Below are 288,358 nucleotides of genomic sequence, written 5' to 3'. Positions count from 1 at the left end.
GCCACAGTTAGGCTGGTGGTGCCCTCAATGGCCAAAGGCTCTACAGTATATGTAGCCAACTGGGCATCCATGTGCCGAAGGTCCAAGGTCTGGATACTGGTGCGGATCATGGTGAACGTCCAGCAGCTGATCACCGAGTCTGCCGGTCCAGTGTCGAGCACTATGTCAATGGGGTGTCCATTCACCTTCAATGTAATCCGAATGGGTGCAGCCCTGAGGGCTGTAACACAGTGCAACTGCTGGTATGCATATTTCTGTTCCCGACATAATAATGTTTGGCCTCTGGGGGGGGGGGGGGGGGGGGGGGGGGGGGGGGTGGTGGTTATTCCTGGGGGGTTGGTGGGGAATAGCACCTTCATCGGTCCATCTGGCATATGGTTTTACACTAGAAATCCGTCTGGGTACACAGATCCCGCATGCTGACTCATTGTGTTGCCTGCCTCTCTCCAGCAGGCCGCTGGCACCAGCCTCAGAAGTCATAGCAGCCCTCCACTTCATGGACTCTTTGCTGGTCACGGCTGCTCGCATCAAAGAGTGGACCCAGACAGACCCACAGTTATCCCCGGTCCGGTACGTGGCCCAGTACAGGGCCCAACACAGAGCCCTGCCCAACGATCTGTGGGCCAATATGACAAAGCTCCTGGAGCCGAGTGTGGAAGACGGCATTTTATTGTGGGGGCACGGGTGGTCATCCCGGAACGCGTTGTGCGCCTTTACTACAGGGCTTCCACAATGGACACCTGGGGCTATCCAAGATCAAGGTTCTTGTCTGCAGCTACATTTGGTAGCCCTGAATAAACTCATCGAGAAGGTGGCCCAGCACTGTGACCCTTGCCAGGAGAACCAAAAGGTCCTACTTGCTGCCCCAATGCCCCCTGGAAAAGTGGCCTGGGAAACCTTGGTCCCACGTCCAGATAGACTTCACTGGCTCATTCCAGGGGGTGACATTCCGCATCATGGTGGATGCCCACTCAAAGTGGCTTGAGATCCACAATGTGCAGACCATGGAAACTGTGGACAGATTGAGGCACACATTTAGTCCCCATGGAATAGCCGAAGTGTTGGTGGCCGATAACGGCGCGGTTTTCACCAGCAGGGAGTTAGAGTTGTTCGTGGCCTCGAAAGGAATCTGACACGTGTGGACTGCCCTGTATCACCCGGCCTCATTGGCCGAACGGGCAGTCCAAAACTTCAAAAGGGCCATGAAGAAACTGACCAGCAGATCTTGGGAGACGCAGCCAGCCTGGTTCCTTTTCAGTTACCAGATGACCCCTCATGCCACCATGGGAGTGGCACCAGCCGAGTTATTGATGGGACATCGGCTTAGGACTCGCCTTAGCCTCGTCATCCCGAACATAGGTGCTCAGATCCGCCAGCGACAGGACCGCTCCATGACGGACACTGGTCGGCGTACGCAGCTGCGCGACTTCAAGTCTGGGAATGCTGTGTGTGTTCTGTGCCTCCTCGGAAAACTCTGACACCGATTCCGACATAGGCACTGGCCCGCCTGACTTAGTCGGCCAGCTGCCTTCAATGCCAGAGCCATTAGCGCCTTGGCGTTCTGCTTGAAAACAGCGGTCACCAGTACGTTACTTTGGGGAGAGGAGTTATAGCTTGCGTAACCGTTGGGTATACCATAATAAACCTTTGTTCATTCTTATCCTACCTTGTGTTCCTGCATCTCTTCCATTGGATTATGCAGTGGAAATCCATAACGGGGTAGCCACAGCTTCAGCCTGTCCATCCAGACTCTCCTAGGACAGAGCTCTGCTGCAGCTTCTCTCATGAAAGTCATTTTCACCCCCCTTTGACTGTGAACCGCCTCTAGCTTGACATCTGAGGGCTACTTCAAAGGAGGGATAGCCTTGTTAGTTCTGATAGCACTTCACGCTCCTTAACTCTCAAGTGCCTCCACGAAGGAACAGGTGCCATGTCTGAGAGGCCGATTAGTGGACTGGTTGTCCTGCAGTTTTTGATGCCTGAACAATGTGCCTGTACTCTAGGAGGGTCAGCACCACAGAGGCAGCTGCCAACAAACAAACACAAAAGAGCAGGGCTTCACCATTGAGGATTCTCTTGCAGCTAAAGGATAAGTGTGTAGATGAGCAGAGAACAGCTGAGCACGGTCTCCCAAATTTTGCTGGTAGAGGTCTGGGGTCTAGGGGTTCCTGATCTGATCGGGAATAAATGTGCAGAGCGAGGTTTTCCAGCACAACTGGCTCATTGGATAGCCCTAAGAGAGAAAGCGAAACAGTCATGGTAAGTGTGGGGGAAGCTTGGAGGATTTTCAGTCTCCTTCTCTAATTCCTTCTAGGCACAAAAATGTTTGCTGGTGCAGATCCCGGCGGAGGCTGCCCTCCCTGTATTTATTGCAGCCGAGGCGGCAGACATTGAAGACGGCAGCAACGCCACCACAGCCTGCAGGCGGCATCACATGTGCGGGGGGCCGCCGCACACCCTGAAGACCTGGCCACCTATCAGGCTGCCAACATGTACAAGAGTCGTTGGTCCTTCTGTGAGCTGACGGAGAGCCTATGCTGCAGAAGACTGCGTCTAAAAGGGAGACAGTGCGGAACTTCTGCCACGCCCTCGCTGATGTGATCCCCGTGAAGGAGGAGGAGGAGGACACCTGCCCCCGGTGGCTGTGAAGCAGTACGGTGGCACAGTGGTTAACACTGCTAGCTCAGAGTAACATGGACCCGGGTTCAATTCCGGCCCTGGGTGATTGCCTGTATGGAGTTTGCATGTTCTCTCCCTGTCTGCATGGGTTTCCTCCGGGTGCTCCGATTTCCTCCCAAAGATGTGCAGGTTAGGTACACAGATGATGCTAAAATTGCCCTTTAGTGTCCAGGGATTTGCAGATTACGTGGGTTCACAGAGATAAGGTTGGGGAGTGGGTCTAGGAGGCATGCTCTTTTGGAGGGTTGGTGCAGACTCGATGGGCCAAATGGCCTCCTTATGTACTGTAAGAATTCTATGGTGCTAAGGTCACTGCAGCATTCCATTTCTGTGGCTTTGGGCCATTCAGGGCTTGAGGCATTTTGCAGCCATCCACCCACTGACGCATCCAGGAGGTGACGGACGCTCTGTATGCATGGTCATCCGTCTGTATCACCTTTGACCTGGACTAGGCCCACCAAGATACCCGAGCTGCAGGATTCGCGGTCATTGCTGGGATGCCCCAGGTCCAGGGAGCCATCGATGGCACGCATGCCGCCCTGCAAGGACTGGGGAATCAAGGAGTGCCCGATGTTAACAGGAAAAGGTTCCACTCCCTGAATGTTCAGATCATGTGCGATCACCGCTGGAGGATCATGGACCTGTGTGCCTGCCATCCTGAAAGCCTGCATGACAGCTACATCCTGGGACACTCGGAGATCACCGGTGTCTTCAAGGACCATCCCAGGATGATGGGTTGGCTCATGAGGGACTGTAGGTCCTCATAATCCCCAGGTTCTCCTGACACGAGTCTGTGACCATCAGCTCAACCCTATCCCTCCCCATCACACCGCCCCTCCCGACTATCCTCTTCCCCCCTCTAAGGGTCAATGTAGCATTACTCCAGGGTGGTGGGCCTGTGTTGGCACTGTCTGTGGGTCCCTATACAAGGCAGGAGAGTGATGACCACTCGCTGTGAGGAAAGCTCTGGTGCTTCTCAGGCTTTGATTAAGTCTAACTCCTGTCTCTCTGCTGACAACGCACTCACACCCATCCTCAGAGATAGTCTGCATTGGGACTTTTCACCTTGGACCACTGTGTGGAGGGGGAGGATAGGAGGTGGGGTGTGGGCAGCCCACTGTGAAGCCTAACGTGAAAGAGGCTTCACATATCTCAAGTGTGATACGTTTTAATGGTGAACATTTTAATGTGACAGATTTCCATTCCCCCGAGCTATGGATAGTGACCTCACAATCCCAACTCAGTGCTCCTCACTCTTCTTGATCACCTGTGGTTTTTGGGTGTGTCCCCAGGATGCACATTAGAGGTAGAGGCAGTCTGCTGCTTTCTGTGCCCGGTGGCCTTTGATGCCTTTGGCGCAATGTTCTTCAAAGTCGGGGGCGCGACCCGCGGCTGGGTCGTGGCCGGGTGTTGGGAGGGTCGCGGAGGCGTTGTCCACGGCGCTCCCGATCGCGCAAATCCCCGCGGCCACGAACATGTTTAAAAAACATTCGGCCGCATTGCGCATGCGCGCACGGTGATCGGGCACGTATGCGCAGTGCAGCCGCTATTTTTTTTAATGGTTTCAGCTTTTTGTTTTACAAGTTCTGTAGTGGTTTTTTTTCATTTATTTTATTCATTTAATTTTTATTTTTTTCATTTATTTTATTCATTTTTTTTTTTACAAGTTCGCGGAATTTTATTCATTTTTTTCATTTTTTTCACTCATTTTATTTTTTATTTTTTTTACAATTTCGGGGGGGTTTATTTGATAAAATATTACAGGAAAAAAATGCAAAACTTTGGACAGATGGAGACTCCATACTTTCCGACACAGGAAGGCTTCACCTTCATCCAACAGGTTCCATTGGAGCAGCGTGTACGAGGGCCAAAGGGACCCAAAACCATTTCCTCAATTTTTGTCAGCAGCAAACAAGGTAACAGAAAATGGTGTGTTGCTCAGGTCGGCCGGCGTGGGTCGCGCAGGTCGGCCGGGTTGGGTCCCGAAGGTTGGCCGGTTGGTAAAAATGGGGCCCCGGAAAAATAGTTTGAAGAACACTGCTTTGGCGGACATCCTCTGGAGAACCTGGAGCCGGAGGGCCCCAGCCAACTTACCGGTGTCACGGCGTTGCCGTGCCAGCCTGTGCTGCCTGCTGCTCTTGAGATGTGCATGTGTCAGGAGGAGGGATTCAGAAGGACTGACCACCTTAGTCTCCTTGGTGGAAGGCCCCAGGATGTATTCCAGCACTTCATCCTCCATGAGGGTGCCAGCAGGGCCCTAGGTGACTCAATAGCATGGAGGGGCAGCTGGAGTGAACTCCACAGACCTCTGAGTCTGGCACTGTCTATCTGGGAGGATCCCCATTGCGTGTACCATGGTGTTGATGCCCTCAGCGATGGTCCTCAGTGACAGGGCCACGCACTGGACTTCCACCTACATCTGGGACATGCCCCTCATTGACTGGGACAGAGAGCGAGGCCTTCAACCATGGTCGGCACAGACTAATCAACGCCTTGGACACCACCACTTAATGCGCGGATGTTCTGCTGCAGGTTTCCAATTGCAGTCGCCACCCTAGCGGTGTTGGTCTGGGTGCATCACAATGCTGGCACCATCTCCTGTGCCTGAAGGATTTTGGACTCCACCAATTGGCCTTGCAGTCACTGGAATGTCACTGACATCTCCTGAATGTCACTGTAATGCCCTATCATCTGCATCAGCTCTGGGAGAACCTTGTCCAGAGGCTCAGCATCTGGCTGGGACCCAGCTGTGTCCTGGGACCCAGCAGACCTCCGACTGCTGACTTCCTTGGATGTCCCTGCCTCTACCTGATGTGCATCAGCAGCAGTGTTGTGCTCACCACATTATGTCCCCAAAGCCTGTCCAGGAATGCCGCCCACCGAGGTGCGTGTCTCTGTGCTGGTGGAAGGTGGAGGTGATAGCTGTGATACACCTCCTGTGTTATCCTCAGAGCCTCCTCTGAGGTGGTCTCTTAGGTGGCAGGGGGGTCACAACTCCGGATGGCCCGGCCTCATCAGAGGGTGATCCTGCGAGACAATGGACATGTGGTCAGCGAGAGGGAAGGATAAATGTGTCGGACCTCAACAACTCACTTGAGACAGTTGATCTCGGTGAAGGGACAGTGGATCCTCACATCTCTGGTGCAGGGTGGCCTTGCTGTCATTCATTGCTCTCTCCTTGGGCAATCTTGCGATCTCCAGGACCTGTTCCCCATAGGGGGTGAGGACTCGGATATCTGGGATTCCGAGCCTGTCTTTGCTCATTCCCTATTATATTGATTATCTTCTCCTGCAGGGAAAAAGAGAGGGCATTGTCGCATGCTTGATGGGTCAGGAGGGCCTGTAGCAGGTGGCACCGTATCTAGACATTAAGGAGTTATGCTGGTGGGTGCCAGGGGGTTCCTTCCAAGAATCGAGCATGAAGATAGGATGTTGTCAGGGTGTGAGGTGTCAACCATGAATTGGTGGATGGTGGTGGGGGGGTGTGGTTTAGGAAATTGAAGATTGGCAGGAGGGACTGATCCCATGAGAGAGGTTGTAACTTACCCTTGCAACTCATTGGAGGTCGCTTGTCTTCTTTTGCCGTTGGACGGCAGTCCACCTGGTCATGCTGCCTACACTCAGTGAAGCTGCCACTACTTCCCAGGCGGCATTGCTAATCCCTGCTGATTCTCCGACCCCCTTGGGGGTACAGGGTGCCCCGCCTCTCCAGAAGCCTGGTCGGGTCAGCATCCCCAAAACGAGGAGCAGGTCTCTGTGCTGCCGGATGGATTGGGAGTGAATGCTGAGGAAGCGTTTAAAAGCAGCTCCCCCTGTTCGCGGCGAACAGCTGAGGTGCGAGTCGGGCAAATCAGATGGCGGGACACTCAGGAATGGCCAGATCCCAATGGGGCTCATTTTTTGCAGTAAGTGTGGGTGAATCCAGTTCACAATCCACAATTACAGCTGGCGCAAAACTGCCTGCCAAACACATCCTTAGGGTGCGATCGAATGGCCACGCTGCACCCAAACGCAGCTCGCCACGGTCTAGCATGGCTGATAGAAGCTGGGAGATCCCACTCCCGGGATCTACCTGGCTCACAAAGCCTTTCGAGATCTAACGTGATTTTGCAAGACATTGCAGTTTAAATCTTCCCCATTGTGGGCAGGATCACTTTTTAGCAAAGCTGCTTGTTAGAGTGAGACCGCTAGTTTAATGTGCAGATTCCCGAGTTACCTGAGGCGTGGGATCAATCTCTTTTCCCTCAGAGACCTTGGGCGAGGGCCGTTCAGTACTAGTCCCCACATCCGGGGATCAGATGGAACGGCACTTGTGGGGGTCTCCCAGGGGATTGGAGCCCGCCAAGTGCTTGCCCTTTGGGCAGGGTGGTACCCTGGCACTGGTGGTACCACCTGGGCACCCTGGCATTGCCAACCTGGCACAGTCACCTGGGTGCCAGGTTGGCACTGCCAAGGTGCCACATTGGCATTTTGTGTGCACTGGCGATCAGGCTGGGGGTTCCCTAAGTGGGTGTTTGCGGTTGGGGGGGGAGGGAGACCAAACACATGGTAAACATGCTTGTTATGGAATTTTATTTTCTTTTGATAAAATCGCACCCATAGTAATTTTTTGGGTGAATGGCGCCCATTAAATGTTTCTCTCCAAAGATGCAGCCGGGCTTGCTGAGTTTATCCAGCATTTTCTGTTTTTACACCAGAAGAGTTGTGAATCATACAATGTGTTGCGTCATGCATCAGTAGCATTGGCACCACTAGTAATGTGATTTGTCTGAGATATAAGTTACACAATGTGTAAAGCCATACACCAATATTGCGCGTAATTGTGCAACAGTCTATTCCTCATCGAAGTTCAACATGCTAAGAGTCCTACAATAACACAATCTGTGTAGTGCATGGTTGCTTCTCAGTATGCTGTGGATCATTTAAGAATAACAACCCCAGTAGCATACAGGCTCCTGCAGCTGACCAAAAGTCACATCTGCCGAACCATAGGAACATCAGCCTTAATCGGGAACATTGATTGGTACCCACAACTCTCCAGTTCAATGTAAATGAAGCTCAAGGCATCCTGGAACACATTTTGAGATCCCAACACCCATTTTAAAGTCATAGAGTACAGAAAAGGAGCTTCGGCCCATCGCGTCTGCACCAACAAAACTACACTAAATCTACACTAATCCCATATTCCAGCATATCGCCCTTAGCCTTGAATGTTATGACATTTCAAGTGTTCATCCAGATACTTTTTAACGGTTGTGAGGTTTCCCACCTGAACTAGCCTCCCAGGCAGTGCATTCCAGACTCCTACCATCCTCTTGGTGAAAAAACATTTCCTCAAATCCCTCTAAACCTCCTGCCCTTTACTTTAAAGTTATGCCCCCTCATTATTGATTCTTCAACTGAGGGGGAAAGCTGCTTCCTATCCACCCTGTCCCTACCACTCATAGAATCACTGCATTGCAGAAGGAGGCCAATTGGCTGATCGAGTCTGCACCGATCCTCTGAAAGAGTCCACTCCGCTGCCCCCCAATCCCATAACGCTACCTAAACTGCAGGTCAGTATGATCATGGCCAATCCACCTAACCTGCACATCTTTGGACTGCGGGAGGAAACCGGAGCACCCGGAGGAAACCCATACAGACTCAGGGAGATGATGCAAACTTCACACAGTCACCAAAGGCCAGAATTGAACCCTGGTCCCTGGAGCTATGAGGCTGCAGTGCTAACCACTGTGCTTAATCTTATACACCTCAATCAGGCTCCTCGCCCAGCCTTCTCTGCTCGAAAGAAAACAACCCAAGCCTAACTCGCCTCTCTTCATAGCTCAAGTGCCCCATCCCAGGCAATATCCTGGTAAATCTCCTCTGCACCTGCTCCCATCCAATCACATCCTTCCTATAGTGAGGTGACCCAAACTGCACACAGTACTTCTGCTGTGGCCTTACCAAAGTTTTGTACAGCTCCAACATAATCGCTCTTCTCTTATAATCAATGCAATGATTGATAAAGGCAAGTGTTCAGTATCCTTCTTAACTACCGTATTAACCTGTCTTGCCGCCTTCAGGGATCCATGGACATGCACGCCAAGATCCCTCTGTTCCTCTTAGCTTTCTAGTATCCTGCCATTGTCCTGTTAGTCCTTCCAAAGTGCATCACCTCACACTTTTCAGAGTTAAATTCCATCTGCCCATCTGAGCAACCCATCTATATATCCTCCTGCAACCTAACACCTACCTCACGATTAAAACGCTGGCGTTCTACTGCAGACTTCCCTTAAAAATATATACAGCTATTCACCTACCTGCAGGGGGCTCGCAGGGACCTGGGGAGCTTTGCCAAACTTTAGCTGCGGATACAAGCCCCTTCACTTTCAGTTCCGAGGCGGCGCATGCGCACGGCGGCAACCTCCAGGGGCCGCGCCAAATGCGATGGCGGACTCAGCCGGCAGACCTGGACCAACAAATTAAGTCCCACCAATCTACCCCCACGCCGCTCCATCTGACCAACCCGATCGCCGCCCCGGCCACCCATAAGGACCACCCCCCCCCACCCCCCCGGTGCTTGATCCACCCGCACCCCACCAGGGCGGCCGCAGACTGAACCCCGACCAGCCATGTGTGGTTAGATCCACGGCGGAGTATCGCTGGGAGGGCTGCTGGCAATGGCCCCCCAGCTGCGGCGCGTAAGTCGCCCGTGAGCGATTCTCCAGGGACCGGAGAATTGCGGGAGCGGTGCCGTGCCTGATTCTCGGTAAACGTTGATTCTCCACCCCCGCGCCAAACGCGATCTCAGCATGGGGCTGCGGAGAATCAGCATGTGACCTTCCCATTTTTAGTGTCAATAGTTACATTCATTTGAGAAGATGCAATAGGAACTACGTTACAGTGCGATTACATTTGTATTATGCGATAGAGTTTAGAGAACACCAAAGTATATCATGGAGTTCACCTGACCCACAAATTTTAATAGATTTTGGTTATGGGGAGCACAAGGGCCCACTTTACAGGTGTGATGCAGCAGAGATCTAAAGTATTTTTAAACAAAAACAATGGGCGGGATTATCCCAACCCCCCCCCCCCCCCCCCCCCCCCCTCCCGGCTGGGTCAGAGAAACACCAGGGGGCAGCGTGAATCCAGCCCGGCTGCTCCGACGCGGGCTGCCGAATTCTCCGGTGCCAGTTTTCGGGCGGGAACGGGGACCGCGCCGCGCTGGTCGGGGGCCATTGGCAACGGCCCCCCCCGGCAATTTTCCGGGCCCCAATGGGCTGAGCAGCCGCCCGTTCCTGGCTAGTCCCGCTGGCGTGAAATGGATGTGGTCCATCACGGCGGGACCTGAATTGTCGGCCGTCTAGCGGGGTCCTCAGGAGGGGGCGCGGGGGGGATCCGGCCCCAGGGGGGGGCCCTTACGGTGGCCTGGCCCGCGATCGGGGCCCACCGATCTGCGGGCGGGCCTGTGCCTTGGGGGCACTCTTTCCCTCCACGCTGGCCTCTGTAAGGCTCTGCCATGGCCGGTGCGGAGAAGAAACCCCCTGCGCATGTGCAGGAAATACTCCAGCAGTTCTACGCATGCGCCAGAACACGTTGGCGGTCGGTCCTGCGCATGCGCCGGCCGGCGGAGGCCCTTCGGCGCTGGTTGGCGCATCCAGCGCCCGGATTCCACAACTTCCGGGCGGCCCGACACCGGAGTGGTTGACGCCGCTCTTGGCTCTGGTACGGGCCGCCCCGCCAATTCCGAGAGAATCCCGGCCAATGTTTATTGTATGAATCCAGTTAACATTTTATAAACACACAGTAAACATCTTATCAACTACCAACACTGATAGCCCCCCCCCACCCCACAAAATGACAGTACTCTATAGGTAACCCTTTGTATCTTTCCTGACAACATCCATAAGCCAAAGACCCTTTTTAACAAAGACAGTAGGTTTGCATTCCTTACAGAAACAGGTATTACTTTGAAATGATCAAGTGATCTGGAGACATTCTTTAGCATGCAGAGACCAAAATACACCTCCTTGGTTTGAATGCAGCTCCCCAACTGAAAACAAAACTAAAACTCAGAGCCAAAAACAGCCTCCAGCTCAAAACAAAAGTAAAAAGCCGAGCCAGAGCCCAGCTCCACCCACACAATGACATCATTGCAGCCACTTGAGAAGACAAACATTTATTAAAGTGACATTCCCATGACACCTCCCCAAGAAAACAAAATAAACCACCAACTTGAAGATGGTTTAATTTTTTACCTTTTCACTTTCTTTTAAACAACATTGACAGTACATGTACTTTTATGTTTAACAAAACAAAACACGCAAACATTTATAATAGCATGGTCCATTTTAGTTCTTCCTCCACCGAACCTGCTTCTCTTCATCACATTCATGACAAAGCATCGGCTATCACATTTTCTCGTCCTGCCACATGTATTATTTTTAAATGGAATGGCTGTAACCATAAACTCCATCAAAATAGTCTGGCATTGTTATTCCGGAATTGCTCCATGAACGTCAGTGGATTATGATCAGTATATATAATTGTTTCAGACGAATTGCTGGTAATATAAATTTGAAAATGTTACAAAACCAGCATCAAGCTCAAAGTATCCTTCTCAATCATTGAATACTTCTTCTGGTGCTTATTCAATTTCTTTGAAAAATAACCAATAGACCGCTCTGGTCCTTCGTTGTCATAGATCATAGAATTTACAGTGCAGGAGGAGGCCATTCGGCCCATCGAGTCTGCACCGGCTCTTGGAAAGAGCACCCTACCTAAGGTCAACACCTCCACCCTATCCCCGCAACCCCATAACCCAGTAACCCCACCCAACACTAAGGGCAATTTTGGACACTAAGGGCAATTTATCTTGGCCAATCCACCTAACCTGCACATCTTTGGACTGTGGGAGGAAACCGAAGCACCCGGAGGAAACCCACGCACACACGGAGGATGTGCAGACTCCGCACAGACAGTGACCCAAGCCAGAATCGAACCTGGGACTCTGGAGCTGTGAAGCAATTGTGCTATCCACAATGCTACCGTGCTGCCCTGTCTTCTTGTAAAAGCTCCGCACCTACACCTACATCACTCGCATCAACAGCCAGTTTGAATGGTTTTGTATAATTTGGGATGGCCAACACAGGAGCAGTGGTTAACAGGGCCTTCAGCCCATCAAATGCCTGTTGTCCGCTGTCCACTGAGGATTGCTACGCTTCTTTAACAAGTCGGTCAGTGGAGCAATCACACTGCTAAAGTTCGGCACAAATTTCCGGTTAAATCCACTCATGCCAAGAAATCACATTATTGCCCTTCGTGTCGAGGGTATTAGAAACTCTCCAATAACTTTGGTTTTCACATCCCGTGGGACCATTTGACCCTGTCAGATTGTATGGCCCAGGAAAGTGACTTGGGCTTTTCCAAATTCACTTTTGGCTAGGTTTATCACCAAACGCGCCTCCTGAAGTTGATCGAATAACTCCATCAGATGCTTCAAATGTTCTTTCCATGTCTGCCTAAAAATTACCAGATTGTCAATGTATGCCGCCCAATGGGGTAATCCTGAAACGACTTTGTTAGTTAACCGTTGAAATGTAGCTGGAGTGTTTTTGATGCCAAATGGCCTAACTTTGAATTGGTATTACCATCTGGTGTCACAAAAGCTGAAATCTCCTTCACCCTTTCGGATAAAGGTACCTGCCAGTAACCTTTAAGTAAATCCAGTTTGGAAATAAAAGCTGATTGTCCCACCTTCTCAATGCAATCCTCCAAACGTGGGATAGGATAAGAGTCCGTTTTTGTAACTGCATTAACGTTTCTATAGTCCACACACAACCAGTGGGTACCATCTGGTTTCGGTACCATCACGATGGGTGAGCTCCATTGGCTGCAACCCACTTCAATCATGCCTGTTTTAAGCATACTTTCAATTTCCTTGTTAACCTGTGCCAATTTTAAAGGGTTAAGTCTACATGGATGTAGTTTAATTGGAACAGCATTTCTCACATCTACATCATGTATAGCCATTTTACTTTCCAACTTATCTCCACAAACTTGCCCATGTGATATCAATAACTCTTTCAGGTCAGTTCGTTTTTTGGCTGGAAGGTTACTCAACAATTTATCCCAATTGTTAAGAACATTCTCATTTTCCAATTTAATTTGAGGGATGTCAAATTCAAAGTCATCTGGATTCAGCTCTTCACTTTGAGTTGGAATCATTAAAACCTCCTCCTTTTTATCTCCTTCCCTTTCAAAGTACCTTTTAAGCATATTCGTATGGCACACTCGGTGAGTTTTCCTTCTACCTGGCATTCTTACCACATAATTCACTTCACTTAATTTCCTTCCAATCTGATAAGGTCCACAAAACCTTGCTTTTAAAGGTTCACCTACCACTGGTAACAATACTAAAATTTTATCTCCACTGGCAAAACTACAAACTTTTGCTTTCTTGTCCTCTACCCATTTCATCACATGCTGTGCAACCTTTAAGTGTTGTCTAGTCAATTCACCTGCTCTATTAAATTGTTCTGTAAAATTTGACACACAATCCAATAATGTAAGTTCCGACTGCTGAATCACCAATTTTTCCTTCATCAATTTAAGTGGTCCTCTTCCCTCATGACCAAAAATTAGTTCAAAAGGACTGAATTTGGTTGACTAATTAGGTGCATCCCTAATTGCAAACAGTACGAAGGGAATTCTTTTATCCCAATCCTCTGTATAATCTTGACAATAAGCCCGCAACATTGTCTTTAATGTCTGATGCCAACTTTCTAATGCTCCCTGCGATTCTGGATGGTACGCAGTTGATTTAAATTGTTTTATTCCTAAACTACCCATAACTTCTTTGAGTAGCCTTGAGTAAAATTTGATCCTTGATCCGATTGTATTTCTTTAGGTAGTCCATATCTAGTAAAGAATTTAAGTAACTCCACCACAATCTTTCTAGCTGTAATATTGCAGACTGGAATGGCCTCTGGAAACCTAGTAGACACATCCATTATAGTCAAAAGATAATGATTCCCACTTTTCGTGTTAGGAAGCGGTCCTACGCAATCAATTAAGACCCTTGTAAAAGGTTCCTCAAATGCTGGAATGGGTATTTAGAGCGCTGGTTTTATTACTGCTTGAGATTTCCCTATTACTTGACATGTGTGACATGATCAACAAAATTTAACTACATCTTTATGTAGTCCAGGCCAATGTTTTTGGATTTTAGCTTGAGTTTTCCTTGCTCCCAAATTACCTCTCACTGGTACCTCATGTGTTACTCGCAACACCTCCATTCTATACCCTACCAGCAATATCACTTAGAACATAGAACATACAGTGCAGAAGGAGGCCATTCGGCCCATCGAGTCTGCACCAACCCACTTAAGCCCTCACTTCCACCCTATCCCAATAACCCAATAACCTATCCTAACCTTTTTGGACACTAAGGGCAATTTAGCATCACCAATCCACCTAACCTGTTTGTCTTTGGTCTGTGGGAGGAAACCAGAGCACCCGGAGGAAACCCACGCAGACACGGGGTGAACGTGCAGACTCCGCACAGACAGTGACCAGTGGGGAATTGAACCTGGGACCCTGGAGCTGTGAAGCCACAGTGCTAGCCACTTGTGCTACTGTGCTGCCCGCACTGGATGAACTCCTGCCCACTTTTCATCTGCCTGCATATGTAACGGTCTTCATTTTCTCATAAAGACATCATTGTTACGGTAATAACATTCTGGTATACACTCAGATTCCTCTTCCGTGTTTGCTTTCTGCTACATCCGTTTTATTTCTATATCTTTCTGTTGTAACTCAGCCAATTTGCCTGAATTAAAAATATCTACCTCATACTCCACCTGTTCTTGTTTATTTCTAATCATCTGATCAAAAATTGTTTCTGGTAATTGAACTTCAACGTTATCTTCACTCTTTAATTTCTCCTCTTGTTTTAACCTGTAACTTTGGAGCCTTGTTACTACACAATCCGGAGAAATCCCAGGATATTTGTCTTTCAACACTTCAGGTGTCTGAATTTCCACTGGCTTATCAACCACAGTCGGCATCACTCCCACCTGCGATCCAGCTATATCATTACCCAAGACAAAGTGTATTCCTGGACAAGATAGTTTCTCTATTACTCCTACTACCACGTCACCACTCTTCATTGGACTTTCCAACCTTACCTTATATACTGGAACACTTCTTCTCACCCTGAATTCCACATATTGCCACCTTTTCTGGCAATATTCCTCCCAAACTATATAACTCTTCATCTCTTACCATCAAAGATTGACTAGCTCCTGTATCTCCTAAAATTGTGACTTCTTTACCTGCTCCTTCTGGTACACATAAGTAAACTTTACCCACACAAGTAAATTCTTTAAAGAGATCTGGCACTTTATTAATCACCTCTTGATCAGGCTGTACACTCTTTTGCATCTCCTTCGCTTCACTTGGGCTTTCCTTTACCACTTTAAAAATATCCCACTGACTTATCCTGTTGTACCACATCAGCCTTCCCAGTGCTTTTCTTCAACCACCAACACTGTGACTTTACATGGCCTAGTTTATTACAGTGAAAACATTTGAAACTTTTCATTTCTCTTCCACCCTCCTGGATTGTTTTTAATCTGAGGTACATTCTCCTTATTATCTCCCATGAGATCTTCTTTACCTCTACCACTTGAGTATTTCTCTTTTCCCAAGTTTCTATCCCTCACAGGCTGAAACTGATGTTGGAAACTAAACTTTGATTTCTGAACTAATTCATAATCATCTGGTTTTTTTCTTTTTCATGTTCAAGTTGTTTAATCTGTAACTGATCTTTTGCCATTTCTAATGAGTCTGACTGTATCTCATAGAACATAGAACCTTACAGCGCAGTACAGGCCCTTCGGCCCTCGATGTTGCGCCGACCTGTGAAACCCCTCTAAAGCCCATCTACACTATTCCCTTATCGTCCATATGCCTATCCAATGACCATTTGAATGCATTTAGTGTTGGTGAGTCCACTACTGTTGCAGGCAGGGCATTCCATGCCCTTACTACTCTCTGAGTAAAGAATCTACCTCTGACATCTGTCCTATATCTATCTCCCCTCAATTTAAAGCTATGTCCCCTCGTGCTGGACATCACCATCCGAGGAAATAGGCTCTCAATGTCCACCTTATCTAATCCTCTGATCATCTTGTATGCCTCAATTAAGTCACCTCTTAACCATCTTCTCTCTAATGAAAACAACCTCAAGTCCGTCAGTCTTTCCTCGTAAGATCCTCCCTCCATACCAGGCAACATCCTTGTAAATCTCCTCTGCACCCTTTCCAATGCTTCCACATCCTTCCTATAATGCGGCGACCAGAACTGCACGCAATACTCCAAATGCAGCCGCACCAGAGTTTTGTACAACTGCAAAATGACCTCATGGCTCCGAAACTCAATTCCTCTACCAATAAAAGCTAACACACCGTATGCCTTCTTAACAACCCTCTCAACCTGGGTGGCAACTTTCAGGGATCTATGGACATGGACACCAAGATCTCTCTGCTCGTCCACACTACCAAGAATCTTACCATTAGCCCAGTACTCTGTCTTCCTATTAAAAATTTCCTTCCAAAATGAATCACCTCACACTTTTCTACATTAAACTCCATTTGCCACCTGTCAGCCCAGCTCTGCAGCTTATCTATGTCCCTCTGCAATTTTAAATGCTCAGCTACCACCTTAAGTATCTCTTCTTTCAGTTAGTTGCAATGTTTTTACCAAATCTAAAAGGATTTTTTTAGTCTCTGTCCATAAGGTACTTAATTTGACCTTCTCCACCCCCAAAAACGTACGAGCCTCTGAAAGAGCCATTGTCCACATCACACTCCCTACTTAAACTGGAATACCACACCTGAAAAGCAAACACAAATAAGCTCACCCCTCACTGTCTTTAAGTTCACTAAGCCAACCCAATCACAAAATATAGACAAGCCCCCAATTTATTATGGGCCAGAGTTTAGAGAACACCAAAGTATATCATGGAGTTCACCTGACCCACAACTTTGAATAGATTTTGGTTATGGGGAGCACAAGGGCCCACTTTACAGGTGTGATGCAACAGAGATCGACAGTATTTTTTAACAAAAACAATGTTTATTGTATGAATCCAGTTAACATTTTATAATGGGCAGCACGGTAGCATGGTGGTTAGCATAAATGCTTCACAGCTCCAGGGTCCCAGGTTCGGTTCCCGGCTGGGTCACTATCTGTGCGGAGTCTGCACATCCTCCCCGTGTGTGCGTGGGTTTCCTCCGGGTGCTCCGGTTTCCTCCCACAGTCCAAAGATGTGCGGGTTAGGTGGATTGGCCATGCTAAATTGCCCGTAGTGTCCTAAAAAAAGTAAGGTTGGGGGGCGGGGGGGGGTTGTTGGGTTACGGGTATAGGGTGGATACGTGGGTTTGAGTAGGGTGATCATTGCTCGGCACAACATCGAGGGCTGAAGGGCCTGTTCTGTGCTGTACTGTTCTATGTTCTATAAACCCACAGTAAACATCTTATCAACTGCCAACACTGATAATTCCCCCTTAGTAACTTTCCTGACAACATCCATCAGTCAAAGACCCTTTTTAACAAAGGCAATAGGTTTACATTCCTTACAGAAACAGATATTACTTTGAAATCATCAAGTGATCTGGAGACATTCTTCAGCATGCAGATAGAGACCAAAATACACCTCCTTGGTTTGAATGCAGCTCCCCAACTGAAAACAAAACTAAAACTCAGAGCCAAAAACAGCTTCCAGCGCAAGACAAAAGTAAACAGCAGAGCCAGAGCCCAGCTCCACCCACACACTGACATCACTGCAGCCACTTGAGAAGACAAACATTTCTTAAAGTGACATTCCCATGACACTTGTGTTTGTGTGAAACAGTTTGCTGTGCAAATGTGCTGCGGTTATAATGTAAATGCAACTACAAGTCAAAGTATGGGCCCAACATGGGGAGAACTATTTATTTGCTTTGTGTTCAAGCTTGACACCTGAATAAGGTGGGAAGCCAGAATTGGCTCTCACTGATGCTAAATTTGTAGTGTAAACAGATCGTGTTTATTTTGTACCTTTCGGTAGTTCCCTGTCTTTAATTGTCTGCAATATGAAGCTTAATGCTTTTTGAAGGCCCCATAGCAACCATAAACAATTATTTCACCTTCAGAGTGTCATGTGCTATTCAATACCTTCCTCAGCTCCAGGCACCATCACAATGGATGGGGGATGGATCAAATGCTAATGCTGAAGGGGGTGGTGTCTGCAGCATTATTCTGAGATCGAGGCACCCTTTAAAAACAATCTCTGAGGAGACAAACCTGCCAATGTGTGTAGGCCCCACTCCTCTGAATGCCAGTGTAAATTACCCTCCCCTCAAACAAAATTACTAAGTGCATTAAAATGGTGATGGGAATTGCAGTGAAACAGCTGCCACGGTTCGCACTGAATTTCGCACCCAAAATTAGAGTGTTTTGGGGGGGGAAATTTCACCCTGTGTTTTTGCCTCTGCAGATGCTGTTGAGTTTTTGCAGCATTTTCAGCTTTTATCTCACGGTGACTAATCTTAACATGATCACCAGAACAACTGGAACGTTTTCTCTTCCAGTTTGAGTCATTTCTTTCGCACGTCAGTTTCCATGAGATTTGTCAATTAATTCTGTCAAACAGTTTGAAAATAAAATCTTCTGCGATGATGCAACATTTTCTTTGGAAACTTCTTTCTTTCTGTCAAAATGAGAAACGTCAAAAAAGTGAATTCACTGAAAATGTCATCAAAATTGCCCGGCCACTGTCTGAAGGAAGTGACGGATTATTGTAACCTATCTTGTGCATCAGAAAGGGCAAATACGGGTGTTCGACAAACAAGTTTCCTCATGAACAAGCTTCAAGGAGATTTCCCAACAAAGAGTGTCTCATCGAGGGGTTTCTGAGGGATAGTTTCAAGTGTAATTGAATGGATGAATCATGTAGGGGACAATTACCAAACATACTCACTAGCTGGGATTTATATATTATTCTTTACTATATTGCCTCAGTTGAAAGCTAATCATACATTTACTCATTGCTATATACTGATTTTATTTATTAATGTTGTGCACACATACCCATTGCACATATCCATGCGTACATTTAAGATTCATTAGAGAATTTCTGAGTGATCTGGGTCACACTTTACAGAGAGATATACAGATACCCAAGGGATTGTTTCAGAAGGACAGCATTTGTTTTTAAGGTATTCAGCTGTGCTGATCATTGGGTTTTTCTGACAGTACTTTTGTATCTTGGCAGATTTTTTTTTAATGAATTCTTCCCAAATATCTTCCCAAAATTCTTAGCTATGGCGAGGAGAGGTTGAATAAACTCGGCTTGTTCTCACTGGAATGAAGGAGGTTGAGGGGCGACCTGATCGGCGTCTACAAAATTATGAGGGGCATAGACAGAGTGGATAGTCAGGGACTTTTTCCCAGGGTAGAGGGGTCAATTACTATGGGGCATAGGTTTAAGGTGCGAGGGACAAGATTTAGAAGAGATGTACGAGGTAAGGTTTTTACACCAAGGGTAGTGGGTGCCTGGAACTCGCTGCCGGAGGAGGTGGTGGAAGCAGGGACAATAGTGACGTTTAAGGGGCATCTTGACAAATACATGAATAGGATGGGAATAGAGGGATACGGACCCCAGAAGTGTAGAAGATTTTAGTTTAGATGGGCAGCATGGTCGGCACAGGCTTGGAGGGCTCAACGGCCTGTTCCTGTGCTATACTTTTCTTTGTTCTTCGTTCAAATTTCTCTGGGAGCATAGCAAGACTGAATGAGGACTGAGATGAAGAGTTTTCTTTCTCTTCATGTCATGAGAAAGGTTGCCTTTTCAGCAAGGATACTGTTAGCAATTTAAGTCAATGTGTGAGTTCCTCAGGGTAGTGACGTGGGTCCAACTGCTGCTTCATCAGTTACCTTCAGTCCATCATAAGGTCAGAAGTGGGGATGTTGGCTGATGATTGCTCAATGTTCAGCTCCATTCACGACTGCTCAGATACTGAAGCAGTCCATGTCCAAAAGCAGCAAGACCTGGACAATATCCAGGCTTGGACTGACAAGTGGTCAGTAACATTTGTGCTCACAAGTGCCAGGCATTTAACATCTCCAACAAGAAATAATCCAACCATTACCCCTTGACATGCAATCTGCTGAACCTCCTTATATCAACATCCTGAGGGTTACCATTGACCAGAAACTGGAAGAGCCATATAAATACTGTGGCTATAAGAGCAGGTCAGTGGCTGGAAAGCCTGTTACGGGTAACTCACATCCTGACTCTCCAAAGCCTGTCCACCACCGATAAGGAACAAGTCAGGAGTGTGATTGAATACTCCCCACTTGCCTGGATAAGGGCAACTCCCAACAACACTCAAGAAGCTCAATACCATCCAGGACAAATCAGCCTGTTTGATTGTCACGCAGTCCATAAACATTTACTCCCTCCACCACCGACAAACAGTGGCAGCCGTGTGCACCATCTACAAGATGCACTGCAGGAACTCACCAAGGCTCCTTAGGTAGCACCATCCAAAGCCACTACCAGAGAAGGACAAGGACAGCAGACACATGGGAATAATACCACCTGGAGGTTCCCCTCCAAGTCACTCGCAATCTTGACTTGGAAATATATCAGCTATTTCTTCACTATTGCTGAGTCAAAATCCTGGAACTCCCATCCGAACAGCACTGTGGGTGTACCTACACCTCATGGACTGCAGCAGTTCAAGAAATGAGCTCACCACTACCTTTTCAAGGGCAATTAGAGATGGGCAATAAATGCTGGACAAGCCAGAGATGCCCACATCCTGTAAGTCAATTTTTAAAAGAATTTAGACTCAGAATCTATGGATACAATCTGCTTCATAAGTCGCCCATTCTCCTCGTCTAATTTTCCTTCTATCATTGATATATTTGATGATGCATACAGTGGGCATGTCTTTCACGTCATTTGTGTAGTTTATATTCTTTCCCGTTTATATGCAGCATCGAGTTAAGCAAAAAGAAGGGATTTGTTGTTACAGCAAGACAATTAGCTAATGCATGCAACACAGGCATGAGTGAGAGTAAAGTAGTATTGGCCTTCCTGTGAGTTTAGATTCAAGACTCAGTAGACATTGCCCAGCAATTCCAATAGATGGAGCACTGGACTTGTGAACAACATGCCATTTTACAAATTGGGATTGGTTTGAGCTGTGAGAAGTGACATTCCCATCAGCAGATCTTTAAATGTTTAGTCTGAGAGTGGTAACCTTGGAGGTTACATTCTTGGATTATATTATATTTTTGTTATTTCCCATTTTATTAGAAAGAAAATGCAAAATCCGACTTCTTATGTTGTGCAAGGTTGTGTGACTGTGGGGTTGGTATAATGGGTGACAGATCGAGTTGGAAGATAATACAGTAATTCAATGAAGGTGTGAACAAAATGACACAAACCGGAACTGCATTGCAATGTGCAGGAAGCTTGCGTAACCAACAGTGGGGAAAACCTGTATCACCGCAGTCCAGGTTGTACAAACATTTATTGTGGATTTAGTAGTGGACAAATCTGGCTAGAAACTGAATGAATACTAACTGCATCTCCATATCTCTATATGTATGTGTGTTGTGATGTTGCAAAGAGTCAGATGATGATGTATTTGGGGTTTAGAGACACAACGTAAACAACCAACCAGAAGCCCAAGTCTAATCAATAAACAATTTATTGATTAAAACACGAGAAGGCACATAGCCAAGTTCATGGTCGTATAAACGGATAAAGGGCTCAGGTTAATGAGACAGGTTCTCATACAGTCCATAGTCAGGTTCCAAAGCAGTGTGTTGTTCGTAACTGATCGTAACCCACAAAATACACAGCAAGTAATTCACACAGAAATCCAAAGTCCTCTTCACTTCCGCCCCTTACTATTCTCAGTGATCTGCTTACATAGTCTAAGTTTTGCAGTTGAACCGCATCTTCAAGATTGATGTGGACACACTTCCAGCCTGAAGGTCGCCAGTTCCTTCTGGGTTTGCCGGTGGTCGTTTTCACAGAATCCATACACTGCAAAAGGAGGCCATTCAGCCCATCATGTCTGCACTCGCCCTCCAAAAGGGCATTCTAGCGAGATCCACTTCCTCACTCACCTTACTGCTGGAACTTCATCAGCCAGCACAGTCCTGGAAACTAAGGGGCAATTTAACATGGTCAATCCACCTATCCTGCACATCTTTGGATTGTAGGAGGAAAGGGGAGCAGACACTGGGAGAACATGCAAACTCTACACAGTCACCCAAGGCCGGAATCGAACCTGGGTCCCTGGTGCTGTGAGGCAACAGTGCTAGCCACTGGGTGTAAAACCTGGCTATACACAGTAGCCATGTTAAGTGAGGGACAGACCCGATCTAGAAAATGGAGGAGCGAGTATCGGAAATACCACCCCTGCAGTACCAGGCCCCTTGTGACATCACGGTGTATAAATGCAGATACGTGTGATGTGCCTGAATTATTATTATTTCATAAGGGAAAGGAAGACCTATAGCACCATTCATTACCTCAGGAATGTCCAAAACATTTTGCAGCTAATGAGTGCTTTTGAAATACAGTGACTGTTGTGATCATAGTGTTGGAACCAACAATTCTACGGACACGTGCTTGTAGGATTAGAATAGCGGTTTTAATATACTCACAACAGACGCAGCCGGTCAGCCATTGAACTTACAGTGAACTGGCCGGCTGACCATGTGGCAGTGACATTTATACAGCAGCTTGCGGGGGAGAAGTCCTGGGCAGAGCCGAGGGATAAGCCCCCATAGAACTCGAGCATTCCCAGAGCTACTCCCCCTGGAGGACAGGTAGTGTAACTGCACTTACAATACAGACATGTTTGTATAGATTACAATCCGGTGTGAATCACATTCACCACACATAGATCATAGAATTTACAGTTGAAAAGGAGGCCACTCAGCAGCCAATTTACACACAGCAAACTCTCATACACAGCAGCAAAATAAATATCCAGATGGTCTACTTGAGTAAAAATATTGAAATCCGTATGCCCCGATTCTTCACTCCACTTTCTTCACCCCTACATCTGACTTTGCACAGCCCCTGTCTTTCCTCTCTGTATGAGAGTGCCTTTCTCTACTATTAGTCATTGCCAGATTGTTTGTCTTCTCCCTCTCCTCTTCAGCCCCACAAATCCTCTGCTACCTCCCTATGTCGAGTTAACTAACCCCAACCAGACTCCTGTCAGGGTAGCTTGCCTGCCAATCACTGTCTAAGTTCACATGAGACGAATGAAAGTTGGATGAAGTTTGAAAGGGTAAGGTGATGATCACTTCAACAAAGATTCAATGGCTCCAATTTTCCTGCCTTGGGAATGAAAATGAGGAGCTATAGCCTAAATTTGCTTTTATGCCTTTTAACCAGTGGACACCCATATTTAACTCCCTCGCCATGTGCAAATTAAAATGCAGATACAGGGGTTGGAACCCCCCCCCCCCCCCCCCCCCACCACCCAACCCCCCCAGCCACGCCATATTTCTGTTTATCCCCGCCAACGGGATACTCCGTTACGCCGGCTGGTCAATGCGATTTCCCATTGTGGGGCAGCCCCACGCCGTCGGGAAAATCCCCGGCTGCAGGCAAAATGGAGCATCCCTCCGGCGGAGAATCCAGCCCAGGATCTATCCCTACTCGGGGGGGGGGGGGGGGGGGGGGGGGTGTCAGGGAGATTGGGGTTTGAGTGGGTTGTAGAGAATGAGACTGGGAGATGGGATGGGGGTTCTTGAATTAAGGGCTAGTTGAATATGGGACACTTCACCATAAAGTAGCTGCTGATGGAACGAGACAAACATTTGAAAAGAAGAAATATAAAATGATTGGAATTGAAATAGTTCATTGACATACGTACTGAGGTACAATGAAAAATATTTTTCTACGTGCAGCTCAAACAGATGAAAAGGAAAGAAAATACCGATTGGGGCAACACAAGGTTCACAATGAACTGGTGAGAAAATAAGCACGAGGTGCTAACTATCCTCCAGTGTTGTAATTCCAATTATTCTATAATAACTGCAATTTATCAAGCCTGAGCCCCATGAATGGCTGAGAAATGTTGGGTGGAATTTAACAGCTGTTCACACCAGTGGGATATTCCAGTCCCCTTCCTGGCGAAAAGGGGTGCATTCAACGGTAAATCCTGTTGACAACTGTGGGACCAGACGATCCCACTGATGGCTGCCACCGGTTTGCGCAGAAAATCCCGCCTGTTGTTACTGAGCAATATTTAAGATAATGTTCCCTATGAGAAGTGTCCCAGATAATAAGCCAGCTGCCCGTGTGCAATCTCTTGGTTTTATTCAGCTCGATCTGTGTACAGTGGTGTGAAATCTAACCACAGAGTGGCTCCGCAAGGCTGCCTGTGCCAATCTGATTCACCCAATCTATATGCAGATAAAAGTGACCCATTATTGCTCTTCCTTGCTCACAAGCCCCCATTATTTCTTGCTACATACCCTTTCCTACTGCAGCTACTGTTAGGGGACCTATTGATGACTCCCGCAAGTGACTTGTTACTTTGCTGTTTTACATCTCTACTGATATGACGACGTGACATGCGCATGAGTGATATTAATCTTTGATTTCATAAGCTGATCAAATATATATTGAACTGCTTTAAAAGGACTTTTAAAATGCAAGTAAAGACACTGACTTCAGATGGTTGCCACAAGTCAACTGACTTCTGGCATTACAAGCTCACCAGTTTCTGAAAGGTTCCAGTGTGAATTACAATTAAGGCAGTCTCCGATGGAATTTCACACTTGCTTATTTCAAGAACTGATATGTTGGGTAAGCTGGATCTATGTGGACTGGGTTTGATGCAGTAGAGAGAGAGACAGGCTTCCAACACTTGAAGAAATGCAACACAATTTTATTGAACAACTAACTAAAGTACATGCTTGACTGTGGGTTGACACTATGCTGACTTGACTGGAGACCTGAGGCTAGCCTGACCAGACTATCTGATTACCACATGGTATTTGTTCTAGTTGCTGCTCACGAGCTCTGACTGTCTCAGAGGCTGGATCCCGAGAGAGCGGGAAAACTGGTGCCCTCTGGCTTTATAGTGGTTGTGTCCTGTCTGGTGATTGGCTGCTGTGTTCTGTGTGCTCACTGGTCATCCTGTGTGTCAATCACTGCCTGTCTGCACACCATCATATACCTGGATGTATATTATGACAAGAACCACTTCAAAGGACGAACTGATACTGTAGGTTTCTATACCTATATTCTTCCTCTCTCATCAAGATGGAGGATGGATCATTCAGGAGTTGATGGCGGGAATATTATAGAATCTAATCACTTTGGTTGTTGCTTTATGGCTTGTCTGCCGAGACCTAAGCTAAAACTTCTGAAATCACTTTGCGAAGAGGTAATGTGACTAGAATAACCATTTTTGAAATGTATTTATTACAACACCCAAGCTGTTAAACAGGAGTCAGGAAGAAATCTGTAAATGCAGCAGGAAGCATTTACCTCTCCCTTTTCTCTCTCAAGTTCAAGACCATGGGCAGAATCATACCAGACTTTTGCAAAGTGTCAGGCTCAGACACAAAACTGAAATAAAACTCTCCAGTTGCACAGACCAGTTTTCTCGCAGAATCCTGAGCCTCTTGCACTCAAAAGAGTGGCCATGGCTGACGCCATCACTCTGGTAGGGCGGGGTCTCATAGAGGTCGAGGCACCATCTTCAAAGGATGCCCTGATCAGCGCTGCAGACTAATGGCCCCCAGCCCCCAACAAGGACCTACTGGGGTTCTCTTTCCCTATCCCCCCCGCCAATCCTTGCCAGCATATCCATCCACCCCCCCCCCCCCAACCATCCAAAAGTCCTCATTGGAATTGCAACCCCCACTGACACTGCAGAAGTATAGCTGGCAATCCCCCGCCCACCGTCCCCACACCCCCTCAGTGTCCACATTCTCACCGCGCACCACACATAAATGTACCCCTGCCACTAGGGTCCGCCACGGCACTGCTCCTGCTACAGAGCCAACCTGGCAGTGACAATTTGTGCAGGAGTTAGGGTGCTGCCTGGGCATTACCCCCTTTCTCCCCTCCCCCCCCCCCCCCCCCAGGGCCATAACCCCTCGACTGCCTCACGCCCAGCCAACCCTGTTGACGTCATGTTGGGGAAGTATGAATATTTAATGAGGGGGGATCATTTGGTAGGAGGGTGGCGCTTACATGTAAATGCATTCAAATTTATTACTAAGAGGTTCACAGCCTTTGTGGACATGAATCTTGTGATGCCGTAAGAAAGAGGCAGGGAATTTGGGAAATGTGATCTCTCCGGCAAGAATCACATTTCCCGATTCTCGTGAGATTTTCTGCCCTCGCCATCGATCCTACAGATGGCGAATGCAGGCTCAAGATCGTGCTCCTATCTCTATTACCATTTGAAACCCGGCACAGAGATAGAGAATTCTCGAACAAAAGGAACATAGTGCGTAATGGTCAATGACTTTTGGAAAAGACAGATTACGTTTAAAGCGAAGTTCATCTCCAGAAATTGCAATGTCCATTGGCTTCAACTCCACTGAAATTTCAAGACCAGTATGGAAAGATTTTCCTTCAACCATGGATGCCAGCAAAGGACTCATTAACTTTTTTTTTTAACCTTTAATCCGTGAATTTCAACTTGGCCAGAAATTACATTTCTACTGTATAACTTATAATTTTGCATGCTTTTGTGTGTGTTGTGAAGGTCATGACGTGGCTTTTTAAGTATCTTTACATACTTACCTGGGTGAGTTTTCAGCTCATTAAAAACTAACCGCTTTGTGTTTTAAACTCAGGAACGCCTGTTCGTTTGGTTTCTTTGCAATCAGCATGTGAATGGTTAAGCAGCGACTTTGAGTTCATACTTTCAACCCCATAAATTCACCAAAAAAAACCTGTAATGGGCTGACCTGGAGTGGTTCTTACCTCTCAAGCAATCAGAACACTACACAAACTGATTCTACATCTTGATCTTTAGAACAAAGGTGTTGAAATCTACCATGCGGTTTAAGTGTAGTCTCATATACATTTTGAACTCAGTAAAAAAATTAAGTTACACTTCTCGGGTGCAAAATGAAATCTTTTATTGTGTCCATTGATTATAATTAAGAGTTTGAGATCTCCTTCTGGTTACAAATCAAATGTTCTCAGTGAAGCCCTGCCAGCAGAAGACTTTAAGAGATATAATCAACTTAGTAGTTTACAAACAGATTTAACTTTCAAAATACAGTAATGGTTTCTTGCTCAAAGCAAAAACAGCTTGTGCAGACTTTAAGAGTTAGAGTGGAAATATGAAAATACGAAATAAGGATAGCAAGTAGTTAGGTAAATTGTACAGTGATTCCGGAATGGAAAATGGCTGTCCGGACCTGTATGTTTAAGGAAAATGTTATCAGTCTGACTCCACCTGTCCCTACCCCTGTAATGTGCTAATTGGCTTGGATGAGTCTCAAATGCATTTGGTTGGATGGGCAGTTGTCAATCATCAATATGCAACATAGCTGTAGATATGTGGCTTTTTAGATGCTTGTCGTGTGTTGGAATGTGATTTATACATTTAATCAGCTCTGGTTTCTACTGGTGTTTCTGTTGACTACTATACTATTCATATTTTAAACAATGGTGGATTCATGTTATCATGGTGCTTATTTTGACCTTGATCAGATTGTGGCACAGTTTAATACTTTTAATTAAACTAATTTGAACTTCTGCAATTCTGTTCATTAGAACAATGGACAGTTTATAATGTCAATTTAACTTTTCAGTAGAAATGTTGCATTTGTTTCTAGCTAGCCTGTGGATGTTTCAAATTCTGTGCTTTTGTTACTGCAAGCTGTGTGTTTTTGTAATCTAAGGTTATGCTTGAAGTGATATGTTGAAATCCATTTTTAAATGGATTTCAAACTGGGGGCTTTAGTGTTTACATCAAAATGGCTAAAGCAATTACCCTTTTACCTATCAGAAATAGTTGGTTCCCTTCAGGTCATCTCTCACTATTGTACTAATGTCATCCTTAAGTAATAGCGATACTCAACCACCTTTTTCTGGCCTTCTAAAATGTTTTGTACCCTTGAATACTCAGGTCCCAGTCTTTATCACTTTGCTGCCATGTCTCTGCAACAGTTATCAGATCACACATATTTATTTCTATTTGAGCTGGCAATTCATCCATTTTGTTAGGAATGCGATGCACATTTAGATACAAAGGGCTGGATCCTCCACAGCCCCGCGCCAAAATCGCATTTGGTGTGGGGGCGGAGAATCCAATTTGGCACCGAAATTGGACTCGGCCCCAGTCCGGCGATTCTCCGGGCCCCGTAAATTGCCGTGAGCACTTAGTGCTCCACGCAGCTGGGGAGCCATTGCTAAAGGCCCTCCCAGCGATCCTCCGCTCCCGACCGGCCAAGTTCTCGACGGCATGGAACTAACATACTCTGGCCGCTGTGGCCCTCGATGTTGTGCCGAGCCATGATCACCCTACTCAAACCCACGTATCCACCCTATACCCGTAACCCAACAACCCCCCCCCCCCCCTTAACCTTACTTTTTAGGACACTACGGGCAATTTACCATGGCCAATCCACCTAAACCGCACATCTTTGGACTGTGGGAGGAAACCGGAGCACCCGGAGGAAACCCACGCACACACGGGGAGGACATGCAGACTCTGCACAGACAGTGACCCAGCCTGGAATCGAACCTGGGACCCTGGAGCTGTGAAGCATTTATGCTAACCACCATGCTACCGTGCTGCCCCGGTCGGCTGATACACTATCAATTACTACAAAGACGAGAGTAGTGAATAATCAAGGCTTTATTGAGCTGAGATGTGTGGCCTCCTGCAGCTGCTACCAGAATGGCAGCAGCTCGGTATGCACACACATTTATACGCTGCCTACTGGGCTGAGTCAGTACTGAGTCCCTCTAGTACAGGGACCTTACTGTAATACATCTAATATACAGTTACTTACAGTTACTACATCTAATACACAGTTAGTGATGACTACCACATTCACCCCCTGTTAAAAAAAAGAGCCCAGCGGGGGTGGTGGAAAAATTAACAGTTCAGGCGAAATTTACAGGTTCAGTCAGTCGGGTGCCTTGATCCTCCGCTGGGATTGCCTCGGTCCCGGTGGTGATGCGGGCGCCGACTTGGTCGCCGGGTACTCCGGGAGCGTGTTGTCCTCATCTTCATCTCCGAGTGGAACTAGTGGGAGGATGGATCGTCCTGGGGCGGGGGCTGTGCTGAGGTGCGCTGGGGGAATGGTGAGTGGTGCAGGGGCAATCGGAGGGCGGTGTGTCGGGTGGTGGGCCGTGGGTGGGGATCCAGCTGATGCCAGGTCCTGTACGGAGACTGTGTCCCGGCGCCCGTTGGGGTGTGTCACGTATGTGTACTGCAGGTTCGCATGCAATAGTTGCATCTTTCGACCAATGGGTCCGCCTTGTGGGTCCGCACGTGTTTACGGAGGAGGACGGGTCCAGGAGCTGCCAGCCATGTTGGGAGTGAAACTCCAGAGGTAGACTTCCTGGGAAAGGCAAGGAGACGTTCATGGGGGGTTTCGTTAGTTGCAGTGCAGGGTAGTGATCAGAGGGAGTGAAGCGCGTTGGGGAGGACCTGGGAGATTTTTGGACCGTAGGGCCAGCAGGAGGGCCTTCCAGACCGTCCTATTACCCCTCTCCACCTGCCCGTTTCCCCGGGGGTTGTAGCTGGTCGTCCTGCTCGAGGCGATGCCCTTGCTGAACAGGAACTGATGCAGCTCATCGCTCATAAAGGAGGATCGCCGGTCACTATGGATGTAAGCGGGGAAACCAAACAGGGCTAAGATGCTGTTGAGCGCGTTAATGACCATGGCAGAAGTCATATCGGGGCATGGGATGGCAAAGGGAAATCAGGAGCATTCGTCGACCACGTTCAGGAAATACGTGTTTCGGTAGGTGGAGGGGTGGGGCCCTTTGAAGTCTACGTTGAGGCGTTTAAAGGGGCGGGAGGCCTTCACCAGGTGCGCTTGGTCTGGCCAGTAGAAGTGCCGTTTGCACTTTGCGCAGACCTGGCAGTATTTGGTTACAGCCCTGACCTCCTCAATGGAGTAGGGCCGGTTGCGTGCCTTTATGAAGTGGAAGAACCGGGTGACTCCCGGGTGACAGAGACTATCGTGCAGGGCCTGGAGTCAGTCCACTTTTGGGCTGGCACATGTGCCTCGGGAGAGGGCATCGAGAGGCTCGTTGAGCAGCATGTACCGATTGATGGTCTGACTGTAGTCAATGACCATCCTCTGTTTCTCCCCAGTCTTTACCACTACCACTTGGGCTCTCCAAGGGCTGTTGCTGGCCTCAATGATGCCTTCCCGTTGCAGCCGCTGTAACTCCGACCTGATGAAGGTCGTGTCCTGGACACTACCGTCTGCTCTTGATGGCGACGGGTTTGCAAATCCGGAGTGAGGTTTGCAAACAAGGAAAGTGGGTCGACCTTAAGGATCGTGGGGCCGCAAATGGTGAGGGAGGGGGTAGGGGTCCGCCGAATTTTAAAGTTAAACTTTGGAGATTGCATTGGAAATACAGACCGAGTAATAGGGCAGCACAGAGGTTGGGGAGGACGTAGAGTCGGAAGTTGCTGAACTCTACGCCCTGGATTGTGAGGGTCCCGATGCAGTACCCCCGGATTTCCACAGAATGGGATCCGGATGCCAGGGAGATTCTCTGGGTAATGGGGTGTACTGCGAGGGAGCAGCGCCTTACCGTGGTGGGGTGGATGAAGCTTTCCGTGCTCCGGGAGTCAAGAAGGCAGGATGTCTTGTGCCCATCGCTTTTCACCGTAGTCATCGCGATTGTGAGGTTGTGAAGCCAGGACTGGTCGAGGGTGATCGAGCCAAGCTGCGGCTGGTGCTGGTAGGCCCCAGGCTGGTCAGCAGTGGTGGCAGGCGATGAACAGCCAGACGAGCTTCCGACGAGCAGGGGTCCTGAGGCGCCGTCCAAAATGGTGCCGTAGATGGCGGCGCCCACGGCGGGTGACGTTAAAGATGGCGGTGCCCATGGGCCGCACATGGCCAGCAGAGAAGAAGATGGCGGCCCCCACGTGGGGATGTAGGAACGCCAGAAATAGCGGCGACTGACCGGGCCTGGCACACAGCAGCAAAATGTCCCTTTGTACCTCGGGTCTTGCAGGTGTGCTCTGCACCGGGCAGTGCTGCCGGGGGTGTTTGGTCTGCCCACAGAATAGCATTTGGGCCCCCCGGGGTTGGCTGGGTGCCGCGCTGCGCAGGCTTGGGGTGGGCTAGAGACGGCAGCTGGTGGGGCCCACCATGTCCATGAGGTCGGGAGCATACGACTGTACGTACGTGAGGCGACCATTAGCGAATCCGCGAGCTGTCTGGTCACCGCAAGGTCAAACGTACCCTCTTCCAATAAGTGCTGACGGATGCTCGCCGACCCCATGCCCGTAACAAAAGCGTCTCTGATTAAAAGTTATGTATGCTCAACTGCCGAAACTGCCTGGCAGTCACAGTTCCTCGCCAGGATGTGCAGGGCATGCCAGAAATCATCTAATGACTCACCGGGGAGTTGCTGCCTCATGGACAGGAGGTGCCTGGCGTAGAGTTTGTTAACCGACCAAACGTAATGTCCTTTCAGGAGCTCCATTGCTTCAGCGTAAGTAGGTGCATCCCGGATAAGGGGAAAAATATCGGAGCTCACCCGTGAATAAAGGACCTGGAGCTTTTGTGTGTCTGAGGGTTCTTCAGCGGATGTTCCGAGGTAGCTTTCGAAGCAGGCTAGCCAGTGGTAAAAGGCCGATGGTGGCATTGGCTGCTTGAGGGTGCAGCTGTAGGCGATCAGGCTTGATATGAAGTTCCATCGCTGTACAATCTCAGCTCAATAAATTGATGAAGTATCAATTACTACAAAGAAGAGAGTAGTGAATAATCGAGGCTTTATTGAGCTGAGATGTGTGGCCTGCTGCAGCTGATGCCAGAATGGGAGCAGCTCTGGTGAGCACGCACATTTGTACGCTACCTATTGGGCGGAACCAGCAGGCAGAGATTTACCCCTGTGCCTCTAGTACAGAGGCCTTACCGTAATACATCTAATATACAGTTACTTACAGTTACTGGGCGGAATTCTCCGCTCCCGGGAAAAATCGTGAAGGCCGTCGTGAACTCGGCCGAGTTTCACGACGGCCTCGGAGGCCGCTCCTCTCACCGTATTCACCCCCACCCGGGGGGCTAGGAACGGTGCTCCGTTATTCTCGGCCGCCGGGCCTTAATGCTTGCGTCAAGGAGGCGCGCCGAGAATGACGTGACGGTGGCGCCTATGTGACGTCAGCCGCGCATGCGCAGGTTGGCCGGCTCCAACCCGCGCATGCGTGGCTGACGTCACGACAGCTCATGGTTCAAACCCGCGCATGCGCGGTGGTCGTCTTCCCCTCCGCTGCCCCGCAAGACGTGGCGGCTTGATCTTGCAGGGCGGCGGAGGGGAAAGAGTGCGTCGCTTGGAGACGCCGGCCCGACAATCGGTGGGCACCGATCGCGGGCCAGTCCCCTCCCGAGCACAGCCGTGGTGCTCACTCCCCTCTCCGCCCCACACAAGCTTCAAATGGGCCTTTGGCGCCCATGTTCACGACGGCAGCGACCAGGTCTGGTCGCCGCCGTCGTGAAACGGTCGCGAACGGCAGGCCGATCGGCCCATCCGGGTCGGAGATTCTTCTGAGCGGGGGATGGGAGAATCGCGGGGCGCACCAGGGGGGCATGAAATTAGTCGCCCGGCCCTCCCGCGATTCCCCCACCCGGCGTGGGGAGCGGAGAATCGCGCCCACTATATCTAATACACAGTTAGTGGTGACTACCACACCCCCCTGGCGATTCTCCGCCCCACAATGGGCCAAGTGGCCACCCGTTTTCAGCCGGTCTCGCCGGCATAAATCAAACCAGGTCCGTACCGGCGGGACCTGGCTCTGTGGGCGGCCTGCAGTCCTCGGTGGGGGCGCAGGCATCTGGCCCCGGGGGGTGCCCCTACGGTGGCCTGGCCCACGATCGGGGCCCACAGATCCACGGGTGGGCCTGTGCCGTGGGGGCACTCTTTGCCTCCGTGCCGGCCGCTGTCAACCTCTGCAATGGCCGGCGCCGAGAAGAAACCCCCTGCACATGCGCTGGGGTGATGGCAGCACATGCTGGCGTTCCCGCGCGTGTGCTAACTCGCACCGGCAGCGGAGGCCATTCGGAGGCTGTTGGCACGGCGCCAACCCCGCCGGCGCCGGCCTAGCCCCTGAAGGTGCGGAGGATTCCGCACCTTCCGGGTGGTCCAACGCTGGAGCGGTTCACGCCACCCCGCCGGGTAGAGAAGAATCCCGTCCCCTCTCTCTGATTCTCTCTCTCTGATTCCCTCCCTCTCTCCCAGACTGATTCTCCCTCTCTCTCTCTCTCTCTCATACAGACTGATTCCCTGGGTGCGATGCTCCCATGCCACGCCGTATGGGAAAATCGGCGTTCGCGCCATTTTTTCCTGCGGCGCCGGTCTGCTGGAGAATTGCCCAAGGTACCAAGTACGCCGATTCTCCGGCCCCCCCGCTATTTAGCGGCCCGGATGGGCCGAAGACCTGGGGTCACGCCGTCGCCGTTCACACCTGGTAAATAAATTCGTCAGCCAGTCGTGCTGGCTGACGATGTGGAGGAAGGAGGTGAGTGGCCGGCCTCACCATCGGCAGCAGGAGGTGGCGTCCATGGCCGGTGCTGCGGGGGAGCTCTTGGAGCAGGATGCCGCAATGCCCAGGGTGGGGGGTGGGGGTTGCGGGAGGGGGTGGAGGAAGGAGGGGGTGGAGGAAGGAGGAGGGGGTGGAGGAAGGAGGAGGGGGTGGATGAAGGAGGAGGCGGTGGAGGAAGGAGGAGGGGGTGGAGGAAGGAGGAGGGGGTGGAGGAAGGAGGAGGGGGTGGAGGAAGGAGGAGGGGGTGGAGGAAGGAGGAGGCGGTGAAGGAAGGAGGAGGGGTGGAGGAAGGAAGAGGGGGTGGAGGAAGGAGGAGGCGGTGGAGGAAGGAGGAGGGGGTGGAGGAAGGAAGAGGGGGTGGAGGAATGAGGAGGGGGTGGAGAAAATGCTGCCGCCGTGCTGTTGGGGGGTGGGTGAAGTTGGGCACGGTTACCCGCGGGAGCGACATTCCAGCTGGCTTTCCATGGCAGGACGGTGGCGAAGACATGCCTCCAAGTGCACGTCACGCAGATGGGCCGAGGGAAGTGGAGCCTCAATGAGGAGGGACGGGGTTAAGTGCGCAGTGGACGGAGACTGTGGGCAGGGTGAAGGTTACATGTGTGTCTGCAGCGGTACAAGGCAGCCGGGGCACCCATGTATCCCATGGGCCCTGGCTGTCGAGGTGTCAAAGCACCATCGTTAAACATGTTGGGCGGGATTCTCCCATAATTGGCGCGATCGCCGGAACCCGGCGCCAAAAACGCGCGGATCACTCTGGCATCGGGCTCCCCAAACGGCGCAAAGTCTCAGGCCTGGATGGGCTAGTAGCGGCGTGACACCATTCGCATCGGCATCACAGCACAAAAGACGCCGCCCCCCCATGCCCCGCAGAGCCGACAAGACTGCCGCCCGCCACGCAGCTCCGAGGTTCCAGGAGTGCAACCACGAGGTGCTCCTGGACACAGTAGTGCAGAGGAGGGAGGCCTTGTACCCCGGACAGGGCCGCAGGGTCGCCCCACGCCTCAGCCGGCGCCTGTGGAGGGAGGTGGCAGAGGCCATCAGTACTGTGGCTGTAACACCAAGGACAGGCTCCCAGTGCCACAAGGAGGTGAATGACCTTGTCAGGGCAGCCAGGGTGAGTACCCCACCGATGTGCGGCACACCCCCAGGTGCAACTAACCCTAACCCAAGCCCTAACCCTAACCCGAGCCCTAACCCTAATGTGCTGCGCACCTCTGCCAATATACGCTGAACCGCTGGCCTGCATGTATATCCCTGCCTAACACTGTTACCCTTTATCCCTGCCACCCACCCGCCCGCCCGCCCCACAGGAGAAGCGTGGACGCAACAGGGAGCGTGAGAGGACCGGAGGAGGCCCAGCTGATGAGAAGCCACTCACCGTTCATGATGAGACGGCCCTGGAACTGGCAGGCGGACCCGAAGAACGGGGCCGGTACACACAGGGCCTCCTCGGGCATCTCCGTGGTGCCACGACCTCCCCCTCCACCTCCTCGTCCTCCTCCTCCTCCTCGTGCTCCTCCTCGTCCTGTCGGGTGGGCGGTCCTCCAGCCTGGGCGGCTGCCGCCTGCCTCTCTGCGGCATGCTCCTTCTCCTCCTCCTCCCCCAGGGCAACATGTAGAAGTGCGGCTCCCGCCACAGAGGCTAACATCGCTGGCTGATCACCAAACATAACGGCCTGCAGGGGGTGGAACGACGACATGTCAGCATTGCCCGTACCCCCTCCCCCCCCCCCCCCCCCCCCCCCCCCCCACCGCAGCTAGGTGCCATGGACGGCATGGTCGCGTCAGTTGGAAGCTGGCACCTGGCCAGGCGGACAACCTCCCTTGCCCTCTCCCCCCTCCTCGGCCCTTCCCCCCTCCCCGGCACTCGCCCCCTCACCCCGGCACTCGCCCCCTCACCCAGGCACTCGTTCTCCCCCCTCCCCGGCACTAGACCTACTCCCCTCCTCGGCACTCGCCCCCTCACCCCGGCACTCGCCCTCTCACTGCTACTCCAGCACTCACCCCCTCACCCCGGTACTTGCCCTCTCCCCGGCACTCGCCCTACCCCCCCTCCACGGCACCCGCCCCCTCACTGGCACTCGCCCCCTCACCCCGGCACTCGCCCCCTCACCCTGGCACTCGCCCTCTCCCCCTCCCTGGCATTTGCCCCCTCTCCCCGGCACTCGCCCTCTCACTCCCTCCCCGGCACTCACCCTCTCCCCCTCCCCGGCACTCACCCTCTCCGGCACTCGCCCTCTCCGGCACTCGCCCCCTCACCCTGGCACTCGCCCTCACCCCCCACCCCAGCACTCACCCTCTCGCCCCTCCCCGGCACTCGCCCCCCCCCATACCTGGCACTCGGCCTCTCCCCCCCACCCCACCCCCACACACACCCCCCTCACACACCACCCCCCTCCACACACACATCCCTCCCTCACCCCCCCCCCCACACCGACTGCGGCCGCGCCATCCCTCCTCCTGCGTTGTCCAGCGTCAACCATCAGCACTGGTTGACGCCGTTATATAGGTGGTTTAATTTATCACCATTCTCCGAGGCAGGCGGCGCGATACACGCGAAACCAAATTTTGGGGGGGGTCGGAGAATTCGGAGGACAGCGGGGGCGGGATTCACGCGGCCCCCGGTGATTCTCCGACCCAGCGGGGGATCGGAGAATCCCGCCCGTTGTTGTCGTCTCTCCTTCCCAATCCCCCCACCCTCCATTCGTGTAGGTTGTTAGGTTCGTGCACCATCCAGCAATGTTTGGCCAGTGAGCTTAACTTCGGTAGTGGGGAAGATGCTGGAATCTATCCTCAAGGAAGAAATAGCGAGGCATCTGGATGGAAGTTGTCCCATTGGGCAGATGCAGCATGGGTTCATAAAGGGCAGGTCGTGCCTAACTAATTTAGTGGCATTGTTTGAGGACATTACCAGTGCGGTAGATAACGGGGAGCCAATGGATGTGGTATATCTGGATTTCCAGAAAGCCTTTGACAAGGTGTCATACAAAAGGTTGCTGCATAAGATAAAGATGCATGGCATTAAGAGCATGGATAGAGGAGTGGTTAATTAATAGAAAGCAAAGAGTGGGGATTAATGGGCGCTTCTCTGCAATCAGTAGCTAGTGGTGTTCCTCAGGGATCAGTGTTGGGTCCACAATTGTTCACAATTTACATAGATGATTTGGAGTTGGGGACCAAGGGCAATGTGTCCAAGTTAACAGACGACACTAAGATGAATGGTAAAGCAAAAAGTGCAGAGGATACTGGAAGTCTGCAGAGGGATTTGGATAGGTTAAGTGAATGGGCTAGGGTCTGGCAGATGGAACACAATGTTGACAAATGTAAGGTTATCCATTTTGGTTGGAATAACAGCAAAAGGGATTATTATTTAAATGATAAAATATTAAAACATGCTGCTGTGCAGAGAGACCTGGGTGTGCTAGTGCATGAGTCGCAAAAAGTTGGTTTACAGGTGCAACAGGTGATTAAGAAGGCAAATGGAATTTTGTCCTTCATTGCTAGAGGGATGGAATTTAAGACTAGGGAGGTTATGCTGCAATTGTATAAGGTGTCAGTGAGGCCACACCTGGAGTATTGTGTTCAGTTTTGGTCTCCTTACTTGAGAAAGGACGTACTGGCGCTGGAGGGTGTGCAGAGGAGATTCACTAGGTTAATCCCAGAGCTGAAGGGATTGGATTACGAGGAGAGGTTGAGTAGACTGGGACTGTACTCGTTGGAATTTAGAAGGATGAGGGGGGATCTGATAGAAACATATAAAATTATGAAGGGAATAGATAGGATAGATGCGGGCAGGTTGTTCTTTGCCCAGTGAAGCAGTTGATGCACCTTCATTAAATGTTTTTAAGATAAAGATAGAGAGTTTTTTGAAGAATAAAGGGATTAAGGGTTATGGTGGTCGGGCCGGAAAGTGGAGCTGAGCCCACAAAAGATCAGCCATGATCTCATTGAATGGCGGAGCAGGCTCGAGGGGCCAGATGGCCTACTCCTGCTCCTAGTTCTTATGTTCTTATGATTGCCGCTGTGGCGGGAGCGGCTGCCCTGCAGGTAGCCATTCTTCGCCGCCGACGAAGGGGCTCAGACCAGCTGCTGCAGTGGCGGCTGCAGCAGAGGGGCTGGCTGCAAAGACCCCGTGCCAACTGCTCATGCTGCAGGCCCTCCTGCCCTACAGGTGCACGAGGAGGCTGAGGTGACAATGACCACCACATCGACAGGCATGTGGAGGACGCTGAATTGGATCCTGATGATGCGCAGGGGGAGGAGCAAGAGCAGGTGGTGGTGCCAAGGCGCCGGAGATGCCTCATGCGGCCTCGAGTGTATCGGGACCACATGTTGTTCCAGGAGCTTCCGGATGTGGCATGCAGGAGGAGACTCCAATTGAGTCGGGAGACCATGGCACATATATACCATCTCGTGGCACACCTGGTACCATGTGAAATGGGGGGAGGACATGCTATCCCGGTGGCTGTCAAGGTGACGGTTGCCCTTAATTTCTTCGCATTGGGGTCCTTCCAGGCGCCGAATGGGGACCACTCTGGAATCTCGCAGGCACCGGTGCATCCGGGCCGTCACAAATGCCCTCTCTGACATCGCGGACAGATACATCAATTTTCCAGAGGACCGCGCACACCAGGGTGACCGGGCAGTGGAATTCGCCTTCGTGGCCAGGTTACCGATGGTCCAGGAGGTGATTGATGGGGTGCACGTTGGCATGCGTCCACCCTCGGACAACAGGGACATTTTCCTGAATAGAAAGGGCAACTACTGTATGAACATTCAGGTGGTCTGCGACCATCGCATGAAGATTATGCACGTGTGCGGCCAATACCCTGGCAGTGTGCATGATACTTTCATTCCCGCTCATTTTTTCATCCCCGCTATTTTCGAGGGGCGCCCCCCACCCCCGCCCCCCCCCCCCCCCCCCCACACCGGCTGAGGGGCTGTTTGCTGAGCGACAGGGATTACTCGTTGCGATCGTGGCTGATGACGCCTATACGGAGGCCACAGTGCGATGCGGAGACCCGCTATAATGAGGCCCATGCTGCAACCAGGGTTGTTGTGGAAAGGTGCTTTGGCCTCTTGAAGATGAGGTTTCGGTGCCTGGACCGCTCTGGAAGGGCCCTGCAGTTCCACCCCGACAGAGTCGGACGCATAGTTGTGGTCTGCTGCGTCTTGCACAACATTGCCCAGCAGAGGGGCGAGGTCCTGGAGGAGGATGAACAGGGGGAGGCTGATGAGGGTGATGGAACCATCAATTCACCAGACACGTGTTTCCGATGTGAATCTAGGCTTTAATCGACTTACTTCAGAGCCAGCCTGTTACCTGTCGATGAACTCGTAGTGACACAGGCTGACTCTGGACACGGGTATTTATACAGCTGCACTAGGGGGAGGAGTCATGGGCGGAGCCAAGGGTGGAGCCCAGTACAAGTTCCTGAGTGCTCCCAGCGCTACTCCCCCTAGTGGTAGGATAGCGCTACTGCGCTTACAAAGACGTGTGAATTAACATATATATTACATTCACCACAGAGGGCAATGCCTCTGAACATGAGGAGGAGGAGGAGGATGGGGGGGGGGGGGGGGGGGCATAGTCATGACCTGGGGGCAGGATATGGCCGGGAGGCTGCACGACGACACCGGCTAGGAGAGCGAGCATGCAATGTGTTGATCGCCGCATGTTTCACAAACTAGGAGGAGGGCATCGCTGAGCAAGGCACTTGCACTACGGATTGCGCACAACCGCACCACCCAGCATCCCCCACTTCCCGCACCATCGCACAACCCTACCGCCCACACCGCCACTTTCACAGCACCTTATACCTGCGGCACATCGAGAATGTGTTAACACAGTTGCTTGTATCAGCGGGTGTGATCAGTGCCATGTTGAATGCTGACAACCCGCTTTGCAATGACCTGTGAACTACGGATCGCTAGACAGTGTCTGATTCATGGCCACAGCTACACCCTCCACCTTGGTGGCCCCTGTATGTGTCATGGACAACCCACCATATAGCCATGTGGGCATCTGGCGTCGGTGTGCAGAGGGCGATGAGGTGTTGGGGGGGGGGGGGGGTTGGGTGGTGGAGAACACACATCCGGCCTCACCGTTGCACGGAACTTCAACCCCCAGCGTCACTCGGTCCCCCTCACAACCCCCTCAGGCACCGGACATAGCACAGAGGCACCTAGGTTTGGTGTTACAGTGAATTTAATCGTGACATTCACATACAAGTGCCCGAGCCCCGATAACTAAGCTGTGCCCTGCACCCGTGCCAACTTACTACATATCTAACTTCTTGGCCTTACGGGTCCTACAACTACATCTCCCCTGGGGGGGAGATTTGCTAGTACTCTTCGGGGGGGTTTAAACTAATTCAGCAGGGGGATGAGAACCTAAATTGTAGTCCCAGTGTACAGGATGTTGAGAGTAGTGAGGTCAGGGATAGGGTTAAAAGTTCGAAAGAGGGCACCGGCAAGCAAGACGCTGGTTTGAAGTGTGTCTACTTCAACGCCAGGAGCATCCGGAATAAGGTGGGTGAGCTTGCAGCATGGGTTGGTACCTGGCCCTATAAGGGGCCAGCAGCGAGAAATGCGGTGGCCGTGGCGCCAGAGCGGCGTCTTCATCACGCTACGACCGGCTGATGCCGTGCCGTGTCATTTAAAGTGCGCGATCCGCGCACAGAGATCCCGACCGATGGAGATGGCTGAGCCCCGCCGTGCCGCTCCCTGATTCAGGGACAGTGATCTGGACACGATGCTGGACGCCGTGGAAGAGCTCAGGGCCATCTTGTGTCCAAGACGTGGGCACCGGCAACCAGCTAGAACTGTGAGGTGAGCACCGCGGTAAGCGCTGTGGGGCACACCCTCCAGTCTGGAGAACAGTGCCGCAAGAAGCTCCACGACCTCATGAGGGCTGCCAGGGTAAATACCCCGAGGGTTCTCCCGGGCCACACCCCCCCCCCACCCCCCTGAACGCCCCCCATCACGTATCATGGCCCCCCTCTGCCCACGCAAGGGGGTTGGGGATACCATGTTGTACCCGACCTACATGGGCAACATACTCTCCTGAGAGCTGCGATGGCGTGCTGACAAGGGCCCCCCACCCAGTCATAATGGTGACAACATCTGCGCGTCTTGATGGTGACCGCCTAACTTTGATGCTTTCTCCCCCACCCCACCCACCCCTTGCACGACAAGACTGCTCACAACCTTCGTGAGCGTTCAAGAACCGGAGGGGGATCACCTGTGCCGCACCCCCTCACTGTCCATGTGCAGAGGGCTCTGGGCCTCGCTGGGTGAGCTATCCGGGAGCACGGTTGACTGAGCCTTTGCCCGCCTTGGAGGGGGAGGGGGGGGAGGTGATGGAACCATGAATTCAGCGAACACGTGTAGTTGGATCTGAAAAGAGGCTTTAATATACTTACAATAGAGCCAGCCTATTTGTCGTTGAACTTCAGGTGAAATGGCAGGCTGGCTCTAAGGCACTGATCTTTATACATCGGTCCCAGGGGGAGGAGTCCTGGGTGGAGCCAAGGGAGGAGCCCAGTACAAACTCTCGCGTACTTCCAGAGCGACTCCCCCTGGTGGTCGGATAGTGCAACTGCACTTACAATGGGTAGATAACGAACATATATACATGGAGTGATATTGGCAACTATATATAGTGTGAATCACATTCACCACATTCACCCCCTGTTAAAAAAAAATCAAGTCCGGCGGGGGAGATGGCTCAAAGAGTCAGTCTGTCCGGTGGACGAATTGTCCGTTTTGATCTGCGGAGCACCGGGGTTGCAGCCTCTTGCGGTGGCTGGGCAGGCGTCGAGGTCTGGGGTACGGTTGTCGGCTCCGGGGCGAGTCTTGTCCGAGCCTCATACACCTCCTGGTCGAATGGAGACTGGGAGCAGGCTGGTGCTGCCGCTCCGGACTGGTGGGGTGAGCTTGCAGAATCGGGGGCGCAAGGGGGCGGCCGCATAGGTAACGGGGAAAGGAGTTCCTCGGTGGGGGTAGATGGGTGGCTGGATCCAGCGGGTGCCAGGTCCCAGAGGGATACTGTGTCCTGACGACCGTCCGGGAACTCAACAAATGCGTACTGTGGGTTGGAATGAAGCAGGTGCACCTTTTCAACAATGGGGTCGGTCTTGTGCGCCCTGACGTGCTTCCTTAGGAGAACCGGGCCTGGCGTCCTCAGCCACGCCGGAAGTGAGACCCCTGTGGTAGTGCCCCTGGAAAAAATGAAGAGCCGCTCGTGGGGGCTTTAGTTGGTAGCTGTACACAGGAGGGATCTAATTGCGTGGAGCGCGTCAGGGAGGACTTCCTGCCATTGGGAAACTTGGAGCTTCCTGGACCTGAGGGTCAGTAGGACGGTCTTCCAGACCGTCGCATTCTCCCTCTCCACCTGTCCGTTCCCCCGGGGTTGTAACTGGTAGTCCTGCTCAAGGCAATGTCCTTGTCGAGCAGGTACTGATGCAGCTCGTCACTCATAAAGGACGCACCCCGGTCGCTGTGCACGTAGCTGGGGAAACCGAAGAGGGTGAAGACACTATGCAGGGCCCTAATACTGTGTGGGAGGTCATATCGGGGCATGGGATGGCGAAGGGGAATCGGGAGAACTCGTCAATAATGTTAAGGAAGTAAATGTTTGTTAGTGGCCCTTTGAAATCGATCGCAAGGCGTTCAAAGGGCCTAGAAGCCTTGACCAGGTGGGCGCTGTCCGGTCTATAGAAGTGCGGTTTGCACTCCGCACAGATCGGGCAGTCCCTGGTGACCGCTTTTACCTCCTCGTTGGAGAAAGGCAGGTTTCGGGCTCTGATGTAGTGGGCGAGCCGGATGACCCCTGGGTGGCAGAGGTCATCGTGGATGGCTTTTATGCGGCTGATTTGCGCGCTGGCGCATGTCCCGCGGGATAGGGCATCCGAGGGCTCGTTGAGCTTCCCCGGTCGATATTTGATAATGTAATTGTAGGTGGAGAGTTCAATCCTCCACCGAAGATTTTTGTCATTTTAAATTTTGCCCCTTTGCGAGTTGTCGAACATGAAGGCGACCTACCGTTGGTCGGTAATGAGGGTGAACCTCCTACCTGCGAGGTAGTGCCTCCAGTGTCGGACAGCCTTCAAGATGGCTTGTGCTTCCTTCTCGACTGAGGAGTGTCGGAGTTCTGAAGTGGATAGGGTATGGGAGATAAATGCAATGGGCCGCCCTGCTTGGTTTAAAGTGGCTGCTAGCGCTACCTCTGAGGTGTCGCTCCCAACCTGAAAGGGAGTGGATTCATCCACCGCCCGCATGGCTGCTTTGGCGATGTCGTCCCTGATGCCGCTGAAGGCGTGGCGCGCCTCAGCAGACAGGGGAAATAGTGTGGCCTTGAAGAGTGGGTGGGCTTTGTCCGCATATTGGGGGGCCCACTGGACGTAGTACGAAAAGAGCCCCAAGCACCGTTTGAGGGCCTTGGGGCCATGGGGGAGTGGGAGTACTAAGAGCATGCGGTCCGGGTCTGGGCCCAGGACTCCTTTCTCCACGACGTAGCCGAGGATGGCTAGTCTGTTTGTGCGGAACACGCATTTCTCCTTGTTAAATGTAAGGTTTAATTTTTGGGCCGTCTGGAGAAAACGGTGGAGGTTGGTGTCGTGGTCCTGCTGGTCATGGCCGCAGATGGTAACATTATCCAGATACGGAAACGTGGCCCGCAACCCGTACTGGCCTACCTGGTCCATTGCTCGTTGGAACACCGAAACCCCGTTAGTGACGCTGAAGGGAACCCGGAGGAAATGGAAGAGGCGGCCATCGGCCTCGAACGCCGTGTAGTGGCGGTCCTCCGGGCGGATTGGGAGCTGGTGGTATGCAGACTTCAGATCCACCGTGGAAAATACCCGATATTGGGCGATCTGGTTTACCATGTCTGCGATTCTGGGGAGGGGATACGCGTCTAGGAGCGTAAAGCGATTGATGGTCTGGCTATAATCGACGACCATGCAGAATTTTTCCCCGGTCTTGACCACCAACACCTGAGCTCTCCAGGGACTGTTACTGGCCTCTATGATCCCCTCACTGAGCAGCCTTCGGACCTCCGTTCTGATAAATACCCTATCCTGCAGGCTGTACCGCCTGCTGCGGGTGGCTACCGGTTTGCAATCCGGGGTGAGGTTGGCAAAGAGAGGAGGGGGGGGCGATGCGCAGCATGGCGAAGCTGCAGATAGTGAGTGGGGGCAGGGGCCCGCCGAAGCTGAGGGTGAGACTCTTGAGATTACATTGGAAATCCAAGCCTAAGAGGAGTGGTGCACAGAGGTCGGGCAAGACATACAAGTTTAAATTTGGAATAGCTAGCGCCTCGAATCATTAGCGTTGCTGTAATGCGGCCTTGGATTTGGATGAAATGGGAGCCCGAAGCGAGGGCGATAGTTTGGTTGACGGGATAAATAGGGAGGGAACAGCGTCTTACCAGCTCTGGGTGTATGAAGTTCTCTGTGCTCCCGGAGTCGAAGAGGCACGACGTGTTGTACCCGTTGATCTGGACCTCCGTCATCGAATTTCTCAGATGCTTGGGGTGAGATTGGTCGAGGGTGACCGTGTTGAGTTGCAGGCCGTGTGGTGGGTGCCCGGAGGAGTCGAATTCTTCCGATCGGGCGTCCTGTCGAGTAGATGCCGCTGCGTTCTGGCGAGCTTGATGTGGGAACACTGCGCTGAATTGCGGGCCATGTGGTGACTGCCCGGGGAGGTCGTACTCCTCCGATGAGCTGTTTGAGTCTGGGGATGCAGCTAGGGCCCGTGGATCGCACGTGGAGGGTGGTGATGAAGGTGGCGTCCAAGATGGCGGCCCCCATGGATCGCACGTGGCGGGAGGGAGCGGAGCCTGAGCGTAGGCTGCAGCATTTCGGGCCCCGCGGGCCTGCTGGTGCTGGGGGCGATGTTTTTGGACTGTTGGGGTGTTGAGGGCTGGGGCCCTTCTGCCGAGGCACACTTTAGCATAGTGGCCTATCTTCCCGCAGCTGCTGCAGGTCGCGGATCGGGCTGAGCAGTGCTGCCGCGGGTGCTGGCTTTGTCCACAGAAGTGGCAGGCTGGAGCAGTTGAATAACTGGTTTGGGGAGCTGAATAGTGGCAGGCTGGAGCAGTTGAATAACTGGTCTGGCGAGCTGAATAGTGGCAGGCTGGAGCAGTTGAATAACTGGTTTGGCGAGTTGAGTAGCTGGCTGGGGGAGCTGAGTAATTAGCTGGAGCAGCTGGATAGTTTGAGTAGTTGACTGGGACAGTAGGACCGGCTGTGGCAGCGCGATAGCTGGGGGGCCTTGCGGCACAGGCTTGGGGGGCCCTCAGGTCGGGGGCCCATGCAGGGTTAGCGGGGTCCGCGGGAAATGAGTTGAGGCTGCGGAAGGAAACTTCCATCGTGATAGCAGCCTCTACGGTAGTTTCTAAGGCGTGGGCCCCATTTTCTAATAGTCTCTGGCGTACATAGCTAGATCGAAGGCCCGCTACAAAAACATCCCGCACAGCAAGCTCCCTATGTTCGGCCGCGGTTATGGCCTGGTAATTGCAGTCATTTGAGAGATTGTTCAACTCGCGTGCAAATTCAGCTAAAGTTTCAGTAGCCCGTTGTCGGCGAGTTGTGAGCACATGGCGGGCAAAGACCTCGTTCATGGGCCTAATATACATTTTGTCCAAAATCGCCAGTGCAGCGGCGTAGGAACCGGCTGGATTTAATTGTGTAGAAATTCTGTGGCTTACCCTCGCGTGCAGTAGGCTGAGCTTTTGTTCCTCCGTAGTTTGAGCGGTGCTGATTTCGGCCAGGTAGGCTTTAAAACATTTCAGCCAATGGCAGAAGGTTTCTTTCACCTCTGCATCCTGCGGATCGAGTTCTAGACGTCCTGGTTTTAGAGCAGATTCCATGCTTTACTTCGGCAGCTTCTTAAGTGTATTAAATTGATGGAACCATCAATTCAGCGAACACGTGTAGTTGGATCTGAACAGAGGCTTTAATACACTTACAATAGAGCCAGCCTATTCGTCATTGAACTTCAGGTAAAATGGCAGGCTGGCTCTAAGGCACTGATCTTTATACATCGGTCCCAGGGGGAGGAGTCCTGGGCGGAGCCAAGGGAGGAGCCCAGTACAAACTCTCGCGTACTCCCAGAGCGACTCCCCCTGGTGGTCGGATAGTGCAACTGCACTTACAATGGGTAGATAACGAACATATATACATGGAGTGATATTGGCAACTATATATAGTGTGAATCACATTCACCACAGGGGGTACTAGGGATGATTAGGGTGATCGGTGCCGGCGCCGGCTGGGGGCGCTATGGGGGGGCGCTGTCGGAGAATGCGGTCGGTGCGGGGCGGGGAGCGTCGGTACAAGGGGGGAGGGTCGGTGGGGAAAACGTCGGGGCCGGTGGGAGAGCCAGCGGGTGCCAGGTCTCGCAGGGAGACAGTATCCTGCCTGCCGTCGGGGTGCTCGACGTAGGCGTATTGAGGGTTTGCGTGCAGCAGGTGGACCCTCTCGACTATTGGATCCGTTTTATGGCTCCTCACGTGTCTCCGGGGTAGGACTGGACCCGGAGTCGTCAGCCAGGGTGGAAGCGAGACCCCAGAGGTGGACATCCTGTGGAAGACAAACAAACGATTGTGAGGGGTCTCGTTCGTGGCCGTACAGAGGAGCGACCTAATGGAGTGCAGGGCATCGGGTAGGACCTCCTGCCAGCAGGCGATTGGGAAACTCCTTGACCGTAGGGCTAGGAGGACAGCCTTCCAAACTGTCGCGTTCTCCCTCTCTACTTGCCCGTTTCCCTGTGGGTTACAGCTTGTTGTTCTGCTCGAGGCGATGCCCTTGCTGAGCAGGCAGCTCATCGCTCATGAACGATGTACCCCGGTCGCTGTGGATATAAGCGGGGAAACCAAACAGTGTGAAGATGCTGCGCAGTGCCTTGATCACGGAGGCCGAAGTCATATCGGGCAGGAGACAGCCAAAGGGAAGCGGGAGAACTCATCGATGATGGTGAGGAAATATATGTTGCGGTTGGTGGCCAGGAGGGGCCCTTTGAAGTCCACACTTAGTCGCTCAAAGGGCTCAGAGGCCTTTATCAGGCGGGCCTTGTCTGGTCGATAGAATTGCGGTTTGCATTCCGCACAGATCTGGCACGCCTTAGTCATGGCCTTGACCTCCCCTGTGGAGTAAGGTAGGTTGCGGGACTTGATGAAGTGGGCAAGCCGGGTGACCCCCGGGTGGCAGTGGATGGATCTCAGGCGGTCCTGTGGGCGGATAGGGAGTTGATAATAGACCGATTTAAGGTCGACCGTGGAGAATACCCGATACTGGGCGATTTGGGTCACCATTTCTGCTATGCGGGGAAGTGGATACGCATCGAGTTGTGTAAAGCGGTTTATGGTCTGGCTATAATCCACGACCATTTGCTGCTTTTCCCCGGAGCGGACTACCAATACTTGAGCCCTCCAAGGGCTGTTGCTGGCCTCTTTTAGTAGCTGCTGAACCTCTGACTTGATGAAGGTCATGCCTTGGGTACTGTACCGGCGACTCCTGGTGGCGGTGGGCTTACAGTCGGGAGTGAGGTTCGCGAAGAGGGAGGGTGGTGCAACTTTGAGTGTCGCCAGGCTGCAGACCGTGAGTGGGGGCAGGGGCCCGCCGAACTTCAGTGTCAGGCTCCGGTGGCTGCACTGAAAGTCCAGATCGAGCAGCAGGGGGGCGCAGAGGCAAGGGAGGATGAAGAGTTTAAATTGGGTGTATTCAGCGCCTTGAATTGCGAGGTCAGCGACACAATACCCCGTGATTTGTACCAAGTGGGACCCCGAAGCGAGGGCGATAGTTTGGGAGTCAGGGTGGGTGCGCAGGGAGCAGTGCCTTACTGTGTCTGGATGGATAAAGCTCTCCGTGCTCCCGGAGCCAAATAGGCAGGGAGTGTCGTGGCCGTTGACTTGAACCCGCATCATCGAATTCCGCAGGTGCTTTGGCCGCGAATGATCGAGTGTGATCGCTCCTAGTTGCGGGCCGTCAGAGTCAAACTCACAAAATGGCCTCCCAGAGTCACAAGATGGCCACCGCCGCCGGTTGAACGTGTCGGGTTTCAAAGATGGCCACCGCCAAGATGGCCGCTCCCATGACTCGCATGCGGTCGATGACGCGTCGGAAGTGGACGTGCCCGGCCGCAGCATGGCCGCGTTGCGGGGTCTGTGAGACCGGGAGCTTGATTTCTGGGCCTGGTGAGGGTTTCGTTTGTGGCCTTTGGGCCCAGCCAGGCAGACTTTAGTGAAGTGCCCTTTCTTCCCGCAGTCGTTGCAGATCGTGGAGCGGGCCGGGCAATGCTGACGTGGGTGCTGGCCTTGCCCACAGAAATAGCATGGGGAACCCCCGGAGTGAGCGGATCGCCGCGCAGCACAGGCCTGTAGCGTGGCCGAGTCTGGAGGGGATCGAGAGGGGTTCGCAAGGTCCGCGGAGTACGTATGGAGGTTACGGTGGGCCGTTTCGAGAGAAGAGGCGAGCGCTACCGTGCCCTGGAGATCCTTTGCCCTGTCTTCTAGGAGCCACTGCCGGATGTAGGTTTTATGAAGCGTTTCTTCAGTATTTCGACCGCTGCATCATAGGTCAAAGTGTTCTCGATCACGGCGGAGAGTCGGTGGCCCACCCGGCCATGTAGTAAACGCAGCTTGCGAGTGCTGTCGACATCAGTCGTTGAGGAGTCCAGATAGTCCTCGAAACACCGGAGCCAATATTAAAAAATTTCCGGGGCTTCCGGCGACCTGGCGTCCAGGTTGAGTTTCTCCGGTTTTAGAGCGCTGTCCATCATGATGTGTCTGTAGATTAAATTGATGCACCCTCAATTACGACGCGAGAGCGAGGTCGGTAATCAAAAGGCTTTAATCTACAGAGAACTGAACAGCATCCGAGAGAAGTGTGCTCACCACATGGAGCCTTATCCTATACCGTTTCCTGGGGGCGTAGCCAGAGGCGGAGTCCCCATGGTTCCAAGCCTCTTAAAGGGGCAAGGTATTAAAGGTCAGGTACCGTTTACGGCAGTTATTAATACCGTTCATCACACTGATTCCCTCTCTTTCTCTCACACAGACTGATTCCCTCTCTCTCTCTCTCTCTCTCAGAGACTGATTCACTCTGTCTCTCTCACAAAGGCTGATTCTCTCTCTCACACAGACTGGTTCTCTCTCTCTGACAGACTGATTCTCTCTCTCACACAGACTGATTCTCTCTCTGACAGACTGATTCTCTCTCTCACACAGACTGGTTCTCTCTCTCACACAGACTGATTCGCTCTCTCTGACAGACTGATTCTCTCTCTCACACAGACTGATTCTCTCTCTCTGACAGACTGATTCTCTCTCTCACACAGACTGATTCTCTCTCTGACAGACTGATTCTCTCTCTCACACAGACTGGTTCTCTCTCTCACACAGACTGATTCTCTCTCTCACACAGACTGATTCTCTCTCTGACAGACTGATTCTCTCTCTCACACAGACTGATTCTCTCTCTCACACAGACTGATTCTCTCTCTCACACAGACTGGTTCTCTCTCTCGCACAGACTGATTCTCTCTCTCTGACAGACTGATTCTCTCTCTGACAGACTGATTCTCTCTCTGACAGACTGATTCTCTCTCTCACACAGACTGATTCTCTCTCTGACGGACTGATTCTCTCTCTCACACAGACTGGTTCTCTCTCTCACACAGACTGATTCTCTCTCTCACACAGACTGGTTCTCTCTCTCACACAGACTGATTCTCTCTCTCACACAGACTGATTCTCTCTCTGACGGACTGATTCTCTCTCTCACACAGACTGATTCTCTCTCTCACACAGACTGATTCTCTCTCTCACACAGACTGGTTCTCTCTCTCACACAGACTGATTCTCTCTCTCACACAGACTGATTCTCTCTCTGACAGACTGATTCTCTCTCTCACACAGACTGATTCTCTCTCTCTGACAGACTGATTCTCTCTCTCACACAGACTGATTCTCTCTCTCACACGGACTGATTCTCTCTCTCACACAGACTGATTCTCTCTCTGACGGACTGATTCTCTCTCTCACACAGACTGATTCTCTCTCTCACACAGACTGATTCCCTCCCTCTCTGTCTGACAGACTAATTCCCTCACTCTCTCTGACAGACTGATTCTTTCTCTCTCACACAGACTGATTCTCTCTCTCTGACAGACTGATTCTCTCTCTCACACAGACTGATTCCTTCACTCTCTCTTGTCTCTGAGCGGTCGCGCGCGGACGGCCGTTGTAGGCGTGGCCGCGCAGGCGCGGAGGAGGAGGCGGCGTCAGCACGTGACGGGCCGGGCTGAAGCCGCGCGGGGGAAATGGCCGCAGCCGCCGCTCCCTCCCTCAGCACCATCGCCAGCGACAGCCACAGCCAGTCGGCTGCCGCCAAGAGCTGCCGTTCGGAAGCCAAGTGTGGTGGCGGCCGCTCACAGGCCAGCCGACAGCAGCTCCGGCGGCGGGAGGACGAGGAGAGCGAGCCTGAGGCCGGCAGCGGCCCGCCAGCCTCCGCCATCCCCCCGGGCGGACACGGCAGCCGGGCCCCGGCCTCTCAGGGCTCCGGAGCGGCCCGCAGCCTCCAGCAGCAGCAACAGGCGGCCAGGAGCGGCCTCAGGGGCGGCCACCAGCAGCCGCGGAGCCGGGAGGAGGCGGCGGCGGCTCCTGCCTCTGGCAACAGGAGGCAGAGTTTGGAGAACTCGTCAGACGGGGAACCGCTGAGCCGCATGGACTCGGAGGACAGGTGAGGGGGAGGGGGCAGGATGAAGGGCTGCGTGGAGGAGGGTAGGGAGTGAGTGAGGGCTGGGGGTAGGGAGTGAGTGAGGGCCGGGGGCAGGGAGTGAAGGAGGGGGGCAGGGAGTGGCGGAGGGGGGTAGGGAGTGAGGGGCGGAGGGGGGTAGGGAGTGAGGGGCGGAGGGGGGTAGGGAGTGAGGGGCGGAGGGGGGTAGGGAGTGAGGGGCGGAGGGGGGTAGGGAGTGAGGGGCGGAGGGGGAGTAGGGAGTGAGGGGCGGGGGGGTTAGGGAGTGAGGGTACGGGGGGCGGAGGGGGGTAGGGAGTGAGGGGCGGAGGGGAGGGGGGTAGGGAGTGAGGGGCGATGGGGAGGGGGGTTAGGGAGTGAGGGTACGGGGGGCGGAGGGGGGTAGGGAGTGAGGGTCCGGGGGGCGGAGGGGGGTAGGGAGTGAGGGTCCGGGGGGCGGAGGGGGGTAGGGAGTGAGGGTCCGGGGGGGCGGAGGGGGTAGGGAGTGAGGGTCCGGGGGGGGGCGGAGGGGGGTAGGGAGTGAGGGGCGGAGGGGGTTAGGGAGTGAGGGCCGGGGGAGGGGGGTAGGGAGTGAGGGGGGAGCGGAGGGGGGTAGGGAGTGAGGGGGGGCGGAGCGGAGGGGGGTAGGGAGGGGGGGCGGAGCGGAGGGGGGTAGGGAGTGAGGGGTTGGGGGGGCGGAGCGGAGGGGGGTAGGGAGTGAGGGGTTGGGGGGGCGGAGCGGAGGGGGATTGGGGGGGGTGGAGCGGAGGGGGGTAGGGAGGGCTGGGGGCGGAGGGGGCAGGGGGTGATGCTGGTGTGCAGGAAGTGGTTGGTGAGGATTGGGTGGCAGGGAGTGGGGGGCGGAGGTGGCCAGGGAGTGAGGACTGGGGGCAGAGGATGAATGGGAATGCAGGTTCCAGAAGTGAAGGGGTTGGCATAAGGGGTAGAGTTGGGGATTCAGTTGTGCTGGATGTGAGGGGATGACGGAAGTGGTGTGTGGGGTAAGGATTGGGGGTGAGACATAGAGGGGTGGTGTTTGAATGGAGGGGGGTGCAGGGAGGTTGAGGTGTGTGGGAGGAGGTTGGGGGAGAGGGAGGATAAGTGTGTGGCTGCTTTGTCCCAGTGTGAGACGCCGGTTTTAGTATCAGTTCTGGGTCTTTAGTTCTCTCCCTTACTTAACGGCTGTTTCTGCACTTAGATGAGGCTGAATTTGGCACATTTGCTCTTTTTTAAACCCCAACTTTGTCCACAGAGTGATAGAGGGCCTTGATTCTCTCCACGCTTCTGTATTCTCCTTGTCACCTTCCCATCTGTTGCAAGAGCCAGAATAACTTTTTCCTAATGTCCCTTGCTTTCTGTGATAAATGACAAAATCTTTGCAGTTTAGAACTACCTAATCCCCATGTTGCCTTATCTGAACAGGTTCTTGTAGGTTTTGTAACCCAAAAAAATGCAGAGTTTAAAGAAAAAAAACAGTTCTGTTTTTGTGTAGTGTTCTGTGAAATTTACACAAAGCCTCTTGGAGTTTTGAGATGTTCTCATGTTTGTTATGAGATGGCAGTTTTGGGGTATTACATGGAAAAATCACCTGGAAAAGCCCAAATTTATGTAACAGTAACTTCAGTTGTATTGGTCATAGCAGTGCCTTTTTAATGTCGGAAATCCAGTAAGCAAAAGATTACTCATAGCCATGCATTAATCATACCCTCATTGGGTTGTTTCAAATGGGCATGCACGTACCAGCTTTTGAACTAAATGTATGCTGTAACATTGTGTTGGAATCAGAGTATTGCAAAACAGTGGTCAGTTTTGTCTTTTAAAGGAGCAGATCTCATATCTTAAAATTGTGTTTCATATATTGGACAGAGTTTGGACCTGAGTGACTGATGCTCTGTTTTTGCAATTTGAATATGAAAGGCCGGCTATGTGTCAGCTAGGCTCAGTTGATAGAACTTCCATCTGACTCAAGGTTGTGGGCTGAAACCCCACGCTAATACTTCAGCATATAATCTGAGGTGACACATCAGTGCACTGTAGAGGCAGTGCTGCATTGTCAAAACTGCTGTCTTTCAGATGAGATATTGAATCGAGACAGAAAAGATCTGGGGTTCTATTTGAAGAGAAGTGGGGACTTCACCAGGATATAAGCTAAAATTTCTCCTTCAGCTGAAACCACACAAATTAAGTTTGTTCCTATGAACATGTTTCAAAATTAATGTCCTGGACGTGAAGTGCCTGGGGATATCCTGAGACAGTGCGTGCTGTCCAGCAGAAAGTTCAGAGCAGCTATATAAACTCTAATTTTGGGGACAAGTTGCAGATTGTACCAACAGTGTAAGTAACACAATTGCAAATTGCCATATCAATGCTGTAGGTAAACTTAGAAAGTTGAGAAGTTGTGTTTTACCATCTCATGATCAATAATGGACTATTTTGGAAGGAAGCCTAATGATTAATGGTAAATTGTTTCAGACTGGCAATGACTGGTACCGTTCATTTTGAAATATATTTAACCAATTATTGTAAAGTTTTGTGTAATATATTATTTTTATAGTTTCCGGATCTCAAACAGTGAGAAGAATTATATTATTGTTTTGCATTTTAAAGACTGATTTCAAGAACAAAATTAAGCTGTTGAAAATTACCAGTAGTGTGATTACTTCAGCTTGTTTTTTGATTGCCACAATCTTTTTGACAGTTCTTGTTACTTAAAATAGTCAATGCATTGAAACTTGTATTTATGCGTACATATAAAGATGGGCATGAGAAAACATAAATGTGATATTGCATGTAATTAGCAGCATTGTTTACTCGAGACAAATTGTATGCTGAAAGGTACTTTTTAATTCAACTATCCTTCGTGTTACTTTTGTTACTCATGTTGAATGTTTATGTATGTTAACTACTGATTCTGCAACTGTATAAATGTCGCATTTGCAATGCATTTTTAATACTAATACCAAATGTGTCATTTTTCTCTGGTTATAAAATGCACAGACTTGTGCATTTGCCAGCAAATGTTTTATTTTCAAAGTCAGTTTCCATTCTTAGTATATTGGCAACAGGTAAAATTTTATTTATGGGAAAATCTTACATCAGCAGTTGTGTCTTAATCTGGACATTTGACATTTGCTTTGAAAAATTATGATTGGGACCTTGCTGAAGTTAGGCATTTTGCAAAAGCTCTGTTTAATGTTCAAGGATATTCATGAAATCAGCATTATACTACAAAACTTCCAGTTTCAGATGTTTGCAGAACTGAAGAATACCATTTGTACATAGGCTTCAGAAAGTGTATCATTAAATTCAGCTTAATGTTTTTATGGATACAGTTGACATGGTCCATCCCTGCTTTGTGGCTGGAACCTGTTATCACACTCTCCTTTGCTAAATGTGAGGTAATGTTGATCAGCCACTCTTAATCATGTTGACGTAATCAATCTCCTCTTGGTACAACACCTCAATTCTGTTCAGTACAATTAATTTCCATGTGGAAACATTTGTGAAATGAAACAACAGTTCTCTGGAACTGTACTCACGGTACTGTACTCAGGGGCCTCACGGTAGCATGGTGGTTAGCATCAATGCTTCACAGCTCCAGAGTCCCAGGTTCGATTCCCGGCTTGGGTCACTGTCTGTGTGGAGTCTGCACGTCCTCCCCGTGTGTGCGTGGGTTTCCTCCGGGTGCTCCGGTTTCCTCCCACAGTCCAAAGATGTGCGGGTCAGGTGGATTGGCCATGCTAAATTGCCCGTAGTGTAAGGTTAATGGGGGGATTGTTGGGTTATGGGTATACGGGTTACGTGGGTTTAAGTAGGGTGATCATTGTTCGGCACAGCATCGAGGGCCGAAGGGCCTGTTCTGTGCTGTACTGTTCTATGTTCTATGTACTATTATGGTAAGCCTGAGACTGCGTGCAGTCTTTCCCTGCTTTTTGCCTGTTATTCGAGGCAAAGGTGCCAATGTTCATCATCTGGGGTGTTTATTAGGGTTCTGCTGGATGTGTAGGGGACTGCTAAGGCCAGTCTGTGCCCAGAGGGTACTGCTGCAAATAGGACATGTTACAGCAGATGATTGGGTTTTGGACAAGTTGCTGGCTTGGGGTTTCCTCTGCGTCTAAATCAATTAACGGAGCAGAAATTGTAAACCCATATTTTAAATTTCATAAAACATCTTTCTGAAGATTTACTGTGTTTCGGTCAGTCTGCACTTTAAGCAGTGTTCATTTCTTGTTGCCAAAGTACTAGTCCTGAGGGCAGTTCAGAGAAGAGCCAGAAGCTGACACCAGAAAATGAGTTGGGCAAGGCTGAATATACTTTGGCCTATTTGGCTAAAAAGGTTTATTAAGAGAAGGCTGCAAGAAAGCAAGTTTAAACATTGTAACATTAACTAAACTGAGATGTTATACCAGAACACTGATATTTAAAACAGCAAAAGGCAAATTTAAGCAGGCTGGGAACAAATTGCATCCAGTGGTGAACAACCCAAATAGACTTTAAATAGAGTGGTGAGGCAAAAATTGATACAAAACAGCTTTGATGTTGTGATGGAAATAGATGGGACGGCAATAGTTTTTAATGGATGAGTCAAATGAGCTTCCACATCTAATGACCTTGACACTTGTCTTTTTTATAACTTTTCTTGGGATAAAGGATTCTATATCCTAGTGTTATAATAATTTTACGGTAATGATGCAGATACCATGCACGCACATGCCATGGTTTTATGTGCATTTGTTTCAGAATGCTCAATGGTCATGTTTTATTGTAGAAAGTGTACTTCATTTGACAATATAGTCACCCGTTGATTGAAAACTGCTTGATTAAAAACGAGAGAATTTTAATTTACTGGAAGAAAATGATTTGGAAGTATCAAGGCTGTACTTTCTATCAAACTAATGAGTGATCCCGTTAGCTGGCTAAATTTAGTGACAGTCATTGTAAAACTGGATTTACTGAACTGCTTGATTAAAAATGAGAGAATTTGAATTTACTGGAAGAAAATGATTTGGAGATTTGGAACTATCAAGGCTGTACTTTCTATCAAACTGTAATGAGTGATCCCGTTAGCTGGCTAGATTTAGTGACAGTCATTGTAAAACTGGATTTACTGAACTGCTTGATTAAAAATGAGAGAATTTGAATTTACTGGAAGAAAATGATTTGGAGATTTGGAACTATCAAGGCTGTACTTTCTATCAAACTGTAATGAGTGATCCCGTTAGCTGGCTAGATTTAGTGATAGTCACTGTAAAACTGGATTTACTTGAGAGCTGTACTCGGCTGAATCTTTTTGCGAAGACATTGCATGCTAAAATTTATACAAGTGATTTTTGAGGTAATTCCAACCCCCCCCCCCCCCAAACCAGTGTGTGTTTGTCCCTTGGGAAAATGTGTATTTTAGGCATCATGAAAGTCGTCTTCTCATCTGAGAATTGGTTGGCTGCTTGCAACAACCTAATTACCTTGTAAATGTGACCTGAATGACCTAGAATTTGAAGTAAGCATAGTTTCCCTCTACTTCCCAGCATATTCTAACTCTGCATTGAGTGTTGACTGCTAGCCCACAATTAATGTGATGCAACAGCATGTAAGTTGGCCAGTTGTCTGATCAGTCGTGCAATTATATGAAGTGTAATATGATGTATGGGTTTGCATTTGTTGGGTTTGGAATGTTTTAGAGTTGGGGAGTAATCATCAGTATCTGGAGTTCTTCCCGGCCAATATTTATTCCTCAAATCAACATCATGAAAAACAGGTTATCTGGTCATTATCACATAGCCATTTGTGGGAACTTGCTGTACACATATTGGCTGCCATGTTTCCTATATTACAACAGTTGACTACACTTGAAAAATACGTTATTGGCTGTAAAATCCAGTGATCATGGCTAGCACTATGTAAATGCAAGTCTTTTCTTTCATAAATGTGCCAAGTATACAGTGTAATCTGGTTCCATAAAATATTTGTTGCATTTCACATGTTCACTTGGGAATTTGTTACAAAGAATGCTTGCCTGAATGCATTTCAAGCAGAGCTTGTACAAGTTATAAACATTGTTGCTTAAAGGTTTGCTTTCTAGCAAGTGGAGGCTCAAAAGTGACTTGGCATTTCTGTTAACTTGGTTAAGTTTAAAGGTTAGTTCATATTGGATTTGAGAAAGAATGGGAACTGCAGTTGATAGTCTGATGTATGTACAGGGTCAGGATGGATATATCATTGCTATAAATTATAGGTTTTACTTTTAAGACGAAGTAAAGCTCGTTAGCACCTTCCAAATCCACAACCATTACCACCTAAAACAGGGGTGGGCAAACTTTTCCGTGCAAGGGCCACATTCAGAAATTCACAATTTTAAAGGGCCGCATAGTATATTAAGTAAAATAATTACTTCACCCGGTTATGATTCTGGGCGCCTCATATAGAACATAGAACAGTACAGCACAGAACAGGCCCTTCGGCCCTCGATGTTGTGCCAAGCAATGATCACCCTACTCAAGTCAACGTATCTGCCCTATACCAGTAAGTAACCCAACAGCCCCCACCCCATTAACCTTAAAAAAAAATTTTAAAAAAAAAATTTTTTTTTTAATGACTTGGTGGGCCGCATAAAGACCTTTGGCGGGCCGCATGCGGCCCGCGGGCTGTAGTTTGCTCACCCCTGACCTAAAAGGACAAGGGCAGTAGATACGTGGGAACACCAGCATCTGGAAGTTTCCTTCCATCCTGACTTGGAAATATATTGCCGTTCCTCGTTGTCACTGGAGTGGCATGGTAGCACAGTGGTTCGCACTGTTGCTTCACAGCCCCAGGGTTCCAGGTTCAATTCTCAGCTTGGGTCACCGTGTGGAGTCTTCAAGTTCTCCCCATGTCTGTGTGGGTTTCCTCTGGTTGCTCTGGTTTCCTCCCACAAGCCCCTGTTAGGTAATTTGGACATTCTGAATTCTCCATTAGTGTACCTGAACACGGAGTGTGACGGCTAGCGGATTTTCACAGTAACTTCATTGCAGTGTTAATGTAAGCCTACCTGTGACAAGATATTTTTTTAAATCCGGAAACTTCCCTAATTGCACTGTTGGTTTACCTTCATCACAAGAACTGCAGTGGTTCAAGAAGGCAGCTTATCACCACCTTCTCGAGGGCAATTAGGATTGGGCAATACATGTGTGTCTAGCCTGTGAAGCCCACATCCTTGGATAAATAAAAATAATGAATTAAGTGAAGGGGATTATAATGAAGGATTATTTTATGCATATGATTCATTCAAATCTCTGGCTTGTCTTAAACCATGCAAGATAATAGAATGAAAAGAATGTGAAGAATTCACAATTTTTTTTGAGTGGAAGAAGAAATGAAATGGAAATGAAAATCGCTTATTGTCATGAGTAGGCTTCAATGAAGTTACTGTGAAAAGCCCCTAGTCGCCACATTCCGGTGCCTGTTCGGGGAGGCTGTTACAGGAATCGAACCGTGCTGCTGACCTGCTTGGTGTGCTTTCAAAGCCAGCGACTTAGCCCTGTGCCCTTAACCCTTAGACTTTCTTAAGCCAACCTGTAACTAAATCTTGAAACTGAAGATTTGAGTCATTGATATCATACTTAAATCTTGACTTCTGGGGAAGGGTTGAGTAGTGGGATTGCAAATAGTGACTGACTCCCTGCAATCCTGATCGTAGCTTCAGAATGTATGGTTGTACTCTGGATACCTGTTAGCGTCTAGCACCCATAATCTGCTACTTGATCAACAGTACAGAAAACCTAGTGCAGCAGAGTGCCAACAGCAGGCTAAATACTTAGACCCTGTTAAAGCCATATGGATCCCAGTTTGAAAGCCTATAGTTTAAATGTAATCCTGTGAGAGCGATATTATGCAAATTCCGCCTGTAGTTTTTGGAATTTGCAATGCAGGATTGTGTGCATGTTGTTTCACTTAGACAGTTGGAATTTACCTGTGATTTAGAAGCTTTAATATTTCACCATCCAGATATAGGAACTCATGATTCACCTTATTCAAGTGTATAATTCTGAGTCCTTCTTTCTGGTCAGCCTTTCTGTGCAGGAAATAGTGGTGAGAATCGGCTCAATTTCCACCTGCACTATTTCCTCTTGCTGGCTGCTTCCCATTGCATGCTAGACGCTGTTATCACTGTCAAAGCACAAAACCAATGTGAAACCACTGTGCCTAGTTTTCCTAAAAAATATGTAATGACCATTAGCTAACCAATATCAAAGATTTAAGGAAAGTATCTACATTTAGTTCATGCAGTTGTTTGGTCTTGTTTACTTTCCCTGTTTTAATCAGTTGTCACCTGTTAGTTACTTTCAAGCAGTTGTGTTTTACCTTAAACAGCATGACTTCTGATACTTTAATTTGAAGTCAAACATAATGAATAGATTATCTCGGTCAGGAGGTCACAGTTAACATTGCATCTGATATTGCCAGCAGAAAGATTGGATCAAAGCAAGTACATTCACTTTGCAAATTACCTCATGTATTTTCAGGGCAGTCTGTCTTCTGTGGCACATTATATGGAATGCTCTGCTCTTTTGTGGACATTTTTGCAACCTTTTTCTTGGGTCACCTCAGACCTGTGGCATTTGGAAATGTTTTGTAATTGTAATCGCGTGTGCACAAATCTTTTAAGACTAGAATTTGAAATCTATGTTAAAAATTGTGAAATTTAAGTATTTCAAATATTTGTGTACTGCAGATGATTAGAGGTGTATGTTGGGGCTCAATACACTCAAATTCAAAGCCTGTTAGCAACATACTTGCAAAAATTGAACATGTATGTTTGAAAATATTGTCAGGGTGGCATTCATTGTTCTGACACCTGCTTATTCTGATGCTAGTTTGAATAAAACTCAGGAGTTAAGTCGCATTCCCCAGAGACTCTGGTAACGAGGGCTATGATTTGAATTACACGAATGACAGGGCAAGAGGTGATAGAAATTAAAATAGTTTTCAAATATGATTGGACAAGGTGAAAGCACCTTTTTCTTTCTACACCAAAATCTCCAGATCGATTTGAGTGATATTCTTTCGGCCCAGCCAGGAGAAACCTTATCACAACGTGTAGTTGTTAAATCGTTGCCGTTTTTTGTTTTCATCTGTGTTCTTTTAGGAAGTGACTGATTGCTCAGTTGATTTTGGATCTGAGGTCTGCAAGAAGAGGAAGGCACGAACTTGGATATTGACCATTTATGTATGTTATTGGTTACTCATGATTGGCTTGCTGAGTCTGGGAGATTTGCTGACAGGCAGAGTTAGGTGGAGGAGTGGGATCAGTCATGGTGGCAACGGAAACTTCAGGCATGTAAGTCAGAGGATATATACTCATCCTTATTCAGAAAAATTTCACAGGAAAAATGAGTTAGGTTCTAGTGTAACTGGCCCTTGTGTATTCTGCAGGTAATCATTGGACTGGTTTAAGTAAAATGCTAATTTGGTCATTGGTTGTTGGAACATTATGAATGCAAGTTGTTGCTTTCTGTGCAGTCGAGTAAGATGCACTGTCTAGTTTTGTTATAATGTATTGGATATACCTAGCATGTGGACAGTGTGTTGCTGTAAATATTAATTCCAAGAAGGGACTGCTGCTTGCATTTTCTTCAGTTATTTTAATGATTGAGCTTAGATAAATTATTTTGCAGTGGTTTAGTGTTCCTATTTCAAACTATCCAAAGTAGAGAATGAGCAACGGCAAACCCAAGTAGTATGCAAGTGAAGTTAATGAGAATGAAATCGAAAAAGGTGAGGAAAAAAACATGAAAAAGTATCTTTTTCATTTTTTGATGGTGGAAAGAATTTACAATGGCACTATACACCTAGCTCTGCCCCTCAGGGTGAACCTTGACCTTCACAGCATGAATGCATAAATGATAAATATCCACATCTTAACTATTCATTCACTCACTTCAGTTTTGTTTGTGAACAATGAATTTTACTACTTCCGCCCCAAGACTTGTTTGAAGTCGTCATCCCCTCCATCCCAAATTGAAATAGACATATTTGTTTTCTTTGTATCCTCTTTTGCGCAGTTTTTTCACTTTTGTTCCCTCAGTTGCTTTCTTTTTTTAATTCTTCTTTGGTTTGCTTATGTTAATTTTCTATTTAGTTTGGCTTAAAGTGGGCTATGATGCAGAGGTTTGGAATCCACTTTACCTTTCCTTCAGCTGTTAAAGAAAAAATTGGCAGTGGTTCCAGTTTTGATACTGTTACTGTTTACCAATTATGTTAATACCAATTAAGATTTTAAAGTAATATTTAACATTGTTGTATATATCTTTCAATAATATATGGTTGCAACAGTAATCATAACATTTCAAATTGATTTATTTGCTCATTTGTTGTTTAAGCACATGTTGAATTTTCACATGTTCCCTGATGACACCCAGCTCTACTTCACCACCTCTTTTGGCTCCTCCAGTACTGGATGAGCAGGAATTTCCCTGAATGAAACTTTGGGAAGACTGAACTTGTTTTCAGTTCCCATTCCAAACTCTTTTCCCTTGTTACTTCTTTCCTTAGCCTGGCAACTGCCTGAGACTAAAGCATCTTGTTTTGCAACTTTGGTGCCATATTTAACCCTCATAAAGCTGCCGATTCCACCTCTGCAACATTGCCTGACATAATCCCTGCCTCATGGTCGTCACTGGAAGTCCACAGTAACTTAATTGAAGCCTACTTGTGACAATAAGCGATTTATTATTATTTGTCCAAGTGATTGCTAATTCTGTCGCAAATAATTGTTTCAGAATTCTTCCCCACCAATGAGGTTAAAATGACTGGCCTGATGTTGCCTGGGCTTATCCTTGCACCATTTATTTGAACAAGGCGTAATATGTACAATTTTCCAGTTCTCTTGCATCATTCATATATCGAAAGAGGCCAGTGCCTCCATAGTTTCCACCCTTCTTTAACCTCTGGTCCTGGTGACTGATCAGAGAATCATAGAATTTACAGTACATAAGTAGGCCATTTAGTCCATCAAGTCTGTACCGGCCCTTGGAAATAGCATCCGACTTAAGCCCACGCCTCCCTGGAGCTGTGAGATAGCAGTGCTAACCATCGTGCCGCCCAGCCTTTCTAATCCACCTCTTTTATCAATTTTGAACTCCTCTAATGTTTCAAAAACTTTCTCTTTCACTAACTCCTTGGTAAAGGCATACAAAGTACACATTTAGAACCTGAGCCTTGACCTCTGTCTTAATCTGTATGTCCTGTTTTTTGTCCCTACTTGACCCCACTCCTCTCTTTTCCATTTACTATTTATATGCCTACAGCAGACATTTATGTTGGCTGCCAGTTTCTTTTCATGCTTTGCTTTTTTGTTTCGTTTCCTCCTTCCCCTATGAACTTTCTATATTCAACCTGGCTTTCACCTGTATTACCAACCTGACAGCTGCTTTTATTTCATCTACCCCTTTCTTTCTTTAGTCCTGATTTTACAGTTGTTTTGAAATCACTACATGGCTTGCATTTCCCTATTTCTGTAATCTCCTGCAGCCCCACAACCCTCCTATCTAAACAAATCTAACCCTGACCTCTTGATCTTCCCTAATTTTACCCCCTCGACCATTGCTGGCTTGCCACTGGAGTTTCCTCCCTGCACCTCACTGCTTCTATATCTCAAGGCAGTGTTTTTCAAATTTTTTGCCCTGGGACTCATTTTAATCAACCGGCTGACCTTCGCGACCCATGCCGGCCGACCTCCCGATAAAGGCCACGTTTGCTTACCTTTAATGTGAAATGTGAGCCTACTTGGTCCTCACGGTCTCACTTGAATCAGGTGCGAAGAAGGAGATGACAATGTGCATATCGGGTGCAGACTTCGGCCAGTTCCTTTGTGCCGTCTTAATCTTTACAAAAACAGAAAATCCAACCTTGCACATGTAGGTCATCATGAGGGACAAAACCATACCTCAGGAAATCGCCTTTATACAGCGAGCCTCCGGTGTAGATACACCTGCACCGGGAGCCCGATCAAAATACTCACACGGGGTAGACCTTCCTTCCTCCCAACCGTTGGGATGGAGCGGCCTCACATCTCCGTCAAATGCCATGTCTCACTCACCCCGAGAAACCGACACTCTGACGTCGCCACACAAATCAGAGGTGAGCCACAAACATTTAAATTTCTACACCCTGCTGGCGTACCCCCATTGCTTTTTAAAAATAAATTTAGCGTACCCAATTATATATTTAAAATCAAGGGGCAATTTAGCATGGCCAATCCACCTACCATGCACATCTTTGGGTTGTGGGGGTGAAATCCACGTAGACACGGGGAGAATGTGCAAAGTCCACACGGACAGTGACCCAGGGCCGGGATTCGACCTCGGGACCTCAGCGGCGTAGTCCCAGTGCTAACCACTGCGACACCGTGCTGCACCTCGAACCCCCAGTGCTGACGCACCCGATCTGGCGGAGTCACAGACATCTTCAAACTTGCCTGCAAAGTAAAAATTGCCCCCCACCCCCGCTTCCCCGAATCGGGACCACCACAGGAACAGCGTACCCGATTGTTCTGCGACTCTCCTGACACCCACCCGCGAGTTGCACCCCTGACTTTGAAAGCACTGTCTTAAAGCACTCCTTAAAATCTACACTTTGACCAAGCTTTTGCTCATAACACCTAACCTTATTTGGCTTGGTGTTTTTTTAAATAATATTTCTGTGAAACACCTTAGATGTTATGTTAAATGCTTTATATAAGCACAAGTCATATTTTGCATAGAACCGCTGATCAGGAGGGTGCTGTAGGGAATTCTGCATTAATATTTTTTCAACCAACAAAAATACTGTTTTACATGAATATTAAATTCTCTGGAAAATAGTGTAATTTAATCTCTCCTTTCTGATCAGCAATACAATATCAGTGTTGTGGCCTTGCATGTGCCTTAAACTGACGCCAGAATGCTCTTTGATCTGTTGTCTGCAGACAACGCAGAATGGTACGGTCATTTTACCACATTGTTGCTTGGGGGGGGGATCCGTTTATGTTTCAACCATAGCTTCTGGTTAGTTAATTATACAGGGAAATGGATTGCTGCTTTTGGTGTTTTCTAATGTGCAAGAGCTATGAGCTGAGTTGTCTGCCCACTAGACCATGTTTGTTGTTTCTACATGAACCTTTTGAATTGTATGCTTGCTTCAGACTACATAATGGTTTTGTTTTACATTGCATGTCTGTAAGAGCACCTAATGGTGCACGAACTGAATTGAACACTGCTATTGTATTTAAGATTTGAGAACAATAAAAACGCCTAAAGCTCGCAATGTCATGGTCTTGTTAAGTCACATTCATGCTCTCTACTATTCTGAAGTTGGTTTGTGCAAAGCAAATAGAATGTTTTATTAGCCCAATTCCTTTGACTGTTTTTGAAGTCATAAAATCCAGATTTTAGAGCTGTAATTCTATTGACATGAACAAGTGCATGGTTGTAAAATGGCCTGCCTGCATCTTTTCAATTGGTAATGTTTTACATAGTTAAATTCCAACTAATCAATTTTATTTTCTCAGCTATGGCATCAAAGACATTTGTTTGTGGCATGAAATGTTAAATAGTTAAAAAACCGTTCCTTAACAATTACTGAAATAAATTGTATGATAGAACGTTCGAATGAGCAGCATAAACCTGCTGTCAAGGTTGTGAAAAGCCCTGTTGGAAAATGTCTTTTTCAATCATTCCATTTTGGGATTTCCTTGGTTGGACACCATTCAAAAAAAAAAGACAGCTGGTCTGGAAATACAAATCTAGTTGCATGAAAAGGAACTCCTGAATTCAGAGCATAGGCACTGCAGAAAAAAACAGATTCTAAAGCTTCTCTGTTTTTTCTGCCTTTGTTTTCCATGGCAATATAAAATCTTCCCTGTATACACATCATCCTTCCTGCAGAGTTTAAAAAAAAAGATTGAAGTACTCTTCACAAGCTTAACCCTACTTCTAACTGTGATCATTAGTGCTTATAAGGCAGTCCATCACCCCATTAAGAGCAGCTGGTAACAAAGTATTAGAAGCTAATTGTTGATTAAAAGTTTATAAAAGCTTACGGTTTCCGAGAGGAAATATAATATTGGCATTGTGATAGCTATAATAAAACCTCCCACAATTATTAGTCAGTGATCAGTTTTTGAAAGCCCATATTTAAAATGCATAGAACAGATAATTCAAACTCGTGAAAGTTTATAGATTTTATCCGTTGTTGGTTTGACTCATTTGGCAGCACGCTCTTCCAAGTCAGAATATTATAGATTTAAGCCTCAATCCAACAGTGTCAACTGGTACTTCTGCATAATATGGTTCTGAAGGAGTGCTGCATTTTCAGATGTTCTGTCATTTAGATGAAGTCCCATTTGCTTGCTCAGGTAGTTTACTAAAAGACCCCTTAGCACTATGAAGAGTAAAGAGTTTCGCCAATATCCTGACAAACCTTGATTTTCTCAGACTATGCTGAAAGCAGTTTATTCACAGCTGTTAATGGGATCTTGCTGCAGAAAGCTACTGCATTTTATTCAAAGGGTAATTCAAAACAATTTGGATATGAGGCTTTTATGGTTCAATAGGGAAAGCATTTGACAAATGCTCGTAATTTTAATGGTATCGCTTGTGCAAGCAGTTTGAGGTCTAAATTCAGTAAAAGTTGTCACAGTGCATTACAGTCTATTGATTTCAATTTTTTTCCTATAGCGCTTTACTACAGATATGTGATTAAAACAAAGTGACAGACTGGAAAACAAATGAATCCTCAATCAGGTTGTATATGGTCAGTCAGTTTGTATAGTCACTTTGATTCTTGAATGGCAGGTCATGTCTAATTAAAATATTTTACAAGGTCACCAACATGGTGGATAGTTGTATCTAAGGATGTTGTCTAGAATAGACCTTCAGAAAGCATTTAATAATAATATACTAATTTTTATAGTCACAAGTAGGCTTACGTTGCAATGCAGTTACTGTGAAAAGACCCTAATTGCCACATTCCTGCGCCTGTTCGGGTACACGGGGGGAGAATTCAGAATGTCCAAATTACCAAGTAAATGCAATAACTTAGTGCCCTTTCATAGTGTAGAATCATAGAATTCCTTCAGTGCAGAAAGAGGCCATTTGGCCCATTTGAGTCTGCATCGACCATCTGAAAGAGCACCCTACCTAGACCCACACCCATGCCTTATCGCAGCAACCCCATCACCCCACCTAACCATTGGACACACTAAGGGGCAATATAGCAGTGCCAATCCACCTAACTTGCACTTTGGACTGTGGGAAGAAACAGGAGCACCCAGAGGAAACCCACTCAGACATGGGGAGAATGTGCAAACTCCACGCAGATAGTCACCCAAGGCTGGATTTGAGCCTGGGTCAGTGGCGCTGTGAGGCAGCAGTGCTGCCCCAGTGTGTTTTGGTGCGGGACTGAGTGCCATATTGGTATAGCAAAGCTTCTAGAGGAGCAAGACAACCCTGGGAGAGCAACTTGCTGCTTTCTGTATTTAACTGCATTTGTGTGAGAGCAGCATATATTGACAATTTCTGCAGGTAGCCATTAAAGTGAATAGAAAGATGCCTATGAAAAATGCTGCAGCGAGATATTTGGCAGGGGTTTGCTGATGTCATGTCAGAAGTATTAAAGGTGAGGGTGGTATGGAGTCAAGAGATGGCGATCTTTGTGCCGGAAGGTTCGGGAGTCCAGGGGGTGAGAGGCCGATGTCCTGGTCTTTGCTTCCCTGGTGGCCCGGAGACAGATCCTACTAGGATGGAGGGACTCGGAGCCCCTGAAGTCAGGGGTATGGTTAGCAACATGGCGGGATTTCTCAGACTCAAGAAAATCAAGTTCGCCTTGAGGGGATTGCTGCAGGAGTTTGGCAGCCATTCATTGACTTCTAGAAAAATGAAGCTGGGGGGGGGGTCGGGGGCAGAGGCAGAGAAGGGTGGCATGTGTTTGAGTAAGGTTTGGAAGAACAGTGGAAAGGGGGGCCTGAGGACAGAGGTCCTGTTTGTGCAAGCCATGTTGGCAGGAGTTTGATACTGGGTGCGTGTGTTTATCGTGTTTTGTTCATTTTGATACCTGATGGTTAAAATTGTTAAAATTATAAATGCCGTAATAAAATATTTTCTAAAAAAAGGAAAAAGTATTGTAGCAAGTTTTGTTAAATATTTATTTGCTGTAGAAGATTGTCATCGTTACCAGAGAAGGCATGATATTTCTCAAAGTTGTAATATTTAAAGTCTGACCAGTAGAGTTAATAATCTTTTATAATTTGAATTACTTTGAAATAATTTGACTTAAATTTGAATTTAAAGTAAAAAGTGCTAACAAAATCCGGTGGCCTTTAATATTGTCGTGTATCGCCTATTATGCAGGTACTGCCTAAAGAATAAGATTGAAAAGGAATATAATTTGTTTCAATAACTCCTACCTCAGTTAAGCAAGGTTCTGACTTTTATTGTTTTATATTTTGTGAATGGCAATTCATACAGTGCAATTTGAAGTGAAATTATTTGACCACCCACAGATTCTATATCCTTAGGCCAAGGGCAGAATCTGCACAAGTTTTAGGAATCTTTCAGATGGCATCATAAAATTCCAGCAGTTCAGTTTACACCATTGATCAAATTTATTTATTGATTTGTGATGCATAACTGTTTTGCTTACAGATTCAAGTATCAATGAATGGGGAGAACCAAATCAGATTTGTTCTGCTTCAGTGCTTTTATTAGTTGGTGACTGTATACTTGGTGGAAAACGTCTTATGACAGAGGTACTGAAAGTTTGAATAATTTTGAGTCAGTTTTTGTTATAGAAATTCATCATAGCTTTAAGTGCAACTAGTGAACCATTATATTTGTTGGGACCAGACTAAAATTTTAAATAAATTTTCCAGTCCACAAGGCGAACAATGTCTTGTGCTGTCTTGCTTTTATTTACTGTGTATACGTGTAAATCTTTATGACATTTTCAGTGGAGTCAGAGGTTAAGTTACTGATGCAAGAGATTCCTAACCCTGCTGAGTGAATTTATTTAGTGACCATAAAACAGTGGCCTTAATAATAGGCTTCCAGAATTTACTTTTTGACTAGTCAAAAATTCCAGGCAGGCATTCTTGCCATGGCATTTTAATACAATCAAAAACTGAAAAAAAGATGCTGCAATCCATATGTTAAACAGTCAGATCTTGCTACGACAGGAGCTCGCAACACAATTTGCTTTACTGCCAGCCTCTTAAGTGCTGCAGCTTTATGTTTGGCTTGCAGCAAGAATGACACTTGAGGATCTAGGCAACAAATAGTTTTTTTAAATCTAGAAGATGCAAGAGTGCCATGCTTTGTCATTGCCCTGCAGAAGCAGTTAAGTGGAATTGGCACAAGTTTTTTTTCTGTCAAGTTTTTAAAAGTTTGATTTTTGTTTAATTCTTCAAGATGTTGAAGCAGTAGACTATCCAGACAATCAAGCCTTTCTTGCTTTCTGATAGTTCTATGCCCCAATTCAGCATTTTTAGTTGTACTGGTTCCCACTGTTATACATGTGTACTATTTACCAGATACATGGCAGGAAGTACTCCAAACAGCTGGTATTTGTGAGTTATCTATGCACAATCTGTTAATTTGTTCAGCTGGTGAAATATTTATCCCACAATTGCAAGATTGTCAAAAGCCTTTACAATTGCAGAAATCAAGGGTGCATTTAGCACTTTTCCAGTGCCAAACATTTTTCAAATTTCATGAATTCTTGCACACATTAAAATAGTTTGAAAGTACTTAAAATGTTCGATGGATGTTTAGACCACTGCAGTCTCTGCTATGGAATTGATTCTTGCAGCTGTCGAACAAAGTTATTTCTAAAACCATTTCAGTGATATTTCATTTGTGATATCACTCTAGTATTCTGGTTTGTTAGCGAGTTATAATTTTTGGCATTGTTCTGTTCTTTGTCCAATAGGTTCCACAATTGTGAGCCAACCATCTGGTATTATGTTATGGCATTATCACCAACAAAAACACAGTAAAGCAAATATGGAGAGCTGTTAATTAGTCCATGTTAACTGTCATGGTTAAGTGGTCACCAACAAACTCAATCCCAAAACAAAAACTGCAACCTGCTATTGCCCCCTGTCAAACGCACCCAACCATGACTCTTGGCGCCACCTACTTTTGCATGTTGTCAGATTCCAGCCTCTCCTCAAACCCCTCTACCTTGGATTGTTGTCCTGTTTTGGGGTCTGTAGCCTGCTCACGTGTGTGGCAATTCAGAGTAAAAACACCTGTTTAAACACTTACACAGGCTTGCTGAGAGTAGTGATCATCTGTGTTTCCAACTGTTCATCGCACTGCCCAAGGAAAACTGAAAAACAAGATCATTTGGCATTCAGAGCTGGCTGATCTGCTAGACCCCAAATTACGCTAGCCACTGTGTTTCTTAACGCTTCCTTGCCTCACTTATCAATGCTAGCACTGCAATCAGTACTGTGGGAAGTTATGTGAAATGAAATAGAAATTATAGCTATGAGTTGAGTATAGAGATTAATGACTTTGTGGGCCCCTGTGCTGTTACGAAATAGCCATTAATAATAATGGTTAACAGAACACTTGTTTGTTGCGACTTTTGTTGGTGTGTTTTGATTCAAATAAGGAATGAGTGGTTTGTTGGTGCTCGTATGCACTTGTATCTGTTTTATCCCAAGGTACTTGGAGAAAGGCCTCGTTTAATATGCTGAGTATAATAATAATCGCTTATCAAGTAGGCTTCAATGAAGTTACTGTGAAAAGCCCCTAGTCACCACCTTCCCACGCCTGTTCGAGGAGGCCGGTACAGGAATTGAACCCGTGTTGCTGACATTGTTCTGCATTACAAGCCCACTGTGCTAAAACAGCCCCTTATCACTGTTCAGACCCCATTGGTCACTCTACTCCGTGCTTTATAATAGTTTGAACATTTCTGTATGTGAAGCATTTGTATAGAATTTCTTAATTGAAGAGCACAGCTGCTCTGTTGCAGGTGCATTGAGAATTGTAAACCTGTTTCACGTTCATAACTGAAGCATTCAACGCTATAGAGGTCTGATTACAATTCTTTCGTCTTGCATTCAGTGCGGAGAAGACTTTGAGTGAATCCAATGTAAAGCAGATGAGCTAGGAGTCAAACTTTACAGTCTAAAGATATATTTGGCAGCATAGCTTTAGAAGTAGAGGTGAATGTCCAGTCCTGAAAAAACTACTGAACAGTTTTGAATCTACCAACTATTTGAATTGTAAAAATAGCATGCCCCAGTTCCTGCAGTATTCTAATACTGAGTTCCTACAGAAAAACTGGGCATTACTTCAATTCACGTTATTTTGTTTTTATTCAAAGTAATGTTTATATCTTTGGGACAGATGCATCTGAAGTAGGCTGTCAACTCCACTGATGGAGGGAAGGTTAAATTAGGGGAACCAGTAAATATGGATTCTTGAAGAAATTCTAAGTGATCCCTTGCTTTATTTCTCTTGATTTTTAGTTCATATTGTTACTTTTGAAATTGCCCAGGGATTGGACTGCGCTTCTTTACATGAGAAATTTATAACATTTGTAGTTGGTGACTTTATTCCATAATTAGACATTGGTGAAAAACAAAATTTAAAAATTGGAACAACCAATTAAGAAAGGGCTGACACGTGCCTAGTAGAGAATATAAAAAAGACATGCCAAATTAAGTGACAGATCGCAGACCTGTGACATATAAATAAATTCAGGACTATGTTCTTTATTCTAAAATCTCAGACAACCATAGATCTGGGCCAGAGTAAAAACAGGAAGCAAAATAATTACTGGGCCAAGATGATCAGTTAATCAAGATATGTCAAAGAAAAGGGTATAAAAATTATCAAAAGATTTACCAAGAGTAGTAATTTTTAGTAAGGAATCAATCCTGGTTTTCCATTTCTCTCAAATGACATGTGACAACAGCCTCCATTCCTGTCCATCCCTCAAAAGAGTAACTAGCACGACTGAAATTTGTACTCTGGTTATGAATCCAGCATTGCAGTATTAAAGCTCAAAGTAGCTAAGTGGATTAATTAATCGCAGCAGCCATAATACTCGCCTGCTTGCATTTATTCCACCTCAAGTCACTATTGACCTTGGATGTAATGTCAGTATGCAACAGAGTGCATTCATGAAAAGCAAATATTGTTACATGACATTAAAAGCGTGGTCTAGAAGTCCATAAAATATACTAGTGATGGCAGTGCGGTATGTAGAAGTAATTTAGTGCTTCAACTTTGATTTTAAGTAACTGTTGTACACTGATGAGCAAAGGAAGCAGTAACTAAACTCCCTTTTGGGGGGATTCTCTGCAAATAATTAGCTGCATCTGAGGACCGCAGCCCCACCCCGTCCCCAATTTCCCCAAACATTGTCAGACAAAAATTAGAAGCATCATTGCAGGTGTTTGGTACGTGTTATTGAGCTGATGAATGTAGTTTATACTCCACCATGTACAATATCCCTGATCCAGACATTATCAGACACTATATGGAGTTTATCACTTTGTTGCAAAATGTTTCTAGAAAAGTTCTTTGAACTATTCCTTTCGAAAATAAATCTAATAGTTTATTCATTTGTTTTCAGCCTGAGGCCAGCATATTGTCCAGCTGGGCCCTGATTCAAACTGTCCGAGTGATTTCAATTTTAAAAATGTTGACAGTACTTTCAGGAGTATCTGATCCTATGAATATTTACATAACGGTTAGAAAGATGGTGGCAAGTCCAAGTAATCCCGGACCGATATGTTTTGTATTTGGTTTGACTAAAAGCACTGGAGTATCCAAGACTGTTCCCCAGGATTCTCGCAAATCTCTAAGTTGGGCCAAAACAAAGAACAATACAGCACAGGAACAGGCCCTTCGGCCCTCCAAGCCCGCGCCAACCATGGTACCTGCCTAAACTAAAACCTTATGCACTTACGGAGTCCGTATCCATCCATTTCCACACTATTCACATATTTGTCTAGATGCCTCTTAAATGCTGCTGTCGTACCTGCTCCCACCACCTCCCCAGGCAGCGCGTTCTATATTTTTCCCACCCTCTGGGGGAGGGAAAAAAACTTGCCTCGCACATCAGTTCTAAACTTTTCCCCATGCACTTCAAACCTATGTCCCCTAGTACTTGACTCCTACCCTGTGAAAGAGCACCTGGCTATCCACCCTGTCCATGCCACTCATCATCTTGTTGAGCTCTATCAGGTTGCCTCTCAACCTCCGTCGTTCCAGTGAGAACAGACCGAGTTTATCTAATCTCACTGCATAACTAATGCCCTCGATACCAGGCAACAACATAGTAAACAGCTTCTGTACCCTATCCAAAGCATCCACATCCTTCTGGTAGTGTGGTGACCAGAATTGTACACAATATTCCAAATGAGACCGAACTAAGGTAATCTACAATTGCAACATGACTTGCCAATTTTTAGATCCAATGCCCTGACCGATGAAGGCCAGCATGCAGTATGCCATCTTGACCACCTTATCCCCATATGTTGCCATTTTCAGTGATTGGTGGACATGCACGCCCAGATCTCTCTCTGTCAGTACTCGCAAGAATTCTATTTATTGTGTAACTCCTACATGCATTGGACCTTCCAAAGTACATTACCTCACACTAGTCCAGATTAAACTCCATCTGCCATTTCTCCGCCCAAGTCTCCAACCCAGTTTATATCCTGCTGTATCCTTTGACAATCCTCTTCACTATCCGCAACTCCCCCAATTTTTGTGTCGTCTGTGAACTTAGTAATCAGACCAGCTACATTTTCTTCCAAATCATTTATATACACCACGAACAACAAAGGCCCCAGAACTGATCCCTGTGGAACACTGCAAGTCACAGCCTTCCATTCAGAAAACACCCTTCTGCTACTTACCCTCTGTCTTCTGCGCTCAAGCCAGTTCTGTATCCAACTTGCCAGCTCTCCTCTGATCTCGTGTGGCTTCACCTTTTGTACCCATTAAAGGCTTTATTGAAGCCCGTGTATACAATATCTATTGCCTTTCCCTCATCTATCATCTTTGTCACTTCCTCGAAAAACTCAATCAAATTAGTGAGGCACGACCTCCCCTTCACAAAACCATGCTGTCCATTACTAATAAGTCCATTTTTTTCAAATGTAAGTAAATCGTATCTCTAAGAATCTTTACTAATAATTTCCCAACCACTGATGTAAGGCTCCCCAGCCTATCGTTTCTTGGATTATCCTTGCTGCCCTTCTTAAACAATGGAACAACATAGGCTACTCTCCAGTCCTCTGGAACTTTACCTGTAGCCAATGAGGATACAAAGATTACTGTCCAGGCCCCAGCAATTTCCTCCTTTGCCTCCCACAGTATTCTGGGGTAGATCCCATCAGGTCTTGGGGACTTATCTACTTTAATGCTTTTTAAGATGCCGACATCCTCTTTATTAGTATCATCATGACTCAGAATATCAACACACTCTAGCCTATACTCCTCATCCACCAAGTCCTTCTCTTTGGTGAATACTGAGGCAAAGTATTCATTTAATATCTCTCCCATTTCCTCTGGTTCCATACATAGATTCCCTCTAGTATCCTTGAATGGACCAACCCTTTCTCTGGCTACCGTCTTGCTCTTTACATATGTGTAAAAAGCCTTGGGATTTTCCTTAACCCTGTTTGCCAACAACATTTCATGACCCCTTTTAGCCTTCTTGCATTCTTTCCTACTTGCTTTATATTCTTCAAGGGCTTCATCTGTCCTAAGCCTTTTAGACCTTACGAATGCTTCCTTTTTCTTGTTGACAAGGTTTATAATATCCCTCGTTATCCAGGGTTCCCTATACTTGCCACCCTTGTCTTTCATCCTCATGGGTACATGCCAGCCCTGAATTCTAATCAACTGACCTTTAAAAGCCTCCCACATGCCCGATGTTGATTTTTCCCTGAAACAGCCTTGCCTAGTCAACACTCTCCAGATCCTGCATAATGCTGTTGTAATGAGCCTTCCCCCAGTCTAACATCTTCACCTGAGGACCACTCTTGTCCTTTTCCATAAGCAGCTTAAAAGAAATACAAATGCAATTATGAATACCGAACAACTCAATTAAAAAAAAACAAGTCTTAAGCTTTTCAACCTTCTGGCTTGGGATCAATGGACCATGTGTCCATATATTTGTTGAGGTGAGGAAACCTTTCTATTCATAGGAAACAGGAGAAGGTGTTGCCATTTGGACCGACAAGCCTGCATTACCATTCAGAGAAATTCTCTTCACTCAGTTCTTCATGCCATCACTGACACTTCCTATTTCTAACTCCTGTAACAGGGGTGGCACAGTGGTTAGCACTGCTGCCTCAACAGCTCCAGGGTCCCAGCTTCAATTCTGGCCTCGGGTGACTGTGTAGAGTTTGAACTTGCTCCCCGTGTCGGAGAGTTTGCTCCAGTTTCATCCCACGTCCAAATATGTGCAAGTTAGGTGGATTGGTTTTGATAAATTACCCTTTAGTGTCCACATGGGGTTACTGGGTTATGGGAAGAGGATGGAGTGTCCAGGCGGGGTTACGGGAATAGGGTGGAGGTGTGGGCTTGAATCAGGTGCTCTTTCCAAGGGCTGGTGCAGACTCGATGAGCTGAACGGTCTCCTTCCGCTCTGTAGGGATTCTATGATTGCTTGGCATGGTCCCTTTCTCCCAACGCACTGGTTACCATAGTCTATCCTCTGTAAAGTTGAGGTCATCCAGAATTCTGTTGCCTGTCTTTATTCAGTGCAAGTCCCATTCCCTATTATCTCTGTGCAAGCTGACCTACTTTCGTTCATGGTCAAGCAGTGCCTGGAGTTTACAATTCTCATCCTGCTTTTCAAATCCACCTATGTCTTTGTCCCTCCCTATCAATTTGTTCTCCTACGCCAGTGTTTTTCAAAATCTTTTTGCCCGGACCCATTTTTACCAAATGGCCATCCTTCGGGACCCACGTTGGGCAGCCGTTGCGACCCACCATTTCTACTTTACCGTGACCGTTGTGCCTGTTTGGTCCGCACGATCTCACTTTGTTATAAACAAAGCTATATTTCTGATAATGACTTCAGCTGATGATTTAAGATCTCACTGCATCCGTTTAAAAAAAAAATAGATTTGTCCTCGAACTCGCCATGCTTAGTCATCTCACATCTTTGAAGTTTTGAGGGTTTTAAACTTGCATTTGCCAGTGCTTCCCTGCATATAGCACACATGAACTTTGAATTCTTATTTGCAGTGGCACAATTAATAACCATACCTCCAGTAATTGTCTTTATTCTGCTTTGTTCATGTTAAGCTTCTTGGGTTGTTCACTAGAGGCTCTGGAGTTCACACCAGCACTGCTGGCAGCTGCAAAATGGAGGAAGCTCTCTCGCATTCCCAGAACACGTGACGTCCGTGTACAGGGCACATGACCTCTTTGCCGCTGCTTCAGACAGGAAGACTCCAGCAATATCAGGAGGAGGCGTTCTGCCCCTCTGGGCTCCAGGTCTGCATACTGCTGAGGTGGCAGCTGGCATTCTGAAAGCCAGTCGCGCCATTGGACACTTCATCCCATGATCAGGAACGCCACAACATATGGCCCTGTGATCAGGAACGCCGCACCGCATGGCCCCTCGACCCTCCCAACCCTCCCGACACCCACTCACAGGTTGTGTCCCTAGGTTTGAAAATGACTACTCTGCACAACAACCCTCCAAGATATGTGTTCCTCTCTTTCTGGCATCTTGTCAGTTCCCCATTTTAATTGCACCACCATTTCTGGCTGTGCCTTCAGTTTCTTACGCCCCAATGACTCAAATTGCCTCCTTAATCCTCTCCACCTTGTTTTTCTAATTTAAGACACCCCTTAAAGTCTACCACTTTGACCAGCTTTTGGTTATTTGACCTATTATCTCCTAACGTGGTACAGTATCATAATTTAAGTGTCTTGGGACATTTATAGGTGCTATTTAAAAATGTTACTGTACTTCTTGGGATCCAAAAAAATTGTCGTCTATGTATTTAATTAATGTACTCTGACAACGCCCACAAGCACTCTGCGGTAGAGAATTCCAAAGATTCACAACTGTGAGTTAAGGATTTTTAAGTCGTCCTCAGTCCCAATAGTATTTTCATTCTGTTGTGATCTTTTGCTCCCACTTGGCATAAGTAATGAATAATGTTTTCTATCCTATCAAATATCTGCAGCAGAGACTTAGAAGTTTTTAAAATGATTGCTGAATTGATATTGTGGCTGCTTTGTCAAATATCACAACTTTGATAGCCATCCTTTTTTTAAGTATTGTTTATTCATAGATTCATAGAATTTAAGTGCAGAAGGAGGCCATTCGGCCCATCGAGTCTGCACCGGCTCTTGGAAAGAGCGCCCTACCCTCACACTATCCCCATAACCCAGCAACCCCACCCAATACTAAGGGCAATTTGGACCCTAAGGGCAATTTAGCATGCCCAATCCACCTAACCTGCACATCTTTGGACTGTGGGAGGAAACCGGAGCACCCAGACGAAACCCACGCACACGGGAGAACTCCACACAGACAGTGACCCAAGCCGGGAATCGAACCTGGGACCCTGGAGCTGTGAAGCATTTGTGCTATCCACTATGCTACCGTCGTTTGCAACTGGCATATAAAATGTCCCTAATAACCCTTGAATAAGAACACGGTGGGTATGAGACTAAACCAGAGAAATATGAAATGATTTGCTAGTTTCACGGGCTATCAGGATCATCACCATGGGAACTTTTTTCATTTGCGTTTGGAATTAAACAGGTAGCAGGTGATGGCCTAAGGCAGCACCTTAGTACTCAAATTTGAAGACAACAAGAGAATGATTAATTTATATCTTCCCACTCGTTACTGATGGTTGAATCTGTTTTGTACATATTTAAAAGCAAAAGAGCATTAAAATTATTTGTCAGCACAGTAAAATGACAAATGGAATTACTAAAGTTCCTGTCATTTGCATTATACTGTAGTGTGTTCCAGCATTCGGATGACATTTCTCCTAAATCAAAGAAATTGGTTAAACATTGACTCTCTATAAAGTGAGAATGGAGAATTAATAATGGAAAATAAGGAAATGGTGGTTGAATTGATATTATCTATCTTCACTGTAGAGGATACAAATAACATCCCAGGAATAATTGTGAATCAGGAGGTGAAAGGGGGGGGGGGGGGTGGAAACATAAAACAAATGTAATCAAGGAAAGGATATTAAGAAAACTATTTGAACAAAAAGCTGACAAGTCCCCATGTCCTGATGGACTTGCCCTGCAGTCTTCAAAGTGAGATAGTAGATGCATCAGTTTTAATTTTCGAAAATTCCCTAGATTCTGGCACGGTCCCATCATTTTGGAAAATAGTGAACATGACTCTAACCGGAAAAGGGGGAAACAGAAAGCAGGAAACTACAGTCCATTTAGCTTGACATTTGTGAGTAAATTATTAGAATCTTATTATTAAAGAGGCTATAGTGGGGCACTTAGAAATTAGCTAAACAGATTTTTTTTCAAGGAAGTAACCCACTACTGAATAAAGGGGAATTTATGGATGTGGTGTACTTAAATTTTGAGACGGCATTTGACATTGTGCCACATCAAAGATTACTGCATACAGTAAGAGTTCATGGTGTCTGGGATAAAATAATAGATTGGATAGAGGATTGACTAGCTAACAGGAAACTGAGCAGGGATAAATAGGTCATTTTTGGGTTGGCAAGATGTGATGAGTGGAGTGCCGCAGGGATCAGTACTGGGGCATCAGCTATTTGCAATCTATATCAATGACTTGGATGAAGGAACCAAATGAAAAGTTGCTAAATTTGCTGGTGGAACAAGTTATGTTGACAGGAAGTTGTGAAGAGGATTTTGAGTGGTCGGCAAAGGGGTACCGGTTGAGATGGTGGGCAACAAATTGGCAGATGAACTTGTTCACTTTGGCACGAAAAACATTATTTAGATGGACAGAAATTACAGAACTCTTGAGGTGCAGAAGGATATGAATTTCCTATACATGAACACAAAACATTAGCACACAGATATTGCAAATGATTATGGTAAATGGAATGTTGTCATTTATTGCAAGGAGGATGGAATATAAAAGTTTAACAAAATATATATTTTTATTCCCCTTTTTCACATTTTCTCCCAGATTTACACCCACCAACAATAAACAATAATCAGCAACAAATATGTCAATCCCCAGAACAATAACAACGATCCCATCCTCCCACCAACCCCCAAACATTAGCTCACATGTTTACATAAACAAATGACTAAAAGGAATCTGGGATTACCCATAGTCACCCTTAATACACACAGCCCCCCCCCCCCCTCCCCCACCCTCAAACTAATGTTCAATGTTATCCAGTTCTTGAAAGTGCATAATAAATGATGTCCATGACTTGTAGAACTCCTCTGTCCTTCCCCTCAGTTCAAACGTAACCTTCTCAAGAGTCAAGAATTCCAACAGGTCCACCCGCCACGCCAGGGCACAGGGCGGAGAGGCTGCTCTCCATCCCAACAGGATCCGCCTTGGGGCGATCAACGAGGCAAAGGCTACGATATCTGCCTCCGCACCCGTTTCCAACTCTGGCTGGTCCGACACCCCGAATACGGCCTCCCGGGGACCCGGGTCCAGTTTCACATGCACCACCTTGGAGATTACCCTAAAAACCTCCTTCCAGTGATCCTCTAGCTTTGGACAGGACCAAAACATATGAACGTGATTAGCCCCACCCCCACAACGCTCACACGCATCTTCTACTCCTTCAAAGAATCGGCTCATCCTCGCCCTCGTGAGGTGTGCTCTGTATACCACCTTCAGCTGTATCAGCCCCAACCTCGCACATGAGGTGGAGGCATTTACTCTCCGTAGCACCTCACACCAGACCTCCTCCTCTATAACCTCTCCCAACTCTTCCTCCCACTTTGCTTTGATCCCTTCCAGTGGTGCCATATCCTCTTCCAAAATAGCTCTGTACACCGCTGACAGTACCCCTTTCTCCAGTCCCGTTGTCGTCGGCACCTCCTCCAGCAATGTGGAGGCCGGTTCCTCCGGGAAGCTCTATCTCCTTCCTAGCAAAATCCCGAACCTGCATGTATCTAAACATTTCTCCCTGCTCCAGCCCATACTTCGTTTCCAGCTCCTGCAAACCGACCCCTAAGAAACAAATCTTTTAGCGTCTTAATCCCCTTCTCTTCCCATTTGTGGAAAATTTCCATCCCACCTCCCTGGCTCAAATCTATGGTTCCCCCCGAATCGGCATTTCCCTTGACCCCCCCCCCCCCCCCCCCCCGAATCGGCATTTCCCATGAGCCTGCCCCCAACCCGAAGTGTTGCCGAAACTGCCTCCAGATTTTCAATGAAGCTATTATTCCCGGACTCCCTGAGTATTTCCCCGGGGCTATCGGGAGCGGCGCTGTTGCTAGTGTTTTCAGTCCCGACCCTCTGCACAGACTCTCCTCCATTCTGACCCACTGGGAATCAACCTCTCTGACCCAGCTCTGCACCTTCTCTACATTCGCCGCCCAGTAGTAGTACATCAGGTTCGGAAGACCTGCCTTCCCCTCTGTAGCAGCACCGTTCACACTCTGGCCACCTTCCCTCCCTGTATGAACGAGGTAATCCTTCCCTCAATCTCCCTGAAAAAAGCCTTTTGGCAGGAAAATTGATAGGCATTGAAAAATAAACCGAAATTACGGCAACACATTCATTTTAACCGCCTGTACCTGACCCGCCAGTGACAGAGGGAGACCATCCCACCTTGCCAGGTCGGCTTTCACTCTCCCTATCAAACTAGAGAAGTTGTACCTGCGAAGCCTCCCCCATTCCTGGGAAACGTGCACCCCCAGATACCTAAAGTGAGTCCCTGCCCTACGGAATGGCAGCTCCCCCAGCCCTGCCCGAGACACGACAAAATACTCACTCTTGTCTAGGTTCTGCTTGTACCCTGAGAAAGACCCAAATACTCGCAGTAGCTCCAATATTCCCCCTAGCGACGCACTTCGTTCCGACACATTTAACAGCAAGTCGTCGGCATATAAGAACACCCTATGCTCTATTTCCCGCCCCGCACTATTCCTTTCCATGCTCCCGAACTTCTTAATGCAATGCCAACGGCTCAATCGCAAGTGGAAACAGCATGGGGGACATAGAACGTCCCTGCCTCATCCCACAGTGGAGAGAAAGTATCTCGAGCTGATGTTGTTTGTGCGGACACTCGCCTTCGTCTCCTTATATAGTAGCTTTACCCAGTTCAAAAATCTTGGTCCGATCCCAAACCGCTCAAGAACTATCAAGTACCCCTATTCTACCCGGTCGAACGCCTTCTCGGCTTCCAATGCCACAACCACCTCTGTTTCCTTCCCTTCCGTCGGTGCCATAATGACGTTCAAAACCCTCCTAAAGTTCGAAAAATGCTGCTTCCCTCTCACGAACCCCGCCTGATCCTCACCTATCACCTTCGGGAGGCACTCCTTCAGCCTACCTGCCTATACCTTTGCCAACATCTTTGCGTCCATATTCAGAAGTGATATCGGCCTATATGACCCACACTCCGTCGGATCTTTATCGTTTTTTAGCAACAGTGAAATCGATGCCTGCCCCAAGGTTTGTGGCAACACCCCCTTCCCTATCGCCTCTTCAAACATCCCCACCATCAGGGGTGCCAGCTTATCCTTAAATTTTTTATAATATTCTACATTAAACCCATCCGGCCCTGCCACCTTCCCCGATTGCATCCTCCCAATTGCATCCTTTATACCCCAGCTCCACTACAGTAGTCCCCCGTTATACCGCGCCCCGCAATACCGCGGTTCGCGATATACGGCGGGGGTGCTTATGGACCCTAACTTTTTTCACTCTTTTTGAAACAACACCTTTTTAAGCCGGTGAACTTGTTTGTCATTCCGATTAGCCGCGATGATTAGACCGATTAGCCGCGATGATTTGTAATTGAAGCGTATAAATACAAAATGCCTAGGCGCAAGTCTTACACAGTAAAGGAAAAGATAAGTTTGATAGACCGTATTAGAAACGGCGAAACAAAGGCAAAATTATCCAGAGAGACTGGTGTGCCATTGTCAACCCTCCGTGGGTGGGAGAAAGATGAGGACAGTTTGAGAACTTATGTTGAGACAGTTTCTGAGAGTGGTATTTTTTAATAAATTTAAAACTTGAAAGAACTTTGATGTTTTTTATTTAAAACGCCCTTCCATTCTTACATTGTAAGGCTATTACGTCCACAATACCTGAAACTACCCTGATAGGTTCACTTGTAATTATTCTTTCCCGCAGCAGAACATTATCTGGCCATGTGTTGCTCTTTCAAAATTTTCGTAGGCTATCTGCGGCTCGGATGCAACACGGGTGGCTGTCTTGGACCCCAACACCCGCGGTATAACAGGGACTACTGTATTGCTCTTTCTAATGTAGCCCTATCCCCCTCCCCCAGCCTCGGGTACTCCAACCCATCTAGAAATTGCTGCATCTCACGGTCTCCCCCGGGTGGCTCTGACCTAAACAACTTCTCATAGAACTCCTCAAAAACTTTGTTAATCGGCTCCGGAGCCACCACCAATTTCCCTGCTCTATCCCTCACCTGAAGAATTTCCCTTGCTGCTGCTTCCCTCCGGAGCTGACCTGCTAACATAAATTATCTCCATGTTCATAAACTGCAACCCTTGCCCGTCTCGGCGCACCGCCTTCCTGGTGGATAGTTGGTCGAAGCTCGCCTGTAGTTCCTCCTTCTTTTCCAGCTTTGCTGGGCCCCCATCTTCTGCATAACTCCTATCAACCTCCAACATCTCATCTATTACCCGCTGCCGCTCCAACCTCTCCTTTTGTCTACCCTGGCCATAAACAAAATTACTTCACCCCTCACCACCGACTTTAGAGCCTCCCAGACAACTGCCTTCGACACCTCACCCGTACTGTTGAAACCTACATATTCCTTAATTACCGTTTCAATTTTCTCACAGAACACTTGGCTCCCCAAAAGCCCCACATCCAGTTTCCACCCCGGCCACTGCGCTACCGCCTTCTCCAGTACCATATCCACCCAATGCGGAGCATGATCTGACACTACAATTGCCGAGTATTCCGACCTCTTAACCCCAGCCAGCAAAGCCTTCCCCACCACAAAGAAGTCGATTTGCGAGTATACCTTGTGGACTGCTGAGAAAAAAAGAGTACTCCCGTTCCCTTGGGTGCAAGAACCTCCAAGGGTCCACCCCTCCCATTTCCACCATTAGCCCAGCCAGCGTCTTCGCTCCCCCCCCCCCCCCCCCCCCGCCCCCGCCCCCGCAATGGGACTAGCGAGCACGGCCGTGATCTGTCCGACCTTGGCTCCTGCACCAAGTTCCAGCCCCACCCCCCCACAATCGGTTTGTGTGTGTCCAAGTCGGGGATGGCCCCAAACACCACCTTCGCGAGTACCACATCGTCCCAGTTGGGACTGTATACACTTAACAGCGCCACTAATCTCCCCTCCAGCGCCCCTGTCACAATCACATACCTACCCCCCTGATCTGCCAACACCTTCTCCATTTGGAAGCATACCCTTTTGCTGACCAGAGTGAAACACTTGATTGACCCAGCCCTTTTTAAGTCTCACCTGGTCCTTCACCCTCAGTTGAATCTCCTGCAGCATTGCCACATCGGCTTTCAAACTTTTAAGATGTGCAAGCACCCTTGACCTCTTGACTGGGCCTCCTAAAACCCTCACGTTTCACGTGATTATCCTAACTGGGGGTGTCTCAGCTGAAAATAAGTTTTTCTTGAGGAGGAGACTAGAACTGGAAGGAGATGGGGAGGCACCATGTAAAAATAAGGGGTCTCGCATTTAAGCTGTAAATGCGAAGTAGGGGTTGTGAATTTTGGAATTCTGTTCCCCAGTGTTTGAGGCAGGGCCATTGAATAATTTTAAGGCAGAGGTAGATAGATTCTTGATGAACATAGGAACTAAGAGCAGGAGTAGGCCATTCGGCCTTTGATCATGGCTGATCCTTGATCTCAATGCCATATTCCTCCCATACCTCTTGATGCAATTAAAATCTGAAAGATTACCTACCTCTTTAATTTTAATTTTTTAGGGCAGCATAGCAAGTGGATAGCACTGGCTTCACAGCGCCAGGGTCCCAGGTTCGATTCCCCGCTAGGTCACTGTCTGTGGAGTCTGCACGTTCTCCCTGTGTCTGTGTGGCTTTCCTCCGGGTGCTCCGGTTTCCTCCCACAGTCCAAAGACGTGCAAGTTAGGTGGATTGGCCATGATAAATTGCCCTTAGTGACCAAAAAGGTTAGTATAACTGCAGTAAGACATCTACTTCTGAATTCAAATCCTCTTGCAATGAAGGCCAACATGCCCTTTGCTTTCCTAATTGCTTGCTGCACCATGGTCTCCACTTTCATTGACTGGCGTACAAGGACAATCCGATCCCTTGGTACATTCGCGCTTCCCAATATATCACCTTTTGGATAATACTCTTTCTTTATGCTGAAGTGTATACCTTCCACAGTTAGCGCGTTGTACTGCGTTTGCCATGTGTTTGCGCACTCACTCAACTTATCTAAATCACCTTGAAGGCTCCTTGCATTCCCCTCAACTTGATTCTGCCCAAGGAGTCAAAGTTTTTCAGGGTTAGGGGGAATGTGGAATTGAGGCCATAATCGGATCAACCAGGCTCTTATTAAATAGTGGAGCAGGCTTAAGGGGCTGAATGGCCTACTAATTTGTATGGTTGGAAGATATTCCACTTCTGATTCTTTTTCCCTACTGTTTACTGTGAATGAAGTAGGTGGCTCTTGCATTTACTCCTGATTATTTCCATTGTTACAATGCAATATTGATATTGGGTTAATAAAGTATTGATTGCTATCCTACTGCTTCAACCGAATGGCCTCCTTCTGCACTGTAGATTCTATGATGCTATTTCCAACTATTTTGTAATCACTTACTATAGTGCCCGTTTTGGGAAAATTAACTGGCAACATATCACCTGGTGTCTGGTTCTCCTGAATTTACCATGTAGTTGAACCTAATCTAACTGATTTAGACCCCTCTTGCTTTCCTGCAAGCAATGCCAATCTAATCATCGTCCAATCCAGCAGTTTTTAATCCGCACAACCTCAGTTTATACAGACCAAGGCAATTTTCTGCTGTGCAGGGTCTGGATGGATCTTTTCTGTACTGTAAGTGCACTCTGCTTCAAGACCCAAATCTTCCTGCAGCCCAAGGTTTCCGCTTTGCAGGGTCTGGATGGATCTTTTTCTGTACTATAAATGCGCTCTGCTTCAAGATCCAGATCTTCCTGCAGCCCAAGGTTTTCATCAGGATTTGCAGAGGTCTCGATGCACTGACTCTGGAAATTGTATGGGGAGTTTGAACTTTGGGCAATTCCCTGGGACCCTCCGAAAATGATTCGACTCTATGAATTAGAGTCAGAGACTTTGTACGGTTTGCCTGAATATTAACCCAGGAAATGTTAGACAGAAAAATCCTAGCGTAACTCCTGGGTAACTAAACCACTGACCCCCACCACTCTCCACTGACCCCCAAGTTGCTCCCTACCCATAATACCCAGCTGCCACCCTATCCTAATAATAATAATCTTTATTGTCACAAGTAGGCATACTTCACTGCAATGAAGTTACTGCCACATTCTGGCGCCTGTTCGGGTACACTGGGAGAATTCAGAATGTCCAATTCACCTGACAGCACATCTTTCGGGATTTGTTGGAGGAAACCGGAGCAGCCAGAGGAAACCCACGCGCACACAAGGAGAATGTGCAGACTCCACACAGACAGTGACCCAAGCCGGGAATCGAACCTGGGACCCTGGAGCTATGAAGCAACGGTGCTATCCACTGTGCTATTGTGCTGCCCACTGACATACCTACACACTTGCAGACCTGCCCACTTGTTTACATGCCCAATCGCTCAGCAACCTGGATAATTTTTAAATGCATGCCAGAATATGGCAGCCAATGCTGTAAAATGGTGTGGCTATTGTGCAGATTCTCTTTGCTGTTCTCTCTGGATTGTTGTGCTGAGGGTGTTCTGCAGGATCCTCCGTTGGCACTTCGGACAGAAAAATCGTATGCCGATAAGTGGATAGTTTTCTGTCCCATCATCATTGGACGCAGGTTCTGACATTGACCAGAGGATTTGGGTCATTATTGTATTATTGTCACGCCAACTTGTCACCTAATTTCCCCTCTTCAAAAAGCCATATTTGGAATTCAATGCCCCACACCACACCCCCTCATTCCAAATCTAATTTACATAATTCTGGGTTTCTTTAGAGGCATTGGTGTTCCTTCTTTGCTCAAGTGTAGCACATCTCTCTTGCACCAATCCTGGTCTTCCTGAGAATATTCCACATTCTCAATGAAAAGGACACAATTGTCACACCATTTAGATCCTCAAATGTATTTATCACTGCTCTCCTTTACTACACCACTGGGAGAATTGGGGTTATTCTCTTGGAGAGAAAATGATTAAGGGAGATCTGATAGTTGTTCAAATGTTGCAAGGGTTTTCATACATTAAATAAAGAGAAACATTTGTGACATGAAGTTTGGCAACCAGAAGGCATAGCTATAAGGTAATTGGCAAAAGAGTTGAGGGATCAAAAGAGGGGGGAATACGAAGTGTATGATATGAATGCACTGCTTGAAAGAATAGTGGAACCAGATTCAGTAATTTTCAAAAGGAAATTGGATAAATACTTGGAAAGGAAAGTTTTGCTGGGCTATGGTTTAAAAAAAAAGTAGGAGAATGGGACTAATTGGATAGTTCTTGCAAAGAATTGGCACTGCCAATGGACCACATTACCTCTTTGTCCTGTATTTTTCTATAATTGTAGGTATTAGAGACTTACTATCTGTAATAGGGGTATCCTACAATATCATTTCTCTGAATTATCGTCACTATCTTCTCTTCCTTTCAGTAGATCTTTCAACCTTTCCTCAGTGCTTGCTATTCTACTTTTAAAGAAAGTAAATAATTGTACAGATGCTGTCCTCATTATACACACTGTTATCCATGCTGCGATACGGCCTCCTTACATTTAGCCTCACTGCCTTTCAGTCTGGATTTTTGACACCGTTATTACATTCTGTCAAACTAGCAAACTCAACAATTTGAGATTGTAACCTCATCTCCTGTTTTATTGCATAGCAGCTGTTGTTTCTGCTATTTCCATTTGTTGTAGGTGCATCTTTTATTTATTTTCCCGTAACCATTCCCCTTTGCCATGGATTTTTTATTTAATCCCTTCTGCCTTCCATCCTATCACAGATCTTCTCCTATCCCTTTCCCTGCATCTCTACTTCTTAAAACTTGCTATATAGCTAACCTTTTCCAATTCTTAATATTTTATTTTTTTAAATTCCAATTAAGGGGCAAATTGGTGTGGTAATCCACCTACCCTACCCATCTTTGGTTGTGTGAGTGGGACCCACCCAGACACAGGGAGAATGTGCAAACTCCACAAGGACAGTGAGCTAGGATCGAACCTGGGTCCTCTGCACCTTGAAGCAGAAGTGCTAACCACTGCCACCCTGACCTTTTCCAATTCTGACACCAGCATCAATCTGAGACATTAATTTTTTGTCTCCGCATATGCTGCCAAACCCCCTGAACATTTCCAGCATTTTCTGTTTTGAGATTTCCAGCATTGACTGTATTTTGCTGAATTGTAGCTGCTATGCTCTTCTGGACCAAATGTTCAAGGAAAGAAAAAGCAATTTTGAAATAAGGGTGCTTTTAAATCATAAGTTTAAAAAATGAGCAAGTTACCAAAGCAATTTACTTTTTAAAAGGTCCCTTTTAGAAAGGGTCCAGAGGAGGTTCACAAGAATGATTCCTGGAATTATGAGCTTGCCATATGAAGAGTGGTTGAGGACTCTGGGCCTGTACTCGTTGGAGTTTAGAAGGATGTGGGAGGATCTTATTGAAACTTACAGGATAGTGAGAGGCCTGGATAGAGTGGACGTGGAGAGGATGTTTCCACTAGTTGGAAAACTAGAACCCGAGGGCAGAGCCTCAGACTGAAGGGACAGTCATTTAAAATTGAGATGAAGAATTTCTTCAGCCAGAGGGTGGTGAATCTGTGGAACTCTTTGCCGCAGAACGCAGTGGAATCGCTGAGAGTCTTTAAGACAGAACTAGATAGGTTCTTGATTAAAAGCAAATTATTGCGGGTGCTAGAATCTGAAACCAAAAGAGCTGGAAATCTCAGCAGGTCTGGCAGCATTTGTTGGGAAGGAAAGAGTTTCAAATCCAGATGACCCTTTGTCAAAGGTAAATGGCATAGAAAGTGAGAGATATTTATACTGTGGGGTGAGGGTATGAAAGATGAGTCATAGCCACAGAAACCAAGGGAAAAGAGTGCTAATAGCCAAAGAAACCAAGCGAAAAGAGTGCTAATAGCCACGGAAATCAAGGGAAAAGAGTGCTAACGGTAGTTCCAGAGAGTAATAAAAGATGTGAAAGGCCAAACAGCAGAGGAACTAAAATCAGAGGGTAAGCTGTGACAGATGTAAGGGGAAGTGGGAAGCAATGGGGAGAAAAGGTAAGGAGAGGGGGATAATAAATTAATAAAAGGTAAACGACAGTTAAAATGAAATAGGATGAAAACAAAGGGGTCGAGGTCGGGTAGAGCTAATCATCTGAAGTTGTTGAATTCGATGTTGAAACCGGAAGGCTGTAGCATGCCTAACTGGAAAATGAGATGCTTTTCCTCCAGTTTGCTTCAGTGGGACATTGCAGCAGGCCAAGGACAGACATGTGGGCATAGGAGCAGGGTAATGTGTTAAAATGGCAAGCAATGGGAAGGCCAGGATCCTGAATGCTGCACACAGACCAAAGGTGCTCAGCAAAGCAATCATGTAGTTTAAGTTTGGTCACTCCGATATAGAGGAGACCACATTGGGAGCAGCGAATACAATAGACCAAATTGAAAGAGGTGCAAGTGAAACAATGTTTGACCTGGAATGAGTGCTTTGGGCCTGGGATGTTAAGCATGGAGGAGGTAAAGGGGCAGGTGCTACACCTTCTGCGATTGCCTGGGAACGTGCCATAGGTGATGGGAGGAGTGTTGGGTATGGTGGAGGAGGACTAGATTATCTGAGGGAACAGTCTCTGCGGAATGCTGACAGGGAGTGAAGGGAAGATGTGTTTAGTGGTGGCATCACAATGGAGTTGGTGGAGGATTACTGAGGCTAGTGGGGTGAAATGTGAGAACGAGGGGGACTCTATTCTTGTTCTGGGAGGGAGGAGAGGAGGCAAGGGTAGTGGCGCGGGAGATGGACCGCATGCTTTTGAGGGCCCTGTCAACAACTGTAGGTGGGAAATCACTGTTGAGGAAGAAGGAACCCATTTCCGAAGCACCACTTTGGAAAGTGGCATCATCGGAACAAATGCGACGGAGGCAAAGGAGCTGAGAGAAAGGGATGGAGTCCTTACAGGGTGTAGGGTGCGAAGAGCTGCAGTCCAGATAGCTGTGGCAGTCAGTGGGCTTGTAATAGGTTCTTGATTAATAAGGGGATTTGGGGTTATGGGGAGAAGGCAGGAGAATGGGGATGAGAAACATATCAGCCATGATTGAATGGCAGATTGGACGCGATGGGCTGAATGGCCTCATTCTGCTTCTATGTCTCATGATCTAAACAGCAAGGAACCCAGCACTAAGTCTGCGGAATAGCATTGGGCACAGGCTTCATAGAACATAGAACACTACAGCGCAGTACGGGCCCTTCGGCCCTCGATGTTGCGCCGACCTGTGAAACCATCTGAAGCCTATCTGACCTACACTATTCCATTTTCATCCATATGTCTATCCAGTGACCACTTAATTGCCCTTAGTTGGCGAGTCTACTACTGTTGCAGGCAGGGCGTTCCACACCCCTACTACTCTCTGAGTAAAGAAACTGCCTCTGACATCTGTCCTATATCTATCACCCCTCAATTTAAAGCTATGTCCTCTCGTGTTGGTCATCACCATCCGAGGAAAAAGACTCTCACTGTCCACCCTATCTAACCCTCTGACTATCTTATATGTCTCTATTAAGTCACCTCTCAGCCTTCTCCTCTCTAACAAAAACAACCTCAATTCCCTGAGCCTTCCCTCGTAAGACCTTCCCTCCATACCAGGCAACATCCTAGTAAATCTCCTCTGAACCCTTTCCAAAGCTTCCACATCCTTCCTATAATGTGGTGACCAGAACTACACGCAGTACTCCAGGTGCGGCCGCACCAGAGTTATGTACAGCTGCAGCATGACCTTGTGGTTCCGAAACTCGATCCCCCTGCTTATAAAGGCTAGCACACCATATGCCTTCTTAACAGCCCTATTAACCTGGGTGGCAACTTTCAGGGATTTATGTACCTGGATGCCGAGATCTCTCTGTTCATCCAGCCGCAAAAACAGCCTTTGATCTCTACCTTCTGCCACAAAACCAATTTTGGATTAAATTTGTCAAATTGCCCTAGATCCCATGGACTCTTACTTTCTTGACCAGTCTCCAATGCACGACCGTGGCAAAAGTCTTATTGAAGTCCATGTAGACTACTACTTCAACTGCACTACCATCATCTGCGCACACAGTCATCTCATTGTATTATTCAATCAAATTTGTAAGACATAATCTCCATTTGACAAAACCATTCTGGCTATCATTGATTAATCCTTGCCTCCCCAAGTGGAGATTGATTCTGTCCCTCAGAACTTCTTCCAATAGGTTTGCTACCACTGAAGTTACATTCACTGGCCTTTTTTCTTCCTACTTTCCAGCTTGGATAATGCTACCACATTAGCTGTCCTCCAGTCCTCTGACATGTTTCCTATGGCCAGAGATGGTTTGAAATTTGTTGTCACAGCCTCGGTAATCTCTTCCCTCGTCTCCCACAGCAGCCTGGGACACATCTCACCTGGGCCTGGGATTTATCCACTTGTAAACCCACCAAAACAGTTAGTACTGCCTCCCCCTCGATGTTAATTTGTTCAAGTACAACACCATCAACCCTCTATGATTTCTACACCTACATTGACTTTCTCCATAGTGAACACAACGTAGTCTGCACGCTCTCCCTGTGTCTGCGCAGGTTTCCTCCGTGGACTCCGTTTTGCTCCCACAAGTCCTGAAAGATGTGCTTGTTGGGTGAATTGGACAATCTGAATTCTCCCTCGGTGTACCCGAACAGGCGCGGAGTGTGGTGACTAAGGGATTTTCACAGTAACTTCATTGCAGTGTTAATGTAAACCTACTTGTGACACTAATAAAGATTATTAAAGATGTAAAGCACTCGTCTAAAACCTTTCCAACGTCTTCTTGCTTCAGCACATTGCCACGTTGGCCCCTAATGTGCCCTACTCTTTCCCTGGTTGGATTTTCCTTTATTTTACCTGCCACCCCCTGTGCACTCTATTCTTCTCCATGGCTTCCAATGGTTTCAGCCCTCCGTATTTGTCATAAGCCTGCCTTTATTTCCTTAGCCAACCCTGGATACTCCTTGACATTGAGGATTCTCTGGACTTGTTACCCGACACGTTTGCGGGAACATGTTGGTCCAGTTCTCTCTTTCGTTTTTGAATGAATACCATTGCCCGGATGTAGAATTTCCTGCAAGTAGCTGCACCCAGTCGATTGTTGCCACCCCCCCCCACCCTCTTTCGAACCTTTATTTCCAGTCTATATTTGTCTCTTTCCATAACTACCGTAAATCCTACTGAGGTATGGTCACTGTCACCAAAATGCTCGCCCACTGAAACTTCTACTTGACTGGCTTCATTCCCTAAAACTATGTCCAGCACTGCCCTCTCTTTTGTGAGATTTTCTATGTACTGGCACAAAGCTCTCTGGCTGCATTTTAAGAGCTCCACCGCTCTAAACCTTTCACACTTAGACTATCCCAGTTAATATTCGGGAAGTTGAAATCCCCTACTATTATTACCCTATTATTCTCACCTTTAGCCGAGATTTATCTTCATATCTGCAGTTCTATCTCTCCCTGACTGATTGGGGGCCTATAGTATACTCCCAGCAATGTGATTGCCCTTTTTTGTTTCTAGGTTCTACCCATATGGTCTCATTTGAGGACCCTTCTAAGATATCATCCCTCCTTATTGAAGTAATTGATACCTTGATCAATATGGCAACATCAACTCTTTTTACCCGTCGTAAACCCCCCCCCCCCCCCCCAAGTCTCGACTGAAGATTCCATATCCTGGAATATTGAGCTGCCACACCTGCCCCTCCCTCGGCCATATCTCTTTATCATAATCCCATGTGTTCAGCAACACTCTCAACTCCTCTGCCTTGCCCGCAAGACTGCATTAAAATTAAATACCATCCAGCCTCGCCATACTACTCACTTGAGCATTAACTTGTCTTTAATCTCTCCAGGTTGAACTTTTATATTTGGTTTTGCATCACCCACTGCTCGCCACTCCATATACCACCCCCTTGCCAAATTAGTTTGTACCCTACCCCAATAGCACAAGCAAAATTCCCCGCAAGGGTATTAGTCTAATTCCAGTTTAGGTCCAACCCAACCAACTTGTACAGGTCCCACCTTCCCCAGCAATAGAGCCAGTGATCCAGGAGTCTATATTCCTCCCTCCTATACCATCTCTTCAGCCATGCATTGATCTGCCCTGCACTCCTATTCCCATACTCACTGGCATGTGACACTGGGAGTAATCCAGAGATTACAACCTTTTGTGGTCCTGCTTTTCAATCTGCTGCCTTGCACCCTACGTTTCTATTGCAGGATCACATCCCTCTTCCTACCTATGTTGTTACTAACGATGTGAACCATGACTTGTGTCTGTCTGCCCTTCCCCTTCAGAATGTTCTTCAACTGTTCAATGACATCCCTGGCACCAGGTAGGGAACACACCATCCTGCAGTCACATTTGCAGCTGCAGGAATGCCTGTCTGCACCTTTTATTGAGTCTCCTCCAACTATTGCTGTTCCACTCTTGCTCATCCCCCCAGCCCTCCATGCAGCTGAGCCACCCACAGTGCCCTGAACTTGGCTTAGCTGCACTCCCCAGAGGAACCATCACTCCCACTGTTTTGCAGCACAGAATAATGGTTCTTAAGTAAGATGCACTCCAGGGTTTTTCTATCTCCTTGCCTGCCTCCCATCTGACTGGCCTCACACTCTCTCTCTCTGCATTTATCTAAGCTGCAGGATGGCCTAGTCTAAAACGTGTTTTCCACGTAACTCTTAGCCTGGCGGATTTACCTCCTTGCCTCCGACCCGCCGCTCAAGTTCCAAACCCAGAACTCGGCGGTGGCACTTCCCATGCACGTGATCATCCAGACTGCAAGGAGTGTCTCCGAATGCCAACATGCCGCAGACAATGCAAACACGACTGAGCTCCTCTGCCATCATTTTAGTTAAAAGATTCTTAAAACGATTGATACTGTGAAGCTGTCATTGTGTTACATGTATTCACTGTTTGCAAGACATCTATGCTGCAAAATAGCATGAATGTATCACCCAACTGGATTTTATTAATATCATTTCTGGGGTGTGGGTGCCACTGCTCGGCCAGTATTTATTGCCCATCCCTAATTGCCCTTGAGGGGGTAGTGGTGACTTGCCCTTTTGACTGCAGTCCATGTGGTGCAGGTAAACCCACAGTGCTATTGGGGAGGAAGGAACGGTGATATATTTTCAGGTCAGGGTGGTGAGTGGTTTGGAAGGGAACACCAGGTACTGCTGCCCTTGTCTCTCTAGATGGTAGCACTCATAGGTTTGGAAGTTGCTACCTAAGTAGCCTGATGAGTTCCCTTAGTGCATTTTGTAGATGGTGCATGCTGTTGCTGCATCGGTGATGGAAGGAATGGATGTTTGTAGATGTGGCGCCAATCAAGCGGCTGCTTTGTCCTGGGTGGTGTCGGGCTTTTCTTTTTCTAATTAAGGGGCAATTTAGCGTGGCCAATCCACCTATCTGCACATCTCTGGGTTGTGGGGGTGAAACCCACGCAAATACGGGAAGAATGTGCAAACTCCACACTGACAGTGACCCAGAGCCGGGATTGAACCTGGGACCTTGGTGGCGTGAGGCAACAGGGCTAACCCACTGCGCCACCGTGCTGCATGTGTCGGGGTTCTTGAATGTTGGAGCTGCACGCATCCAGGCAAGTGGTGGAGAGTATTCCATCACACTCTTGACTTGTGTCTTGCATTTGGTGGGCGGGCTTGGGGGAGTCAGGTGGTGAGTTACTTACCGCAGGATTCTTAGCCTCTGGCTTGCTTTTGTAGCCACAGTATTTGTATGGCTTTTCCGGTTTAGTTTTTTTGTCAATGGTTCTCTCTCTCCTCCTCTCTACGCCCCCCCCCCCCCCCCCCCCCCCCCCCCATGTTGATAGTGGGGAGTTCAGCAATGGTATTGCCATTGAATATCAAGGGACAATGGTGAGATTGTCTCTCGCTGGAGACATTCAATGCTTGGCACTTGTGTGGCATGTATGTTAGTTTCCACTTGTCAGCCCAAGCCTGAATATTGTCCAGATCTTGCTGTATTTGGACATGGGCTGCTTCAATATCTGTGGATTCGCAAATGGTGCTGAACATCGTGCAATCATCAGCAAACATCTCTAATTTTTACATTATGATTGACGGAAGGTCATCGATGAAGCATCTGAAGACGGATGGCCTGGGACAATACCCTGAGGACCTCCTGCAGTGATGTCCTGAAGCTGAGATGGTTGACCTCTGACAACGACAACTTTACTGCCAGGCATAACTCCCAACCATTGGAGAGATTTCCACTGATTAAATTTGACTCCAGTTTTATTAGGGCTCCATAATGTCTCACTCTGTCAAATGCTGCCTTGATTTCAAGGGCAATCACTCTCACCTCACCCCTGGAGTTAAGCTCTTTAGTCCATGTTTGAACCAAGGCTGCAACGAGGTCAGGAGCTGAGTGGCCCTGGCGGAACTCAGACGGAGTGTCAATGAAGTTATGCTTGATAGCATTGTTTTTGACCCCTTCCATCAATTTAATGATGATAACAGTAGACTGATGGGGCAGTAATTGGTCAAGTTGGATTTGACCTTTTTTGTGTACAGGATATAGCTTGTTAATTTTCCACATTGTCAAGAGATGCCAGTACTATACAGTCTGAATCAGCTTGGCTGGGAGCACGGCAGATTTTTACCCACAAGTCTTCAATACTATTGCTGGAGTATTGGTCGGGCCAATAGTTATGCAGTATTCAGTGTTTCTTGTTATGTGGAATGAATCAATTTTACATCTAAAGACTGACGTCTGTGATGCTTAGGACATCAGGAGGAGGTTGAGATGGATCATCCACTTGGGACTTCTGGCTGAAATATGTTGCAAATGATTCAGCTTTATCTTTTTGCACAGATGTGCTCAGCTCCTCCATCTTTGAGGATGGGGATATTTGTAGAACATCCTCCTCGATGAGTTAAATTGTCTGCCACCATTCACAGCTGAATGTGGCAAGTCTGCAGAGCTTAGATCTGATCCGTTGTGTGAAATTGCTTAGCTCTGTTTATTGCTTGCTGTTTGGCATACAGGTAGTCCTGTGTTGTAACAGCGTCACTTTTTGAGGTATGTCTGGTGCTGCTCCTGGCATGCCCTCTTGCATTCTTCATTGAAGTTGAACAAATGGGGATGTGCAGAAGCCAACCCCTTTTGTGTTGTAAAGAGAATTGTACAGGTTTTACTAGTTCCTACTCTTTTTTTAAAAAAAAAACAACAGTTGACCCTTGGAAGCTATTGACATGATTTGAGAAGAAAATCACAGACATTTATAATTTTAGATGAAAGAGCAGCCAAGTAGTGAAACCTGCCTGCTGTATGATTTCCATGTTGTTCTCAAAAATGAGTCAAGTTTACTGCCTGAAGTGAGCTGTGCAGGGTTTGGATGCTGCACTTACACCAGTTGTTTCCAAGTAGAATGTCGTTACTGCTGTCATACAGTAATACATTAGTTAGTGACCTCCTTTCTGGTTTCTTGTCAATGATGACTCACCCAGTAGTGTTGGGTTTCTGGCTACAGACTAGTGTAAAAGTTGTCTCTTAAATATCAATTCTTCCCCTTAATTTTATCAATATGCACAATAAAGATTAGTGCTGATAAGTTGCGATCTTTAATCAGTGCCTTCAGCATCTTCTACCTGTCCTGAGAGTCTCCAGTGAAGTACCTTAATTTAATTTGAAGTTTCCCCCTATGCAGATCCTGCATTAATGCTCTGTGTCTCCCATGTGCATCCTCAACCACTGAGTTGGACAAAAGATGGGTGAATTATCCTGCAGATTTATTTTCCAGAAGGTTTTCATTTTGGGCAAGTGTATTATATTTCATTAGAGCACGGTGGCGCAGTGGGTTAGCCATGTTGCCTCACGGCGGCGAGGTCCCAGGTTCGATCCCAGCTCTGGGTCACTGTCCGTGTGGAATTTGCACATTCTCCCCGTGTTTGCGTGGGTTTCGCCCTCACCACCTAAAGATGTGCAAGGTAGGTGGATTGAACATGCTAAATTGCCCCTTAATTGGGAAAAAAATGAATTTGGGTACACTAAATTTATTAAAATATATATTTCATTAGAGCCTTGGGTGGTGTAGCATGCGCCACACCCCTATTTTATATCTATTTGTTGGTAGTATTGAGCGTTAGTGATTACTTAAATCTTCTACTACTTGTTCACCGATTACATTGATTGTGGCTTTTAGCAATGCAAAGTTACAGTTCATGTCATAAATCTAGTGAGTGACCTGTGATTACAGCCAAAAGAGTGAAATTGTGAAATGGCTAGCAAAAAGCAAATCTTCAACCTTATTTAACTTGATGTTTACCAGTTTAAAAACTGGAACATTTGGGCTAAGGTGCTTTGTTATTTTAAACGATTAATAACAGTAAAAGTATTTGATAATTTAAATGTCTCAAACTAATGGCAGGAATTGGATACTGCAACACAGAAGATCACCGTGAAATTAGTTAGAATTTAAATATCTTATTTTAATTTACAACAGTAGCATTGGTTGTGTTATAAAATTCCTCAAATTACATAGAAATTATAATATGGTGACAGATTTTTGTTCCCACCAGCCAGCGTTATTTGTTCCCTGCACACAATGGTTCTAATCCCACTTGCTTGCTCTGATTCCATATCCCTTTGCTTGGGCCCACCTCCCCCCGCCTTTCCCACAACCATCTAACAAGTCTTAAAACTTGACATTGTCTCTGCTACAATGATAAATTTTAGTGTTACAACCTTCTGGAAAAGGAAAATTCACTGGTTCGTTGTCCTAAATCTTATTTTTAAAGAAAATCTATGACACCTTGTTCCAGGCACCTAACCACCTGGAAACAGTTGATTTACTCTGTCCCATTCTTTTGCAACTTCTAAGCGCTCTTGTCAAAATCACCCTTAACCTTTCAATAATGTATTAAAAACAGCTACAGTTTTTCAAGACTTTATATTTGCATTTCCTAATACCAGGCGGCAAATTGCTGAGTCTACGCTGTTCCTTCTATATCCTCTGAACATAATTTCCATAATGTGGAGTGCAAAACTACACACAACTCCAGCTGTGATCCCATGGTTTTCTTGATTCCCTTACTGCATTTTGAATTTTTACATTCTTATACTTGCCATGATACCCATTTTCCAAATGCTTTTTCCAAATGCTTTTTTTATAACCATGTCCACTGGAGACTACTTTGACAAGTCTGCTGTAAGCATACCAAGAGAGAGATTCCAGTGAAGGGTGAATATCTTTATTCATACAATATTTATTGTGTATTCTAGGTGAATGTTACCATGCACTCTATTAAAAATACTGCTTTTTCTTCAAAGTATCAGCAGCACCTTAATGGATATGGACAGTACCATCTCCAGTGGACGCTCTACTCCTGCGCTGATAAATGGTCATGGAAGTACAGCTTCATCAGGAAAGAATATCACTTACAACTGCTGCTGGGACCAATGCCATACCAGTTTCAGCTCCAGTCCAGATTTGGCAGATCACATCCGTTCAATACATGTGGATGGGCAACGTGGAGGGGTCTGTTTTTCTTTTCTCTTTATTCCTTTAGCTAGCTAATTGCCAAGGTAAAATGTAATTATTAATGAGGTCTATAGTGGATACTTCAGAATACATTTATTAGAAATTGGATACTTGTCAACCATAATTGTGCTTTTGAATTTAATTGCTTCATTTATGTTTAGATGTAGGTTAAAATTATTTGTGTTGCTGACGATTGTAGATTGCTAATTGTTTTTTGATTTAATCATGGTTACACAAGTAATATTTTATATTTGTGCTGCATGAAGTCCTACTACCCTTACTTGGGTAGTAGATAATCCGGTGAGGCATGGACTTTTTGTGTATGTTCTTCCCTCTCTGCCCCCTCCCTCTCTGCCCTCTCCCTCTCTGCAATTGCATTTTTCTTCTTTTTTTTTTGCAAGGTACAAAGCAACATGTCTGTGGACCTGTTGTACAACATTCTCTGGCTGCTTTCACCTGTACACTGAAATGGCTGCCAGGTGGTGTGATGTAATTTACTTGGGAAAATTCAAATCATTAATCAGATTGGAGGATTGAACTTTTTTTGTTGTTGCATGCATTGTATTTGTAACTTGGTTCCTCGCTTACTTCCTGCATACTACCCACTCCAAATTTTCCTCCTCTTGGGTTCTAGCTGTCTTGTTGCATCAGTTTCCATGTTGGTCTACTCATAGCCCATGGGAGCATGTGTGCACCTTTGTTTGCTTTCATCACCGTTCTCCCAGTCGGGGAACTGCAAAACCAGAACTTGGTGCCGTTGACTATTTCTTATTCTCTGCTTCTAACTGCACAGATATATGATATTTTTAAATCGAAGAATCTGAGTTGCTTTTAATCGCACTGAATTGCAGGATGTAAAGTCCAGTGTATGTTATCAGGTCTTTGAGAGTTTTGCGCAGCATTGAAACAAAAAACTGCTCTTTTTTGATTTTGGCTAAAACTGGATAAGGCACACTGGTTTTTACTTTTTTAAGATACGATTTCGTTGAAAATAGTTGAAATACTAAATTGTTGAATATGTTTTAATAAATTATGATGGAAGAATTGGTTGACGCCTCACTTTACAGTAAAATGGTGTAGTAGTTGTTTTTTTGCTGTCTGTGTTGCCTGTCAGTGTATTGCAGCAGTTAATACTTCGTTGAAAGGAATTAGACATTTTTATTTTGCATAATTAATCTAATTTTAGTTATCCTTTGCTTTTGCTTTGGTGCTCTAACCTCAAACTAATCTCAACCTAACCTCTGCAATGTGCCCATTTTCTTCCCTTGTCCCCAAATCTATTTATTGAAATAATTTGTCTTGTTTTTCTGACTCTTGGCTGGTTTTTAGCTGCTTGCCAAGTTTCTGTCTCATCTCCTCTCGTGCCTGCCCACACAGAGAAGAATAACAGCCCAATGTTCCATGAAGGTTCAGTTACTCAAATCACAAGAAGTATTAAGCTGCCCACCAAGAACATAGTTTTAAAATAGTTTGTTTTGACTTGAAATTTGTGAAAATGTAGCAGGTTTACACATGAACAAATCTCTAATGATGGTTCTCATGAATAGGTTGGAACTTGGAACAGCCTAAAACAAAGTTGTGATGCATATATTGCACAATGTAATAAACTTCTGAGCTTTGCCGATTGACAAAGTTGATGATATCTGCAATGCCTGGCTCTTGGTTTACGTTTGGATAATCAGATATGCATTTGACAATTATTTCAGTTAGCTGCTGATTTGTCTCCTGCAGATGTGGTATTTGAGTGACCCCTTAGACTCCTTTTGAGCTTGAAAATAGGCAAAAGGGCTGCACAGTGGCGCAGTGGGTTAGCCCTTCTGCCTCACGGTGACTAGGTCCCAGGTTCGATCCCGGCTCTGGGTCGCTGTCCATGTGGAGTTTGCACATTTTCCCCGTGTTTGCATGGGTTTCGCCCCCGCAATCCAAAGATATGTAGGCTAGGTGGAGTGGCTGCGCTAAATTGCCCCTTAATTGAAAAAAATGAATTGGGTACTTTAAAATTATTTTTAAAAAAGAAAATAGGCAAAAGATCCAAAATATGGTTACGTTCTCATGTAAAATCGCTTCCACCAGACTGTATAGACCTTTTTGGCCTGAAATTTCCACTCTGCACTGTTTTGAGTGAAATTTGCTGAAACCAGCGCAAAACATTGCAGAAATGCCAATCACATTCAGCACCTGTTTTAAAATACCACTGTAGCGGTAAATCCTGCCCACATGCCTGGCCAGGATGAATTAACCACCATTGAGACTTTCCCCTAATTGGACTTGATTATGGGCCTTTTGAGAAATTGTATGGGCACCTTTAGGAATGCACAAAAATCTTGAATCCAATTTTTTAAAAACTAGACTGATTACTGAAATAACTAATAACTGGCAATCATTCAGGTTACTGACAGGTGGTGGATTGACACTGATTAAAAAATGCTTATTTTTGTATCTAAACCCATTTTCACTTGTATTAATCTACCACTCTTGACAATGGCAAGGAATATTTTAAAAGTCAATTTATTTGTAAATTAAAATTTAAACAAAAATGTTAGTGTAATGCTAAATTGAATAGGCTCATGTCAGATTATGCATTTGGCAACATGCATGAGTTTGAGTGCAAACTAAATAACACTTTTTTTCCTTTTCACCAATTGTGTCCAAAATGGAATGTCTACTTCACGGCTCATGTTGTTTTGTTTGTGTTGATTAGCCCACTTTCCGTTCACTAGTGAGGACAGAGGTGAAAAAGCTCAGTGTTAAGGTCCTATTAGAATATTAACTTGTGAAAAAGTTTTCTGAATCATAATGGGAATGATCTAAATGTGAAAATAACCTTTAATTCAAATTACTTCCACATGGAAAGCAATGAGAATGAGCAAACATATCAATCTTTACCATTTTCTAGGACAAGGTTGGCAAATTATATGGAAACAAATATTGATACTGGGGCTTGGAGTTAAGTTTTGCCATACTCTTCTCCGAAAACACGATGAGATTGTGTTTGATTTGTTGAATAGTTGGACTCTGTTGATTACACTGATTCTGCTCCTGGATTTGACTTTTATTTTGATTCCACTGCACCTTGTCTGGTGCGGTGTATGTAACCTTTTCCTATTCTGAGGTCTCTAGAAATTGTGAAGTTATTAGGAGATCTACAGAGGAATTGATTGTCTTCAATTTCTCTCTCTCCTCCCAGAATTGCAATATTATTGCCACCCCGTGCAGGTTTTGATCATTTCAGATATAAATATAGTTGTGATAAATCTGTGATTTGACTTGTAATTTTAAATGTATCATCCTGGTAGATGGTAGGTTTCCATTAAGAATCCAAGACAAATGTATGCAACAGAAATATACCATGTTACTGTTGAATATTAGCGTTGTTTGGGTTGTTGCTTCAATCAATGGGAAGTTTTCTATTGAAGATTGAGTCAGGTTGGTTTATCTTATGAATTTCAATCAAGTATACTAGTAGTAAATTTCACTTTAATTTGAAAGTGTTAAATTTATCTCCTGGTTTTGGTTATTCAATGTATATCTGGAGAGAGTGCTTTGAGTTAGAGTGTAACATGAAGTATTGGTGAAAAGATCTATCACTAGTGACTTGTATTAAAGCAATTTAAACTAACTTAAACTCAATAAATGTTTTGACTTGTGTGACTGTTTTTCTTTTCCTCCATGCTAAAATACTTAACAAACACACACAAGCAAAGCCTACTCGCAGTACTGATACCTGGTTTGCTAACCGGTTGAATGATTTACTTTTAAATTATTCATAATTCGGAAGCCACTTTTGGACATTGTGAGTTTAAAGAAAGTAATACAATATATTACAGGAGGACGAAGAAGAAAGCAAGCAAAAGAAATTGAAATTGAAAATGTGAAACGTGTGATTTAAGTCCAAGCTCAAGAATTGGATTCATTATCAACTGTTAAGTATTGAATTGACAGGATCTGGTTGTGTTTCACATTTGATTGCATTTAGATAATCAATTGAAGTTTTATGTTTCCAGATTGACACACAATTATCCATGATTTTTTTTCAGCCATTTCCTTGTGTCAGCTGCTGAGAAATGGATCATTTTCTCACTGCTGTCAGTCAATGGCCAGGGCCAAAATGACTTCCAGTTTGGATAAAATAAGAGCCAATGCAGAGTGAAGTTAATTTTATTATGCTCAACAAGTACTTAATCCCCAACCCAGAAAATGAACCCCTCACTGCCCCGTGTCCAATTAAGTTCCCTAATTACACTTGTTAGCAGCCTCTGATATTTATTTTGTTTGGACTTCTGCAAAACCATGGGCAGTTTTGTGCTCTGGGTTGAGTCCTAACATTCTATTACATTGTAGTTAGCAGTGTCTGGGTTAAATTTAAATTCTGGCCTGGAGGATGAAAGGTCAGATTGTGATCCAGCTGGCCATTCAGTTCCAATGCATGTCATAGATTGAGAGTTTTCTGACATTACGAACACGTGAAAAACATGGTTTAAGCTTAGATATGACTGTAATCAGCCTGTTACTTTGTCTGTTCCCATTGAGGAAGCCATTGCTGTGCCCTCCAAGGAGTGGTAAGACAGTGGTTCACATGGAATGTTTCCTATATGGCAAATTCAGAACCTCTGCTAGTTACTAGAGAGGCACTTATCTTTATAGAAAGAACGGGAAAACTTGGTGATTCAACACCCGACCAGGTGATCAGACTGTCACTGTTGACTACCATCCAGTTTCCTTTGCACAACCGTGGTTGGCACCATTATAGGGGAAAAGGTGGTGCTGTGGTATTAATGTAGGACTAGTAATCCAGAGACCCAGGGTAACCCTCTGGGGCCCAGGTTCAAATTCCACCACTCAATAAAATATCTGGAATGAAAAGTCTAATGATGACCATGAAACCATTGTCGATTGTCGTAGAAACCCAACTAGTTCACTAATGTCCTTTTGGGAAAGAAATCTTCCGCCGTACCTGGTCTGGCCTACATGTGGCTGCTGATTCACAGCGGTATGGTTGACTCTTAAATGCCCTCTGAAATGGCCTAGTAAGACACTCAGTTGTATTCAAGTGTGACAAAGAAAACCAAAGAAATGAATATGGACGACCACCTGGCACTGGGAACTATAACGGTGGACCCAGTCCTGTCGACCCTGAAAAGTTCTCCTTTCTAACATCTGAGGGGTTGTACCAAAATTTGGAGAGCTGTTTTACAGATTAGTCAAACAACAGTCTGGCACAGCATATTCCAGATACAGGCACCATCATCATTATTCCTGGATATGGCCTGTCTTGCTGGCAGGACAGATTCAGCAGAGGTTGTGGCACACTGGTGTACAGTCAGGAGTGAGTTGCCCTGGGAGTCCTCAACATCGACTCTGGACCTTACAAAAGCTTAGGAGGCCCAAGAAGGTAAATTCAAACAAGAGTTCAATTCAACAATAAAAACAAGGGTCCAAAGATCTCAACTGGGGCTATGATCACACCACCGGTTGCTGTCCGGGCTGGCTTTTTTGATTTGATTTCTAAGAGAGTGGGAAGCTTGTATTCCACATGTCCCACGGGAAGTTCAACTGGGGTGTCCCTGTGGGTCTCGTAAGGGTTATTACAGACCCCATGAAGTCTCATGGCACCAGGTCAAACATGGGCAAGGATACCTCTTGCTGGTTACCATGTACCATCCCCTTCAGCTGAGGATTTAGTACTCCCAAGTTGAACACCACTTGGTGGAAGCATATGGGTGGCAAGGGTGCACAGTAGTACAGTGGTTAGCACTGTTGCTTCACAGCGCCAGGGCCCCGGGTTCTATTCCCACTTGGGTGGCCCCCCAATAGCAGCAGAGATGTGGAGGAACAGATTGGGAAACAGATTTTGGAAAGGTGCAGAAGTCACAGGGTAGTAGTTATGGGTGACTTCAACTTCCCAAACATTGAGTGGAAACTCTTTAGATCAAATAGTTTGGATGGGGTAGTGTTTGTGCAGTGTGTCCAGGAAGCTTTTCTAACACAGTATGTAGATTTTCCGACCAGAGGGGAGGCCATATTGGAATTAGTACTTGGTAATGAACCAGGGCAGGTGATAGATTTGTTAGTGGGAGAGCATTTTGGAGGTAGTGACCACAATTCTGTGACTTTCACTTTAGTTATGGAGAGGGATAGGTGCGTGCAACAGGGCAAGGTTTATAATTGGGGGAAGGGTAAATACAATGCTGTCAGACAAGAATTGAAGTGCAGAAGTTGGGAACATAGGCTGTCAGGGAAGGACACAAGTGAAATGTGGAACTTGTTCAAGGAACAGGTACTGCGTGTCTTTGATATGTATGTCTCTGTCGGGCAGGGAAGAGATGGTCGAGTGAGGGAACCATGGTTGACAAGAGAGGTTGAATGTCTTGTTAAGAGGAAGAAGGAGACTTATGTAAGGCTGAAGAAACAAGGTTCAGACAGGGCGCTGGAGGGATACAAGATAGCCAGGAGGGAACTGAAGAAAGGGATTAGGAGAGCTAAGAGAGGGCATGAAAAATCTTTGGCAGGTAGGATCAAGGAAAACCCCAAGGCCTTTTACACATATGTGAGAAATATGAGAATGACTAGAGCGAGGGTAGGTCCGATTAAGGACAGTAGTGGGAGATTGTGTATTGAGTCTGAAGAGATAGGAGAGGTCGTGAACAAGTATTTTTTTTCAGTATTTACAAACGAGAGAGGCCATATTGCTGGAGAGGACAATGTGAAACAGACTGATAAGCTCGAAGAGATACTTGTCAGGAAGGAAGATGTGTTGCGCGTTTTGAAAAACTTGAGGATAGACAAGTCCCCCGGTCCTGACAGGATATATCCAAGGATTCTATGGGAAGCAAGAAATGAAATTGCAGAGCCGTTGGCAATGATCTTTTCGTCCTCGCTGTCAACAAGGGTGGTACCAAAGGATTGGAGAGTGGCGAATGTCGTGCCCCTGTTCAAAAAAGGGACTAGGGATAACCCTGGGAATTACAGGCCAGTTAGTCTTACTTCGGTGGTAGGCAAAGTAATGGAAAGGGTACTGAGGGATAGGATTTCTGAGCATCTGGAAAGACACTGCTTGATTAGGGATAGTCAGCACGGATTTGTGAGGGGTAGGTCTTGACCAAGCATGTGGATGAAGGTAAAGCAGTGGATGTAGTGTACATGGATTTTAGTAAGGCATTTGATAAGGTTCCCCATTGTAGGCTTGTGCAGAAAGTAAGGAGGCTTGGGATAGTGGGAAATTTGGCCAGTTGGATAACAAACTGGCTAACCGATAGAAGACAGAGAGTGGTGGAGGATGGCAAATATTCAGCCTGGAGCCCAGTTATCAGTGGCGTACCGCAGGGATCAGTTCTGGGTCCTCTGCTGTTTGTGATTTTCATTAACGACTTGGATGAGGGAGTTGAAGGGTGGGTCAGTAAATTTGCAGATGATACGAAGATTGGTGGAGTTGTGGATAGTGAGGAGGGCTGTTGTCGGCTTCAAAGAGACATAGATAGGATGCAGAGCTGGGCTGAGAAGTGGCAGATGGAGTTTAACCCTGACAAGTGTGAGGTTGTCCATTTTGGAAGGACAAATAAGAATGCGGAATACAGGGTTAACGGTAGGGTTCTTGGCAATGTGGAGGAGCAGAGAGATCTTGGGGTCTATGTTCATAGATCTTTGAAAGTTGCCACTCAAGTGGATAGAGCTGTGAAGAAGGCCTATGGTGTGCTAGCATTCATTAGCAGAGGGATTGAATTTAAGAGCCGTGAGGTGATGATGCAGCTGTACAAAACCTTGGTCAGGCCACATTTCGAGTACTGTGTGCCGTTCTGGTCGCCTCATTTTAGGAAGGACGTGGAAGCTTTGGAAAAGGTGCAAAGGAGATTTACCAGGATGTTGCCTGGAATGGAGAGTAGGTCATACGAGGAAAGGTTGAGGGTGCTAGGCCTTTTCTCATTAGAACGGAGAAGGATGAGGGGCGACTTGATAGAGGTTTATAAGATCATTAGGGGAATAGATAGAGTAGACAGTCAGAGACTTTTTCCCCGGGGGGAACACACCATTACAAGGGGACATAAATTTAAGAGAAATGGTGGATGATATAGAGGGGATGTCAGAGGTAGGTTCTTTACCCAGAGAGTAGTGGAGGCATGGAATGCACTGCCTGTGGAAGTAGTTGAGTCGGAAACGTTAGGGACCTTCAAGCGGCTATTGGATAGGTACTTGGATTAGGGTAGAATAATGGAGTGTAGGTTAACTTCTTAAGGGCAGCACGGTAGCATTGTGGATAGCACAATTGCTTCACAGCTCCAGGGTCCCAAGATCGATTTTGACTTGGGTCACTGTCTGTGTGGAGTCTGCACATCCTCCCCGTGACTGCGTGGGTTTCCTCCGGGTACTCTGGTTTCCTCCCACAGTCCAAAGATGTTCAGGTTGGGTGGATTGGCCATGACAAATTGTCCAAAATTCTATGATTAACCTAGGACAAAAGTTCGGCGCAACATCGTGGGCCGAAGGGCCTGTTCTGTGCTGTATTTCTCTAATCTCTAATCTAATCTTGGGTAACTGTGCGGAGTCTGCACGTTCTCCCCATGTCTGCGTGAGTTTCGTCCGGGTACTTTGGTTTCTTCCCACAAGTCCAGAAAGGTGTGCAGTTAGGTGAATTGGACATTCTGAATTCTCCCTCGGTGTACCTGAACAGGAGCTGGAGTTAGCGACTGGGGACTTTTCACAGGAACCTCATTGCAGCGTTAATATAAGCTACCTGTGACACTAATAAAGATTATTATTGTTCACCACTGCAGAGGATGCAACATCTTATGAAGGGGGAACAAAAAGCATAAAAATTACTTGTGGTCGTAATAAAGATTATTATTAAATGTACTCTTGAGTGGGATCTTCAATGTCCATCACCAACCACAGACAGAGCTGGCCAGGTTCTAAAGTAAGAAGTCTTACAACACCAGGTTAAAGTCCAACATGTTTGTTTCAAACACTAGCTTTCGGAGCACTGCTTCTTCCTCCTGTGAATGAGTGTGAATATTCACCTGAGGAAGGAGCAGTGCTCCGAAAGCTAGTGTTTGAAACAAACCTGTTGGACTTTAACCTGGTGTTGTAAGACTTCTTACTGTGCTCACCCCAGTCCAATGTCGGCATCTCCACATCACGGGTTCTAAAGGACATAGTTGCTAGACAGCGACTGCAGCAGGCGTTAGGGAACCAACAATAGGGAAAAACATATATGACCTTATCCTCACCAACCTGCCGGCTGCAGATGCATCTGTCCATAACAGTATCGGTCTCCGCACAGTTTGCGTGGAGACTTAAGTGCTGTCTTCACATTGAGGATAACCTCCTTGGCTCTACCACCGGGTGAAATTGGATAGACTTTGAACAGATCTAGTAACTCGAGAGACGCTGCGGGCCATCAGCAGCAGAATTGTACTCAGCCACAATCTGTAACCTCATAGCCCGGCATACCCTCCACTCTACCATTAACACCAAGCCAGGGATCATTCCTGGTTCAATGTGGGTAGGCCAGGTGCAGCGCCAGGCATAACTAGAAATGAGGTGTCAACCTGGTGGTGCTATAACACAGAACTACTTCTGCAGCAAATACTGGACTGAGCTAAGTAATTCCACAACCAATGGATCATTTCTAAGCTCTGTAGTCCTGCCACACCCAACCGTGAATGGTGATGGACAATTAAACAACTCACTGGAAGAGAAAGCTCCTTAAATGAAGCATTTGCAATAATCAGCCAGAGGTGCAAGTGGATTATCCATCTCGTCGTCTTCCGGAGGTCCCCAGCATTGCAGATGTCAGTCGTCAACCAATTTGATTCTATCCATGTGATATCAAGAAACGTCTGAAGGTACTGGATACTGCAAAACAATATTTGGCAATAGTCTTGAAGACTTGTGTTCCAGGACTTACCATGTCTTTAGTCAAGCTGCTCCTGTACAGTTACAACACTGGCATCTACCTGACGATGTGGAAAATTGCCCCAAATTTTCGCAATAAGAACAAATCCAACCCGACCAATTGATACCCCATCAGTCTACTGTTGATCATCAGCCTAATGATGGAAGGGGTCGACAACAGTGCTATCAAGCAGCACTTTCTCAGCAATAACCTGCTCATGAATGCTCAGTTTGGATTCCGCGTGGGTTTATCAGCTCCTGAGGTCATTACAGCCTTTGTTCAAACACAGACAAAAGAGCTGAGCTCCAGAGGTGAGGTGAGTGATTCCCTTGACATCAAGTCGGCATTTGACTGAGTATGGTGAGTAAGGAGCTCCAGCAAAACTGGAGTCATTGGGAATCAAAGGGGAAACTCTGCTGGCTGAAATCATATCTGGCACAAAAGAAGATAATTGTGGCTTTTAAGCTAATTTTTTACGGGATGCAGGTTGGTCAATCATTTCCGCTCCAGGAGATCTGCAGGGTAGTGTCCTATGTCCAACCATCAACTGCTTCCGCAATGACCTTCCTTCCATCATAAGGTCAGAAATGGGGGATGTCTGCAGATGACAATACAATGTTCAGCACCGTTCGTGACTCTTCAGATACTGAAGCAGTTCATGTCCAAATGCAGCAAAACCTGTACATTATCCAGGCTTGGGCTGACAAGTGGGAAGTAACACCTGTGCCAGGCAATGACCATCTCCAAGAAGGGAGTATCTAACCCCCATCGCTGGGGTTTACCATTGACCAGAAACGGAACTGGACTAGCGATATAAATACAGTGTGGTGATAAGAGCACATGAAAGGCTAGGAATCCTATGGTGAGTAGGTTAACTTCTGACCCCCTGTCTACCATCTACAAGGCTTAAGTCAGGAGTGTGATGGAATACTCTCCACCTGCCTGGATGGGTACAGGTCCAACAACACTCAAAAGCTTGACACCAACCAGGACCAAGCAACCCGCTTGATTGCTACCCCTTTCACAGACATTTAATCCCTCCAGCACTGGTGCAAAATGGCAAGATGCACTTCAGAAATTTGCCACGGCTCTTTCATCTTCCAATCACACAACCATTACTATCTGGAAGGGGAAGAGCAGCAGATATCTGATAACCACTACCTTGGAGGTTCCCACACAGCCAGCGGCACCCACATCCCGTAAAAACATAGCTTGGAAGTGCAAATTGCACAAATCCATTTCTCCTCCTCTCATTCCTAGTTCTTCAGGCGCAAAATTGAATTGCTGATGGAGTTGTTCCCCCAAAGAGTGGTGTAAATTGCTTAAACTGGAAACAAATTAATTTGAGGTGATTGCAAGGTGACATAGCTGCAAAAATCCCTTGAATCCATTTGATCTTCTAGAATATGAGCCTTAGGCAGCATCTATCTGTTTCTTAAACAAGTGCAGTGTTCTGACATTAGTCACTTTTTGGCAATTATTCCACCATGCTTTATGCAAAGAATTATTTGGCATCTGTTGGAATCTTGTCTTTACCATGCACTTTTGACACTTTTTTTTTCCCATCCTGGCATATTTGAAAGTCTGGTCAAAGTCTTTTATCTCTTTGCGTAACTTGTATGCCCAGATATAGTCCTCCATTATTTTGTGGTGTGTTGACCGGGGGCAGGGGTGAGGGGGCTGCCATTCTGTAGGGCGGGGACTCGCTTTAGATACCTGGGGGTGCAGGTTGCTCGGAAGTGGGGGGGGGGGGGGGGGGGGGGGGGGGGATGCGTAGATGCAACGTTTCTAGTTTGGTGGGGAGTGAAAGCTGATCTGGCAAGGTGGGATGGTCTCCCTCTGTCACTGGCGGGTCGGGTACAGGTGGTTAAAATGAACGTGTTGCCGTGATTTCTGTTTATTTTCCAATGCTTGCCGATTTTCCTGCCAAAAGTGTTTTTTTTTAAAGAGAGATTGAAGGAATGATTACCTTGTTCATATGGGGATGGAAGGTGGCCAGAATTAGAAAGGTGCTGCTACAGAGGGGAAGGCTGGGTCTTCCAAACCTGATGTATTATTACTGGCGCCGAATGTGGAGAAGGTACGGAGCTAGATCAGAGGGCTTGATTCTCAGTGGGTCAGAATGGAGGAGAGTTTGTGTAGGGGGTCGGGATTGAAGGCGCTAGCAACAGCGCCGCTCCCGATGGTCCTGGGGAAATAGTCTGGTTGGGGACAGGGTCAAGGGAAATGCCGATTCGGGGGAACACCGATTTGAGCCAGGGAAGTGGGATGGAAATTTTCGGAAATGGGAGGAGAAGGGAATTAAGGCAATAAAAGATTAGGTTTTTTGGAGGTCGATTTGCAGGATTGAAGGAGCTGGGAGCGAAGTATGGGCTGGAGCAGAAGGAAATGTTTCGATTCATGCACGTTCGAGATTTTGCCAGGAAGGAGATAGAGCTTCCCGGTGGAGCTGACCTCCGCATTGCTGGAGGAGGTGCTGACGACAGGGGGACTGTCGAAGGGGGTAGTGTCAGTGGTTTACGGGGCTATTTTGGAAGAGGAGAAGGCACCACTCGAAAGTGGGAGGAAGAGTTGGGAGAGGGGGAACGCCTCCACCTCGTGCGTGAGAGTGGGGCTGATATACTTGAAGGTGGTATATTGAGCACACCTCACAAAGGCGAGGATGAGCTGGCTCTTTGACGGGGTAGAAGATGTGTGTGAAAATCTCGTTCATATTTGGTCCTGTCCAAAGCTGGAGGCCATATTCTGTGTGTCGGACCAGCCGGGGTTTGGAAACTGGTGCGGAGGCAGATATTGTAGCCTTCGCCTGTTGATCGCCCGAAGGTGGATCCTGTTGGGATGAAGAGCAGCCTCTCCACCCTGTGCCCTGGCGTGGCGGGGGGACCTGTTGGAATTCTTGACTCTTGAGAAGGTTAAGTTTGAACTGAGGGGAACGATGGAGGGGTTTTACAATTCATGGGCGTTATTCATTATGCACTTTCAAGAATTGGATAACATCGAACATTAGTGGGGTGGTTGGGGGGCTGGGAGACTGCAAAGAATTGGATAACATCGAACATTAGTGGAAGGGATTGGGGGGAGGGGGACTGCATGTGTTCATGGTGACTATGGGTGATTTCTGATTACTTGTTGTTTGTTTATGTTAACATGCGGGCAGTTTGGGGGTTGGTGGGAGGCTGGGATTGTTGTTGTTGATATGGGATTGATATATTCGTTACTGCTTATTGTTTATTGTTGGTGGGTGCAAATTTGGGAGAAAATGTGGAAAAGGAGGAGAATAAAAATATTTTTAAAAAGATATAGTCCTCCAAGTTGTGTCTTGGAACTGAAGTGCTCGCTTATCTTGCTCCTTGTGTTCATTCCTTGAAACTGGGATCGCCCTCATTATTGATATCTGCAAGGCCTATAGGGGTTGAATTCCTCCCTTGTATTTTTAGTTGCAGCCTGACCAGGTCACTGTTTCAACACTGCTTTGTGGTCAACTGATTTAATACAGTAACCTAGCATTCCGTTTGCTTCATTTATAGCACATTCAATGTACAGGCTGAGCAATGTTTTGGCTAATATCTCCTGGCCCCTTTCATACTCGTCGAGTTTGTCAGAGAACGGCAAGTGCCTCTACTTTGCATTTGTCCTTCATGTGCCGCTGACCGACCCACGTTGATGTCAGGTTGAGCTGTCTTTGTAAGACCTTCACTGCCTCAGAGTCCTCAGTGCCTTTCTGTGTTACTCATCTATGTCAGCATAGTGAACCTTAATTAGTGAGTTCACACTGTCCCAATTGTTGATCTGAAATTTGAATGCGTTGTTTTCTCTTTATTTTCTTAATATACAGCAGGTTAAGTAAAAGATCTGGTGTTATACACGCTCTCAAATGTGATGCGTTTTGATGACTTGAGTTCAAAGAGTTTGTAATGTCTTTGTGGCTTGAATCCAATGTAATGCTTTGCATGCCTCCCAAATAATCCCTTATAAAAAAAGAATCAGAATTGTAAAGATAAAACTCAAAAGCAGTCCAGACTGATGGGACAAAAGCCCCCTCCAGTTGTGAAGGTCCTGTGTGAAATTCTTGGGACGTCTCAACCTCCGATTTTAGTGAGTGTGGGTCCTTAGTGCAGCTATTCACCATTTGTAATAGATCGTGCAAATCTATTACTGATTACCAATAATGTAAAAAATGTCAAACTGGTACAGTATGAGTACTTGTCTGCCTTTGTACTTGCCTTTGAACAAATTGGGGCAGTGCAGATGGAATTTTGCTTTGCATGTGACTGTACTAAGTTGCATATTGGGAATGCTGTGGTAATGGGAGTCCAAAAAAGAGACATGTTCAGTTACCAACCTCCCTTATTCTGTTCTGTTTCTCCAAAAGTAATTCATTTTTGTTAAAGGGAAAAATTCCTGAAATCTTGAGTGGTGTCTCCTTTTTAGTAGCATTTCAACCATTTGTCAAATTTGTGTTTTCAGGTATTTGTCTGTCTATGGAAAGGATGCAAAGTATACAACACACCATCTACTAGTCAGAGCTGGCTGCAGAGGCATATGCTTACGCACAGTGGAGACAAACCCTTTAAGGTATGTTTGAAAACATCCATTGCACATTCTATCCAAATATGGATTCAGAAGAACATCGGTGCAAATTTGTAAGTAATGTGTGTCAAATTATGTCAAAATTCAGTGCTCCCAAAATACCTATCCTTTTGGCATAAATCACAGACTGCATGATTGGTTGATATGTGCCTTTGGAATCCAGTTGTTCCAGGTGATGGTTGAATATGCAGCTGCCTTTGGGTTCTCGCCTGGATATCTGATGTGTAACTGGCAGACTGATGCTGCCCACTACAGATCTGTTCAGGATGTAATTAGATAACCCACAAAAGGAGTTTTGCGTCTGAACACTTGAGTGTGCATAGAAAGCAGAGCTAGTTTTGATAATTCAAACGGAACAGAGCTCCGAGGTTACTTTCAAGATGTACTTTACACCAGCCTCGAGTTGCACTTCAGATTTGATGTGCTGCAAGACCACCTGTTGGCAGCATCTCTCTGATTTGAGTGACCCAAGCAGCTTTGAAATATCACGATTCTCAATATAATATTCAAAGTATAGCATTGCACCGATATGAAATGTCATATGAAATATGCGTTGCAGCACTCCAACTCATTTTCTGAACATCAAGATATTGGAAAGTGGTATTGAATACAGAACAATAGATATGATAGGTTTATAATGTAGCACCAGTCAGTATTTTTGCTGCTTCCTATTGATGATTGGAATCTGATGTAGATTATTAGCGCACTCCTAACGGTTGAGCTACTAGCATTTTAATAAAATACGGTATGTGGTTTATTCCGGGAAGTGAGTTTTCCCATCTTAAAAAACTGATGCACTTGCAATTTGACCAGTCAAATCCTACTATAGTTTTGTCCAAGTTCTCCAATAGTGTAATTGGGGTTTGAAAATGTCTGCTGAAATGCAAATGAAGAAGTTTGTCATTATGATCGATATCCAAATAATACACAGAACATCAATAAGTAACCCCTTTAGTAAGCCAGCATCAATTGTGGTGTCTGCTTCTGTTTAAACTAAGTAGCGAGTTTCTTCTTGAAAACTGTTGAGGACGAGGGAGGAAGAAAAGCCCAATCGGGCAGCAGTTGAACCTGCTGTAGTAATAATGGACTGTGCATTGAAACTGGTTTGGATCTCTTTCAGATCGACCTTCTCATGATGTTCAGGTACTGCAGTTAGCACTTTGCTAAAATCATAGAATTTACAGTGCAGTAGGAGGCCATTCAGCCCCTTGGGTCTGCACTGGTCCTTAGAAAGAGAACCTTACCCAAGCCCACACCTCCACCCTATTCCAGCAACCACACCTAACCTTTTTTGGTCACTAAGGGCAATTTATCATGGCCAATCCACCGAACCGGCACATCTTTGGACTGCGGGAGGAAACCAGAGCACCCGGTGGAAACTCTCTCAGACACGGGGAGAAAGTACAAACTCTGCACAGACAGTGACCCAAGCCGGGAATCGAACCTGGGACCCTGGAGCTGTGAAGCAACTGTGCTACCGTGTTGCCATCCCACCTTTTTCATAGAAATTTGGAGGGGAGGAGGAGAGAGTAGATTGATCAGCCCCTCGAGCCTTTTCTGTTCTATTTGATCATGACTGTGCTTCAGCTCCATCTACCTACCGTTGCTCAAAATCACTCAATCCCCCAAAACCTCATCAATCTTGTGGGGTTTTTGCAATTGGCTCAGCAGCCACAGCCTTTCATGCAAGAGTTCCAGATTTCCACTATCCCTTTGTGTGAAAATATTTCCTGATTTCACTTTTGAATGACCTACCTCGAATTGTCAATTCTGGATTCCTTCGCCAAAGGAATTTGTTTCTGTGTATATACACTATTGAATATCTTTTATCATTTTGTAATCATGAAACAATCACCCTGAACAAATCTCAAGAGAACGCAAACAAAAGATTACATGACCTGCCCTCCTAATTTAAATCCTAGTGAATCTGGCTGTACTTCCTCTGAGGCCAATGTATCTTTCTCTAAAAAGTGTTCAGAAGTAAAGCTAAAGCACATCTCCATTATAACTACTATATATATCCCTCCCAAATTTATTGATGCTTTTAACGTTGCAATTTTATAAATGTTTGATGCATTTGCAAACTAATCAAATCTCAACTTTTTTAAAAAAATGGAAGATTTGCATTTATATAGCAACACCAGATATCTTTGTGCTTTACAGCAATGAAGTACTTTTTGAAGTGCAGTCACTGTTGTAATGTAGGAAACCAATTTGCACTTGGCAAACTCTCCCAAGCAGCAATGTGATAATGATCAGCTAAGGTTTTTGTGTTGTTGATTGAGGGTTAAGTATTGTCCAGGATACTGGGGACACCTCCTTGCTTTTTTTTTGAAGTAGTACCTTGGGACCTTTTGCCTCCACTCAAGCAGGCAGATGAGGCCTCGCATTAATGTCTGGTCCAAAAGAAACCACTTCCGTCAGTGCAGTGTTCCCTCAGTAATTCAAGTTCCCTCAGTGCTCAAGCACTGGAGTGGGACTTGAACCGAACCTTATGATGCGGAGAGTGTACTACCAACTGAATTTTTTTTTTTTTTTTGGAACATTGTTTTCTTATGTAGGTAGCTGATTTTGTGGGTAATTTCATGAAAATTAGTGGACATTCTGGCATTATCTGGAATTTTCAAAATCAGTACCCGAGTGCAGTTCATTTACATCAGAAATCGGTTTCTTCAAACATTTAAAATGTCCTTTGAAATCAGAGATTTAGTTGGGATGGAGTACAGCATTTTCCAGTTGTTCAGTCTATTTATGTAACTGTGGCAGTTGCATTTGCTCCACATTCAGCTCGCTTACGAAGATGATTTTTCCAGTGATTTGCTCTTGACACTGCAAGCTGAAATGTGACCGTTGCTGCTCTATTTTCTTTCAGTGTGTTGTAGGTGGGTGTACTGCTAGCTTTGCGTCACAAGGTGGACTTGCTCGTCATGTCCCCACACACTTCAGCCAACAAAACTCTGCAAAAGTCACTAGTCAGCCGAAGGTTAAGGAGGAGTCGCCTTCTAAAGCAGTTATGAACAAGCGAAGACGGTTAAAGAATAAACGACGGCGCTCACTACGTAAGTTGTCAGATTTCTGATTTTTGAACCAATTTATCTGCAACCAGTAACTGTCATGGTTCACATTGTTTTTGTGGCATTTACTCTGTGGAATCCTCTTCCCCAAGGAACAGTGGAGGCAGGGACATTGACTGTATTTAAGGCTGAGTTAGATTCTTGACAATAAGGGGTAGAGAGGAAGGTAGAGACCACAGTCAGATCGACCGCAGTCAGATAACGGAGCAAGCTGAATGGCCTGCTCCTCTATGAATCTGCATACCTTTGTATTCAACAGCGGATACTTAATTGATCTTATTCAGAAATATCAGGTCGATGGATAAGTGCGCTTACCACCCACCCCCCACAATTGACTTGATTTTTAATTCTGTCTATGGGGGAGGTCTTTACTTCCATTGTAGCGATACATGGTTGTACTTGGATTACATAAATTTAGGAAATCTTGGCCTAACTACTTTTTGGATGCAGCATTTGCTGTATTTTGGCTGGTGTGGAAAATGAAAAACGTCCGAGTGGTAACAAAGGAGATTTAGTATGGATGTGCCCAGCTCTTGGCCTGATAATTCCCTTCTGTCTCTCACAACCCAGTCTCCTTGCTAATAAAGGCACCAGGTGAGGGGGGCATTGAATTGCTCTTCCCCCTTTTGACTGCAACAGGGTTTTCTGTTTGCACAGGTTACGCTTGCCAAATCAGTGAGTGCTTAACTCTTCACATACTCTGATCACAAGAAAACCAAGCGGGACAGGTTTTCTTGGTTGAGCAACTAAGTTTAATCGGGCCATAACTTCCTTGGTGTGGCAATCGACGGGGGAGCCAGTAGATTACAGGCTATTGTATTTAAACCAATCTGGGTAAAATAATAAAATATGCAATTAAGAGTACAGAATAGGAGAGGATAGATTGGCAAAATTAGATTTTAAGAAATTGAAGAAGTTCATAGTTTGTAGCTTGGATCTTGATACTTCAGGTTTAAAGATGTCGCGCCAGAGTTTTTTCTGCTGGAGAGACAGCTGTGGCGTTGAGTTTTTTCTTTGTCTGCAGATTGGAAACTTAAATCAAATTAGTAATCCGGGTGAGAGGGAAGGGCATAATCTCCATTTAAGTGCTACTAAACTTCTGCTCTACTGGGAAACCCATGTGCTGGTTATGTGATCTCCAACCACCCATAATTAAAACATCGCCGATTCCAATATAACTCGTTCAGTTCACCTGGAGGGCTATCTTGAACTCAAGATATTTTGTCCAAGCAATTAACCTTTGGTTCATCTTCAGTTGTTAAGTACTGTAGATGATTTCCATAAATATCGTGTCAAAATGGCAGGAAGGTCTTTCACAGTCCCACAAAGTATTTGTACTTTTGAAGAGTGAGTTTTGCAGACTTGCCATCTCCTCTCTATAGAATTAGAATGTAGTGTAACTTAAGTTTGCCATCTTGATGCATGTTGGAATCACTTTATTCTGCTTCAAGAAAGGATTCTTTTTAAAAGTTTACTTCCCATTTCCAGCTGATGAATTAAAAATTAATATTTGGTATAAGCACATCTTCATCACTTTTTTTGGAAGGAGTCACAGATCACAGACCTAGCGCAGAGACTGACTAAAACATGCTTTCCCACGATCAACATGTAATTGGGGAACTGGTATTAGAATAGAACAGAACACGATAAAAAGTAATGGCAATGAACAGGGACTTCAATTACATGGAGAGACAGTGAAGTTGAGATTGTCTACTTAATGAGTCTACTTAATGTTTTATTTCTTTAAATTTAGAGTACCCACTTCTCTTCTCTCCCCCCCCCCCCCATTACGGGGCAATTTAGCATTGTCAATCCACCTATCTTGCACATCATTTTGGGTTGTGGGGTGAGATCCACGGGGAGAATGTGCAAACTCCACATGGACAGTGACCCATCGCCAGGATCAAACCCATGTCCTCAATGCCATGAGGCAACAGTGCTAACCACTGCACCACTATGCCGAGTGGAGGAGGTTAAGGCATGATTAAATAAGAGTTTTTTAAATTGACGGATGATTTTGATTGCATAATTAGGAAAAGCTGTTTACATTGGCAGGGTTGGTAACAAGGGTACAAATGTACGGTAATGGGCTGTTTATGAATTATGTGGAAGCTTTAAGACGTGCCCAAATGGAGCAGACCCCATGTGGCAAATGACAAAGATGACGACCACCACGTCCGTCCCTGGCAACGTTTTTCTCTTATCATACAAGTTGCCCCTATTTTTGGAGGGATTTTTCAAGGCTACAACGGATGACCTATATGCCCTTATCCATTTGGTAACTTTCCAATAGAAATTGATATAAAGAGCAAAAAAGGAAGTTAATTGGGTAGCTCTTTTGAAAAATGACATGGGTGCAATATTCCAAATGGCCAATGCTGGATAATTATTGCTCTCAGACTCGACATGAATACAGTGTTTGAAAAATTCTTAAAATTCCAGGTTAATACTTGGCCATAATGTGGAAAATATTGTTGCCATCTGAAAGTAAGAACCAAGATGATATAAAGCAATACTGTTGCAAGGTTTGCGCATGATTGCTTTACTTCAAAATTACATGGCAGTGAATACAACAATTTTTTTCTGCCAAAATAAAAACAATGTTCAAAATACACGAGCAGGTCAAGCAGCACCTGTGGAGAGAGAAACAGAATTAACCATTCAGATCAATGACAGTTTGTCAGAATGGTTCTAATGAGAGGTCATCAACTTAAAACGTGAACTCTATTTCCGCCTCCAGGTGCTGCCTGACCCTGAGTATTTCCAGAATTTCTATTTTTATTTCCAGCACTTGTATTTATTTAATTTTTTTATGCACTTGCAGAAGTGATGTTCTGTCACTTTTGAGAAGCAGTCTGTGCAGAATCACACCTGGGCTCTGCTGAGTACAGAAACATTCAGTTCTAAGTATTAAAGATGGAACCGTGACATCACTTTAGCTGCAAGACTCGCAAGAGGTTGATAGGCATGGAGAGAATGTGGGAGCATGGCGTTGAGATAGAGGATCAGCCATGTCTCACTGAAAACCTAGATTACAATGAGTGCTATTATGGCATGCCCAGTACTGTTGCATACTGAATATATTTGGATTTAAGCTTTTCTTGGTTAATACCTTTACTGTATTCGATGTGCACCTCCACTCTGGATTTAGACCTTCAGTCTATGATGGCATTGGCAAAAGAAGAGATTAATTGGTAAATTTAGTATCACATGTAACAGAACTTCAAAAACTCTTGGAACGCAATCATGTGATTCTTTATGCAACAGCAGGAATACCTGAGTAAAGTGCTATTTGCTTTGCGTTTTACAACGTTATTTGAACAGGAAGATTTGTGTTTGAGGTTTTGTATGGTGAATCGGCCATTAGCTGGTCCAAGTTGAAGCTGAAATTGAACCCTGAAATGGGTCGACTTCAGTGGCTCAAGCTGCTTTGTTGTGGTAAGCAGGAGTTTTGCCATATTCAAAGTAACTTTTAGTTTGTAAGCAAATAACTGAGAAGCACAACTCATGCATTTATGTGGATAAGAATTTCATCTGCTGGTGAAAGTGTTCTGTTTCAGATCACATTGTCTGATTTAGAGAACGTGTGTGGGCCCTATTGTCTGATATAGAGAACATGTGTGGGCCCTGAAGTGTAGGCAGTAGGGTGAGAGAATATGGCTCTCTTTGGAAGTATGCTTGGTTTTGTTTGTTGCACCCTGGCCCAAACCAATTAATTAGGTCATTTGACATGGAAAGTGTGCACAACATCAGCTGCTTTATTGGAATTGAATCTCCAGATTGATTGTCCCCCATTCTAACATAGCCATTATTCACTGACATCGTATATACTATGTTTATAGTGTTCACAAGGAGTGACATCTGGTCTGAACTATTTGCAGTGGAATAAACGGTTCTCCACCGAAGTAACTATTTACAATTTTAATTACATCTGTACACCTGATGCACGTTAATTACATTTTGGGAAGGGATTCCATATTTTATACTGATCTATTGGCTACAAAAGCTTTATCTTACTACCAGGATAAAAGTCACATCCTGTCCCTATGCTGGGTATTCCTTTGTAATTGCAACACCTGTTGATGACAGATGGTGAAGAGATACATTTACAGCTATTATAACATGAGTTCCAGTGTGTTGCAGTGGTGTAAGAAAATCAAGGTATCATGTTTTGGTGGAGGCAGCAAGTTTATGTAGTTGTCAGAAATAGGAGACCGTTACAAGCTGTAATTTATTGAGAAGTACGTATGAAAAAAAATGAATTTGTTCAATTGCAACTGGCTGTTAGAGCTGAGAAAACCTTTTATTTGGGGAGGAAAGTGGAGTTTACATTTAAAATCTTTTCAGAACTGCTCCAGTTGTTTCACAGATTGTAGTATATAATGTGGACATATGAAGACTTAATAGTATTGCATCTGGATACACTACTATCTTGTCTTCTTGTAAAGATATAATGTAACCACTTTCCATTTTTTTTCCAGCCAATTTGAAATGACATGCATAGCTTTGATCACTAGACTTTGTTTGCTCCAGCATGCTTTGCCTAAAATATCGAAGTGCAATTCAGATTGAAATTCTTTTGTACTGTGACGATTTTTCCAATTATTGTATCATTGCTTTTTCGTTTTCAGAACAGGTAAAGCTGAGTAATTTTTTCTATCATTTCTCCCATGACTTTAACTGGTAGCTTTAGAAAATTGCAGTCATGCAAATTATATTGTACCCACTGGTGACCGGCTCCCTTTTGATATTTTATCTTGTGTGTTTTTACAGCAAGACCACATGACTTTTTTGATGCACAAACAATGGATGCCATAAGACATCGTGCCATCTGCTTTAATCTTTCGACCCATATTGAAAGTCATGGAAATGGACATAGCGTTGTATTCCATAGCACAGTGAGTAAAGTTTTGCCAATGGGCTGCGCTTCCAATCATTAAGCTGTTAACTTTCAGGCACGAAACTCTTACTTTCACAGCATCCTTCCATCTCCGTACACTTAAGGCTAAAAGAAAAAGTGGACTGGAAATATATAGAATAAAAGATTGAGACAGACATTTCTGCCAGGTAACATATAGCACATTACTTGGTAAACTAAATGTATAGCTACCATGTGCTAGCCAAATAAGTATATATACACACAAGACCACATGTGCATCACCATTATATTTGCACTGGCCATATTCCTGTCCCTGCATATTAATGTATTCTGATTTGTGCCATGTGCACCCCATGTTATCCGGATGCACTCATGAAATCTGTTAAATCATAAGCAAGGTCTCCCACTTGATTTCGTGGTTTAGATGATGCTCAGCCTATCATTTATCCATAAGCCCGAATTATTAGTTAATGAATTGGTTGATCTTGGTTCAGTAGCAATTATCATTCCACAATTGGCCTCTGCACCCTGGACTGCAGCAGTAACATCAACGACCGTGGATCGTGGCATATAATTCGACCGTTGTAGCTTGAAAAAATCCTCCACAAATGGAATTACTTACCATCCTGTATGAAATGTGTTACGTCACACAACCAAAAAGGAGGCACTGAAAAACTACACCACTTAACTATTCTTTTTAGGCAAGGTGAATATTTTCTGTATCTTTGAAACTAGTTTGGTCTGGTGCCTGGTAATAGACATTTGTGCCAAAAGAAAATTAACATTTTCCACCTGCCTAACTGCAGCCAGCAAATGAGAGATGTACTGAACATATCTTGAATTCTATGGCAAAATTCAAGCTTTTTGCTTCCCCTATTAAAATCGAACAATAGGAAAACTATGCAGGGGACCGTCTATCTGCTTTTGATCAATTGATGCACGTGAAACTCGATTCCAAATTCAGGTTCCTGCATTCAAATCAATTGAAATTACATGTTGAGTTAACGTGAGACCTATTGATCAAGCACAACCCAAGGATTTTTTTTTTCCACTTTTCCACCACTAGATTTATTCACTTATTTTAAGTTCAGCAGATAGAAAACTCTGCAAGCACCTCTGGGGAAAAAATGTCCATTGCGTCAGAGTGATTAACCTTCCTGATCTGTGAAGTGAGGACATTGAGTGCCATCATCTGAGACCGTAGACTCCTCGTTTGCCTTTCAACCTGGATTCAATCCATCACCACCTCCACTCTCCTTGCAGACTCAGTTGATCCAGAGATTCTGATCATGCTATATGCTGGGAAGGCGAAATGGTCCGTGTGGCAAGTTGCTAGTAAAAGTGTGGGAGATCGCCCGAGTTTCTCTGGTGGAACCGGGAGTTGGGCACCGACCGGGTGACTCAGCTCGCAGAGGAGATGGAACCTCTCACCCTCACCCAGCTAAGTCTCCTGCCAGTCCGGGGCAGTGAGCGAATCTGTGACCCATTCCAGCAATGCCTGCACTCTGCCAGCTGGGCAGGGAGGTGGTATTTCCGGCTCTGGAGAGGGTCCCTGGCCATGGGGGTCCCCCAGATCCTCTAGTTCTCTTCCTTTCCCGGACTTTCTGCAGCCGAAGATCAGGATCTTCCACGAGCTCCAGCAGCCCAGTCCCAGCACCGTTGCCATTGTGCAAACTCTACTCTAATCCCTTTAACATTGTCCACCAGCATCCCACCTCCAGTTTCAATGAATAACAAAATCTTCACAAAACTACCCCTAGAGTGGATGTGATAAAATGTACACACTGACACTTTTTATAGTTGAAGTTATTTTTCACACAGCTAGAAGGTTCAGTGAACCCCCACCCACCGGTATAATGAATTATAATCTTTATTATTGTCACGAGTAAGCTTACATTAACACTGCAATGAAGTTATCATAGTCATAGTAATTTCAACGTTTAAAAATAATTATTTCAAAACTGATGATCTAGGAAGGCGGAACCAACATATTAGTAAATGCCAGGTATAGACCTAAATATGCCTTTGGCACCAGAATAGTGTGGTAATCTTGTATGACAGGTCAGCATATATTACACGATCTACAGTACTTATTATTTCCCTTTTCATGCCTATGGAGAAACACTGGATGAGAATTGAAATGGGTGATTTGAATTGCAGTTCAGGATCAGGTATGAGTGTCCACTTGGACACGGCACTACAGCCGCTCATGAGACAGTGTACCTGACCAAGAGTAATACTTGTTGTAGTGAAGAAAATCAGTGTATAACCAAGTGTTTTTATTTATAATTCATTCAAGGGATGTGGGCATTGCTGGCTAGGCCAACATTTATTGGCAACCCATAATTGCCCTTGATAAGGTGGTGAGCTGCAGCCTTGAACTGCCCTGTTCAGTTGGTGTAGGTACGACCACAGTCCTGTTAGGGAGGGAATTTTGACCTCACGGCAGTGAAGGAACAGCGATATATTTCCAAGTCAGGATGGTGTGTGGCTTGGAGGAGAACTTACAGGTGATGGTGTTCCTATATATCTGTTGCCCTTGTCCTAAATGGTTGTGGGTTTGGAAGGTGCTGTCTAAGGAACCTTGGTGAGTTCCTGCAGTGCAGATGCACACTGCTGCTACTGTTCGTCGGTGATGGGGGAATGAATGTTTGTGGATGGGGTGCCAATCTAACGGGCTGCTGGCTTCTTGAGTGTTGTTGCAGTTGCACTAATCAAGGCAAGTGGAGAGTATTTCATCACGCTCCTGGCTTGTGCCTTCTAGATTGTGGACCGGCATTGGGGAGACGCGGGGGTGAGTTACTCGCTGCAGGATTCCTAGCCCTGACCTGCTCTTGCAGCCAATCATTAGTCCAATTCAGTTTCTGGGCAATGGCGACTTGCAGAGTGTTGATCCAGGCTGTACCAAGATCCTTGGCATGCTCTGATGGGCACAGGATAGTTCACTTTTTTTAAATGCCAACTCTGGTCAGATTCTGCAGTACTGTTGACATTGGCTATTGTGCTGAAGTATGTCTCTCTGAGCTGGATGCTCGTGCCTGTGTCGGGCAGATGGTGCAGCAAAGTGCAAGCGATAGTCAACTTGTTCGGACTGTCTGACCTTGTGATGCTGCATAAAAATCAAAACTTCACAATCATAGAAATCTATGATTCTACAAGGCTTGCAGTGAAAAGATTTGCAACACAGAAGTATAAAACTAGTTACATTCTGAGTAGCTCCTGAGTTAACCCCTGCTGGTTGTCTCTGCCTCTGTCTCTGTTGGTGTCTCTGTCATGTCTCTGTCATGTCTCTCTGTGTCGGGCTGTGTCTCTGTGTCGGGCTGTGTCTCTGTGTCGGGCTGTGTCTCTGTGTCGGGCTGTGTCTCTGTGTCGGGCTGTGTCTCTGTGTCGGGCTGTGTCTCTGTGTCGGGCTGTGTCTCTGTGTCGGGCTGTGTCTCTGTGTCGGGCTGTGTCTCTGTGTCGGGCTGTGTCTCTGTGTCGGGCTGTGTCTCTGTGTCGGGCTGTGTCTCTGTGTCGGGCTGTGTCTCTGTGTCGGGCTGTGTCTCTGTGTCGGGCTGTGTCTCTGTGTCGGGCTGTGTCTCTGTGTCGGGCTGTGTCTCTGTGTCGGGCTGTGTCTCTGGCTGGCGCTCTGTGTCTCTCTCGCTGGCGCTCTGTGTCTCTCTCGCTGGCGCTCTGTGTCTCTCTCGCTGGCGCTCTGTGTCTCTCTCGCTGGCGCTCTGTGTCTCTCTCGCTGGCGCTCTGTGTCTCTCTCGCTGGCGCTCTGTGTCTCTCTCGCTGGCGCTCTGTGTCTCTCTCGCTGGCGCTCTGTGTCTCTCTCGCTGGCGCTCTGTGTCTCTCTCGCTGGCGCTCTGTGTCTCTCTCGCTGGCGCTCTGTGTCTCTCTCGCTGGCGCTCTGTGTCTCTCTCGCTGGCGCTCTGTGTCTCTCTCGCTGGCGCTCTGTGTCTCTCTCGCTGGCGCTCTGTGTCTCTCTCGCTGGCGCTCTGTGTCTCTCTCGCTGGCGCTCTGTGTCTCTCTCGCTGGCGCTCTGTGTCTCTCTCGCTGGCGCTCTGTGTCTCTCTCGCTGGCGCTCTGTGTCTCTCTCGCTGGCGCTCTGTGTCTCTCTCGCTGGCGCTCTGTGTCTCTCTCGCTGGCGCTCTGTGTCTCTCTCGCTGGCGCTCTGTGTCTCTCTCGCTGGCGCTCTGTGTCTCTCTCGCTGGCGCTCTGTGTCTCTCTCGCTGGCGCTCTGTGTCTCTCTCGCTGGCGCTCTGTGTCTCTCTCGCTGGCGCTCTGTCTCTCTCTCGCTGGCGCTCTGTGTCTCTCTCGCTGGCGCTCTGTGTCTCTCTCGCTGGCGCTCTGTGTCTCTCTCGCTGGCGCTCCTGGAGGCACTTCCATACAGTTTTTTGCCATTGCTGACTTCTGCAGTCCATCTTCATATCCGAGTGGTATTGCACCAAGTGTGCAATGTTTAGCTAAACGTGGTTGATGTGTTGCTATTCAGAGGCTGCCAGTGTTAACTTAAATAAACTATCCGCTTGTTTGTACTGATCCTGTTCTGAAATTTTCCACTCACCTTCAGTCTCCCTCATGGACCATGTTTTTTGCAATTTCGCCTTGTCCATTATTTTTTTTCTTTTTCTTTTTTTATAAATTTAGAGTACCCAATTATTTTTTTCCAATTAAGAGGCAATTTAGCGTGGCCAGTCCGCCTGCCCTGCACATCTTTGGGTTGTGGGGGTGAAACCCACGCAGACACGGGGAGAATGTGCAAACTTCACACGGACAGTGACCCAGGGCCGGGATTCGAACCCAGGTCCTCAGTGCTGTAGGCAGCAATGCTAACCACTGTGTCACCATGCTGCCTTTCACCTTGCCCATTATGACCCCGTCCTGTTTCTCGACCGTGAGTAAATACGATTTCAAGCTATTTCACATCCGTACACTTGCCTCTAATGACAAGATTGTTGGTGGCCGCAAAGAAGAAATATAAATTAAACACTTTGAGATGATGCATCCTGAAATGGAATCTTGACACTCATTTCTGACCTCCTCGCATGGCCACCAGACAACAGCTCCCCGGTGAGTCATTAGACCAATTTTACCCGCAGCAAGTGCATACACAGCCTTTAGATCTGGGCAGATGTTGGGTGACTTTGAGGAAAATGGCTGACTATTTCTCATAGCCTGGGTCATGTATAAATCTGCTACACACACAGTTTCAGCTTCCTTGCCCAGTGAAATACAAATTGCTTATTGTCACAAGTAGGCTTCAAATGAAGTTACTGTGAAAAGCCCCTAGTCGCCACATTTCGACGCCTGTTCTGAGAATTTAAAGCAAATCAATTTAAAGCAAAAACTGGACAACCTCCGTGTTAGTGTGTATCATAAGCAGCATGCCTCAGCTATGGCTTAGATGGTAGCACTTTGCGGCAGAAATTTGAGTTAAAGTCCCACTCCAGAAAATTGAGCACAGCAATGAGGGCTGACACTCTTATTATCTATTACTCAGGGCATGCTGGACGATCAGAGTATTTTGGATGACACATTAAACCAGAACTCGTCTGCCCTTCAGGTGGACGTAAAAGAACCAATAGTGCTATTTGAAAGAAGAGTTATTTCCATGGCCGCGGCCAATATGTATCCCTCAATCAAAATTACACACAACTGATTAGCTGGCCATTAGCGATCACATTTCTGTTCCTGAAACGCACACATTTCAAGAAGTACTTAATAATAATCTTTATTAGTGTCACAAGTAGGTTTACATTAACACTGCAATGAAGTTACTGTGAAAAGCCCCTAGTCGCCACATTGTGGCGCCTATTCCGCTACATGGAGGGAGAGTTCAGAATGTCCAATTCGCCTAACAAGCATGTCTTTCGGGACTTGTGGGAGGAAACCAGCGCACCCGGAGGAAACCCACGCAGACACTGGGAGAATGTGCAGACACTACACAGACGGTGACCTAAGCCGGGAATCAAACCAGGGTCCCTGGCCCTGTGAAGCAACAGTGCTAATCGCTGCTACCGCGCCGCCCTTTGGCTGTAAAACACTTTGGGGTTTCTGGTGTTTGTGAAAGGCGCTATATAGAATTCCGACAATGCAGGTGGAGGCCATTTAGCCCATCGTGGCTACACCGACCCTCTGAAAGAGCAACCTACCTATATGCCCATATATCCCGTAACCCCACCTAACCGTTGGACACTAAGGAACAATTTGGAATGGCTAATCTACATAACTTGCACATCTTTGGACTGTGGGAGGAAACCAGAGCACTCTGAGGAATCCCATGCAGACACTGGGAGAAAGTGTAAATTTTTGACAGTCACTCGAGGCCAGAATTGAACCCAGGAGCCTGGTGCTGAAGCATCAGTACTAGCCACTGTGCCATCGTGCTGCCTAAATACAGTCTTTCTGTATGCAAAATGATCATTAAGGTTCTCCTGTTATGAATCCACTGCGCAGTAAAATTCGGAGCGCTGGCATCCAAGTGCACATTATTGCTGGAAGAAAATTCGCAATATAAAGTTATTTGAGAATCAAGTTCAATGCATTTGGAGCCAATGGTATGTTGATTGGCAAGTCGTGTCCTCATCAAACCTTAAATTTGCTCTGACCTTTTTCAGTTAAAAAAAGTCCCATTGAGAAGGAAAGGGTCTGTTTCTTTGTGGTCAGTGTGCAGGGAGAGGCAATTCTTAAGTAACAAACAAGAAAAGAGGCATTGGTAATAAAAACTTATAAAGTCTACAAGGTTCCAGATTATAGAATTGCTTACATGCAGCTATTAAATTTTGTGTAGATTTTTCAATTATGGGCTGAAACAGGCAGCACGGTAGCACAGTGGTTAGTACTGTTGCTTCACAACTCCAGGGTCGATTCCCGGCATGGGCCAGTCTCTGGAGTATGCACATTCTCCGTGTCTGTGTGGGTTTCCTCCGGGTGCTCTGGTTTCCTCCTACAAGTGTGTTGTTAGGTAATTTGGACATTCTGAATTCTCCCACTGTGTACACGAACAGGTGCTGGAATGTGGCGACTAGGGGCTTTTCACAGTAACTTCATTGCAGTGTTAATGTAAACCTACTTGTGATGCAACAATAAAGAATATTATTATTTTGGATTCCTTAATAAAGGCATATAGATCTTTCTAATCTTCATAAAATTTTAAAACGAAAATTTGAATAAGTACTGATATCACGGCAATGCTGCAATTAATTTATAATGTACAGATGGTGTTCCCACTAATGTGTGTAACTTTCTTTTGGAACTTTTTTGCAAATATCTAATCCTGATCCAAATATTTGTGTTTAATAACTGAAGACTATCATCTCTGGTCTATTTATGAGCAAATGCTAGAATTCTGTACAAAAAACGTCAGGCTTTCTAGGTGAAGGTTTAGGGGTATGGAGTTTATGAAGAGTAAGCTGTAACAGACAAAGGAATTGATGAAGAAAAGCACACTGCAATTACTTGAAAGCTGCTAGGTCCTTTTTGTAGTTAAATGCATTAATGCTTCAGCATAAGTCAGCCAGTGTAATTCTGCCAAGTTGGTGAGCAGAATGATTTACCTCTACAGTAAATTGCCATGCTCTCATTTTATGAGACTGTTTCCAGGTATTTATTATACCTTAATTCTGGTCATTATGCTCCCATGATAGCTTCGATATTCTAAAGCTGGTTGGAACACGAGTCATTTTTTTGACCACCTCTGGCTTCTATCTGATCAAATAAATAACCAAGAGCCATCTAGTGGTGGCTCTTGAGTGTGGATCTGTTCTATACTTTATGGATTGTCAGAAATTCTGCAGTGGGGCCACACACCTTTATAGCTTGAGTACTGCATGGGTGACTATTTTAACAAAAGTAAATGGCTTGCTTTAGATCTGCCTTTTGTAATTGCGTCCCTGTATCTGATCCTTTATTTCTGTTTTCCACCACTTGCGTGTTCCAACTTGTAGTATGAGGCATTTCAGACTCTCTTCCAAAAGGTTTTGCCTACTGCTATTTTTTCCCTTTCTGACTAATGTATTGATAAATGGCATTAAATTGGCAACTTTCCCATAAAACATGAGATGGTTTGTGGAGAAAATGAAAAATGTCAATACTGTGGATGGGAGTGAGAAGTATAGATGGAATTATGTTGTATTTTTGACATAGAACATACAGTGCACCCGGCCCATCGTGTCTGCACCGACCCACTCCACCCCATCCACGCAACCCAATAACCCCCCCTAACCTTTTTGGTCACTAAGGGCTATATATCATGGCCAATCCACCTAACCTGCACGTCTTTGGACTGTGGGAGGAAACCGGAGCACCCGGAGGAAATCCACGCAGACACTGGGAGAGCGTGCAGACTCCGCACAGACAGTGACCCAGCGGGGAATCGAGCCCAGGACCCAGGGGCTGTGAAGGCACAGTACTATCCACTTGTGCTACCGTGCCACCCTCCGCATTTAAAGTTGAATACTCTGATCCAAGTGTTCTATTGTCCCGCATAAAGTTCAGCAAAAACGTTTAAACACCCGATAGCTGAAAGGCTTGATGTCGCACTGTTGCAGAACTGTTGGGTGCTTTTCTGATTGGAGGGCTGTGACTAGTGGTGTTCACAGGGTTCAGTGCTAGGCCCGTTGCTGTTTGTAGTATATTTAAATGTTTGGAGGAAAATGTAACTGGTCTGCTTAGTAAGTTTGCGGACGACACAAAGGTTGGTTGAATTGCAGATAGCGATGATGACTGTCCGAGGATACAGCAGGATTTAGATGGTTTGGAGACTTGGGTGGAGAGATGGCAGATGGAGTTTAAACTGGACAAATATGAGGTAATGCATTTTGGAAGGTCTAATGCAGGTAGGGAATATACAGTGAATGGTAGAACCCTGAAGAGTATTGACAGTCAGAGAGATCTTAGTGTACAGGTCCACAGGTTAATGAAAGGGGCAACACAAGTGGAGAAGGTAGTCAAAAAAGCATACGGCATGCTTGCCTTCATTGGCTGGGGCACGGAGTATAAAAAAGCTGTGTTGAACCTTAGTTAGACCACACTTGGAGTAGTGTTTAATTCTGGTCGCCACACTACCAGAAGGATGTGGAGGCTTCAGAGAGGGTGCAGAAGAGATTTACCAGGTTGTTGCCTGGTATGGAGGGCATTAGCTATGAGGAGCAGTTGAATAAACTCAGTTTGTTCTCACTGGAACGACCGAGGTTGTGGGGCGACCTGATAGAGGTCTACAAAATTATGAGGGGCTTAGAGTTGATAGTCAGAGGCTTTTTCCCAGGACAGGGGTCAATTACTAGTGGGCATAGGTTTAAGGTGCGAGGGGCAAGGTTTAGAGGAGATGTACGAGGCAAGTTTTTTTTTACACCGAGGGTAGTGGGTGCCTGGAACTCGCTGCCGGAGGAGGTGGTGGAAGCAGGGACGATGGTGACGTTTAAGGGGCATCTTGACAAATACATGAGTAGAATGGGAATAGAGGGATATGGACCCCGGAAGTGTAGAAGATTTTAGTTTAGACGGGCAGCATGGCCTGCGCAGGCTTGGAGGGCCGAAGGGCCTGTTCCTGTGCTGTACTTTTCTGTTCTTTGTTGTAACTTCAAGTGCTATTATTGCTGTTTGTGTGGAGATATTTGGGTAAAGGCAAGTATAAAACTGCAGCCTGCCACTTGGGTGAATTTGTGAGCAATTGGTCATTTTTTTTAAAAAAACAGCTCTGATTTCAAAATCTCTTGAATTTGAACCTCTTGGCATTTGTGGTTTGCTGGGATTTTCACTTCCAACCGTGTGGTTAAACCCGCCACATTAATAACTGTGTGGAATGGGATCCTGCAACCATACTCCAGATGTGCCATTGATCAGAATGAGAGACAGGAGTTTCTTTAAGAGGTGGTATCATTTGTCCATCCCACCAGTGCTCATTCACAGTGAGTACCTCGGGATGTAATGTGTTGCAATGCTTGTGGTTCATTTTGATCCCCAATCCATAAACTGTCTGCAGCTGCATTTAATTTGCCTGTGATAATTTGCATTGACAGTAAAACAGATGCCCACTACATAAAGTGGCCTTCAGTGGGAAGAGGGGTGGGGATGTATAGGGGAAGCCAGCATCTGAGCAGAAGGAAAGAGGCCTCTTAGAAAAATGACTATCTCTGGAACCTTGTTTAGGAGTGTTTCTAACTTTCCATTTCACTCCCATGGAATGGAAAAGGGGCGAGGAGTAAAATTGCAACTTATGGAAAGATGCAGAAACCTCTATTCACTGAGGATCTAGAAAGAAAGTCATTAGGATATTTTTTCCATAGTCTCATGAATTGCTATGGTTCTTGTACATATTTGACCCGATGCTCCGAAATTCCTTTAGAAGGAAAAACCCAATTTGTTAATTGTCCTATGGACTACACAAGTGGATTTCACTTCATAATTGGCATGGTAATCCTGCACAGGAAATATCCAAGTTTTAAAAGGGAGCAGTACATCGCACGTGCAAAAATAATCCATTTGGTTTTCACATTAACTCCCCAATCTGTTTCGATAGCATGCAGAAACCCCATATCTCACAAGCAATTGTTTTTCTCGGTCTTGGTTCAGTAGGACTTGAGATTGTTGGAATATACATTGAAAAGATTACCAGTTGCATGCTACGCAGAAATGTCATTTTGCAGTAATACACAGCTGAGAGTCAGATGAGCTGACTTGCCACCAAGCTCCATTGGGGCACAACTGAAGTTGGTGTTTATAAGTGAGAGGAATAGACTTGGGCCACTTGGCCCATCAAGTCTGCTCCACCATTCGATCATGGCTGACAACTCCACCTTCCTGCCTGCATCCATAACCCTTCAACCCATTCCCAATTAAAAATCTGTAATTCCTCAAATTTGCTCACTGTTCCAGCATCCACCACACTCTGGGGTAGTGAATTCCACAGATTCTCAACCCTTTGGGAGAAGTTGTTTCTCCTCAACTCTTGTTTTTAAAATTGCTACCTTTTATCCCAAGACTAGGACCTCGTTCTAGAATGCCACATAAGTGGAAGCATCTGCTTCACATCTACTTTATCCATACAGTTTATCATCTTGTATACCTCATTTTGATCTCCTCTCATTCTTCTAAACTCGAGAGAGTATAGACCTAAACTGTTCAATCTCTCTTTATCCGACAATCCCCTCATCTCTGGAATAAACCTAGTGAACCTCTGAACTGCTTCCAATACCACTACATCTTTCCTCAAATAAGGTGGGAATTGAAGTAGTACAGTGCTTTAGTTTATAAACCTCCTATTACTTGGGCGAGTCAATTTTGTCGTGCAATATTGAATCACATTAACAAAAGCTCAAAATGTTAGTCTGATGGTAAATTTGAGAATTCAGTGAGTAGATTATTGTAACAATTCTTGACAGTATAAAACAGTTAAGGAAAATAATTCTTCCAATCTTTGGCTCGATGATGGGACGAGTATCTTGAATGTTTTGGTATTTGCCCACAAGAGGGCAGCTCCCACTCACTTTAAAGATATTTCACCATTGCTTTTCAATCCGTTGAAGCAGCAATTGACCTCGGTTGTTTTTTCCTATTTTAGCTGAAGATTGGAGACGAGATAAAAGCTATTTATATCATACCTTTGTAATACCAGGCTATCTGAAGTCAAAATACCCTTTGAAATGTTGTCATGATTACAATGTTGCGAGACACACCTGCTAACTTGTGCAGTCCCATTAAAAGCCATGAGATATAAATGACCATATATAAATGGTCATATAATCTTGGTTCTGTCCATTTCTGTTATTCAAATGGTCCCATGGAATCTCCTAATTACACCCAAGATGACAGATGAGCAATGTCCCATTTGAAAGGCAACATTATTGACACTGGAATGTCAGTCTAGGTTACATGTTCAAGCCTCCGGAGTGAGACGTGAACCTCGTGACCTTGTGACTAAGAGGCAAGAGCGCTAGCAATTGTGCAAGGTTACCGCTTTTCTACGTCGAGTGCCAGTTACATCCCTCATAGAAACGCTTTGTTATATGCTTTAGCCACAAAACTAGAAATGGTATTTTTGTTCTGGATGATTAAGCAACTAGAGTACACCCAAAGACATTTTGATTGTTAAAACCACACGGTATTTGAAACTTGAGAGAACTTGAGGCTACATTTAGAATACTGTATACAACTTGGAACACTCCTGTGGAAAGGTATTCCAGATTAAGATTGTACAACTGAATGATTCTGGAACTTGGGCTTTTGTGCAGGGTTTCAACCTTGGGCTAAAGAGTGGTCCACTGTGGTGATTCAGTGAACAGTTAGAAGTTGATGTGATTATCTGTACATGTAATTACGTACATACATTGAAAAAAAAACATTCAGAACAAAATTTAAGATTAATTCAAGGTTGAAGATAGTTACGTTCTAAAAGTAAAGTCCTGTGTCTGCAGTTTCTCCTATTTTAAGGGAGCTATGTGTAGCTTGGCTTTATTTGGCAGCAAGCACCAATTATATAATTGAAGCACAGCCTATATGTCACCCATTGGCTTTAAAAAAAAAAAACTCCTGCTTTTTAGAAGTGTAGGGGTGGCTGAATAGCCTTTCTGCTAACCTGCACAAAACCGTCTGTTTCCAGGGCAAAGCACTCCAATAAATAGATACTGAGCTGTGTCACGAAAGCTGACATGGTCACATAAATCTTTTGGGGAGAAATCTCCATAAGGAATAAGACTAGATTAACCTTGATGTTTTGTTAGCAATGTTTCCACAAATAGAACACATTATTAAATATGGCACAACTTGAATTGTACAGATTTTTATTAGTAATGATGCAATTTTTTGAAGCTCCCCATATTTCATTGGCTTAACCCAATTCTACAGGTGCAAGTTTGTGACTGGGTTATATGGTTATTGTGGATACACCTACGGTCACTTTCAATCTTGTGAGAAAATATAAACATTAAATTATCTATTGGGCAGTTGTTAATTGTGCATTGGGAGTATAATTTTGGTCAATTTCTTGTATAATTTCAGAAATTTTCTTCCACTGGAGAATTTCTATTTTTGCTCAGTTTGTACTTTTTTAAATTTTCAGGTAATAGCACGAAGGAGAGAAGATTCTGGAAAGGTGAAAGTGCTGCTTCACTGGACTCCAGAGGACATGTAAGTAATTGAACCTAAAGCCCCATCGTCATTTTCCAGGTCAAAAATTGATCGATTCATGTTCAAATGTGACCAGGATTTGCAGAGTAGCTGTTGAAGGTACTGCAGTAAAATTGGGTGCAAGCTTATTTAGTTGCTTTAGATGGGAAAATCTGATGTATTTAATATCCTTGAACTTGGGTTGTAGGGCTTGCATTGGATCACTAATCATAGTATCAGCCTTGGCTCAGTAGCAACACTTGTACCTGAATCAAAAGATTGAGTTGAAGCGCAACAGTGACTTTTGGCAATTAGACATTTTGCACCAGCCTGAGGAAGTGAAAGGTGCTCTTTCCTTCCAAGGACCTTCCATGGAATATTTAAGTCCTGAAATGGTTCATTTGGTCGATCAAGTTCACGCTGATGTTTTTCTGGGATGGTTGTCTAATTCTAATTTGCTCCTCATACCCTGCGGCACAGTGACACAGTGATTTGCACAGTTGCCTCACAGCTTCAGGGACCCAGGTTCAATTCTGCCCCCCTCTCTCCGTTTCTGGTTTCCTCCAGGTGCTCCTGTTTCCTCCCACAGTCCAAAGATGTGCGGGTTAGGTGAATTGGCAATGCTAAATTGTCCCTTAGTGTCCAAAGGGTTAGTTGGGGTTATGGGGAGAGGGTGGATGGAGGGCTGGGCTGAAGTAGGGTGCTCCTTCCAAGGGCCGGTGCATACTCAATTGGCCAAATGGCCTCCTCCTTCATTGTCGGGATTCTATGATGGATTCTAGATCTTTTCTTAAGCAACAATTGAATGCTAATTTGTATGGACATTGGCTAAACTTGTGGCAGGGATTTTGCATCCTGCCACCCACATATAAATGTTGTGATTAATATTGTTTTCTGGTTGCTGTGAGAAACTTAGCAACTTATCCCCTTAAACGTTTTGGCCTATTTCATAATGAAGGTGGGTTGTTTTAGTTGACAGTAGCCATTGTGCAGCTAGTTCACTGTCTACAATCTGGCAGTTAGTTGCCTGATGCAATTATAATGGAATTGTTCAATCGCTATCAATTAACCTGCAACAGACTTGGACAAATGCTTCAGAGACATTAGTTCAAATCCAATTTCAATTTAATAAATGAATCGAGAATAAAAATTTAGTCTCAGTAATGGTGATCAGGAAACAACCAGATTGGCAATCTGGTTCCCTTATATCCTTATCAGGTGCATAAGATACCGGAGCAGAATTAGGCCATTTGGCCCATTGAGTCTGCTCTGTCATTCGATCATGGCTGATCAAATCCTGGCCTTTACTCCATTGTCCTGCCCATTCTCCATACCTTCAACCCATTGCCAATTAAAAGTCTGTTTAACTCCTCAAATTTACTCCCTGTCCCTGCATCCACCGCACTCTAGGGCATCAAATTCTACAGATTCACAACCCTTTGGGAGAGGTAGTTTCTCCTCAACTCTGTTTTAAACTTGCTACTTCTTATCCTCTCAACACGGTCAGCAGAAGTATTGGCAAAAATTATACCGCTGAATTAATATTTCTGTGCTAAATCTACTGAAGCAGTTAGCAACACGGGCTATTTAGCCTTTTGAGCTTGCCTCTCATCCAACTCCATACATAGCTGCCTTTGCATGTTGACTATGACCTCTCATTTTTGAATGCCCCTCAAGAGGAAGCATCTGTACCACGTCTACTTTATCCATACCTTTTATCATCTTGTATACGTCAATTTGATATCTCCTCATTCTTCTAAACTCTAGAGCGTACAGGCCTAAACAGTTCTTTTAGGGAAGGAAACCTAGTTTTCTTACCTGATCTGGCCTACATGTGACTCGGCAACGCGGTTGACTCTTAACCCCCCCCCCCCCCCCCCCCCCCTCTGAAATGTCCAAGCAAGCCACTCCATTGTATAAAACCATTACTGGAAAGTTGGAAAGGAATAAAACTGAATGGATCACATGGCATCAGCCTTGATATTGGAAAGGACAATGCCAAACCCTGTCCTGTTGACCCTGCAAAGTCCTAACGTCTGGCAACTTGTACCAAAATTAGGAGAGCTGTCACACAGACTGGTCACTCGACAGCAGACATGGTCATACTCACCGAATCATCATCATTCAAGTAATATCCCATGCTCTTATGTCACCATCCCACTGGTAGGACCAATCCAGCAGAGGTGGTCACAACTGGCTCTGCGTGTCCTCAACATCAACTCTGGACCCCACAAAGTCATGTGATATTGTGGCACACCTGGAGTACTGTGAGCGGTTAGGGCATCGCACCTTTGGAAGGATATATTGCCGCTTGAGAGAATACAGCAAAGGTTTACGAGTGTAATATTTGGACTTGAGGATGAAATTTCAAGGCGAGATGGCACAAATTAGGGTTGCCTTCTTGAAATTTAAGAACAAAGAAAAGTACAGCACAGGAACAGGCCCTTCAAGCCCGAGCCGACCATGCTGCCTGACTAAACTGCAATCTTCTACACTTCTTGGGTCCGTATCCCTCTATTCCCATCCTATTCATGTATTTGTCAAGATGCCCCTTAAATGTCACTATTGTCCCTGCTTCCACCACCACCTCCGGCAGCGAGTTCCAGGCACCCACTACCCTCTGTGTAAAAAAAAAAAAAAAAAAAAACTTGCCTTGTACATCTCCTCTAAACCTTGCCCCTCGCACCTTAAACTTATGCCCCCTAGTAATTGACCTCCCCACCCTAGGGAAAAGCCTCTGACTATCCATTCTGTCTATGCCCCTCTTAATTTTGTAGACCTCTATCAGGTTGCCCATCGACCTCGGTCGTTCCAGTGAGAACAAACTGAGTTTATTCAACCTCTCCTCATAGCTATTACCCTCCATACCAGGCAACGTCCTGGTAAATCTCTTCTGCACCCTCTCTAAAGTCTCCACATCCTTCCGGTAGTTGGCGACCAGAATTGAACACTATATTCCAAGTGTGGCCTAACTAAGGTTCTATACAGCTGCAACATGACTTGCCAATTCTTATACTCAATGCCCCGGCCAATGAAGGCAAGCATGCCATATGCCTTCTTGACGACCTTCTCCACCTGTGTTGCCCCTTTCAGTGACCTGTGGACCTGTACACCTAGATCTCTCTGACTTTCAATACTCTTGAGGGTTCTACCATTCACTGTATATTCCCTACCTGCATTAGACCTTCCAAAATGCATTACCTCACATTTGTCCGGATTAAACTCCATCTGCCATCTCTCCGCCCAAGTCTCCAAACCATCTAAATCCTGCTGTGTGCTCTGACAGTCATCATCGCTATCTGCAATTCCACCAACCTTTGTGTCTGCAAACTTACTAATCAGACCAGTTACATTTTCCTCCAAATCATTTATATATACTGCGAAGAGCAAAGGTCCCAGCACTGATCCCTGCGGAACACCACTACTCGCAGCCCTCCAATTAGAAAAGCACCCTTCCATTGCTACTCTCTGCCTTCTATGACCTAGCCAGTTCTGTATCCACCTTGCCAGCTCTCGCCTGATCCCGTGTGACTTCACCTTTTGTACCAGTAACCATTTAGATGGTTGAGGGGTGATTTTATTGAAGTTTCAAGAATAGATTGGGCAGAGAGTTCTGGTATAGTCTAAAATTGGAACCAGACTTTTTAGGAGTGAAATTAGGAAACATGCACAGAGTGTATAAGTTTGAAACTCTCAATACAATTGATGCTGGATCAATTAATTTGAAAACTGAGATTGATTCTCAGCCAAAGGTCTGAAGGGATATGGGCAAAGGCGGGTATGTATGGTGTTGGAGGAGAAGCAAGCTCAAAAAGCTAAATAGTCCGTGGTGCTAACTGCTCCAGTAGATTGAACACAGAAATATTCATTCAGCGGGGTAATTTTTGCCAAGACGTTTGTTGACTGTATTGATTTTTGTCTTGCCATGTCTTCAATCATCAATGAATGCTCAAAGCCTTTATAGAACCACAGAATCCCTACAGTGCAAAAGGAGGTCATTTGGCCTATCAAGTCTGCAACAATCCTCCGAAAGAGTGCACTGCGCACCCCTCTCCATCCCTGCAGTCCCAAGTATTAATCGTGGACAATCCATTAGACTGCACATCTTTCGACTGTGAAAGCAAACAAGAGCACCTGGAAGAAACCCATGCAGACACAAAAATCCTATTTGTATCTGAAGCTATGCATTTCTGAACAACATAGTACATGATCTGTTACTAAAGATATGTTGAACTGCTTAAATCATTTGATTGGTTAGGGAGCTGAAAGCTCATTGTCTGACTTCCTACTCTTCAGTCCCCCATCCCCAGAAGGCATGCACTGCTGTGTTTGAATTATCATATCTTAATTGAATTGCGCTCTGAAAGTCACAATTTGTTCTAGAGCGCAGTTTACTTCTCAGACTCTCGACTGTTCACATCTGGTCTGAGATAGCATGTTTTAAGTTAGATAGTAAGTCCACCTTGCGGGATTTAGATCTCTGATTCCTTTGACTGAGAACTGAATAACCTTATTTCAGGTCAAAATTATACATAGGACCATAAGAAATAGGAGCAGGAGTAGACTATGTAACCCCTTGAGCCTGCTCTAGATTCTAATACCATGGCTGATCATCTAACTCAAATCCATTTTCCTGCCTTTTCAAATTGTCTTTTGATGCATTTAGTACGTAAAAAATTATAGAAATCTCAATCTGAAATGTACTGTTTGACGCTCTGCACCCCTCTGGTGTCCTCCCCCAAAAGACTTGTACTCGGGTCTCTGGTGTTGAGGTGCTACTTTTTTTTAAAAAGCGTATCTTAGACCCAGGTTGTCAAATACTTATGTAGCTATGGTACTTCTGTTTTGGAAAATATCTGCCATCCGGTAACATGCTTGAGAGAGTTTAAGTTTGAGATCTCCAATCACCAGTGGGATGAAACAGCAAATTGGCTACTTCAATCACAAGATCAAAACTTAAAATTTTTGCCAGATTGTTTGTGCAAGAAGCATAAAGTCCATTGATAAAAGGTGCCCATATGCATGCATGCACATACGGCCATGGCGTTCCATAATTCGGAGGAGGCAGCAATGGCCCACATAGTTTGTAACTGCCAGTGCGTTGTTGGCATGCAGCTCATCTTGTTGAGGGCTAAATTGTGGAACATTTAGCTTGAAAAAAGGCAGCTTTGGAGAGTGAAGCCTAGAATGTCATTTTTAACACTTGCTGTTAAGTTTTTGACAATTTCCCAGTACAGTTGCTTTGAACAAACAGTTTGATGCATGTTCTTATGTAAACATAAACATGACTTGAAGTGAAATTTAATTGTTGACATGAATCCATTGACTATGAAATATTTCATCAATGCAGTTGAATCATTTGTTCAGCTGTAATATTTGCAAGTGATGCATGAGTGAATAGGCTTTGAAATTGGTAATTCTTTATTTTTCCGAACTATGCAATATAGCCAGATCTCATTCGAGTTTTGGAGGCATATTAGTTGAGTTTTGTTGTTTGTTTTTAACTATTCCAGCATCATGCCTGAGAAATAATACTTTTCATACTTTTATTGTGTCCTTTAAAAACATGTTACATCTGTGGATGTAAATATTTGTTTATCTTATTACTAAAAACGTTCTTTACACAGTGATAACCGGTTACATATCAAAGTTAGCTCATGTTTTTAATTAACGTGCAGAACTTTTCAAAGAGCGAGTTTGTGACATTTTAAAATTAAATGTGATGTTTTGGTTTCAGCTCTTAAAAGAACAGCATTGTATCATGCAATTTAAGTTCGCTCCATGGTAAAATTGGTGTATTGATGGTCATTGAGACATTTGATCAATGGATTTTTCCTCCAAAAGGTTTCCATCTAGTCTTGTTGCTGCCAGAGATATTTGGGGACTTTAACCATTATCTGGTTGCAGAAATATTTTAAGTAACCTGTAAGAGATGTGAACCCAAACTAAGACTCTATGTTGCTGTAATTAACTCTACAAGTAGTTTAAGATAAGTTTAGCATGCAGACACACAAAGAAGTGGACTCTGGATTAGTTCAGAATGCAGCAGAATTATAATTTGAACAGAAGTTGACTCTTTCCTATTTTTGTGTAAAGTGGAGTATTTTCAAACTGGTCTGTATCTTTAAATTTTGTTCAATAAAAATTACATGATCATCACACTTCCAGTGTTACACTTGCTCAAACATCTATCATGTGCTTAATATTCTAATTCTTGAAGCACCTATTTTCTCACACAACAGATGAGAGAATACCTTTTTTAAAATCTCCTTTCTGGCACGTTAAGGATTTATGGCGATTTGATTGATAATTCGACCCTGAAGTGAGCTTCCAACCCCATATCTTTTCCAGCGACTAAACTACTTCCTTCTATCTCCATAATATTGCCCATTTGCTGATATAGTACTTATCCATGCTTTTGTTATCTCCAAACTCAACCGTTCCAATCCTCTGCTGGTCAGCCTCTCATCTTCAACTCTTTATAAAAGTTTGGCTCATCCAAATTGGGTGTCTCAACTCTTATTGTCCTGTTAAACAGCTTGAAATCTCCCTTGTATCTCAATAGGATTTGCAGTGGCAGTGTGGTTAGCACTGTTGCCTGACAGCATTAAGGACTCAATTCCGGCCTTGGGTCACTGTCTGTGTGGAGTTTACACATTCTCCCCGTGTCTGCATGGGTTTCCTCCAGTGCTCTGGTTTCCTCCCACAGTCCAAAGATATGCAGGTTAGGTGGATTGGCTATGCTAAATTGCCCTTTAGTATCCAAAAAGATGTGTAGGTTAGATTAAGGGGTTAATGGGATAGGACAGGGGAGTGAACTTGGATGAAGTACTCTTTCAGAGTGTCAGTGCAGACTCGATGGGCCAAATGGCCTCCTGTAGAGATTCTCAAACAATATTAGTGTCTATCCTTTCAAGCCCCTCAGACGTTTGTAGGTTTCAATGAGATGGCCACTCACTATTTGATACTCCAAAGATTATAAGCCAATTTACTCATCATAGAACAACTCCCTCATCCCAAGGACCAATTTAGTTAATCTTTGTTGCACCGCCTCCAGTGCAAGTATATCCATTTGTAAATGTGAAGACCAAAACTTCACACAGTATTCCTGATGTGGTCTCACCAAAACCCTGTACAATTAGACCATAAGACCACAAAACATAGGAGCAGAATTAGGCCACTCGGGCCATTGAGCCTGCTCCGCCATTCAATCATGACTGATATTTTTCTCATCCCCATTCTCCTGCCTTCCCCATAACCCCTGATCCCCGTATTAATCAAGAACCTATCTATCTCTGTCTTAAAGACACTCAGTGATTTGGCTTCCACAGCCTTCTGCGGCAAAGAGTTCCACAGATTCACCACCCTCTGGCTGGAAAATTCCTCCATCTCTTTTAAAGGATCGTCCCTTTAGTCTGAGATTGTCCTCTGCTTCTAGTTTTTCCTACAAGTTGAAACATCCTCTCCACATCCACTCTATCCAGGCATCGCAGTATTCTGTAAGTTTCAATAAGATCCCCTCTCATCCTTCTAAACTCCGTGTACAGACCCAGAGTGCTCAAGCGTTACTCATATGACAAGCATTTCATTCCAGAGATCATTCTTGTGAACCTCCTCTGGACCTTTCCAAGGTCAGCACATCCTTCCTTAGATATGGAGCCAAAACTGCTCTCTCTACTCCAAATGGGGTCTGGCCAGAGCCTTATGTAGCCTCAGAAGTACATCCCTGGTCTTGTATTCTAACCCTGTCGACATGAATGCTAACATTGCATTTGCCTTCCTAACTGCCGACTGAACCTGCACATTAACCTTAAAAGAATCGTGAACAAGTACTCCAAAGTCCCTTTGTGCTTCTGATTTCCTAAGCATCTCTCCATTTCGAAAATAGCATGATTTATTTATTCTTGTTCTCCAATTGCCTTCAAATAAAGGCTAATGTGTCATTTGCCTTCCTGATCGCTTGCCTTAACTACGTGCTAACTTTCTGCATCCCTTGTATCAGCGCATCCAAGTCGCTTTGAACACTCAACACGTACAAGTTTCTCACCACTTAAAAATATTCTGCTTTTTAAAAATTCTTGACCAAAGTGAATAATTTCACATTTCCCTATTTTATATTCTGCACATGCCATCTTGTTGCCCATTTAATTGATCTATCTATATCTCGCTTCAGCCTGTGTCCTCCCCACAGCTTAACTTTCCACCTATCTTGGTATCATCAGCAAACGTTGATACATTACTCTCTGTCTCTTCACCTGAGTCATGAATATGGATTGTACATAGCTCGGGTCTTAGCACTGATCCTTGCAACACTGCCCAATTCACTGCCTGACAACTTGAAAAAGCTTTGTTTATGCCCAGTCTGTTTTCTGACTGTTCACCAATCCTAATCTGTGAATGTATTACCACATACTCCATAAATCCTTGCTTTGCCTCTCAATTTTGAGACATTTTTGGTGAGCATTTTGGAAATTTAGGTATACTACATCTACTGGTTCCCCTTTATCTACCTGACTAGTCATATCTGCAAAATGATCCAGTATAATTGTTAAATAGAATTTCCCTTCAGTAAAATCATGTTCACTATGCATTGCTAAGGCTTCCTTACTAATATATTCCAGCATTTTCCAAACAAATGATGTTAGGCTCACTGGTCTGTTGTTCACTGTTTACTCTCCTTCCATTTGTTTATTTGTCAACTTGTAACCGAGTGGGATTGGGCCAGAATCTAATTTTGGAAAATTATAGATCGCGTGTCCACTATTCCTGCCAGCTTTTAGAACCCGAGGGTATAGACCATCAGGTCCCGGGCGTTTGTCAGATTTTAATCGCTTATGTTTCTCTAGTATATTTATCTCTACCATATTAAGTTCCTCCCTTTTTAGCCCCTAGATTACCATCTGTTTCTGGAGCGTGTGTCTTTTACTACGAAGACAGGCACAAAATATTTGTCCAGTACCTCAGCCATTTCCTCATTCCCCATGATTTCTCCCTTCTCTGCTTCTAAGGAACAGATGTTTACTTTCTCTACTCTCTTCCTTTTTTATATGCTTTTAAAAGCTCTAACAATATGTCTTTGCAGCAAAATCTAGACAACATTCAGGCTTGGGCTGATAAGTGGCAAGTGAAATTCTTGACCATCTCCAACAAAACACAATCTAGCAATCCCTTTTTGACGTTCAGTGGCAATGTTCGCATTGAATCTTTCTTCATTAACATCTCAGGAGATTATTATTTACCAGAACTGAACCTGACCTGCCATATAAATACTGTGGCTATAAGAACAGGTCAGAGACTGGGAATTCTGCAGCCAGTAACTCACTATATGACTCGCCAATGCTCACCCTCCACGTGGAAGGCACAAGTCAGTGTGTGATGGAATACTGTCCACTTGCCTGGATGAGTGCAGTTCAAACAACTTGAGAAGCTTGACATCATCCAGGGCAAAGCAGCTGCTTGACTGGCACTCCATCCACCGCCTTTAACATCCACTCTCTCTGCCACTGGTGCACATTGGTCACCAAGGCTCCTTTGACAGCACTTTCAAAACCCACGAATGATCTCTGCCACCGAGAAGGATCAGGGCAGCAGCTGCATGGGAATGACACCACGTGCAAGTTCCCCACCAATCCACTCACCATCCTGACTTGAAACTATATCGCCGTTCCTTCCTTTTCACTGGATTAATACCAGGACACACCCTAACTATACAGTGGATGTACCTAAATCACAGAAAGCAGCTCGGTAGTGAGTGAAGAAAATGAAACTCTGATGGCCACAAATCTGGTTATTCCCATTGGTGATTGAGTTTCGGGTATTTGTTTTAATTTTTTGCGGACTGTTCTTCATTTAAACTTACAACAGTGTTGTGACATTTTACGGCATAATGTTTGAGAAACCTGCAGAAATGAATTGAAATGCAATATACTGGAAAAATATTTTAAATCTGCTGTGCCTTCTAATATAGCAAGAGTGAATCTTTTTAAACCAGCCTGGGCAAAAGGTAAATATCCTTTTTTGAAGTGATGTCTTGGATGTTTTCTTTTACAGTCTGCCTGATGTGTGGGTGAATGAAAATGACCGATCTCAACTGAGGACGAAAGCGGTTCATTTGTCTAAACTACCACAAGATGCCGCTTTGCTTCTTGACCCAAACATATACCGGTACGGTTGAGATTTAATTTCTCAACTTGTTTTAATTTTATAGAACAGAGCAAGTTCTCTCATCTAACTGCAACTGTTAGTACCTATGTACCTATGTACCTTAATGTAGCAGCCTGTTTCTCTGCTGAAGGGATCGGTGGCCCAGACAAATGTTGCTCATGTTGCCTTAACAGTGCCATGCTGTTGTTTTTTTCTTTCTCCAGTCCATGTGTAGTTTTAATTCAATGGTTAACACTTTTTTTTTCTCTTGGCCGTACTTTTTATCTTGGCTCCATTAAATCTATGATCTCTGGGTAAAATGTGAGGGGCAGCCTTTAACCTGTTACGTTTAATCCTTTTAAGTGCATACATCTGCAAAAATAATGATGATTTCCATTTTCATGACGGGCAAAAGATATGTAAAGATCTGGTCTTGGTCAAGACAAAAATTATGAAAATCATTTAAGCAGTACAGACTTTCACCGCACTCTTTTTTTTGATGATCAACCAGATGGATGTATCTCGTGTTGGAAATGAGATTGTGGTCTGAATGGTGGGGCATTGACCTTTCTATTGTGCTGTACATTGTTATGGCTTTGCACTTTTTATTGACTATTGGAAGGTAACCACCCGAGTTAAGTATTTGTGCGGTTTGGAGCCCAAGTGAGGAAAGTCACTTAATTTCTGAAGTGTGAGTGAAGTAATCTTTACTTCAGCATTTGTCATTGTGGTTGTCGGTTTGTGTCTCGTCAGAAAGAAATACAATTAAAGCAACAAAGGAGAGGAACTTGTGGCTGAGACTCCTTACTTCCCTAATTGAAAGTGTGAAAATAGATGAGTCCCCTGGGTCGGATGGGATTTATCCTAGGATTCTCTGGGAAGCTAGGGAGGAGATTGCAGAGCCTATGGTTTTGATCTTTATGTCGTCATTGTCTGCAGGAATAGTGCCAGAAGACTGGAGGATAGCAAATGTTGTCCCCTTGGTCAAGAAGGGGAGTAGAGACAACCCCGGTAACTATAGACCAGTGAGCCTTACTTCTGTTGTGGGCAAAGTCTTGGAAAGGATTATAAGAGATAGGATTTAAAATCATCTAGAAAGGAATAATTTGATTAGGGATATTCAACACGGTTTTGTGAAGGGTAGGTCGTGCCTCACAAACCTTATTGAGTTCTTTGAGAAGGTGACCAAACAGGTGGACGAGGGTAAAGCAGTTGATGTGGTGTATATGAATTTCGGTAAAGCGATTAATAAGGTTCCCCATGGTAAGCTATTGCAGAAAATACAGAGGCATGGGATTCAGGGTAATTTAGCGGTTTGGATCAGAAATTGGCTAGCTGTAAGAAGACAGAGGGAGGTAGTTGATGGGAAATGTTCAGCCTGGAGTTCAGTTACTGGTGGTGTACCCCAAGGATCTGTTTTGGGGCCACTGCTGTTTGTTATTTTTATAAATGACCTGGAGGAGTGCGTAAAAGAATGGGTGAGTAAATTTGCAGATGACACAAGTCGGTGGATTTGTGGACAGTGCAGAAGGATATTGCAGGTTACAGAGGGACATAGATAAGCTGCAGAGCTGGGCTGACATGTGGGAAATGGAGTTTAATGCAGAAAAGTGTGAGGGGATTCATTTTGGAAGGAGTAACAGGAATACAGAGTACTGGGCTAATGGTAAAATTCTTTGTAGTGTGGATGAGCAGAGAGATTTCGGTGTCCATGTATATAAGATCCCTGAAAGTTGCCACCCAGGTTGATAGGGTTGTTAAGAAGGCGTAAGGTGTGTTAGCTTTTATTGATAGAGGGATTGAGTTTCAGAGCCATGAGGTTAGTTGCAGCTGTACAAAACTCTGGTGCAGCTGCATTTGGAGTATTGCGTGCGGTTCTGGATGCCGCATTATAGGAAGGACGTGGAAGCATTGGAAAGGGTGCAGAGGAGATTTACCAGGATGTTGCCTGGTATGGAGGGAAGATCTTACGAGGAAAGGCTGACAGACTTGAGGCTGTTTTTGTTAGAGTGAAGAAGGTTAAGAGGTAACTTAATAGAGGCATACAAGATGATCAGAGGATTAGATAGGGTAGACAATGAGAGCCTTTTTCCTTGGATGGTGATGGCTAGCACGAGGGGATATAGCTTTAAATTGAGGGGAGATAGATGTAGGACAGATGTCAGAGGTAGGTTCTTTACTCAGTAGTAGGGCCGTGGAATGCCCTGCCTGCAACAGTAGTGGACTCGCCAACATTAAGGGCATTTAAATGAACATTGGATAAACATATGGATGATAATGGAATTGGGGAAATGGGCTTTAGATTGGCTTCACAGGTCGGCGCAACATCGAGGGCCGAAGGGCCTGTACTGCGCTGTAATATTCAAATGTTCTAACTTGGGTTGCATTTACTTGTTAATGTATTCAGCCACCTCGAGCATCCTTGATCAACTGTTGAGCATATCCTAAACACAGTGCCCACTGACGCGTTCACAGTGTATCACCTACCCCAGGCACCGCTCTTGTCCCTCACAAGACCATTGTAGCTTCTGGTGGCGGCCATGGAGGAGTAGGTTGCACATTTGATAGCTCCCGCCTGTGACGGACTTTTGAACATTTTTCCCCTGTTTTTTCCCCGGATTTTATTGGATAAATCGGTCAAGAGTGAGAGTGATGAGAAATCCCCCTCCAGCGTATGGAGAATTGGACCAGAAGTGGCCGTGTGAGAAAACAAAGTCCTACAAGGAAGACGCGAGCAGAGCTGGCAACGCCAGAAAGCATGGCGGAGAGGCAGGGCTGTACGGAGATGGCATAGTGGTCGACTGAGCAGCTGGTGAAGTTTTTTGTCGAATGCTTCGCCAAGCTTAAGAAGGACACGCTGGACTCGATCAAGGCTTCGATTGATCAGGTGGTGCAGAATTAGGAAACACATGGACGTGCAATCCAGGAGGTGGAGAAAAAGGTGTCTGAGCACTAGGAATACGTAACCGTGCTGGAGACCAAGGCGGAGATGATGAATGAACGCCAGAAAAGAATGCAGGAGAAGCTGGAGGTCCAGGAGGCAGAATCTGAGAATCGTCAGCGTCCCTGAAGGCAGTGAGGGATCGGATGCAAGGGCCTATGTGACGAACATACTGGAGAAGTTGATGGGGGCTGAGGCCTTCCCTCAGCCCCTTGTAGAGCGCACAGGGGCCGACCAGGTTGATTACATGGAACATCAGAGGGTTGAATGGGCCGGTCAAGAGTGCTCGCGTGTTTGCGCATTTGAGGGGGCTGAAGGCAGACGTAGTAATGTTACAAGAGACTCACCTAAAGATTATAGACCCGACTAGATTGAGAAAGGGGTGGGTTGGCCAAGTATTCCACACACGGCTGAACTCTTGATCAATAAATGAGTGGCATTCGAGGCGGGAAAATCGTGTCAAACATGGGGGGTTGGTATATAATGGTGAGTGGGAAGCTGGAGGGGCTGTGGGTGGTATTCGTCAACATATATGCTCCGAATTGGGACAATGTGGAATTTATGAGGTGGGTGTTAGGTAAGATCCCAGACTTGAGGGGGGGGGAGATTTTATTAGTCACTGATCAGTATTTGGACCAGTCAAAATCTAGGACAGGGAGGGTGCCAGCTGCGGCAAAGGAATTGAAGGGGTTTATGGAACAGATGGAGGGAGTTGACCCATGGAGGTTTGCACAGCCAAGGGTGAAGCAGTTTTTTTTCCTCCCATGTCCACAAGGTATACTCTCGCACCGACTTTTTTGTTCTGAGCACGGCTCTAATACTGGGGGTGGTGGATACTGAGTACTCGGCAATCGCAGTGTCGGATCATGCCCCACATTGGGTGGATCTACGGATTTGTTCGGAGAGAGGCCAACGCCCGCTGTGGAGACTGGATGTGGGGTTGTTAGCGGACGAAACAATCCGTGGCCAGGTGAACAGGTCCATCCAGAACTACCTGGAAACAAATGATACGGGTGAGGTCTCTACAGCAATGGTTTGGGAAGCATTGAAGGCAGTGGTCAGAGGGAATTAATCGCGATACAGGCCCACAGAGAAAAGGCGGAACGGGCTGAGAGGAATAGGTTAGTTGAGTAGATACTCCAGGTGGGCAGGAGATACTCTGAGGCCCCGGTCGCGGGGCTACTGAGGGAGCGGCAGAGGTTACAGGTGTAGTTTGAGCTGTTGACTACAGGGAAAGCGGTGGAACAGCTGACGATGGCAAGGGAGGTGATTTGTGAGTATGGGGAAAAGGCAAGCAGAATGTTAGAGCACCAGCTCAGAAAAAGGGAGGCGGCCAGGGAGATGGGGAGAGTAAAGAGTAGAGGTGGGAATACGGTCCTGGACCCAGTAGGGGTGAATGAGGTGTTTAAGGACTTTTACAACAAATTATGAGTCGGAACCCCTGGCGGGAGTGGAGGAGATGAGGCAGTTTTTGGGTCAGTTGAGGTTCCCAAGGGTGGATGAGGATCTGGTGGAATGGCTGGGAGCCCCAATTGAAATTGAGAAAATAGTTGAAGGGCCGGGTGGCATGCAGTCGGACAAGGCCCCGGGACCGGATGGATACCTGGTGGAATTCTATAAGATGTTTTCAGAGATGTTGAGCCCACTGATGGTGAGGACATTTAATGAAGCAAGAGAGAAGGGAGTCCTCTCCCCAACAATGTTGCAGGCCTCAATTTCATTTATCCTGAAACGGGAGAAGGATCTGGAGCAATGCAGGTCATAACAGGCCAATGTCTCTACTGAATGTGGACGCCAAACTGCTGGCCAAGATACTGGCCACAAGGAGAGAGGATTGTGTCCCGGGGGTGATAGGGGACGACCAGACGGGATTTGTAAAGGGCAGGCAACTCGAGGCCAATGTTCGAAGGCTTTTAAATGTTATTATGATTCCCTCAGAAGGAGGGGAGACCGAGGTGGTGGTAGCGATGGATGTGGAGAAGGCTTTTGATCGGATGGAGTGGGATTACCTGTGGGAGGAGCTGGGAAGGTTTTGGTTTGGTGAGGACTTAATTGACTGGGTGCGGTTGCTCTATCAGGCACCAGCGGCGAATGTGCGTACGAACCGGCTTCGGTGATGGAGCACCGGGTCTCGTTTTAAGCAGATGACCTGCTCTTGTATATTCCAGACCCGTTGGAGGGGATGGGGGAAGTTATGCGGATCCTCGGGGAATTTGGTAATTTTTCGGGGTATAAATTGAATATGGGGAAAAGCGAGATGTTCGCTATCCAGGCAAGAGGGCAGGAGAAGAGACTGGGCGAGCTGCCATTTAGAATGGTAGGAAGGAGCTTTTGGTATCTGGGAATCCAGGTGGCCCGGTAATGGGAGGCACTGCACAAGTTAAACCTATCCCGGCTTGTAGAACAAATGAAAGAGGACTTTAAGAGATGGGACATGCTCCCGCTTTCACTGGCAGGGAGGGTACAGACTCTGAGAATGACTGTCCTCCCCAGATTTCTGTTTATCTTTCAGTGCTTCCCCATCTTCATCCCAAGGGCCTTTTTCAAGCGGGTGAATAAGGTTATTTCGGGCTTTGTGTGGGCGGGTAAAGCCCCACGAGTGAAGAAGGTGTTGCTGGAGTGCGGTCGGGGGAGGGTGGGTTGGCGCTGCCGAACTTTTGGAATTACTACTGGGCGGCTAATATAGCCATGATTTGGAAGTGGATAAGTGGATGGGGGGATAGGGGTCGGTGTGGGAGCGGATGGAGGCGGCGTCATGTAAAGGCTCAAGTTTGGGAGTACTGATATCTTCCGTTCTCGCCGGCCCAATACTTCACAAGTCCGGTGGTGGTGGCGGCACTGAGAATCTGGGGGCAGTGGAGGTAATATAAGAGAGTGGAGGGAGCATTGGTTTGGACCCCGATTTATAATAATCATCGGTTTGTACCGGGTAGGCTGGATGGTGGGTTCCGGAGACGGCAAAGGGCAGGAATTGGGAGGATGGAGGATCTATTTATAGACGGGAACTTCCCCAGCTTGAAAGCCTTGGAGAATAAATTTAAATTGCCAGCAGGGATTGGGTTTGGGTATTTGCAGGTGCGAGACGTCTTGCGAAAGCAGGTTCAGGCCTTCCTGCTGCCACGTGGGATACAGGACAGAATAGTCTCCAGTACCTGGGAGGAGGGGGGGGGGGGGGGGGGGAGGGATGGAGGGAGAGAAGGTGGGGGGGGGGGAGAGAAAGAGGGGAAGATATAAGATATTTACCAGGAACTTTTGGATGCAGAGGAAACTCTGGTGGAGGAACTTAAGGGCAAGTGGGAGGACGAGCTAGGAGGAGAGATAGAGGCGGGTCTGTGGGTGATGCCCTAAGCAGGGTTAATACATCCTCATCATGTGCTAGGCCTAGCCTGATACAATTCAAGGTAGTCCACCGGGCACAAGTGATGGTGGCCCGGATGAGCAAGTTTTTTGGGGTAGAGGACAGGTGTGTGAGGTGCGCGGGAAGCCCAGCAAATCATGTCCACGTGTTTTGGGCATGTCTGGAACTTAGAAGGTTTGGCAGGGTTTCGCTAAGGCGTTGCCCGGGTACTCAAAACACAGGTCATGCCGAGTCCGGAGGTAGTGATCTTTGGAGTATCGGAAGAGCCGGGAGTGCAGGGGGCGAAAGAGGCCGACGTCTTGGCCTTTGCCTCCCTGGTAGCCCGGAGACAGATCTTATTAATTTTGAGGGACTCGAAGCCCCCGAGTGTAGAGACCTGGGTTAGTGACATGGCTGGGTTTCTCAGTCTCAAGAAAATAAAGTTCGCCGTAAGAGGGTCAATGTTAGGGTTCACCCGGAGGTGGCAGCCGCTTGTCGACTTTCTCGGGGAAAATTAAAATGTCAGCAGAAGCAGAATTCCAAAGGGGGGGGGGAGGAAAGAGGGCCGGACTGTTGTTTTATGGTTGGGTTGTGTGAGAAGATTGTGATGGGGGTGGAAATGTTTTTTATTGTACCATATTTAAGTCGCTGTTATTATAAAAAACTTGCAAACACCCTAATAAAAATATTTTTAAAAAGATCACTGTAGCCCCCACACCGCTCCCCCCACCCATATCCTCCGTATCATGTTCCCAATGTCATTGTTTGCCTCAGCCCTATCCCAGTGCCACCCAAATCCCCAGCTATTGTTGTTATTTCCAAATGAGCAAGTACTCATCTAGCTATTTTGTAAAACCTTTCATGGTGATTGAAAAAGGTATTGCTGCTAGCTGAAATAAAGTTTGTTGAGCTGATTCTAGTCCGTTTTTATCCAGGGTGAAAAGGGCAGCTGTTCAAGTTGAAATATTCCATGAGTGGCGTACCTAGTTTTCAATGTAAGGAAAAGCCTTAAAATTAGTTGGATAGTTGAAGAAATTACCCAATATATATTTCTTCTAGAGTAGCTTGTTATAATGATTGGTTTGCAAGAAATATTTATGGATCTGGAGAATAATGCTGAGATAAAATGACTGCTTGCTCTCATATAATTACAGTTCTGTATTTGAAGCCCGTCGGGTGCAACTTTAGTCGTTTGATCTTGGCATGTTACTTTACGTATTTTCATTTCAGTTTTTTAAAGCCATCTTTATGCACAAGTTGATAGTGTAGAAGAGTAACATACTTTGTTCTGTGTTTCTTGGTACAAAATGCCACCATCCATCTACTACGTGGCTATATCCTTCTCAAACTTGCATTATGCTTATGGGTTATTTCAGTTCCAACATCAAGAAGAACGTAGAACAATTTGACATTTCTATTTCTCGGGTTTCATCTTTGCTTCTTAATCTTGATATTTCAAAGTAACTTTCTGCTCTCTGCAAACAAGGCTGCTCAAGGCCATCAGTTAGGACAAACCAAAAGTCATCGGAGAGTAGAAGCTTTTATCCCAATTACTTGTGTGCAGATTCAAACCCAGATTCCAGTGTGAAAGGCAATTACTGCTGCATGCTCTATATAGTTGTACTTACTGCATACAGTTGAAAAAGGGATATTGGCAGCAGCTAAGTACAGATGGGATGAAAGCTCAAGAGGGAAGAGACACACATGTGAACTTGCAGCCTTGGCAGATTTCAGCTTCTCATCACAGTAGACGACTCCCTGTAAATAGTCACCGTTTTGAAGGCTGTTTTGAACTGGTTAGAGCCCCATTGGTAAATTATTTCATGAGATTTCCATTCCACTCGTACTACAATTCAAGTCTTCCCACAGTGATGTGCTGAGGTCTTGAACTAAGCATCTGCTGGATTATGGGTGAAAAAATTGCTTTCTACATATTCTGGTTCCAGAATGATACTTTCTAATGTCTTTTTGAATGTGACCATTGAAGAACCTCATTTTTTCTTCTTCAGATATTCTCATCAATCATTGAGCAATAGCTCCAAGTAATGCAAATTTAGCGAAATGCAACTCTGGCTGAGAGAAGGTAGTGTTTCCCTCAGACATTACTTCCATTTAGTATGTTTTTGTGACACTCCCCTCAGCAATGTACATAAAGATGGTTTTAAAAAACAAATGAAAATACATAAAATAACATGCCAAGATCAAACGACTAAAGTTGCACACGGTAGGGCTTCAAGTACAGAACCGTAACTATATGAGAGCAAGCAGTTATTTTGTGACATCGGGGCACTGACATGTAGTATCACAGCATGTAGTTCAACTACACTGCAATGGGAGGCACCAAGCAGAAGGCTGATTTGATGTGTGTCATGTTCAGTGGCTGTGAAGTTTGACTTGAGAAATGCAAATTGCTCCTTGATTCATAGCATCATAGAATCTGCGTAGTGCAGAGGGAGGCCGCTCGGCCCATCGATTCAGCACCAACCCTCTGAAAGAGCACCATGCCTCCAGCCTATCCCGGGAATCCCACCTAACCTTTTGGACCCATGAGGCAATTTAGCATGGTCAAGCCACCTCCCCTGCACATCTTTGGACTGTGGGAGGAAACACGCAGACACTGGGAGAACGTACAAAATCCAGTCACCCATGGCTAGAATTGAACCTGGGTCCCTGGTGCTGTGAAACAGGAGTATTCATCTGGACTGTTTCTAATAGGTTCTAAGTTAAGAAGATTTTGGCTCATGTGCTGTCATTTTCATTGTCATGATACAAGAAGGTGGCTATTTGATGCTATATATTTATCGTATACAAACGTGTAGAAGGGTATATTAGAATAAATAGTGGTTTTGCAATGGCTCAACATTTTGTAGTAAGGCTACTTAGTAAGATATAGAACAACAGGTATGAAACTGGTAACCAGGCAACATTTTGATATGGTACTGAAGGCTGGTTTGTGTATGGATGTATTTGGAAGCATTGTAAAAGGTAGTTGTTGGTATCAGCAGGAGAGAAGTGCTGTTAGTGCTGAGCAATAGGAGGCCTACATGCATTAAACCGGCATATTTTGTAATGTCATTATGTTAGCTTGATGGCTCATTCTTAGGCTGAATGCTGCCTTGGAAAAAGTGTGATGGTAGAATGGAAGATTGTGGGACTTGTGGCAAAATTTGAATTGAAGACAGTCAGTGAGCTGGGACCTGTCGGTGTTGGTGAAGTAGCGTTTGTGGCTGGACTGATTATGATCATTTAATCTGTTGATCAGTTTTGTACAGCTTAATGAGAACAGCAATTAAGTGTGCCAACAAATAAGGAAAGGAAGTGGGCAGAATGAAATGCAGACTGGTGTAGAACTCTGAAAGCATTCATGTTGGCAGAGTTGGAGATTGGACTGAGAAATCATTGACACAAACCTGTTTTGGATCAAGTGGTTCCTGAGAAACCAGATCATGTACAAAGCCGGTCGACATAGCTAGGAAAACAATCATTTGTACATTTTTGCTGCTTGGGTCCAGATCCAAAGTAGTCTTATTTTGACAATATTCAATTTAGTATTGTTGGAGTTCAGGGAAAAAAACATATGCTGAATCAGTGTTGTTGACTTCTGATCGCCACAGTTCCATATATATTTGGCTTGAGGCTTACTTTTGGTAAACTAAGCTGCCATCTAATATGACTAGGGGTCTGTGCCCACTGTGTACATGTAGAATTTTATTTTGGGGACAGTAGCATAGTGGTTATTACTGGACTAATGGTCCAGACTTGAGTTCAAATCTTGCCACAACTTCTTAATAAATAAAAATTTTAATAAAAAGCTGGTATCAGTATTGGTGGCCAGGAAACTACTGGATTGTTGTTTGTAAAAGCTCACCTGTCTTAGGGAAGAACATTTGCTATTACTCAGTCTGGCCTCCATGTACCCCCAGACCACAACAATGCGAGTGGCTTATAACTTCCCTCGAATCGAGTGCAGTCCAGACCGATCATTCCATACAAGAAAAAACTTGGGGCATCATAGACATAGGTGAAGCATGTGGAGTGTGGTACTACTCAGCAGAGAAGATGTGAGGAGAGATCAGTTCAGTCCATACGAGGGTCTTCAGGAGTCTGGTAACAGTGGAGAAGAAACTGTTTTTGAATCCGTTTGTGTGTGTTCTCCGACTATTGTCTCTCCTGTCCAATGAGAAAGATGTTGGATGGGAGAATAACCTGGGTGGGAGGGAACTTGATTTTTCTGCCCGCTTTCCCAAGGCAGCGGGAAGTGTAGACAGATGCAGAATGAATTACAGAAGAGGGAAATTTGAATATTGGACCCTACACAATCTTTGAAAAACAAACTGTTGAGATTGTAAATGCAAAATTTGTAAATATTCTAAATACTCATCCAACCTGTGTAGCATTATAGGCAGAATGCTGCCGGGGGTGTTGCAGTTTTCCCATTTACTGAATCTCACTTATTTTAAAATAGATTTTAGAGTACCCAATTCTTTTTTTTTCAATTAAGGGGCAATTTAGCGTGGCCAATCCACCTGCACATCCTTGGGTTCCGGGGCTGGGATCGATCCTGGGACCTCGGCGTGTAAGGCAGCATTGCTAACCACTGCGCCACCATGCTGCCCAGTACTGAATCACCCTTGCAGCAAAACATTTTTGCATTTTGAAAATTGTGAATTCCTTAGTCAGACATTAGGTTGGCCACAATAAATTTTGAATGCAGTAATATCCATTATTTTATGGACTTTATTAGTGTCACTCACAACCCCTGCACAATATTTCTTGTGAAACTGATTAGGAACACAAAGCTACTATACACCTAATGTTTCAGTAAAAGCAGGTGATTAATTTTTTGTTGCAAGAAACTGATTTATGACGAGTGCTCATTTTTTTTAGCTGTTTGGGCAGCATTTTTGAGGTTCTTTATTCAATCCAGTCAATCTGGTCATCTATGTATGCTGTTGTTTAAAAAAACTAATCAGGTTCTACACAACATTCAAATTTTCTACAGAACCTCACTTCCTGGCATCATATTCCTTTTAGCACCTTTGCCACTTTCTATTAGAAATTCTATGAGCAGTAAGCTTGATCTTGCACTAATGTAACCAGTTGTGGTGCTGCAGTTCCACTTTTAAAGCTCCTAGCTTCTTCATTTGTACTAGACAATAAATTCTAGAGTCCAACTGGCTGGATCCCTAAGTTGCAATGTGTTCTGCTTGCTAGCTTTAATGTAAAGTATTTATAAAAATGAGCGTTAAAAATATTTTTGTTCAGCAAGTTTGGACAAATTGTAATCTTCAAAATTGCTCAATTTATTACTGGGCAACACGGTAGTACAGTGTTGCTTCACAGCGCCAGGGACCTGGGTTCGATTCCCAGCTTGGGTCACTGTCTGTGCGGAGTCTGCACGTTCTCGCCGTGTCTGCGTGGGTTTCCTCCGGGTGCTCAGGTTTCTTCCCAAAAGTCCCAAAAAGTGCTGTTGGGTGAATTGGACATTCTGAATTCTCCCTCAGAGTATCCGAACAGGTGCCGGAGTGTGCGACTAGGGGATTTTCACAGTAACTTCATTGCAGTGTTAATGTAAGCCTACTTGTGAAAATAATAAAGATTAAAATTAAATTATATAAGCTCTCTATCATTTTTCATTAGGCAACATGGCCCAAGTATCCCCTGACCGTTAAACCTCTTTACCTGAAAATTGATTTTGATTTTTAATGCAATGCTGAGGAGGCTGGGCTTGCATTTAAAATAAAATTAGCTGATCAGACTGCCAACCAGTGTGGGGATACTGACTGGATTTCTGTTAACTCATTCAGTAATGCTGAAACAGTAGTAAATTGAGCAATTTTGAGGATTACAATTTGTCCAAACTTGCTGAACAAAACAACCTTAGATTAAACTGTAAACGTTTGTTGCTTTTCCCTTTTCTATTCCTTCTGTGTTTCTCATTCACTCTTTACATTTGACCTCTTTTTACTGTAAAATATTTGACTTTCTAATATTTAGTTACAAAACCCTTTACCCACCTGTTTTGATCTGCATCCCTGCTTAAAAACAATTTTATTGGTTCATGGGATTATGGTGTTGCTGGCTAGGCCAGCATTTATCCCCGCCCCACCCCAATTGCTGTCTAAGGAGGTGGTGATGAATTGCCATCTTGAATCACTGCAGTTCATGTGGCGTAGGAGCACCCACAGTGCTGTTATGGAGGAAATTGCAGGAGCTTGATCCAACAACAGGAAGGGTGATGTAGTTCCGAGGTAGGATAGCGTGCGACTTGGCGGGGAACTTGTAGGTGGTGGTGTTCCCAGGCTTCTGCTACCCTTGTCCTTCTAAGTAATAGAAATTGGGGTTTGGAAAGTGCCGTCTGAGGAGCCTTGATGAGTTCCTGCAGTGCATCTTGTAGATGTTACACATTACTGCCATTATGCATTGATGGTGGATTGGGTGCCAATAAAGCTGGCTGGCTTGTTGTGGATGGCGTGGAGCTTCTTGTGTTGCTGAGCTGTACTCATCCAGGCCATCACACTCCTGACTACTGCCTTGTAAACGGTGGCCAGGCTTTAGAGAGTCAGAAGGTTCCTCAGAATTCCCATCATTTGACCTGCTCTTGTAGCCACAGTATTTATATGAATCATTCAGTTTCTGATCAGTGGTAACCTCCGAGATGTTGACAGTGGGAGGATTCAGCGATGGTAATGCCATTGAATGGCATGAGATGGTTAGATTCTTTCTTGTTGGTGATGGTCAATGCCTGGCACTTGTGTAGCATGAATGTTACTTGCCACTTCCCAAATGGATCCATGACGACAGTCCAATTTTAAAAAACATTTGGTGTGCCCAATTAATTTTTTCCAATTAAGGGGCAATTTGGCATGGCCAATCCACCTACCCTGCACATCATTTTGGTTGTGGGGGCGAAACCCACCCAAACACGGGGAGAACATGTAAACTCCACAAGGACAGTGACCCAGAGCAGAGATCGTCGTCAGTCCAATGTTGATGTAGAGAATACTGCAGAGTCTAATTCTGATGGATGATAGCTCTAATCTCCACCATTCTGTTAACCTGTTATTGTATTCAAGGAAGATCCCCATAATGAACTGTGTAAATCTCTCTCGACTTTAGTAGGAAAGTATCAACCATTTCATGGTCGTAACTGTGCGATGGGCTGGGAGATTTGTATTCTAAATAATGGTTTCTGTGCTTAAATTCCCAATTTTGGGCAGCAGAAATCAGAAGTTGTTGCATTTAAATGCTGTATTTCTGTGCTTAATAGAAAATACTTCTATATTTTCTTAAAATCTTTATACCAGCAGCTTCTTGTTGAGTAAATCTGCTGTTTAAAATGTGGTAGTTAGGTGGTTTTAGATATGTATTTAATGGAGATTGTATTCTTGCACAATGGTGCACATATTGCCATCCTTCAGTTTAAGAGCCAGTTTTTTTGGTTTGATAAAAATAGGAATAAGATCTTAATTACACACAAATAGTACAATATTTTGCTGCAGCAGTGTAATGTACTTCGAATAATTCAGCTTTGAGCTGTTTTTACTTGTACTGACAGGCCGACTGGCTCCTTACAACATTATGAACATGGCTCCATGGTTGACACATGACAACTAAACTTCACTTAAGTCTAGAAGAATCAGCACAGGTAGGGCTAAAAATAAACTCAATCTGCATTCTGCTAGTATTGTTGCAAGTGTACCTTCAAGGCAGGTCACTTTTTTACACAATGGAGATTTTGTTTGTGATCCTTTTAAAGAGAAGTGATTTATTCAATGCAATTCACCCAATGTGTGACTGAAAACACCTTCATTCTTCTCTAGTCAATATTTCATTTGTTTTGCATCTTCCACTGTTGATCTCTCACCAGTAAACCAAGGGAGCCCATAAATCCATATCAATCACAGCTCTAAATAACTTCTAAATATAGGGAAATAAGAAATCAACAAATCATACAGCACAGAAGGAGGCCATTTGGCCCACTGAGTCTGCACAGGCTCTTTCAAACAGCAAGCCCATTAGTCTTTGGGGCAGCACGGTAGCATGGTGGTTAGCATAAATGCTTCACAGCTCCAGGGTCCCAGGTTCGATTCCCGGCTGGGTCACTGTCTGTGTGGAGTCTGCACGTCCTCCCCCTGTGTGCGTGGGTTTCCTCCGGGTGCTCCGGTTTCCTCCCACAGTCCAAAGATGTGCGGGTTAGGTGGATTGGCCATGCTAAATTGCCCGTCGTGTCCTAATAAATGTAAGGTTAAAGGGGGGGTTGGGTTGTGGATATGTGGGTTTGAGTAGGGTGATCATGGCTCGGCACAACATTGAGGGCCGAAGGGCCTGTTCTGTGCTGTACTGTTCTATGTTCTATGTTCTTTCTCCCCTAGTCTTATTCCCTATTCCTGCAATTTTTCCTCAAACTATTTATCCAGTTCAGTTTTGAAAGATATTATTGAATCTGTATCCACAACCCAATCAAGTAATGCATTCCAAATCCTAACCACTCATCTTGTAATATAGTTTTTTGCATCGTGTCACTTTTGGTTCATTTTTCAGGCGTGGGGTATTAACTTAACTCTTTTCTAAACCCTTCATGATTTTAAACACTTTGATCAAAACACCAGTATTTCAAAAATATGAATTGTGATTTTAAAAATGTATTTTAAATTGAGATTCTGAAGAGCAGTTGGCCCAAGCAGCAGCAATGGTGAAGTTTGGGTTGCATTTATAAAGGATGCAAATTTTGCCATTATGGTTTCGCATAAGCAAAGCTCAACTATGTAATTTGTAAAGCAACCTATCTGATAATTGTGCAGTTAATTTTTAAAATGTTCTGCTAAATATTATTTGCAACCAATACATGGCTCCCGGTGATGGAAGGAAGTGAGTGTAGAAACAAATGCAGTGGCCCAGTTGTAAACATTGTTAAGCCTTATAAAGTTAATCTGTCAGTGAGGTCCGACAATTTGGTTTTGAAGTTGAATTAGTTGCATTCTTTTGTTAATAAAAGTTGGCAATATTATTGTTTCATTATATGAGGAAAAACATTATCTTTATCATGTCATCTATCATCACTTTGTGTACACAAGGCCTGGTTCTGCACTATATCCTTTCCTCTGCTTTGACAGCAAGAGTCCTAACCTGTTAGAATATTAGAGAGGGTCGATGGTACTAGGGGCGCTATGACCTCGGTGCTGCTGGTTATTTTCTCTGACCTTCCTACCGTTGCCAGGTTGAAAGAGTATGGCCCTGGTTTTGCAATTCTCAGCTTCTCTATCCTGTGTGCAGCTCCACTTTAGAGGTCCAAATACCCTCTAAAATGTGGCATTAGGGTACAAGGAATCAAAAAGACAATGGAATTTTGGCCTTAACTTATATTCCAACCCTCCTAGTTACACAGGACTGGGATAAAGAGGGATGGATGTTTTGCCACAGCCTTATAAAACCCCTGTTGGGTTATATCCAGAGTAATATGCACAGTTCTGGAAACCACACCTTGGAATTAATGTGTTGGCCTTTAAAGGAGTCCAGGACAAATTCACCAGATTTTTCCCAAGGGTTACATTATGAGGAGAAATGACTTAAATTAGGTTTGTTGTAGAGTGGAGCGGGCATCCTGAAGGGGGAGGGCAAAAAGGCAGAGGTCGTCGTACATGGTACTAACGGCATAGGCAGGAAGGGGCATGAGGTCCTGCAGCAGGTGTTCAGAGAGCTAGGCAGAAAGTTAAAAGGCAGGACCTCTAGGGTTGTAATCCTGGGATTACTCCCTGTGCCACGTGCCAGTGAGGCTAGAAATAGGAAGATGCAGCAGCTAAACAGGTGGCTAAACAGCTGGTGTAGGAGGGAAGGTTTCTGTTATCTGGACCACTGGGAGCTCCTCTTCCGGGGCAGGTGTGACCTGTATAAGAAGGACGGGTTGCATCTAAACTGGAGAGGCATAAATATCCTGGCCGCGAGGTTTGCTAGTGTCACACGGGAGGGTTTAAACTAGTATGGCAGGGGGGGTGTGTACTGGAGCAATAGGTCAGAAGGTGAAAGCATTGAGGGAGAACTAGGGAATAGGGCCAGTATGGCTCTGAGGAAGAGCAGACGGGGAGATGTTGCTGAAAACAGCGGGTCTGGTGGCCTGAAGTGCATATGTTTTAATGCAAGAAGTATTGCGGGTAAGGCAGATGAACTCAGAGCTTGGATTAGTACTTAGAACTATGATGTTGTTGCCATTACAGAGACCTGGTTGAGGGAAGGACAGGATTGGCAGCTGAACGTTCCAGGATTTAGATGTTTCAGGCAGGATAGAGGGGGATGTAAAAGGGGTGGCAGAGTTGCGCTACTGGTTAGGGAGAATATCACAGCTGTACTACGGGAGGACACCTCGGAGGGCAGCGAGACTATATGGGTAGAGATCAGTAATAAGAAGGGTGCAGTCGCAATGTTGGGGGTTTACTACAGGCCTCCCAACAGCCAGCGGGAGATAGAGGTGCATTTGGTAGACAGATTTTCGAAACAAGTAAAAACAACAGGATTGTTGTGATGGGAGACTTCAACTTCCCCAATATTGACTGGGACTCACTTAGTGCTAGGGGCCTGGACAGGGCAGAGTTTGTAAGGTGCATCCAGGAGGGCTTCTTAAAACAATATGTAGACAGTCCAACTAGGGAAGGGGCTGTACTGGATTTGGTATTGGGGAATGAGCCCCGCCAGGTGGTAGAAGTTTCAGTAGGGGAGCGTTTTGTGAACAGTGACCATAATTCAGTAAGTTTTAAAGTGCTGGTGGACAAGGATATGAGTGGTCCTAAGGTGAATGTGCTAAATTGGGGGAAGGCTAATTATAACAATATTAGGCGGGAACTGAAGAACCTAGATTGGGGGAGGATGTTTGAGGGTAAATCAACATCTGACATGTGTGAGGCTGTCAAATGTCAGTTGAAAGAAATTCAGGACCGGCATGTTCCTGTGCGGAAGAAAGATAAATATGGCAAATTTCGGGAACCTTGGATAACAAGAGATATTGTAGGCCTCGTCAAAAATAAAAAGGAGGCATTTGTCAAGGCTAGAAGGCTGGGAACAGACTAAGCCTGTGTAGAATTTAAGGAAAGTAGGAAGGAACTTAAGCAAGGAGTCGGGAGGGCTAGAAGAGGTCACGAAAAGACATTGGCAAATAGGGTTAAGGAAAATCCCAAGGATTTTTACATGTACATAAAAAGCAAGAGGGTAGCCAGGGAAAGGATTGGCCTACTGAAGGATAGGCAAGGGAATCTATGTGTGGAGCCAGAGGAAATGGGCAAGGTGCTAAATGAATACTTTGCATCAGTATTCACCAAAGAGAAGGAATTGGTGGATGTTGAATCTGGAGAAGGATGTGTAGATAGCCTGGGTCACATTGAAATCCAAAAAGACGAGGTGTTGGGCATCTTGAAAAATATTACGGTAGATAAGTCCCCAGGGCCGGATGGGATCTACCCCAGAATACTGAATGAGGCTAGAGAGGAAATTGCTGAGGCCTTGACAGAAATCTTTGGATCCTTATTGTCTTCAGGTAATGTCCCGGAGGACTGGAGAATAGCCAATGTTGTTCCTTTGTTTAAGAAGGGTAGCAAGGATAATCCAGGGAACTACAGTCCGGTGAGCCTTATGTCAGTGGTAAGGAAATTACTGGAGAGAATTCTTCGAGACATGATCTACTCCCATTTGGAAGCAAATGGACGTATTAGTGAGACGCAGCATGGTTTTATGAAGGGGACGTAGTGTTTCACTAACTTGATAGAGTTTGCCGAAGAGGTCACAAAGATGATTGATGCAGGTAGGACAGTGGATGTTGTCCATATGGACTTCAGTAAGACCGTTGACAAGGTCCCTCATGGTAGACTGGTACAAAAGGTGAAGTCACACGGGATCAGGGGTGAGCTGGTAAGGTGGATACAGAACTGGCTAGGTCATAGAAGGCAGAGAGTAGCAATGGAAGGGTGCTTTTCTAATTGGAGGGCTGTGACTAGTGGTGTTCCGCAGGGATCAGTGCTGGGTTCGTAGTATATATAAATGATTTGGAGGAAAATGTAACTGGTCTGATTAGTACGTTTGCAGACACAAAGGTTGGTCGGATTGCGGTTAGCGATGAGGACTGTCAGAGGATACAGCAGGATTTAGATTGTTTGGAGACTTGGATGGAGAGATGGCAGATGGAGTTTAATCCGGACAAATGTGAGGTAATGCAGTTTGGAAGGTCTAATGCAGGTAGGGAATATACAGCGAATGGTAGAACCCTCAAGAGTATTGACAGTCAGAGAGATCTAGGTGTACAGGTCCACAGGTCACTGAAAGGAGCAACACAGGTGGAGAAGGTAGTCAAGAAGGCATACGGCATGCTTGCTTTCATTGGCCGGACCATCGAGTATAAGAATTGACAAGTCATGTTGCAGCTGTATAGAACCTTAGTAGGGCCACACTTGGAGTAGTGTTCAATTCTGGTCGCCACACTACCAAAAGGATGTGGAGGCTTTAGAGAGGGTGCAGAAGAGATTTACCAGGATGTTGCCTGGTATGTAGGGCATTAGCTATGAGGAGCGCTTGAATAAACTTGGTTTGTACTCACTGGAACGACGGAGGTTTAGGGGCGACCTGATAGAGGTCTACAAAATTAAGAGGGGCATAGACAGAGTGGATAGTCAGAGGCTTTTCCCCAGGGTAGAGGGGTCAATTACTAGGGGGCATAGGTTTAAGGTGTGAGAGGCAAGGTTTAGAGGAGATGTAAGAGGCAAGTTTTTCATGCAGAGGGTAGACGGTGGCTGGAACCTGCTGCCGGAGGAGGTGGTGGAAGCAGGGACGATAGTGACATTTAAGGGGCATCTTGACAAATACATGAATAGGATGGGAATAGAGGGTTATGGATCTAGGAAGTGTAGAAGATTTTAGTTTAGACGGGCAGCATGGTCGACATGGGTTTGGAGGGCCGAAGGGCCTGTTCCTGTGCTGTACTTTTCTTTGTTCTTTGAATCAGTAAAAGGTTGCAAAGTGTGATTGCGTATCATGGTTTTTGTGAGGTGACTTGCAATCGTGTTGCCCAAGAAGCAGTTTCAAGTCTATTGTTCATTTTTATTAACAGCCTATACTTAGATGTAAGGCACAGCATTATAAAGCTGGTCAGATATGTAAAATATGTCAAAGCAATAGATAGTGATGAGGATGGTTATAGGCTTCCAGATGATAAAGGCAGTGAAATGGGAAAATGCTTGACATGTGTAGTTCAGTGTGGAAATGCACAAATTTGTAAAGGTGGAAGAATAAGTTGATTTTGGATTTGTAAATTGAGAATAGAACAGAAAAGCCAAGGGACTGTGCTGGAATTTTACAAAACTCTCGTTAGGCCTGAGGTTAGAGGTTGTGTGGTGGATAATTCTGGACACTGCACTTGAAAAAATATACAAAAAGAGTACATAGGAAGTTTGCCAGGATGTCAGCAGAGAGGAGGCTCTAGTTATGAAGAGATATTGGGAAAGTTAGGACTGTCCTTGGTATAGAGATGTTGAAGAAGGGACAAAGTAAGCTACGGTAAAATCACCATATTCCCAGATGGCCGCTTTCCCCTTTGAGGAGGAGAGCTGACTGGTGGTGATTTAACCTGAGGATTACCACACCTCGGTCAAGGTTGACAAAGCGGGCCTTCATGAATAACTTCAGGAGGCATGTGAATTGAACCTATGTTACTGGCCTCGTTCTGCATCACGGACCAGCTGTCTAGCCAATTGAGCGATAATGGTTTTCAAGATGATCAGGTAGAAAGAGAAAACAACATTTCATCTGGAAAGTGGGTCAATAACTAGTGGTGTTATATTCAAAATCATTGGCAAAAGAAGTTGCAATTTCGTTTCACACACTTGGGATCTGCATTTTGTACCTGAAAAGGCGGTGGAAGCTGATTCCATGGAGTGAACATAGAACATACAGTGCAGAAGTAGGCCATTCGGCCCATCGAGTCTCCACCGACCCACTTGCACAGGGCTAAATCGCTGGCTTCGATTCTCATAACTGCCTCCCCGAACAGGTGCCGGAATGTGGCTTTTCACAGTAACTTCATTTGAAGCCTACTAGTGACAATAAGCGATTTTCATTTCATTTCACTTGAGCCCTCACTTCCACCCTATCCCCTTAACCCAATAACCCCTCCTAACATTTTTGGTCACTAAAGGCAATTTATCATGGCCAATCCACCGAACCTGCACGTCTTTGAACTGTGGGAGGAAACCCGGAGTGTTCAAAGATGAGCAAGTTAATACGGTTGCAGTTAAAAAAACTTGGATGTGGGACTAAGCGCACCTACACTTTTTGCTCCCAATAGTTCATACTTGAAAAAAATTTGGAAGTCAAGCCATCTTGTCAGTGCTGAGTTCAAACACGCCCTAAAGGAGCATTTAAAGATAGTAACCTCCCAGGAACACTGTCTTAGCTGTCACTCCCCAGAATGCCTATTTCCAGCTTGAGGCCATTTGAGTTTGATCAGGGTTAGTGGTAAACAGTAAGCTCTGGCCTGACGATTACATCCCTCCGACCCTGATTTGGTCAAATGAAAGCAGTTCAAAATTGCTTGGGTTTCCTCCGGGTGCTCCGGTTTCCTCCCACAGTCCAAAGATGTGCGGGTTAGGTGGATTGGCCATGCTAAATTGCCCGTAGTGTAAGGTTAATGGGGGGATTGTTGGGTTGCGGGTATACGGGTTGCGTGGGTTTAGGTAGGGTGATCATTGCTCGGCACAACATTGAGGGCCGAAGGGCCTGTTCGGTGCTGTACTGTTCTATGTTCTATGTTCTAAAACTCCATTCTTCTGATTAGTTTTGGCCGAAAGTGTCCAGCACAATGCAGTTGACATTTTGTTTTGTATTAGGTGCTTTATTCAAGACTGGGCAAACTGATACAAATTTGATGGACCGCAAGTGCAATTTGAACAATTCCAAAGTCCCTTCCATGGCAGAAAATGGACTATTATGTTTCCTGAGAGAGGCAGGCATGTGTCCGTTTTACAACCAGAATTGGTTGCAAGCATTCCTTAGATTCAGTTAGAGGAATATAGGATCCCAATTCATTGCCAACTAATTGTAGTGCTGTCCTGTGCCAGTACAACATATTCATTTTAATTTGTTTTTTGATGATCGCCCACCTGAGAGTAGTTCACGTACCTCTCCTGCCCTTCAGGTGGTAACTCATACAGTTTAGGGCCCAGGTCTGAATGATGAACTGAAGACTTTATCTAGGTCATGCTTCAAGTGTTTTTTTTAAAAGTAACTTTGGCACCTTGGTAAGGGGTCAAAAAAAAAGTATACCAAAGGAGCTGCGCTCTAATTATCATGCCCTCATACTAGAAATCCAGTCACTTTTAAAACCAGAGTGCAAGAGTAATACCCGTGTGTGTTAGTCATGTTCCTGCTGTCAATTTTCTTTCTCTTGCCCTCAGTAAATTTGAATGGTCCCCTGTAAAAGGCCAACTTTCTTGACAACTGCACTGGGAATACTCATCACCCTTTAAATCTGTGGGTGTGCTTGGACGTGTATATATTGGGGGGAGGAGGAGGAAGCCGTGTAATTTATTTAACATGATCATTTTGGGGGGTTTGTGGATAGTGTTTTATTTTAAAAAATCAAACCTGTACATTAAGTTGCTTTTTTTTAAATTGAAGAACCAATGTCTGTACTGACTCTTGGAGCAATCCAAACTGAATCCACTGTCTTGCTCTGCTGATAACTTTCAATTCTTCAAATGTTTTCTTTCCTGTAAAAGATCTCTCCCCCAATAGCTCCTTGTGGTTCAGCATTCCACATATTAAGAAACTAGTTCACCTCAGCAAAATTTTGTCAAAAATAATATATATTTGTCATTGGAACATACGAAAAATGATTGAGTGGTTACAAAATCGTACCCTTGAGCAAGGGTTCTGTATCATAATTAGTCGTTTAGCTTCTGTTGATGAGTTATAGTCAAGTATTTTTCAACCATGTTGTAACTCAGTTTAGAAGCAAGTTTTTGCTTTTAAAATAACTTTTTGATTTCCCCCTGCAGGACAATGGCACAGAAAACGCTGAAAAGGAGGTAAGGCCAAATCCGGGAACCAGAATGGTGTCAAATTATGCCGCCATGTCCGGAATAGAATATTGCACATTAGAATCACTTTTTTTGTCCCAGTCCTAGCTGATTATTTGTACTAAAAGCAGACTTTGGGAGAATGGATATGAAGCTCCAGTTGGATTCGCACTCCACCTCTTCAAGATGAGACGGTACAATGAGAAAAGCTCTACAGGGAATGTTTGGCATCTGACAAGGGGGGAAAGTGCAATGAGAAACTTCCTCCTTGGGACTTGTTTGCTTGCTGCTTCAGGCTGTGCCCCTTCCTAATCTAAATCAAGATTTCAAATTCACAAAGATTTTCAAAAGAAACAAAAAAAACCTAAACTGTCTAACTTCTGATCGGAGTGCAGACACTTTTTATTATTTTCTCCTGGTTGCTACATATGGCGTAACAACATCAGTTGAACTAAATACATTGTAATGGCTTTTCTTTAACCTGTACCTTTTCTTTCCAAGTATCTTTACAGTAAGAATTCATGAATTTACTTTTATGGAGTTTAAATACTGTATGACTTCAGTGTTTAATATAAAACTGATCTCTATGTTGAAAATTAATTTCTGCTGCCACTGTAGGATGTTGATCTTTTGGGGGAATTAAAGCTGGAAAGTTTTATTTTGTTGCACCAAAGCTTGCTGCATAGAAGACCTTAGAGACGAGATTAACCAAGTGATCGCATTGTTAATAATCTTCATGCTTGCGTGTATATCACATGAAAGAGAGCCTGTATTTTTACTTGTACGAAGATGGGAAAAATTCTAGATTATTCTGTAACATCCTAGTCTTAGTTTCAGAAGGTATAAAGAGTTCCCTATAGATAATAGTAAATTGCTTGTAAATATTTCTGCAGATTTGTAATATATTTTTATACTTTAAAATGTACTGTAGATTTCAATTTCCGTTTACCTTTTAGAAGCATGGAAGCAAATTTTGAAATGTATATATTATGGTAGAACAAAATGTTGAAGGATAATGTAATTTTCTTGAGCTGCCAATAACTGTTAACAAAAACCCCACAAAAAGCACCTTTCCTAATAATAAATATAAAGTGGCATTTGTTGTTTTCTGCAACTGCCCATTACTACTGCTAATGTCTTAATGTATTGTGCAGGATGTAAACAGCATGACTTGGATTGTGTCTTTAAATTTATTAGATTTCCTGGACAGAGGCAGGCTTTTTAAAAAAGCCTGTAGTACCCTTGTTTCGCACAGTTGTAAACCCTTCATGCAATGTGTCCTTACCTGAGCACTTCATCTGTATCCTCTGCTTCGTTCTGCATCTAAATCAACTTGCTACTGCTTTCTCGGCTACTTTTTTTATAATAAAGTACAAAATGAAATATTTTGTGTTTCCTGTTGTCTTTAGTTTACAGACAATTGTGATTTTATTTGTATATTATGGTGGTATATGTTATGGTGGTATAGGTTGTTTGTATTACCTAGTCTTCATACCAAATAATGAATGCATATTATTGTATGAAAAGAAAGCCCTTGCATAAAATTACATGGAGTTTTCAGAAATCAAATAGGAACTGGTCCACGTTTATGTTTCACCTGATGCTCCTGCTTCATCTAACCCTTTTAGCATAACCTTTCTTCGTCGTGTTTATCCAACTTTGCCTTTAAATGAAACACTGACTTACCATTTACACATTTATGATCGATTTTTTATGGTTATTACACAATAAGGATCTTCATGGCAAAGCTAGACTGGCTTTCATTTCTGCAGAAGTACATGGCTGCCTGGCTATAAAAACAAAGTCTAATGAAGATTTGTGAGCTGCCACAACACCAAATATAAATGTTGGTGAATGAGCAATAAGCTCCGACTATAAAGAGAAATAACTTTTAAAAAGCAGAGCAGTTGCGCAAAATTTTAAAGGTGGTGATTGAAAGTCCCAGATTCCAATTAAATTGTTAATCTTTAAAAAAATAATCCCTTGTGCTAAATTTGCTTAATTCATGTCAAGATGCTAAATTCTTCATCTCATTTAAGGAATTTTTTTGAGATGAATGCAAAAGAGGTGGTGCTATGGGAAGAAGAGAGTGCAAAAATTGTTTTGGCCAGTCTAATGCTGTTTGTTTGTCAGGAGCCAGGACTGTCTGCTTCAACAATAGTGCTAGTCTGTAAAGTGAAAGTAATGCTAGCAAGTTATGCAAAGGAAATTATTTAATTCCTGTGGCATAATATTTTATTCATGGATAATTTTGGCCACTCATCTAATTGAAATAGTTTGCAGTGCAGCCAATTTTAAAAATATTAATTCAGGATTTTGATGTTACTGGCAAAGCCAGTATTTATTACCCATTCCTAATTGCCCAAGAAGGAGCTAGTGAGCTGCACCATTTTTAATGCAACTGATTGGTTGCTAGACAATTACAGAGGCCAGTTCAAAGTCAACCACATTATGATGAGTCTGCAGTCACGCATATACCAGACAAGGCAAGCTTGGCAGATTTCCTTTCCTAAAGGACATGAGAGCTAGGAACTGGATAAGACAATTCAGCCCCTCGAGCCCACTCTTATCATTCAATATGATCATGGCTGATCTTTCGGTCTCCGCTCTACTTTCCGGCCTGTTCTCCATAACCCTTCAACCCATTGCTAATTAAAAATCTGTATCTCCTCAAATTTACACTCAAAAGTCCCAGCATCCACCGCACTCTGGGGTAGAAAATTCCACAGATTCATGATACTTTGAGAGAAGTAATTTCTTCTCCTCTCAGTTTTGGATCTGCTGCCCCTTATCCTAAAACTACGACCTCTCGTTCTAGATTGCCCCACAAGAGGAAGCATCAGCTCCACGTTTACTTCATCAATACCCTTTATCATATGTACCTCAGTTAGACCTCCTTCTTCTAAACTCGAGAGTAGATGCCTAAACTGCTCAATCTCTTTTCATGAGACAAAGCCCTTCATCTCTGGAATCAATCTAATGAACCTTCCCTGAAGTCTCCAATGCCACTACACCTTTCCTCAAATAAGAGAACCAAAACTGTACACACTACTCCAGGTGCGATCTCACCAAGCCTTGTACTTGAACCAGATGGATATGACAATTCAGTAGTTTCATGACCATCATTACTGATACTATTTAATTAGTTGAGTTTATATTCCTCAGGTACTGTGGGATTTGAACTCTTGACTCTGGATTGCTAGCCCAGGACTCTGCATTGCAAGTCTAGTGATGTGACCACAATGCTACTGTGCTGCTTGCTTATCATTGTTTAAGAAATGTTAATTTAAAATTATTTTTATCCTGTTTGGAGCTGAAATGTTTGAGCAAGAATATTATATTAATAATTCACTTTGGAAAATTATATTTTGCAATGATGTTGGGGAAAATCACTCCTACCTGCTCAGTGATGCACAAGTCCGAGAATACTATGTTAGTTCAATAGGACATTAAAGAAATAAAAACCAAAAAGGGTGGAAATACTCAGCAGGTTAGGCAGCATCTCTGGAGAGAAAATAGTGGTTCCTGAATCAGAGGAAACCTAGTGTATTGAGCTTAAAAAATGGACAAACAATTTACATGAAGGAGTTTCTAGTAATCTTACTAAAACCAGGGCAGTGTTTTTTTTCTTTGTTCATGGGATGTGGACATCACAAATGTGGCAGCATTTGTTGCCCATCCCTAATTGCCCTTGAGGGGGCAGCTAAGGGTCAACCACATTGCTGTGGGTCTGGAGTCACATAGGCCAGACATTGATTGGCTTTTATGACAATCAGCAGTGGTTTCATGGTCATCACTAGACTTAGTTCCAGATCTTTATTGAATTCAAATTTTGCCATCTGCAGTGCTGGGATTTGAGCCTGGGACCCCAGAATGCTCTGGGTCTCTGGATTACTAGTCCAGTGACAATATCATTACGCCACCACCTTGCATCTACTAACAATGGCACAGACATTTTTAGTAGCGGTGAGTGACAATCTGATCTTTTTGGAAGTACTAAAAATAGTTCACAAAATTAGAAATAACTTTGCAAGTATCAAATGAACACTCTCCATTTAAAGGATCATTAAAAAAAAAACTAATGCCACTGGTTGATTAGTGGGCAATGCATTGTGTGGTATTGAACCATTGCAGATGCTGTTCAAGATCTAATGATCTATCTTTTTTAAGTGAGGGCAACAACTAGTCCCAGAGGCAAAAATCATTGCAAGAGGAACAAATGTGATGAGATATTAATTTTACTCAGCAGGAAGTGCTTAAAAGCACATTTATTCAAACAATTGAATCCGAAGATTCGTAGATGTTGGCTATACCAGCTTGGGTCATTGTGCGGAGTCTGCACGTTTTCTCCGTGTCTGCGTGGGTTTCCGCCGGGTGCTCCGTCCCAAAAGAAGTGGTGTTAGGTTAATTGGACATTCTGATTTCTCCCTCTGTGTACCAGAACAGGCACCGAAGTGTGGCGACTAGGGGCTTTTCACAGTAACTTCACTGCAGTGTTGATGTAAATCTACTTGTGACACTAATACAGATTATTATTATTAACCTATGGCATGATTTAAAGCAATACAGAGATCTGTCCTGGCAGTGACTCAGTCGTACTCTATTCAGCTAGAGATGCTGCAGCACAAAATCTGCTGCATCCTTTTCTGTACTTTCCAAAGCCTCGACGTCCTTCTGGTAGTGTGGTGACTAGAATTGGACAGTATTCCAAATGTGGCCTAACCAACCTTCTATATAGATGTAACATAATTTTCAAGCTTTTATATTCTATACCCCGTCCAATGAAGCCAAGCATGCCATTTGCTTTCTTTACACCATTTCCACTTTACAGGATCTGTGGACCTGCATGCCCAGATCTCTGCCTCTGCTCCTGATAGTTCTGCCATTTATTTTATAGCTCCCACCTGAGTTGCATCAACCAAAATGCATAACTGCGCATTTGTCGGGGAATTCCATCTGCCATTTCTCTGCCCAATTTTGCAACCTATATGTATCCTGTTGTATTCTCTGACAATCTTCATTACCATCCGCAACTCCTGCAATCTTAGTATCATCCACAAACTTCCTAATCAGACCAGCTACATTTTCTCCCAAGCCATTTGTATATGTTACAAACAGCAGAGGTTCCAGTACTGATCCTTGCGGAACTCCACTAGTTACAGACCTCCATTCGGAAAAATACCCTTCCACTTCTAACCTCTGTCTCCTATGGCTAAACCAGTTCTGAATCCATCTAGCTAGTTCACCCCTGACCCCATGAGATTTAATCTTTTGTGCCAGCCTGCCATGAGGGACCTTATCAAATGCTTTACTAAAGCTCCCATGCCCGCATGTCTGTCCTTGGCCTGCTGCAATGTTCCAGTGAAGCTCAGCGCAAACTGGAGGAATAGCATCACATCTTCTGGTTAGGCACCTTCCGGTCTCGACATCAAATTTAACAACTTCAGATGATTAGTTCTACCCCACCTCAACCCCCTTGTTTTCATTCCATTTCATTTTAACTGTCTGTTACATTTTATTTATTTCTTGCCTTTTTTATATATATATATATATATATATATATATATATATATTCTCCCCTTTGCTCTCTTCCCCACCCCCCCCCCTTTTACATCTGTCACAGCTCACCCTCGGATTTTAGTTTCTCTGCTCTTTGGCCTTTCACACCTTTTATTCTCTTTGGGGACTGCGATTAGCACTTTTTTCCGTTGGTTTCTGTGGCTATTAGCATTCTTTTCCCTTGGTTTCTGTGGCTATGACTCATCTTTCATACCCTCACCCCACAGTATAAATATCTCCCACTTTCTATGTCTTTTAGCTTTGACAAAGGATAATCTGTACTCAACGTTAGCTCTTTTCTCTCCCCACAGATGCTGCCAGACCTGCTGAGAGTTGTCAGCACTTTCTCTTCTAATGTGTTGTGATATATTTTCACTTTTACGGCCTTGAATTGCCCTTAATGGTGGCTTGCAAAAGTCTTGCATGGACATTGAAGCACTTTGGATCATGAAACGATGCAAGATACAAATGCAAGCTCTTCTCATTGAATGAATGTGACATTAGATTTTCGTTGGTCAGAGACCTGTGTTTACCTACCTACTAGCAAGGTGTATTAAACAACTGGGCTAATTCCTGAGCTTTGGCAGTGTGAATCAGAATGGTTACAGCATCGGAAGACTATTTGTTTTTTTGCTGGCTCTCTGCAAGAGCAACTCGCTTAGTCCCACGCCCTTGTCTTTTCGCTGGAGCCCTGCAATTGACTCCTCGTCAGATAATCTAAATTTCTTCTGAAAGCCATATTAAATCTATCTCCACTGCACTCTTGGCAGTACATTGCCGATCCTAACCATCTGCATCCTCACTAATACTGATGCTCACTTTTTAAACTGTAATTAGCTTTTAATACCAAGTTTAATTCAATTAACTAAATTTAAATTTTGGTGATTATTAGTCATACACAATAAGGGCTGTAGAATGTTAGGCCCTCGAGCCTTCCCCGCCATTCGATAATATCATGGCTGATCTGTTTGTGTTACAAGCTCTACATTCCCATCTATCCCTGCTATCATTTGATTCACTTGCCTAACCAGAATCTCCAACCCCTTAGAGGCAGACAGTTCCAAAGACGCGGAACGGCGTGTATGCGCACGGCGGCCCTTTTCGCGCCGGCCACAGCATAGCGGAGCCCTACGACAGCCTGGTGCGTAAGAAGATAATCCCCACCCCCCGAATGCACACGCCCGCTGATTGGTTGCCTCCGATCGTGAGCCTGCCCATCATGGAGCCCCCCCCCCCCCCCCCCCCCCAAATCAGGCCGGCCCCCGCAGCCGCGACGCCGAGCTCTAGCCTTGCATCTACTCCAGATCGCTCAGCTCCTGTGATTCAGGCCTGCACCCTGATTTTAATCACTTCACTGCTGGTGGTTGCAACTTCAGCTGACTAGCCCCAAGATCTTGTTCCTTCCTTAACCCTTTCTACTCATTCTATTTCTTTAAAATACTCCATCTACAAGTTTGCTGACGATACGACCGTTGTGGGCTGGATCTCGAATAACGAAGAGTCAGGCTACAGGAGGGGGGGTAGAGAACCTAGTGGAGTGGTGCAACGACAACAATCTATCCTTCAATACCAGCAAAATTAAAGAGCTGGTCATTGACTTCAGGAAGCACACTGTACGTACCCCTGTCAGCATCAATGGGGCCGAGGTAGAGATGGTTAGCAGTTTCAAATTCCTGGGGGTACACAACTCCAAAAGTCTGTCCTAGCCCACCCATGTTGACGCTACCACTAAGAAAGCACAATAGTGCCTATACTTGCTCAGGAAACTAAGGAAATTTGGCATGTCCACATTAACTCTTACCAACATTTACAGATGCACCATAGAAAGCATCCTATCTGGCTGCATCGCAGTCTGGTATGGCAAATGCTCGGCCCAAGACCGCAGGATACTTCAGAGAGTCGTGAACACAGCCCAGTCTATCACAGAAACCTGCCTCCCATCCATTGACTCCATCTACACCTCCCGCTGCCTGGGGAAAGCGGGTAGCATAAATCAAAGATCCCTCCCACCCGGCTTACTCACTCCAACTTCTTCCATCGGCAAGAGATACAGAAGTCTGAGAACACGCATGAACAGACTCAAAAACAGCTTCTTCCCGCTGTTACCAGACTCCTAAATGACCCTCTTATGGACTGACCTCATTAACATTGCACCCCTGTATGCTTCACTCTATGCCGTGTACAATGTGTTGCCCTATTTATTTTCTTTATTTCCTTTTATTTTCATGTACTTAATGATCGGTTGAGCTGCTTGCAGAAAAATACTTATCACTGTACCTCGGTACACGTGACAATAAACAAAATCCAATCCAATCCAAAACCTACCTCTTCAACTAAGCTTTTGACCCATATCTCCTTGTGTAATGCTATCACATTGTGTTTGATACTGCTCTGTTGAAGCCCCTTGGGATTTTAAAGGCACCAGAAAACTGCAAGCTGTAACTTAATTTTAGTGCTGATTAGTGCTTTTAACATATTATTTTTTTAATATAAGGTATTCTCTAAATATTAATGCATGTTCATATTCAGCCGGCAGAAATAAAGGTTGCGTATGGAATCGTTTTGAGACAAATATTGGGCAATGTAATGGCACCTATTTGCAAGTTTGACTAGTTGTTTTTCTGTGGGATCTTCCATTTCCAGATCTGTATTTTAATACATCCGTGCATTCCTGACTTGAGTCACTCAATTTGAATAATAATTTCACGTGTGAAGTCACACAAAAAGGATTCAATTAAGGAAATAGTATGTGGGTTTTAAAATATTTATAGGGAAACTGAGGAAAGGAATTTGGAGGCCCTATGCTACAATATTTGGTCAAGAAGTGAGGAGCTTTGAGACTATTGTTTATTTGAAGGGTAATGATTTGACCTTGTTAATCTAATGTTAATTCACATTTAATTCGAGCAGATTGAAAATAAATTGGTTGCAGTTATTATGTCCAGGTGCTAATAAAGCAGTCCATTATTCAGTGACATGGATTTCATGGCAACGTGAAAGCTTTATTTAATTTTAACTACAATAATTGAGCGAATCTGGTAGGCCGAGCCGAAGGTTTCACAGTAAAATGCTCCTGGCATTTTCTAGATAATCAAAACAAAACGTGAATGACAAAATAAATTACAAAACATTTGTTGACCAATTGCCACAAGGTAAGACATTTTTGCAGCAGAAAACATATCTTTTTTACTCTGCCTTACATTGTATGGTCTACATCTGGTACCACTCGACGCTGCTCAGAGGATGTGTGAAATTGGTGACATTTCCAGAGCTAATCAATCGCCTGAGCCAATCAGAAAATACAACTATGCACATGCATTGTGCTTCACTAACTCAAAAAGTAAAATTCTTCACAAACAAAAGAAGCAGTCGCATCCCTCTTAAAAAGTAGAATTGTATAAAAATTTCACCACTGAGTGATTGTTCAACCCATTTTGCCTGTTGGTGATCGAATACCTAGCCAGTACCCTTAAAAAAAACACTTGTGGTAATTGGCGGGACGAATGTGATACAGATGCAGAGCGATGCCAACAGCACGAGTTCAATTCCCACACTGGCTGAGGTTATCCATGAAGGCTCCGCCTTCTCAACCTTGCCCCTTGCCTGAGGTGTGGTGACCCTCAGGTTAAAGCACCACCAATCAGCTCTCGAGAGCGGAGAGCAGCCACTGGAACTATGGTGACTTAATTTTTTTGTTTTTCAATAAGCTATATTACTTGATTTATATTAGCAATGTGGGTTGAGGGATAAATGTTGGATAGGACACTGGGGTGAACTTCCATGCTTTCCTTCTGCTAATGCCAAGGGATCTTATCTGTCCACCTATAAGAAAAGATTCCCCATTAAACAGATTTATTTCATAGTCAATAAGAGTCCATCTGGGACTAAACTCGATCCTGTTGATCAGATCAATTCAATGTATTACTTCAAAATCTCATTTTCATTCACCTCTAAATTGTTTTTCTTCAACGTTCTTTATGGAAATACCCTTTCAATCAGTTAATGTTTGTTTAGCTTTCACCCACAGTTTCATTCTCAATGGAAGGATAGAAGAATCTTTTAGGAGCTATCGCTTTTTAGTTAAGATTCTATTTTAGTGTGTTTCCTGCTCTATTCTAATCTAGTGAAGGAGAGCAGTTTTGTATACACTTGACCATGACCGGTTCTAGAGTTCAATTTTAAACACCTTCATATAATGTGATTATGTATTTCAGTGGAAACTTGGCCGTGTCTGTTTATGTAGGACCATAGAAATGTTTTTTAAAAGATATTTTATTCCGGCATTTTCAAAAAACTAAACCAAAGCAGAAGTAATAGTATACATTATAAATAAAGAGCACCCACTCTTTCTCCCCCCCCCCCCCCCCCCCCCAAACATGCCCCCTCCTCCCGTCCTGCCTTCCCCATTTTAACCCCCTTACTCCCCCCTCCCCTTTTGTTGACACCTCAATCCTCCTGAAAGAAGTCAACAAATGGCTTCCACCTCCAGGTGAACCCATCAACCGACCCCCTCAAGATGAACTTGACCTTCTCCAGCATCAGGAATTCTGCCAGGTCGCTCACCCACATCACCGCTTTTGGCAGCTATGAACCCCTCCAAGTAAGATCCGTCTCTGGGATATCAGGGAGGCAAAGGCCAGGACAACGGCCTCTCTTGCCCCCTGGACTCCCGGATCTTCCGACACCCCAAATATTGCTACCTCTGACTCGGGGTCACCTTTACCCTCAACATCTCTGACAGTTCAGCCACAAAACCCTGCCAGAACCCCTCTAGCTTCAGACATGCCCAAAACATGTGGATGTGACTCGCAGGCCTTCTCGCTCACCACCTACACTCACCCTCTACCACCGCAAAAAACCTATTCATCCGTGCAGCTGCCAAATGTCCCCTGAAAACTGAATAAGGCTTAGCTTCGCACATGACGAGGATGCATTCACCCTCCACAGGGCCTCCTCCCACGTCCTAGCCTCCACCTCCCCTCCCAACTGCTCCTCCCCTCCCAGCTCTTCCTCCAACTTCTGCTTTATATCACCTACTGGAGCTCCCTCCCAATCCATCAGCTACTAGTACACCTCAGACACCTTCCCCACCCCATCTCTCCCTTTATGTCTTGCAACCCCGACGCCTCTCTCTTCACAAAATCCCAAACTTGCAAGTACCTGAAACTTTCCTCCTGGTAAGCTCATACTCTTCCTCCAGATCCTCTAATTTTGCAAAACTGCCCCCTACAAACAGATCCCTAAATTGCTCAATCCCCACTTGCTGCCACTCCCAAAACCTTGTATCCAGCACCCCCTGGTGGAAACCTATGGTTATTTCAGATAGGTGCCCACACCCAAGGCACCCTCCAGTCCCAAATGCTGCTACCACTGCCCCCGTACCCTTGAGGCCGACACCACCACTGGACTCGCAGAGTACTTGGCTGGCAAGAATGGCAGAGGCGCTGTTAACAATGTCCTCAAGCTCGTTCCCCTACAAGAAGCCGCCACCATCCGCCCCCATGCTGACCCCTCCCCCACTGCCCATATCTTAACCATGGCACTATTCATCACCCAGTAGTAGTTCATTATATTTGGTAATGCCAACCTCCCTCCCTCACCTCGACTCCAGAAAAACACTTTTGACCTGTGATATCTCCCCCTTCTCTCTCCTCCTCCCCCCCCCCCCCCCCCCCCCCCCCCCGGCATATAAACCCAGAGATCATCGCGATAACCTTTTTAAAGAACAATTTTGGGACAAAGACCGGGTGGTTCTGAAATACAAACAGGAACCTTGGCAGCACCGTCATCTTTACTGTTTGCACCTGTCCCACCAATGACAGTAACATCACATCCCACCTCCAGAAGTCCCGCTTCATCTGCTCCACCAACCGAGTCAAGTTTTGCTTTTGTGTAGTTGCACCCAATCCCGCATCACCTGAATGTCCAGGTATCCAAATCTCACCCCCACTGCCTTAAACGACAACTCCCCTAACTCCCTCTCTCCTGCCCTCTGGCCTCAATTGGGAAAACATCCCTCTTTCCCATGTTCAACGTGCAGGATGATGTAGAGATGCCGGTGTTGGACTGGGGTGAGCACAGTAAGAAGTCTTACCACACCAGGTTAAAGTCCAACAGGTTTGTTTCAAACACTAGCTTTCGGAGCACTGCTCCTTCCTCAGGTGAATGACTTTCAACAGCCCCGCCTCCGGGGCTTCCGAATACCTCCTGTCCACCCTCAGAATCTCTTCCACCAGCCTTGCCATCTCTTCACATTCTGCCTTCTCCCTATGTACCCTGTTGCTCGTTCTGGGTGAGTGTGCTTAACACTCAATTTGGCTCTGTTTCGTTACTTAGCTTTGGAGTCGCCAGGTATCGGTAAGATACTGCCACAAGTTTCAAGGTCAAGTTCAAAGCAATAAAACCATACACCAATTAGTAAGTTCAAACAAGACACGTTTATTATATTACAGTAATCTACTAATCATGCATATAAACTATAAGACTAGACTAATCCTACCACTACTAGGCCAAATACTTATCTGGATAAGGGGACTGCCGGATCAGGAAACAACGGCTTCTAGCTTTGTCCAGGGTCCGTAGGCTTCCAGTGGTTATGGTCTAAAGGGGTCAGGAGTGTCTATTCCCGTAGCGTGCGTTGTGACTTACTTGCTGGCGGCTTCTGCCCAGACCTCTCCTGCACAAGGTTCTTCTGCTGCAATGGTGTTCTGCTGGGAGGGCTAGCTGGTCAAGGAGAGGCTGACAGAGAGAGCGAGCTGGGGTCGGGGTCTCTGTTTTATACTCCTCAGGGTCTTGCGCCCACCTGGGCGGACCCTCTATACTCTTGTAATCGGTTAGGTCTCTTCCCAATCGATTGATTTGAATTCCCCAATAGCAGGGCAGTTGCTCGATCACTGGGGCGGTTCTTGGGACTTATTGTTTTGGGCTTCTTTGGCGCCGAAAAGTCTGGCCTTCCATCCAATGTATCGATTAGTGTTAACTTGTGTCTTTTCTGCCTGGGGATCGCCCGGTATCGCCTCATTAATATGCTAACTGTTTCCTTTCATAGCGTTGTCTGGTTTCAGCAACAGCCAAACTGGCTTCTGCAGCAGTCCAAATATACAATCACTCTGCAGGCTGCTTGCTTTTTACAACCTGTCCAATTTTCCCTGCATTCCTTGCAATCTTCCATTTTGTGTTTGGGCAGTGGTCACCCCAGGTGGCTACACTCCCTCCTTGTGATCCTCATGAGAAATCATGAAGGATCACCCAAGGTCGGTGTCTTTGGGTCCCCTGATCTCAGCGAGTCCCATGGCCTCTATACTTTCCTCAACTATGGCACAAAATGTTTTACCTAACAGTCTCTGGTTGGCGCTATGTCAAAGGGGACATGCATTACTAGGGAACCTCTAACTATCCTTTGTAAACTACACTCCCTTACACATTTAAACATTCTAACTTCCTATCCTTAAAACATTATCAATACATTCCATTTCTGACTCGGCAGTCGAGCTCAGAACATTACAATACATCCGCAAAGGTCTTTATTTACAACATCAAAGCAAATGAAATCCTTTATTACACATCAAGGGGTTGGGGGGGATTGGTGGTATCCGAAAATAGGGGATTGTACTCTGTACATGGTTGAGGCGCAAGAGCGGGAGGCTCTCCTTCTTCATTTTCTTAACCGAAGTGTCTGCACTATGATGCAGAGAGCTGCTATCACCAAACGTGATACAATTATGTACGAAAGTGAGTACCAGTTCATGAATTTTGTGCACCAGGTCTGGTCATTGCTGTTCATTACTGGGCTTTGAGAAGTCGGTGTCTGGGAAATATTAACGGCGGGGGTCATAGGGGAAAAATGGTTTGTGTCCGCGCGCAAAAACAATAACTAAAAGCATGCAGTTCATCATCTCGGTCTTCGTTCTTTTCTTCCTTCAGGCCTTCTGTATTGCTGATCTTGCTCTGATACTTCGAACGTTCGAAAGCTATGGGATCAAGCACAGTACCTGTCAATACTTTGTTCAATACCTGTAATGTTCGTGTATCTGTCCTCTCATTCCAATTGTCCCTTAAATGAATGGCCAAGTCACACCCTGTGACTCCCCTCATTTTTTTTTCAAAAGCGAATTTAGGACCAGACATGCACCTAACAACTGTGCCACTGCGAGCCGTCTCGCAGGTTTTGTGATTTACCATCCGAATGTTCCTGGATGTAAATAGCATATGGAATGGCGGCCGAAGGGCTACCTTAAACAAAATGAAACCAAACTTTAGAAATGAGAAAAGTCAAATGAGTTGCGTATGGGCCGCGACGGATAAGATTTGGGTGGAATCCTCGGGTAGGGCGTGCTGTGCTGTACCCGAGCTTAGCTGACCAGAGGGGGGTCCTCAGACAGGGCAGGTCCTCAATGCTGTTTCTCCACTGCCTGAGCGACCTAGAACGAACGGGCATGAATGTATTAATTGTTGAATTGCAGCCTCTATTCCCAGAATAGAGGGGCACCTAAAAAAAAGAGGGAGCCAAGATGCTCCTAGTGGGGTGAAGGGTGAAGCCTTAGGTTGGGCTTCAGACATTGCAGCCGAGTCAAGTTCTCAGAAATATCGGCGGACAAACTAACGTGCATGTGAGGTGGTCACAAGTTTTTCGGCTGAAAAGCGAGTGGCCAATCTCCAAATCAAATACTTAACATGCAAACAAACATCATAACCAACATGCGTGCAGGTTCCATCAGAAAGGACACCGTTTATCTCTCAAGCGGTTCCTCTTTTTACATCATCTGGACACCTCACTTCTCTTCATTCTTTGCGAACAGGGTCGCAAATAGGTTGCCGTGTCAGGAGTCAGACTCAGAGTCATCCTCTTCTCCCAGATCCCATACCCTTGTATGGATCAGGCAAGCAATTTTTGCATTGTGTGACCAGGGGTCACTCTCGTCATTGCGGACAAGTCTCCATGAATTGTCCCTGTGCCAAATCGTGGGGTCTAAATGCGAATGAACGTTTTCGGGGTCGTCATAGTTGGGCGGTGGGTTTGGGTGTGGGTCTGGAGTTTTAATATAAGTGATCTCTAAATCACTGTAGTCGGTGTCGTAGGTGATGTGTGTGGGGTCTGTTGTATCAGGGCAGTAGAGAGGCGTGCTGTGGCTGTCGTCCAAGTCACAGTCGCTGTCTCTGCTGTGGCAGCTTGTGGGCGTTTCAGAGCGTGGTCTGAAGTCAATGAGCGGAGTCTAGGTCGAGTCCGATGAGGAACTGGTCTGTGAGGGGGAGGGTGGAAATGTGTCTCTTGTGGGCGGCGCGTGGTGTTCTGCTGCGTCTAGCAGGACATGGTGTGAGTGGTTTGACTGTGTTCCATAAGCCTTTAACTGGTTAATATGGAACCACGCAGTTCTCCAGTTTGGGTACTTTATCCTATATACTGATGGGCTGTTTTTGTCCGAAATTGAGTATGGGCCGGAAAATTTTGGGGCCAAAAACGTGCTGGGGTTATACACTGATAACATTACTTGTTGCCCAACCTGAAATTCTGTGGTATGGACATTTTTGTTGAAACAGGCCTTGCTCTGTTTCCGTTTCTTACCCAATTTTACTGCGGCTGCTAGCTGAGCCGACCTTACAGTCTCAACTAATTGTTTTACTGCTTTCTCGTGTGTGAGGGCCGTCACTTCTGGGCTGGTCATGTCGAGTCCTAAAAGGAATTCTGAACCTTTCATAGGGCGTCCGGTCATGAGTATGTGTGGGGTGAAACCTGTTGATGCTGAAACAGTGTTTCGTATAAACATAAATGCGAATGGGAGCACTGAATCCCAAGTTGAATTGTTCTCCTGTACCACCTTTCTAAGGGTCGAGTTTAGAGTCCGATTCATGCGTTCCACTATCCCGCTTGACTGGGCGTGATACGCAATGTGAATTTTTTGTTTGATGCCGAATATGGTCAGGACGTTCTTCATGACCCATCCTGTAAAATGAGATCCCTGATCTGATTCAATACTTCTGGGGAGTCCCCATCTAGTAAAAATGTGGTGGGTCAGGATCTTTGCGGCTGTCTTTGCAGTGTTTGTACGAGGTGGGAATGCTTCTACCCATTTCGTAAACGTGTCTATGACCACCAGAACATATTTATAGCCATTCCTGCAAGGGGGCAATGGACCTATAAAATCGATCTGGAGGTTTGTCCAGGGGCCATTAACAGGGCGAGTGTGGCTGAGTTGTGCTTTCTTAGAATACCTTTCTGGGTTATTCTGCGCACAAATCAAACAGTTTTCAATGTTGTGCGTTACATCGTCTCTTAAATTGGGCAACCAACAGAGCTGTCTCAGGTAGGCTGTGGTAGGGTCGATCCCTTGGTGTCCATGACCATCATGGAATAAGGCAATCATTTGATTCCTGTCTTTCTCAGGAACCACATACAACTTGTCTTTGATAATCACACCCTCATGTGTGGTCAAAGCGTGTTTGAATTAGTCGTATTGGGCCACAAAGTTTCCTTATAAAATCCCCCGGAGATTTGAGTCCTGCTTCTGTGCCTGTACTAAATCTTCTATGTCTCTCTGTGAGACCTGAACTGAACTCACAGGGGCGCTAGCTGGTGCGCTAGCAGGGGGTGTCCAAAAGTGACCTCGCCTGGAACCTGCTTTAGCCAGTGCATCGGCTTTCACATTTCCAGGGGGGGATGATCGATGGTGGCTTCTAACCTTAATAATGCCATATCCTTTGCCTTCTCTAGGATATGGCGGAGTAATGGGGCTGATGGAAGGGGCTTTCCGTCCGCGGAGACAAAACCTCTTGTCCTCCACAGGGGTAGAAAATCTGTGCGGCTGTTACAGACATACAAACTGTCCAAATATATGTCTGCTGGGCTGCGGAACAAATCTGGGTGGTCCACTATGTATGCTATGGCCGCGAGCTCTGCTGCCTGCGTGCCTAAGTGACCTGGTAGTTTTAGAGATATCTCCTCTAAAGCGCGTCCCTGCGCATCTTCCACGTAAATCCCGCATCCAGTGATGTGTTCTCCATCTAAAACTGTGGATGAACCATCCACATATATCTTTAGTGGGGTACACGTGTCTGTGTGCTGGGGGCTCTGGCTTGAATTCCCTATCTTCCTGGGGGGGGCGTCTTAGCAATAAAGGGTCCTGTGTTGTGTAGGGGTGCTACTATCTCGCATTCATGGGGTTGTCCTGGATACTGTAGGTTGTCCGCTAAAAATGTGTGTGTCCTGGTTCGTTTAACTGTTATGTCCCGTCCTTGTAACAGAAGTGTCCATCTAGCTGCTCTTATCTGGCTCACTGAACCGTCCTTCAGTCGTCCGTCTAAAAGTAACTGTGTGGGGTGTGTTCGGTCAAAATGGTGATGGGGTTGAGTCCGGTAATGTAAGAAAAGTATTGTACTGCCCAGAATACCGCGAGCAGGTGCCTTTCGCAGGCTGAGAAACCTTACTCCACGGGGTCTAACAGTCGTGAGGCATAAGCCACTGGTCGTAGCTGCTCGTGCAGTTCCTGAAGGAGCACGGCCGAGAGAGTCAGATCGGTGCTAGCTACCTCAATTGCATAGGGGGATAGCGGGTCTGGAACTTGTAGTGTGGGTGCTGCGCTGAGGGCTTTCTTTAACTCTTCCACAGCCTCTATGCTGTGGAAGCCATTCCCAAGGGGCACCTTTCTTAAGGAGGTCTGATGGTGGGGCTGCCTTGATCGCAAAACCATCGATATGGTTCCAACAATACCCAACCAGTCCTAAAAACGACCGGAGGGCTGAAACATTTTGGGGAAGGGGTAATTTGACGATCGAGTCAATTCTTTTGAACTCGATCTCACGTTTGCCGTGTGTGATGATTGTACCCAAATACATCACTTGATTCTCCAATATTTGGGCCTTTCTGGGGTTAACCTTACATCCGATTGAGTTCAGAAATTCCAGGAGTTCAGACAGAAGTGTGATGTGCTCTGCCTTGGTGTCTGTCTGCAGTAATAGGTCGTCCACATACTGTACCAGTCATTCGGGTCGGGAAAAGTTTGCTAGTCCATTTGCCAGCTGTCGGTGGAAAATGGAGGGGGAATTGTGGAATCCTTGTGGGAGGCATGTCCACGTGTACTGCTATCCTTTGAATGTGAAGGCAAATTTGTACTGGCACGCCTTTGCCAATGGGATTGACCAAAAGCCGTTGCTAATGTCCAATACCGTGAAATATTTGGAGTGGAGTCCCTGCTTGAGCATGGTCTCGGGACTTGTTGCTACCATGGGGGCTACTGCTGGGGTAACTTTGTTGAGTTCCTGATAATCAATGGTCAGACGCCATGATCCGTCGGGCTTCCTCACTGGCCAAATAGGGGCATTATTAGTCGAGGCTATTGTCCTAAGTACACCCTGCTCCAATATGCTCTCTATAACTTTTCCAATTTCTCCCTCTGCTTCTAGGGGAAATCTGTACTGTCGCTGTGGTCGGGGGTCAGGTCCTGTGATTTGAACTTGTCAAGTCATTCTGCCACAGTCGTGCCGGTGACTGGCAAATGCTGTCCTGTGCCTATTCAAAACTTCCCTAACTAAGTGTTAACTTCCCTAACTCCGTGCTAAGTGTGGTCGGGTCAAAACAATAGTCGCCTACTGTGCTAATCCTGTTTGCGTACTCTCCTACTGTGAGCATTGCGGGTGCTCTGTCTGATTTCGCCATTCGCCAGACTCTGATTTACTGGGTCTAACGACAGGCTGTGGGCATTCATAAAGTCAATGCCCAGTATGTGTTCTGCTGTTCGGGGCAGATTAACTAAAACAATGGGGTGTCTGGTGGAGATATTCCCTAGTTGGATGGGTACAGGGGCTGTAATGTGTCCCTGCTGCGAGTGACCTGCAAAGCCGCTGAGTGTAATTGTGGCTGTAGTGGGCCATGTGTCTGCCTGTGGTGTAGTGGAGGAATCAATGGTTGTGCAGGACCCTCCTGTGTCCCAAAGTAATTCTATGGGTTTTCCCAGAATTTTCGCTGTGACCACCCGTCTTCCGGATGTGTCCCAGAGGGTGTCACAGACCCAAGTGGGGGAGCCCGAACACCGTCGGACCGTTCCGTCCACATTGGTCTGTCCTGACTGCGTCCCTATACTGTGGATTGGCTTTGCTTTGTTCCTGGTCAGAGTGCCTGTCTGCTGGCCTCTCTGCGATTTCTGTGGAGTGTTGCATTCCCTAGCAAAATGCCCTAACTGTCCGCAGTTATAACATTCTTGTGGCTTCTTGGGGGGGGGGGGGGGGGGGGGGGGGCTGTTCTTTCCCTCATTTACCCATGCGGGGTTTTGGTGTACTTTCACTGCCTGAATATCTGCTGCAGCCTGAGCTTCTTCGGGGTTCTTTACTGTTACCTTGCCGTGGACAGATTGCTCCCAAGCGCGGGACAATCTTTTCAATACCCATTTTTCATTATTGGCCTCTTCTGAGGGGGTCATAATTGGAGCAGACATTCTGTCCTGCATCTATGGCATGGGATATGATTGTGCGAGTCCATTTAACCATATTATCTCGGGTTAAATGTGCGTGGTCTAAATCACCAAAAACAGTAGTGAAATGAATCCACAGCCTTCCTGCGAATGCTGTGGGGTGCTCGGTCCTTTTCTGCCTACACTTATTTAGGCCTTCGACTGGGTCTCCTCTATTGTACCCTATCGCGTCTAAAATAGCTGTTTGCATCTCTTCGAGGGTGCCTCCTCCAACGTTCTGTGGGTCGGGGGAGGGCTGCTACAACTGATGAGTCTAAACTCAAAACTGTGAGCTTCACCTGCTCTCGCTCATCCAGGCCGTACATGGTCGCCTGCTGTTTCACTCGTGCGAAAAATTGGTGGGGGTCTGCAGTGGGGAGGAACGGGGTGATTTTCTCACACGCGTCCCTTAGTTGTGTTACAGGTAAGCGGGTGGTGTATGTGACCTTGGGTGCGGTTTCTGTGGTTGCTTTTCTTTGGGTGGTGACTGGGTTCATTGGTGCGGGTGATATCTGATCTGTGGGGGGTTGGGGCGCTTTCCTTTTCTGTTGCGCTGCTGACGAACATGTTCCCTGAACATATCGCTGCGCTGTCTCACTCAATTCCTGCCAAACTGGGGCATTTTCTTCTTCTAACTGTGTCCCAAATGTCTCTTGGAAGCCATTCTGCACAGAAAGCAGAGATTGCAGCTCCGCAATCTGCTTCCTACATTTCGCGTGATCCACTGTGCTTTGCCTTTGCTCAGTGGTGGCAGCATGGAGTGCCCTTAAAGCTGCCTTTAGGTCAGAGCATTGCCTTTGCAGTGCCTCTACCTGCTTTTCTGACTCTTCTCTTACCAAGACTGCATGCTGCACATCTTGATAGGCTTTTTCATATTGAACTTGAGAACTGCTCAGGTGGGCTAGACAAGACTGATGTGCCCTCTTGGCATCATCCACCTCTCTATCCTTATCTGTCAGTCGTTGCCTCAATCCTATATTTTCCGTTTCGATGTCCCTGACATCCACTTTGCTCATTCTGTTCTTCTCCTCTAACTCTGCTCGGAGCGTCCTGACGACCTCCTCTGTGCCTCGCAATTGTGCCAAGCAGGACACAATTGCCATCGGCTTACATGCTTTACCTAAACTCTTTTTGTGAATTCCAGATAGGTTCTCCCACCAAGTATGTCCTATACCCCCGAGACCTGTCTCCTCATTCACACAAAACTCACTCCAAAGGGGCCATCCTTTCCCTTTGAGGTACTTCCTGAGTTCCAGCTCCCACACGGGAGACTGACCTACTCTGCTGCTGCTGGTCGCTGCGATCACGAACTGCTCTGGGTTCATGAGGCGTTCCATTGCCTGCGTGGCCATTTCTTTTTCTCCTATGCTCTCTTAAATTTGGAACGAGGGATAATAAGGCAATGCTTATAAAATACGGGTACGGCTTTCGCTGTTTCGAATTATAAAACTCCCGACAGTTTGTCACAACAAAAATCTCTCGGTTTTACCTTACAACCCTGTTAGTTACGCATGCAAAAACACACTTCCGAATTAGGAGTATTGGTTTGAACTACTTGAACACTTGTGGTTTTTCCTTTTCCCAATTGGATTTCAGATTCAAATTTCTGGGTTCTCTCGGAGTGGGGAGGCCACTTCTAATCGAGTCCCGTCGGATGTCGCCACTAAATGTTGCTCGTTCTGGGTGAGTGTGCTTAACACTCAATTTGGCTCTGTTTCGTTACTTAGCTTTGGAATCGCCAGGTATCGTTAAGATACCGCCACAAGTTTCAAGGTCAAGTTCAAAGCAATAAAACCATACACCAATTAGTAAGTTCCAACAAGACATGTTTATTATATTACAGTAATCTACTAATCATGCATATAAACTATAAGACTAGACTAATCCTATCACTACTAGGCCAAATACTTATCTGGATAAGGGGACTGCCGGGTCAGGGAACAGCGGCTTCTAGCTTTGTCCAGGGTCCGCAGACTTCCAGTGGTTATGGTCTAAAGGGGTCAGCAGTGTCTATTCCCATAGCGTGCGTTGTGACTTACTTGCTGGCGGCTTCTGCCCAGACCTCTCCAGCACAAGGTTCTTCTGCTGCAACGGTGTTCTGCTGGGAGGGCAAGCTGGTCAAGGAGAGGCTGACAGAGAGACCGGGCTGGGGTCGGGGTCTCTGTTTTATACTCCTCTCAGGGTCTTGCGCCCACCTGGGCGCTCCGCCCGCCGAGCCGCCGCCCGCCGACTCGGCCTCCAGCCGGGCCCGCTTCTTGGAGCTGGGCCCTTCCGGACCCTCTATACTCTTGTAATCGATTGGGTCTCTTCCCAATCGATTGATTTGAATTCCCCAATAGCGGGGCAGTTGCTCGATCACTGGGGCGGTCCTTGGGACTTATTGTTTTGGGCTTCTTTGGCGCTGAAAAGTCTGGCCTTCCATCCAATGTACCGATTAGTGTTAACTTAACATAGAACATAGAACAGTACAGCACAGAACAGGCCCTTCGGCCCTCGATGTTGTGCCGAGCCATGATCACCCTACTCAAACCCACATATCCACCCTATACCCGTAACCCAACAACTCACCCCTTTAACCTTACTATTAGGACACTACGGGCAATTTAGCATGGCCAATCCACCTAACCCGCACATCTTTGGACTGTGGGAGGAAACCGGAGCACCCGGAGGAAACCCACGCACACACGGGGAGGACGTGCAGACTCCACACAGACAGTGACCCAGCCGGGAATCGAACCTGGGACCCTGGAGCTGTGAAGCATTTATGCTAACCACCATGCTACCGTGCTGCCCCACTTGTGTCTTTTGTGCCTGGGGATCGCCCGGTATCGCCTCATTAATATGCTAACTGTTTCTTTTCATAGCATTGTCTGGTTTCAGCAACAGCCAAACTGGTTTCTGCAGCAGTCCAAATATACAAGCACTCTGCAGGCTGCTTGCTTTTTACAACCTGTCCAATTTTCCCTGCATTCCTTGCAGTCTTCCATTTTGTGTTTGGGCAGTGGTCACCCCAGGTGGCCACAACCCGCATTGAAATAAACTCCCCCAAAACCGTGCATGAATCTCTCTACAACCTGAAGAGTGTTCATTTGGGTGATTTCAAAGTGATAACTGCTCTCAGTAGAGAATTTAAACCTGATCTTGGTGTTAAAGAGGGTACTTGTCTTATGGATGTTGCAAGGAAAGATTAAGGGTTACCTATTCAATATTGTATCTGTCGGGATTGTTGGTGTTGATAGTTGTTAAGATGTTTACTGTGGGTTTATAAAGTGTTAACTGGTTTCATAAATAAACATTGTTTTAATTTAAAAGTAACGTGGATCTCTGTTGCACCACATCCGCAACGTAGGCCCGTGTGCTCCCCATAACCACAATCGATTAAAGGTTGTGGGTCAGGTGAACTCCATGATACACTTTGAGGTTCTTTAAACCCTGGCCCATAACAACCTCCTCATTCACTACCAATCCCGCATCCAGCCTCCACTGTGGGTGCTACCACACCTCCCCCCCCCACCCCAGTCCACTTGCAAATCCACTCTGTGGCGTGTGGTCAGAAGCCACAATCACCGAATACTCCAAGTCGACCACCCATCCAGCAATGTCTTATCCACCACGATAAAGTCAATCTGGGAATGCACCCGGGGCACATAGAAGAAATATGAAAATTCCTTCGCCCTCAGCCTCCTAAATCTCCATGGGTCCCCCCCCCCCCCAATACACTCAATAAACCCCTCGCCACTACCCAGACCTTCCTTGACTGCGAGCGCAGCTGATCCAAGCATGGCTCGATGAAATCTACATTCTCCCCGTGTCTGCATGGGTCTCACCCCCACAACCCAAAGATGTGCAGGCTAGGTGGATTGACCACGCTAAATTGCCTCTTGATTGGGGGAAAAAAAGAGAATTGGGTACTTTACATGAGGAAAAATAAAGGACAATTAGAGCTGGATCCTAGATAATAATATAGGATTGTGGCCTGCTGAAACTTGTGATGTTAATTCTTCCATTGCTTCAAAGTGGCAGTGTAAGCTTGTTCGGGGGTGGGGGGGGGGGGGGGGGGATTGGTTCGAGAATGAATTTATCACTGGTAAAGGTGCCTTAATTGAACAGTATTTTGTTGCTTTCTAAATGATATAAGGTTGTTTACTTTGACTGCATCTGATTTTTTTTTTGCTGCCACAGGTCCCCGCCAAGCTCACCGTGCTGAGGAATGTGAAATCTGAGGCAGAAACTTGCTGCTGGTTTTTCACTGATTCAGTAATGTTGTCAACTGATCAACAAGCCAGTCATTTTTACTACAGCAACAAAACAACTTTGACTGCATTTTCAGCAGCTTTACTCTGAAGTTAAAAGACCTTGGATTGCCTTTTCCAGCGTTCCAGAGCTGTTACATGAGGACTGAAAGCCTTGGTTCTTTGTTTTGTTTTCTCTGTCACGCATAGACTGATGTGCATTGCTCATGACAACCATAAATGTTTAATTGTTGCAAAACCTATTGCACAGAAACTGTCTCTCTCTCGTTCTCTCTCGCTCTCTCTCTCTCTCCAGTCCAAGAGCCTGAGGAGAAACACCTTCACTCTGGTAGGTCTCACGCATAACAGGATAAGAGCTAGAAGCATCTATTATAGAAAGACTGAGTGCAATGAAAGGCTGCACAACATCAAAGCTATTTTTATTGTGTTTCTTTTAGCAGAACGTGCAAAAATAAAAATAATAAACTTCATTCATTCAGTACCAAATGTTGGTTTCTCAGATGTCGCATTGATTCAGTGAGACATTTGTTGCAAAATTGCAACCGTGGAATTTATTGTGATAAACTTGAAAAGCTGGTTTGTTTAGTAAATTGATTGAGCTAACCTATATCCATCTCGTAGTCAAAGAGGGCAACTCATATTGAAAAAGGTTGATGTGACTAGTTGCTTAAGAGCATCTGTACCACATGCTGCACGCAATTTTTTTACAGCTGAAAAGACATGTTTCTGATTGACATTTCGAAGGTTGTGACCATTTCATTCTAAATAATTGAGGTCTTCTTGGCAACAGAAAGAGGCATCAGCAGCATTATATGTTGCTGTTAAAAGCACCATTACCTCATTTGAAACTTTGATTTTGTTTTTTCAAATGTCACGTTTGGATTGGATTGGGGGTGGTTTATTGTCACGTGTACCGAGGTACAGTGAAAAGTATTTTTCTGCGAGCAGCTCAACAGATCATTAAGTACATGGGAAGGAAAGGGAAGAAAAGAAAATACATAATAGGGCAACACAAGATATACAGTGTAACTACATAAGCACTGGCATTAATGAGGTCATTATTAACATTAATAATGTTAATGAGGTCAGTCCATAAGACGGTCATTTAGGAGTCTGGTGACAGTGGGGAAGAAGTTGTTTTTGAGTCTGTTTGTGCATGTTCTCAGACTTCTGTATCTCCTGCCCAATGGAAGAAGTTGGAAGAGTGAGTAAGCCGGGTGGGAGGGATCTTTGATTATGCTGCCCGCTTTCCCCAGGCAGCGGGAGGTGTAGATGGAGTCAATGGATGGGAGGCAGGTTTGTGTGATGGACTGGGCGGTGTTCACAACTCTCTGAAGTTTCTTGCGGTCCTGGGCCGAGCAGTTACCATACCAGGCTGTGGTGCAGCCCGATAGGATGCTTTCTATGGTGCATCTGTAAAAGTTGGTGAGGGTTAATGTGGACATGCCAAATTTTCTTAGTTTCCTGAAGAAGTATAGGCACTGTTGTGCTTTCTTGGTGGTAGCGTCGACGTGGGTGGACCTGGAATGATTTTTGGAGATGTGCATCCCAAGGATTTGAATTTGTGTTGATTAAACCTGTCTGCCAAAATTCCATTTTGCCCTCTGCAGCCATCTAAATCCAGATAACATGAAAAAAACAGATCAAGGATTTTAATTGTTTTATTTTATAAACCCACTTTTTTTGACTGCTGGTGTTGGCCAAGATCTGCATCTTAAAACACCATCAATTAAATTAGGGTGCCCATGATTATGATGTTTACCTTTCTAAAAGTCAAATTGTTTATATTGTTGCACGAGGCCATGTTGAAATATCCTGATCAAGTTTCGCTGTTTTACATTAAATATATAATGTAACAATTAATTGTACATTAAAAAGACTCTTGGAATTTATATCTAGAGGACTAGAATACAAAGGAGCAGCTTCAACTATACAAAGCCCTGGTTAAATTGTAATGATATGCAAAAGCTATCATGTATATAATGATATAAACGACCTCCAAGCAGTAGGTGGCAGTATAAATCTACCATATGACTCTATACCTCAAGGACTTGGGAGTTAGTTGTGTTAGTGGATAGTCGTAGTAGATCTAGGCTAATTTATTAGTATTAGTGGTGTGGTGAATGTATTACTGCTACCATTCACCATTGTATTACATTACATTGTATTGTATTCTGTTGATGCCCTTGCGGGCTCTGCCTATGGCTCCGCCCCCTCGGGGGAGGTATTTAGATCTGCAGCCTGTAGGCGGGACTCAGTACAGAACAGTCGCAGGCAGGCACAGTTCTAGCTGATCAAAACCACTGGTCACTTCAACTCTCCGTCTCGTCTGAATTGAAGGTCACATCAATTTAATCAGCTACAATATTGCTATGGAAGCAGCCCTCAAACCTGATCGACTGGAACTCGCCCCACAGGCAGCTGAAGCCAAAGGAATCTTTTCCCACTGGCTCCGCTGTTTTGAGGCCTACCTTGCCGCCTTCTCTTCGCTCGCCGTCACCGAGGAACAGAAACTGAGTCTCCTCCACGCCTGGGATGAGCCATAGAATCTCCATGCTGATCGAGGAAACGACCACGTACGCAGACGCGGTCGCGATCCTGAAAAGACATTATGTGAGGCCGGTGAACGAAGTGTTCGCGCGGCATCTCCTCACCACTCGTCGTCAATGCCCCAGGGAATCGCTGGAGGAATACCTATGCGACCTGAGGGTACTTGCTTGAAACTGCAGTTACAAAGCTGTCACCGCCTCGCAGCATATGGAACACGCCATTTGGGACACCTATGTGGCTGGGGTCCTGTCCAACTATGTCAGACAGCGCCTGCTCGAAAAGGGCGCCCTCGACCTAGAAGAGACGGTAATACTATCCACCTCCTTAGAAGTTGCTTTCCAGAGCCTCAGTGCTTTTCCCTCCAACCACGCGGTTCCCTCGTGGACACCCGACCAGAGGGTGTCCCAGGCCTGTGCCGTGCGGCTGCCTGCCCAACCTGGGGGGGCGACCTTGCTATTTCTGCGGCCACTACCAGCACCTCAGGCAGCATTGCCCAGTGGTGAATGTATTACTGCTACCATTCACCATTGTATTACATTACATTGTATTGTATTATGTTGATGCCCTTGTGGGCTCCGCCTATGGCTCCGCCCCCTTGGGTGAGGTATATAGATCTGCAGCCTGTTGGCGGCACTCAGTACAGAGCAGTCGCAGGCAGGCACAGTTCTGGCTGATTAAAACCACTGTTCACTTCAACTCTCCGTCTTGTGTGAATTGATGGTCGCATCAAGTAGTTTGTAGTATATTGATTATAGTTATCTTTACTACACATTTATTTTATAATAAAATATTTTAACTCGTCAAGAACTAGACATCCTTCTGTGAATCATTCCTACTGGCCAAGCATAAGAATGTAACATAGACCACACCTCGAGTGTGTTGAGCAGTACTGGGCATTGCACCTTAGGAATGGAAGACCTTGGATTCACTAGATTCATGCCTGGGCTCAAAGGATTAAATTATGAGGCAAGATGTTGCAAACTATGGTTGTATACCCTGGGACTGAGAAGGTTAAAGGGTGATATGATTGAAGTTTTCAAGATATTAAGAGGAATAGATAAGGTCGATGGAGAGAAGGCATTCATGATGGGCAGTCGAGGACTTGAGGGCAGAGTCTAAAAATTGGAGCCAAATGACTTTTAAGGATGGGATTAGTTTCTGAAAATGACAGTCAATTGTACGAACCTGCCTCCTCCATCACACAAGCCTGCCTCCCATCCATTGACTCCATCTACACCTCCCACTGCCTGGGGAAAGCGGGCAGCATAATCAAAGACTCCTCCCTCCCAGCTTACTCACTCTTCCAACTTCTTCCATCGGACAGGAGAGACAAAAGTCTGAGAACACGCACGAACAGACTCAAAAACAGCTTCTTCCCTGCTGTTCCAGACTCCTAAACGACCCTCTTATGGACTGACCTGATTAACACTACACCTCTGTACGCTTCACCCGATGCCAGTGTTTATGTAGTTACATTGTATACCTTGTGTTGCCCTATTATGTATTTCTTTTCATGTACTTAATGATCTGTTGAGCTGCTCGCAGAAAAATACTTTTCACTGTACCTCGGTACACGTGACACTAAACAAAATCCAAAGCCAATTGTTAATTTAAAAATTGAGATTGACGATAGTTTCTTGTTAACTAAATGGACATGAGATACTGTATGGAGTTAGGTCACAGATCTCAATGGATGTTGGAACAGGCTTGAGTGGTGAAATGTTCCCATGTTCCTAATTGTTTCACTACATTTGTGTCGCACAAACTGTTCTGTTATGTAGTTGCAGAATGAACAGTCATCAAACATTAAAGCTCTTTTCTCAAACAATAAATTTAATAAGGCTTGATATAGATTCAGTAATACATTTTCATGAGTTATATATATATAAATCCTTGCGTGCTGCATAATTGCTACCTGCTCCATGGCTGTCACGGAATGAGCTTGTTCATCGATGCCATGAACTGAAAGAGCCAGATTGAAGACATTTGTAACCATCTGTGTTAGGTAACAGCCTTGAGATCGCACCTTTCTGCTAAACATGTATTTTTCTGTGTTATTTGGAATGTAAATGTGCTTTTTTTTGTGTCTGGAAGACCATGTGTGGGAGGAAAGGTGTTTTCCAAGTTTCCAAATGGTTTAGTGTGTTATTTTGTGCCTGCCCTCTGGGTGGGAATAAATCACTAGTCTTTTTCATCTTTGGTTCATTTCTGTGGTACACCACAGCACAATATGAAGTTGGTTAGGCTACCACAATGTTTGGAGCAATTGCTCCCCGTTTAATCAAAGAAAATCTGTACCTCTGTTTCTAATGAAAATGAAAGAAAAGTGCTCCTTTTCAGTTATTACTTAAGGCAACAGTTTCTGAAATTACCAGGGCTTTCTCCTTTCTGAATGGAATATGCCAAATTACTAGTTCGGGTAATTGTCTGGCAACTGGGTAATTGATAATGTGGTACATTGTGGTTTATGATGAACACTGGGTGAGATGGAGCAAACCTGCAGCATAGCAACTGGACACAGCTGTTTTGTCTTATTTTATTGTAAAGAGGAGGGGAGATTATAAGTTAGGGTGTAACAATACCATTATTATCCTAGTGCAATGTAACTATAAAAAGCTGTGCTGTTAAAAAAAGTAGCTCCCCTGCCTAATTGATGAGGCACTGGCACAGTGCTGGGGCGGTGGTGCAGTGGCATTTTCACTTAACTAGTAACCCAGGGACCCTGGGTGATGCTCTGGGGACTGTGGTTCAAATCCCACCACGGCCGATGGTGAAATGTGAATTCAATTTTTTTTTAAAGTCTAATGACGACCATGAAATAATTGTCAATTGTCTAGCCTACGTGTGAATGATGGTCCACAGCAATGTGGTTGACTCTCTTTTTAAAAAATATTTTTATTCAACATTTTTACACAAACAGAACACGAAGCCTCCCTTCCGCCCCTGCCCCACCCCATGGCAGCATCCAGCTCTCCAAAATAAACAACCCCCATCTCTGCTGGGACCCCTCAACAGCCCCTCTCAGGTCAAATATTTACCTTTACCATGGTGAAGAACTCCAACAGGTTCCCCCAGCCATGCCGAGGCACTGGGGGGAGAAGCTGACCTCCACCCTAACCGGACTCGCCTGTGACCCGATCAACGAGGCGAAGGCCTTAATATCTGCCCCCGCCCTGAGGGGGTCGGTACAAGGGTTCTTTCGGCGATGGCAGCCTTTCCTCGACTTTCTGGCTCAACGATAGGGAACTAGGTCAGCAGCAGCGGCAACCCGGGGTGGGGGGGGGGGGGGAGGGGGGGGGGGGGGGGGGTCAGGGGGGTATTGTTTATGTTAATCTAATTTATTTTAAATTCATTTTGTTGTTCATCGGGTTTGGGGGAGGTGGGGGGGGGGGGGGGGGCTCGTTATATGCGTTGTTACGGGTCCGGGGGGTGTTTATTATTGTTATCCTGTCTGCATCTCCAGCAGGCCTGACACCCCAAATATGGCCTCCAGGAGATCCGGCTCTAATTCCATATGCAGAACCTTGGACATGGTGCGGAAAACGACCCCAGATATTTCTCCAACTTCGGGCAGGACCAGAACATATGGACATGGTTTTCTGGGCCCCTCCCACACCGCTCACAACTATCCTCCACCCCCTCAAACAGCCAGCTCATCCTCTCCTTCATTAAGTAGGACCTATAGACCATTTTTAGCTGAATCAAACCCAGCTCACACATGAGGTCAAGGCATTGACATTTCGCACCAGAATACTTCCTCCAGCCCCATCTCCAACTCTTCCTCCCACTTAATCCCTTCCTTTCACTCCTTATCTTCCCCCATAATCCTACTATAGATCAATGAGACGATCACACTCTCCAACCCCCCCACTGATAGCAACTCATCCAGCAACGAGGAGGGCGGCCCCAATGGGAAACCCGGAAAAGATTTTCTTGTGAAATTCCGCATGCATATACCTGAAGCCCTCTTCACTCTACAGCCCATACTTCACCCCCAACTCCCCCAGACTTGCGAATCTCCTCGGCCAGAAACAGATCCTTCATCTTTTTCACCCCTTCCTCTCCTCCCATCCCCAGAACCTCTCACCCATCCTCCCTGGCTCAAACGTATGATTCCCTCTTATCGGCATCACCATCCACCCTGTCCTCAACTTGAAGTGCTGTCAGAATTGCCCCAGAACCTCAGCGTGGCTACCACTACCAGACTCCCAGAATACTTGCCTGTGGATAGCAGCAGCGGCGCCATTGACAGCGCCCACAACCCCAACCCATTACGGATCCCCGCCTCCATCTGCAGCCACAAAGCCTCCGACTCCTTCCTCTAGCCCCGCAACTTCTCCACATTCGCTGACCAGTAATAGTGCAACAGATTCAGGAGAGCCAAGCCCCCTCGACTACCGCCCCTCTGGAGCACCTTCCTTATCCTCGCAACCTTCCCTGCCCACACAATTAACGAGACCAGCCAACCAACCATTCAAAAAAATACCTTTGGCAAAAAGACCAGCAGACACTGGAGCAGAAACAAATATTCATCTTGACTGCCTGCACCCAGCCAGCCAATGACAAAGGCAGACTGTCCCACCTCCCGAGATCCTCCACCTTCCCTACCCCGGCTCACGAAATTCAACTTACCAAGCCTTACCCAGTCCCACCATACCTGCACCCCCCAAGTACCTAAAGTCAGTTGTCGCCATCCTAAATGGCAACCCTTCCACTTCACCCCACACCTGAAGGAGACATGACAAAATATTCCCTCTTCCTCAAATTCTATTTATACCACGAAAACGCCCCAAAATATCCCTAGCAACCCCATTATGTCCCTCACTGAAGAGCCCAGGTCTGTGATATGCAGCAGGAAGTCATCGGCGTACAGAGACACCGAATGCTCCAACACCCGCCTCCCGCCACGCCCCCCACTATCTCCCTTCATAAACCCGAACCCTCAGCGCAATCTGCAAGGGATTAGTCGCCAACGCGAACAAGAGGGGGACATGGGGCACCCCTGCCTCATTCCCCGGAATGGTGGGAAGTACTCGACTGTGCCTCATTCATCCGCAGACAAGCTGTCAGATCCTTATATTGCAATTTTACCTAGGCCACAAACTTAGGCCCAATCCCAAACTTCGCCAGTCCTGAGAACAGATACCTCCACTCCACTCTCTCAAATACTTTCTCTGCATCCAATGTCACCACCTCCTCTGACTGCTTCCCCTCTGCCGGAAAAAGCACCACATTCAGCAGCTACCACATGCTCGACAACAGCCGCCTACCCTTCAGGAACTCCGTCTGATCCTCCCCCACCACCTTCAGAAGACCCCCTTCAGCCTCACCGCCGGCACCTTCGCCAATATCTTGGCATCCACATGTGAATTGCGCTTTCACGTATCTGATCGTCAGTCCAGAAGTAAAACACTCGAACACGTCAGTAACGAATATTCGTTTATTTACGGCCGGGACAAATCTCTAAGCAGTCGGGTAACCACCTTCGAGAAGTGCCAAAATCCCAGAATAAGGACGGTATCTTTATACATCTTACAGCTTAGGGGTGGACCCCTTAAATTCCTAGATACACCTATGATTTGGCAAGGATCCAGAACATGTACATATATGGAATTATTCTTCGAGGCCGGGAGGTTATTTTTGACATAATCATTAGCACAAGTCACTATCAATATTAATACAAAGGTTTTTGTATCCCATGGCCATATGGCTCAACTCACTCCAAAGACAGTCCCTCTTACATTTCAATGTTTATTTGTTCCAACTGGTCAAACGAGCTTAATTACGTTATCTCTGCAATAAAGTAACGGTTCCCATTCATTCCATTCTTTGCCTTTTTGACCTCTCTGCTTTTACAGATGCGGGTCAGAACATTAATTAGTACCAAAGTCACACTCCCTATATTCCATCCCATAACCTTCTGACATCTTTGCTTTCACAGATGCCGGTCAGACACACTCCCTTTATTTCATCCCTTGACCTGTTGACATCTCTTTCACAGAGCTTTTCAGAACTGTTATATTAACCCTATCAGCGAAGTTCCAAATGAAATACACTTCTACATTCCCCCCTTTGATCATTCCTTGATCACATAACACTCAGGATACTTTAGATGGAAATGAGAGCGAGGCGGAGGTACTCCTCCTCTACTAGGCTCCGGCAGGATGCCACTTCCTCATATAGGTCAGGGGTAGGTGGAACCAGTGTTTCTTTTTCGTCTAGGGCGGATCTCTGAAGCATCTGTGGTAATGCAGTGGCACCCAAACGGTTGCATAGGCATTTCACACCAGTAGCTATGATACAGAGCAACAAACAGATGGTAACGAAGATAATGAGCCCATGGAATAGGTAAGTGGCCCAAGAATTGGACCACATCCAGCTCCACCAGTCAGCCTGACCGGCGAGTCGCAAGCGCTGTACTCCATCTCTGATATGGGTTACCAGACGCGTGATATTCTCTGAACTGTCTGGAATGTAAGTGCAACATTCGGTCCCTATGATAGCACAGGTCCCCCCTTCTTTGGCTAGTAAATAATCCAGGGCCATGCGATTCTGTAGGGCTACCGTTCGTACGGCTACCAACTCTGCACTGAGTTCACTAAATCCCTCCGCGGTGTCATTTGCAACCTGTTCCAATAGGTCGCGGAGGAGCGCGTACTTCTTGAGGGACCAGATGGCGCCTATTTGGGGCCATAAGAGGGAAGTCACCACCTCCCACGGTGGTACTGACCTCTGGGCTCGAAAGTGGGGATGATGTTCGAGCTGGGCATAGTGTGTAGTACCCGGAACAACGGAACCCAAGTAGCACGACCCTGCCCAGTCAGTGGGGAGCCAGGGGTAAGCCTTATGGCCACAAATAAAGTAGGTGCCATTATAGGAGGTGAGGCTAGTTACCATCGAGGAGGTCCATATTTGGGTCCAATCAGGGCCCCCTGGTGTGGTTAATAATGTTATTGATGATGGCGTGGCCTTTCCAGTCAGTAAGACCAAAAGTGTACTTACATGAACTGGTTCCTAACACATATGTTCCAGGAGTTCGTACTTCCCGGAGTAAGCAGACCGTTCCGGTCTGGGGGTTCTGGATATTGAAGAACGGGGGTGTGCGATCTGCTGAGTAAGATGGCTGTCGCCAACCAAAGAAATCCCGCAAAGGGTAGCCGGCACTCAGCCATTCTTGGGCTGCTTCCCTGTGGTTTACAGAGAAGGACCTGGAGGCCCTGGTTGGTAAGGCAGAGTGACTAGTTACTGTCCTGTCCTGGAATATAACCCATTCAGCCGTCTGTTCGATCGAGAAAGGAACAGATATCAAGGGAACGCCTCCACGGGCATGGGTCGGGACCTGTGTACATACCCAGCAAGAGGAGACACCCACTTTCTTAGCATAGACATAGGACATAAACAGAAAAGAATTTGCCGTTACATGGTGCGTTGCCCGCTTCCTTCTGGAAGGCGAGTAGGGGTGAGTAGTCCTTGATGGTAAAATTTGTACTCTGTCCTTATCAATGCACCGGTGGTTCCACCTGCATGTGCGGCGATCGTAGATCAGAACCATGTACGTAGTCAGGAATCGGGGCTTCTGGTCGTCGGGATGAACGGTGGTTGGGCAGGTTTTGATAGCGGTGGTGATCCATCGGAGATCTGTCGTTGTTCCACATCGTGGGGTCCCTTCCCGGCACATGGGTGGGTGTCGGCTTCCATACAGGCATCTCCTTCCTTCGGATGCAGCGAGAGAGAGCAGGGTGGCGAGTATTGTGACGGCGAAGAGGGGCCTCATCCTGGTACTCGTGTTCCTAGGACTTAAAGGAAAAGTTTAGAACATCATGGATACTTAATTAACTTACAATGGTGCATATGTACCCATGCGTTCTGGCCCTCCACTTTTACTGCAGTGGGGGTAGTGAGTAGAACCTGTAGGGGACCCTCCCATCGAGGTTCCAAACCTTTACGTGTCCAATTTCGAATTAGGACATAATCCCCAGGGTTGATGGAGACGTCATGAGTAATGGAGGGGACTTCTTCCTGGGTGGCACGAACTCGGGAGTGTAATCCTTTCAAACTTCTAGTTAGTGTTAATATATAATTAGCCATCTCGGTAGTCATGTAATGGAATTGAACATTCCGTGGAACACTGCTGTCCCAAGGCGTTCGAAAGGGTCTGCCATATAGTATTTCCGCTGGGCTTAGGCGAGTTTTTCCTGCGGGGGTGGCACGTAGCTGGAAGAGTGCTAAAGGCAGGAGTTTGAGCCAAGTGGCCCCAGTGTCTGCTTGTAGTTTAGCGAGTTTAGTCTTTAGAGTCTGATTAGCCCTTTCCACCACTCCAGCGGCTTGTGGTCTGTAGGCACAATGAAACTGTTGCTTTATTCCAAGCAGAGCACAGAATTCCTTATTGATTTGACCTATGAAGTGGGGACCATTGTCAGAGCTCAGCCGGGCTGGAATTCCAAATCGCGGAACAATTTCTCGCATTAACACCTTAACTACTGTCGAGGCCTTGTTATCCGTAGTCGGGTAGGCCTCGATCCATTTGCTAAAAGTGTCCACAATGACTAACACATATTTATAGCATTGCCATCTTTCCAACTCAATGTAATCCATTTGTAGGGTCTCAAATGGACCCTCAGGTAAGGGGGTTGTGCCAGGATCACAGGGGACGGCCTTACCGGGGTTGTGCTGTTGACAGATTAGGCACCGACTGCTAATTTGTTGGGCCATTTCTTGCAGTCGTGGGTGCCACCAGCTTTTTAACAATATGTCCCCTGTGGCACGAGCTCCACAGTGAGTTGCAAAGTGTACACATTCGTTCACCCAGGCTGCTAATGCATCGGTCATACATGTTTGTCCTACCGGGGTGACCCACAGCTTATTTTCGATATCATATATACATCCTAAGTTTTTCCACATATTTACAGCAGTTGCAGGAGCGTCCTCCTGCATTTGGATTATGTCAGCAATGGTTGGCATAGGTTTTTCAGAGGGGGACTTTCCCGAGGGGGTTTTAGTCTGCCTCATCATTCTAGGCACCATTAGTTTGCCAGATTTAGAAATTTCTTTTGCCTTCTCGTCCGCTCTCCTGTTGCCCGTTTCCACCAGTCCTGTGCCTTTTGTATGCGCTGCGCATTTTATCACCGCTATCTTGTCTGGGAGCATAAGGGCCTGCAATAACTGGGTTACTAACTGCTGGTGTGAGATGGGTGTACCAGCGGAGGTCAGAAATCCTCTGTTTTTCCATAATTGCCCGAAATCATGTACTACCCCGAAGGCGTATCGGGAATCTGTATAAATATTAACCTTCCTCCCCTGTGCCAATATGCATGCTCGTATTAACGCAAACAATTCTGCCTGTTGGGCAGAAAAGGGAACTTCAAATGCTGCTGCTTCTACTACGTCACCGTCTTGATCGATGATTGCATAGCCAGATTGTCTATCCCCCCTTTCGCCGACGGAAGAACTTCCATCGGTGAAAAAGGAACAATCTGCACTTGGGAGGGGTATATCGGAGAGGTCGTCTCGAACCGAGGAGACTTCTTGCAACAGTTGCAGACAGTCATGAGTTGGGTCGAGCATGTCTGTGGGAGGATGCGTCAAAAAGTCAGCAGGGTTGCTAGTGGTGCAGTGGGCAAACTGGACTTTCGGGTTATTAAGGAGAGCAATCTCATATTTGTTCTGACGAGCCATCGTGAGATGCTGAGTCTGTAGCTGTCCCAAAAGGGCCGTAACAGAATGGGAACTATAGACAGTGATATCTTGTTGGAGGGTAATATTAGCAGCCGATTGCAGGCTGTTGTAGATAGCTGCAAGAATTTGGGTACAGATAGGATAGCCAAGGGCTACCGGATCGAGTTTAGAGGAATAGTATGCAACCGGGCGACAGCGGTCGCCGTGGCGTTGGGTCAGGACAGCTGTGGCGCAGTCGGCAAGGACTGTGCAATAGAGCTGAAAAGGGCGATCATATAAGGGTCGACCAAGGGCAGGGGCCTGGAGGAGTGCCTCCTTGAGGCGGTTCTGCTAGTGACTGTTTGTGATCTGCGGGCACTAGGACCCTGCGGAGCCATGCAGTGTCAATTTCAACGCAGCAGTTTCGAAACTGCCCAGCACAAATCCTTTATCTGTTTATTCTGAGACCCGTGTCTGCGTGGGTTTCCTCCGGGTGCTCCGGTTTCCTCCCACAGTCCAAGGACGTGCAGGTTAGGTGGATTGGCCGTGATAAATTGCCCTTAGTGACCAAAAAAGGTTAGGATTGTTACGGGGATAGGGTGGAAATGAGGGTTTAAGCGGGTCGGTGCAGAGTCGATGGGCCGAATGGCCTCTTTCTGCACTATATGTTCTATGTACTCTGCACAGACAGTGACCCAGTGGGGAATCGAACCTGGGACTCTGGAGCTGTGAAGCCACAGTGCTAATCACCGTGCTACCCATGAGGTACTTCCATTCGATTCCGGTGAAGGCCTTTTCTGCATCCAGTGGGACGATCACCTCTGGTGTTTCCTTCCTTAGGGTCATTATTACATTCAGCAGCCGCCTGATGTTCACAGTTAGCTGTCTACGTATGACAAAGTCCGTCTGATCCTCTGCTACCACCTCTGGTATATTGCTCTCCAGTCTCTTAGCCAGGACTTCGCGTCCACATTGAGCAGCGAAATGGGTCTGTGATGGAACCAACAATTCACTGTGCTTTAAGATATGAACAGTGGTTTTAATCTACTTACAACAGAGCCAGCCTGTTCCACGTTGCGTACTCGATGAACTGACCGACTGGTTCTGAGCATTGGTATTTATACAGCAGTCCAGGGGGAGGAGTCGTGGGCGGAGCCCTGTACAAACTCCTAAGCCATGGGTGGGCAAACTACGGCCCGCGGGCCGCATGCGGCCCGCCAAAGGTATTTCTGCGGCCCACCAAGTCATTAAAAAAAAAAAAAAAAATTTTTAATTTTTTTTTTTTTAAAATTTTTTTTTAAGGTTAATGGAGGGGGGGCTGTTGGGTTACTTACTGGTATAGGGTGGATACGTTGACTTGAGTAGGGTGATCATTGCTCGGCACAACGTCGAGGGCTGAAGGGCCTGTTCTGTGCTGTACTGTTCTATGTTCTATGTTCAATGTAGTTCTGAACATACTGAGTTACTCATAATACTGATCACATTCCAGGGGCGGTGGCGGAGGTGGCTGTGGGGGCTGTGGGGGCTGTGGGGGCTGTGGAGGCTGTGGGGGCTGTGGGGGCTTCTGACGTCCCCTGCAATTGAACAGATGTTCCTCATCCCCATCGTCCCCTTCCTCCCAACCTTGCTTCGCATTGCTGACCGGCGCCAGGGTAGGATTAGCATTCTTACGTTTCTTATATTCTTTACATTCCCTTTTGAAGACCTCTACTGTTTTAACAATTCCCCCTTTGGTGAGGCCAATACCCAATTTTGAGGCATTTGCCTGCCAGCTAGCCAGTATAGATGCATCTTTCACTGACTGACAGTATTCCCTCCACAAGGCAATTAATTTCTTTGCGGTGGGTTCTTGATAATACAGAAAAATGTGTCATTTGAAACATGAAAGTCTGGCAATATCTGGTTTGAGAGGGTACAGGGAAAGATCCCACAAAAGGTTAATAGCAGCTGCAAAGAGCAGGGTTATAAAATGCAGATACTTGCTCACAAGCAGGCCTCAGCAGACACACAGGCTTCATATGGTAAGCTAAAACAATGGCTCACACCTTCATGGAATGTAACTATCTCAGAAAGCATCTGAAAAAGCATGGATGAGAGTTTCAATTGCATTAAGTGACGAATGTTTAAAACAGGCAAGTCTTTCAAGTCACAACCAAGTTAAATTTTAGCATACAGCTAAGAGCAAAGTTTCACACCTTAATTGAAATAAACTCTCTTAGTAAACAGCTGGAAAGAATGGAAGATGCGCAGTCAAATTTAGTGTCAATTTAAGGGGTAAAATTCTACAAACATCAAGTTAATTAAAAGAAAATTGGAGATGACCTGGCTACGAGAAACATCATTTAAGTCAAAATCAAAGGCAAAGTTATGAACTGGGGACAATTGGAAAATTAAACGATTTGAAATCACAGAAATAAAAGTTAACTATTGAAACAAAAGCATTTTTTAAATCAAATCTGAGAGGAGACGATATGCCTGAAATGAATAACGAGTTGTAGTAAGATGTTTACATCAAAGATACTTGTAAACTATCAAAGTGAAACAAGCCCATATACAATACAGTCGTTAAAACTTAATAACTCTTCGAAAGAGAATATAAACCCAGGGAGCAGAAGCAGCAGCACTCTGCAACAGCAACAGGAGAGAGAGACGCAGCCTGCTGGAGAAAGACAAGGAAAGCAGCCGAGTTTAAACAGCTAATACAACTCAAGAAGACCAGATTTTAAGTGGTTATTAGCTTACTTTACTTCCTTAATAACGCAGGACCCAGGACACCAATGCTATTAAGGGGTAAGTAGGTAAAATTCTTCGGTGAAGGTATGGGTTATACCGGAGGATAGGCTCCGAGAACCCCACCCGTAACTTCCAGAGAACGCTGCCTGGAATCACGGCGGCAGTCCCGTCCGGAGCCCACAGCCCGGAATCGTCCCCTAGCAGTCCTGAGAACCCCGCCCGTAACTCCAGCGAACGCTGCCTGGAATCACGGCGGCTCCTCAGGCTGCCCCTAGCAGTCCTGGCAACCCCGCCCGCAACTCCAGCGAACGCTGCCTGGAATCCCGGCGGCAGTCCCAGGCTGCCCACAGCCCGTTAACCGTCCCCTAGCAGTCCTGAGAACCCCGCCCGTAACTCCAGCGAACGCTGCCTGGAATCACGGCGGCTCCTCAGGCTGCCCCTAGCAGTCCTGGCAACCCCGCCCGTAACTCCAGCGAACGCTGCCTGGAATCACGGCGGCAGTCCCAGGCTGCCCACAGCCCGTTAACCGTCCCCTAGCAATCCTGAGAACCCCGCCCGTAACTCCAGCGAACGCTGCCTGGAATCACGGCGGCTCCTCAGGCTGCCCCTAGCAGTCCTGGCAACCCCGCCCGTAACTCCAGCGAACGCTGCCTGGAATCACGGCGGCAGTCCCAGGCTGCCCACAGCCCGTTAACCGTCCCCTAGCAATCCTGAGAACCCCGCCCGTAACTCCAGCGAACGCTGCCTGGAATCACGGCGGCTCCTCAGGCTGCCGCTAGCAGTCCTGGCAACCCCGCCCGTAACTCCAGCGAACGCTGCCTGGAATCACGGCGGCAGTCCCAGGCTGCCCCTAGAGACGATAACCGCAGGGTTCACTCACTTACCCTCTTTAAAACGGGTTCGCTGGACTGACCTGGATCTCGCAGAGGCTTCTCGACAAACCAACGGCAAGGCTGAGCAACGATCAAACTGGTAGTAGGCGAATACCAAGGTGGAAAACAAATTTTTACTCACGTTGGGGGCCAAATTCGTCCTCTACTTTGAACGAGCTCAGTCGATTACGCCGGTTAGTTGCGCAGACCCCTCTGGAGATCCCCGTACGGGCCACCAAATGTGAATTGCGCTTTCACGTATCTGATCGTCAGTCCAGAAGTAAAACACTCGAACACGTCAGTAACGAATATTCGTTTATTTACGGCCGGGACAAATCTCTAAGCAGTCGGGTAACCACCTTCGAGAAGTGCCAAAATCCCAGAATAAGGACGGTATCTTTATACATCTTACAGCTTAGGGGTGGACCCCTTAAATTCCTAGATACACCTATGATTTGGCAAGGATCCAGAACATGTACATATATGGAATTATTCTTCGAGGTCGGGAGGTTATTTTTGACATAATCATTAGCACAAGTCACTATCAATATTAATACAAAGGTTTTTGTATCCCATGGCCATATGGCTCAACTCACTCCAAAGACAGTCCCTCTTACATTTCAATGTTTATTTGTTCCAACTGGTCAAACGAGCTTAATTACGTTATCTCTGCAATAAAGTAACGGTTCCCATTCATTCCATTCTTTGCCTTTTTGACCTCTCTGCTTTTACAGATGCGGGTCAGAACATTAATTAGTACCAAAGTCACACTCCCTATATTCCATCCCATAACCTTCTGACATCTTTGCTTTCACAGATGCCGATCAGACACACTCCCTTTATTTCATCCCTTGACCTGTTGACATCTCTTTCACAGAGCTTTTCAGAACTGTTATATTAACCCTATCAGCGAAGTTCCAAATGAAATCCACTTCTACACACATTCAGTAGAGAAGTTGACTTATATGACCCACACAATGCATTTGACTCTTAAAAACCCTCTAAAATGGCCACGCAATCCACTCATTTCAAGGGCAAATCAGGGATGACAGCAGAGCCCATATCCCATGAATTAAAAAAAAATTGTTTCTCAGAATAAACTGCCATCACCTTCACACAATTCTAGACGCTATAACTAAAGCACCCTGCGAACTGTATGCAAATACATCAGCTTCAGAAGTGGCCTTGCAATGAAACACACCATGCCGAGGCACAAAGCCCCAACCAATGGGGCTGATAGCTTTGCATTTACTGATAGGCTCTTCAGCAGGCAATGCAGAGCGACATGAGACTCTGGTTGAGTCCCCTTAGAGCGGGAAAACACCAATCCAAAGTCTTTGAGGATCAGGAGGAAGAGAGGCAGCCATCACGGTGAAGATCTCCTGTGTTTTTGCAAAAAAAAGACAGGTTTCTCAACTTCGACCCAGGGCTGAGGAGGGCAGGCAGCCAGTAGCGAGGCAAAGTCGTTGAGCGAGGCAAGGTGTTGGTCATCGAGGGGAGTGGCGGGGCGACCCCACCAACCCCTAGGCCAGGGCTGGGCGGGCCATAGGTAGGCAGCTGAACCAGCAGCGAGGTGAGGTGCGAGGCTGGGCAAAACTGGGACAAGGGACAAAGCTGGATGGGGAAAACCTGCGATAGGGATAAAAGTGGGAGGGGGGGAACTGGGATGGGGGGCAAAACTGGGGTGGGGGAAAGTTGAGAGAAGGGACAAAGTTGGGAGAGCGAGTAAAGCTAGGATGGGGAGAAAGCTGGAGGGGGGGGGAGGGAAGCTGGAGATGGGGATCAAAGCTGAAGAGGAGGGTAAAACTGGAAGATGTGTTTTTGCAAGTTAAAAAGCACTAAACCAGACTAGACCCCAACAAGTTTTCAATTTGCAAACTGAGGAAAGGATACTTCGCTTCATAAGAACATAAGAACATAAGAACATAAGAACTAGGAGCAGGAGTAGGCCATCTGGCCCCTCGAGCCTGCTCCGCCATTCAATTAGATCATGGCTGATCTTTTGTGGACTCAGCTCCACTTTCCGGCCCGAACATCATAACCCTTAATCCCTTTATTCTTCAAAAAACTATCTATCTTTACCTTTAAGGAGTGATTCCACTGAAATCTAGGAATCTTTTACAGTAAACAAACTTTATTATTAACACAGGATTAACTCCATAAACATTCAAGGATAAACAGCTTTTTAATTAGCAATTAAACAGTTCTTACAAAAAAATAAAGGTCTTTAGGTTTACTTTCCCATCTACTTCTAAACTTTCAATTAAGCAAAATCCACACACAGATCAAATGCCACTTATTAATAAGGTTAACACTCAGTGACTGGTTTATTCCCAGAGTCCATGCGGGAGGGAAGTTTTCAGAAGCCAGCCTGAGAATGTAGACCAGAACTCTACATTCAAACTAAAAAGAGACACAGGGCAGGGCTGAAAACAAAACTAAAAACAAACTCAGTCCTTCCCATGAGTGGCGTCGCAGCCTGCCTAGCTGTTAATCCCTTCATCACAGTTTTAGCAGTATATAATCTGGATATTTTAACCTAATTTCTTTAGTAACGTTACTGCCACAGACACACAATACAATACATATATAAAATTCCTACATTCCTCACAGCAGTGATCAATTTATGTATTTTTGTGACTTGCATCGTTGCACTCTGTGGGGTGTGGCATAATTGGGGGAGGGGTCAGACATCTTGGGGGCACAAAATGTAAGTCTGCCATTGGTCAGATTCTGTGGGACAATGCATTATATGAGTGTGACTAATTGTGGTTATGCCAGTTTTGAACTATTTAAAAACAGGGTTAGTTTCTGAATGCATCTCCAAATGGGGTGTGTTGCTTTCTGGAGATGATTGCTACACAATCAGTTCCCAATCTTGGACAGACAGCTCGAGGGCAATGATTGGACAGGCGTCGGGGCGGGAGGTGGGAAGATGAAGATGGGCTCAGAATGATCTCAGCCTGAAGTGGAGTGGTGCTGAGTGTATGTGAAACCCTGACTGCAATCTCACATGAACTGGATCAGGGTACCTTGTACAAGGTGTTCTTAATATGAGTCATTTCAGATATTCGGAGTCAAGCATAAGTGAGAAGCGGTTTTCACTTCACAAGGTAGCTGCACTTACAGGTTATAAATGCCTTGGTTTCAAGTAGACATTTGCTAAAGCCTGACAATTAAACACCCCCACCGCCCCCCATTCACATGCTGAATAATGGAAAAAGCTTCTTTTATCTTCCAATTTATGTTTAACGAGCAGACATACCCGTTTCATTTATGCATCTTTTATGCTCACTTAACTTCATCTGTCGCTTTTCAAACTAAACTACATTTGTGGAATTCTACAAATCTTAGATGTATCTGGAGGGGGATTGGCGAGGATCTTTTCCGAGTACTACTTTCCCTTGTTGGCCCTGAGTTTATTGTTACTCCCTCGAGATGAATTACGTGGCCGTAAGGAGCCGGGTGGCAGGGAGGTGGGCAGGTGTTTTATTCGCCATGCACCAGCCTTCAGGAGTGAGGGGCAGGCTTGTTAGACCAGTTGCTCCTTTGCCGCCCATCATATTTTGGATTACTGATAACTGAATATAGTTTGATTTAAATCGTTTTCTGCACCAAGAAACCGCAAACTATTGTAAATAACACCAGGTTAAAGTCCAACAGGTTTGTTTCAAATCACTAGCTTTCGGAACGCAGTATCTTCCTCAGGTGAATGCCTCAGATTCACCCGATGAAGGAGCTGCGCTCCGAAAGCTGGTGTTTGAAACAAACCTGTTGGACTTTAACCTGGTGCTGTAAGACTTCTTACTGTGCTCACCCCAGTCCAACGCCGACATCTCCACATTATTGTAAATAATGCATCGAGGTCTTATTTTTCAATTGTGGATCGCTGCAATCTGTTGGCAGGAAAATAATTGACAAAGCTCTTAGTTTATCAGCTCACTAAATCATTTATCTGATTGCCACGATTGGTGTATTCGCATTGCAAGTTTAGAGTTGGTAAAAATAAGTTTTGGCTTTGAACAGATGCTGAACATATTTCCTCTGAAATGATAATGAGTGAGGCTACTCATTGAAGAGAGTCTCACTGCTATGGTGATATGCATCACTGTAAATACACAAGGGGTTAATGTAAATACACGTAGACTAGCTAGACACTAGAGGGAGCACCAGAGACATGACACACAGACATTCAACCAACAGGTCAGTAAGATAGGACACGACCAATGGGCATTCACGATACACACAGAGGTGACACTACCACAGGAGGGCATTACACCAACCCATATAAAAGGAGACAGCACACATGATCTTCCTCTTTCCAGTGGAGACACTCAGTGAGTACACAGGGTTGATTTGAAACACATCACACCCACCACGTGTATTGTAGCAGACTGGTTGTCAGTCTGAGTAGCTATAGCAGGATTAACAGGAGAGTCGAATCCAAGTAGGAAAATTGTTAACAGTTTAATAAATGTGTTAAAGCTATCTCCAAGTCTGAACCTTCCTTTGTCAGAGCGCACATCAAGGAAACAGCTTATGCTACGTCAAGAGCATAACAAAACATGGTACCCAGGAGTGACCTGTTAAATCCATAAAGTTACAACTCAGCAAACAATGACAACCAGCAACAGCAGCCAGGCAAGATGATGTTCATGATTCCGGTTCCACAGCAGCTCAGATACCAAGGCAATCTCAGTGAAAACTGGCATTGGTTCAGGCAGACATTTGAGATCTACCTGGTAGCGTCCGACCTGGATGGCATGGCGGATGCAGAGAAAATAAAGCTTCTACTTACCATCGCGGTTCCAGAAGCAGCTGAAATCTTCCAAACCTTCAAATACTCAAAGGAGCAAAACAAGAGCAATTTCCAGGCAGTTCTGGACAAATTCCAAGAATTCTGCGAGGAACATACAAGAAAAAACAGTAAATGAGGCACCAAAACTCACCACTAGGCGAAGGTAGGCTTTCCATTGAAGAAATCTGCAGTTTTGAATTGCAGCCATCTTGGAAAAGGTGCCGCACATGCGCAGTTGCGCGAAGAGCACACAGAATAGGAAGGTCCGTTTGCGCATGCGCAATCACTTCCTACGACCTACGTCACATACTTCGTGACATCAGAAACCCTGGACCACGCCCACTTAAAGGGGAAATGTCCCAAAATGCGAAAAGAAAGTTTTAAAGCCGTAAAACCCGATTCTTTCACCTGGAACGACAGCACAATGCCTGAAATTCGACCAGTAGCTGAAAGTAACCTCCGCAGAACCCTGCAACAAGCAGTTAGCACCGCCCAAAGAGATTATACAGTCCTTGAAGACTATGACTCAGACCTTGAATTATTCTTTGGACATCGCAAGCCCAATGCCAGCTCCGACACAAAACGTGATGATATGGTCTTGGAAGACAACGACTCAGACGAAGATTTCACCTTGGGAGGTGGCTACCACAGTACCAAATCCAGACCACAACTAGACATTTTGTACATTGAAGACCCTGACGACGAGTTCTTCAGCCCAGAATATCTGACATCCTGACTCGTGAGTGCAGGATTATGCTGCGGCCTGACACCAAGAGACAGAGAGCGGTACAAGCCCACAGAGAGCGGCCTGCTGCCACACAGAGAGTGGTCCACACACCACAAAGGGTCCCAGCCTCCACACAGAAAGCGATGAAAGACTCCACAGCGAGACAACTGCACGTCTCCACACAGAAAGTGACTCCAGTGACACAAGCCTCCGCAGCGAGCTCGTGGACAGACTCCACAATAGAAGCAATGCAAGACTCCAAAGCGCAGTCCTTGCATGAACAAGACCATGAGGGTCTAGCAACCTCCTCTGAGCAACCAGCTGCAGACGATGCAAGTCTGCCACACTCAAGTGAACAACAGAAAAACTATGACAGTCTGCCCACGCTCAACTGCACAGCAAGATGACTATGACAGTCTACCGCGCTCCAGTGAACAAGAAGAAGACTCTGACAGTCTACCCAGCTCAAGTGAACAACAGGAAGACACTGAGGCTCTACCCACTGTATGTGCGACAATTGACAACGGCATCCCACTTCCCATACCAGATGTGCAACATGACAGACCTCAGCTAGAATGTACAGATGCACTGGACGATCACAGTGAGACTACTGGTGACTCCGGTGACACCACGTTACTTCAAACCTCATTCGCTCGAGCCTCTCAACAAGCAAATGCATTCCTGAATGTTTTGATTCCGGACGGGGAGCATCAAGAAACCTCAGCTGACTCAGGTAAACCAGAAAGGGCTCCAGACAGGGAGCATCGACAAGCCAAAACCGACTCAGGTGAAATAGACCAGACTCCAGACGGGGAGAAACCACAAGCCAAAGCTGATTTAAGAAAGCCGGACATGACTCCAGACGGGGAGCGCCGCAAACTCAGTGGTGGCACGCTCAAGAAAACAGCAGGTGCCACAAAGCACGCTGACACGAGTAACTGTGTGAAGGACTCGTATTATCCACAGTGTGGTCCTTGAGCGCAGCAAACACGACAACAAAACCAACCAACACAACAACATCAAAGACAACATCCAGAAGCGTACCAGAGGCAACAACGTCGACAACGAGTGCGACAAAAACAACACCACTGGAACTACGACTGGTACGACATGGTACAACTCTGCCCATGAAGGACACTGTTACTGCTCAGCTCAGTACAATGACATACCATGGCAGGACGATGCATATTTCCAATTCACGTTTGCTACACTACCAACAGGCAACCCAGCTTTCAGGACAGATGCCATCCAGAATTGCTACCATAAGCATTAAAAAAAAGAAACAAACTCCAAATCAGTCAATGAAGTTATTTGAACACTTGAACACCTCCTGATGACCAAACACGAGGACACTGACAGTGTTCGCAAGGGAATGACAACGTCACCATTGACACTTCCATACCAGACCCTATAAATTCATGAACTTTGGACTCTTAACTTTATTTTGTATTGTCTTATCCTCAAAGTCATCACAACTATTATTTGGTCTTGTATACAATTGTATAGTCATCACAGTCATCATAACTTGTACATAGCATCACCTATCTACCTGTTTTTATTCAATTTTCTTTAACACTACAGAAAATATGTAAGACGAAAAAAGGGGGGATGTGGTGATGTGCATCACTGTAAATACACAAGGGGTTAATGTAAGTACACATAGACTAGCTGGACACTAGAGGGAGCACCAGAGACATGACACACAGACATTCATCCAATAGGCCTGTAAGATAGGACACGACCAATGGGCATTCACGCAACTAATGTATATTTAAAGGCCTCATCTCGCACCCAATGGAATTCACCCTGTGGCAGGTGGGAGACTTACGCAGGAACCTTAAATCAAACCTAGCTGGGGTTGCTTAGAGGTGTCCAGGATGTGGGGCAAGTCATCCTTGAACTTGATGGCGTGCCAGAAGAGAAAAGGAGCATTAGGACAGGCAAGGGAACCCACAAGACAGGCAGGAAGAGAATGTACAAGGGTGATTGTTTCTTTTTTCTATTATTGATGTATTGCTTTATAAAGTTTTAGAGTGAAGGCTTCTGTTGTTCACCTTTATTAAGTGACGTTGGTCAAGAGACCACGTGATGGGGAGTCCGAAATGGATGTTCTGTAACAGTATAATTGGGTCCATGATGGTTGGGAAATGAAGTTTCTCTCACTCTCTGCTCAGTTCCACCTGGTGTAATTTGGCCTTCTCCCTGCCCCCCCCCCCCCCTCATTCTGTTGTGAACTCTGGATCCCAGGAGATAGCGTCTGGGCTCCCATTATTGCTGCACACACCACAATAATGGAGACTCCATCAGGTATGTACAGCAGAAGTACCCCCTGAGTGACCAAACCAATTAATCTCTGCTTCAGCAGCCCAGTGGTTTGCTCCACCATGTTGGTGTTTATTGAAGGCCCTCTGACCTTGAGTGCTGAGATGGTGGAAGGGGGTGGTGTATGGAATAGATAACCTTTGCCACCCAGCGCCATCCTGTGGTATGCTTTGGAACTATTTCTGGTTCGACAAATTAAGGGACAAATTAAAAGGGGTCACCCCTTGAAGGGGCACTGCCGAGAACAATAGCAATGATAAACTGAAACTTAAAAACATCAATTAAAAAGTGATTAAAGGGGTCTATAAAGCAACCCAGACACTGTGATGCCCACCGAGCACGGAAGCGTGGTATGCCTTGGAGGTGATGAGAATTACTGACTGTGCCAGGACAGAAGCATTGTCGGTTCTGTCAGTAATACGGGTTTTCACCGAGATGCACCAACTGCACTGTGTGAATGCTGGCCCTTGCGGTTACGGTATTGATCCCCTTTGAGGAGGTCGACCTTCCGACTCATGTATATATCATCGATGGTGCTCTGCACCATGAGATGGGTTACTATCCCAGCAGACCCACATGCACCTTTCAACCTGGTTTTCACAACTCAGCATTCAACGTCAGTGACATGAACGTTAACTCTGTTTCTCTCTTTCCTTCCATAGATGCTTCCAGACCAGCTGAGTCTTTCCAGAAATTTCTGTTTTTATTTTATTATTCATGCATAACATTAACCTGCCTGTAATAACCTGACTATCCTTTAAATTCTATGGGTTCATGCAGGGGACAACACTCCAAGTTGCCACATGGGCATTGCAGGAAGTGACCAGTGATGTTTCATGTGTCTCAACTCTACAGCGATATCAGTATAGCACCATTTGATAAGAATATGAATATGTGCGTCTGTATTTCCACCATCACATGAAAGCTCCCGTCCAAGCCACACACTATTCTGATTTGAACTATTTTGCTGTTCCTTCACTGTCACTGGGTTAAAATCCTGGCACTCCCTCACACACAGTGCGTGTATCTGCATCACATGGACTGCAGCAGTTCAAGAAAGCGGCTCATAACCACTTTGCCAAGAGCAATAAGGGATGAGCAACAAATACTGGCCAAGCCAGCGACATTCACAAACTATGAATAAAAAAACCTCAGCCCATCTCTCACCAGCAACCGCAGCCATTTGGGGGGTGCGGGATTCTCTGTTTGAAAGTTGCCCCTGCACCAGGTCTTTCTAGGATGCTCTTCAGATCAAAGAGACTGTCTCTTTAAAAAAAACTGTGGTTAGAAAGCACATGGGCTCAAAAAGGGAGGTACTAGTTAATGTATCCTGTAGAGCTATATAAATAAACAATGATAACGCTTACTTTCAAATTGCCTGGTCCTGTCAATCAAGAGGCTTTTAAAAGGCAATAGTGTGTAAAATTGTATGTAAGCAATGCAGTTCAAAGCTTTTAGGCCCCAAGGCATGCACAGAGGCATGAAAAGGTTAAAGGGGGATTAAATTGACTGTGATAAAAGCACTTCAAAGTTTTTCACCACATTGAAAGGAAGACTTTTACTTTCTACTAACAATTGGCAGCACGGTAGCCCAGTGGTTAGCACAGTTGTGTTACAGCTCCAGGGTCCCAGATTGGCTATGCTAAATTGCCCTTAGTGTCCAAAAAAGGTTAGGTAGGGTTATGGGGATAGGGTGGAGGTGTGGGCTTGGGTGGGGTGCTCTTTCCAAGAGCTGGTGCAGACCGGGCCGAATGGCCTCCTTCTGCACTGTAAATTCTATGATTCTATGAGATCTTTGATCTTGACATGTTGAAAGACAGTTTAAAGGTTTTAATACTTAAATAATATAATAATAATCGCTTATTGTCACAAGTAGGCTTCAATGAAGTTACTGTGAAAAGCCCCTAGTCGCCACATTCTGGCACCTGTTCGAGGAGGCCAGTAGGGGAATTGAACCCGCGCTGCTGACCTTGTTCTATATTACAAGTCAGCTGTTTATCCCACTGTGCTAAACTAGCCCCTTGGCTGTAAATGGGAAGACAAGCCAAGCTACCCCAATCCCAGAGAAGATCTCTGACATAAACCCCTGCAGCCCAGTCCAAACTGCCCGCCTCCTCCGACCCCCACCTCCCCAGAAGGATTCTCCTTGGCACTTAGGAAGTATGTAGGGAGGGCACTCATCTCTTTGCCTGCCCTTGGAGTGAAAGGTGCCAGGTTGGCACTGCCAGGGGGCAAGGCCTGAAAGGCGAAATGAAGGGGGGGAAAGGGAGGATGGACCAGGGAAGGGAGGGAACTGATGGGGGCTGAAGGGAGACTTAAGGAGGGGAGAGAGGGGACTGTGTTCAGTGCGGGTATTGAACAGGGAGCCTGAGGAGGGGGGTACTGAATGGGATTGAGGATTCCAGTGATTGGGAAGGTTGGGGACAGGTGAAATTGAGGGCTAGGACCCTTCCTAATGATCACAGGGATTGAAGGAGAGGGAATTCTGAATGGGTGGGGCTGAAATGGGAGACTGAGGAGGAGGGCCCTTGTCAGCGATTGGTGTGGCGGGGGGTGCGGTTGCAACAGTATTCTGAGATTGGGGTGTCCTTTTTCAAGGGCACCCCAATGTCTGAGAATGCGGGACCTGTCATCAAGATTAGGCCCCGCCGTTCTCAAGTCCAGCAAAAACCCCTATCCTCAAGTTGACATTGAATGGCACGTCAGCTTCGCATCTGGTGCCAGCCAAAAATGGTCCAGAGTCTCCGCTGGCAGCCGCACATAGCCTGAAAATGGGAGAATTGAGCCCATTACCTCTTCGGAGAAAGCAAAAGGAGAAAAATATCCAGGACCAATAAGGGAAAAATAACTCTGTCGTGTTCGTCGTGGACGCCCCTCCGGTGACTAAACCAGTCCACAAAACCACATGAATAAAGTGTTATCTATAATGGCATTTCCCTCCTGTGGCCTCTGTTCCTGCCAGAAACCGGACCTGTTCCCTTTTGAAGGTGATGCGCTGTTTAAATTGGGTCCTTGGACCTTTTCCCCTCTCCTTGGTCTGTTAATCTGGGATAATCTATCCATTAGTATCATCTCGCTGTTTCAGAGAGTTCTGTTTATTTCAGGACTGAGTAACTAAAAAAAAAGTATTACTGAAGAAGCTAGGCCCCGGTCCTGAATCTAAAGCCGGCACAGGGTGCTATCTGTTCGCCACTGGTTTGTGGGACATTCGCTATTTATTAGTGATGATTTCAGGAAAGGAACGGGAGAATTATCACTGCAGCAGCATTGTCCTCTGAATGGATTTCTAGGAGCTTGCAGAGGTTGTCAAATATCCTCCTGCCAGAGTACATACGCTCAAAGAAAGCACCCCACTTAGCTTAATTTTGATACAGATTTGAAGGAGCCCTTTCACATGTGCAAGGTATATGTTCACTAATTGACTAAAAGTTGCATTTATTACAATTCCCCCAGGGCCTAACTGGACTTTTCACAACATCAGAGAACAAGTTGAGCCCTATGAAACCTGCCATGGCTGCAGGCGGCTCTGCTTCCTCAGCCAATTTAAAGCACTTCATAATAACAACACCTCGTATTTATGTAAGACCTTCAACAAGTAAAATTTCCCAAGGGGCATTGAACAGAATTTGATGCAGAGCCACATAGAGATATTAGGATGAATGCAACTTGGTCAGAGGTAAGCTTTAAGAAGCTTAAGGTCTTCGCAGAAAAGATAGAGGAAGTCCAGAGCCTGGGGCCTAAATAACTGAAGGCAGGTGATGAAGTGATTAAAATTGGGGAAATCTCAAGAGGCCAGAATTGGAGAAGCACAGAGATGTTGGTGGATTGCAGACCTGGAGGAAGTTGACTGCAGGCTTCATGATTTATTTAGTCTGATCAGTTCTTTGAGCCTGGTTTGTGATGTGGTCTGTATTGCAGAGTTATAGGCCTGAAGTTTATTCAACATTTTCCATCTTAATTGTAGAATAATAGCTACATGGAGGTGACCTGGTCAAATCTGCCTCAAAGTACGATAACGAAAGCACAAGTAGCTGCATATAACACATGCCACCATTCATCTTCGGAGGGTCATTCACCCCCCTCCCCCCCCTTACTTTCCTCAGATAAAATTTGACATTCTGTACATGAGGCAGAGCTTTCCAACCCAGCAGAGTACCCAGTAAAGAACAAGTCTGATCATAGTATGACAGAAAGGGAAACTTGAACCAAATGACCCAAACATGGAGCAGTGGGTGCTATATGTTGAAAGCCTGCATTATTATTTTTAATGCAATGAAATTTGGGGGGATGTGGGGGGAGAGGCAGTGGGTAATCCTTTTAACAGCCTGCGGGGCTCTAACCTATATGGAGTCTAATTTCTCCAGATGCCCACGACTCCAAACGTTTGATGAGATTGTGGAATTAGTCAAGGGGCATTATCACCCGAAGCCCTTGTTGATAAATGAAACAGTACAATTTTAATTCGATGACAAGAGCTCCAGGGCAGACGATAGCTGTGTTCATGGCACACTTAAGACAAATGGCTGAACAGTGCGAGTTTGGGCCTGCACTCAGCGACATGTTGAGAGACAGACTAGTCTGTGGCACTGTTCTTCAAAGTCGGGGGCACGACCCGCGGGTGGGTCACGGGAGGGTGTCGGGAGGGTCGCGGAGCTGTTGTCCGCGGCGCTCCCGATTGCGCAAATCCCCACGCAGCAGCCGGCTTTTCATAACGCCGACTGCAAGTGGCCACGAACTTGTTAAAAAAAAAAAATTTTGGCCGCATTGTGCATGCGCGCACGATGATCGGCGTGCATGCGCATTCCACGAACATGTTAAAAAAATTTGCCCGCATTGCACATGCGCGTACGATGATCGGCGCGCATGTGCAGTGTGGCAGATATTTTTTAAAATGGTTGCAGCTTTTTGTTTTACAAGTTCTGTAGTGGTTTTTATTCATTTATTTTATTCATTTAATTTTTATTTTTTTCATTTATTTTATTCATTTTATTTTTTTTACAAGTTCGGGGGGGTTGTATTCATTTTTTTCATTTATTTTACTCATTTTTTTTTACAAGTTCGGGGAAGGGGGTTTATTTGATAAAATTTTACAGGAGAAAAAAATGCACAACTTTGGACAGATAGAGACTCCATACTTTCCGACACCGGAAGGCTTCACCTTCATCCAACAGGTTCCATTGGAGGAGCATGTATGAGGGCCAAAGGGACCCAAAACCATTTCCTCCATTTTTGTCAGCAGCAAACAAGGTAAGAAAAAATGGTGGGTCGCTCTAGTCGGCCGGTGTGGGTAGCGAAGGTGAGCCAGGTTGGGTCCTGAAGGTTGGCCGGTTCGTAAAAATGGGTCCCCGGATAAAAAGTTTGAAGAACACTGGTCTGTGGTATGAATGACACGGCCATACAAAATAAATTATTAGCAGAGGTAGCGATCACCCAGGCTATGGGAAGCGCCAAAAGGGGGAGGGGGGGGCGATGGAACTGCAAAGTGTGCAAGCAGGCGAGATCCACTATGTTTGGCAGGAAGCCACTAGCAGTCGTGGTGCCAGGGATGAGGACACAGAAAGTATAGACCAAAGAGGCTCGGAGCAAAAGAGAGTGAAGAGTTGTAGGGAATTTGGTCCACAGACCAGGAACAATGAAGAATGCTACCATTGTGGAAGGGATCATCCCCAGGAGAGATGTATGTTGTACCTGAAATCGGAGGGGCATATTAGAATCGCAAGTGCAAGACTAAGAAGAACCTACCAAGAGCCCAAAAAAAAAATTCCGATTCAAGTACACAGTGTTGAGAATAACCCTGAAAACGGATCTGAAGTTTACAGGTTAAACAACAATAAGGTGGGCAGGAAGGCCCCAATCACAATTGTGTTGATCGTTAACGGTCAGCCACTCAGAGTGGAGGTGGACGGGGGTGCTTCTGCTACAGTTGTAGGAGAATCAACACACCATTATTTGCAACGTGGGGTCCAACCCCTGAAGTTAGGGAGCATGATTGCCAGGCTATCCACATATACTTGGCAAGCTTTATGAAACATAGGAACAATTACAACGCCAGTAAGCTACCGGCACCTGTTAGCTCAACTACCTCTAGTAATAGTGGGGGAGGGGGGGAAGAGCCAAGTCTGATGGACCGAGATGGGCTTTGCCAAATTAGATTAAATTGGCCAGAAATCTTCAAAAGTTATTGTCATGTGAGAGTACCTTTAAGAAATGGGTGTTTATAAGTGGGTGTGTATATAAATATCTGTAGTGAGAGTACCTTTAAGAAATGGGTGTTTACTACTGCAGTGATGTCAGAGAGTGGGTGGAGATGGGCTGTCTGTCAGCTTTTTACTTTCGTTTTAGGCTGTTTGCTGCAGGGTGTGTTTTAGTTTCGTTTTCAGTGTTGGAGCTGAAGCCAGACCAAGATGGTGTACTGCTTTTCTCTCTGCCATCAAAAGACTATCTCTTGATCATTTGGTGAATTCAGAGTTCTAAATGTTTTCAGTAGTGACTTTAACCTGATGTGCTTCTGTTAAAGGTTTTGTTTTTAAGTCGTATGGATGTGAAAAGGAAAGCTTAAAGGATTACTTAGTGTTGTAGTCTTTGGGGGTTATATTTGAATTAATGGTTGCTAAGATGTTCACTGTTTGTTTTAAAAATGCTATCTTGTGTTCATAGAATAAATATTGTTTTGCTTTAAAAATTACTTTTCCACTTCTGCTGTACCTCACCTGTAGAATGGGCCATGTGCTCCCCATAACACAATCTATTAAAAGTTGTGGGTCAGGTGAACTCCATGCTCCACTTTGGGGTTCTCTAAACCCTGGCCCATAACAGTTATGAAGGAGATTTTCATCATGTCTTAAAAATACCAGGAGGTGTTCCAAGACAAGTTGGGCAAAATATAGGGCCAAAAAAACAAATATTTGAGGCCACACCCAAGTTTTACAAAGCCCGACCCATGCCCTATGCCTTGATGAGAAGATTGATTCTGAAATCAAGCGGCTGTTAGAAATTGGCATCATCAAATCTGTACAGTTTTCTGAGTGGGCGGCACCCATCGTGCCAGTGGTTAAGCCAGATTGAACCATTAGGATATTTGGGGATTATGAATTAACCGTGAATCAGGCAGCAAAATTGGACTGATACCTAATACCAATATTTGAAGATTTATGCACTAAATTAACAGGAGGTTTAACTTACACTAAACCTGATATGAGCCATGCATACAAATAATTAGAATTAAATGAGGAATTACGATAAATAGCCACAAAATGCATTTACCCTTTTACCCAGCTACCTTTCAGAGCCTCATTCGTGTGTTTCATTTTCCAGCGCACAATGAAAAGCTTACTACTGGACCTATCTAAGGTGGCTGTCTATCTGGATGATGCATTGATTACAGGAACGTCCGAAGAGGAATACCTAGCAAATCTCAAAGTTTTCAAAAGTTTTATGAAGGCCGGAGTAGGCTGAAAAAGGAATTGTGTACATTCCAGGCTCATGAAGTGATTTAGTTAGGCTTTAGAGTAGTCGCCCAAGGGCAATTAAGGAAGTAACACCCCCAAAAATATGTCAGAATTGACATCTTTTTTAGGAATGGTGTATTATTACGGAGATTTATTCCTAATCTTTCTCCAATGTTGACGCCAATACACACACCTCTCAAGAAGAACCAGAGGTGGTATTGAAGAGAGCTTCAGAAACAGGCTAAATTAGCTTTGCAGTCCTCCAGTCTCTTCGTTCATTTTGACCCCTCAAAAGAGATCATTCTTACCTGCGATGTGTCTCCTTACAGAATCGGAGCAATTTTATCGCATAATATAGAAAATGGTGCAGGAAGGCCTATCGCCTATGCCTCGAGGACTCTAATCGTTGCTAAAATAGCTTCACAAATTGAAAACGAGGGACTAGTGGTAATCTTTGGAGTGAAAATGTTCCATCAATACGTTTATGAATGGCATTTAATAGTCGTTACTGACTACAAACCTCTGCTTGGTTTTTTCAGGAAAGGTAAGACCATTCCTCTCATAGCTTCAGCTCTTTTATTAGCAGGCTCCGAGTATACTTTACAGCATAGGCCGGCACAGACATATCAAACACAGATGCTTTAAGCCGCCTTCCACGACTGGGGAGTATACCGCTTCTGCCAGTACCACAGGAAATTGTTCTTGCTCTAAATGTTCTCAATATGTTACCCCTTTTGGCACAACAAATCTGTTTGGACCCAGAAGGACTCCATATTATCTAGAGTTAAGCATGTAGTCCTCTATGGCTGACATTATGATAAAAGGTCTGAACAAATAAGACCCTTTCTGATAAGAAAAGACAAGTTATGTTGTGGAGATGGTGCATTATTATGGGGAGAAAGGGTGGGGCAGCACTGTAACATAGTGGTTAGCACAGTTGCTTCACAGCTCCAAAGTCCCAGATTTGAATCCCTGCTTGGGTCACTGTCTGCACATTCTCCCCGAGTCTGCGTGGGTTTCCTCCGGGCCCTCTGGTTTCCTCACACAGTCCAAAGATGTGCAGGTTAGGTGGATTGGCCATGTTAAATTGCCCTTGGTGTCCAAAAAGGTGGACTTGGGTAGGGTGCTCTTTCCAAGGGCTGGTGCAGACTCGATGGGCCGAATGCCTCCTTCTGCACTGTAAATTCTATGATTCTATGATTCTTTGATCTTGCTCCTACTAGAAAGTAATTATTACAAGTTGTTATTATTAGAATGTGCCCATCCTGGGATGACAAAGATGAAAATGTGCACACACAGCTGTGTATGGTGCCCGGGATGGATACCGACATCCAGAATCTGATCACACAATGTGACCTCTGTCAAATACGACAGACATTCGCCACCCATGGATGGTCCGAGGTGCAAGTCTCGGATGATGGACCTGCATTCTTTTGTGAGTAGTTCATGAGAACCAATGGTGTTCAACATCTTCAAACTGCTCCTGACCACCCTGCTTCAACTGGAGTGCCTGAGAGAGCCGTCCAAACATTCAAAGACGCCATGAAGAAACAGGAATCAACCTCTCTGCAGACAAAACTGGCCTTTTTCTGATTGTCTATGGAACAACACCTCATGTCACCATAGGTGTTAGGCATGTCGAGTTACTAATGGACAAACGTATTAAAACAAGGTTGGATCTGGTATTTCTGAATCTGGCAGGAGGGTGGAGGCAAAACAGAATGTACAGAAGAGACATCACAACCCACCAAAAACTGAGAGGACAGTTAAGGTGGATGACTTGGTTTGCGTAAAGAATTTTGGTGCTGGTCCAAATTGCCCTCCTGGAACGGTCGTGGCCAGAACAGGTCTAGTATCGTATGAGAGAGATGCCCAAGTGAAAAGGGTGACAAAATACCTGGACCATTTGAGAAGAAGAGATTTGCACACAGAACCAGTGGGCCGTTCATCTGTCCCTCGTACACCTTTCAGTGATAGTGCTACGGGTGAAAGTAGTGCAGCAGGAAGCTACCCTGAGTGAGAGCCAAGTAATGGTCCAGTGGGAAATGGAGAAGTTATCTGCACTGATGTATCGTCGCAAGTTGAAAGTCAACCCATCAAGGTTCAAACTGAAGTTAGCTCGACTGTTGGAGCACCCGTTCGTGAATTGCGATGCTCTCAGAGGATCAGGAACACAACAGATCGACTTATCTTATGAATAATTGTGTTAAGATCCATTTGTTGTATAATATTGTAAATATTTCCATTGTTATTGAAATGTGTTAATCAGGAACTTAAAGGAGGAGGGCTGTGACAGCATGCCCCTTTAAGGGGCGTATTCTCAGAGGGTCATGTGACCCAATCAGCCACTCGGGTCGGAGCGTGTGAATCCTGGAGCAGAGCGTGGGTTTTCCTTGCCAATTTGGACTCTGGAGTGGTTGAGTATGGGGGAGCCTTTATCTAATTCTGTGTAAATAGTTAGTTATCTTAATAAACCGCTTATCCATTGATCTACTTTAGTCATTTTCAAACTCAAGGTCAAGACCCGCGGGTGGTTCGCACACAGGTGTCGGGCGGGCCATGGGGGTCATCGATTGTGGAGTTCCCGATTGCGGGAAGATGTGCTCAATGATGGTGACTGGCTTTCAGAATGCTGGCTGTCCCACTGGCTGACCCAGGAGCAGATTATTTTTAAAATCGATGGAGTCATCTCTCTGGAAGCGGTGACAGAGAGCAGGTCGCACACCCCGTACACTGATGTCACATGCTCTGGGCCCGAGAGAGATTCTTCCATTTTGTAACTGGTGTGAGCTCCAGGGCCTCTGGTGAACAACTCAGGAAGAAGAAGCTGAAAACAGGAACAAAGCAGTATAAAGATGATTTATTGAGTTCCTGATTTATTAATTGTGCCACAGCAAATAAGGAGGCAAAGTTCATGTGTGTTATATGCAGGGGAGTACTGGCAAATTAAAGATTAAAGCCCTCAACACTTCAAAGGCATTTGAAGGCTTAGCATGGCGAGTTCGAGGACAATCCTCTGGTCCGTTTTTCAACGGATGCAGTGAGATTTTAAATCATCAGCTGAAGTACTTAGCAGAAAAGTAACATTGAATGGCAAAGCAAGTGTGTTTGTGAGGGCCAAGGAGGCTCACCTGTCACAGGTAAAGCGAAAGGTAAGCAAAAATGGTGGGTCGCGAAGTTTGGGTAGCCTGGGCCATGAAGGTCGGGCGGCGTGGGTCGTGAAGGTCAGCTATTGTGGGATGTGAATGTCGACTGGTGTGGGTCCCGAAGGATGGCCGGTTGGTAAAAATGGGCCCTGGGCAAAAACGTTTGAAAAACATTTATCTACTTGGTGGTCGCCAGTCTTACAGCAGACGTCAGACACATTAAATATTTAACTTTCATTTTCAAAAAACCACGAGGGGGTTAAATTATGTTGTACATGTCACAAATTAAGAGCCTGCATTTATCACTTTGAGTGCATGACGAGAATCGGTGATTTATTCACATGACCACAGCATCTGTGAGGGTGACTAACCCAAGAATTCATGCAGATGATGACGCAGAAGGTCTTTTATGCAGCTACTTTTTCAAAGTGCAATGCTGGAGGTCTCCCTTGGGAACAATGGAGTGATGCTGTAAACTAAGACATCTGGATCAAAGGTTTTGTGTGGGGTCACTTTCTGGAATAGACTGAATGTGATAAAATGCCATAAGTACTGAGGTAATCTTGATCTACAGAGAACAGAAATATAAAATTATGAAATTTGGAATGAGGCGAAAGACCATTATCCCCATAAAGTTAAAGATATCTCTCATGCACAATTATCAGGTAAAAGCAGATTGCTCAGTTCATGGGGCAAGAAGCAAAGTGACACTCGTTTCTTTTGTATTTTTAGCTTTGTAACTCAAATTGACAACAATAATTAGCATAAGCAGAGGGTTAAATTTATTTCTCTGCATCGTAGGCTGATTGCTGTCAACCGAGGTGGCAAATACTGAGACGTTCACTGTTATTGAGTGCTGCAACAGCACCGTAGGTTCTAGGGAGTCGATTTACACTCAAATCCGGTTCAGGGATGTACCTTTCTAAACTCAAGGTGAGCCCACTACTGATGGGCCTGTCGACATGTTGGCTGGAATTCTCCGGATGTTGAGATTCCCTGTTCCTACCGGCAGCGCACCCATGGGATTTGTGGCGGTGTGGGATGGCTTCAGTGGGAAATCCCATTGACAAGCGGCAGGAGTTGGGAATCCCGCCGCCAGCAAACGGGGGAGGGGAGGAGGAGGAGGAGCTAGAATTAAAAACAGTTTTAAAGAAGATTAAAGCTGAAACAAATGACCTGTCTTTAAACTGAAGGCAGACCTCAAGGGAGTGGCATCAAAATGGGCATGGCTTCACTGGACTTGCCCTGTCAATTCTCCACCCTCCCCACTGCTCACCAAGCCATGGATTCAGACTGCAGTCAAGAAAGAACGTTCCCATTGCACCCTTCGAGACAGGTAAGAAAGTAGTTTTAACTGTAGTCAGAGCGTAGAGGTGACGGTGTCGCTATTGGCATGATAGCCTGGGCTTTTGCATGTTAAGGATATGGATGAGAGAGAACCTGAAGCCTCTGTTCCCTTTTCTTACTATCTGTAATCAGTGTGTCTTTTCAAAAGGTAGGTGCGTGTCACTCTTAACCCGAGTGCGTGGATAATCCGAATAACCAGCAGCAAGCGTCTCATGAGTTTAATTAAATAAGACTATTTATTCGCCTCTTCACCACAAAAATCTGATGTTACATCACTCACTCACGCACTCTCTGTCTCTCTTTCCCTCTTACTCACACACACAGACACACACAAATGCTTCAGATAATACAGTTAAAGAGAATAGTGCACTTTCACAAGTTATAAACAAAAGAATAACTTGCAATTCACAGATATTTGTCACATCTTGGAAAAACACACATTGCAGACCTGAAGAAGAAGGGATTTTTGCATTCCTGAAACATAGTTAGGTAAATTCAATAGCCAAAGTTGTATACCAGAATTTTATTCTCTTGAAGTGATTGACTTTCTGCTGGTCATGATGTTAGCTACTTGTAGTCTTGCTACCAGGAGGTTGGTTTTCTGTATTGGTGGATTTGAAAAGGAACAGGCTTGTGGTTTTCCTGCTGCTGTTATTTAATTGTTGCATCTTTTTGTAGAGAACACTTAGGGAGACCAATATGACTGCTTTATTATGATCCCAGACCAGACCCCAACAGTGGTTAGGATATTAAACCGAAACCCCAATATTTTATTTTAATTTTGTACGGCTGCCAGGAAAGGATACCTTGCTCCAAGAGTGATTTCACACAGAAAATAGGGATATTGTATATTGAAACAAACTTTATTACTCACATAATATTAAAATATCTTTAACATCACCCAAAAAAAAGCTTGCAATTAAACAATTCTTAATCTTACAATGAAAAAAATACCCTTGTGTTATCTCAGTTTCCACTACAACAGCCCCATCTCAGATCAATATTTGCTTTTAAATACAGTTAGAATACCCAGGCATACTAGCTTAAGAGATGTTCTTTGACATTGTTTTAAGAGATAGACCTGAATCCTATCAGAACAATGCAGGAACTCGAGCTGACGTCTTCAGAAACTGTCTTCATGGCTTGGATTCTAGGAAACATCCTGCGCTGCCTGCTTTTCTGCAAAATGCCTAGTACTCCAACTCCTCCCATTCATTACACCATCTTACCACCTGAACACAATGTATCTAATTAAATACTCCACACGGAATCCTCTTAATCCAAACAAAAATCTATTAGCCCAAGCGTTTACATTTAATTGCACTTCTATCTCCCAAAAAGCCTTAGCTGCCTTTCGGACCAGGATTCTGTAAAAATACTACTGCAGCAGTCATACAAACACTCACACTTGCTGCACTAAGTACATATTATACAAAAATATATCTGAAATTCCTACATTCATCACAGTCTTGCCATGTGGCTTACTCCCTTCCAAATATGTTGTTTAGCCACATCCTGGATTACTGTATGCAAACATTCACCCTGAAGTTTTGAGACAGTCACCGTCATGTTTTCTGAGTGACCCATTCAAGTGAGGAAATACCTTTTTTGAATGGTTTCAGTGGAATAATGACAGGTGTACAGAACTGGGAACAGTAAGTTTTTTAAAAAAAAACAATGTAAAACAGGGGGTCGACAAGAGGCAGCATCTGGAGAAATAATGAGATGCAAATTCAGTGCAAACAAGTATTTTCCATATGTGATCAGAGAGAACAATGGGACTACAGAAGTGGTAATTTCCAAGTGGAGAGATAAGGAAATTGACATGCACCTGCCAAAGGCCAATTCCACAGGGTGAAATAGTACAACTGTAGGACACTAACTAAGGGGTCAAGTTAATAAATATTCTTCATTAATATTCACACAACGACTGGACTGTTCCTCACTGAGTTGTACACTTCTTTACATTATACAAAAAATTACACACCACTATGAATCGGTGTTTCACGTTACCATTCTGAGTTTTGGGACGCCTTCACATTTAACATCAGTGTGGTCATAACAAAAATTTGGGGCTCGTCTGGGAATTGTGACCCATTGGGAGTCAACCCCTCTGACCCAGCTCTGTACCTTCTCCACATTCGCTGCCCAGTAATAATACATCAGGTTCGGAAAACCCAATCCCCCTGCCTGCCTTCCTCTCTGTTGTAGCACCTTTCTAATTCTGGCCACCTTCCCTCGCCATATGAATGAGGTAATCATTCCTTCATTCTCTCTAAAAAATGCCTTTGGCAGGAAAGTCGGCAGGCATTGGAAAATAAACAGGAATTGAGGCAGCACATTCATTTTAACCGCCTGTACCCGACTCGCCAGTGACAGAGTGAGATCATCCCACCTTGCCAGATCAGCTTTCACCCTCCCCACCAAACTAGAAATGTTGTACCTAACGGAGCCCCCCCCCCCCCCCCCCCCCCCCAATCCCGAGCAGCCTGCATCCCCAGGTATCTAAAGTGAGTCCCTGCCCTACAGAATGGTAGCCTCCTACTCCCACCCTTGCCCCCACCCCTGGCCTAGACACAACAAAATACTCACTCTTGTCTAGATTTAATTTGTACCCCGAGAAGGACCCAAACTCCCGAAACAGCACCAGCATTCCCCCTATTGACACACTCTGTTCCGACACGTCTAATAAGAAGGTATCGGCATACAATGACACGCTATGCTCCACCCCCCCCCCCCCCCCACCCCCACCACACTATCCCTATCCATACCCCGTACTTCTTAGCGCGATGGCCAACGGCTCAATCACAAGTACAAACAGCAATGGGGAAATAGGACATCCCCGCCTAGTCCCACGGTGGAGAGAAACGTATCTCTAGATGATGTTATTTGTGCGGACACTCGACCTCAGCTCCTTATATAGTAGCTTTACCCAGTCCACAAATCTTGGTCCAATCCCAAACCGCCCCAGAACTGCCATCAAGTACCCCCATTCTACCCGGTCAAATGCTTTCTCTTTTTTTTTTTTAAATTTAGATTACCCAATTATTTTTTCCAATTAAGGGGCAATTTAATGTGGCCAATCCACCTACTCTGCACATTTTTGGGTTGTGGGGGCGAAACCCACGCAGAGACGGGGAGAATGTGCAAACTCCACACAGACAGTGACCTAGGGCCGGGATTCGAACCTGGGACCTCAGCGCCGTGAGGCGGTTGTGCTAACCACTAGGCCACCGTGCTGCCCTGTCAAATGCTTTCTCAACATCCAATGCCACAACCACATCTGTTTCCTTCCCCTCTGCCAGTGCCATAACCACGTTCAATATCCTCCTAATGTTCAGAAAGAGCTGCCTCCCTCTCCTCTCGCTGATCCTCACCTATCACCTTCGGGAGACACTCCTCCAGCCTACCTGCCAGCACCTTCGCCAATATCTTTGCGTCCACATTTAAAAGTGATATGGGCCTATACGACCCACACTCCATTGGATCCTTATCTTTCTTAAGTAACAAGGAAATCGATGCCTGCCCCAAAGTTTGTGGTAACACCCGCTTCCCTATCGCCTCCTCAAACATCCCCACCATCAGGGGTGCCAGCTTATCCTTGAATTTTTTATAATACTCCACTGGAAACCCATCTGGTCCTGCCACCTTTAAACAAAATTATTTTGATAGGTGGGCGAGAGCATTAAAAATAGAACCTGTAACCCTTAGAGAAGTAATTCGATTAGAAGAATGGGGGAAGCAAAGAGGAAAGTGGCAGTAGGCAGAGCAGTTAGAGGGATAGATATTCTTCTCTGCAGTGGTGACGGAAAGCTCTGAAGATTGTGTTGTTTTCCCAGTACCAGGGTTAAGGACAGCTCCTCACGGCAAAATTGGAATTTTTTTTTCTTTGCTGTGCTCGGACAAAGTCCTGGAACTCCCTCTCTAACAGCACAGTAGGTGTACCTACACCTGTAGGACTGCAGCAGTTCAAGAAGGCAACTCACCACAACCTTCTGAAGGGCAATTAGGGAAGGGCAATTAATAGAACATAGAACATAGAACAGTACAGCACAGAACAGGCCCTTCGGCCCTCGATGTTGTGCCGAGCCATGATCACCCTACTCAAACCCACGTATCCACCCTATACCCGTAACCCAACAACGCCCCCCTTAACCTTACTTTTTAGGACATTACGGGCAATTTAGCATGGCCAATCCACCTAACCCGCACATCTTTGGACTGTGGGAGGAAACCGGAGCACCCGGAGGAAACCCACGCACACACGGGGAGGACGTGCAGACTCCGCACACACAGTGACCCAGCCGGGAATCGAACCTGGGACACTGGAGCTGTGAAGCATTTATGCTAACCACCATGCTACCGTGCTGCCCTATAATGATGAACTTACCAGCGATGCCCACATCCTGTAAATGAATCAAAAAAAGTCAGGTGCTGGAAGCACCCATTTGAAACATATGAGGAACGTTTGAGGATTCTGGGTCTGTACTCGTTGGCGTTTAGAAGGATGAGAGGGGATCTTATTGAAACTTACAGGATAGTGCAAGGCCCGGATATAGTGGATGTGGAGAGGATGTTTCCACTTGTAGGAAAAACTAGAACCAGAGGACACCATCTCAGACTAAAGGGTCAATCGTTTAAAACAGAGATGAGGAGGAATATCTTCAGCCAGTGTGTGGTGAATCTGTGGAACTCTTTGCTGCAGAAGGCTGTGGATGCCAATTCACTTAGTGTCTTTAAGGCAGAGATAGATAGGTTTTTGATTAATAAGGGGATCAGGGATTATGGGGAGAAGGCAGGAGAATGGGGATGAGAAAATATGATTGTATGTCAGAGCAGACTCGATGGGCCAAGTGGCTGAATTCTGCTCCTATGTCTTATGATCTGTAGGGAGAGAAAATAACTCTTTTCTCTCCCTACAGATGCTGCCAGACCTGTTGAGATTTTCCAGCATTTTCTCTTTTGTTTCAGATTCCAGCATCCGCAATAATTTGCTTTTATATAAGTCAACTAGTCTGGAAATAAAAACAGATTGCAAGAGCTTTTATAAGTATATAAAATGAGACTAGCTAAATAAAATGTTGGCCACTTAGAAGCAGAGACAAGAGGACTATCATGAGGAGTGAAGATTATCATAGAATTTACAGTGCAGAAGGAGGTCATTCGGCCCATCGAGTCTGCACCGGCTCTTGGAAAGGGCACCCTACCCAACACCTCCACCCTATCCCCATAACCCAGTAACCCCACCCAACACTAAGGGCAATTTTGGACACTAAGGGCAATTTATCATGGCCAATCCACCTAACCTACACATCTTTGGACTGTGGGAGGAAACCGGAGCACCCGGAGGAAACCCACGCACACACGGGAAGGATGTGCAGACTCCACACAGACAGTGACCCAAGCTGGAATCGAACCTGGGACCCTGGAGCTGTGAAGCAATTGTGCTATCCACAATGCTACCGTGCTGCCCTTGAAAAGAAATGGCAGGGGTATTGAACGTACCAGAAATAGACAGTAACATAAGGGATGAAAAGATTCAAGAAATTAAAGAAGTTATTATCAGCAGGGAAAATGTTTTGACGAAACCTAAAAGACTATAACCTGACAGATTTCCTGCACCTTCACCTTGGTGTACTAAATGATGCACCATCAATTTGACTCGAGTCGTGAAGAAATTCCAAATATCAGGCTTTAATGAACTAGTTGTGTGCCCGGCAGTCGACTTACAGAGAAAGGCCAACTGCCGGCTGCTATGGGTTCTTATACCCTGCCTCGTAGGAGGGGCTACTGGCCTCTCGGCCAATCGGTGAGCAGTCACATGACTGACCTCAGCCAATTGGCAGAGAGACACATGACCTGCCTGAGCCAATGGGCAGCGAGTCCTCTGCACCAATGGCAGCACTACTCTGAGGTACCGTAAACCTCCTAGTCATACCACCACACTAAAAGAGATAGCTATAGGGATATGTTGTGGCTATGATTTTCCAACATTCCTGAGATCTGGGAATGGTTCCATTGAATTGGAAGTTAGCAACTGTCACTCCGCTTTTCAAGAAAGGAGGAAGAGAGAAATCATGAACTGCAGGCCAGTTAGCCTGACAACAGTCATTGGGAAAACGCTGAAATGTATTATTAAGGAAAGCTTTACAATGCACTTAGAAAAGTGTGATTGGAACAAGTCAGCATGGTTTTACTAAATAAAAATCCTGTTTGACAAATTTGTTAGAGATTTTTAAGGATGTAAAGGTAGCTAAAGGAAAACCGGTAGATGTAGTCTACCTAGCTTTCCAAAATGCATCTGATAAGGCACCCACAAGGACCTAATTGTGAAAATAACGGCTCATGGAATAGAAAAAATAATCTAGCATGGATAGAAGATTGGTTAATGGATTGAAAGCAGAGAGTGGGCTTAAAGTGAAGTGGACCGTCGAATGTCACAAGGATCAGTGATGGGGGTAGTAATGACTTGGGTGAAGAGACAGAGAGAAACATTTCCAAGTTTGCTAAGGTAGGTAAGCTGTGGGAAGGACACAGAGAGACTGCAAAGCGATATAGACAAGTTAAGTGAATGGACAACAAGACAGCAGATGAAAAGCAGAATTTTTTTTTAAAAAGGTGCGCAACTTGTAAGTGTTGATGTTCAAAGAGACTTGGGTGTTCTGGTACAAGAAACACAGAAAGTTAACATGCAGATGCAGCAAGCAATTAGGAAGGTAAATGAATGTTGGTCTTTATTGGAAGGGGATTGGAGTACAAAATAAAGAAATCTTGCTACAGTTGTACAGAGTTTTGGTGACACCACATCTGGAATACTGTGTGAAGTTTTGTGAAGTATACAAGGGTATACTTTTTTTTTATAAATTTAGATTACCCAATTATTTTTTCCAATTAAGGGGCAATTTAGCGTGGCCAATCCACCTACTCTGCACATTTTTGGGTTGTGGGGGCGAAACCCACGCAGACACGGGGAGAATGTGCAAACTCCACACGGACAGTGACCCAGAGCCGGGATCGAACCTGGGACCTCAGCGCCGTGAGGCGGTTGTGCTAACCACTAGGCCACCGTGCTGCCCTTACAAGGGTATACTTAACGCTGCATGACTGTGTATGTGTGTGCAGGAACTGTCTGGGTGCATGTGTGTGTGGGTAACTGTCTCTCCATGTGTGTGGGCAATTGTCTGGATGCATGCATGTGTGTAGGTGATTGCTGCATGCATGTGTGTGTGTGGGCAACTGTCTGTGTGTGTGCATATGTGTGTGTGTAGGCGATTGTCCGCGTGCATGTATGTGTGGGCAACTGGCTCTGGGTGTGTGTGTGTGGGTGACTATCTGCTGTGCGTGTGTTTGTGTGTGGATGGCTGTCTGCATGTGTGTGTGTGAAAGGCTGCGGGGGTGTGTGTGGGCGACTGTCTGCATTCCTGTGTGTGTTTGTGTGTGTGAGCAGATGTCAGCATGCATGTGTGTGAGCGACTGCATGCCTATGTGTGTGTGTGAGTGGCTGTCTGCATGCGAGTGTGTAGGTGACTGCGTGCGGCATGTGTGTCTGTGGGCGACTGTGTGTGTGTGTGTGTCTGTGTGCGTGACTGTCTGTGTATGTGTGGGTGACTGTTTCATAAACCTAGTTCATAAATAATACAATTTCTCCTATTGAGGAGATGGTGGCATGGTGGTCATATCACTGGATTAGTAATCCAGAAGTTCAGATTAATGTTCTGAGGTCATGATTTCAAATCCCGCCAGACCAACTGGTTGAACTGAAATTCAATTAAATCTGGAATGTACAACTAGTCTCCGTAATGGTGACCATGGCAACTAGCACTGATCGTTGTCAAAACCCATCTGGTTCACTAAAGACGTTGAGGGAAGGAAATCTGTCGTCCTTACCTGGTCTGACCTACACGTGACTCCAGACCCACAGCAATGTGGTTGACTTTTAACTTCCCTCAATTCAAGGGCAATTAGGGATGGGCAAAAAATACTGCCCTTGCCAGCGATGCCCGCATCCCATGATAGCACGAAAAAAATCCATGCACCGCATCTTTATTTATGCCGCCAGTCTAGCAACAGATTCACTGCAACCAGTGCGTCATATCCAAACTGTGTTGGAAAGCAGCCAATAATCCTATCGTGGTTCTTTTTACTGCAAAATCATTGATATGCTTCAACCGTCTGACTACATCAATAGTAGGTTTTAAAGGTGTGTGTTGTCTGGGCTTTGGGGAGAGGAATTTACTTCGGAGGCAAGGAAAGCTGAATTCTGAACTCAGCTCGAGGAGCCTTGTCAAATGATAATCCATGAAAATGTAAGCTGCCAATGATCCAGATTTAATTGTCTTCTATGTGTGACGCGCTTCAGAGACATCCTGGGAGAGAAATCACAACTGTCAACTTGGGCAATTTTCCACCATTTATTTTCCTGGGATGAAAACCCCTTTGGCTGTTTAAGGTACCCAAGCAGATGTTGTTAGCGCTGCTTAAGCACTGCGAGAAACCACATGAACACCTCGACACTTGTGGCTTGAATTTGAAATTATTGTGTCACCAGGCGCAGCTGGATAACACCCTGAGCAGCATCACAATTCTAAACCTCTTTTGCCTTCACACTGGACTTTATTACTGCCCATAAATTATATATAAAAGCTCTTAAATAGGATGCTACGTCAAAATGCCTGGGGAGATGATTGTTGTTGGCTCGATAAAATAATTAACCAGGCCTCCAGCCATTTATATTGTTTTACTTAAATAGCCTCCTGAAGGAAATGATTTTCGGGGCATGTACTTGAGATTCTGAGTTGACAGCTTCCACAGCATGCCGACTTTTGACTGGCTAAATTTCTGTCGACTTATTCCTTAAGTAAAAGCCACAAAGTCCGACTGTGAAAGGGCAGCCACTTAGCTAAAAACACCCAACTGGGAGATGGGGATTAGATGAGAAAAAGCTAATGTCGCACCAGGAGGTGCTTCATAAATGAAGGTCCAGAAATAGGTGAGAGTGATCTATTCGAAAATGAAAATGAAATGAAATGAAAATCGCTTATTGTCACGAGTAGGCTTCAAATGAAGTTACTGTGAAAAGCCCCTAGTCGCCACATTCCAGCACCTGTTCGGGGAGGCTCACCTTTTGAAAGTAATTCAGATCATGTAAAGTCATCGCTGCTCCATTGTACCTACATTCTGTCAATTGGTGTGAACGATTGTCAACATTGTTTTCAGTGTTCTACTGAAATAACCATCTAAGTGCATGGAAACATGATTTAAATATAACATGCCCTCAGGTAAATAATGTAACCTTATGGTCACTCAACCTTTTTCAATACCCATAAGGCAAATATGTTTGGATCCCGGACCAGACCCCAACATTTGAAAGGAACCCAAACATTTTTTATTAATTTGTAAAACTGTGAGGAAAGGATACCTCACCCCAGGAGTGATGACTCTGACCAATAGATATCCTTTATATTCAAACAAATTTTAATTTAAACACAGAATGAACCACATTAACATCAAAGAAATAGCTTTACAATTATCAGTTGAACAGTTATTAAATAAAATGAAAAGCTTGAATTTACTATCTACATCTGCTACTAATTCCAATGAGACAACCTAATATAGTTCAAATGCCACTTACAAATAAAGTTTACAAAACTGGTTATTTGCTTATCTTGACCTCAGAACGTTAGTCTGAACTTCTGGATTACTAATCCAGTAGAGATTCTTGTAGAGAGATCCTTTCAAGAGCAGATCCAATGCACATCTGTTCAACCTAACCGTATTTGCCAAAACCGCTGTTTAACTTAAAATCCTATAGCAGACAGCAAAGCCACATACAGACCTGGCTCCTCCATTAATGACATTGTCTGTATCCCACTAAGTTCCATCACCTGCTTAATTAGGACTAAGTGCAACACCTCATAAATTATCTACACTCCAGGGAATCATAGAATTTACAATGCAGAAGGAGGCCATTCTGCACTGGAAAGAGCACCTTACTTAAGCCCACACCTCCACCCTACCCCCGTAATCCCACCTAACCTTTTGGACATTAAGGGGCAATTTAGCATGGCCAATCCATCTAACCTGCACATCCTTGGACTGTGGGAGGAAACTGGAGCACCCGGAGGAAACCCATGCAGACACGGGGAGAACATGCAAACTCCACACAGACAGTGACTCAAGGCCAGAATTGAACCCGGGCCTCGGGAGCTGTGACACAGCAGTGCTAAGCACTATGCCAATATGTCGCTATCCATCTATGTGGTTTTGTCTTTGTATAAATTAACTACTGTTGCTTTCTACACCTCTGAGACAGTAGGTGTAAGGGGCAGGTAAGTGACAAAGCACTGATTCTTCCCTGTTTCTGCCTGGCTGCTCTTTAGCTTCCAGGAAGGGGTGACTGATGGGGGAGGGACTCTGATATGGGGCCGCCTCGGATAAGGGTCTCTGATATGGAGGTGTTTCTGATGGGTCTCTCATGTGGAGAGATCTCTGATATGGGGAGACCCTGATATGGGGGTTTCTGATATGGGAGTGTGATAGGGTTTCCAACGGGGGTCTCCGAGGGGGATCTAGTTCTGGGTCTGATAATGGGTCTGGTGGGGATCTCTGATGGGGTTTCTGATATTGGGGTGTGGTAGAGTCTTCAATGGGGTCTCTGAGGGGGGGGGTCTGGTTGTGGGTTTGATAGGGGGTCTGGTGGGGGTGTCTGATGGGGGGTCTGGTGGGGGTCTCTGATGGGGTGGTCTGGTGGGGAGTCTCTGATGGGGTTTCTGATATCAGGGTGTGGTAGGGTCTCCAATGGGGTCTCTGAGGGGGGGGTCTGGTTGTGGGTCTGGTGGGGGTCTCTGATGGGGTGTCTGGTGGATACCTCTGTTGGGGGATCTGGCGGGGGTGTTTGATGGGGTATCTGATGGAGGGGCTGGGGTGGGGTGGGCAGGTTTTGTGGTGGGCCCTCCCATGGACTTCAGGGGACCCACTTTAAATGCTTACCCTTTTGGCCCACCGTGAGGTCCACTGCAACAGGGCCACACTGGCAAATGCATGCACCACTCCAGAGGGCCAGAGCATCACGGAGACATGGCGAATCTGATGTCCAGCCCGGGATGCAAACCTGGATGGCGCTGCCAATGGGGGACCGGAGCATCGCAATGGGATCGGTGATGGACGCTGATCCCTTTTTTTGCCCGACGCAGGATTCACTGCTGCATCTGGAACTCTGCAATGGGCAGCAGCTGGCAGATATACCAGTGCTCATCCCCTGGTTTATCCTTTTTACTTTATCATAATGTTTCTTCCCTCTCCACCACCCTTTCCCTGTATGTTGTCTATGTGTCTGCGTGTGTCTGCGTGTGTCTGCGTGTGTCTGTGTGTGTGTGTGTGTGTGTGCGTGTGTCTGCGTGTGTCTGTGTGTGTGTGTCTGCGTGTGTCTGTGTGTCTGTGTGTGTGTGTGTCTGTGTGTGTGCATGTGTGTGTGTATGTCTGTGTGCCTGTGTGTGTATAGAGTGGGGTGATTTGGAAGTAGAGGGTTGGGTAAGGGATATTAGGGAATCAGTTTAATTATATTACTGTTAAATAACTAAAGGTTACTTGTGTTAAATTTTCAAACCTGGTGTCTGCAGTTTATTGGGTTCAGCCAGGGTCCTCAGGTATTTTAAAATAACATCTAATTTTGCTTGTGCTGTGACCCTGGGTCAAGTGCGGCTGGAATTGACTGCACACTAGCTCAGGGTGTCGTGACACAATTTGCGAGTATTGTCCGGGGAACTTTGGAACGTTAGACACCGACATTTTGGAGTACAGTATTTATTCAGGCAGCACCAGGTTTGTAATAGCATAGCAGGGTGGCTCTGGAAGCTGCTAAGGCCTTTATTTAAGTGGAGGTCCTGCTTTTGGTGTATTTCTAAGGGCTTTGAAAGACAATTTAATTGAATTGACAAGTGAATTAAAAGTAGAGATGCCGACTAAAGCTAAGAAGGCAGAGACATATGATATATTGGTTGAGTACTTGGGTCTGTTAGAAACACAGGAGATCCCATGAGCAAGTAGTCCACATAGCACAACGTTGGAGGCACTTTCTGGTCGAGAAATTGAACTGGAGAGAATTCGGTTGCAGTTCGAGCATGAGAGGGAATTTTTAAAAGTAGAAAAAGAAATGGAGATGAAGCAAAAAGCAAGAGGTAAAGCTTTTCAAATGGAAATTGAAGTGAGGAAGGTGGAATTAGAGAGAGAGGAACAAGCAAAAGAAAGAGATTTCTAGCTTAAAGCACTGGAAAATAAAGGAGAGATGCCAGGAGATAGAGGGGGCTTAACCCAAGAAAAGAATCCAGTGTGGATCTGTTTATGTTTATATAGGACCTACCAAAATTTGAGGAAAGGGTGTAGAGGCGTTTTTCATGACATTTGAGAAAATAGCAACTCAAATGGTGTGGCTAAAGGAAAAGTGGATATTACCATGCAAAATAAACGGACGGGGTGGGTTTTGGAAGTTTATGATTCCCTGTCAGAGGAGGTGTCTAAGGATTATGATGAGGTATAAAAGGTTCCGGAGGTATATAGGCAAAAGTTTAGGAATTTAAGGAAACAGCCGGGCAGTTTTATGTTGAATTTCAAAGGGTTAAGCAGAACAATTTTAATAGGTCAATACGAGCATTGGGAGTTGACACTACCTATGAGGCTCAGAGAGAAGTAATTCTCTTGGAATAATTTAAGAAATCACTACCTTCTGTGATAAGAACTCATGTTGAAGACCATTTTTGTAACCAAAGGATTATGAACACTTGACAAGCAGCAATAATGGTTGATGATTATGAGCTGATCCATAAATTTAAAAATTTGTGCCGTCATCCCCATTATTTTGAAAAGGGTAGCAAGTGGGAGAGTGAATGGAAGGCAGGAGCCACGGTAAGAAGTGGAAAGCTGGGAATGCTCTGAGATCCATTTCTCAAATCAGGAAGGGAGATACTGAGGGTGGAGGTGAGACTCAAAGGTCTAGGTGTTACCGCTGCAATAAAGTGGGACACGTTTGTTCAGCATGTTGAAAGTTGCAAGGAAAGCCCATGGGACTTGTTGGGGTTCATAAGGAGGATTAGCAATTGGGAATGAAAGTGGAGAATACTCTCGGGAAGACTGTAGCTCTAACTAGAACTAGGGGTCCTGAGGCAAGCATTGCTCTGGGATTAGGTGTGGTGGGTGAGATATTTACAGGGGGCGGGATTCTCTATTGTCCAACGCTGATATCGAAATCCTTTCCGACACCCAAATTGGGGGCTGCGCCGGTTTGATGCTGGTTTTTGAGAGTCCACCCCCTCCGAAATGGCATCATCATGTTGCGCCGCACACCGTTGGAATGGCGTTGGTGCGTCATCTGAAGCCTCTCCCCAATGCTCCACGCCCCCCCCCCCCCACCCGATGGGCCGAGTTCCAGTCGGCGGAACACGTAAGCTATATTTTTTGGTCGACCCTGCATGGCGGCTGTAGACTGTGCCCAGCGCTGCCACAGTCGGGCGGGAGCCGTGCCGTTGGCCGGGGAGGCTTTAGCGAGGGCTGGGGGTACTGGGGGGGGGGGGGGGGGGGGTCCGGGGGGTCATTATTTGGCAAGCTGGATCTGCACGCGGCCAGTGCCAATCGCGGCCACGGACCCGGCCGTTCTCCGACCGTCTTTGGCGTAGGAGCCGGGAGCTTTACCCGGCACGGCTGCCCGCCCCACAATGGTCCTGGAATCGGTGCAGCTGTTGCGCCTTTTTTTTCCGGTGTCAAACTCCACTGTTCCCATGCCGGCATCAGCACTTAGTCTGGAAATTGGAGAATCCAGCCCAGGGTCTTTGTCTAAGGTGAAGATCACCCCATTTTCAGTAAATGATGTAGCAAATGATATAGCCAAAAATGAATGGGATAAGTGGAGATTATATCCCAGTTCCATTGAATCAAATACAATTGGAGTGTGATTTTTCAGCAGGTCCAGTAGTTGTTGGTGTGATTAAGATGTTATCAGTGAACAGAGTAGATAACTTTTTCGAAATGATTTGGCAGGAGTGAAGATTGTAGCTTCACCGGTGATCACCGAGAGTCTGAGGGAAGATAAGGAGACAGAACAGTTGCAGGAACAGCTTCCAGATATTTTTCCGTCATGTGAGGTGACCAGGGCAATCGTTAAACAAAGTCCACCACCAAAGATTAAAGCTACACCACAACTGGATGTTGGAAGAACCAAAACTGCCCTTGAGGATGAGGAGAATCCCGAGGAATTGTTTGGTGGGACTTCATTAATTGAGGCCTGATGTGTTGAGTAAGCTGGGTCTGCGAGGACTGCGTTTACTGCAGTGGTGAGAGAGACAGGCTTCCAACACTTGAAGAAATGCAACTCGATTTTATTGAACTCTTAACTATCATACATGCTTTAACTGTGGGTTGACACTATGCTGACTTGACTGGAGACCTGAGGCTAACCTGACCAGACTATCTTACTACCACATGGTGTATGTTCTAGTTGCTGCTCACGAGCTCTGACTGTCTCAGAGGCTGGATCCCAAGAGAACGGGAAAACTAGTGCACTCTGGCTTTATAGTGGTCGTGTCCTGTCTGGTGATTAGCCGCTATGTTCTGTGTGTTCACTGGTTATCCTGTGTGTCAATCACTGCCTGTCTGTGCACCATCATATACCTGGATGTATAGCAGACCCAGCGTAACGTAGATTAGCACAATCAGCTCTCTCAGAGGTTGAAGCTGAGGGGGTTCCAGATTGCTACTACTTTAAGAATGGGGCTCTGATGAGGAAATTGAGACATCTTAATAGACCTGTGGATGGTTGTTCATCATATAGTAGTACCGCCCAAATATCATAGGGAAATACTGAGGGTAGTACACAAGACACCAAAGGCAGGACATATGGGAATTTGGAAAACTCAGGTATCAGTCAACAGGCAGTTCTCCTGGCCAGGACTGCATAAGGATGCAGTGCAACTTTGTAGAACCTGCCATACCTGTCAGATAACCCACAACATGGGACTTAAACCTGTGCCCTTAATACATATACCTCTGTTTGAAGAACCATTTAGTCAGATATTGGTAGATTGCGTAGCACTGCTGCCTAAAATAAAGGCAGGGTATCAGTACATTCTTACGGTCATGGAAAAAGCATCCAATTTACAGAAGCTATACCTTTAAGACCAATTACAGCTAAGGTAGTAGTTTTCTAAACACTACGGCTTAGACCTACAATCTGATCAGGGTTCTAACTTTCTGTCTAACATTTTCCAGGACATAATTCGTAGTTTAGGTTAAATGCAACAAAAGTCAATTGCTTCTTACCCACAAATTCAGGGAGATATCTTCAGACTCTCAAAACCACGATGAGGGTTTATTTCCATGAATATCCAAGAGATTGGGACTAGGGATTTGCCATCAGAGATTCTCCGAACGAATTTACTGGGTTTAGCCCATTTGAAATGGTTTATGGCAATCAAAAACAGGGTTCATTAAAATTGATGAAAGAGAAGTTTTTAAAACAAAAGAACAAATCCTCAAAGTTGGATTACGTGCCCACGTTTCTGGAAAGACTCACAGGAGCTTGTCAGGCAACCCAAGAGCATTTAAAGATTTTGGGAGAAATATTGAAAATGCGGGCAGACAAACATACCAGGTCCAGAACATTCCAAGCTGAAGGTGAGGTACTGGTATTGCTGCCTTTGCAGGGCAAACCTCTGAAAGTGCAATTCAGCGGCCCCTATAAGGTAGGAGTGTGAGTAAGGTGACTTACCTTATAAGATACTCCACACCGTAGGAGCGTGGATTGATTATGCCACATAAATAAGATAAATATGTTGAAGAAATATAATTGCAGGAAAGAAGTTAGGAAGGAACAAATGTGTCAGGTGGTAGAAGTGTGGAAGAGGACATAGATATTAAGAGAGAAGAGATCGATAGTTCACAGAGCGATCATCCTATGGTACAACTAGCAAATAGAGTAATACCAGAACAGTTAGATACGGAGTTTGCATATTTAGGGTGCACTACCACAACAGGGTGCACTACGCTAACTGAACATGTAGACATAGGTGACTCCACCCGATAAAGCAGCATTCATATCAACTGAACCCACAGAAACCAGCTCAGGTAGAAGCGGAAATGCAATACATAGAGAATCAGTTAGTTGAGCTGAGTAAGAAGCTGGAGTTCGCTGGTCGTGTTAGTACCCAAGCTGGATGGGACAACCGGGTTCCACATAGATTACCAATAAGTCAATGCCATCACCAAAACAGATTTGTATCCGATTCCAAGGTTGGAAAATTGTATTGATAGGCTAGCCAGAGCTTCATTCTTGTTGAAAACCGACCTGTTAAAGGAATATTGGCAGGTTCCTTTAACACCCAGGGCTTGGGTGATATCTGCCTTTGTGACTCCTAGGAGGTTCTATCAGTGTAAGGTGATGCCATTCAGATTCCAAAATGCACCAGCTACATTCCAACAACTCTTGTACCAAGTAGTGGCTAGAGTGCCTAACTGTGTGGTCTATTTGGACGATGTGGTAGTTTACATGTGGAAGGAACATGTAGAATGATTGGAGGAGTTATTCAGACAACAGCAGTTGGCTGATTTAGTCATCACTTTGGCCAAAAGCGAGTTTTCCAAAGCAAAGGTGACCTTACCTGGGACATGTTGTAGGACAGGGGCGAGTAGTATCCAGTACTGCCAAAGTAAGGGCGTTCCTATATTTCCCCATTCCGAAAACCAACCGGGAGGTTATGAGGTTCCTGGTGTTATGACACCCGGGGCTTGCATGTGATCAATTCCAGTCCCACTTGACCCAGAGTCACAACACAATTGAAATTAACTACTAATTCTTAGAAAATACCTGAGGTCTTTGGCTACCCATTAACGACAGTCACCAGGTTTGTAAATTTAAACACAATTATTTTTATATTAATAACAGTAACTATAATTATATAGGCAGGTAATACAACTGGTTAACTATTATCGAATTCCTAACCCCCCCTTCTTTAACTCACCCCATCCGCTACACACAAAGAAGACAAACACAGAGGGGAAAGAGGGTTATTAAAAAAAGAATAATACGAAAGGTAAAAGGATAAAAATCTGTGGGTGAAATTCTTCGCCTCGTGCCATTGGTAAAGGAATTACTGATGAGGTGGAGAATCCACCATATGTTGGGCCAAATGGCCTGTGCTATTTATCTTAGCTTATATTGGGCCAAATGGCCTGTTCCTGTGCTACCTATATTGGGCTGAATGGCCTATTCCTGTGCTGTATATCCTAACCTATATTGGCCCGAATGGCCTGTGTTTTTTCTGTTTATCCTATCCCATGTTGGGCCACATAACTTGTTTCTGTGCTATGGATCCTATCCTATATAGTGCCCGAATGGCCTGTGTCTGTGCTGTATATCCTATGTTGGGCTATGTCTATGCTGTTTAACCTGTCATATTTTGGGCCGAATGGCTTGTCTCTGTGCTGATTACCCTATCCTATATTGGGCTGAATGTCCTGTATCATTACCGTGGGTCCTATCCTATATTTGGCCGAATATCCTATGCCTGTGCTGTATATCCTATCATATATTGGGCCATATGGCCTGTTGCTGTGCTTATTATCCCATCCTATTTTAGGCTGAATGGCTTGTAACTTTGCTGTTTATCCTATCCTATACTAGACTGAATGGCCTGTGCCTGTGCTGTGTTGGGCCAAATGGCCGGTGTCTGTGCTGTGATCCTGTCCTATTTTGGGCTGAATGACCATGTTGTATGATTTGGTGATGCTGGCATGTTATGGCCATGTTGTAAGGTAAGGTCATGTTGGCATGGCCATGTTGCACTGTATGATCATAATTGTATGGTCTGGCCATTTTGGCATGATATGGTAATGTTGTAATGGTATGGTCATGTATGGTGTGGTGATATCATGGATGTGTTGCAATTCACCAACTGACTACCGGGAGTCTCCTTAATATATAAGTAAATGTTAGAATCAGGTGGCCCCTCAGACTGGCTGGATGGAGCTGGAGAGTGAGGTTGTTTGTGCATGATCATACTGTTATTCACCTGTTGTTTTTTATATACTTTACCCACAGTTAATGTTAATAAATCGTTTATAGCTTTAGCTACAAGTGTTCTTGTAATATAAATCAGGCCATCCAACAAGAACATCACATATGCTATGTCCATGTTGATATGGTATGGCTTATATGGTATGGCCATGTTGGCAAGGTACGGCCATGTTGGAATGATTGTCAGAAATCTAATCAATGTTCATATCATGTATTCTTGTATATTAGCAGGAATATGAGTGAAGATCTCCTGTTAGAGTCATTGTGTGTGGGTGACTAATGTAAGGTTATTTAGAATTATATTTCTATTGAATAGTCCATGCTGTTAAAATCCTAAGATTAATGCTTTCAACAGTGCTCTGAATGCCGACTCTATCTGAGAAAGGACAATAGATTTTGAGAAAAGAATATAATTTGAAATGAAAAATGACATAATGACATTACGTGCATCATTGAAAGTTGGTTTAGTTTCCTTCCAGACTTTCCAATGATTTGATTTTTAAAAAGGTTTCTGCAGTTTCCATCACCATTTCTTCTTTATTTCATTATGGTAAAAATGTACGATTTAAATAGGATCAAATCCAGCTTCTGATCTAATTACCCTATGGGAAGTGAGAATTAAACTTAATAGGCCCAGTCTGTATAATCATTGACTTTTTTACAAATACAATGTCATAGCATTTTTAAGCAATGTTCAGATACCAACTGATTTGAATGAAGGAAAGATATGAGGCTCGCATTATATGTTAAAATATTTTGTGTGTAAACCCCCTTTGGCTCACACTCTTATTTCCCCTATGTATCATTGTTGACACATAGAGAGGAGGGGGAAGTGGAAGCTAAAATCACACTCCCTTGTCATATGAAAGTATCCAGTGTAAACCTCCCTCACCCCCAATCCCTCTCCTCCCCAAGCTGTGCAATTTTTGGCTGACTAAAGATAGTGCATGAAATGTCAAGACATTGTTAAACATATGAAAGCCATATGAAAGTGTAAAGTTTAATGGGCTCTCTTTCTATTAAGTACTGTTTAGAGCAGTTTTAATGAGAAATAAAAACAGATTTATGAGGCAGGAAATGGTTCTCAGCCTGGTTGCAGATAAAGGGCTAATGGAATTGTGTTTTGATTGATGAAGATTTCCTGGTGTGTAGATAATTTATAGGGGAAGTGGTGTTTAGTCCTAGCTAAGCAGGTCATGGAACTTAGTGGGATAAAGATGATAGGAGGAGTCAGGTATGTCTGTAGTTTTGCAGTCTGTTGTAGAATTTTAACTTTAACTTCAGTTTTGACAAATGCTGTTAGGTTGAGCAGTAGTTTACTGAATCTGCTCTTAAAAGGAACTCTCTCAAAGAAGGCTTCCTCAAAGCATGGGGCCAATTCATTGATCTGTTCCAAGACCTGTTTGAGGCCAACAGCGACTAGGGAGAGAGGGAAAGAGTGAGAGATGGGGTAGGACAGACATAAATACACAACACTAAGAGGTACAAAAGGAGGGGGGAGGAAATGAGGAGGAAACTCAGGGGAACCACAGGAAGAAGCATGGAAGAGGAGGAGTGATAGGTCGCAAGAACCCATAAGGCCTGCAGCAAAACCCACAGAAGGAAGGGGGGGGAAGGGGAGGACAGGAGCTCAGAGACAGAACACCCAGAGTGGAAGAGGTGGATGCCAAGGAGGGATCAGGGAGGTGGGTCAGGGAGAGGGGAAGGGGGGGGGGGGGGGGGGGGGGGGGGGAGACGATATTTCGAGAAAGATTGTATGTACATAAGAACTGTATAAACTGTAAATATTGGATGCAAATTTGCACTATGTAAAATTGAAAATGGTAATAAAAATACTTTTTTTTTAAAAGAAAGGAACCCTCCAAAAGTCTCTACACAATGAAGCAAGTAAACTTGTTTTGTTAACTTTATTTATAAGTGACATTTGAGCTATATTGGGTTGTTTACTTGGAGTTAGTAGCAGTTTTGTATGATAAGTTAAAATTTTTCCTTGTGTTTAAGAACTGTTTAACTGATCATTGTGAAGCTATTTATTTGATGTTAATGTGGTTAATTATGCGTTTAAATTAAAGCTTGTTTTAACAAAAAGATACCTATTAGTCAGAGACATCACTCCTGGGGTGAAGTAATAATAATAAGCGCTTATTGTAACAAGTAAGCTTCAATGAAATTACTGTGAAAAGCCCCTAGTCGCCACATTCCAGCACCTGTTCAGGGAGGCCAGTACAGGAATTGAACCCACGCTGCTGACATTGTTCTGCATTACAAGCCAGCTGTTTAGCCCACTGCGCTAAACCAGCCCCATCCTTTCCTCACAGTTTTACAAATTAAAAAAAAATTGTTTGGGTTCTCATCTGGTATACTATCAAACTTGAGAGTCTGGTCTGATACCTGAACATATGGGAGAGGAGAAGGAGCTACCTTTGACTTAAGATAAATTGACTCATGATTGAGTGAGATAGACTGGTTAAACAAGCATTCCCTATCACCATTTCTCATTAGCTGTTGGGGAACTATTTAGTCTCTAGAGATTAACACCTTTGGTCACTTTCTGTCCTGTCAAGCTTTTCATTCTCTGTTTATAACAAAATATTTAAGCCATTTCAAATACCTCTTGCACCCTCCTTTCCAAACTGCATTTCAGCCTGATCCTATTCCCAGGATCCTGTTGTAATACATTGCATCCATTGAATCCCTACAGTGCAATAGGAGGCTATTCAGCCCATCAAGTTTAAACCGACCCTCCAAAGGAGCACTCCACCTAGACTTACTGCCCTGCCCAATCCCTGTACATCTTTGGGCACTAAGGGGTAATTCAGCATGGCTAATCCACCTAACCTGCACATCTTTGGACTGTGGGAGAAAACCAGAGCATCCTGAGGAAACCCACGCAGGCACGGTGAGAAAATGCAAACCCAAAGTCGGAATCCAACCCGGGGCACTGGCACTGTGAGGCAGCACTGCTAACCACTGTGCCATCAGGCCGCCCCGTGATCCCATAATGGAAGAGGGAGATTAACCAGTTAACAAAGTGCGTTTTGGCAAACTCTGCTGGTGAATATGGATTTGAGCTTCTGCAAACAGGGATTTTTTAGACTTACAAATGTGGTGGTTTAATTCACTTTATGTAAAACAGCACCAATTGGAAATTGCCCTGGAGGGAAATGAAAGAAACAAGACTGATTTGTTGCTGTTCATTTGATATCCGACAGCCCGATTGGTTTGCTCCAATATGGCGTGCAATCCTTTTTTAAAAGAGTTGGTGCAAGTAAAACAACATGGTTGAAGTCAGCAGTGGACAGAACATAAACATTCCCTGCAAAACAGTATACATTTTATTGCAGCAAATGATTGTCTAAATCTCTCAGTTAGGAACAGTCCCTTTAGATTAGAAAATTATCAATGCATGACACTATTTAAAAAGTGGTATAGAGGTAAACTACAATATTGTGGAACTATTAATCAACCATCTGTTGTGGGCAAATTACTAGAAATTATTATGAAAGACAGCGTGACTAAGCACCATTCAATTAACTAATGTTTGATCTATATCTTAACTCCATCTATTCACTTTGTCTGTCTTTATATCTTCCATTGCGTTTGTCTGATGAAAATTTAGGAACCTAAGTTCTGAAATTTTCAGTTGACTTCCAGCCTCTCTGGATTTTTACGGGAAAGTGGTCTAGATTTCATCTTCAGTCTCCAGGAGACCAGGAGTTGTGCGTGAGAGGCATGAATTTCAAAACATCCAAGAGCGACATCACAGGGGAAACAAATGTTTATTGAGCGGGACCCGGAGCCTGGGTGAGAGGAGCTTTGGTAAGTATGACCTGATGAGCAATTTTACTGTTCAGTCTTTAAAGTAAAAATTAGTCCAAGTATAAGAAAGAAAATAAGGTCCCTAATATATATTTAATAATCTTTAAGCAGGTGTAAAGGGAGTAATTTAAGGGTATATCATGGCAGAATAGCTTGTCCATGGGGAATGCACCTCCTGTGTGATGTGGGAAGTCAGGGCCACTTCGTGTTCAGGGAGACCATTGTGCAGAAAGTGTCTCCAGCTGCAGCTATTCAAAATCTGTATTTCTGATCTGGAGCAGTGGCTGGAGTCACTGTGGAGCATCCACACGTCTGAGATCTTTGTGGATAGGCCGGAGAGTGAGTTGGTCATAGAATCCCTACAGTGCCGAAGGAGACCATTCAGCCCATCAAGCCTGTACCAAACCCCTGAAAGAGAACCTACCTAGGCCCAATCCCCTGCCCTATACCCGTAACTCCACCTAGCGTACACATCTTTGGACACTAAGGGGCAATTCAGCATGGCCAATCCACCTAGCCTGCAAATCTTTGGACTGTGGGAGGAAACCGGAACACCCGGAGGAAAGCCACGCAAACTCCACACCGACAGTCACCCAAGGCCAGAATTGAACCTGGGTCTCTGGCACTGTGAAGCATCAGTGTGTCACCCATGTGCCACTGTACCACCCTTGTGCCATCATGCCGTCCTCACCATCATACTGCAGGTGAAGAGTGCACAGGGAGAATAAAAACACTCGGCAGGTAGAGCAGGAATCTCTTGAGTCCATCTCCCTCTCCAACAAATTTTCCATTTTGGATTATGTTGGAGGAGGTGGTTCCTCAGGGGAATGCAGCAAGCGTCAAGTTCTTGGCACCGCAAGTGGCTTACCTGCACTTGCAGGGGGAGAGGATAAAATAGTGGGAGAACAATAGTGAATGATAGGTGATTCTATTGTAAGGGGAACAGATTCAAATTTTCTGCGGCTGCAGACGTGCCACCAGTTTGTCATGCTGCTTCCCTTGTGCCAGGGCAAGGATGTTACTGAATGGCTGCGGGGCATTTTGAAGAGACTGTGGTCCATATCGGTACCAATGACATAGGTGGAAAATGGGATAAGATCCTGAAAGTAGAATATAATGAGCTAGGAAATAAATTGAAACGCAAGACCTCAAAGGTAGTAATCTCAGGATTACTCCCAGCGCCATGTGCTCGTGGGAGCTGGAGTAGGAAAATAGATCAAGTGAATGTGTGGCTGGAGAGATGGTGTAGGAGGGTGGGATTTAGATCCTTGAGGCATTGGTCCAATGCTAGTGAAGGTGTAACCTATACAAGCTGGACGGGTTCCACTCCAGCAGGACCCAGACCAATATCTTTGTAGGGGTATTCACTAGTGTTGTGGGGAGGGTTTACACTAGAATGGCAGGGGGATGAGAACCTGAATATGGAGACACAAAAGAGAAAAACAAATATGGAAATGAAAGATCAGAGAGTAAAAAGCAAAAGAAGGAAACCCGAGCTAGCAACAAATAGGGCCATAATACAAGGAAAATGTAAAGTCTAATGGCACTGTGTCTGAATGCATGGAGTAGTCACAAAAGGTAGGCGAATTAACAGCGCAAATAGATATAAACATGTACAATATAATTGCGATTACAGAGACAATACTGCAGGGTGACTGAGGCTGGGAACAGAATATTCATGGGTATATGATATTTAAGAAGGATATGTGTGATGAATGTAGAAATTTCAGGTGTATTGTATTATAGGTATTTGGTACAGTAAGAATTAAACACTTGGGTTAGTGTGTGTATGACTGCTGTAGTGGTATTTATAAAGAATCCTGGTTTGAAAGGTTTTGGGAGCCATGGTGCAATTAAAGCATTTTAAAAGCTTGGGCTAATGCAGTTTTGTTTAGATTAAGGGGGATTCCCTGTGGAGTTAGTTATATTTCAGCTTGGTAAGATGATGTAGTTACTGAGTGGAGCTAAGGTATCAGGCATTTTGCAGAAAATGAGTTCTGTTGAATGTTAGCTGAAGATGTGAGCAGAAGTCAAGCATCTCAGTTCATTTAAAGATATGTCTGTAACTAGAGTAACGGTTTATTTCCAAGCAGTTCAGAAGAGTGTGAGTGGAAACAAGCTGGAGCAGCATCTGAATAAGTACAGCCAAAGTTTCTGCATGGTTCTGACAGAATTCAGGGGCGCAATACTCCACCCCCCCCCCCCCCCACGCCGGGTGGGAGAATCGCGGGGGCGCTGGGCGATTCCGCCACGCCGCCCCGGCACCCGCACGCGATTCTCCCACCCCCCCCCCCCCAAACCGGCGCGCCGAGATTTACGGATGGCCGCTCGGAGAATCGCCGTTCGCCGTTTGTAACGGGCGCTGGTCGCTGCCGGCGTGAACAGCGCGGGAACGCTGCGGGGGCGGCCTGTGGGGAGGGGGGGAGGGGTGATCGAGCACTGGGGGGGCGCTCAAAAGGGGTCTGGCCGGCGATCAATGCCCACCGATAGGCAGGCCGGCCTCTCTGAAGGACGCACTCCTTTCCTCCGCCGCCCCGCAAGATCATTCCTCCATTTCTTGCGGGGCGCCCGCGGGGAGGACGGCAACTGCGTATGCGCGGGTTGGCACCGGCCAACCTGCGCATGCGCGGTGGTGTCATTTACGCAATGCCAGCCGAGTAATTTACATCGCGCCGCTTTTACGCGCCGCCAAGGCCTGGCGCGTGTAAGTGTCACGGCGCCGCTCCTAGCCCCCCGGTGGTGGGAGAATAAGGGGTGGGGAGCGGCCTCCGACGCCGGAGTGAAACACTCCGGTTTTCACTCCGGCGTCAGCACACAGTCTCCCATTGGGAGAATCCCACCCCAGGTCTTTTCTTTAAAGCAGTCAAAAGATCTCTCTTTCACAAATAACATCTCTGTAAAGCAAGTGCTAATGGTATTTTACAGTGAATTGGTAGCTGAGATGTTTTCTTATTGTTTGAGTGGGAATGAAGATAGCAGTTAAGGGTTATTGTGCCACTGTATTGATTAACATTGTTTAAAGGGTAATTATAAGCTATTGTCTGGTGTGTTGTCAAATATATTTTAATGCTGTGTTAGCAATAAAGATTGTTTTACTATACCTCTCCCTATTGTATGAAATCACTCCTGGAGTGAGATATCCTTCCCTCACAGTCTTACAAATTTCAAATAAAGTATTGGGGATTCTGTCTGGTATCTGGGTCTGATCCAGGATCATAAAACAGCCAAAAAGGGAAAGGAGGTGGGTGGTATTGTTAGTTAAGAGTGACATCAATACAATGGCGTGAGAGGATATTGGCTCTGAATAACAACATGTGAAATCCTTCTGCATGCAACTAAGAAGCAACAAGGGGTGGAAAACGTTAGTGGGCATTGTCCATACGCATCCAAACAGAAGTAGTAAGGTAGGGGATTTCATTAAACAGGAAATTAGAGATGTAAGTAACAAGGGTTCTGTAGTAATCATGGGTGACTTTAATCTACATATGAAATGGGGAAATCAAATTAGCAACAGTACTGTGTCAGATGAAGTCCCAGAGTGTGTATAAGATTATTTTCAGACCCCTATGTTGAGAAACCAAATAAGGTACAGATTTGGTATTGTATAATGAGAAAAGGTTAATTCATTATCATGTGGTACGGGAAGAATTACCATGACATGATAGTGGAAGTTAAATAGTCCATTCCAAAAATAGGGTCCTAAATCTATACAAAGAGTGAATTGGCTAGGATTGAGGAACTACATTAAAAGGCATGGTAGTGGATTGGCAATGGCTAATATTTAAGGAAATAATGTATGCATTATCACAATTATACATTCCTTTCCAGCACAAAAACACAACAGGAAAAGTGGCCCAACCATCGCTACCAAAATAAATTAACGATAATATTAGATCCAAAGAGGAGTCAGATAAAGTTGCTGGAAAAAGTAGCAATCCCGTGGGCGTAGTTTAGAATTCAGCAAACAATGAGTGATGAAGAGGGGAAAATAGAGTAAAAGAGTAAACTTGCAAGGAACGTAAAAACAGATTGTAGAAGCCTCGATACATATGTAAAAAGGAAAGATTAGCGAAGACAAATATCGGCCCCTTAACAGTCCGAAATGGGAGAATTTATAAAGGAGAAGAAGGAAATGGCAGAACAATTAACCAACTACTCGATTCCAATTCCCTCTCTGGCAGTGATATCGATGTTTGCACTCCGCGCCAGCGAGTCCATGCAAAAACGTCATTTGCATAGATTTCAATACCGTTAGCGGTTAAACATTTCATGATTATCCCCTCCTGTGATGCTGTGCCTCTCTTAGGTGGAAGCATCACGAGCTCAAATTAATGGAAGTATTAACAAGTGGGGACTGGACACCATGGCTGCAGAGGAGAACAGGAGGCTAAACAAACACTGATAAGTTGTTGGGTTTGCTAGAGGGTGGCTGCCTGGGCCGAGGGGAGTAGCGGTAGAGATTTGAAGCTAGGTTTGTGGACTCGGGGTGTCCCACTTGGGATCGTGGTGGCCTGGCTCACACCGCCATTGCTGCAGTCTGTCTTTTAAATGCAATCCTTTGGTGCTACTCACAGGCCCCAAAATGCTCTAACAGCTTAGTGATATCCACGTCCTTTGAATGCTCAGTAGGCCTTTGGTGATCTGGGAGACCATGCAGGCTGCTTCTCTGGATACCCTCATACCCCAGCTGTTTCATAAGAACATAAGAACATAAGAACTAGGAGCAGGAGTAGGCCATCTGGCCCCTCGAGCCTGCTCCGCCATTCAATGAGATCATGGCTGATCTTTTGTGGAATCAGCTCCACTTTCCAGCCCGAACACCATAACCCTTAATCCCTTTATTCTTCAAAAAACTATCTATCTTTACCTTAAAAACATGTAATGAAGGAGCCTCAACTGCTCCACTGGGCAAGGAATTCCATAGATTCACAACCCTTTGGGTGAAGAAGTTCCTCCGAAACTCCGTCCTAAATCTACTTCCCCTTATTTTGAGGCTATGTCCCCTTGTTCTGCTTTCACCCGCCAGTGGAAACAACCTGCCCGGATCTATCCTATCTATTCCCTTCATAATTTTAAATGTTTCTATAAGATCCCCCCTCATCCTTCTAAATTCCAATGAGTACAGTCCCAGTCTACTCAACCTCTCCTCGTAATCCAACCCCTTCAGCTCTGGGATTAACCTAGTGAATCTCCTCTGCACACCCCCCAGTGCCAGTACGTCCTTTCTCAAGTAAGGAGACCAAAACTGAACACAATACTCCAGGTGTGGCCTCACTAACACCTTATACAATTGCAACATAACCTCCCTAGTCTTAAACTCCATCCCTCTAGCAATGAAGGACAAAATTCCATTTGCCTTCTTAATCACCTGTTGCACCTGTAAACCAACCTTCTGTGACTCATGCACTAGCACACCCAAGTCTCTCTGCACAGCGGCATGCTTTAATATTTTATCGTTTAAATAATAATCCCGTTTGCTGTTATTCCTACCAAAATGGATAACCTCACATTTGTCAACATTGTATTCCATCTGCCAGACCCTAGCCCATTCACTTAACCTATCCAAATCCCTCTGCAGACTTCCAGTATCCTCTGCACTTTTCGCTTTACCACTCATCTTAGTGCCATCTGCAAACTTGGACACATTGCCCTTGGTCCCCAACTCCAAATCATCTATGTAAATTGTGAACAATTGTGGGCCCAACATGGATCCCTGAAGGACACCACTAGCTACTGATTGCCAACCAGAGAAACACCCATTAATCCCCACTCTTTGCTTTCTATTAATTAACCAATCCTCTATCCATGCTACTACTTTACCCTTAATGCCATGCATCTTTATCTTATGCAGCAACATTTTGTGTGGCACCTTGTCAAAGGCTTTTTGGAAATCCAGATATACCACATCCATCGGCTCCCCGTTATCTACTGCACTGGTAATGTCCTCAAAAAATTCCACTAAATTAGTTAGGCATGACCTGCCCTTTATGAACCCATGCTGCGTCTGCCCAATGGGACAATTTCTATCCAGATGCCTCGCTATTTCTTCCTTGATGATAGATTCCAGCATCTTCCCTACTACCGAAGTTAAGCTCACTGGCCTATAATTTCCTGCTTTCTACCTACCTCCTTTTTTAAACAGTGGTGTCACGTTTGCTAATTTCCAATCCACCGGGACCACCCCAGAGTCTAGTGAATTTCGGTAAATTATCACTAGTGCATCTGCAATTTCCCTAGCCATCTCTTTTAGCACTCTGGGATGCATTCCATCAGGGCCAGGAGACTTGTCTACCTTTAGCCCCATTAGCTTGCCCATCACTGCCTCCTTAGTGATAACAATCCTCTCAAGGTCCTCACCTGTCATAGCCTAATTTCTATCAGTCGCTGGCATGTTATTTGTGTCTTCCACTGTGAAGACCGACCCAAAAAACCTGTTCAGTTCCTCAGCCATTTCCTCATTTCCCATTATTAAAACTCCCTTCTCATCCTCTAAAGGACCAATATTTACCTTAGCCACTCTTTTTTGTTTTATATATTTGTAAAAACTTTTACTGTCTGTTTTTATAGTCTGAGCAAGTTTACTCTCATACTCTATCTTACTCTTCTTTATAGCTTTTTTAGTAGCTTTCTGTTGCCCCCTAAAGATTTCCCAGTCTTCTAATCTCCCAGCAATCTTTACCACTTCATATGCTTTTTCCTTCAATTTGATACTCTCTCTTATTTCCTTAGATATCCACGGTCGATTTTCCCTCTTTCTACCGTCCTTCCTTTTTGTTGGTATAAACCTTTGCTGAGCACTGTGAAAAATCGCTTGGATGGTTCTCCACTGTTCCTCAACTGTTCCACCATAAAGTCTTTGCTCCCAGTCTACCTTAGCTAGTTCTTCTCTCATCCCCTTGTAATCTCCTTTGTTTAAACACAAAACACTAGTATTTGATTTTACTTTCTCACCCTCCATCTGTATTTTAAATTCCACCATATTGTGATCGCTCCTTCCGAGAGGATCCCTAACTATGAGATCATGAATCAATCCTGTCTCATTACACAGGACAAGATCTAGGACCGCTTGTTCCCTCGTAGGTTCCATTACATACTGTTCTAGGAAACTATCGCGGATACATTCTATAAACTCCTCCTCAAGGTTGCCTTGACCGACCTGGTTAAACCAATCAACATGTAGATTAAAAACCCCCATGATAACTGCTGTACCATTTCTACATGCATCAGTTATTTCTTTGTTTATTGTCTGCCCCACCATAACGTTACTATTTGGTGGCCGATAGACTACTCCTATCAGTGACTTTTTTGCCTTACTATTCCTGATTTCCACCCAAATGGATTCAACCTTATCCTCCATAGCACCGATGTCATCCCTTACTATTGCCCGGATGTCATCCTTAAATAACAGAGCAACACCACCTCCCTTACCACCCACTCTGTCCTTCCGAATAGTTTGATACCCTCGGATATTTAACTCCCAGTCGTGACCATCCTTTAACCATGTTTCAGTAATGGCCACTAAATCATAGTCATTTACGATGATTTGTGCCATCAACTCATTTACTTTATTCCGAATACTACGAGCATTCAGGTAAAGTACACTTATGTTGGTTTTTTTACCTCTGTTTTGAATCTTAACATCTCCAGTTTTATTCCTTTTGTTATTACTGGGCCTATTCACTGAGCTCCCCTCAGTCACTGTACCTTGTACTGTCGCCCTTTTAGATTTTTGACTATGTCTTCTCTGCCTTGCACTTTTCCCCTTACTTCCTTTTGCTTCTGTCCCTGTTTTACTACCTTCCAACTTCCTGCATCGGTTCCCATCCCCCTGCCACGAAGGGAATGGGCTTGACCAAGCTCAATCAGGGGCCCACCAGGTGTTGGCACTCCTCAGAAGCACTGCCCCATTGCAGAGGAAGAAGGTGATCAGCAGAGGTCATCCCTGCACCATGGTCTTTGGAGTTCTCCCTGATGCTCTATCTCTCTCAGGGCAGAGGCCTCAGCAGTAACCCCTACCCCTCCATGTCACCAGCTCTCACCTCCTGGTGAGGTTGGCACCTTGACTGCCTCTGCTGCTATCTCCCACACAGTGTTCAGGAGGGATGTCTGGACTCTGCGGCCCACCCTGGGAAACAGGGTGTCCCTCCACTCCTCATTGCGTCATGGGAATGTCCCTTTAAGAAAATTGTGTTTATCACATAGCTTCAGTAATGTCATTGTGAGGGCGGAGCTGGGCTGTTGTTCTGTCTTTTACTTTCGTTTTGAGCTGGGAGCTGTTTGTCGCTCTGTTTTACTTTCGTTTTAGACAGTTGGGTGCTGTGTTCAGACAAAGAAGGTTTACTTTGGTCTCTCACTCTCTATATGTTAAACGGTGTCCAGATCACTTGATAATTTAAAAGTGATACCTGCTTTCTGTAAAGAATTCAAACCTACTGTTTTGTAAAAAAGGGATTGTCTGACTTTTGGATGTTGTTACTTGAGTGAATCAGTAAAAGGAAAGTTATTAAGGGTTAAATATAGAATACTGTAGCTGTGTAGGCTATGTATGTTTGTAGTTGGTAAAAATGCTTATGGTGTGTGTTTATAAAATGTTAACTGAATTTGTCGAACAAACTTAATTTTTGATTTTAAATGCTTAAGGCTTCTGGTGCATAACACCTGAAGAGTGGGTCCTTGTGCTCCTCATAACCAAAATCTATAAACAGTTGTAGGTCAGGTGAACTCCATGATATACTTTGGTGTCCTCTAACCCTGGCCCATAACAATTGTCATGGAGCTGTGTGTCCACCTCGGACTCTCAACCTCAGGGCGCAGTTCTTCTGTGAGCCATCTTGGTAGCTGCAGTGATGTGTGATAAGTGGGGCACTTAAAAACAGCTCCAGCTGTCATGTTCTTTAGCGCTAACTTCCACCCCAGCGGTTACAACGCCAACTGGGCCGGGAATTGCTCTCAATTTTCACCGGCAGAGTGCTGGCCCATTTGCATGTCGTGACTCTCTTCCCAAATAGCGCTCCCTATGGATGTGCGAATCGCACGCTATTCACCAGGCTAATTCCTGGGATGGCAGGATTGTTGTATGAGGAGAGATTGAATTGACTGGGCCTGTATTCACTGGCTTTTGGAAGAATGGGAGGGGATCTCATTGAAATGTATAAGATTCTGACAGGGCTGGAGTGGGTGGGTCCAGAGATGATGTCCCCCCTTTCTGGGGGTATAGACCAAGGGGGTCACAATCTCAGGATATGGGATAAACCTGGGTGTCGAACTCGTCCGTGCTGGCATCGGTAGTGAAGTCGCCCGTGCGGGTACAGACAGGGACTCCGGGAGCGTGTCTTCTGGAGGTTCGTTCCTGTGGGTCGGTGAAGGGGGAATGGAGGGCGGGAGGGGGTGCGGGTGCCACGTAGGTGTGGGTCAGCGTAGGTTGGGTGGTGGTGGTAGTGGAACCTGCGGGTGCCAGGTCCCGGAGGGAGACCGTATCCTGTCAGCCGTCGGGGTGTTCGATGTATGCGTACTGGGGGTTGGAGTGTAGAGCTGAACCCTCTCGACCAGGGGGTCGGACCTATGGCTCCTGACGTGATTGCGGAGCAGGACGGGCCCTGGTGTCTTCAGCCAGGGCGGAAGCGAGGCCCCTGAGGTGGATTTCCTGGGGAAAGCAAACAGGCGGTCATGAGGGGTCTCGTTTGTGGCCGTGCAAAGTAGGGACCTAATAGAGTGGAGTGCTTTGAGGAGGACCTCCTGTCATTGGGAGACCGGGAGATTCCTAGACCGTAGGGCCAGGAGGACAGTCTTCCATGGCTGCCCCCACGGACAACATGAGGCCGATGACACGTCCGGGGGGGGGGGGGGGGGGGGGGGGGGGAGGAGGGGGGGGGGGGCGCGGAGCCAGCAGGCACGCTGCCACACTTTGGGATCCGCGGATCTGTGACTCCGAGGGTCGGGCCTGCGATTTAAAGTTTTTGGACCTGGCTAGGCAAATTTTAGCACAATGTCCTTTTCTCCCGCAGTCACTGCAGTTCATGTTCCGGGCCGGGCAGCGTTGCCTGGGGTGTTGGGGCTGGCTGCAGAAATAACAGGGTAGCCCCACATGGTGAGCGGGCTGCTGCGCGGCACAGGCCTGGGGTATTCTTTGATCGGCGGTCCACGAGGGGGTCGTGTGATTGGACGGGAAAGCATTAAGGCTTTGGAATGCTACTTCCAGAGAGGAGGCTAATTTTACCGTCTCTTCCAGGTCTAGGGCACCTTTTTCGAGTAGGCGCTGCCTCCCGTAGTTGGACCTGACTCTAGCCACGTAGGTGTCCCGGATGGCAAGGTCCAAATGTTGAGTGGCCGTAACAGTCTGGTAATTGCAGCCTCGTGCAAGGACTTTGAGGTCGCGTAGGTACTCTTCCAGCGATTCCCCGGGACGCTGGCGGCGAGTGGTGAGGAGGTGCCGCACGTATACCTCGTTCATGGGCCTTACGTAGAGGCTCTCTAGCATTGCGAGGGCGTCTGCATAGATGGAAGCTTCGTCAAGTTGAACAGAGATTTGATGGCTCACCTGTGCGTGGAGGAGACTCAGCTTCTGTTCGTCGGAGGTGGAAGGCGAGGAGGAGGTGGCGAGGTAGGCCTTGAAACAGCGAAGCCAGTGCGACAAAAATCTCTTTCACCTCTGCGTCCTGCGGATCGAGTTCCAGTCGGTCAGGTTTGAGGGCCGATACCATAGTGGCATTGTAGTTGATTAAATTGATGCGACCAGGAGTAGACGTAAACTGTGGCTTTAATCAACTAGAACAGTGCCTGCCTGCGACTGATCTGTTAGTGGGAGTTGCCTAAAGGGCGATTGCTCTTTATACCTCCCCTCAAGGGGTGGAGTCAGGGGTGGAGCCCACACAGGCCCCAACATGCTGCATTATAAATAATACCATACAATGGTCCATAGGTGGAGCCCACATGGGCAACAGTGTAATACAGATAATCATATGGTGGATTGTTACAGCAATACATTCACCACAGGTGTATAATAATTTATTGTTCTTTCATTGTAACAAGATGAATCCAAGCGCTTTTAAAGCCTATTTCTTTTGTGAGGGGTTTTGATTGGCTTCATTCTAATTGCAACTCAAGATGGCTACTTAACTGGCAGATTTATTAATTTGGGTCAATCCAATTAAATCTATAAATTTATAGTTTACCAACTGTGCAGAATAATCCCAGCAGCTGGGTGGGAACAAGGGTCTCTATTCTGTGTTTCTGAGCCAGTGTTGAAATAACTCACTGCATTTGTATTCTGTAAGATTGAGACACATGTGAGACTATTGATTGGGAGATATCAGGATCTGGCTGTTAATGAGACTTTAAGAGTAAGTATTTTCTTCAGGTCTAGTGTTGGAAGTTGGTCCAAAGGGGAGATCCGTTCTCAAAGAATCCTCCGACTTATTGAGGTCGATAGCAACATTTCCAGAGATTGAAGAAAGAATTTTATACACTTCATCACACTCCTCCAGAATAAGCACTTCACTTGATTTAGTCTCTGGCTAATAAATTGATCGATTAAACAGTAAATTATTAAATGAAAAGGAACATTGCCAATTTAGATTTTAGAGTAATTAAGTTTGATTATCTTTCATAACCAAAAATAGCATTAATGATGCGCGTGCTAAAATCGAACATACACAATGCTGTTCAGTCATGGTTCTAACCATTACTTGGACTATACTTGCCCTCCCAAAGAAATCAGAACTAAATTAATTTAAATAATTGACCGATTATCAACTTGCTTTGAGTTGAGTTCAACAAACACATGCTGAAAGCAATCCTGTAATACATTTGTATTTGAATAAATGGCATGAGATCTTCCTGCCCTCACCAAACCAAACAATTAATTCTCTGGCTATTGCCGAGTGAAACTTGTTTTTTAACCAGTTGACCTGCTGGTGTTTAAAAAAAGTTGCTCAATAATTATTTCATGGGATGCGGGCCAGGCCCTTGAGAAGGTGATGGTGAGCTGCCTTCTTGAACCACTGCAGTCTATGTGTGGAAGGTATATCCACAGTGCTGTTAGGGCAGGAGATCCAGGATTTTGACCCAGCAACAGTGAAGAAACAGCAATATATTTTCATGCCTGCATGATGTGTGACTTTGAGGGGAACTTCCAGGTGGTGGTGTTCCCAGGTATCTGCTGCCCTTGTACTTCTGAGTGATGGGGGTGGCGTGATTAGAAGTTGCTGTCGAAAGAGCCTTGATGAGTCGAAGCAGTGCCTCTTGTAGATGGTACGCAAATGCTGTGATATATATTTGACCAATTTTGATGCAATACATGTCGCTGAAAGTTCACTCAGAAAGTCTGAGTTGCTGTGGCAACATACACTATTACATACATGTTGTAATCTGGAGCTATGGACAGTGAAGGTATAGAGGCTCCAATTTCTTTACATCACATGATTGACCAGGAACCACTCCCACTCACTGCTGGCCATTGGTGTGTGTTGGAAGGATTTACAGGTTAATACGTGTTTGGTCACGTTATGCCTCACGGTAGCATGGTGGTTAGCATCAATGCTTCACAGCTCCAGGGTCCCAGGTTCGATTCCCGGCTGGGTCACTGTCTGTGTGGAGTCTGCACGTCCTCCCCGTGTGTGCGTGGGTTTCCTCCGGGTGCTCCGGTTTCCTCCCACAGTCCAAAGATGTGCGGGTTAGGTGGATTGGCCATGCTAAATTGCCCGTAGTGTAAGGTTAATGGGGGGATTGTTGGGTTACGGATATACGGGTTACGTGGGTTTAAGTAGGGTGATCATTGTTCGGCACAACATCGAGGGCCGAAGGGCCTGTTCTGTGCTGTACTGTTCTATGTTCTATGTTCTATGTTATGAATGCATCTTCCTTGGTCTCCAGGATCTGGGGTGGGACTCGAACCCAGAGTTTCTGGCTCTGCACCGCAAGACCTCCTTCACCTATGTCTTATGAAAAGTTTACTTCAACATGCAGCAGTGGAATAATGATGAAGCATTCAAATAATGCTAATTCAAATATATGACATAAATAAACAAAAATTCAGTTACTTACATAAACCTCCTTATATTATTTTTTAGTGACAGAGGGACTTTTTCATTACTGGGAAAGGCTAGCAAACAGAAAGTCTTTCGATGAATAGCCAATCCAACATTACAACAGTCATAAAATAATCCTGGGTTGTCACCCTCCTGTTGTTGTCCCACTAACTCCAAATGTGTTATTAAACTCCAAAGGCAGCCTCGCCTTCAATAACAATATCTTGCCGAATAAGAAAGATTAGTATTATTATTGTTTACAGAATGCATAGGGAGTGAAACGATTGCAGTTATGGGAACTGTGGTCTGCTATCTTTTCGAGATTATTTTGTTGAAGTGCCAGAATAATCCTTCCGCGAATTGTCCTCTCTTCTCAGTGAAAAAGACAAGCCTCCAATAGACATGACAGATACACAAAACCAATTGTGGAAGAACTAATTGCTTCCTTCCTTATTCTCAAAGGGAGTTGTATTTAACGTTGAAAAAGAAAAAAAGTCCATCATTGCAGTGGAAAGAGGAGAACTGTCAGACTAGTTGGACAGTGCTTTCAAAGCATTTACAGGATCACAGAATTGATGCAGCGTAGAAATCATGGCCGGGATTCTCTGATCCCACGCTGGGTCGGAGAATGACTGGGGGGGGGGGGGGGGGGGGGGGGCGTGCGAATCGAGCCATGCCACTCCGATGCCTGCCCGCCGATCGTGCCCGCAGGTTCGCCGCTGCGCCGGTCGGGGGCCGTTGAAAGCGTCCCGCCCGGTGATTCTCCGCGCCTCGATGGGCCGTGTGCCCGCCGAATTCGGCCGAGTCCTGCCGGCGTGGGTTACGCATGGTCCTACCCAGCAGGACATCGGAGTTCTGGCTGCGTAGGCCGTCCTGGTGGGGGCGTGGGGCATGGGGGGGGGGGGGGGGGGGGGTGCAGATCCAACTCGGGGGGGTCCATGGTGGCCAGGCCCGCGATCGGAACCTACCAACCGGCAGGTGGGCTAATTCTGTGGCGGGCCTATTTTCCTCCGCGCCGGGCCCCTGCAGGGCTCCACCATATTGCCCGGGGGCTGGTACGGAGACGGCAACCCACGCGCATGCATGGCCATGGTGCACCGGCTTTCGAACACCGGAGCAGCGGGCACCACTCCGGCGCTGTACTAGCCCCCTAGGAAGGGATGAGTACCTGGGCCTGGAGACCCTTTGGTGCCGGAGTCGCTCATGTCACTTTTGACTCCGGTATCAGAACTTGGCCACGGGATCAGAGAATCCCGGCCCATTTCTGCACCGGCTCTCCAAACAATGAAAATGAAATGAAAATCGCTTATTGTCACGAGTAGGCTAGTGCCATTTCCCTGCCTTTTCCCCGTACCCCTGCACATTGTTTCCATTCAAACAATCATCTAATGCCCTCTTGAATGCCTCGATTGAACCTGCCTCCACCACACATTCAGACAGTGCATTCCAGACCTGAGCCACTCGCTGTGTGAAAAAGTTATTTCTGACATCACATTTGCTTCTTTTGCAAATCACTTTAACTTGGTGCCCTCTTGTTTTTGATCCTTTTAAGAACAGGAACAGTTTCTCCCCGTCTACCCTGTCCAGCCCCCTCATGATTTTGAACATCTATATCAAATCTCCACTTAGTCTTCTTCTCTCCAAGAAGAACAGTCCCAACCTTTCCAATCTATCCTCATAACTGAAGTTTCTCATCCCTGGAACTTGTCTTGTGAACCTCTTCTGCACTCTCTCCATATCCTTCCTATAGTGTGGCTCCCAGAACTGTATACAATACTTCAGCTGAGGTCTAAGTAGAGTCTTGTACACGTTCAGCATAACCTCCTTGCTCTTGTATATTTTGCCCCTATTAATAAAGTTCAAGATACCATCTGCTTTATTGACTGCCACCTTCAATAATCTATGCACATATATACCCAGGTCTCTCTGCTCCTGCATCCCTTTAAGAATTTTACCCCTTATTGTATATTGTCTCTCTACGTTCTTCCTACCAGAGTTGGCAGAGTTACGATGGGTAGAATATGCTGTAAGATTTTAATTGTAATATTTCAGGTAATAATATCAGAAACTTTAATCCAAAACAAGCTTAATTTTTTGTTGTTGATTATAATTCGATATTGCCAGCTTGGCATCATCGATAGATGCAGTCACAGATGCACTGTTGTTCACTTTCAATTGCAGCATTTTTCAAATATAAAACTTTTGATTCGTTCCATTGAAGTCAATGGGTGGAATTTAGGAGTGGTGGTTCAACCCACCTGTGGGAAACCTATGTCACCTCTCCAAGGGCTGCCTGACACGATTTAAGTATAATCAGGAACTTAATTGGATAATCGCAAAATTAAATCCCCAGTGAAGTGGAAATCACACCCCTGAGAGCTACTGGCTAATCAGAGGCTGGTGGCTCTCCATTACCGACAGCGCCACCAGGGACAGTGGCTGCTGTCGGTAATACAGTGTGGTGTTCACCAGAGATCATTTCTGGATTTGAGTAGACAGCTGAGAGTAGGTGGTTTGGGGTTTATGGGGAAGAGGTCCCCAACGGGGGGGTGGGTGAGGGGATGGATGGCTCTCAGCAGGTACCCCACTTTCTGATGTCAGGTCCCTTGAATGGGTACTAAGTGCATGTGAAAGAGGGAATCCCCCCGGGAGGCCGAACCCTGACAGGGTTTTGCTAGGCGCCCTTCAGAAGTCACAGTAGATCCACGCAAGTTAAGGAGAATCCCTGAACCAACTCTATATCTCAGTGGGGTCAGGTATAATGACCTGATTATGAGGCCAATTGGCCATAGTTATCTGCAGTGGCCCATTCCTGCTGCAGAATAAATGGGAAATAGTTTTCCCACCAGTAGGAATAGGCCACACGGCCGCCCCCATGATTATTGATGCTGACCCTCCCAACACCTAAACTACTCTGACAGACTCTGTTAAATCCTGGGCAATGGCACTAAATATTGGACTGGACTCTAATGGATGTCAAATGCAATACAACTTCTTTCACCTCCCTGTCTAAATATATTTCACTCCTCGTTATATGTGAGCTTATAATCTGCAATCTGCATTAAAATTGTAATGCTTAGTTATCATGCTGGCCTGCAAAGACACCAACCTTGAGGAGTGGTTTAAATAGATTCTGAGGTCAATAAGAACCTAATTGCGGCAGTTTCTGGCTTGACAGGTGCCTGTCTCTCGCCTTTATTTCAGAATTAAAACAGTAAGGGGGGGTGCCCCTGGTCCCCCTGGTCCCCCTGGTCCTCCAGCAGTATGTTTCCTGGTGGCGTGCCATTCACTGGCGGCATGATTATTCCCATCCTGCCGCTTGTCAATGGGATTTCCCATTGAAGCCATCCAATGCCACCGGGAAACCCAGGGGCAGTGATGTGCTGCCAGTGGGAACAGAGATTCCCAAGAGCCGGATAATAACGGCCAGAATCTTGCTCTTTTTGTTGCTGGGGCACCACGGTAGCACAAGGGGCAGCACGGTAGCACAGTGGTTAACACTGTGGCTTCACAACTCCAGGGTCCCAGGTCCGATTCCCTGTTGAGTCACTGTCGGTGTGGAGTCTGCACATTCTCCCCGTGTGTGCGTGGGTTTCCTCCGGGTGCTCCGGTTTCCTCCCACAGTCCAAAGACGTGCAGGTTAGGTGGATTGGCCATGCTAAATTGCCCTTAGTGACAAAAAAAAGGTGAGGAGGGGTTGTTGGGTTACAGGGATAGGGTGGAAGTGTGGTCTTAAGTGGGTCGGTGCTGACTTGATGGGCCAAATGGCCTCCTTCTGCACTGTTTGTTCTATGTTTAAGATTGTTTAGTCATTTGTTGGAATGCGGTGAATTCCCAGGTGTTTTATACAAAGAGATGAATGAGTGACGTTGTCAATAGGTTGTGAAAATAGATAGCATTACAAATATAAAATTGACCAACCGGATGCACTTTAGAAGTGGAAAGAAATCTTATTGTATGACATCCTCATAATCATCCCTTCTGTTTGGTTACATTTCACGCTCGAGGCTCCAGTAGTCAGTTTGCAGTTAACCCATCATTTTCTCTTCTTGAAGAAACACAACATTGGAGAAGGTTGTGTTGCTTGCTTTCACCTTCTATAGGTGAGATGGATATCCATAGTAAATTCTGACCTGTACTGAAAATCTGAGGTTCATCATAATTAAGATACATAAATGTTGCAAGGTTCCATAAGTTTCAAGTTATTGGGGCGAATGTGGACAGTAAACAATTAAATATTTGTACAATGTGTAGCATGAGAGCACAATTTTATAAGTTAGGTCCTGAGCTATGACAGCACGGTAGCACAGTGAGTAGCATTGTTGCTTTACAGCACCAGGGTCCCAGGTTCGATTCCCGGCTTGGGTCACTGTCTGTGTGGAGTCTGCACGTTCTCCCTGTGTCTGCGTTAGTTTCCTCTGGGTGCTCCGGTTTCCTCCGACAAGTCCTGAAAGATGTGCTGTTCGGTAATTTGGACATTCTGAATTCTCCCTCTGTGTACCCGCACAGGCGCTGGAATGTGGCGACTAGGAGCTTTTCACAGTAACTTCATTGCAGTGTTAATGTAAGCCTACTTGTGACAATAAAGATGATTAATATTAATATTAAGAAACTGCCTGTTACTGAAACATTAATGCAGTTTTACTCCATATTTCATCCACTCTTGTAGTCCAAGATTAAGTGTCAAATGCAGGAGAGAAGCTCTATCTATCCATTAGACACCCAAGCAAATTAAAATGGTTGACACTGGAGACAAATCTGGAACCATCTAATGTGTCTTCTGTATTTGACAATTCTGGTAAAGTTCTGTTGGATGCTGACAAAATCAAAGTAAAATTGAACCAAAGATGTTTAAGAATCACTTTGCAGCAAAATTTCTTTCTGCCACCTAAATTGCTATATCCACACCCCGTACACCTGGCACTATATAATTACAACAAAATCAGAAAATGCTCGACAACCTCAGCAGGTCTGACAGCAACTGTGGGGCAGTACAGTAGCATTGTGGATAGCACAATCGCTTCACAGCTCCAGGGTCCCAGGTTCGATTCCAGCTTGGGTCACTGTCTGTGCGGAGTCTGCACATCCTCCCCGTGTGTGCGTGGGTTTCCTCCGGGTGCTCCGGTTTCCTCCCACAGTCCAAAGATGTGCAGGTTAGGTGGATTGGCCATGATAAATTGCCCTTAGTGTCCAAAATTACCCTTAGTGTTGGGTGGGGTTACTGGGTTATGGGATAGGGTGGAAGTGTTAACCTTGGGTAGGGTGCTCTTTCCAGGAGCCGGTGCAGACCCGATGGGCCGAATGGCCTCCTTCTGCACTGTAAATTCTATGTAATCTATGTAAGAATGGCTCTGACAAAGGGTCATCCAGACTCGAAACGTTAGCTCCGTTTCTCTCACCACAGATGCTGTCAGACCTGCTGAGATTTTCCAGCATTTTCTGATTTTGTTTCAGAGACCAGCATCTACAGTAATTTGCCATTGTCACAATGTAGTTACACCCTGGGTCAACTGTGGGGCTGCAGAACTTCAGTTTGCTTCTCTCAGCTTCTTAGCAAAGTGACTCTGTTTTGCAAATTGCTGGAATGTTTGTTGCCCATCTATAAATAATGTAACTTAAAAGTATTAAATAAAAATGAGGACAGAAGACATGATTTTAAAATGGGGGAATGAATTACATATGCATGTCCTGGCCCAATTGTCCCCTGAACCCCAAAATCCACTTGGGCTGAGGACTACTTTAGGTCTTAACCCTTCCCGTTCAACAACGTGGGGGAACTGACCAAAATGTTCAAATAATTTGACAAGTTAAATCATACTTCTAATTTTTAGTTTGGCTGCATTTGGTTACATCACCCTTAATGTATTTTGCTTGATCTGTTTCATCTCTTTTGTCTATGAATGTTTAATGTCTCTGCCCCACCTTAAATCATTTCTCTTTATGCTCGTTGCTCTTTGAAATCTGCCTCAAGTGCTTTGCTTTCCTGCAAGTGAATGCATCAGTGCTCTCCCTTGGAGGCAGCTCCGCACATTATTCTTCCATTCAGAAAGCCTTTCATTCTGAGAAGAAAGATTAATTTTTTATCAATTACTGCTTGGCTGGATCAGCCCTGCGTCATCAGCAGCTCCCTGCGTACATTTGATAACTTGCCAGCGAGAGCATTATCTCAACTCCAGCGCACTGAGGTGGCATATATGACAATATGAAGTGGCGTACGCCTTATCGCTTCATCTATCGCCGGTCCTCATTTCTGTGGAACTCTTAATTTTTTACCAGGGTGAAAATGCTCCTTTTATCTAGTTGCTACCATTAAGCGTGCATTGAGAATAAATCAAGGCCCTCAGCAAATGCTGCATTCATTGAATTGTCCCTGTGAACTTGGTTATACTGTATACATGTTTCACCTGGCTGGATGATCAAAGGAACTCTGGGCTGTCTTTTTCTCACTCGACTTTTTTTTCCAGCTCCGATTCAGATGTTGATCAGATAGCATTGTATGCCCTAGCCCTATGCCCTTTAATGGCGAAGGGCATTGGATTGTAAATCACATTAACACTTACCAAAAGGAGAGTCAGTTTACCTGTAACAGGTAACGGTTAGCTCCAATATTTTGTCAGAGGCTGGGACATGAAGCCAAGCAACAGGAGTAAAGCCAAGGAACCATGTCCCTCCCTCACAGGACAGAAACACAAAGTGCTACATTATGCATCTGTGCAGTTTTGGATTACAAGGACAGATAATAGCTGGGGATTTTTAAACAGTGCTGCCAATCTATGCCACTGCTTTTTTTTTTAATTAGTAGAGTGGTACTTTGTAAATTTTTATTTACCCAAAATTATTTGAAATCTTTTCTGCAGTAAAATGCAAATTTTTAATCCTCTTTTTACAATCAAAATGTCATCATTCCGTGCAGTCGAATAGTATAGAAATAAAACTGCAGTGATATTACAGAAAGCGAGAACTGAACCCAGCTCCCCTCCCCCCCCCCCCCATTGTAAAATGAATTATGTTGCAGTAGATTTCCCACAGCTCACTCGCTCTTGCTTTTCTTTTGTTTTTCTCCCCAGTATGTGGTTGCTACAATGCTATCTGATCACCCTTGACATCAGCCATCGTTTTTGGATTTGGTCGATGGTTTTACAGCCAACTTGCCCCTTCCTGCCTCTAACCTTTATTTGGACTGGGGACTGGCACCACACACATTGGGTTCTTCCATGGCCAACAAGTCGGGCGGGGTGGGACTTGAACCCAGAGCCTTACTGGCTCAGAGGCAGAGTGCTGTCCTGCTTGAACCACAGTGGCTCACTTGTAGAGTTTCCATCACATTGGCATTAAATACATTTTAGTGGTGAATCAGGTGTATTTCTGATCAAGCCCCTAGTGCACAGTTTAAACTGAGAGCCGTTTAATCTTTTTTCAATAGTTCCAGCGTTATTTCTCTCGGAGGCCATGTGGCATTGACAGCATCACTAACAGGCAACCATGTCTGAAGGAAGCTAAACTTGTACATTTAGCAGATGAAAGAGAAGAGGACATCACAGGTTCAATGCAAACTCATTACGTGTGAAAACCAGGCAGAAATGCCACTGTAAGGATCCCCATGTTTAAACCTTGCTTTCCTTGCATAATTCCTTTATGTCCTGTTATGCTGGCTTCCACAACACTACAGCCTTTACTGGAAACAGGGGCACCCCAGTATAAGGTCATTTTTAGACTAGTCCGGTGATCTGGCCCAAGAAGATGCCTGGGGCAATGTGTTATTTGGCATTGTCTAGTGATGTCACATTGTGATGGACTTGGTTGGCAGCCAATCCACTGATTTGCAATCCTGGGTCTTGTCTGACCCTTGATCCTGATTGGTGTGGGGAGTTCTAGAGGATTCTGGCAAAGAAGGTGAACTCTATTTTGAGTAGTTTCCGTTTGGTCCAGGAGATTGAGAAGGCACAGGTTTAGACTCTCTCTATCATCTTTTGCCTGGTTTTTAAGGCTCTTTATCTAGCCAGCCTGTGAAAGTTTAACTTCTTTTTAAAAGGCTGCAGGCAGTCCCTCTAGCCAGCCTGTGAAAGTTTCACCTGTGATAAAAAAGACTGAGGAAGGCACAGAGATGACAGCATTCTTCTGAGACTTCACTCCATAAGAATCTAAAGAAATACCTTGGGCGGGATTCTCCCTATTGCGGACTAAGTCCCCACGCCCGCCGGAAAACGGGCAAGAATCTCTCCGGACTTTTTCGTCGAAAGTCCGGGGTGATTGTCCGTTTTCCAGGGGGCTAGCAGGTCCCCAGTGTACGTCCTACAGACCTGGCTGCCGACGGGGCCCTGCTGTCCAGACCGCGAGGCCGAGCATGTGCACGGCGGCTGCAAGCCGATCTGCGTATGTGCACGGTGGCCCACTTCGGCGTGGGCGCCGCCAACATGGCGGATCCACACAGCAGGCCCATGCGGAGTAAGGTAGGTCCCCCCAGATCGCAATGGCCTGCCGATTGGTGGCCCCCGATCGTGGGCCTGGCCACCACTGAGGCTCCCCCCGGAGTCAGATACCCCCCGCTCCCCCCAGCAGGACCGGCACCACGGCCGTGGATCCAAGCTCCCACCAGGTGGCACTAGATGTAAACCACGCCCAGGGGAGTTTGGCCAGTCGTCCGCGAAGAATCGCCACGGGGGCCACGTCGACCGCGCAGGTGCGACTGGCGAATCTGTGAGAAATCGCGGAAATGCCGTTGGGCCGGATTTCCGGCGTGAACGGCTATTCTCCGCCCCTGTGCTGGGTGCAATTCCGGCGTGGAGGGGCGGAGAATTCCGCCCCTTTTCTTTCTCTGTCTCCACCACAGCCAGTTAAAACCATCAACAAGACCAAACCAATAGATTAGCAGACCATTGTTCTATTATCACCATTTCATGTTTATCTCTTTTCCTGTTATAAATAAACAGTTATTATTTATTACAAGTCTGGTGTCTGTAAGTCATTGGAGCAGTCAAGGGCCAAAGCTCTCAAAAACCTCATATGAATTGTTGGTGAATTCACTTTTGCTGGGATTGCGGGGTAGCTGGGGCGTGAATTGACCGCACACTCACTTGGGGTGTCATAACACTACCAGGTCTAACATCAGAAGTAATCCTGAGCATCTCAGTGATTTAGAATGGATGGCACAACTGGGTGGGAGTAGCAAAAAATTAACAGTTACTTTTGCTGACATGAAAACAGCTTTTGCCTGTTCCTATTAAGTCAGGAATACATACCCATGACTGCACAGCCTCAATAGCAACGTCAGTCATGGTTAAAGTTAGTTTATGAAGGAATGATTCCTGTCTTTGCCTTTTACCCTTTAGACTTGCACAGCTTACAGTCCATCCTTGCAAGGTTTGAAAATGTTGCATCACTTGACCTTAGTGAGCAGCAACTGGATGACCAAAGATGAGGGAAACAGCAGCAAAGATGGCAGGACAGAATCATGAAAGATTGCAGCCACCCACATCGCCCTCACCCCCACCCATACAAAATAACCCCTCGCCCTGGCTAATGCATCCAGTGCTGAGCGTCTGTCCTCAAAATAAATAACTTGTTTAACAAAATTAAGTTGTTCCCCACAATCAAGTCATCCTAAACCCAGCCCCAATGCAATGTCCTATCTTATCCAAACCTAGGGCGCGATTCTCCGATGTCACGCCGGTTGGGAGAATAGCGGGCCGCGCATTTTTTCCCGCGACGCTGGTCCGACGCGCTCCCGCTCTTCACCCAACCAGCCAAATTTTTGTAATCGTGTTTCGCGCGCAAAAACTAGGGAACAGAATAATACGAGGTTAGTTAGACACGCTCGGCCGGGCGTAGGATGGTCCAGTGGGTCGAGTGTGAGGGGACAGAGGATGGGGCATCCAGTGGGTAGAGTGTGAGGGGACAGAGGATGGGGGGTCCAGTGGGTAGAGTGTGAGGGGACAGAGGATGGGGGTCCAGTGGGTAGAGTGTGAGGGGACAGAGGATGGGGGGTCCAGTGGATAGAGTGTGAGGGGCAGAGGATGGGGGGTCCAGTGGGTAGAGTGTGAGGGGACAGAGGATGGGGGGTTGTCATGCAGGGTTGTCTCACTTGGTTCTGCACCTCCAACCTCTCATTGCGCGACCTCCCGGGTGCCAGATCCCCCAGCAAGGTCCAGTGCCCTCTGCTCGAACACTGTCAGGGGGGCATAATGGGTGAACCCCCTCCGGCCCTGTTCCGCTCCCGGCTGTTGTGAGCAGCCTTGTCCTGTTGGGGGGGGGGGGGCATAGATAGATCATCACAATTCGGCCGGGAACATCAGGGCGTTCAGATATTGGCACAGGTTGGGGGGACAGTTGCAGCTACACCATGGCATCTCTCCAGGGGGTCACAGCGCTCATGTGGGTCTGTGACATCTTTGTTAACCACCCTCCATTCACTCAGGCCCCCCCTCTCCCTTCCCCTCGTGCCCGGGGGGGAGGTGGGTGATGAGGAACATGGGGGGGGAGGGTGGGGATTGTTGTGACCCGGGGCTCCCTCTTGGCACTTACCCTGGCAGCCCTGGTGAGGTCTTGGAGCTTCTTCTGGCACTGCTCCCCAGACCGAGGGGTCTGCCCCACAGCACTCGCTGCCATGCCCACCTCACGCCTGGCCCGTCGCACAACGCTGGCAGGGTGGCGATGCCCTCTTCTAGGGCAGATGATGCCCCTCCGTTGCTCCACCTCATCGAGGAGGGTCTCGAGGTCAGTCTCCCTGAACCTCGGGGCGACCCTCCGTGGCTCCATCATTGTCAGGCTCTCACTTGTTTTGGTCGCTCGCGCCCTTTTACGCCGCGGAGCGGTGTCACTCGGGCGTAATTCTGGCGTAATTCGGGGGTCGCGGGCTTTTGCCGTCATTCCCCACGTGTTTCCCGCGGCCCCGCTCCTAGCCCATTTCCGGGGCCAGAATCATTCGGGAACCGGGCCGTGTAGAGCCGTCGTGAAACTCGGCCGAGTTCACGACGACCTTCCCGATGCTGCGCGGGAGCAGAGAATTCCACCCCTAGTCTGTAGCCCAATGCTAACCAAGGAAGATGTTAGGGGCAGCCACTGGGAGGAGCAAAAAAGCAGAAATGGCTTTACAAATAATTGCAGTTACAAACTCATACAGTAATTATTGATGCGGCAGACTGCTCTCTTCATCTGTTTCGCTGATCCAGAAAGAACGTCATGTTATTGCTGAAATAATTGTATGGTTTTTGCCTCCCCTATTATATCTGGGAGTTGAGCAAGAGAAATAATTTTAAATAAAACACATTATTGTGTTGTCACAGTTCTTCCTGCTGATCGCCTTATTTCCCCTTTCTTTATTATTGCCGTTGTCATTTGATCCATGGATCCATGCATCTCTAAGTCAAACAGCAGTGGGAATGAGGAATTTATAAGTTCCAACAGAGAACACTCTGCTAGCTTTGGACAGACAGGCTCAGGCTTTTCAGCACCCGAGAGATGGGGTGAGACTTGGTTCGATTGGTTGACTGGTGGCTAAAAGGCCGTATTCTGCCCAGTAACAGGTGGTGATTGGGTCCTGCCTGAATGGGCTGATTTTCAGAAAGTCAGGGGAAGTTCAGTTTGAATCCTTGTCACTCGGTAGGGAGACCTTCTCTCTTCTCCCTCTGTCCAGAAAGGCTGTGAGCTGCTGTATATCTGAAACTGTAGAGACATGAATGAATCTACAGTGAAAACCATTATAGACTGGAAAGCAGAAATGTTGACCTGAAAGCCTGGTTTGAAGGACAGTGTGGTAAAGACAACCATCTGAAACAAAGACTCTTTTTTTTCTTTCTACTTATTATTATTCAGGCCTTTCTTCCCCTCTGTTTGTCTTGTTTGTGTGTATAGAGGTTGGGGGGGGGGGGGGGCAAATTAAAGTGGGGAATTAGGAATTGGATAATAGCTAACCAGTTGTATTTGCTGCATATTTCATTATAGTTCTTGCTATATATGAAAAAGTAATTGTGTTTAAATTTACAAACCTGGTGACTGTAATTACTGGGCAGTCAAGGGCCAAAGATTTGGGGTATTTTTCGAAGAATTATTAGCTAATTCAATTGTGTTGCAACTCGGGGGCGAGAGGAGTCTGGAATTGACTGTGCACTAGCCCAGGGGGTTGTAACATGTATTATTCATGTACAAGATTCTTCGTTAGGCTTCATCTAGAATTTTGTACAGGTTCTGGTTCCCTCACGAGGTGGGGCATAAACACACACTTGAAGAAAGTTAGAGACAGGCTATTAGATCGTCAGCTGCTTTAAAAATAAACCTTTGACCACCATGATGGGCTCAGAGATTGGGCTCAGAGATTCCTACAGTTTAACTCCAGGAAATCATAGATCTGAGGCCATTTCTTTAGAGAATCTGAAATGATTAAGGGTTGAGGCTGCATAGATTATTTGAATTGGTCAGGCAGAGAAGAACAAGGAAACTTGCACATAATTTACATAAACATTCAACCAGATCTGAGATGAAAAGGTTTTACATTTTAAAGAAGGTCATTGAAATAAGTTGTTGGTTTGTCCAATGAGTTTGGATTTGCTGCAAATGTTGAAAAGGACAAAGGACATGTTCCTGTGAGAGGCTGAGATCGCTGTGTACAAAAGGTAGGTGATAAGGGGCGGCATGGTGGCACTCTGGTTTGCAGTGCTGTCTCACAGCTCCAGGGTCCCATGTTTGATTCTCGGCATGGGTCACTGTGCGGAGTCTGCACATTCTCCCCGTGTCTGCGTGGGTTTCCTCTGGGTGCTCCAGTTTCCTCCCACAGTCCAAAAGATGGGCAGGTTAGGTGGATTGACCATGCTAAATTGTCCTTGGTGTCCACAAATACAAGGGTTAGGTGGAGTTACTGGGTTACGCAGATGGGTGGTGGTGTGGGCTTGTGTGGGGCGCTCTTTCCAGGGGCCGGTACAGACTCAATGGGCTGAATGGCTTTCTTCTGAACTGTATATTCTATGATTCTATTAGTGTCCAAAAAAGGTTAGGTTGGGTGGGGTTACTGGGTTAAGGGGATAGGGTGGGGGCCTGATCCTAGGTAGGGTACCCTTTCAGAGGGTCGGTGCAGACTTGATGGGCCGAATGACCTCCTTCTGCACTGTAGTGATTCTATTCTATGATAGTTGGGTGACACACCTTTGTGGTTTGAGTTTTCACCTGGAACATTTGGGCGCCACTGCCTTCGAGGGGTGCCGAGGAATTTCTCTGAATATGTTTTCCATTGAAATAAGTTTTGAAAAGTTTTTTTCTTACCTCTCTCATGAATAAAATTTGCATTTATAAAATATTCCTTACATCACAAGATATCCCAAAGAACGGAGATTACATTGTTGCTTCTGGGTTGGAGCTATTAGGGATCATGGATTTTGAGCTGTAATGTGGCTAAATGGAAGAGATCTGATGGACCAACTAGACATTGTGTAATGTTTATAATAGTTACTTTTTATTTTATGGACTTGAATCCCTTTGTCTTATTTCTTGCAATTTGCTTCAAAGTCATAAGGGTTTTCCTTTCCCAACAACATCTCCACAAGATCACCTCTCAGACACCCCGTTTCCAAACTGAAAGCCAAAATTTTACATTTTTCTCATAATTCAGTGTCAGACTTAAGGCACACTACATACTGGTAGTTTAGTGAAGATGCAGTCTGACCAGGGAACTGTACAGTTTGGTCAGAACATCCTCTGGCATATGTTGCAATGTTAATGTAGCTGTTGAATTGTCAAAGAGCTCAAGTGGTTCATGAAAGTACTTCAGGGAAGGAAGGCTGCCATTCATAGAATCACTACAGTGCAGATGGAGGCCATTCAGCCCATCGGGTCTGCATCGACCGTTTGAAAGACCATGCTGCCTAGGCCCAATACCTCGCCCTATTCCTGTAACCTCACCCAACCTAGAATCACAGAATTCACTGTGCAGAAGGAGGTAATTCGGCCCATCGAGTCTGCACCGGCCCTTGGAAAGAGCAAGCCCACACCTCACCATAGCCCCATAACCCCACCTGACCTTTTTTGGACACAAAACGCAATTTATCATGGCCAATCCACCTAACCTGCCTATTTTTGGACTGTGGGAGGAAACCGGAGCACCTGGAGGAAACCCCCGCAGACACAGGGAGAACGTGCAGACTCTGCACAGGCAGTGACCCAAGCCAGGAATTGAACCTGGGACCCAGCAGCTGTGAAGCAACTGTGCCAACCATTGTGCTACCATGCTGCGCATCTTAGGACTGTGAGAGGAAACCAGAGCACCCGGAGGAAACCCACGCAGGCACGGGGACAATGTGCAAACTCCAGACAGACAGCCACCCAAGGTTGGAATCGAACCTGGGTCCCTGGCACTGTGAGGCAGCAGTGATACCCACTGTGCCATTCTTATTTGGCCTGTCTTATTGGGTCTGTCTTTCACACCAAAGTGGTTAAGCTGCAATGGCCTTCCAGAGTAGCCTTATTAGCTATGCAGTTGTATGAACCTTTCTCAGGGCAGCTAGGGAAATGGAGAAGAAAGTTAACTTTCACAGAGATTTTCATGTCCTGAAAATACAAAAAGTAACTCTATTGCCTTTGTTGGTGTTGCTAACTCCCAGCATTGGCAGTTTTATTTTTGTCAATAGCGCTTAGAGAGGGCCATAGAGCACAACATCAAAGAGGTTATGATAAATCAGCAGGAACACTGGGTAGGTGGTAATGAAAGGCAATGAAAAAGTGCACCTGTGCATTGATTCAAGGCCACTTGACAATGCCCTCAAAAGTAATCGCGACCCACTTTGATGTTTTTCTGTCTGAAATAATGAAAGCAAAATTATTCATTATTGTCTGTGCAAAGAATGAGTTTTGGCTTGTTGTATTGGACAAAGATTTAAGACAACTGTCCAACACTATTTGAAAAGTACAGGTGTGTCGCACATGTCCTCCAGAATCTCTACAGCTCCTGCTGAGAAGACACGGGATATTTGACAATTATGGAAGAAATTGGCGGTCATATTTGAATCTACGGAACAGGTGAGCAGGATCGTTATCATCGACCGAAAAGTCAGTTCAATTCATGTCAACAGAAAGGCATCAAAGCGAAAATAGGTAAAACTGAGCTCAAAGAGAAGAAGTGAACTATATGGGCTATGGATTCTGAAGATGATTGAAACCGAGTGCTGCTAAAGTTGAAAAAGTGCTTCATGTATCTGCTCCCATTAATAAGCAACGTTTTAAAGCTGATTGTCTGAATCAGTTCACCGCAGTGTAGTGGATTCTCTTTGTGATCTATTGAAGAAATAAATTGACATTACTGTAGGTTGTGCCTGGATGAGGTCAAGAAGACCTCCTCACAAGAACTGCTATTGAACTACATGGACACTAATAATCAGGTTCTCATACAGCGTGGATCTGACAGAGACTGAGGAGAATGAAACAGATACAAACTTTACTCATATTAAAACGGACTTCTTCATCATTGCTTTTGGTTTGCAGACGTTTAAACAACTTACCTTTGTGCTCGTTGCCCTCAGCACATTTCTTTTCAAATTGACAACAACAATTTCAGTAGAGATTAATCCCCCTCATCCTCTTGCCGCCTTTACACATGTTACCTAACAGAAATTACTCATTGCCCCAAAAGGCTCTCCAGAATGTTGGGCGGGATTCTCCGACCCCCCCGCCGGGTCGGAGAATCGCCGGAGGTCGGTATGAATCCCGCCCCCCGCCGGCCGCCGGATTCTCCGTCCCTCCAAAAGTCGGCGAGGCGTGAGTCGCGCCGCCCGCCCTGGAGAATGGTGGGGCCCGGCGCGACTCAATTGGCCCCGGGGCTGCCCGAATTCTCCGACCCGCGATGGGCCGAAGGCCCGCTGGTTTTTTGCCGGTTCCGCCGGCGTGGATCAGACTAGGTCCCTTACCGCCGGGACCTGGCGGCGTGGGCGGGCTCCGCGGTCCTGGGGGAGGCGAGGGCGATCTGGCCCCGGGGGGTGCCCCCATGGTGACCTGGCCCGCGATCGGGGCCCACCGATCCGCGGGAGGGCCTGTGCCGTGGGGGCACTCTTTTCCTATGTGTCGGCCGTGTAGGCCTCCGCGATGGCCGACGCGTAGGTGACCCAAAGAGCTTCCACGCCACCCGGCGGGGCGCAAACCACTCTGGCTCCGGCATAGCCCCTGAAGGTGCGGAGGACTCCGCACCTTTGGGGCAGGCCGACAGCGGAGTGGTTCACGCCACTCCGTCCTACCGGGACCCCCGGCCCCGCCGGGTATGGGAGAGTCCCGCCCGTTGTCTTTAAAATTATAACATTGATGTCGACAAGAGGGACAAAGAGATGTTTCCAGCTGATGCTGAGCAAGTGTATCAAAACAATGGGTGCGATTCAACTAATCTGGAACAAAGTCCCATAGTGAATGCGTTTAGTCGCAGGTTTCCCGGCGCTCACAGCACCGAGCAACACACAGCAATACAACGCAACTCGAGTAGTATAAGGGGTCTCAGTGAGGAATGCGTGGCCGAGGCTGTACATAGTTTTGTACACCGAGGGGCTCCGCTCGCCATAACTCCCCAGTGTAGTGAGAGATTGGGGCGCTATTTTTAAATGGGATCCCAAATCGATCCCCTGGCCAAACTTACCGTGGAAGAATCCCCAGCCCCCCTCCCCCCAACTCCACTCAGGGCACCTCCAGCCCAATCACACGCATGCAGAAAATGCCCACTTGGCGCTTCAGCTGTGCTATCCTAGCAGTGCCACCTGGGCATTGCAAGGCTGGCACCCAGTTGGGACTGCCAAGGGCCAGACTGACACTTTCGTAGTGCCCAGGTAGCACCAACCATGCCAGGGCACCAGCCTGCATGCAGCTGGGGGGCCTCCAGTCCCCTGGGAGACCCCCACAAGTGCTGTTCCGTCTGGTCGCCATTTTTGGGGACCAAACAACACAGCACCAAACGAGACTCGCCCAAGGTCTCGGATGTGAAGGGGATAGATCCCACGTGTCGGGCATCTCGGGAATCTGCACATTAAAGTGAGACTAGCTGTCTCGCATATGTAGAGTTGCCAAAAAGTGATCCCGCCCACAATGGGTGGGATTTACATCGCAACATCTTGCAGGATTGTGTTATATCTCGCGAGACGAGGACAGCACAGTGGTGCACTGGTTAGCACTGCTGCCTTACGCCACCGAGGTCCCAGGTTTGATCCAGGCTCTGGGTCACTGTCCCTGTGGAGTTTGCATATTCTCCCCGTGTTTGCGTGGGTTTCACTCCCACAACCCAAGGAAACGCAGGCTAGGTGGATTGGCCATGCTCCTTTATAGGAAAAAATGAATTGGGTACTCTAAATTTATTTTTAAAAAATCTCACGAGGCGTTGCGAGCCGGGTAGCTCCTGGGAGAGGGGCCTCCCGGTTTCTATCGGCTCCGCTCTGCTATGGCGAGCTCACTCTCAGGCGCAGCGTGGCATTTGTATCGCACTCAGTGTTTAAAAAACACAATAGGATGGACTTTATGGCCGTTCCCGCTTGTGGGAGCTTATGGTCTGATCGATGGCCACCCTTGCCACGGGTTTTGTGGGTGCGTTCAGCGGGAAACCCCGTTGACAATGGCAGGATCAGATTATCCTGCCACCGGCCACTGGCGAGCCGCTTCGGAACACACCGTGGAAGGGGAGGTGAATCTGGTCCAATATTTATTTCTAAATGTGGATCGAATGACCAAGATTGTTAAGCTGGTGAATGAGATGAAGATCTGAAATGACTGAGATAGGGAAAGGGTGACTAACACACACCAAGCAAATCCACACCAGATCGTTGTGTTAAAACAAATGCTTGCATTTATATCACATCTTAGGATGGCTCCAAAGCCCTTCACAACCAGCTATGTAGTTTTTGAAGTGTAGTCACTCTTGGAATGCAGGAAATGCACAGCAAGCTCCCACAAACAGCAACATCACAGTAACCATTATAGAAGAACTCGCCGTAGAGTGTTGACTGATATTTAAGGGAGATTGAGTACAAAGAACATAGAACATACAGTGCAGAAGAAGGCCATTCGGCCCATCATGTCTGCACTGACCCACTTAAGCCCTCACTTCCACCCTATCCCCGTAACTCAATAACCCCTCCTAACTTTTTTTGGACACTAAGGGCAATTTAGCATGGCCAATCCTTATAACCTGCACGTCTTTGGACTTTGGACTGTGGGAGGAAACTGGAGCACCTGGAGGAAACCCACGCAGACGCGGGGTGAACGTGCAGACTCCGCACAGACAGTGACCCAGCAGGGAATCGATCCTGGGACCCTGGTGCTATGAAGCCACAGTGTTATCCACTTGTGCTACCGTGCTGCCCAAAGTAGTCAAACATGAGAGCGAGGGTTTCGATTTTTATTTCCCAAACAAAAGACAAATTGATTTTTGGAAGCTTTACAAGTAAATAAGCTCAGGGTAATCACATACACCTCTGGCTGCCATGTACCTTAACATGACATTCTAATTTACCACAGCCATGTTAAAGACCTTCTGACATTGCCAAGATAGTGTCGTGCATTTAACGATGAAAAGTGAGAAGATAGTCATGTCTGGCAGCTAGGAAACCAAAGAACATGCCAAGTAAAGCCTGTAGGCAAAAGGGTCAGAACTATTTGGTATCGGGGGCTGGAAATTGTAAACACAGTAGAATGGAGGCCCCGATTGGTTGAGCCAGTACAATACCTTTATTGATACATGTGGTATAAGTGGAAGTAAGACATAAAGTAAGAGGAGTAATGGCTAAAATGTAAGGCTTTGAAGGTTTTGAATGAACATTATACTGTTAGAAGTGGAAGACTGGGCTAGTTGTCTCAAACAATGGCCTTCAATGATAGGGGCCGATTGAACCTTCGCTATATTACTGACTTAAGGTAAAGTGTTAAATTGCTCCTATACACAAACACTAAATATCTTTCCTATTGAAATGATGAAGCTATGGGCATGATTTTACACCATGGGCAGGCTCCCTGCACCTCAGAGTAACTTTTGCCTCCGCTTGGCCAACTCTCCCCACTCTAATTTTTCCAATAGTGGCCCTTCAATTTGTTTGAAGCGCGGCTTATTCCATCTATCTCCAGGAGGATGTCCCACTTACTGAGCTGGTGGCCAAACAGAGACTGGCAACTCTGCACACTGGCAGCACCAAGCAAGAGTAGTGGCTATTGTTGGTACTGCAGGTAGGCCAACATGTTCAGCGATGCATCCTGATCGAGATCTCGTTGGGGCTATGCCATCGTGGTCAAATTTCCAAGTGTCAATGCAGACTAGAACGGAGACGGATGGGCCGAAAACTTTGTATCATCTGGCCTGTCAGCATGTTCCCTCCACTGAGGATTATTGATTGTTCTAATTTTGAGGGTGGTGGGGAAATAAATAGCTACCCGCCCACGAATGGAGAGTAGCCCATTAGACATCATAAGGGGCCTATAAGTGCAGGCAGAATTTTCAAGTCAGCAGGTGGGCCTAATGGTGAGGCCGAAACATGGTCAAGGGATTGAGGCAGACTCCTGCTAGCAGTCCTGTCAGGGAGTGCGTGAGCTCCATCTAACCCTCTCCCCACCACAGAGTGATCCCTCCATGATAATGACCTAGCAGCAGCGCCCACTTTGTGACCTTCAGTTTTCAATATGTCTTCAAAAGGCCTCCTCCATCACGAGGCACCCTCCCTTTCTCCTACCCACATCGGCATCACCTACCTCTAACAGTGGGACTGTCACTATTTCAGTGTTGAAGCAACCTCATTGGCCAAATTTGGAAACAAAATCGATGATGTGGAGGGGAAACTAAACATTAGCTCTGTATGATCACGAGGCTAAATTTATTAATACATATTCTCCAGTGAGCAGACATAACCTTGAAGTTAGACATAGAAGAGTGGGGAATTTGAAACCTTCCCCCAAATAGCTGATGAGAATAATGATCAACTGAAAATTTTTAACCTGGCACTGGTATGTTTTGGTCAGGCAAGGGTGGCAGGTAAATGGAGTTAAATGCAGATCAGTGATGGTGTGATCAAACAGCACTCAGAATTGGAGGAACAGAAGGGTTTACATCTTTTACTGCGCTCCTATCTTTGCGCTGTTCAGCCTTCTGTGTTGCTTGCAGCTCGTTTCCGAGCATTTTAACACCGATCACATTCGCGCTAATAACTTTTTAAAACAGCCAAGCCTAATCGCAAACACTGCTGCTCTGCTCGACCTTAGCCACTGACTTCAGCATGTCAATTACAGGTAATTGAGTGGGAGGTAATTTCCATGGTTATCACATTATTGTAAAGCTGTGCCGGCACTGGATTTGGAGCCACTAAGATGCAGATCATCATTTAGCTTTGTTCAGCCTTCCAGAAAATAAGATGGCTGGAGTAATGAGGGTTTTGATTTTTTTCTCCCCACAGTACTGTAATGGGTCTGATCTCCAAGTCCTCTCAACGGCAGCTCATTGGTCAAGTGATCAAGAACTCGAAAAATTGTGGACTCACAGGATTTGTGCCCGAGATGATCTTTTTAAAATTCTTTCAAAGGGTGTGAAATTCTAGGCAGAATTTTAACTCTTATCCCTAATTCCCCTTGAGAAGGTGGTGCTGAGCCGCCTTCTTGACAACTTCAATGCATGTGGTGTTGGCCCAGCGATAGTGAAGGAACGATAATATAAGACCATAAGATATAGGAGCAGAATTAGGCCACTCGGCCCATCAAGTCTGCTCCACCATTCGATCATGGCCGACATGTTTCTCATCCCCATTCGCCTGCCTTCTTCCCATAACCCCTTATCCCCTTATCAAGAACATATCTATCTCTGTCTTAAAGACACTCAGTGATTCGATCTACACAGCCTTCTGTGGCAATGAGTTCCACAGATTCACCACCCTCTGGCTGAAGAAATTCCTCCTGATCGTCCCTTTAGTCTGAGGCTGTGCCCTCGGGTTCTAGTTTTTCCTACTAGTGAAAACATTCTTTTTATGTCCACTCTAACTAGGCCTCTCAGTATTCTGTAAGTTTCAATGAGATTCCCCCTCATCCTTCTAAACGCCATTAAGTACAGACCCAGAGTTCAAACCACTCCTCACATGATAAGCCCTTCATTCCCAGGATCATTCTTTTTTAAAAAAATTAAACAAAATTTTTTTTGAATGTAATTTAGTGCACCCAATTCATTTTTTCCAATTTAAGGGGCAATTTAGCATGGCCAATCCACCTAACCTGCACATCTTTGGGTTGTGGGAGTGAAACCCATGCAAACACAGGGAGAATGTGCAAACCCCACATGGACAGTGACCCATAGCCGGGATCGAACCTGGGACCTCGGCACCATAGTCCCAGTGCTAACGACCGCACCACTGTGCTGCCCTACCCCACATAGAACTGCGTCTATGCCCCTAACTATAGGAGCATGGATTACAACTACATTTTTTTCCCTCTTTCCCCACTTGAAGGGCTCCCTGTACCACGGTGTTGTGGTCAATTTACTCATTTTTCCCACAGTCCCGCACTCATCCACACAGGGAGCAAGAATCAAAAACCTGTTGAAAAGGGACTGAAGCTCCTGCAACCATACCTTCTGATTCCTCTACCTGCCTTACTCATAGTCAAGTCCTCCTGTCCCTGACCGCTGGCCAAATTTAACGTGGTTAATCAAACGGTTATGACTGTCTCTTGAAACATAGCATTTAGGTAGCGTTCCCCCTCCCTGATGTGTTGCAGCAGCCAAAGCTCAGACTCCAGCTCATCAACTCTGAGTTGAAGTTCCTCAAGCAACCAACACTCACTACAGATGTGTTACTAGGAACCACAATTGGGCCCATCAGCTCCCATATCATGCAGGTACAACACATCACCTGGCCCTGATTCTCTATTTTATTGAATTTGCTTCTAATTTGTTTTTCTTTATTCTAAATGGCCAGCTGTTTTTTTATCTTTCTAATCTGTAAAATATTTATCTGAAAGCAATTTAGAATGGGTAATGCAAATTAGCAGTTACTGACCAGCCAAAGAAATTACCGTTTTCCTGTGCTGTCACTCCTGGGTTGTTTTTCAAACAGCTGATGCCCAGAGGTGTTTCTGACAACTCTTTCTCTTTTTAAATCTCTGCTACAACTCTCAGCACCCGCTCTTTTAAAATCTGTGCTCTGACTCACAGCTCCCGCTCTTTTTAAATCTCTGCTCCTTGAGAGTAGGGGGTGACAATGTTAATTTACTTATTGCTTATAATGTCTAAGTGAACAAAGCAACAGGGATGTCCAAAGATTAGGTGCCGTTTAGATGGATTGACCACTGTAATGAACTCCAATTGGCTTTATTGGTTGGTCAATTGGAGTATGAGCTCCCTCAATGATAGCTCATTGAGGGGGCCCATATAATCACCTGTGTAGGCTTTGTGAGCCAGTCTTAAGTTGACTGGACTGCTAGCAGCACTGTTTGTAGCTGCTCCTGTAATATCGTTATTGTAAATAAATATTGGTGTGGTGACGGAACTCCTGCCTACCGTGGATTACTACAACCACTCTAAATTTCCTCTTAGTGTCCAAAGATGTGCGGGTTAGGTGGATTGGCGATGCTAAATTGCCCGTAGTGTCCTAAAAAGTAAGGTTAAGGGGGGGGTTGGGTTACGGGTATTGAGTGGGGTGACCATTGCTCGGCACAACTTCGAGGGCCGAAGGGCCTGTTCTGTGCTGTACTGTTCTAAGTCTAAGTCTAAAGGTGGGAAGGCTAGGTGGGGTTACGGGAATAGGGCAGGGGAGTGAGCCTAGGTAGGGTGCTCTTTCAGAGGGTTGGTGCAGACTCGATGGGCCGAATGGCCTCCTTCTGCGCTGTGGGGATTCTATGGATTGTATTGCAAAGCCGTTGAGTTTAAATTCTCAGAGGTACAGTGGATCTGGTCAGGACAGAGCTGGAGTACAATTTACACAATTCCTGTCTCCATAAAGACACTATCCTGGCTCAAGTGCCTGATAGCACGGCAACATAGTGGTTAGCACTATTGCTTAACAGCACCATGGTCCCAGGTTCGATTCCCGTCTTGGGCCGCTGTCTATGCGGAGTCTGCACGTTGTCCCTGTGTCTTTGTGGGTTTCCTCCGGGTGCTCCGGTTTCCTCGCACAGTCCAAAGACGTGCAGGTTAGGTGGATTGGACATGCTAAATTGTCCTTCGTGTTAGGAGGGGTTATTGGGTTACGAGGATAGGATGGAAGTGAGGGCTTAAGTGGGTCGGTGCAGACTCGATGTGCCAAATTGCCTCCTTCTGCACTGTATGTTCCATGTTCTATCCCTGGTGTCAGCACTGAGGAGTCTGAGGAATGCTTTGTTGAGCTAGTCTGGTGCTTGCAGTAATGTATGTCAATTTCCAAGGTAGGTGGAATAGGGACAGCGAGCAGGCAATGAAGTTATGGTTGCCGACATCCTGTGTGTGCAAGTGGGACATAGACCAACAAACAATGCGTGCTGAAGGACATGTGTGTGTGACATCAGTCAAACCCAAGAGCTGCCTCAGACCAAGGCAAGGATGGTGCTCATCAAGGTTGAACAAGGCTATGTGAGGTGAATTTGTGCATCTTTTATGGAGCTGGCTCTTGGGTGAATGCAGAATCATTGAGAAGTCCACATTTCATGAAAACAGAAACGTGTCAGAACTTTAGTGTTGGACTGTCGGAACAGTACAGAAAACATGTAACATCTGACAAATTCACATGAAAATCTGTCAGCTGTGAAGTGAAAAAAATGTATAATAAACTTAGTCAGAATCCATCATTTTAAATGAATTCAACATTTTCCAGGAAAACCCATTGCTTTCAAGCTGATAGATGCCCAATTTCAAAGGCATGTGTATGATTTAAAATTTATTACCTATTTTCACGTAATCTGAAACTTCTCAGCCCTGAAGGGGGGGTGTTTCTGAGAGGATTTTACAGATTTATACAAGTTTTAGCCAGGATAGAAAAAGCAGTAGGAGGCATATGGGGCGGGATTCTCCGACCCCGCGCCGAGTCAGAGAATCGGCAGGGAGGGGGAGGGGGGGGGTGGGGGGCGCGATTCACGCAACGCCGCTCCGACGCCGGTCCGCCGATTCCCCGGTCACCAGAGAATTGCCGCCATTGGTGTTGGCGCGGTCTACGCGGCCCCCCGGTGATTCTCCGCGCGCGATGGGTTGAGTGCCCGTCGAGTTAGGCTGAGTCCCGCCGGCGCATTCACGTGTGGTCCTATCCGGCGGGACCTCGGCGTACATGTTGCAGGGGTGGCTTGGTGGGGGGGGGATTCCGACCCCAGGGGGGGCCTCCAAGGTGGCCTGGCCCACGATTGGGGCCTACCGACCAGTGGGTGGGCTTATCCTGGTGGGGGCCTATGTTCCTCCGCAGTGGGCCCCTGTAGCTCTCCACCATGTTGCATCGGGGCCAGCGCGGAGAAGGCAACCCATGCGCATGCGCGAACTTGCGCCGGCCGTATCGCGCATGTACGAACTCGCTCTGCCGTAGTGCACGTGCACGGACCCACGGCACCCGTGCTGACACCTGTTTCGACAGCTGGAGTAGCGTAAGGTTCTCCAGTGCCATGCTGGCCCCCTATGTGACGCAAGATCACTGATCCTAGGGGCCTGTTGATGCCGGCGTAAAATGCTCCGGCCCAGAGAATCCTGACCGTTTGTCTCTAGTAAAGAGTACAAAAGGCAAATTCAGGATAGATACATGTGGTGTCACAAAGTACAATCAATAGTTTGTACCAAGTTACCAGACCAGTTAAGGAACAGATTACCTTGAACTGTTGAGAAACAGATGCTGTGATGGCATGTATTACTGGAGGATGCAATCAGATGTGATGAAAGGCTTTCTTCATCTAAGCCCACCTTGTATTGTCATATATTTGTCATGATAGGGAAATATTAGGGAACTTGGGCCCAGAAATGTGGTCCAATATATAGCAAGCAATTTAGGGGTGAAAAAGACTGCTTGCAGCAGACTCCATGAGATACACCTACACCTGGCTGAGTCACCTGGTCCCATTCAGGTTTAAACCCGTTAGGGAATGCATAAGGTGATTCACCTGTGACCCATTGTCTTTCAGGACATTTGTGAATGACCAGCCATTACCCTATTACATAGTCTGATGATCCATTTGTCTGTCAACGGAAGGTGAGTTGCATATGAATGGAATCGCTCTGGCCTTTTGTGTAAATGGGAATGGGCAATCAAGGAGCCAAATTACAGTTGATGAATTCAAATCTGGACATTCCAGAGGAAGACCTTTGTTTGAAGGGCTGGGCAGAGCTTAAAGATGACGAGAGAAAGAATCATTTAGAACAGGCAAAGAAAGAAAAGGATATAAGCAGCGATCAAAGAGGTCATGAAAAAAGCAACAGAGAGCAGGCTTTGGAAAAAGGGTCTTAGTTGTTTTATACACAAAGAATGAATGAATGAATACCCCTAACAGAAGAAATATTCCTTACTAAATGCAAGTGTTGCCTTTGCCTCTATGTGTAAGTGGACCAAGAGCTATATTTTCATGCAAAGTTGTTTGATAGGAACTAGTGTAAGGTTAAGAAACCGCATGTAATCTATTAGTGCCAGAACTGTGAAGTAAAAGTTTAAATATTGTTTTATTTTCTCTTGTTTTAGTAAAGATTGTTGATAAAATAACCAAGCCCTATTTCTTATATTTTCACTCCGGGAACAAATCGATCTTTCTGCAGTCTTAAAACTAAAATAGGTTATGCGTCTGGTTCCGTATCTTAGCCATTGATGAGGGCTGACCAGGCATCCGTAACATAATTTGGACATGAGAGTAGGACTAGCAACTGAGCATCAAGGAAGATGCAAAATAAACAGCTGACAACTGCTTCAGAATAATTCTTTTGATGGAAATTCAATTCAAATTCGCAACAAATTCATTATTCTTTAATATTGGTAACATAACATCCACCCGCATAAAATTGGAGGCATTGCCTTTATCACTTGTAATAAGCTACCTGTCCTGGTTAAAACTATTATATTATACAACTGTAAGGCCACAGAGCAATGTCTAGCTGCTTCACTTCTCTTTGTTTCCACCAACTTTCCCTCCTCCTGCTGGTCCTGAATTGATTGTTTGCTTGCTGTGCCTTGCGCAATATTTCAGACAGGGAAATAGCTAGTCATGGCCATGGCCTAGATGCTCCTCTCAGATTGAGCAGGACACCAATGTTGGAGAAAAATCAGGTTGAGATCCAGTTAGCATCCAGGAAGGAAGGGATCGAAGGTCAAGATGCAGTTCTTCTGATAGAAGCCAAACTAGCTGTCTCTGATCTTGCTTATGTTGAGCTACAGGAGATTTTTTGGCTCCCCCGTGACTCGCTGTCTGATATCACAACCACAGTCATGGTGTAATCATGATATAAAAGTTACCTACAATGTACATGGTGACGCAGTGGTAATATTACGAGGCTAGCCAGAGGCCCAGCCAATGCTCTGAGGACATGGGTTCAAATCCCACCATGGCATTGGGTTGAATTAATAAATCTGGAATTATAAAGCTAGTCTCAGCAATTGTGACCATGACAACTATCATCGATTGTTGTAAAACCTCATCTGGATCACTAATACTCTTCAGGGAAGGAAATCTGCCATCCTATATCAATCAGGTTGGCTCTTAACAGTTCACTGCAATGGCCTAGTAAACCACTCATTTCAAAGGCAATTAGGGATGCAACAAATGCTGGCCTTGCCAGCAACTCCCACTTCCCCATGGAGAAATAAGGGACATACAGAAACTGGCCTTAGACTTACAGAGAATGTATTAAGGAATTTGAAAAAAAATGAGGCAGGGAGAAGGGAACTTCAGACATGTTAGAGGGAACCATGTAGTGATGAGAAGTAAAACAATTGGGCGGCACGGTGGCACAGTGGTTAGCGCTGCTGCCTCACAGCTCCAGAGACCCGGGTTCAATTCCGGCCTCAGGTGGAGTTTGCACTTTCTCCCCGTGTCTGCGTGGGTTTCCACCGGGTGCTCGGGTTTCCTCCCACAGTCCAAAGAAGTGCAGGTTAGGTGGATTGGCTGTGCTAAATTGCACCTTAAGTGTCCAAAAGGTTAGGTTGGGTTACAGGGATAGGGTGGAGGAGTGGGCTTAAGTGGGGTGCTTTTTTCAAGGGCCAGTGCAGACTCGATGGGCTGAATGGCCTCCTTCTGCACTGTAGGGATTCTGTGATTCAACATATGTTCTGATTGTATCGGGACAATTTGAAGAGAACGATGTGAAGGCAATGTCAATGGAGATGAATCTTGGCACACTTCTCACTCAGTGGATTCTGGATGAAGCTTATTTGTTGAGAAGATGTTCGATATCCAAGACAAACCTAAATATTCCACAGGTGTATTTTCCTCAGGCTACACAAATGAGGCTGATTAAGACAAGATTGCTAAACTATTTAAGTGAATATTAATGTGTTCCTTCTCAATTCAGTGAGCATCATTTAATGTTTCTCACTGGAATTGTAGCTTCTGTAATCTCTGGGATGCTGATTTCTTTTTCTTTACATTTGATTTTCTTGAAATTAAAACATTCAACTAATTTCTTCCCTTTGCACTTCATGAAAACCATTAATGTGGTCCCACTATTTAAGAAAGTTTGTAGAGATAATCCAGGGAACTACAGTGAGTCTCATGTCAGTGGTAGGGAAACTATTGGACAAAATTCTGAAGGAGACAATCTATCACCAATTGGAGAGGCAAGGTTTGATCAGGAATAGTCAGCATGACTTTGTCAGAGGGAGGCCATGCCTAACAAATTTGACTGAATTTTTTGAGCATGTGACCAGGTGTGTAGATGAGGGTGGTGCAGTTGATGTAGTTTACAGGGTTTTCAGCAAAGTCTTTGACATGATCCCACATGGAGGACTTAAAAAGAAGGAAAATGCACATTGGATACAGGGTAACTTGATAAGGTGGATTCAAAATTGGCTTTAGCAAAATTGACCACTCACGTAAACTATCTATATCCCTCTGCAGACTTTCAGTGTCCTCTGCACACTTGGCTCTACCACTCATCTGACTGTCATCAGTGATCTTTGACACATTATACTTGGTCCCCAACTCCAGATCATCAATGTAAATTGTAAACAATTGCGGGCCCAACACTGATCCCTGAAGCACAACACTAGCCACTAATTGCCAACCAGAAAAACACCCATTTATCCCCACTCTTTGCTTTCTGTCAGTTAACCAATCCTTTATCCATGCTAATACATTACCCGTAACACCATGTGCCTTTATCTTATGCAGAAGCCTTTAATGCGGCACCTTGTCAAATGCCTTCCGGAAATCCAGATACACTATATCCACCAGTTCCCCGTGCTCATAATATCCCCAAAGAATTCCACGAAATTAGTCAAACATGAACTGCCTTTCATGAACCCATGCTGCGTCTGCCCAATGGGACAATTTCTATCCAGATGTTTTGCTGTGTCTTCCTTAATGATAGATTCAAGCATTTTCCCCAGTACAGAAGTTAAGCTAACCGGCCTATAGTTACCCACCTTTTGTCTACCTCCTTTTTAAAACAGGAACATCATATTTGCTGTTTTCCAATGTGTCGAAACCACCCCAGAGTCCAGCGAATTTTGGTAAATTACCACAAGCGCAGTTGCTATTTCCCCCGCCACCTCTTTTAGTACCCTGGGATGCACTCCATCAGGACCAGGAGACTTGACTACCTTCAGCCCCATTAGCTTGACCAACATGACCTCTTTAGTGCTAATGATCATTTCTAGGTCCTCACCTGCCTTAGCCTCCTTGCCAACAATTATTGGCATGTTATTTGTGCCTGGGAGGGTGGTAGAGACGGGTTGCCTCACATCCTTTAAAAGGTACCTGGATGAGCACTTGGCACATCATAACATTCAAGGCTATGGGCCGTGCTGGCTAATAGGACTAGGTCGGCAGGTCAGGTGTTTTCCATGTGTTGGTGCAGACTCAATGGGTGGAAGGGCCTCTTCTGTGCTGTATTATTCTGTGATTTTGATGTATTGTGGACAAATCTTCCTCTCCTTTCATATTGGACTTTAGACAAACATTTCCTTTCACATTGGAAGATCCTCACAGTATGGAACAGCCATCGCAAAGAGCGACTGACTTTTCCTGACACATTTCTTTCGACATTCTCTGAGAAGTGATCTTCATATTGTAGTTATTTACTTATGGTTTTGCCAATTAAAGTGAAAGTAAAAGGTCTCCTCTCTATAGACGAACAGAATCCTGTGTGAGACTGCTAACTTTTAAAATGAAATTCAAACTTCCAATGACATGACAAAATTTCAAATTTTGAGATATTTACTGGAACAAAAGACTAAAAGCTCTATTGACTAAACACTGGACGTAATTTTCTGTTTTTAATGCAGAGTGTCGCATGGGGCAGGAAAAGTGTCGGTGAAGCCGCTGGCCCTAATGTGCCTTTCTCCGCTATGTTGCTGGGACATTAAAAAAATAAATGCAAGGGGTAGATCAGAACCCACCCAGCAACTTTGTTTTTTAAAGGTTGGGGCACTATTTTTAAAGGCTGCCCTGATACGATAAAGTAAAAATATATCCCCCCTCTCTATGCAACACCCCCACACTGCTCTGGCCCATCCCCCTGGCACTCTCTTTGCTGTGCTGGGGACAGGGCCCCAGGGCAATGCCCTGTTAGTACCAGGGTACTGCGTCGCGATGACTCCTTTCCACCCTTCACCTGAACACCACATTCTTTGCCTTTGATAGAAAATACCAGCAGTGGAACTGTTGCTTAACGTTAGTAGTTCAATTTAGTGGTACCAACTCTTCAGGATCATCCTGGAGTTTCCAGGAATCAAAAATAAATCTCCTGAAAGCTGCTGCCCAGGGAATTAATTTTTAATTCTTGGAGACTGCGGTGAGTAATCTGGATGAAAATGCACGAGGGCAATAATAAAACCTATTTTCATTTTCATTTTCATTGAACGCACTAATTCCTTGTTTGAGAAAACCTTGGAGATGGTGGAAAAGGCTGGTTCAGAGATTCAGATGGTTCGAGACAGAAGGTCACCCAATGAAATCTGCAGGAACAGGACCGACCAGAATTGACAGCCCCACACCGTTTTGGAACAGGCTGCAAGTGGCATGACTTCTTAGCCACCCTCGGATGCCAGCACTGACCCGCATAGGCCTCCCTCTGACCTCAGGTAAGGGTTCTCATGAGACTGAAGTGCTAGCTTTGCTCATAGAATTTCAAAGCAGATCAACATTTTCCTTGTGTCCATTGCTGCTGAATACACCAAGTCTCATTGGTGCAAGCAAGTCAATAACACAGTAAGTTAAACTGTTACTTAACAAACAGAACTGTAACTAATACCGGATTTCTTAGCTTTCTATTCAATTGAGTAAGG

General features: G+C 45.7%; 1 protein-coding gene across 5 annotated transcripts; it reads left to right on the top strand.

Annotated features, from left to right (window-relative positions):
• The first annotated feature begins 49,774 nt into the window (after positions 1–49,774).
• On the top strand, positions 49,775–188,001 carry aebp2 (AE binding protein 2). 5 transcript variants are annotated; one of them, XR_005462270.1, is made up of 10 exons: positions 49,775–50,211; positions 96,060–96,267; positions 110,627–110,734; positions 113,622–113,808; positions 118,597–118,721; positions 131,745–131,812; positions 141,842–141,955; positions 155,771–155,860; positions 164,244–164,273; positions 187,445–188,001. XR_005462270.1 is itself a non-coding variant. In XM_038811087.1 (9 exons), exons 1-9 carry the CDS (start codon positions 49,793–49,795, stop codon positions 187,467–187,469), a joined length of 1,284 nt encoding a protein of 427 aa, XP_038667015.1. In that variant the 5' UTR covers positions 49,775–49,792; the 3' UTR covers positions 187,470–188,001. The 5 variants fall into 5 exon arrangements, 3 of the variants coding, with proteins under 3 accessions (XP_038667015.1, XP_038667017.1, XP_038667016.1); XR_005462269.1 differs by lacking the exon at positions 187,445–188,001 and adding an exon at positions 164,367–165,650; XM_038811087.1 differs by lacking the exon at positions 155,771–155,860.
• Positions 188,002–288,358: the final 100,357 nt, after the last annotated feature.

This window comes from Scyliorhinus canicula, chromosome 11, assembly GCF_902713615.1.
Source record: "Scyliorhinus canicula chromosome 11, sScyCan1.1, whole genome shotgun sequence".
NCBI classification, from domain to species: Eukaryota; Metazoa; Chordata; class Chondrichthyes; order Carcharhiniformes; family Scyliorhinidae; genus Scyliorhinus; species Scyliorhinus canicula.
Note: the sequence above shows the minus strand (reverse complement) of the source record. Positions and strands in the feature narration are given on the sequence as shown.

Bases quoted from the DNA above. Each gene is read 5' to 3' on its own strand.
- aebp2 (XM_038811087.1), top strand. From the start codon at position 49,793: ATGGCCGCAGCCGCCGCTCCCTCCCTCAGCACCATCGCCAGCGACAGC. The intron at 96,268-110,626 runs GTCTGTTTTTCT...TTGTGTTTTCAG, and splicing joins TGGATGGGCAACGTGGAGGG to GTATTTGTCTGTCTATGGAA. The intron at 131,813-141,841 runs GTAAGTAATTGA...TTTCTTTTACAG, and splicing joins CACTGGACTCCAGAGGACAT to TCTGCCTGATGTGTGGGTGA.